A 283,892-nucleotide genomic window follows, 5' to 3' on the forward strand; every position below is an offset into this window, starting at 1 on the left:
AAAAGGGATGCCATTTGGGAATCGGGGATCCTTTCGCCGTCGATCTGCATCCAAGGATTCCTAAAATCCTCCAACAAAAATTTTGGATCGATTTTTGGCAAAAATCCTAGGGGTTTCCCTTGGAAAATTGCGAATTCGGGTTTTCCTCAGTTTTTGGCGAATATCTTGGCCATTTCGCACCGGATCGTAAAAAAGGATGCCATTTGGGAATCGGGGATCCTTTCGCCGTCGATCTGCATCCAAGGATTCCTAAAATCCTCCAAACAAAATTTTGGATCGATTTTTGGCAAAAATCCTGGGGGTTCCCCTTGGAAAAGTGCGAATTCGGGTTTTCCTCAGTTTTTGGCGAATATCTTGGCTATTTCGCACCGGATCGTAAAAAGGGATGCCATTTAGGAATCGGGGATCCTTTCGCCGTCGATCTGCATCCACGGATTCCTAAAATCCTCGAAAAGAAATTTTGGCCCGATTTTTGGCAAAAATCCTGGGGGTTCCCCTTGGAAAAGTGCGAATTCGGGTTTTCCTCAGTTTTTGGCGAATGTCTTGGCTATTTCGCACCGGATCGTAAAAAGGGATGCCATTTAGGAATCGGGGATCCTTTCGCCGTCGATCTGCATCCACGGATTCCTAAAATCCTCCAAAAAAAATTTTGGCCCGATTTTTCGCAAAAATCCTGGGGGTTGTCCTTGGAAAAGTGCGAATTCGGGTTTTCCTCAGTTTTTGGCGAATATCTTGGCTATTTCGCACCGGATCGTGAAAAGGGATGCCATTTGGGAATCGGGGATCCTTTCGCCGTCGATCTGCATCCAAGGATTCCTAAAATCCTCCAACAAAAATTTTGGATCGATTTTTGGCAAAAATCCTAGGGGTTTCCCTTGGAAAATTGCGAATTCGGGTTTTCCTCAGTTTTTGGCGAATATCTTGGCTATTTCGCACCGGATCGTAAAAAAGGATGCCATTTGGGAATCGGGGATCCTTTCGCCGTCGATCTGCATCCAAGGATTCCTAAAATCCTCCAAACAAAATTTTGGATCGATTTTTGGGACAAATTCTGGGGGTTCCCCTTGGAAAAGTGCGAATTCGGATTTTCCTCAGTTTTTGGCGAATATCTTGGCTATTTCGCACCGGATCGTAAAAAGGGATGCCATTTAGGAATCGGGGATCCTTTCGCCGTCGATCTGCATCCACGGATTCCTAAAATCCTCGAAAAGAAATTTTGGCCCGATTTTTGGCAAAAATCCTGGGGGTTCCCCTTGGAAAAGTGCGAATTCGGGTTTTCCTCAGTTTTTGGCGAATGTCTTGGCTATTTCGCACCGGATCGTGAAAAGGGATGCCATTTGGGAATCGGGGATCCTTTCGCCGTCGATCTGCATCCAAGGATTCCTAAAATCCTCCAAAAAAAATTTTGGATCGATTTTTGGCAAAAATCCTGGGGGTTCCCCTTGGAAAAGTGCGAATTCTGGTTTTCCTCAGTTTTTGGCGAATATCTTGGCTATTTCGCACCGGATCGTGAAAAGGGATGCCATTTGGGAATCGGGGATCCTTTCGCCGTCGATCTGCATCCAAGGATTCCTAAAATCCTCCAAACAAAATTTTGGATCGATTTTTGGCAAAAATCCTGGGGGTTCCCCTTGGAAAATTGCGAATTCGGGTTTTCCTCAGTTTTTGGCGAATATCTTGGCTATTTCGCACCGGATCGTAAAAAAGGATGCCATTTGGGAATCAGGGATCCTTTCGCCGTCGATCTGCATCCAAGGTTTCCAAAAATTCTCCAAACAAAATTTTGGATCGATTTTTGGCAAAAATCCTGGGGGTTCCCCTTGGAAAAGTGCGAATTCGGGTTTTCCTCAGTTTTTGGCGAATATCTTGGCTATTTCGCACCGGATCGTGAAAAGGGATGCCATTTGGGAATCGGGGATCCTTTCGCCGTCGATCTGCATCCAAGGATTCCTAAAATCCTCCAAACAAAATTTTGGATCGATTTTTGGCAAAAATCCTGGGGGTTCCCCTTGGAAAATTGCGAATTCGGGTTTTCCTCAGTTTTTGGCGAATATCTTGGCTATTTCGCACCGGATCGTAAAAAAGGATGCCATTTGGGAATCAGGGATCCTTTCGCCGTCGATCTGCATCCAAGGTTTCCAAAAATTCTCCAAACAAAATTTTGGATCGATTTTTGGCAAAAATCCTGGGGGTTCCCCTTGGAAAAGTGCGAATTCGGGTTTTCCTCAGTTTTTGGCGAATATTTTGGCCATTTCGCACCGGATCGTGAAAAGGGATGGCATTTGGGAATCGGGGATCCTTTCGCCGTCGATCTGCATCCAAGGATTCCTAAAATCCTCCAAAAAAAATTTTGGCTCTATTTTTACCAAAAATCCTGGGGGTTCCCCTTGGAAAAGTGCGAATTCGGGTTTTCCTCAGTTTTTGGCGAATATCTTGGCTATTTCGCACCGGATCGTGAAAAGGGATGGCATTTGGGAATCGGGGATCCTTTCGCCGTCGATCTGCATCCAAGGATTCCTAAAATCCTCAAAAAGAAATTTTGGCCCGATTTTTGGCAAAAATCCTGGGGGTTCCCCTTGGAAAAGTGCGAATTCGGGTTTTCCTCAGTTTTTGGCGAATATCTTGGCTATTTCGCACCGGATCGTAAAAAGGGATGCCATTTAGGAATCGGGGATCCTTTCGCCGTCGATCTGCATCCAAGGATTCCTAAAATCCTCAAAAAGAAATGTTGGCCCGGTTTTTGGCAAAAATCCTGGGGGTTCCCCTTGGAAAAGTGCGAATTCGGGTTTTCCTCAGTTTTTGGTGAATATCTTGGCTCCTTCGCACCGGATCGTAAAAGGGGATGCCATTTAGGAATCGGGGATCCTTTCGCCGTCGATCTGCATCCAAGGATTCCTAAAATCCTCCAAAAAAAATGTTGGCCCGATTTTTGGCAAAAATCCTGGGGGTTCCCCTTGGAAAAGTGCGAATTCGGGTTTTCCTCAGTTTTTGGCGAATGTCTTGGCTATTTCGCACCGGATCGTAAAAAGGGATGCCATTTAGGAATCGGGGATCCTTTCGCCGTCGATCTGCATCCAAGGATTCCTAAAATCCTCAAAAAGAAATTTTGGCCCGATTTTTGGCAAAAATCCTGGGGGTTCCCCTTGGAAAAGTGCGAATTCGGGTTTTCCTCAGTTTTTGGCGAATATCTTGGCTATTTCGCACCGGATCGTAAAAAGGGATGCCATTTAGGAATCGGGGATCCTTTCGCCGTCGATCTGCATCCAAGGATTCCTAAAATCCTTAAAAAAGAAATTTTGGCCCGATTTTTGGCAAAAATCCTGGGGGTTCCCCTTGGAAAAGTGCGAATTCGGGTTTTCCTCAGTTTTTGGCGAATATCTTGGCTATTTCGCACCGGATCGTAAAAAGGGATGCCATTTAGGAATCGGGGATCCTTTCGCCGTCGATCTGCATCCAAGGATTCCTAAAATCCTCAAAAAGAAATTTTGGCCCGATTTTTGGCAAAAATCCTGGGGGTTCCCCTTGGAAAAGTGCGAATTCGGGTTTTCCTCAGTTTTTGGCGAATATCTTGGCTATTTCGCACCGGATCGTAAAAAGGGATGCCATTTAGGAATCGGGGATCCTTTCGCCATCGATCTGCATTCAAGGATTCCTAAAATCCTCCAAAAAAAATTTTGGCCCGATTTTTGGCAAAAATCCTGGGGGTTCCCCTTGGAAAAGTGCGAATTCGGGTTTTCCTCAGTTTTTGGCGAATATCTTGGCTATTTCGCACCGGATCGTAAAAAGGGATGCCATTTAGGAATCGGGGATCCTTTCGCCGTCGATCTGCATCCAAGGATTCCTAAAATTCTCCAAAAAAAAATTTTGTCCGATTTTTGGCAAAAATCCTGGGGGTTCCCCTTGGAAAAGTGCGAATTCGGGTTTTCCTCAGTTTTTGGCGAATATCTTGGCTATCTCGCACCGGATGGTAAAAAGGGATGCCATTTGGGAATCAGGGATCCTTTCGCCGTCGATCTACATCCAAGGATTCCTAAAATCCTAAAAAAAAAAATTTTGGCTCGATTTTTGGCAAAAATCCTGGGGGTTCCTCTTGGAAAAGTGCGAATTCGGGTTTTCCTCAGTTTTTGGCGAATATCTTGGCTATCTCGCACCGGATCGTAAAAAGGGATGCCATTTAGGAATCGGGGATCCTTTCGCCGTCGATCTGCATCCAAGGATTCCTAAAATTCTCCAAAAAAAAATTTTGTCCGATTTTTGGCAAAAATCCTGGGGGTTCCCCTTGGAAAAGTGCGAATTCGGGTTTTCCTCAGTTTTTGGCGAATATCTTGGCTATCTCGCACCGGATGGTAAAAAGGGATGCCATTTGGGAATCAGGGATCCTTTCGCCGTCGATCTACATCCAAGGATTCCTAAAATCCTAAAAAAAAAAAATTTTGGCTCGATTTTTGGCAAAAATCCTGGGGGTTCCTCTTGGAAAAGTGCGAATTCGGGTTTTCCTCAGTTTTTGGCGAATATCTTGGCTATCTCGCACCGGATCGTAAAAAGGGATGCCATTTAGGAATCGGGGATCCTTTCGCCGTCGATCTGCATCCAAGGATTCCTAAAATCCTCAAAAAGAAATTTTGGCCCGATTTTTGGCAAAAATCCTGGGGGTTCCCCTTGGAAAAGTGCGAATTCGGGTTTTCCTCAGTTTTTGGCGAATATCTTGGCTATTTCGCACCGGATCGTAAAAAGGGATGCCATTTAGGAATCGGGGATCCTTTCGCCGTCGATCTGCATCCAAGGATTCCTAAAATCCACCAAAAGAAATTTTGGCCCGATTTTTCGCAAAAATCCTGGGGGTTGTCCTTGGAAAAGTGCGAATTCGGGTTTTCCTCAGTTTTTGGCGAATATCTTGGCTATTTCGCACCGGATCATGAAAAGGGATGCTATTTAGGAATCAGGGATCCTTTCGCCATCGATCTGCATCCAAAAATTCCTAAAATCCTCAAAAAGAAATTTTGGCCCGATTTTTGGCAAAAATCCTGGGGGTTCCCCTTGGAAAAGTGCGAATTCGGGGTTTCCTCAGTTTTTGACCAATATCTTGGCTATTTCGCACTGGATCGAGAAAAGGGATGCCATTCAGGAATCGGGGATCCTTTCGCCGTTGATCTGCATCCAAAAATTCCTAAAATCCTCAAAAAGAAATTTTGGCCCGATTTTTGGCAAAAATCCTGGGGGTTCCCCTTGGAAAAGTGCGAATTCGGGGTTTCCTCAGTTTTTGACCAATATCTTGGCTATTTCGCACTGGATCGAGAAAAGGGATGCCATTCAGGAATCGGGGATCCTTTCGCCGTTGATCTGCATCCAAAAATTCCTAAAATCCTCAAAAAGAAATTTTGGCCCGATTTTTGGCAAAAATCCTGGGGGTTCCCCTTGGAAAAGTGCGAATTCGGGTTTTCCTCAGTTTTTGACCAATATCTTGGCTATTTCGCACTGGATCGAGAAAAGGGATGCCATTCAGGAATCGGGGATCCTTTCGCCGTTGATCTGCATCCAAGGATTCCTAAAATTTTCCAAAAAAAATTTTGGCTCGATTTTTGGCTCAGTAATCAGGATTACTGATCGAAGGATCCTTAAAATCCCTACAAAAAAATATTGACCCAATTTTTGGCCAAAATAATGCGGTAACCCTTGGAAAAGTGTGATTTCTCACTTTTAGTCAGTTTTTGGTGAATATCTCAACCAATTCGCATTCGATTCAGAAACGGAATACCATTGGGAATTTCCAATTCAAACCCACAAAATTGTAGGGGAACCCCTTGGAAAAAATTCGAAAAATTTAAAAACGATATTCAAGCAATATTTTGAATGAGAAAAGTCGCTTTTGCGTTCGCTGATTACTAAATGGTACTTTATTTCCTGATCGGATAAAAATTGGCAGAGCTATGGCCATCGGAAGGTGCAAAAGTGAGGGACGTTTAGAAAACTATGGCCATCGAAGGAGACTTCAATATTTTGCTGGCTTATAAAGTTTCATTAAAAATCTTTCATTTTGGATAATGGGTATCATCCCATGTCCATCTTGACCAAATACATTTTAGGGATTAGCTAGATTCTTAGTCTTAATTATAATAAAATATTAAATAGAGATTGTTTAATAGAGAGTATAATACTAGTCTAAGGTATTGTCTAAATTTACGGGCGCTGGTAGTGGGGACCATCGTCTTCGTGCTCTGCGGCTGCCATCAGCTCCTTGTGATCGAATCCATCTTCGTCCTGCCGCACATTCCAGCCGAGGCACCGCCGTACGATGTAGAACAGGACAAAAAGGAGGAGGGAGACTAGGGAAGCGGTGATTGGCATCACCAGCACAAGATCCAGCTGGGGCTGCTCCAACTGGCTCGACTGCAGCAGGACAATGGGCATGGTCATGTTGAGGACACTGTTCTCCACGGCCAGGGTCAGGGCGTCGGTGGCGGATCGGCAGAGGAGCTTCGACAACAGGTAGGTGGCCAGGTAACCGGCCAAAGGAAGAGAGATGGCAGCTACTAGGACCTAAAGGAAAAAAGGAATTGTGTTATTGGAGACTTTTAATCTTTAGGGATCGGATTACTCACCTGCCAGGTAAACTCCTCGAAGACGAACCAGTTGAGACCCACAGTCAGCCCCACCAGGCACAGACTGAGCACCACGGAAAGCGGTTTGAGGAACCTAAAGATGAACCTGGTGGTCTTGGGCACACATAGCCGGAGGAGAACACCGATGGCTACACAGGCCACCAGAGCAGCTGCTCCTCCCGAAATCTGTCCAAATGGCACAGCCAGATCTTCGTCGTCGTACAGCAGCCTCCCCAGGACCATAATCCAGACTGGCAAGAAAGCCAGCGCCAGGAGACTGTTGATGGTGGTGGTGGCCACCGAAAGATTGAGGTTTCCCTTGCAGAAAACGGTGCAGACATTGGCCAACCCACCACTGGGCGCCAAGGCCGTGTAGAACAGGGCCAGCTGGAGGGGCCACTGCCCCGGCCAGAGGGCACGACCCAGGCCGAAGCCCAAGCCAGGCATTATCACGTACCGACTGACCACGCCCACCACCGGACCCACGGGGCGGCACACAATCCCCGCCAGCCGGTGGAGGTCCAGGACAGTGCCCAGGTTGAGGAACATCAGCAGGGCCAGGGCGGCCGAGACATACGTGGTCACCCTCTCGTCCACCACTCGAGACCTCAGGACGGAAATGGGCAGGTTATCCGGATAGGTTTCCGACTCAGTCCCTTCCTCAAGGGTCACCTTCAGGGAGCTGTAACCAAACCTCTGACCAGTCACTGCCACCGATCCTCGCCAGCTACCCAACTCATCGAACTGATCCTTGCCAACGGTGAGCGAGGCAGATGCCCTTGCCTCGTCCTCTGAGTAGACCAGGAATCTGTAATCCGCATCCTGATCCCTAATCTGAACATTGTATATATGCAGCTCCACTTGCAGGCTCTCCTTCTCCGAGAGTGCCAGGTGCTTCTGGCCAAAATCCACCAGCCAGTTGCCGGCCAGATCGCCGTACTCCGCCCGGATGAACGGAAGACCCGCGACCACGATCGGGAGTATCCAGTGCCATATGCTTGCCATGGTGCGTCGTTTGTCCAACTGAATGACCGAAAACACAAATGACCACCAAGGGCTGTAAACAAAAGGCCTCTTATCTGGCCAATCACCAGACATTCGGACGGAGACCGAGACGGAGACGGAGATTGCTCTTATCGGGTGAGCGATTTCAGGTGCGAAACGGGGGCAGATTGGGGATCGTAAATCACAGGAGCTGTGTAAATATTTTGTTGGAGAAACCAATAGCTAATAAAAACAAGGTCCTATAGAACTATATTTAACTATTATTAATTGAGATTCTTAAATACTTAAAAGCATTTTTGAAAAAAGAGTTTCCTAGTTTTTGAAAGTCAATATCACGGTTGTTTCTCAACCTATTTTTGAAAGGTTCTTTCCGTTCAATTCCGTTGGCATAAGGTTAAATAGCCCTAGAAGTTATTGTGAAGATGTACAGCCTGGACTAACATCATGGGGTTGTGGAAAATACTCCTATTAACCCAGGTGTAAGGGAACATCCAGATGCAGGACAGCATCGCTAGCAACCATATTTCAAGGAGGAGGATCTAAGGTGGAAGGAGACTACTGCGACAGAGGCTCCATATTATCCCAGTATCCTTCGCCATCAGGATCATCTCGGAGCAGAAATTTCGTTTAAGGTATCTATAGTATCTTATAGTATTTTATAGTTAAAGTATATTCGCCTGTCTTATTAAAAGATTTAATAAAAATTTCTTCAAAATGTCCACAACTTGGCCTTAATTTCCAACTAAGAAAAGAAAGTCGACGAGGAGTTCCTTAAAATCTACCTTGAAAAAAGTGGCCTTCTGATTTGGTGTCCATTATTTAAAGGTATAGAGTTCTTAAAGATCGTGTGCTCTATCGATTGGATAGACCAAAATAACGTCCTACACCACCTGGAGTATCCTGAGGGTGTAAAATTACAAAATTATTCATGTTTTACATACACATTTTTAATATTAATATACATTTTCTTACACAACACCTCCATATTTAGATACAGACTGGTGAACTATTTTTCGAATTACCTACTTCCAAGAGATCTCTAGGTCCCATAGATCTACAGTTGTTGAAGAAATCCATAGCTCCTGTTTTTCTTAGGGATCCTTCTTTAAAAACCAAGGACTCTACTGGGTCAGTTGTCCTCTTTCCTTACAAACTGTAAGGTTTTTATAGTGGAATCTAGTAATACAACAAGTTATATCCTAATGCTTATAACACTCTATAACATATAACACGATATATCCATTATAGTCTATAACTTCGTGATAAATATCTCAAATTTTGATACATTTTCTATCTCAAAGTGTAATTTTTTAATAAAAAATATATATATATTGCTTTATAACCAGATCTAGCAGAGATATTACTACATAATTGCAGATCTATAAATATTATACCCCAACTTCTAGTACTATCACTATACTATATAAATATTAAACCCAAATCTGACAAACTACAATTGAAAGCAGTTTTTTTTTGAAAATTTTCTAATGGTACCCCCTATTATAATGTGCCACATATTGATTGAAATTTTTAAAATTGATTGTAAAGATCTTCTGAGGCTGCTTTAAGACCCTTTAGTTAATAGCTCTTAGTTAATTACTTAATATTAACTATTAAAATTAGAAAACTCAGTTTTTTACCATAAATCAATATGATGGTTACCAATCCATACTTTAATCGACCTTTATGATCTACAGTTCCCATTATAGACCCATTAACCTCACCCACCTTCAGGCAACCCAATCTTTCGTAATCCCCTCCTGGACAACTCAAGAGCTTGCCCACTTATCCTAGTTTTTGTTTGGCTTTTTTTATAAGTTGTTTGTATTGCATTTATTGCACTCGATTTGGGTTTTTTCGATGGCTCCAATCTAAAAATGAATAGAGAGTTCCGCGGCTGATTAAGATTAAGCCCCACAATGCAATCAAAATGAGGTCAACGCCTTTTATAGCCAACTAAGGCAACAAATTGATTTACTTTCTCCAGGTTTTGTTTTTTAATCAAGGTCATTAAACAAAAGTTAGTATTTCTCTGTTTTTATTGTGATTCTTTTGTTTTTTTTAGTTGGTAAAAAAAAAACCAAGTCGTTTATGATTCAGCTTTAGACTACAGTATACATCATAGACATAATTATGTTTATTGCATTTACTTATATAATTGGCATACCACACTCCGTTGTTCATACAAATATATATATATATTGTTAATACATAATATATACCATATATGTATGCAGATAGTTTTGCAGGTGTAATTAGGTCTGCTTTGCCCAAAAAAACAATCATCGAATTGCAACTAACTAGAAAAAGGCGAAAATCAAAATTGGAACATGAAGGCGACAAAATAAATGCATGACTTCTTCTCACTGACTTGGCTTGTCCTCTTGGGGTTTTCGGTTAAAGTCGGTTAATCGCATTTTATATAATAATATTATATTTTCTCTTATTTTTCTTTTTAATATTTGTGTTTGTTATTCACTTATCCTCGGGAGGCACAACAAAAGCAGGATAACTTCAACACTCACTCTCTCTCGATCTCTTTCTAATTGGGTACTGTGCAACACTATACTTCCTTTCCTGTTCGCACACGATTTAGAATCGCAGGACTTGGCCTAGTTAATACTTAAGGTGAAAATACTCGCTTCAAATGAAAAGAAACAGTTGGCGTTTTACAAAAATATATATAGCGGGGACTTCACATACATATACACGTATATATATGTAATTATGTATATAAATTGTATATTGTGTATTTAGAACGGGAATTTAGGCTTTAATCGTAATATTAATAATCATTTAAATATATATAATAATGCAGTTGACACAATTTTAGCGCTGTTCGAGCAGCGAAAGAAACATGACATTTTTCATTACGTGGCGGGGAGGTCAGAGTTCAAAAATATCAAACCGGGAAGCGGACCAAAAAAATAAAGGACTCAGGCATACACACGAACACAATCATTCTCACACGAACAGGCACGCACAGGCACAGGCACACATACATCAAAAAAATAGTACATCACGCGAAACTGAACAATTTTCAACTTATATAAACTAGCCAAAAAAGGAATTGCTACAATTTTTCATTCTCGTCTTCAACTCATCAGCTCATCCCACCGGGTGCAGTGTCCTCGCTCTCTTCATCCCACTATCTCTGATCCATTTCTAAACACTGATCTTCTGGAGCTTTTGCAATACTTTCAGGCCCTGCTCCTGATACTCCTGCTTGGACATCCAGAAGCCGTCGCGATCTTTCGTCACCTCCGCTAGCACTGCCCCGCCAATGAAGACCATATCCTTGCGCCGCGGTGGATCCTCGATGCGTATTTTGAATTTCTACAAAAGAAAAGAAATCCATTTTCAAATACATTTTCCTCTTAAGATTATCCTAGCCCATACCGCAAGTTTTTCCGTGTCGTTTTTGAGTACTCGTTCCAGATACAGCTGCTTGATTTCTCGTTCCAGCCGACTGGGCAGACCCGGGTACATGGTGGAGCCGCCAGAGAGGACTATGTGCTTGTACAGCTCCGGCCGTATATCAATATCTGCCGCCTGGATCGTATTGAAGACCAATTCCGCAATGCCAGCACCCTCGACATTGATCAGATGCGGCTGGAAGAGGGCTTCGGGTGCCTCGAATCGCTCGCCACCGACTTTGATTACCCGACCGTCGGGCAGTGTGTAGGACTCTACCAGGACCGTCGTCTCCAGGGCTAGACGCTGTTCCATTTCGATGTCGTAGCCAATGTAGCAGAGCTTCTCCTTCATGATGCGCACAGTCTCAAAGTCAGCGGAATGATTGAAGGCATAACCACGCAGCAGAAGCAGCTATATAGTAAACCATGGATTAGGCCAGCAGTTCAAAAAAGACTATGCCAGGACGAACCTTTATCAAGTACCGGGTGATGTCGCGACCAGCTATATCCAATCTCCGCGTCAGGTGGGGCAGGGCGAACTCCTCGTAGACGGGACAGATGTGCGTTACACCGTCGCCGGAGTCCACCACCACGCCGGAGATGAGACCCTGGGCGTATAGCGTTAGCACTGCCTGGATGGCAATGTACGTGGAATCGAAACCATACTTTTCAAACATCACCTGGCGGGGAGAGCAAGTGCTTGAGTGGATATGGAATCTGGTTTTGGACAAAAACAACACTCACCTCGATCATTTTTTCGCGATTCTTCGTAGGATTCATGGGCGGCTCGGTCAGCAGGATTTTTGTGTTCGTTGGATCGATGTCCATCTTTTTGGGTCCGAACGTATAGTCCCACACGTGGCACATGTCCTCCCAGTTTCGCACCACACCGTTCTCCATCGGATAGGACACCTCCAGGAGGGATCGCAGCTGTGACGCCTCATCGCCGACCATCAGATCCTGGAAATTCGTTGGTCAGATTTTGGTAAGGGCAACGTTAGTGTCCGCTATTTGGTCGCATGGATAGTTCGGTATTGGATGGGGATTGGATTCGGGATTGGGTTGGTTGGTTCGTTCGATTCCAGGCGGGCGATTTATAATTCTTAATTTTTTTTCTTAAATTTTGGCTTAATGAGGCGTTAGTAATTATTAATTCTTATTATTTCCTTTTTTTTAGACATTCACGGGGGTGAGGCGCACACAAAAACAGTCAAAGAACATAAACAAACAAACTAAACTAGGCTAGACGATCAACAAGGCGGAAGGGAAACACTCAACAAGTGGCTAGTGGGGCTCTGGGAGAAGAAGCGTTTAGGGATGGCAATTATTCCTTGAATTTATCGATTCATAAGATATATTTCTTATTATTTCTTAAAAAAAAGTATTATTAATTAGCTAAACTAAGTGAAAATTCATTCAAAAAAAGATTTCAAGATCCTTAAACAACTAATTCTTTTAAAAACGTCTTGGGATGGCAATTATTCCTTGAATTTATCGACAATATCGTTATCGAAAGACTGTACATCACCGTACAAAACTGTAATTGAGTGCACAGAGATTCTAAAATTATATTTCTTATTATTTATTAAAAAACTAGAATTCATTAGCTAATCTAAATGAAAATCAATTAAAATAAGAGATTTCAAGATCCTCAAACACCCGATTCGCCAAAAAGCGGAAGGCGGAAGGGGAAGGGAAACACTCAACAAGTGGCTGTGGGGCTCTGGGAGAAGAAGAGATGGCAATTATTCCTTCAATTTATCGACGATATTGTTATCGAAGGACTGTAATCACTGCACGAGAATGAACATGATTGTACAGAGATTCTTAGAGTGTATTACTAACTCTACCCACATAAAATATACTGAATTAGATAAACTACGTAAAAAATGAATTTGAAGATCCTCAAACACCGCCAAAAAGCGTTTAGAGATGGCGATTCTTTCACGAATTAATCGACGACACTGTTATCGGACGTACAAGACTGAATCGGAGCTTCTGAAGAAGATAATTCTTCTTATTTCTTTAAAAGAATATAACTTTCTGGTTAAAATAGCTAAAACTGAATTTAAATCAAAGAATTCAAGATCCTCAAACACCTGTTGCTCCAAAAAGCGTCTAGGGATGGCAATTACTCCTTGAATTTATCGGTGATATTGTTATCGAAAGCCTGTGCATCTCCGTATAAGACTGAATATGATTGTCCAGAGATTCGTAGAGTATATTTCATGAAAAAAAATATAATTAATTAGATAAACTAAGTGAGTTTGAATTTAAATCAAAGAATTCAAGATCCTGAAACACCTGATTCTCCAAAGATCCTTGTTTTGCGTTGAAACACTTGGGGAGAATAAGCAGAAACACAGATCGTGCTAAATACAAAGGTTATTTAATTATAAATTGGCATGCACTCGAAAAAGCATAGTTATTAAAAAAAAAATAAACACGTAACAATAACAACAACAATAACTGAAATAAATAGCCTTAAAAATATATACACACAAAAAAAAGACAACAAAACAAAACATGAGTTAAGCTGTTAAATAACAAATAATTTTTATAAAATTTCATTTTTTTTTTTTTGTAAAAACAAAGGAATAAAGATTGAATAACAAAAATTATATATATTTTCCATTAAAAAATTGTAATTCTCGAGTATACAGCTTGGTAAGATTTTCAAAACACGCCCCAAAAGTAGGTCCGGATTCGAGAAAGATTTAATTTTTCGGATTTTGAATGGGTGATGAGTACAAATTATGTGGAGAAAGGGCAGCAAATAGTTTGGGAAAGTATTCAACAAGGCAAACAACTATTGGAAAATGTGAACAGTTAACAGTTAGGTAATTAATTAACTATAGTTTGTAAACCTAAGTGCGTAGCTTTAACAAGAATTATTCAAGAAAGTTTCAAAAAAAATGGATTTTCAAGCGTGTCTTTTTTTTCAATTTTAATATTCATGTGTAATTGTAATATAAATTTTTATTATTTAACCTTTGCCGATATTTTTGTTTTGCTTGGTGATTAATTTTTTTTCTTAGTGGTAGTTTGGATTTGGTTTTATTTTTTTTTTTTTGGTTTTTGGTTTTAAACTATAAAAACTTGACTTACATCGACATGTAAATCCTGCAAAATATTTGTTTTCGATAAAAAAATATATGTAAAAAAAGAACAGAAAAATGTATAAGAATATTGAAAAGAAGAAAGAACAGAAAGAGTCAATATTTTCAGTTTCAAGATTGGATTTTGAGGGTATTTTTGGTTTTTTTTTGGGTTCCGTTTGTTGTTGTTCTTGTCTAAATGAAAGGAAACTAATCGGTAAAGTAAACTGCTACTAAGGATCTATTGCATAGCCATAGATATAGTATGTATGTGTATAGGGCCTGGTGGTCCGGTCTTGAAAGATAATTCATCACATCCTGGCACCTTGGTAGCACCCATTAACACCGAGACCAATGCTATATTAGCCACCCATTTAGATGCAACTCAAGCAGAAGAATGCAATGTGATGGTGATGGTGATGGTAATGGTGAGTAGTGGATGGATTCCAGTGACGAAAGAATATCAAAAACAATATGAAATGATTAAGGTTGGTGATTAAGAACGAAATCATAATATTAAGTTGATATGCCACACTAACAGACAGAACAGAGCGAGTCTCTGGGTGGTGGGAGGTGGAGATTATGATATATGGTATTATGATGATCTTCTAGGCTCTAACTAGTCATGGATATTGTAAGATACATCGACAAAAAATGATAATTATGATTATATATATGGCCTGTGCCGGTGTGTATGTGTCTTTTCTGATGTTGCGTGTGTGTGTGTCTTGAAGTGTTGGTTGATTAATTCTTGGAGTGGGTGTCCCTCAATTGGTGACTACGATGGATCATACCTTCACTTCGATGTCACCGATTTTGTTCACCGCCCGGATGATCGGTCGCCCCACCATCGAGGGGAAGATGTGGGCGGGGAAATTGCTGCCGGCATATCCGCACTTGACGAACTGAAATGGTAATGGGATACAGTTTAGTTTACAGACATTGGATCTTATTACGATATTACTATAGCCTGGGAAATAAATATCGAGCAGTCGGTCTATTAGTTGTTTGTTTAAAAGTCACAAAGTATTTCCCAAAGAATGCCAGCTATCAGGTGTCTTTATTTGTTTTGAAAAATTGCACGAGTTTCTGCAGCTGAAGATCGGCACGTTTGAATAAAAACCTTAACATTTTTTGGTAAGAATTAACCTTATTTTGTTATTTTTCCATAAAAACTCGCATTTCATTGAGAAATAATAGTTTAGAATAATCAATTTTTGGTATTGCCTTGATTACTCATTAGGTATTTCAGTGACTAAGTCGGTTTATGCACTTGAAAAAATTTTAATAAAAATTTTGATAGTATTAAGTAATATAAATACAAGATCTAAGCTATTTTTTTAAATTTATTTGTTAACTAAAAATTATTTAATACTTCCTAACGTCGGGGATTCCCCTGAAATAGCATCTCTCTCCAATTAAGCTCTAGTTTCGTTTCTTTCGGTGCTCGGCCTGCTTTCTTTGGTTTATCGAACTCTTATCGAAATCGGGCCGTAATCACAATACAAATTTTTCAGCTTTGCGATAAGAAGTGGAGGTTTGGGTTGTGCCGCCGCATTTCTGCTCTTTTGGAAAGACCTTTCTGTGTGTATTGGTGGTCTCTTGCGTGTGTGTGTGTGTGCGGGTATGCGTAACTGTCGAATCGGTGAGTAATACACGATCGTTTGTAACAATGACTAAACCCCATAGCTGCCGCTTAAGAAGAAGAAGAAACCTAGCCCCCATCCACTGCAACTGCAACCAAAGTTGCCTCCTGCAGCGGCAACGTCAACGCCCGCAAGCAGTGCAAAAAAAAAAAGAAATAGAAAAAGAAAAGAAAAGAAATGGAGGGGAAAAAGCAGCTCTGCTGGAGAATGTGTGTCACGCCGAGATTGAGTGTATTTGGGGGGGCAAGGGAGGAGTTTAAGAGGTAGGGAGGGTATCTATATCTATTGTTATCTTACCCCTGTGCCGTTATCACAGACAATGACATTGCGACCCTTGCTGTCCATGTTGCAAAGGACTCGTACCGGAGGAGGAACTGGAATACGGAGCTCTGTCTTCCACGGCGGCTTCTCTGCTGCTGCTGCTCTCTGCTCTGCTGCTGCTGCTGCTGGTACTGCTACTGTGGGTGTTGGCGCGTTGTCTCCTTTTTTTTTGTGATAAGCACACACAAACAATACAAACAAAAAAAACAAGGATAAGAGAGCAACGGGCGGGATGAGCCAGTGGGCGAAGAGAGCGAAGAGAGGAAAACAAATGTTGTGTTTAGTGTTTGGCTGCCGTCACGCCAAAAACTGGAGGATTGTTGATAATATATCCAAAATATCAGTGCAACACTGTGTTTTTCGAACTCTGAAATGGTGGCAGCGCTGGCCCGGTGTTGCCACCTATCCGCGAAATTGACGAAACATTTGTTGTTCCACTACCGATTTGCCTACCGTTTTTTCACTGCTCGCCGCCCTCCTGGGGGTGATCTGATCTCGTTGGTTACTCCGTGGGAATACTAATAATTTATAATGGCCTAAATTTCGGTCGTTGGGCAACAGCAAACACTATTAATTTCGATTTTAAGCGGCGGCACAAAAACACGGCAGAGACCCACACACGCACACACACATACATACAAAACAGTAAGCGATTAGAGATGGGCCGGCTAACCCCCGGCTATCGATAGGCAGCTTATCGCAAATGCTATTCGATATAAGAGACCAACTTTAAGCCACGCTTTACCAACACTGAGCGCCAAATTTAAAAATCTGAGATAAAAACTGCAGCAGGCTTAAAGTTCGATTCGCTGAAATTAGGAATTGAAAAATAATAAACCCACTGCCATAAAATGGAAAGATTGCTGCTGATTTATTTTATTCCGTTTATATAGTATGTATATGTATGTATAATTTAATAATATAATAAACGTTACTCATTTTGTTATCTTTATAATTGCTTTAAGAGGCGAAATGTCTTATATTTGTAGGTATGTATGTACCATGCTGCCGTCTGTCGTACCATCTTTTGATTCTGCTTGTTTGTTTTTTTTTATCATAATATATATATAGATTTTTAATGTCGAATGGATCCGTAAGTTGGTATATCTCTGGTCTTGATATATTATCAAAATCTGTACTTCCCCCGTAGATTAATTTAAATATTCCTTAATTTTTGTCTAGTTAGAGAGCTTTTTTCATTTTTTTTTTATATCTTTGAGGGAACTAAGCGCGAGTTCTTCGTCTATAATACTTTCCCATATTTGTGGATGCTTCTTTGGTGTTCTCTTGACTATTGTAATATATATATATATATTCAATTCGAGACTAGGGTTCATTTTTTTAGCTTCACTCAGTACTAACTAAATATTTGCGGTTCAACAGTTTTCATTTTTTGTTTAACAATTGTTCTTTTTTTTAACGGAAACATTAAAAATTAAACACTGCTTTACCATCTCGCGTGGCATTATTAATAGTATATAGTTGTGGGGCTTGTCGATTAAAAAAAACGTCTCCATTTATGAGTTCTCTAGATGGTTTTGTCAATTAGTTAAGTAAATCGATTTCATTATCTTGTTCTAGTTTCGTATAAAAGCTAAGTTCCTTCCCAACACCTCCAGTCCTCCAGTACCACCGCCGTCTTGATTTGTTTCCTTTAGCTACAATTTTAAATAATTTTTAATGGTAGGTTGGTTGTTGGTTGTCTTTACGATACGTGCATAGGATCACTAAGAACTAATGGTTTACCAATGTCAACTCTTTTATATATAATATATATATATATAGGGGTGTGTGTGTGTGTTCAATGCAGAGTTGAAGCAAAGTACAGCATTCTCGTATAATTATAAAATATTTAAGTGTATTTCTCTTAATTTTTCTTTGATAAGTGTCCTGGTTGAAGGCATTTCTTGCAGGCATGTGTGTGAACATATATATATATATTTTGATTCGATAGTGATATTCTGGATATCTGGAGAACTCGAACTATACACCATTCAACGAAGGGCGAAGGGTAAATATTGAAAAGTTGATTGCCATCATTGAATTGATCTCTGAAATCCACAGTTCCTCGCCTTATACTTACTTAAATACATCATATTTGCTTTTCATCATAATTCTCATAAATCTCATTAGTGTTTTTAGATCGTGTTTTTTGAATGGGCAAAATATTGATTTTGTTAAATTAATTGATTCAAGTTCAATTTACACGCAGGAATATATTATAATATATGTTATTTTATGTATGTATACATGGTAGTTTATTAGGTAAATATTTGATTTGCTATTTAAATGGTAAACTCGCTCTCTGTGTGTCTCGATTTCTTTTCTTTCTTTTGTTTTTTTTTTGTTTAAAATGCATTAATTAATTAATCTTATTTGTTTTTTTTTTTTTTTGTTTTTATGGTTGTCTGTTAGCCAAGCAAATGATAAAACGCAATTATTTTCGCGCACACACAGTCATAATATGTAACATATTAATTCCAAAGATCGATTATGCAACAATTATACATATATATATATATATATTTAATAAAAAAAAAAAATAATAATAAACTCTTGTTTCAATATTTAATTCGTATAAGGAACATTTACGGACTATTGCGGCACATATTGCAAATTGTTTCAAACTTTTATATATTTTTCTTCTTTTTAGCAAGGTTACATTTCAAGGATCTCTACGGATCGTCCTTCCATTCAGTTTCGATAATTCTATATAATCATATGTATATATGTACGCTTCTCGAGGGGCGCCGCTAAAAGTGTTTTCAACAAAATTAGCTTCCTACTTCCTCCTGCTCGCCAGTATTTGGATTATTTTTTTCAAAATTATTTTTTTTTTTTTTTGGGATTTTCGGTTTTTTGTTCATTTTTTCTTCCGTTTTTTCATTATTTAGCCCACTTTTCGGTTTATACATTACATCTTAGCCTAGGTTATGGGGTTTATCTGGATTTTCTTAGTAAAGGGAATTACTTTCTTCCTCTGGAGATGGGGAGGGGGGGGGTGAGGCCGGCGCGCCAAAAAGTATGCCACACACGGCACACACATAATTCTAATATCCAATGTGCGAGCGCGCGCCTGCGTTTTTAAACAAATCTTCTCTAGTGCTTCGGGATCCGGAATCCGGGCATCCATCCATCCGGGCACTATGGAATCCGGAAGCTGGTAGCTGCGTCACCCGGACGCTGGGAGCTGGAGCAGACTTGCCTGCTGTGTTTACTTAGAAATAGAATCGGTTTAGTATTGGTTTAAGTTGTTGCTCTGCCACTTTAAGCTTAATTAAGGTTTTCTTTACCCCCCTTCCCCCCCTGGGTTGGTGTTCTTTGTGTCGCCGGCACTCCACTCCACTGCTCCTCCAGTCGACAATGAGGGGCCGATCGCACAGCTTATCCATGGCCCGCCCCATTGTTGCCGCTGGCCGACTGCTGGCTGTGGTGATCCTCGCTGGGCGTGGGCGGCTGATCCCGCCGGGGCGGCATCCGCTCGTTGACCGCGTCCAGGCCCTTGGCCTCCGCGAAGGAGGTGATCTTGTGGTTGGGCGAGAAGCCCTGCATCGCGTTCTTGAGCGACTGCTTGCCGCCGGAGAGGGCGCCCAAGGGCAGGGCGCCCGTCGGCGTCAGGCCCTTCAGCTGCAGGACCGACTCGGACTCCTCGCGGAGCACCGAGAAGACGCGCGCCATCTTGCCGATGGCCCGGATCTTGTTGCGGATGACCTCCTTGCGCAGCGCCGCCTCGTCGTCGGACAGCGGCTCCTCGCTCTCCTCGGTCATGAGCTCGTCGTCGGAGCAGATGTTCAGCACGTTGACCAGCATCTCGGTGACCTTCTCGCCGACGAACGGCAGCGACCAGGTGAACACGTCCATGAAGTTGGGCAGCCAGTAGGGGTGGGGCGAGCAGTTGAACTGCCGGATGTTCATCACGTTGTTCTCGTACTTGAGCACCGCCGCCTTGTTGTTGTACACGTCGAGATAGTTGGGCGCCGAGAAGATGGTGATCAGCGAGGGGAAGCCGGTGGTCTGGCTCTTGCGGTACATGCGGTAGCCGGCGTCCTGCGCCTCGTGCGCCCGGATGATCGACAGCAGGTTGTTGTTCTGCAGGAAGTCGCAGCAGGCGGCGTAGCTGTAGAAGTACGAGCACCCGCGCACCGAGTTGTGCGTGTAGAAGTCCGAGTTCTTCTCGTTGCCAAAGTCCTCCAGGGGATCGGACCACAGCAGGTCGCACATGGGCCCGAAGGCCGGCGGCTCCTTGAACCTGTCCAGCCGCCTGATGTCCTCCAGCTCGTGGATCTCCGGCGAGAGGCCGCCGTGCACGCAGAGGAACTGCTGGTTCATCAGCGCCGCCAGCGGCAGGCAGTCGAACGCGTCCATGCACGCGTCGTACACCCGCTCCGAGTACTTGATCTTGCACTCCTGCTTGAAGGTGAAGTACTCGGTCAGATGCCGGCACTCGTGGTTGCCGCGCAGCAGGAACAGCGTCTGCGGATAGCTGATCTTCAGCGACCACAGATACAGCACGCACTCGATGCTGAAGTATCCCCGGTCCACGTAGTCGCCGAGGAAGAGATACTTGGTGGTGGCGGGCGAGCCGCCCACCTCGAACAGCTTCATCAGGTCGTAGAATTGGCCGTGGATGTCGCCGCACACCGTCACCGGCGCCTCAATGTCGATCATGGTCTTCTCCTGGCGCAGCAGGGCCGCACCCTCCTGGATTATCTTCAGGGCGGGCGCCTCCTCGATCCTGCCCTCCAGGATGAAGTGTTGCTTGAGCAGCTCGTGGTTGGGCTTCCCGGTTCGCGAGTCAAAGACCTCGGCGAGCGTCAGCTTGTGGCTGGGCGGGAAGGGCACGGAGTCCACCACGCGCTCCTTGGTATTGACGGCCGTGTGGCCGCCGTGGGGCTTGCCCGTCGCCGTGGGACTGCTCATGTTGTTGCTGGAGTTCTGGTTTTGTGTGGTGCCATTGTTGTTGGTGTTGTTGTTGTTGGTGGTGGTGGTGGTGGAGGAGCTATTGGCCGTGGTGGCGTTGGTGTTGGCGGCAGCTGGCGTGGAGCTGTTGGCATCTGTGGCGGTGGCTTCTGTGGTCCTGGCCTGGTTGTTCGAAGACATGGCTCTGTTTTTTTTTTACGGATTTTCTGGGATAATCGGGAATCGGAATCAGACTCCCTTTCTCTCTCTCGCTCGCTCTCGCGGTCGCGCTCTCTCGCTCTCCGAGCTTCCACTAGCACACAAACACAAACACAGTGGCACAATCGCACACTTTCCTTTGGCAAAGGAAAGTTCAAATTTAAAATAAAATAATGTCTTTAATTGTTTAGTAACGATATTAACTAATATTAGTTAATATTTTCGGTTCGCTGCTGCACCTGCAGACGTCGTAATTTCTCTCCTGCGCTGCGCTTTTTTTCGCTCCTACTCAATTTCAATGGAATTTTCACTCCCTTCCATTGGCAGTTGCCATTTCAGCTGTTTTATGGCCAGATCTGGCTGTTTTCTTATTTGGCGAGAGCTTTCGCCAAAATGTTACTGTTTATCAATTTTGGCTTTAAAATCCCTTTAATTTTCGAAGATATGAAATCTGATAACACTATCTGGAAGATTTTCGAAACCTAAACCATACTATTATATGTTTTAAACTGCATTTCTCGTTCACGACAAAGCTATTTCAGCTGTTTTATTGCTGGTTCTAGCTGTTTTCCAGCTGTCGGCCCCAAAGTCCTAACGACAGGTGGCCACACTGCTCCTCCCTTCCATTGGCCCATTGACTATCGTTGTTATCGGAGTAACAGCTATCGGTCCACAGCCATGGAAACTGCAGCTTTTGGTTGGAATTTCATTTAAAATTTTAATATGTTTTAAAACTAAAATACAACGTAATCAAAATTTAAATTTTTGAAATATTTTACTAAAAATTACTTGGCACATCTATTTATTACAAAATGTCTAAATTATATATTTAATAAGATGAACTACGGTAGTTTTTTATTTATTCAACTGTTAAATTTGATAAATCTTTTAGAAAAATACAATTGGAACTTCAAACGAGTTCTTTCCAATTGGGCTTTTTAGTAGGACCGTTGCTGCGTTAGCTGATAACGGTCCGGCAAATTAAATTATAAAACAGGTGGTTCAGAAATGCAAATTTTGTATAAAAGACTTTACCCAATCCATAACCTGTTGCTGAAAAACATTCTGAACTCAAGTGGTATGCTCGACAAATGTTATTCTATTTTCAGATTGAAAAACCAAACCAGTTTGCTGATGCCTTATTTATATCCATATTATCAACCCAAATAATAATCAATAGTTAATAATATAAGTCCAGCTCCTTTCCTGGAGCGGACTGGAAGTTCGGCGATGTGGCATCCCTAATATCCGGTGGCGGCCGCCACCGTTAGATTTGAATGCTGAAATTTGAAATTCCCCGCGGGCCATGGACACTCAAACGAACTTTTAGAGGAAATAATAAATGTGCGCGCATTTTATTCTCAGGATAGGTACTTGTATATTTTTTTAATGTTTTTGTATTGTTTTTTTTTTTGGTTGTTTTTGTTTTTTGCTTGTTTTTTCATTTTTGTTAATATTAATTATGTTAATAACATTGATAATCATTTTGTTTTGTTTGGTTTACTTCTTCCATCTTAATGTTAAAACTTGTTGTTGCCTTCATCCTCATCAACGTCATCATGTCAACGTCATCTCATTCCTCCCCTTCATATTCTTCGACCTAATCATCGTCTCGATTAAAGTTGTAAATTAATTTGTTAATCCTTGGATTGCATACAGTGTTCTTTCTTTTTTTTTTTTGGTTTGTCAGTGTTGTCACAACGGCGCAATTATTATGTAATTTTTGCCAGCCAGCTGATCTTGCAATACCGTTATAAATTTTAAATATACATATGTTATATGTATGTATGTACATACATATATGTATATAATATATAATGCTTTCACTGTTAAATTTGTTTATTTATTAACTTTGGTTTGGTTTTTTTCTTTTTTCGGTTTTTGTTTAATAATAAAATTGAAAATTTTTAAGAGATTTATCTAGATGTGATGTTTTTCTTGTTTTGTTAATTGTTTTTTTTTCTTTTATGTTGCATTATTAATATTATTTTGTTTTTGTTTCGGTTTCATTCTTAGTTTTTGTTTGTTTTTTTTTAATATAAGTATATAAACTTCTTGCTTGACAAAGTTTCTCCAACTTATATTTATCATACATGTTATATATAAATAAATGTTTAAATATATATAAAATATGCATTTAAATTGATTTATCCAAAAGGTAAAGTTTTAATTCTTTTTTGGGTTTTTTCTTGTTTTGTTTTTTTTGTTGTTTTTGGTTTTTTGTTTTTCTTAGTTTTTTTTGTTTATAATATATATTAAATTGTTATTTTTCTTTTTCGTGTAAAGTTTTAAAGCATTCGAGGGCAGGAAGTAGATGTTGAAAAATACATGTATCAAAAAAATTAAGGTAACATATACATACATACATAATTACTTACATACATATGATGAAAAGGTTTTCACTTGCAATGGAGATGATTGGAAACGAAAAGCCAGAAATCTTCCCAATTTTTATCTTTTGTTTTTTATTTTCATAAATATCTATATATTTAGTTTAGTTTAAAAAAAAAATGAAAAAAAAAACAACAATTGGCTAACAAACTGACTAACTTAAGACGATTTTTTGTTAAGTATTTGATTGTACACAGTAGTTCAAAAGCTAAAACAAAGCCATATATTTTGAAATGGAAAATAATAACTCGAAAATGTTCAATGCGCTTTTCTTTTCTCGAGAATCGATTCTCGATTTCTTTGAACCTAGAGTGGAATTTGTTTATATCATATATCTAAATATATATATATATATATATGTATATAGAGTTTTTTGTTTGATATTTTCGTTAAAAGGAAATTGTTTTTCTGTAAATGGTAATTGGTAATTTCGTTTACGTTCTTCTCTGGTATTAATTTATGTCGTATTCATATAGTTAGGCAACTCTATAATCTAAAAAGTTTCAAACCGCTTGCGAGGACTGTTGGTTTATCGAAACACTGCTTTATCGACAACTGCTCCGCTCTTACGGTTTGGATCTTTTTAGATCATGGAGTATTTAATGTTGGTAGAAAATGTTTCGTTAAAAAGTGTTTGTCGCTTTCGCTTTTCCGGGTTATTAGATCATCGAAAAGACAGAGATAGACATAGACAGACAGAGAGAAAGAGAAAGAGGGGTCAAGGTCGAAGTTGAAGAGCTCAATGTTTGAATATTTTTTTTGTTTTTTTTTTGGGTTTTTGAAACAGAGCCAAGAGCAGGATAATTAGAAAAACGGATAATGTAGAGTGGAGAGGGAGAGCAATAACTATAATTTTGCTTTGCTTCTTTTTTAGTTCTTAGGCTTCGTGTATATAGTATAAAAGTATTTGTATGTTTTTTATGTATTATTCGCTTAGTCGTAATATTTTATAATTTTTTTGGTTTTTGGTTTTGCTTTATTCTTCTCATATATGTGTATATTAATTTAATTTCATTTTGGTTTTTCTTTTTATTTATTTTTATATATTTTTTTTAGAAGAGCGCGCTAATATTTTTTTTTTTTTGGTTTTTTCTTTATTGTGGGAACATTGGAGGAGAAAAGTATTTCAGTTATATGCTATATATATACTGGGCTTGCGGTAATTTGTTAAAATTTTTATTCTCATTTACTTTTAAAAATAATAGTAAGAGCTTGGTTGCTGTAATCCTTTATTGGTTGTAATTATTGTTATATATATTTGTATTATTCGTATTCTTGATTTTTTTTTTTCATTGAATCGAAATGCATAAACGTTTTTTTTGTAAATTGTTTGTATGTATGCAAGTGTCTGGGGTGTCAGTGTGTGAGTGTTTGGTGTATGAGTGTGTGTGTATGTGTGCGAAACTCTTAACTTTTAAATCGGTATATATTGTATATGTATATATATATATATATGTAAATATATATAAATGTAAATCATCTGTAACTATTAACTGCTTGATGACGTAGCTGTTCCAAAGGCAAAAAACACGCGAACTGGCCCACTGTTCCTGTTCCTACTGCTTGCTGTGTGCTAAAAAAAACTGTTATTTGCACTGCTTTGATCGCAAACTCTCCCTCTCGCTCGCACTTGTTTATGTAGGTGGTTGTGTGTGTGTGTGTTTGTGTGGCTGAGTGTATCGGTGCCTATCAACATAATTTGAAATGTTATCGATTTTTTTCTGATTGCTGTTTGTTCATTTAATTTTTTTGGTAATTTCGTCCAAGTAACTAAGCTTGCTTCTTGCTTCGTGTCCGCTCTTTTTATCTCTGTCTCTTTTTGTCTCAGCTTCGACCCTTAACTATTTCAAATATATATATATATACGTTCTCTTAGGCATATGTATGTATATTTGTTTATAAAGTACTTCAAATTGCTATAAGTTTGCATTTTGTATTACATTTCCTTTAAACTTTAAACTGGGTTTCATTCTTGTCTTCTTGTCGAATTTGAAAAGATTTCTTTTGTTTTTGTTTTTGTTTTTTTTTTTGCTGCACAATTGTGTTATCTTATTTTTTAACATAGTGTTTCTTTTTGTTTTTAATGGTTGTAAACGTTATTTGGTTGAATTTCATCATTTTTTTTGTTGTATAATTTAAACTTAATAGTTAATTCACATAGTTCGGTTTCTTTTGTTTTGTTAATGATTTTTCCCTTACATCTTATTGTAGAATATAATTATTTTTGTTTAAGAAAACTGTTGCACGCCCTGATCGCGCGCCATTATTTTTTTAGTTTGTTTAAATGGTTTCTCATTTTTGTTTTGTTTTTTTTATTAAATTCATTTAATTAAATTACTTAATGCTTATAGAAAAAAGTGTAGTAAACAATATAAATATACAATATATATGTTTATATATATATATATAGAGAGTTGTAAAAACATAAGCATAATGAAGTAGAAACAACAATTTAGTTTATAAATATATATATTCATGTATTTATATTATGTTTGTGTGTGGGTGTGTGTGTTTTGCTGATTGTGTTGGTGTGGTTGTATATAAATAGTTTACAATAAATAGAAATTATAAAAAATATAACAAGAAATATATGTATATTTAAAAAAAAAAGTGTAATAACAAAATTCCCGTTCGCAGACGATTTATTACATTTTCAGTTAGGCTTCTTCATCTTCTGTTCATTTCTTTCTTCATTCTTAATCCTTTTTGTTTTTTTTTTTTTTGTTCTAATATTTATTTATCCTTTTTCCATTTTGTTTTTCTACGTTCTCCATTATCCCCATTATCGTTATCCACTTTATAACAAGTAACTAAAATTCGATTAAGTATAAAAAGGATTCACACACGTCGACGACGCAGGCGCAAATGCCAGGAAACAGTTATATATCGGAAGGGAGGGAAGAGGAGAAAACGAAGACGCGCCATGAGATTCGATTGGTTATCGATTTCCTCTTTATCGATTAAAAACAGAGTGAGAGAGAGAGAGATAGTTGGGATATGGGGAGGAAGGTGTGGCACAACACTTGCACCTGCATCGCTGCAGCATATGCAAATATATTAATTATATATTCAGCTAATGACTACGACAAAGATGGCACGTATATAAAGACCACATACACAATCACCAGATGAGAGAGTGTGAGGCGACAATGGCGACGATAAACGATAAACGATTACCGATTTAAACGATACACGGTGGGCTCGCATCAACTTTGAGTTGATCGATCTCCTCCCGCTTGTGGTTTCTTGTTCTTGTAGTGGTGTGTGTTATGTAACTGTTTGTGTGTGTGTTAGAGGTGTGTGTGTGTGTTGGTGTGAGAGAAAGAGTCGGATAGTTAGATAGATACATAGATAGAAAGAGAGAGAGAGAGATTCAGTCGTTTCTTGTTCTTGTATTAAAATATTGTAGTAAAATATTGTTGCTGCTGTTGTTGTAGGAAGTTGTTTTGTTCTCTTCATCTATTTCGCTCTAGCTTTCTTCTTTCTTCTTATTTTTTTTATTTAGGTTTTTTTTTATTATTTTTTTAAGTTTTGTATAGAAGTCGCCGCAGACGCCACACAACGAAAGTAGTAGAGTTTTTCTTGTTTTAAGATTTAGTTTAGCTTTTTGTTTGTCATTTCGTTTGGTTTGACTTTACAGAGATGAGAGTTTTTGTTTTTGTTTCGATTCGTTTTACAATTTGTTAGCAAATAATTTAAATTACCTAATTTGCATTTGCTTTTTTTATTCTTTAGCTTTTTATTTTTTGTTTGAATTTGGAAATTGGGAACTGCCTCCCAGACTTGGCTTGCCGCCAACACTGCTTGCTGCGGCGCCCTCCGCACTGCTTACCAAAAGAAGCGCGCGCGTTCAAACATGTTTGCTAAGCTTTTACATTTGCTCTTTTGATATAACGTTGCACAAAATTTTGATATATATGTATATATATAATTCATCCAACTTTATAACTTCTCTCCGCTCTCGGGGTACTGCTTTTTATTGTTATTTTTTCATTTATTCTCATGTGTGGTGTCTCTGCTCTTTTTTTTTCTAATCCCTTCCCAGGCCCGCAGCCGGGCCGCTTCAAATATTTGTTACAAACAAATGTCCTTAAAATTTAAATTTAGTTTTAAATGATTATTTAACTCTTTGGGCCGCGGGCTACGTGCCTGTTATCCTTGCTTTCGTTTTTTAATGGAATACATCCTGTTCCTACTGACCCTCCAGAATGCATCTGAACCGATTATCGATTACCGATTACCGATTACAGAATAGCGGTGGCCAGTGGAAACAGGCTATAACCTGGATGTGTGTATGTGTGTGTGTGTGTGTGTGTGTTGCCATGTTGTGTTTAAATTTCTTCCTTTTTTGAGCCGAGCTTGAGACTGCTTCTATTTTTAAGACTGTTCTGAACTGTTTGGTGTCTCCCTCCCACCGTCGACTACTGACTGACTTAGCTGCTGCTCCTCCGATCCTCTGGATCGTCCAGATCCTCCGGCCATCCGCCTCCAATTCCAACTCCTTGCTCCGATACAAACTACTGCTCCGATTAGCCTGCAGCTGCACATCCAGCTCTGTATCCCCTCCGCGCCTGACTTAGAATTATCCATTGATTGCATTCGCATTTGCGTTGGCCGCTGCTGCTGCCGCCGCTGACAGTGACTTCTGGCCCTCCTCCGCCGGCGAGGGCGTGGCATCCCGCCGTGGTGGCATCCGCTCGTTGACCGCGTCCAGGCCCTTGGCCTCCGCGAAGGAGGTGATCTTGTGGTTGGGCGAGAAGCCCTGCATCGCGTTCTTGAGCGACTGCTTGCCGCCGGAGAGGGCGCCCAAGGGCAGGGCGCCCGTCGGCGTCAGGCCCTTCAGCTGCAGGACCGACTCGGACTCCTCGCGGAGCACCGAGAAGACGCGCGCCATCTTGCCGATGGCCCGGATCTTGTTGCGGATGACCTCCTTGCGCAGCGCCGCCTCGTCGTCGGACAGCGGCTCCTCGCTCTCCTCGGTCATGAGCTCGTCGTCGGAGCAGATGTTCAGCACGTTGACCAGCATCTCGGTGACCTTCTCGCCGACGAACGGCAGCGACCAGGTGAACACGTCCATGAAGTTGGGCAGCCAGTAGGGGTGGGGCGAGCAGTTGAACTGCCGGATGTTCATCACGTTGTTCTCGTACTTGAGCACCGCCGCCTTGTTGTTGTACACGTCGAGATAGTTGGGCGCCGAGAAGATGGTGATCAGCGAGGGGAAGCCGGTGGTCTGGCTCTTGCGGTACATGCGGTAGCCGGCGTCCTGCGCCTCGTGCGCCCGGATGATCGACAGCAGGTTGTTGTTCTGCAGGAAGTCGCAGCAGGCGGCGTAGCTGTAGAAGTACGAGCACCCGCGCACCGAGTTGTGCGTGTAGAAGTCCGAGTTCTTCTCGTTGCCAAAGTCCTCCAGGGGATCGGACCACAGCAGGTCGCACATGGGCCCGAAGGCCGGCGGCTCCTTGAACCTGTCCAGCCGCCTGATGTCCTCCAGCTCGTGGATCTCCGGCGAGAGGCCGCCGTGCACGCAGAGGAACTGCTGGTTCATCAGCGCCGCCAGCGGCAGGCAGTCGAACGCGTCCATGCACGCGTCGTACACCCGCTCCGAGTACTTGATCTTGCACTCCTGCTTGAAGGTGAAGTACTCGGTCAGGTGCCGGCACTCGTGGTTGCCGCGCAGCAGGAACAGCGTCTGCGGATAGCTGATCTTCAGCGACCACAGATACAGCACGCACTCGATGCTGAAGTATCCCCGGTCCACGTAGTCGCCGAGGAAGAGATACTTGGTGGTTGCCGGCGAGCCGCCGATCTCGAAGAGCTTCATCAGGTCGTAGAACTGGCCGTGGATGTCGCCGCACACCGTCACCGGCGCCTCAATGTCGATCATGGTCTTCTCCTGGCGCAGCAGGGTGGCGCCCTCCTGGATGATGCGCAGGGCGGCGCTCTCCTCGATCCTGCCCTCCAGGATGAAGTGCTGCTTGAGGACGTCGTGGTGCGGCTTACCGGTCCGGGCATCGAACACGTCCGCGCAGGTCAGTTTGCGGCCTGGCGGGAATGGCACACTGTCGATCACACGCTCCTTTGTCGATATTGTGCTCCGTTTGGTCGGGCTCTGTGGTCCGCTCGAGGATGTGCCCGAGCCACCGGCACCAATACCGGATGCTGTCGCTCCGCCTGATCCGGTGCCCGAGCCGGAGCCGGAACCCGAGCCCGCTGCCGCCGTCCCCGTCGTTCCGGCGGCATTCTTGTTGTCGTGTGTCGTGTTGTTGGAGTTGGCCTTTTGATTCTGCTGCTGCTGCTGCTGGACTCCGGACTGCGATTGCGACTGGGATTGGCTGGTGCTGTTGCTCTGCGCCGCCGGCGAAGACATGTTGCCCTCTGATCCTCCAACGACTCCCGCCCTCTGATCCTGATCCTCTGCTGCTATTTATCCTTCGGTTTCGAGGCAGCACCACCTTCTGCTCCAGCACCTGGAGTTCCTGCTCCTGCTACGGTCTGTTCTCTCTCCTATTTTCTTCCGGTGTGCGGTGTGTGGTGTTGTGGTGGTGGTGGTGGTGGTGGTGGTGGCCTCTGGCTGGGGTGTTCTGGTCACTTGCGGCCTGCAATGCGAAATGTGCGGCATTAGCTTTTGCATTTACATATATTCCCGTTAGCTTTGTGTTATATTAATAATAAATCAGGCACACATCACCCCCAGAAACACCCGAAAACCAAAAAAATTTTGCCCACAACCCCTGCCCCAGCCCCAGCCCCCATGTGGCCAATCCTCGGCAGCCTTCCTTTCATCGCCCAAAACGTGAATCACCGAATCGGGAATCGGACATGCGATATGCTCGGCCACAGTCATGGGCACGATTCTAGGAATCGGGAGCCCATAAAAGTGTTGATTCAGTTTTGTTTTCTTGCAAGATTTGTAAACAAATGGGGACTTGTTTACCTTTTAAATAAACTTATTTATAAATTAAGAATTAGACTAAAAAAATTAGACAAACTTTTAATAAAAATAAAGGTTTTTATCGATTTATGGATGGATTTTGGAACTTGATCTGTTTAAAGACTATCCAGTATGACTTTTGGAATAAAAAATATATTCATAAGAATATTAAATAAAATGTTAAATATTATATCTCCCTATATAATAATAATTTATATAATAATATTTAAAGACAATACAATTTATAAGAAAACTTATATTTGTTAAAAACTAAATTTATTAGCGAAGCTAAATTATCTTTAAGTATCTATAAGTTTTGAGGTATAGCCCTAATCTTGGCCTTAAAAGTAAAAGAGCGGGTCTAAGCTATAATATAAATATTTAAAATATTTTCTTAATTTATATAACTATTTAAAATATTTTCATAATAACATTAGTTAATAATATAATATTAGTTAATAACATTAAGTTAATAATATAATAAGAGACTAAGTTCTTGGGTTTTCTGTATAATTATCGTTTTTTTTTATTATAAGCTACAAAATATATCAGTATTTAATCAACTTTATAGAATAAGTTAAAAAAATACTATTGTATTAGATGCTCATGCATTAAAAATATGTAAAATTAAAAAGAGAGAAATAATAAATTAATAAAAATCAATAACTATTAAACAGGAAAATTAACTACACTTTAAAAATATTAAATAAAACAAGGTCTTAATTTATTTAAACCATTAAATCATAAACTAATCTATTTAAAATAATAATTTTTAGAAACTACCGAAAAGAAACCTATTTGCTTAACCACCATTGTATTTCATATTCACAATTAGCATATGTGTGGGGGTGTGTAGCTGTGTGTGCTTGCATGTCCGCCTGTGTGGCATTTTACAGTTAAACAATTCGCCACAATTGCAGCAGTTTATTAGCCAGAAATGAGCAGCGAAAAAAGCCATTTAAAAATACCAACTGCAGCAGTAAATCAAATGCAAAACGGCCACCGACAAATTTATTTTATTTGCCCCAACAGAGTCGTTTAATATTCGAGGCTGTCTAATAAAAAAAAACGTACTTAGTTTAACTGTTTTTAACCTTGACCTGACAGGGACTTTTCAACTTTTTCCAACTTAAAATAATTAATAAAAAATAGCTATTACTAGTCACTAAAATGTAATGAATAATTCCATCAGTTTAAAGTGGTAATCTAAAAAAAGTTACTCATAAAAAAAGTCATTATCTCATTATTAGAGGTTATTTTAATAAAGGAATTTGTACTGACTCATAGAATTAAATTTTTCTTTTTTAAATGATAACCAATTAGTATAAAAATATAATACTAATATTTAATAATAATAATACTAAATAAATACTAAATGGTGCTTCTCTGAAAGATCTCTTAGGTGATCTTAGAAAGGATACTTCTAAGAATAATTTATTGTAGGCTTGGGTTTCAATTTATTTAATAAAATATTACACAAAATTACATTACAAAAAATAAACATTTTCAAAAGATATTATCGATAAAAATCGATATATCGTTTTTAATTAATTTTGTATTATTTATTGAAAACAAAGTCTAAGGAATTTAATTTATTCTTTGTGCTAATACTTTGTAGAATGAATAACCATGTGACTTGAACACTTGGCTTTATAAAAACTACTCATTTGTCATTTTGTGACATCAATCAATTGTCAGCCATTAAATTATAATAGTGACGAACAAAATACGGTTTTAATCGATATATCAAAATATAATCATGCTTAGTTTTGAGGTAAATTTTTAAAATATTATAGAAGATATATATATATATAATATTATATATAAGATAAGCACTAACTAGACTTCAGAAAGAGCCTAGTCCTATAGAAAATATTTTTCATAACTAAACTAAACTTTTAATAATCGATAATATCGATATGTACTGTTTCCCTTATACTGTGTAAAAATCCCTTTTCAGTGATTAAAAAATATACAGACTTTGGTACTTCAATTTTTTATACCACTTAAAATTTTGTGCAGATTGTTGAAATAAATTCAATAAATTCAAAAAGATATAAATTCCAAAAAAAAAACTGATAACTAGAAATACAAAACCAGTGACGAATGATATGTAATAAATTGAAATTATTGGTTTGAAGCTATTTTAAATGTAATCTTGAATGCTACTTGACTGACTAACACCACTAAGGAAACAACAATTTATTATTTCGAATAAAATTTGTCACTTTGCGGCTTTGAAACAACAGTGACGAAAGAAATGCGCCATGAAAAGTGTCGTGTTGCAGTTAATTTGAGGTGTGATTGGCAGCGACTGGGCTGTTGAAACACACAGACACATTGCAACTATTTTGGCACCGCTTCTCCTCTTGATTAATTGCACAGTTTCGCAACTGGGGGCCGGTGGTTGGGGCTTTTCTCAACAATTCCTAGCTCTCCTAGCTGGCTGTCATTTCATTCCTTGCACAAATGCAAATATATGCGGATAAATTAGAAAAATAATCAACGCCGTCTGAATAAATATAGCGCTAACAATCACCGCAGCGTGGTTGCACAAACAGACACAATACTGACTCGCTCTGGCTGTCTGTCTGTCTGGCCGAGTGACGAACCCAACAAGAAATAAAGAACTGAACTGGATGGCATGGAATGGTGGGTGGACCGGGGTATTAGTACTGCTAACGGGGGTCTGCATGTGACGTATTGAATGACAACTGAACTGCAGCCACAAAATGGAAATAATAGGGCCGAAAGCACGTGCGTCTTGCTGCGCCGTCGAGACATCCACCCATCCACACATCCCCACCTATCAACACATCACCCATCCGCCCCGTTGTACCAACAACTTGCAGTCAGCTGCCGTCTTGCTGCGAAACGAACGTGCGATTTGTTTTTTAAATCGAATGCAAACATATTTGAATAATTTGAATAAGAGCTCAACCTGTTGGCCTGACGCATTGATTTCATTTATTATTGGATTCAATTAGCATATCATTTTTAATTCGAAATTAAATAACATTTTTGATGCGAAAGGTGGCATGTGGAGTGGAGAAGTTTCAAGAGAAAGTTGATATTTAAGTCGTTTTTGGTTTGAAACTAATAATGAAGTATTTACCTTAATAATTAAATATTTAGAAAAATCTTATACAAACAAAGTAATTTTAATTACCAAACTCACATGTTTTTGTTTTCCAAACAAAATACCTTCAGAAAAAAAAAACAAATATATTAAATGTTTACCTGAAATTTATAGCCAGCCATAATTTATGACTTAATTTTCAAATTTCAAATCATTTCAGGGCAAAAACTGAAAATGTTACAGCTTAACAGCTTACTAAAAATTATTATTAACAAAAACAGACAAACAAGTTTGTGCAAAAATGTCTAATATTTCAGCAAGCAATTCGAGTCAAAGTTGCGTTTTTATTATTATTATTTTTTTTATATATGAAGTGGATGTGTGTCTCTGGTTTCTGTTTTTTTTTTATGCAAATTCACACAGCTTTGATGTGTGTGCGTGTGTGTGTGCTGATTTTTTAATTATTAAACAAGTTTGCGAGGGGAAAACAACATTTTATCACTGCCTACACGGCTAATTTTCATGCATATATTCCATTTGTTTGCTCATTGTTGGCTTTTTATTGCTTTGCGCATATTTTTGCGTTTACACGATCGTCCCGGGACAACAAAAAAAACAACAACAGCACTAATAATAATAATAATAACAATGAGAAGAAAAAAAAAAACACACCCACAACTGCCTAAAGTATCCGACATTCCGGCCCTCTTCTCTTTTGGCTCAAAATCGGTAGAAAGATACCACTAGAGACTGTATCGAAATAAAGGTTCTCTTTTATTAATATATATGGTGGATATAGTTGACTGATCCTGATGAAAGGTCTTAGGATATACTACTGACTCTTGAAATGTTAAAAAAAATCCCGAGCCTCTTTCTTTGAAAACATAAAAGTTATAAGAGTTTAGAGAGTTGAGTTATAGGGATAGTTATAGACATGTCTTATAGCTATGGCAGCTATGATATAGCCCTGATATACCATATGACAGCCTAGTTCTTTCTAAAAAACATTTTAGAGAAAGTTTCAACCTTATATCTCCTAAAACTTGAGAGTTATCAGAACTCCATTTGCTTAGATCTATAGGATAGATTTAGAAAATATCTTTACTTTCTTCTCTTAAAAGGCCTTAGAAATATAATATGATCTAAGTAGATAGTTAGCTTAAAAGCAGATGAATATAGACTCTCCTTATATCCTCTAGTAAAATAATCTTTAGCAAATATATAATATATATAGGAACCAAGATCTAACACTACCCTCAGTAAGAGTATAGAAGAAAAAGTTGGCCGAAAATGTATTATAAAAGACGGTCGAGGAGACAGACAACAAAAACAGCACCGAGAACCGAGCACCGAAAACCGAGCACCGAGGCTAATGAAATAAAAACTTTTTGTTTACCTCTACAGAGTCTGTGCTACTTTCGGACCGATATCGGCCGGCACAGGCCCCATGCATATACATATATATATATTGTATATATCTAAATATATGTACATATATCTGAAAATCTGTGCGTGCGCTTGTATGGTAATTAAAAAGCAATTATGCAAACGATATTCTCTTTGTGAATATTTTGGCCAAGTACTGGGAACTGGGAGATGGGACCTGGGCACTGGAAACTGGGAACTGGGAAAAGGTAACGAAGTCGTCCAACAAATTGCATTCTGGCAGGGATTTATGTATTTCCTTCCATACAACGACACTCATTTTTGGTTGACACATATTTCTGGCTTTAAATACTTCACAAGCGAGTGCATTAAAATTGTTGGTTCTTCATACTTGGTATATGAGACTCAATTTACAAGAGATTTTTCACAAAAAGCTATAATAAGAGGGGAAAATTAAAAATAAATGACCAGATATACGAGTGCAATTTGGGTTGTTCTTTTCACAGCAGAAATAAGGAAGAGTTTTAATACATTTTAAATTATAGACTTGTCCAATGTAGAGACAAAAGGTTCTTGAATTTAAAATTAAATTTTATAAAATTATTGGCAGGAACGATGTTTCATTTCATATTCGTTAGGACTATCGATAGTAATATTTAAATGTATCAGTCGATAAAAAGGCCATGTTGAAAATTGAACTGCTTTGCCGACTATCCAGGTCGATAGGTTTTGATATTCCTTTTTAACTTTAATAACTTTGATAAGATTTGTTTAATTCTAAAATAAAATAACTAAGCAGATTCCTAAAATAATAAAATTATGATATGTTTAAAGATCTCCTCATTTTCAGCTTCGATAAACTCACGATTATAAAGACAAACAATGCTCAAAAAATCGATAAAATGTTTAAAAGTTCATTCAAACGAATTATTTTAAAATAAAGGAAATATCTTTAAAATTCTTTACAAATCTCTACAATTAACAAATGACCATTGTTCTTATAGAATCAAATTAGCAACTAAATTGCATCCAATATTTGAAAATCATAACGATAAATTCAATAAGCAAACACAATTTAGTTGGCAAACAAATCAATCAAGCAATCAAGAAGCCAGTGAATGAATTTTGAGCATCGGTGTCATGACAGGCCTTAATACGTTAATTAATTGCTCATAAAATGTTTCGGATTTTATTGAATTAATTCACCCTGTCAGATAAACGATAAGCAGCCCGGCACACACACCGTCCGTGCTGTGTGTCCGTGTTTTAGAGGGGCTCGTCCCCAGTGTGCAATTTATGTGGCACATCGTGTGGCATGCACACACATTACTGTGCATCGGCACATCCATCCACACCATGTGCGGGGCATGCCCCATGCATACATACATATATGCCGAGGAGCACGGCTCACATGTCGGGTAATTATATCAGCACTCGTTACTCGAATCTCCCGAGTGCAATATTGGGTTTTTGGTGCAACGCGGAGCGGAGGTGGCTGGCCGAGCCGCGAATCGGGTACCTGGGCCACCAAAATGATAATTTGATTGCGAGTTTAATATTTTAGTCAGATGATCATCATCAGGCAGCCATTAGGGACTCCCAACCTAAATTTCAGAAGGCAAAAACGTGAAAGAAAACTTTAATAAAAGTTTATCGATAAAAGCGATATATTTACGTTATAGAGCTTACTTTATAGCTTTAACTAAGAACGTAAGAATGTATGAACTGAGGTTTTATTTTTGTAAATCAAAAGTTTTAAACTTCTTCAATGCAAGTCTTTGTAAAATAGTGATTTTATCGATTTTTATCGAGAAAAAAAATCCCTATCGAAATAATCATAAAAACTATAGAAAACCTTTCTTATTAGAATATGCTAGCTTTCAAAATGATTTCTTTTTTAATTAAATAATTAGTTTCAATGCTGAAAAATTTTAAAACTTTAAAAAAATCGAAAGCACTTAATTTCATCGATAAAAATCGATAAATTAATTATAATTATTTTAAAATACGTCGAATTCAATAACTTTTTGTAGAAAATTCAAAACATCTCAATCTTTTCCAATAAACTTATCCCAAAGATTTACAAAATCGACCCTTTGACAGCTGCTTGACTTTGACTTTACAACAAAAACGAGGAAAAAGCAACAACCAGGAGCTTTAAATTAGCGCAGAGAGACAACACTCTACACTATATAGTACACACACTCAGGCCCCCACAGAAGCACACTCACATGCAATTACATAAATTAATAATTTAGGCCCGAGGCGATGAGTGGGGAGGGGAATTTTAGGAGCCATTGGGAACTGCGGTTGCGGTTCGGGGTTGGGGACGGGACTCGAAATTCTGTGGGGCTGGTGCTGCTGGTGCTAGGGGCTGGGGGCTGGGGCTGCTAATCGAGCATTTGACGCATCAAATTGAACGCAAGCATTTTAATGGATATGCATTGACAGTTGCAATAAATTTGCGCCACAGTTATTAACCTCAATTTTAATGCAAATAAAAACAGTTTGACCACGTAATGAACACACTTTAGCGTCACATGTTTTCCTTTTTGTATTTGCTTTTTTTTTGTCCACTGCCATGCTATTTATTTCAATTGCAGCTATGGCTATGGCTATGGCCACTTACACTAATGTTGACAGGCGTTTGTACCGATTATTTTATGGCCATAAATGCATTAGGCAAAATGCTGATATTCGGCAGCCTTCAGGGTTTTTATGGCTTTCATCCGAATTTTCCGGTGAATGCATACTAATGGCTGTTTAAACCCAAAGAATGTGTAATTTGTAACTTTTTTATGGAATATCTTCATTTTCCTTAAATTAATAAACAAAATTTAGTTTTTTTTTATAAATCATCCTATTGTTCTTAAAAGTTTTTTCTAATTTTGACAAAAGGAAGCTATTTTAATCGATATTTCTACGCATCTGAGTATTAATTTGTAGCCCATCACCCCAATACTATCGATAGTTATTTGGAGTTTGGTTTTAGCAAAAAAATATATAACTTTAATAATTTTTTGGTATAATTGCATTCTCTCCAAATTAAGCAATTGATTTTTTGAAAGTTTCTTCTCATTGTGACAAAAGGAAGATATCTTTATCGTTCTTCTTACGCTTATAAGTTTTAATTTTTAGCCTATCGAGTCGTTTTTCATCAAAAATACTATCGATAATTAATCAGAGTTGATTTTTAGCAAAAGAATAGTAATTTACAACAATTTTATGGAACAATTTTATATATTGTTCATGTTTTTCATTGTATATGTCATTTAATCGTTTTTTAATTATCGAATTTTTTAAATTAAGAAAACGATTTTTATCGATAATTATACGAAGTTAGTTTTAAGACTAACCATAGGCAAACTTGAACAATTAGATCTAATTAAGTGTCTTGCTTATCAAAGATTTAATAAATTTTCTTTCTTCTTATTCATTTTATATGATTTATCGAAAAAATCGATATAAATCAAATACATCTTAACAGTAAAATCTGCTACTTTAAGCTATCAGTAGCCCATAGAAACGATTATATCATCACCCTAATATTGCTCACTTGCTTCTCTAGGCGTTTTTTTCAAAAATCCTTGGCCTTGACGATTGAAAACATATAGTTTATCGATCAGAAAGGCGGTCGGCCGGCTTGTCTGCCCGTTCGGCTTGACTTGCATTAAATGCGTCTGCTCCAACCGAAACCGAATCGAAATGAACAACAGCAAGGGTACAGAAATAAAACACACAATGCCCCCAGACACTGGGCACCGGGTAAAAACAATTTGTTCGAGCCATTAACTTGGCATTTAATAGCCCACTTGGCCTCACTTATCGACGCTTTGTACAGGTGTCAGCCCTACGGAGACACAAAAATCGACCTTCTCAATTGAATTTGGATGTTCTGTACTTGGTACACTTTTTTTTTTTTAGATAATAATGTTGTTAAGGTGGTTTCAATTCGGACAGGCATTGTTGATCGGTGGTCTATATCATGCGATAAACATGTGTGCCAGGTCTGGCCAACCAAAAACCACCCACCCATCCATCCAGACCCCACTGACACATGTGTTCGCACAGATATTCGCCAATATTACCATATTTTGTGTGGATCCATAAATTCAGTGTTCTGTGGCGAGTGTTTTCGGTGTTTACCCAACAAGTACATGCATTCCTGCATCGCTTGCATTCGATTATTGTTTGTATCCAAATCCAAATCCAAATCGAAATCCAAATGAAAAAATAAAATATTCATGTGGGTGGTCAGATCCTGGCCAGAAAACCCAAAACGATGTTCCTTAAACCATAAACGATATATACACATACGATGCTAAAGGTAATTTGAGGCACCTTGAGGCAACTTGTGTTTAGAAACCAGAATATTTGTTTGAAATAAAACCTGGAATCCCAACGTAATGAGAGATGTGCAAATATTTATTGTTGAAATGCAGAAAAAAAAACCAGAAAAAAAAAAACAAATCAACCGAACCGAACCAAACAGTCGCCGTGTCCAAAAAGCAACAGCGGGGCCTTTAATTAAGGCTGGCAAAATACAGTATTTGCTTAAAACTATTTGCGAAATGTGGCAAAACTAATTAAAAAGTGTGTCGAATGCCAATGGCAAGAACAAAAGGCGAGACACCGAACCCAACTGAAACGAAACGAAACTTAAGCGAGCAAAGAGCAGCTGTTTGTTTGCCTCGGTGTTTCAGTGTTTGCTTTTCAGTGTCTGGATAAAAGGCAACAGCATTTCTTGTTTGCACATTTCAATACAATGGAGTGCCATTGAAGACGGTGACGGAGCCGGAGCCGGAGCCGGTTTCCGTTTCACAGCTAAACAGATAAGGTATAAAGGAATAAAGGCATTTCTGCAATTTGCAATTACGAAATGACTTGTTCACATCGAGGCATATGCTTTACATAGGGAAATGGCCACACTGACTAGTTTTAACCGTTATTTAAAGCCTGAAGGGAAGTTTAAAGGTAGTGAAACCTTTCTAGTAGCTGATCTAAGCAGTTAAAATGGAGAACAAACAGGTTTATACATTTTTTTAATATAAAATGCATAATTGAGTTAGAAAAGCATGCTTTTTATTTGAAAATGGGCACACTGATCACTGTTTTTCATGGCTAGGTATTTAATTGGGATAGCTTATAAAAGTTAAGGAATATTATTATTACCAGAGATAAAACGATAAAATAAAGAAGAGCCATATTTAAACAATTCTTGAAAATGAAAACTATATTTGAGCTTAAAATCGTGTTTTAGATTGAAAAAGGGGCACATTGGCACAGAACTACCGTTTCTAGATTTGTAATTAAGAGTTCAAGGCAAAGGATTGTTATATGTAACTGAGTTAGGCAGAAAAAATAAAGAATAAATACATTTATCCCGTTTTTGAATATTAAATTATATCACTGAGCATGCTTCACCATTAAAATGGACACACTGGAAACTGTTTTTCTTTGATAAATATGCAATAAAATATCTTAAAGGAAGAAAATATTAGGATAAGCAGATAAAAATGTAATAAAACCCATTTGTACAATTTAAAAAGTATTAACTTAATAATTGAGACAGAAAAGCATGCTTTTCATATGAAAATGGGCACATTGGCACACTATTACCGTTACTAAAAATTGTAAAAAACATTCTTCACATTATTATCTCGTTTCTAAACATGCAAAATTCAAAATAAAAACATTTCCAACATTCTCATTTAGAAAATGTACAAATGACTCGTAACATGAAACAAATGCTTTACATATGGAAACGGGCACACTGGCAAATGTTTACCGTTGCTACTAGAACTGTAACGGGAATGGGAACAAAAGCTAACTGGGTTATTTTAGCCCCTCAGTTGTCATCTGGCTCTGGCCATCGTCTTGGCTTACTTAGCATTTGCATAATTCCGCTTTCAGGCGCATAAAATGGCTTAGCAATTGTTCTTATTCGTTTTGTATTTTCATATGCAAACATTTACGTGTTATTCTTTGTGTATTTATGTGTATTTTTATTCTTTATATTTTTGTTGCCACTCGTATTATTCAAGCCATTGTTTGTGTGTGGCATTGTTTTCCACATCGCACATCGCACATGCCCCAGCGCGATGGAAAAAGCGTTTTTAAATGGTAAATTATTCTGCTAAACTGGCGGCTTTTGTCGCCTGTCGAGCCGCCCGCGTCAGAGCGTTAGAAGGCTAATTTAAATGACTTTCCTCCAATGCAACACTGAGCCCAAAACCTAAGAGCATAACCGCCATACGAGGAGTATAAAGTTTCACAACTTTTCTTTCGGGCTAGTATCGTTTGTGGCACGTCGACTCGAAGGTTCCAGCCTGTTGAACGAGTGCTCCACTCATACTGAGGTTATAGTTAACCTTATTGCTTTTTTTTTTTTTTTTTGTTTTTGGTTGGTGGGGTTTGGGGGGCTATGGATGGTGGGGAACTTTGCGTGTTTCGCTTTCCATTGGCTTGACTTTGTTTTTGGTTTTTGGCTTTTCTTTTTTTGGGGGGCCCCCCTAGTTGTTGTTCTTGCCAATTAATTATAATAATTAAGTTCGAAATGCGTTGCGACTAAGCAACAGTAACAGCGGCAACAACAATTATGCCATCAATGAAAGCGGCTAGAAACCAGAGTGAGATAGCATAAAGGACGACAGAGACAGAGGCATAGGCAGAGAAAGGAAAATGGCTAAAAGGCATGGAGAAAAAAATGGCGTATAGCGTATGGCGTATGGCATGGGGGACCATACTGCCATACTACCATATTCCACTATACACGCGAACGCATTTTACGACTGAAGCCAATTTGCCGGGCAATCCTTTGACGTTGCTTTATGACTGCCACAGAGCGGAGAGCTGGGAATGTTTGCACAGAAACCACACAAACTCGAACCAAAGGATAGCAGGGATATAGGGATATAGACAGTCAGATACCTGGTACTTTTTAAAAAGAGATTTTTCTTTGGTATCTTAGATCCTTGAGACTGTGATATATCTGGTACTTTTAAATATTAGACCAGAAGATGTTAGATACTGAGAGATATCTGAAATATATATTATATCTTGGTAGTATTATATCTATGGTTCTTTGATTTTTAAAAAAGGGTCTTGAAAGATCTAAAAGGTCTGTAAGATACCTGGTACTTGAGTATAATAGTGTAATATAATATAGCTTTTATAGCAAAAGAGACAACCTGATACCTGATACTTTTAAAAGTTAGATCACGAGCCTGAAGAGACTGTGCGATACCCGGTACTTATGTACGTTTTCGAACCAAAATAGACCAAGATACCCGGTACTATTAGATAGGTGATGTTTGATATAATATATCTACGAAACTGTGACCTATTTATTATAATATAGATTTTAAGCCAAAAGAGGCGTTACGATACCCGGTACATACCTTAAAGTGGAAGATTCCAAGCCAAGAGACTGTGAGATACCCGGTACATATGTAAGATATTTCAAATACTAGGTACTTAGATGTAATATATCTATGAAACTGTATAGTACCCTTCTATTATTATTATTATTATTATTTTATTATAGATTCTGAAGGAGAAGAGACTACTTATAGCACCTCCATATTATTCTAAAGATTTCAACCAATAAATACTGTAAGGTACCCGGTACTTATGTGTTATTAAATAGCTATTGAAGAGACGGAAGGAACTACAATTATAAAGACCTAAACCCAAAACGACGGTGAGATACCTGGTACTTGCCTAAAATTTCAACTGTATCTGTATCCCCTTTGTGATTTGACAAGAAAAATCAAACAAGACTTACATATATGATAGGTAACGATATATACCCCATAAAAGTCTTGTAGATGGGGAAGAAAGCCCCCTCGCATAAATATTCATGCAATTGTTTTGTCGCATAACGCGGTCGGTCGACGAGGATCATCATGTTGGATGATGATGAAGTCACGTTGTTGCCAAAAGGAAAAAATATACAAAAAATGGAGAGGAGAAAAGAGGCGAAGAGAGGAGAGGAAAAGAAACAAATAACCGAAAAACAAACATTGCGCCAGTGTCCCACATGCACTGTCACCCACAAAAGCCGCACAGCTCACAAACAGCAGGGGGGGGGGGACACAAAAAATATGTTTTTTTGAAAGACAAACGCCCAAAAAAAGAAACACACACACATACTCGGATGGGTGGGGGTGGTGGGGGGTTCTACAGAACGACAGACAGCGCGACGAGTACAATTTTTATTTTCGCATAAACAAAAAGGAGAAACGAACACGCACGGGCGTTAAAAACATATTTGTTCGAAATTTGAAGCGGAATTTTTGTTATGAACTCGCCAGTCAGCTAGCCTGCCAGCCCGTCTCTGGTCGCACGCCATTTTGGCCAATTTTTACCGTTAGGTCGCAAACAGAGTGTACAGTTACGAATGCAAACACAAACACGCATTCCTGTTTGCCACATTAGACATCAGTTAAAAGCCACGGGTGGAAAGTAAAAAGAGTTATCCTTTCCATCAAAATTATTTACCGGAAAGTATTGGTAGACAATGTGTGATGTTTGTTAGTTTTTTACTTTTCATTCAACCAGAAAGGAGGGGAGAGGTTTCTGTTTCATCCTTAAATATTTGTTAAAAGGGTTGCCAGATCTTTACATTTTCTGTGAGCCGTACATTTTACAGGAGCGTCTATAAGGTTACCCTTTTTAGATATATTTTATTAATTTTAACATATATTTTAATTTTTTTATAAATATTACTTTTTATTCATCTATAAAGGCTGGAGGTTGTAGGTTTTTCCCCTAAATAATTGTGAAACACTTAAAAGGGATGCCAGACTATTTTCTACAAGCCGTACCGTCTACAGCAGCGACCTTCAATCTAGTCTTGCTGTAAGGGTTGCCAGAGCTCTTTACTTTCTATCAGTATACACTATACACCACCCTATAGGTTAGTCTTCATCTGTATTCACTAATAGATGTCTATATATTTTAACTAGAAAGGTTAGAGGTGGCAGTTTAGAAGTTAAGACAGATTTTCCCTCAAATAATTATGAACCACTTAAAAAGGTTGCCAGGTCTATTTGCCAGGTTGTATTTGCAATCAGCCGTACATTATACAGTGCCCTTTAAGCTAGTCTTGCTCTAAGTGTGCCCAGATCTCTTCTTTTTCTACAAGCCGTGCCTTCTTCAGTAGCGCCCTTTTGTTGTCTTTCTCTACAAATTCTCATAAAAACCAATGTATTTTAAGCAATTTTCAAAATGAATAAGTCTTATTTTTCTGCAAACAAGTTGTCAACATCCAAAACAAATTGTTTCAAATTTTGTTGATCATTTTTTATAGAAATCTACTTTTCAAAGAATACCTATTTGAATTTTATTTTCTTTTCATATTTCGAGATAAGCGCACATAATTACCTCTTCATTTAGTTCTTGCATAGCAGTCTTTTGGCTAAAATTATTTTTGAAAGCAAAATTTTCACCTCCTTTAATTTATTGTTTCGAAAAGAAAAGTCCAATCAAGAATAGAAAAAGCAAGACAAGTGCCATGCTATGCCATGGCAAGGCAAGAAATAGGACCAAATCAACGCCTCGGACTTTTTAGTCTTTTGGTGTCCGTTTGAGTGACAGCTCTCGGTCTCGGACCCAGTCGAGTCGTCCCCCCATAGTGTCCATCCATCCCATCCATCTTATCCCCGCCCCCGTGCGGCTGTCTGCTCCAATAACTCAAGTACTTTTTTTTTTGTTTCTTTCACTTTGAGCGATTTTTCATCATGTTTTTTAAATCTCTCGGCGAGTGGGTTCTGTTCTATTCTATTCTGTTTGTTTGTTTGTTTGTTCAGTCGTTGCATGAAAATTGTCACCCAACACAGCGCACGGAGATTATTTTTGGCAAATTGTATTCTACTTGGCTCGGTTGCTCTGTTACTGCTCGACCTAATTTTAGTGTCTCTTTGGATCATGTCTTTTCTCTGCCGGCTTTTCTTATGCTTTTCATTCTCTGTCTCGGTTTCATTTTCCACCTCGGCAATTAGCATTAGAGTTCCACGTCGTCCACTAGCTGGGTGGGCTCATTGTGCTTTTTCTTAAATAGGCTTTAAATCCCCAAAAGCGCATTCCCCTCCATGGAAGAAAGGATTGCAGAAGCGAAAATGTTCTTGGCGAATTTGCGAAATAAGTATATTATTAATTCTGACAGAAAAGAAAATTAGAAAAGAAGGCAGGGCTCTTGGACAGTTTATACTGATTAAGAATTCTCAAACTTAAAGGTTTCTGACAGTTTTTTCTTTTCTAGAAAAGAATAATTACCATACTAGGTTCATATAGTTTCAAAATAATTCTAGAAATAAGCGATAGTTGCAATAAGATGATGAATAAGATGAAGTACTATGTACTATCGATCAGAAGACAATGGTATCGAAAGTTGATCAATTACGAAGTAGAAAATAAAGACAAGATTCTATAGCACTATCGATAAAAAGCTAACACGAGGCTGGTTTCAAAAGATGGTCCATCACTAGGCAGGAGGATAAAGACAAGATTTTATAGCACCGTCGATAAAAAGCTAACACGACGCTGGTATCGGAAGATGGTCCATCACTAGGCAGAAGAACAAAGACAAGATCTGGCCAGACCGTGCAAGCTTGGAACCCTCCTAAAGTACCAGCTATGAATAGTTTTAAGAAAACATTTTAAAAATCAAAACAACAAAAGCTATTCCTGTATAAATATCAAAAAATAACATTATCCAAGGCCTAAACCACTATAAACCTTTAATAGTTGCATAGAATCCATGAAAAACTTTCCTTTTTATATTTTCTCCTTTCTTCAATCCCCTACAGGTACAGTCTTTTTTTTTATATTAATGTAAGTATATACGTATGAAGATATAACATTTAGAAAGTTGAAAGGGGCTTAGGTCGGTGCAAACAGCTGATGTGCGTGCCGTGAGCACATTTAGGCAATCACACACAGACACAAATCTTGTAAAATGCTCGGCATAGGTGTCAACGACAGCAACAAATTACCTATAAGCTATTTAAAAGCATTAACTTTAACGAGTAACCGTAAACTGCAGCATCACGTATACGCACGCACGTAACTCTGCCTCTAACGGTGAACGGTAAACGGTAAACGAAAAGAGACAGCCAGCTTAGACAGGGAGAAGGACATGTCATTGACAAAGCCAAGGGGAGAGATGAGGCGAAAAAAAAATGCGAGAGAGAGAGCGGGAGTAAGAGAGAGTGGGCGAGAGAGTGTGGCCAAGGCAACGTCATCATCAACCGTTATCCTCTGGCATACAGTGGCGGTCATAAAAACTGCAACAGCTTAGCCGAATTTTCTTCTAGCATTTTCTTCATTTTTTCCAAGTTTTTTTTTTTTTTTGTGGCTGGTTTTTTATTTCTGGGCAGCTAAGCCAAGTTGGTGTGCAAATTTATGCAAAGCAGCTAGCCAAACAGAAACAAAGCCAGCAAACAAAACCAAAGCAACCGAAAGCAGCTTTTGTTGCTCGCTAACGGGCATTGTTTGCATGCCGAGTGCACTCACACAATCGAAAGGAGGAAGCGGTGGGCGGTGGGCGGTGGGCACTATGGAAAGGACTATGTAGCTGGGCTAAATGGGAAAAGTGGCTCCGCTACTCGATAGCCCGAAATCAAGCGGCATGACCAAAACATATAACAAAAAAAAAAAAAAAAACACATAAAAGGCAACAGAAAATAGAAAAAAAAAACTATTACAAAAAGGGAAAACAACAACACACTCCAAAGTTTCCGTCATACAGCATAAAATACTTTTGCCAACAACTTTGCCAACAAAAAAAAATAAAAAGGTTAAGTAGCACAAACGCAAAACTTATACAAAAAGCGCAAGGCACTATGCTACAAAAAAAAATATTATAGAAATAATACAAAAAAAAAAGAAAATAGAAATATAAAGTTTTAGTTATGCGGACAACAAAAGCGGATGGAGAACAAAGTGCGAAGGCCAACTCAGATGCCCTTAGCTAATACATTGAAGGATGAACTTCAAATTAAAATGCCACGCCATGTCGTTATCACTTTTAATGCAATTCTCAAACTTTTTCAAACTCATCTAGGAGAGCCACTCGCCAGTGTCCTTTGGTTTAAAACATTGCAATATGCTTTAATTAAATAAGAGCAAATAATTGAGTTTAAAAACGCATATCTGAACAATAAAGGGCCTTAAAACCATGTTAAAACTAACATTACGTATACGACATGTGGGTCACAAGAGATACGATTTTATGGTTAAAATATTGAAAAAATAAGTAAATAAAATTATAGGGGCTTTGTTTGAGAAAAAGGTTAATCAACTTTAAAGTTTTTAGGAAAAAGAATAAAACTGAAAAATTTAAAATATTAAGTATACGGTACTGTATTTAATTTAAAAACCCAAGGAACAAGCTAAATGGTATTGAATAAGTTAAAAATAGTGTTCATTTATTAAGGAAAGAACTTATTAAAAAAGTAAAAATAAAGATAGCAAGTGAAATTGTAAAAAAAAGTCAACCAAAAAAAAATATTACGTATACGACATGTTGGTCTAAAAATACAATATTTTTTGTTTAAAATATTATAAGCATAAGTAAACATAATAAGCATAGAGGTAATGATACTATTTATATACAAAAACATTAAATAATCTTTGAAAAAGCTGGTAAAAATAGCCAATAAATTAAAAAATTACAAATATCACGTATACGACATGTTGTTCAATTGAATAAAACTTTTTTTTATATAAAAACTATGAAAATGTATGAAAATAAAGGGTCCTAGTTAGATAAAACACCTTAATTAATTTTAATAAACTTTAAAAAGCTTCAAAATTTATAAAAACAATAAAAATATAAGAATATATTACGTATACGACACGGTTTCTTAAAAAATACATTTTCTTATAAAAATTTTTTTAAAAAATAAGTTAAAATCAGTTAAATTGACCAAATTGGATAAAAAAAATTAAAATAAACTTTAAAAAGCTTATAAAGAAATAAAAAAATATAAAATATTACGTATACGCCATGTAAGCTTACAAAGCAATAGTTTGGTTTCTAAAGGCTATAAAGGGTACATAGGATTAAAAGTACTCGTTTAGACCAAAGCAGTATGTATAAATTTAGTTTTATATAAATGATGGTTTGTTTAAAAGTTTAAATTAAAACTTAAGTAAATATAGTAACTAAGACTTAGTATTCTCACTTGTAATCTCTTTTGGATCAAAAATGTAATCAACTTGTATAGTTTTTCCCCATTTTCATTAAACAAATAAAGCACCCGATAATATCCCATAGTTTATAGATGGCCTATAGTCTGAGAATTGGTATTGTTTTGGCATATTATGGGTTTTTGAATTTTGGTAATGGCAAGGGTTAATATTGCTTGAGTGCATGGCATAATCTTTAGCCTGGTTTCCTTTTGTTCGAAATTCTTGAAAGTCTTGGCATTACACACATACAAAAACAAATACAAATACACAAAAAACCAAACACACACACACACACATACACTAAGAGTATGGCATACATATATTAATACACAGAACGGAATTCCCCAAGCGGTTTTTGTTGTTTCATTCATTCGCGTTGCGGTTTTTATGACCGCCAGTGTATGCGTAAAGTAACTGTAACGAAGCTCCGAACGGGAGTGTGTCAGCAGCGAGAGAGGAAGAAGATGGAGATGGGGAGAAGCAGGAGGAGGAGGTTGAAGGACGAAAGGAGAGTACAGTGGAGCAGCTGTTTAAAGTGCGAAGCTGAAAGCGAAAGGGCGAAACAAAAGCAGAGCAGAGAGAAGAACAAAAAAAAAAAAAAAACAACATACACACACCCGAATGGTGGAATGAGGAGATGAGGAGGAATATAAGAGGGAAAGAAGCAGAAGTAGAAGCAGCCAGGACGAAGCCAAGGGGGGGAGGGGGATGGAGTGGGGGGAAAAAGTCGCTTTTGAATATTTAATATTTATAACTTGAGCAACGAACCGAGAGATGATTTATATCCCCACCGGAAGCTAATCTCGAGTTGCTCTAACGGGACTCTATGCGAGAGCGAAAGAGAAAGGTGCGCCCGGAGCAAGCGAGACAAGCGAGATGGCAGCTTTTGAGGTTATGTGCGGTTTGAGGTTATGTGCGGAGCATATAACGCTAAAATGTAACACACACACCGAGCCTGTATCTCTGTACCTGTATCTAGCGCTATGCTACCTGTATTTCGTGTATGTCTCTCTGTCTGTCTGTATGTGTGTTTGTGTGTGTGTATACAGGAGTTTAAAGCATGTTGCACCAAAAATCCAAATAAGTATGCTTTATCGATTCTCCACAGAGTCGCACACACACACACACACACACATACAGAGGCAGCCTACATACAGCCAAATCCAATAAGACCAAAGAAGCGCGCGGTTCTGGTTGGGATTCAGCTTAATTTCGTTGCTGTTGCGCTGGCTTTTTTTTTTTCTTTTTTTTTTTTGTTGAAGATACAACCAAAAAGGACGAAAAGGACGAAGTAGGAGGTGGAGGAGCAAAACAGGGCAACGAGGCCAAAGATGGGGTCAGGGTGCGGGGTGGGCGACTGGTCCGCCTGGGTTTTTTGGTCCTGGGCTTGTATCCTGGCTGCTCCTTCGCTTTTCCGGCCTCCTCCTGCAAAAAGTCAACCCTGACCGCTGTTGAGGCGCATGCACGAACCGAGATACATCTACATATACACACACACACACACACACTAGCACACCAATACACCAACACACTCGTTTACAAACAGATACAGGGACACACGCAGCAGAGTCACTCAGTTAGTTCGGTCATTATGACGACAACGATGTGGAGGTGGGCGAAATAGGATGTAGGATATGGTATGGGAGGTATGGGAGGTGTGTGGGCATGTGGACTGTTTTCTCACCAGACAACTTCTGCTCCAGCTGTTCCCGCTTTTCCTGTTCGTCCTGCCACTGCCACTGTTGCTGCTGGCGCTGCCTACTCGCAGCACTGTTGCTGTTTTGTCAGCAACAGGACACGCAGCAAAAACAGAAACAACTGCCAGCACAGGCATGGCGAAATGAAAACACTGCATCGTCCTTATGAAAGGAAAACACACACACACCCACCCACCTACACCCCCACACACACACACACACACAGAAGGACATAAACAAACAAACAAATAAATACAGAAACAAAAATTCCAACTTGTTTTCCTAAAACTATGCTGCAAAAGCTAAAAATACTTGAAATGAAATATTTACAAATTTTTATACACAAGTTTCCAGGCCAGTTGCTGTACGAAAAGGATGTACAAAGCGAATGCAGCCATTTTGTGTTAGAAATATATCGATAAAGTGTCGGAAATATCGAAATAATTGTAGACATTAGGCTACATTGCTTTAAAAGTTAAAATAACAAGGAAATACTTCGAAAAAATTATTTAAAATGTCGGTGGGATAATACAATTCACACAGTAAAGTTGTTTTTAACCAAATAGAATCATTTTTCTTTAGAAATGTATCGATAATTATCGGCAAAGTCTTTTAAAAGCTGAAAAAATTAATAAAATACTTAGAAAAATGCCTTTAAATTCCTATTAAGATACTAACATTCTAATAAAAAAAAATGCGGAATGCGATTACAACCATTTTTCTTGTAAGCTATATCGATAATTTATCGAAAATATTAATATCATTGTACAAATTGTACAAATAGCGTATAAAACACTTAAAAAGATGTATTTTAAATGTTTTTGTTATGATATTTTAATAAGTAATACTTCAAAACAAAAACAACCATTTTTCATAAAAATATCAATCGATTAATTATCGCAGCTATAGACCATCGTATAAATAGGAATACAACCCTAGAAAGCCCAGTTGAGGAGTCACTAATTGTTTATATCATTATTAAGTCTAATATGGTTGATTCTTTCGGCAACTTCATTCTGTTTCAATTCATAAATTGAATTGCAATCGATTTTTATAGCAAATATCGTAAAAATCGTTTACAAAAGGCAGTTTTTTTTGTTAAGAAGCCAAATGGCTTATGTTTAAAGGGAAATCCAGCTAATATTGAAAGTCTTGAATGTTTCTAGACTATAGTTTCAATAAAAAGGTTCCACAAAAAAAACAAAATGATTTTGCTTGAAAACACTCATCAATAATTTATCGCAACTATCGGAAATCATTCTGAAATAATTAGTTAGCTTTCTTTAGAATTTATAGTTTGTAGAAAACAACAACTTTTGAAAGTCTTTAATGTTTCTAGTCTTATATTTAAAAAAAATAAATAAATTTCAAAGAAAAACAATACATTTTCTTAGCAAATATATCGATAATTTATCGCAGCTATCGAAAAAAAACCTTGAATGAGAAAGTAAGTATCAAAATAGCTTCAGTTTAAAAGAAACTAAGACTTTGAAAAGCCCTGGGAACAAAAACAATAATTGTCCATCCATAATTGAAGGGAAAGTTTCACAAATTTAGGAATACTTGTACTTGCATTAGTAAGTACTTGTAAGTATTATTTGGCTGTAAATTATTCAGGACATCAAATGCAAAAAAAGGGAAAGCTAAAAAACGAACGTGTGACTTCTTGTGGACTGGGAACTATTAGACCATAATTATTCTAATGACTATAATGATAATTACTGCATTTGAAAAGAGGCCAAGAGCCGATGGCTTTAAAGCCGGCACCCTGGAAATGGCCAAATATCTAAGCCATCTGAATGGAAAACAATTTCCCTTGATTGATATTTAATTGTCATTTTCAACGTCGATTTGCGATTTGTGGTTTCTGATTTCTAATTTCTGATTTCTGATTTATAAAACACTTAAAATAATTAATTTTCATTTCTCATTCATTACCGAGTTACCGAAGTGAAAAGTCATGTTTGTGATTTAATTGATTTTTCTTTTTTTTTTCTTTTTCTTTTCCCTTTTTTTTATTACGATTTTAATTGCTTTTCGAGTAACGGGGCCAATTCGATTGAATTTTTGTACAGTATTTTGGATTTTAATTTGGTAACTTTATCACAAGGATTGGGTCCGAAAACAAATTTCCTTTTATGTTTATTTTTGTTATCCTTTTTCTTGGGCCAGAAACGTCAACTGCAGCAGCAGCTACAGTATAAGAGGATGCAGGACACCTACCTACAGCCTATATGTACAGTGGGCCACAACCCGTGCACAATGGGGCATCAAAAATGCGATGCTGATGTCATTGAAGAGAAGCCCACCCCCCTGACACCGCCTGACAGGGCTAGGAATCAGGTGGCATACCCATATATGAGTTAATACAAATTAAACTTACACTGGGGAGAGCTTTGCGCACATTGGAAAAGCTTTTCTTCTAATGAGGAAGTGCAGGCCCGCGGCACACCGTCAAATATTTATGAAAATTTTACAGTTATTGCATGGCGGGGTGGCAGGTGGCAGGTGGGGCGAGTTCTTTCTTTCTTTCTACTTTTTATGCTAAAATCAAGGCTCAATGTTTGAAGCTTATCGCAACCACTGTGCTGGACGAGAAGGAAGAGAGAGAAAGAGAGAGAGCGAGCTAGAGAGAAGGAGAGTGGAATCAAGTGGGTGGGCGGCAGAGGGATATATACGTGTATTATGTACACTAGTGTGTGTGTGGGTGTGCTTGTGTGAGCTTAGGCTTTGGCTTTAGCTCTTGGGCGATTTGTTGCGTGCCTACGCCGCCGTCGCTGCCTCTGTCTCTGCCTCTGCCTCTGTCGACGTTGCCGTGTTGCTTTTGCGAGCTTTTTTCTCCTTTTTCCTTTTTTTTTTTCATCCTGCGCCTCCTCTGCACACACACACACACATTCAAATATACACAAATATATACAGCACTACACTAAAAGTCAATTGACCCGAAACTGCTGGGGATAACTGTATATGTAGCGGTATATGTATGCCCTGTACATACATACACTGCCCAAAAAAAAAGGGTCCAAGTCATAATAGCGAGTTTGAAACTAGGTCAGCTCCATTTTTTTGTAAATATTTATAAGGATGGACATGGAATTGGGTCAACTTTGGGTAGCATTTTATTTGGTTCTTTTTTTTTAATTTGATTTTTAGCTTAAAAATAATATTTATTTTTAATTTTTAGAAAGAATAACTTTAGTTTTAAGCAAAAAAACACAAAAATTAGAAAAGAGCCCTTACAAACCTAAAAACTATATAGAATATAATAGGAGAAATAAAAATAATAGCTTTTTCTTCGAATTATACCGATAGTTTATCGAAATAATCGCTTAAATTTATATACTGCTTTCTAAAATATACACACTGAAGAATACATTTTAGGAAATATGTATTTCTTATATTTCCAGACTTATATTTAACAAAATAATACAGCTTCGAAGAAAATACCTTTTTCTTAAAAAAAAAGATCGATAATTTATCGAAAAAATCGTTTAAATTTGAATATCGACCTTTCCATTCTAAAAACTAAGTCCACAATAATTAGAAACATGTATTTTTAATGATTTCAGACAAATATCTAAAAATATATGAGATGACAAAGCAAAGACAAGATTTTACTTTGAAGATATATCGATATTATATTGAATTAATCATATGATTTAAAATACATTCCTTTAAAATCTAAAAACTAAACACAAAAACTAAAGTTGAACAAGGGTATTTATAAAGTTTTCAGACTAATATTTAAAGAAATATGGTATAGAAAAGCAAATACAAGCTTTTTTTCTTGAAAAATATATCGATAAATTATCTAAACTCTATGAAACCATATCATAAAAATGATTTGCAAGTAAAAAGTAATGATTTAACAGTAAAAAATATAGGGAACAAGTAATATTTATTTATTTTTGAAGAAGTACTTAGTCAATTCTGATATAATCAAGATCAAATATAACGATTTTTCCTTAAAAACATATCGATAATTTATCGCAAGCATAGTAAAAATCATAAAAATAAGGATACAGCTTTAAAAACTCAATTCTTTAAAGTTATAAATATATAAAATTCAATTCTCAAAGTTAATTCAATTAATTCAATTCTTTAAAGTTAAATATATATTTAAAATCAACTACTATGGATTTTCTTTCCGTGTATTGGGCCATGTACTTGGACCAAAGCAACTGCAACCGATTTGACTTCCTAGGTTCTGAACTCACGGAAGATTTCCACCAGAATCGCTAGCTTTTTTTTCGTTTATTTATTTATTTTTTTTTTTTATTATTTTTTTCTTGTTTTTGTTTTAGTTTATTTGGGGCTGTTGTTGGCTCTGTTCTCGTGCCTATTTTTGCTTGGCTATGGGCTATAACTCAGGCGAAACTCTCAGTACTTCTAATAGTTTCTTTCTTTCAGACGGGGGCCTCTGCTTCGCTATTATTAGCGCAATTTCTGTGTACAAAAAAAAAAATGGAAATCTTTTGTGCTACGCTCTCCATGCTCTCCACTGCTGTACTTTTTTTTTTTTATTTTTCAATTTCTCTAATTTCTTATTTTTATATTTATTGTGTTTTTTTTTTATGTTTTTCCTCTGGTGTCTGACTATTTTCGTGAGTCATTTGACTCGAAAGCCTCCCACGCGGCTAATTGTTTTCAAAGTGTCTATGCAATTTGCATACCAAAAGCCTCTACATTTTCACCTGTAATTAGCACTGAATGCTGTTAACTGTTTGCGTTAACTGGCTAAATGCTAAATGGCTAAAAGTGTCACAGTGCATATTTGCATAGGTAATCGCTCAATTGACAGCCGGATAATGGATCGGTCGGTGGGGGGGTTTGGGGTCTAGTGCATTTTTAAAGCCAACACAGCCGTGGAAAAAAAACAACAACATAACCACCCACCACCCACTATCCGGCACTATCCGCTCAATTAAATTACAACACAACACTTGTTTATGCCAGCAAATTGCCAGAAACTCAAACATACCAGCACCTGTTCAATCGAAAATAAGATTATCCATCGTTCCAGACGGTATTATGAAAGGCAAACATCGTTTGGAAACTTTTAGGATCGAGACATGGGAATGGGGGACTGTTGTGAATGGTATCTACATAGATCTATCACTGGATTATGATATATGCTGGCAGAGGGGCTTGAGAATATTATTTTTAAGGTAAAAAGAAAGTAGTTTATATTATAATATCTGATATATTATAAGAAAGTTTTTAAAAGAGTTCAGATAATATTGGAGAACATTGGAAGAGCTTGGATTCTATTATTTCTGAGAAGTTTTAAGAAAAGAGAAGATTATACCGAATAACCCATTAACTGTATAAGAATCTTTATTAATGAGTGATAATATTTCATGAAAATTGCATCTGAGAGGGATATCAGACCATTATTAAGGGGTTATATACAGTTGTGATATATGAAAAAATCGATTTTTTTTTTATTGCATATTCTTTAAGTATATTCTATTGGGAATACTCTCACAAAAATTCATAACGATCGGAGCATTGGAACAGAAGCTGTAGCTATTTATAGCGCACTATCTGCATATAAAACTTGAACAAACTTGAAACTTTAAACGCGATTATCTCAGAATCTTTTTTTTGGGAAATTGCTTTTGCGGTGGACACGATTACTAAAAAACAACTAATCCGATCAACACCAAATTTTGACCACTTATTTATTATGATATTAGCTAGTCCGTGAACGAGGGATTTTCAATTTTTTTGAAAACTCCTTTTTTAAAGCACAAAAAACGAAAATCTTATACGTTGAAAAAGTACATTTTTTGTTAAAAACGTCGCCATTTTTTTTTTAATCAAAATTTTTAAAAATCCCTCGTTCATGGACTAGACAATACAATATACTAACTAAACTTTTTTGAATTTTGGATTTCGGATGAACCGTTTTCGAGAAATCATGTCCACCGCAAGACACCATCGAAAACAGATGATTCGGGAATTCGGCTATAAAATTTTTGTTATGTAATATTTTATTATGAAAAAATTTAATTAAGTACCCAGAAACATGTACTAAACAACGTGGGTAAAACATTTTTCATAAATATTTTCTATGGTGTCAAAAAAAAATCGATAAAAATCCATATTTTTGCGCGGTACAACTGTATATAACCCCTTAAGGCTACATCCACATTTATATGTAGTATATAAGCTTTTATATGGCAGCTATTGAAGGATATATCCTTTCGCGAAATAAATAAATACGTTTTTATAAATTATCATAGAACCTTTACTGATATATTGGATATTACTCTGATCTGTATGGATTATACCAGTTAGGTTTCTAGAAAAGAACAATATGTCTAGAAACTAGAAACCAGATCTAGAAACCTAGTCCTAACCAGACCTATAAATGATATATCTCTCGAATCTTCTCTTGAAAGAAATGGTCTTGAAAGAAATGGAGAGAAGAGAAGCTTTTGAAGAAACATAAAGCTAACAATTCCTATAAAAACATATATAACCCAATTTAACATTATTGTTATTACTTATAAAAGAAATAATACTAATAATACACATAGTATTATACCTAAAATGCTACCAAAATAACACAACTAATATTAATTATATTAGTATATGTATATATTAATATTAAATATATAGCCAGGTATCTGTAATCCATAGATAGATAACAGTATAAACAGTTAAAACATTCAAACAAGTCAGAAAATGAACAAAATTCCAACCAATCTAACCAAAATCTAAGATACATACCAATTAATTATTCAATTAATTTTAAATAAATTAAAAAAAAAAACTAAACTAAGAAGAAACATACCGTTAGTCGCCTGCTTTAATTAAAGTGGGTGGTGGGCCAAGAATTTTGGTTGCAGAATGGTGATTATTCAGCGATTAACCCATTGATCGGTGCAATCTGACTTTTGACCTCCCTCCCGTTGGAAGTGCACCCTCCTCCCAGGAAACCCTAAACCCGCCTATGCCACCTCCTCTATAAACTCCTCCTACATCCTCTATACATCCTCTCTATAGTCTCTGGGTTGTATTGCCTTTGGCCTTCTTTTCTCCGCGTGGGAGGCAAACAGCTTGAAAGGACCAGGAATGCAACTGAAGCGACGTAGAAGAGATGAGCCAGGGGACCTTGGGACTAAGCTCTCGAAGCGAAAACACGCGCACAGTGGAGCCTTGATGGCATATCCCTGGAGTTGAGCTCCGGAGTCGAAGGACAACAACAGATCGAAAAGGGGCTAAGGGGCCCCGAGGGGGGAATTCTTGTGTACCGAACGCCAGAGAGCCCCAGAACAAGGACAGTGGTATAAAAATATTTTATAAATGGAAGTTTTAAATGATTTTTAATTATTTTTTATTTCAAAACTTATTTTTAAATATATGTATTATAAGTTTAAATATATATTTTATTAACTAACATAAATCTTTTTAAATCTTAGTTTATTTTTTTAAATTTCAATTCCCTTAAATACTAATTATTTATATTTATTTTAATGTAAAAAAATAAATAAATAAATAAATAAACCCTCTGCCCACTCCCTTGGCTTGGGGCCCACAGTGCGACGCCAACAGCGGCAGCGACTGCGCAGCAGCAGAGCAGCGCAGCTCAAAACACACACACACAAGCACACAATCACACAGGCACAGGACGAGAAACGGAAAACGAAGCAAGAGCCGTTATGTGCTGCTACAGCATTTTCCTTTGCTTTGGGTGTCCTGTCATTCACACACACACACACACACATACAAACACAAACGCACAGAGCGAGGAGAACCGTAATTTACGTGCGGCTCTCTCTTTCTGGGAGAAAATCTCTTATTTTCCCCAAACACACACACACACACACACATACACGGACGCGAGAGTTTTCTTGTTGAATTTTACTGTTATTTTCGTTTTAGCTGCCTTTGGGAAGCTTTTAACCGTTATGATTTGTAGCACTTTTAACCGTTAATTTTTTCTCCTTGTATTGTTTGTTTTTTTTTTTTGCACACGAAAAAAAATGTATTTTTTTTTTTGCAGAAGGGGGAGGTTGGGCGAATGGAGGCTGAAATTTCATAGCCTTTCCAACAAGAAAAAAAAACACCAAAGATGACTAATAAGAGTGTGGAGAAAAAGTATGTACGGCGTATGTACACACACATGTACATATGTCTGTATGTATGTATCGAGTTATTTTACATTTTCGCGTTGCACTCGCGTTCCAAAATTCCATTATATTTTTCTTTTAATATTTTTCATAAAATTTTCAATATATACTTTTTTTTCTTAAATTCCATTTCGCCAATTAGATTATTTTATGCATTTTCTTCCATTAAAAAAAAAAACAACAAAAAAATAATATTTCACACGCATTCTTATTGGAATATGTACATACAGCTGTATGTATGCATATATCGGTATATGTACATGGGAGGGGGGTGGTGGGGTGGCCAGAGCGTGCCTGTTTCTGTGTGTGTGTGTGTGTATGTTTGAGCTTCTCTCCGCTCCACGCTCCTTCGTCTCCTTGCCTGCTCCACCAAGCCTCCCTTTTGCGTCTGTATGTGCGTGTGTGTTGCACAATTTTGTATTTTTGTAAAAAATAGCACAAAACAAAAAACAAAAAAGGCTGCAATTTACCTTTTAACTTTTTTTTTTGCACTCGCTTCGTTAATTCGCTTTTATTTTTATTCTTTTCGCTTTTTCTTTTTGAATATTTTTGCTATATTTTATTTTTTTCTATTTTTTTTTTTTTTGCAACTGCTGCAGATGATGCACGCGAAAAAATGCTTTTGGGGATCCGAGATTCCAGTTGGAATTGGGGATATTCGAGAGGCGAGATTCCGATTGGATTCAGATTATTCTGATTCGGGTTTCAGTGTTATCGCTTCGCGCCGATCGGCCAGATATCGGATATAGCATATAGCAGATACCAGACGCCAGTAAACAATCGCGCAAATCGAGAGAGAAGCAAATGCTGCTTAGCTTTTGCCTTGCTGGGGCTCTTAAATGTCCAATTAGCGCGACCACGACCCGAGACTTTGGTGGAAAAAAAATCTGTGGGACCCAGTGCCCAGTGTGGCCAGTTGCCGGATTCTAGCTGGATTTGGCAAGAAAAATGCCGAAACGCCAGCCCTGGTTTTCGCCCTAAAATAATTCGCCGCAAAAGTTATGTTATCCCTTAACCGGTTCAAAATTACCGGTTTCTATGGTTCTGATTATCAAGCTTGCTCCGAAAACCTAAATTATTTAAATGAATAAATTTATAATTATTTCATAAATTAGTTTTCTATCACAGTAGGGAATTTCTGGCAAAAGTTTAAGAAAATATATGTTTAAATGCATGATTTGCACATATTGACCGCTAAAATATCCTCCTAGAAACAGTACGCACATAAAGTTTGCCTTAATGTTAAGAAAAACCCCCAAATCTAGGGGGAAACCCCTAATATCCTTATCATTTTGATAAGAAATTGATAATTTTGATAAAACAGTTATCTGTTATCCAAGGGCGCTCTGGAAAGAGTATATCTCTCTCTCTCTCTCGCTCTCGAGCAAATACCGTGGGCCATGAAGGCAATGTGGCCAGTTTTTGGATGGTAAGGCAAATGGTTGAAATCGTAAAAAGAATAATGGCTTATTATTTAATGGCTTTAATGGCTTTATTTTTTAAGAATAACTTAATAACAAAAAATAATCTTTATCAGAATTTATTTTTTGAAAAAACATCAAGTGTTGAAAAACAAAACAGTGTTGTAAAGAGAGAGGAAACACGGTCACACTGGAGCGTTGTAACATTTTGTTGTAAACAAAAAGAGCGCGATTTTGTGCAAAAATCGTAGCCTACTACAATAAAATGCACATCAAGCAGGTCAATTGGACAACTGACAGCATCTGTCAACTGTCAAACGAGCACCGACACTCATTTCCGGCTGTCATTCCAGATTATTATACAAGGCTTCAAAAGTTACAAGGACCAGACGGTGGTGGAACCCTTCGATAAGCGTCACAACGTTGTTGTCGGACGCAATGGCTCTGGCAAGAGCAACTTCTTCTACGGTATGTACTCCCTGCCCCCCACCCATGTTAATGGTCATAATTGGATAGAGTTTCCCTCCATTTCGCTTCAGCCATTCAGTTCGTGCTGAGTGATGAGTTCACCCACCTACGCCCAGAGCAGCGCCAGTCGCTGCTCCACGAGGGCACTGGAGCCCGCGTTATCTCCGCCTATGTGGAGATCATATTCGACAACTCGGACAACCGAGTGCCAGTGAGTATATAAATCTAAATTTTAGTCAGATCTTGCCTAGAAATCGAGTCTGATCCCCTGATTCCAGATCGACAAAGAGGAGATCTTCCTGCGCCGCGTCATTGGAGCCAAAAAGGACCAGTACTTCCTCAACAAGAAAGTGGTGCCGCGTAATGAGGTGGTCAACCTGTTGGAATCGGCCGGCTTCTCCAGCTCCAATCCCTACTACATCGTCAAGCAGGGCAAGATCAACCAGATGGCCACCGCGGCGGACTCGTATCGGCTGAAGCTGCTGCGCGAGGTGGCCGGCACACGAGTGTACGACGAGCGGAAGGAGGAATCCCTCAACCTGCTGCGGGAAACGGACGGCAAGGTGGAGAAGATCGTCGAGTACCTGAAGACCATCGAGGATCGGTTGCAGACTTTGGAAGAGGAGAAGGAGGAGCTGAAGGAGTACCAGAAGTGGGACAAGACGCGGCGCACCCTCGAATACATACGCTACGAAACGGAGCTGAAGGACACCCGGAAGGCGCTCGACGAACTGCTCCTGCAGCGGAAATCTTCGTCCGACAAGAAGAAGATCTACAACATAGAGATCCAGAAGGCCCAGGAAAAGATCAAGGATGTGCAAAAGAACCTCAAGGAGGCGAAGAAGAAGGTGCAGAGCACCAAGGAGGAGCGCTCCGTGCTGATGACCGAACAGCAGCAGCTGCTGCGGGAGAAGACCAAGCTGGACCTCACGATCGTGGATCTGAACGACGAGGTGCAGGGCGACAACAAGTCCAAGGAGCGGGCCGACCAGGAGCTGAAGAACCTCAAGGTGACCATCGCGGAGAGGGAGAAGGAGCTGGACGACGTGAAGCCCAAGTACGAGGCGATGAAGCGCAAGGAGGAGGACTGCTCCCGGGAGCTGCAGCTGAAGGAGCAGAAGCGCAAGGAGCTCTACGCCAAGCAGGGGCGTGGATCGCAGTTCTCGTCCCGCGAGGACCGCGACAAGTGGATCCAGAACGAGCTAAAGTCGATCGTAAAGCAGACGCGCGACAAGATCAACCACCACGCCAAGCTGGTGGAGGACCTCAAGAAGGACGCCACCTCCGAGAAGGACCTGGGCAACAAGATCGAGGAGCACTCCTCCGAGCTGGAGCAGCTGCGCCTCCAGATCGACGAGCACAACAAGAAGTACTACGAGCTGAAGAAGACCAAGGACCACCACCAGACCATGCGCAACGAGCTGTGGCGCAAGGAGACCCAGATGACGCAGCAGCTGCAGACCCACAAGGAGGAGCTGTCGCGGGCGGACCAGGCCCTGCGCAGCATGGCCGGCAAGCCCATCCTGAACGGATGCGACTCGGTGCGCAAGGTGCTGGACAGCTTCGTGGAGCGCGGCGGGCAGTCGGCGGAGATAGCCCGCGCCTACTACGGACCCGTCATCGAGAACTTCAGCTGCGACAAGACCATCTACACGGCCGTGGAGGTGACGGCCGCCAACCGGCTGTTCCATCACATCGTCGAGTCGGAGTACGAGGGCACCCAGATCCTCAAGGAGATGAACAAGCTGAAGCTGCCCGGAGAGGTCACTTTCATGCCCCTGAACCGGCTGCAGGTGAAGATCCATGACTACCCCGACGACCCCGACTCCATACCGATGATATCCAAGCTGAAGTACGACGAGCAGCACGACAAGGCGCTGCGGTACATCTTCGGCAAGACCCTGATCTGCCGTAACCTGGAGCGCGCCACCGAGCTGGCGAAGAGCACGGGCCTGGACTGCGTCACCCTCGACGGTGACCAGGTGTCGTCGAAGGGCTCCCTCACCGGCGGCTACTTCAACACATCACGCTCCCGCCTGGAGATGCAGAAGAAGCGGACCGAGTACACCCAGCAGATAGCCGACTTCGAGAAGAAGCTGGGCAAGCTGCGCAACGAACTCAAGTCCACCGAGAACAACATCAACTCGATAGTCTCCGAGATGCAAAAGACGGAGACGAAGCAGGGCAAGTCGAAGGACGTGTTCGAGAAGGTGCAGGGCGAGATTCGGCTGATGAAGGAGGAGCTGCTGCGCATCGAGCAGTACCAGGCGCCCAAGGAGCGCTCCCTGGCCCAGTGCAAGGCCTCGCTGGAGTCGATGAACAGCACCAAGGCCAGCTTGGAGGCGGAGCTCAAGCAGGAGCTGATGTCGACGCTGTCGGTGCAGGATCAGCGCGAGATCGACCAGCTGAACGACGACATCCGGCGGCTGAACCAGGAGAACAAGGAGGCCTTCACCCAGCGCATGCAGTTCGAGGTGCGCAAAAACAAGCTGGACAACCTGCTGATCAACAATCTGTTCCGGCGACGCGACGAGCTGATCCAGGCCCTGCAGGAGATCTCTGTGGAGGATCGCAAACGCAAGCTGAACAACTGCAAGACGGAGCTGGTATCCGCCGAGAAGCGCATCAAGAAGGTCAACTCGGACCTCGAGGAGATCGAGAAGCGGGTGGGCGAGGCGACGCAGCTGCAGAAGGAGCTCCAGGCGGAGCTGGAGACGCACGTGCGCAAGGAGAAGGAGGCCGAGGAGAACATCAACAAGGACTCCAAGCAGCTCGAGAAGTGGACCACCAAGGAGAACATGCTGAACCAGAAGATAGACGAGTGCACCGAGAAGATAGCCAGTCTGGGTGCACTGCCCCAAGTGGACGCCGCCTACCAGCGCATGTCCCTCAAGAACATCTTCAAGGTGAGTCTTCCCCCACTTGGTCAGCTTAACTGATATCCTAACTTGTCCCCGTCCAATCCTCACAGGAACTGGAGAAAGCCAACCAGCATCTGAAGAAGTACAACCACGTGAACAAGAAGGCCCTGGACCAGTTCCTCAGCTTCTCCGAGCAAAAGGAGAAGCTCTACCGGCGCAAGGAGGAACTGGACATTGGCGACCAAAAGATCCACATGCTCATCCAGTCCCTCGAGATGCAGAAGGTGGAGGCCATACAGTTTACGTTCCGGCAGGTCGCCCAGAACTTTACGAAGGTCTTCAAGAAGCTGGTGCCCATGGGGGCTGGCTTCCTGATCCTTAGGACCAAGGACAACGACGGCGAGGAGATGGAGAAGGAGGTGGCCAACTCGGACGCCTTCACGGGCATCGGTATACGGGTCTCCTTCACCGGCGTCGAGGCCGAGATGCGAGAAATGAACCAACTATCCGGCGGCCAGAAGTCCCTGGTGGCCCTGGCCCTCATCTTTTCAATCCAGAAGTGTGATCCGGCTCCGTTCTATCTATTCGATGAGATCGATCAGGTGAGTAGTGCCCAGCTATGGTTGATGCTTTAATAGTAACACGTTGAATCCCCGCCAGGCGCTGGATGCCATGCACCGAAAGGCTGTGGCCGACATGATACACGAGCTGAGCGACACGGCCCAGTTTATTACCACCACCTTCCGGCCCGAGCTGCTGGAGAATGCCCACAAGTTCTATGGCGTTCGGTTCCGCAACAAGGTCAGTCACATCGACTGCGTCACTCGGGAGCAGGCCAAGGACTTTGTGGAGGACGACAACACCCACGCCTAAGAGGGATCCGTCTCTTGATGACCTATTCCTTCCCACTCTATTTCGGATCATCTTTTGTAGTGTCCAGTCCCTGAGATTTGTTTGTTTTTTTACATTCTCTCGTCACTCTTTGTTTCAACGAGGTTAATCCTCCCACTCTCGATTCATTTTTTGTAGTGTCAGTCCCCAAGATGGGTTCCACCGAGGTAATCCTCCCACTCTCGATTCATTTTTTGTAGTGTCAGTCCCCAAGATGGGTTCCATCGAGGTAATCCTCCCTTTCTTGGTTCATTTTTTGTAGTATCAGTCCCCAAGATATATACACTATTTCGATATATCTATGTATACACCATCACCATCATGTTTCTCGTGTCCCGTCAACCTCTGTTCCAACCAGGTCAACCCCTCCGCACACCCGCGGTTCTTTTTTTTTGTAGTGTCAATCCCTAAGATTCTGATTTTCTGTTTTTTTTTTAACATTCTTTCGATATATCTACTATATATACATCATGTGTCTAGTTTTAAGCCCAAAACTCGTAATCGTCCTAGCTACATTAATTTTCCTTAACCGTCGGGGGAGTCAGATAGTAACCTGCTCCGAGTCCCGACCTATAGCTAATATACAATATATTTAAAATAAAAGTGTGTACAATACAAAAATCATATCTGCTATTTTTTCATTCTATTTCTTTCGAAAGAGGTTTTTCCAATTTAAAAAAATTAATTACTTGTAGAGGATTACAAACATTTTTCAGTTTTATGGTCATTCTTAGTTGTGAAATTTTGAAAAAAGGTATTTTTGAATTTTTAAGTTTCTTTTCTTCAGTTTCTATATCTATTTTCTATATTCTATATATTATATATTTCTATATTATATATTTCATGGCCCATTTATTTTAATTGGAATTTAATTGAAAACCAATAATTTAATTTTTATTTTGAACTTTTTGAAAATATTCTTGCAATAATTGATTTGGAAAATTTTAAAAAGAGACTTCTTAAACTTTAATAAACTTAATAATCTTTATAGAACGCACATTTCCCCTTTTTTTCTTTAATCTTTAATTTTTAAAATTTTGGAGTAACTATTTTTAAATTTAAATACCTCTTTCTTTTCCTAGAATATACATTCTCCATTTTGAAAACCAACATTTTAAGTATTTTTCATAAATTTTAACTTAAATGGAAATGAAAACCATAAAGCTTCTTTCAAAACAAAATTAAATAAACATGTTTTTTAAGATTTTAAGTAAATTTAAAATACAACTGAATTTAAGCCTAAAACTTTATTCTTTTCTTAAACTTTTAAAAATATTCTGTGAAATAGATTTGAAAAACTTTAAAAAGAGAAATTTTTAAAGAGAATGGAATTTAAAAATTGCAATTGCTGTATTCCCTACACACGTTTTTAGTTTTTATGGATTAATTTTTAAGATTTTCTATAAATTAAAATTGTATTTAAAACCATGGAATTCATCATTTTCTTTTTAAACTTTTACAAAAACATTTTTAAAACATCTTTCGTTCGAAAGAGCATTTTTGAAAATTATTCAAACTTAATTTCTTTATATTTTATACACAATTATTAGGTTTATGGCAACAATTGTAAGTTTCTTTATAAATATTATATAATTAAGATACTGTAAATACCATTTGGAAGATTTGAAAATTTTCCACTCCTTTCGAAAGAGGTTTTTTTTTAAATTAAATAAACGGATTACTTTATATTTTAAACGCATTTTTAAGTTTTATTTTTCGCACAAAAATATCACTCAATTTATTACATCGCCATATATATATATATATCGCAAACATCGAATATAGTTGGCCGATCCTTATGAAAATATCATAATAAAATCAATTTATTAAAATAAAAAATCGAAAAACAGGTCCCAAGCTTCTCTCTTCAAAAATACTAAAGTGCGATCGTTCAGTTATATGGCAACTATAAGATATAGTCGGCCGATCCTTATTAAATTTGGAATGTCGTATTATTTTATTATGACCAAAAGTAGCATTCTTACAAAAACCGAGCTCTCTAACTCTAAAAACACCAAAGTTATAGAATTTCCGATCAATCTATGACAGCTATAGGATATAGTCAGTCGATCCTGGCTTTTCCCAAAGAAGGACGTGTGCAAAGTTTGAAGTCGATAGCTTTAATCCTGAGAGACTAGTTCGCGTAGAAACCGACAGACAGACGGACGGACATGGTCATATCTACTCAGGAGGTGATCCTGGTGAAGAATATATATGCTTCATAGGGTGGGAGATGTCTCCTTCACTGCGTTGAACTTTTTTGAACAAATTCTTAATACCCTCTGCAAGATAATAAAAATATAATCTACCAACAAATATCCATCCCAGTAAGCTCCGACATTTAATTCGTCCTAAAACTCACCTGTCTGGATGTGGTGTAGGGTAGAGCTCACTCTGATTTTGAAACTCGAACGAGAAAGCAAGAAAAAAAAGAGAATCGACATGGGAGCTGTTTTAGTAGAAATAATAAATGGACTTTTAAGCTCCAAAACGGATAAAATTCGACGGGCCACTGCAGCCTTGGCACGGGCCTTGGAGAATCCCGAGGCGATACTGGGCTTCTGCAACATTCTGGTCTCCTCCACCCAGACTGACATCCGGCAGTACGCTGCAGTGATCCTCAACAAGCGACTGTCGAAGCTGGGACATTGGCAGCTCCTAGGCCAGGAACTGCAAGGCCAGATCAAGCACATGATGCTCCAAGCCCTCATCGCCGAAGAGGCGAAGAAAGTGAGGAGTAGCATCGGTCAGGTAGTGGGCAGCCTGGTGCGCCACGAGGTGGATAAGACCGACTCTTGGGTGTCGGAGCTGCTGGAATTTGTTTTCAACAAGTGCGCTTCGTCGGAGTCCGTGGAGAGTGAACTGGGCTCCACCATATTCTGCACACTGGCCGACACAGCGCCGGACCAGTTCGTCCTTCAGCTTGAAAGAGTGTGCCAGCTTTTCGCCAGGGTAATGGTGGCGGCACATAGCCAGGGCCACATCGTCACCCCAACTATCAGTAACCTGGTTACCGGCATGAGCTACCTGATGCCCGTTATTGAGGGGCATCCAGAAGCGGTAAACACTGTGGCCGGGGTGATGTCGGAAATCCTTAACACCGTCCGAGCTTTCGCGTATACCAACGATGTTCAGGAGTTCATCTCGGTTTTTAGCATCCTGGAGAGCATGGCCGACCACGTGCCTCGGCTGCTGAAGGATGTTAGGCCCGTGTTGGATTGCTGCCTGGAGGTGGCCAGCAACAAGGAGTTGGAGGAGGGCATCCGCTCCGAGACCATTACCTTCGTGGCGCGCTTAGTGCTGCTTGAAGAAAAGAATGTGATCGAGCAGGGGCTGCTGGAGCCCATTCTAAAGGTTTCGTTTGAGATGATTTGCTGCTCCTCGGGCGACGACAACGAGGATTACTACACGACCGATGGTAGCAGCAGTGTGCTCTCCTCCGCTCTTCAGGCTCTGGATGTTTTGGCAGTGAACACTTCGGCAGAGGTGCTAATGCCGCCCCTCCTGCAGATCCTTGAAGAGGCCCTGGCACACCACGACCCGATTCGCCGCCGCGCTGGCTTCCTGACCTTGGCAGTCATGGCCGAGGGATGCGCCGCTACCATCGTGAAGCAGTTTCTGGAGCCGATGCTCCACACCATAAAGAGCGGGATAATCTGTCCATCGGCACTGGTGCGCAACGCGGCCTTCTTCGCTCTTGGGCAGTTCGCACAGCACCTGCAACCAGACATCTCTAGGTATGTGCCAGACATCTTCCCCACCATATTCCAACACCTCGGCCAGCTGGTCACCGAGGTTACGATGGGCCATCCCGAGTCCAAGCTCTTGGACCGAATTTTTTACGCCCTGGACACCTTCATCAAGCACCTGAAGGACGAGGTGAAGCCGCACTTGGCGCTGCTGATGGAGCGCCTCTCCGAAGCCTTGGTCGTCCAGACCGCCCCCAAGCTCTGTAACCTGGCCTTGTCCACCATAGCGTTAGTGGCTGCTGCTGCCAAGGGTGAGTTCACTCCGTATGTCCCCCGTGTGGTACCCATTATTCTGGAGCACATGCTGGCAGAGGAGGACCATCAACAGAACCGCCTGAAGGCAATGGAAATTCTGGCGATCATTGCCCGCTTCGTCGGGAAAGAGAGCTTCATGCCGCTGACCAACGACACCATGCTATTCTGCCTGTCGATTATGGAGCACAGGGCCGAGGATAGGGATATGCTCAGGCACGCGTACAACCTGATGGGAGCCATCTCCAACGTGGCCAACGAGGAAATGGGTGCTGTATTCCCCAAGATCATGAACCGCATTCTGGAATCGGTGCTCCCGAGGTCCGAGGAGGATGAAGAGATGCGGGAGAGCTCCGAACTGGACGAAGCGCAGCCGGAGGACGATGACCTCGTCGAGAAGGAGCAGGCCATTGTGGCGCTGAAGGAGTTCGCTGCCAACTCGGGAGCTGCTTTCGCTCCGTATCTTCATCCGGCGTTCGACTGCGTCCTTAAGGTAGTGGACAGCCCCTACGACTCCATTCGCAAGGCCGCGCTGGAGGCCCTGTCCCAGTTCGTGATCGCTCTGTACAAGATCGGGGATGCAGAGGGAGTTGCTCGCGCCAGCCTGGTGGTCGTACCCAAGTTGGCCCAAGTCGCTCGCGTCGACCAGGAGCAGTCGGTAATTATTGCCGCACTGGCAGCACTCGGAGAACTGTTGAAGGAAGTCAAGGGTGGCGTGGTGCCCACAATCGAGTTGCGAGGGATTATCTGCGAACTCATCAAGGACTTGATGACCATCAAGGCGGCTTGCCCAGACGGTGATGGAAATGGCGACGACGACAACGAGGAGGTGGAAGGCGGGGACGTTGTCATGGAGCATGCGGCCCAATTCCTCCCGCTCTTGGGCCTTGCCCTGGAGCCTGAGGAGTTCTCCGTCTACTTCGCACGACTCCATCTTCAGTATGTCCAGCACATCCCGAGAGATCCCATTGCCACTGACCATTGCTACATAATTTACGGCGCCTTGGCCGACTGCCTTCAGAGCCTGGGCACCTGGATCGGCCAATACTTCGACCACCTGTGCTCCGTGTTCATCCAGGGGACATCTCACCCAGACGCGCACGCCCGCAAAAAGGCATACTACGGCCTGGGCGAGCTGGTCTTGCATTCAGAGAGGAGGTCTTTCGCATCTTATCCGATCATCCTCCAATCCCTCTCGAATGCCATCGCCACGGAGAGGAACCCTTCTGCCCTGGACCACATTATAGCAGCTCTCGCCCGGCTATTGATCACCCACATGGAAGGTGTGCCTCTGGGTGAAGTCCTCCCAGCGTTCATGTCCTACCTGCCACTGCGCGAGGAGACGCGCGAGAACGTCTCGGTCCAAAAGGCGTTCCGGGTACTCTTCGCCAAGGCACGACCTGCCGTTGAGCCGTATCTGGAGCAGATGCTAGTCATCACCGTTCAAACGGTCCTCAGGAAGGAACTACCCGACTCCCAGTCTACCGAAGAGAGCGTCAACTTCATCAGGGAAATTGTACATCATTATCCTCCGTTTTTCCAAAAACTGTCTAGTTCCGAGGAGTGTGCGAATCTCATGCACTTGTTGTAACTGCAAGTTATAGAATGGAAGCTATCATCACTTTTTTTATCATCTTCGGCTTCGACTGAAGATAGGTTTCCTTTCTTCAAGATTTTTGCGTTCAAGAACCTTTCGTTTGAGAGTCTTTTCGGTTCAAGATTTTGTCAAAATTTCAAGTGCAAGTTTCAAACCAGCCAGCCTCGCATTCAGACCCTAATTTCTACTGGCAAGTATTACAAGTTCATAATCAGGATGACTGTCGAATCAACATTTTTTTTTTCAATTTCCAGATGAAGTTCAGGCCCGTCCTTGTCCTTGGACTCGTCCTGTGCGAGGGCAGCTTGTATCCAGTCAATGCGTTCTAGGACCTCTACATCCATCAGTTGAATATCGGCAGGAAACTTCTTGGTGCGCTCCAGCAAGTCGGCCACGAGGGCATCCCTCTTCTTGCGAACAGCTTCCATCTTGTCAATGCGATCTTGGACCTCCCGAGTCACCAGTTGAATGTATTGGATGTCCCCCTGACCTTCATGGTGTGCTCCTGGAATTCCGGGACGAGTTTGCGAGGTTGCATCAGGATTACCTTCGGCGACTCGTTGTTCGCCAGCTGACGAATAGTGACGAGCAGGTCCTGGGGCATCTATTGATCCATGTCTTCTTCTGCATCGAAATTATTTACTTGAGTTGGGAACACCAGAACGAAATCGAAAAGGGGAAACGTCTAACGATCCATCTTGCTTTTATTTCGAAAATTTTGTTATATATTTTTTAAATAAATTATTTCAATGGAAAATCTACAAAAAAAAGTCCCAGTTCTATATTCAATAATAGCGAAATCAGCAAACTCAGAAGCAACTTTCTCTATTCAAAACATTGCTATAATATCGATTTTAAATTTTTCGAAATTTTTCCAAGGGGTTCCCCTACAATATTGTGGGTTTTCCCAATTTCCACACTTTTGCTCCTTCCGATGGCCATAGCTCTGGTAATTTGTATCCGATCAGGAAATAAAGTACCATTTATGAATCAGCGAACCCAAGAGCGACTTTTCTCATTCAAAACATTGCTAAAATATTGATTTTAAATTTTTCGAAATTTTTCCAAGGGGTTCCCCTACAATATTGTGGGTTTTCCCAATTTCCACACTTTTGCTCCTTCCGATGGCCATAGCTCTGGTAATTTGTGTCCAATCAGGAAATAAAGTACCATTTAGTAATCAGCCAACCCAAAAGCGACTTTTCTCATTCAAAACATTGCCTAAATATCGTTTTTGATTTTTCGAAATTTTTCCAAGGGGTTCCCCTACAATATTGTGGGTTTTCCCAATTTCCACACTTTTGCTCCTTCCGATGGCCATAGCTCTGGTAATTTGTGTCCAATCAGGAAATAAAGTACCATTTAGTAATCAGCCAACCCAAAAGCGACTTTTCTCATTCAAAACATTGCCTAAATATCGTTTTTGATTTTTCGAAATTTTTCCAAGGGGTTCCCCTACAATATTGTGGGTTTCCCCAATTTCCACACTTTTGCTCCTCCGATGGCCAAATATATATTCTAGTTTCACTCCCAAAATAAAAACTAATTTTAATTGGTTTCGTTTTTTTTTAATACTAAACAGTTTAAATTTTGATACAGAGAATCCAAGCGTCACGATTTTTAAAAGGAACCCGAAAGGACCATAATTAGCTGATATAGAATGGATCTCGAAATGGGCCTAAAACTGACTGAAGCTGGCGCGAAACTAAGCTAATGAAATTAAAAGTAAACTAGGACTCGGATATAAACTACTATTTGAACTAAAACCTTGAATTAAGACTTGGAGTTGTTTTCTTCAGGAGCAAGTTCTGGTGCCTCCTTCACCTCGGCATCGTCCTTCTCCCCAACCCTGGCCAGCATCTGGGCTATGATCTCGCTAGTTGTCAGTAAGTATGACTCAAAGGGAACGACTTCAATCTTCTTATCCTCTGGATAACCGTCTTCCACCTCGGGAGCGAGAGGCTGCCCGTTGCACATATTCTCCAAGTCAGCGGCATAGCGACTGCGACATGTGATGTCCTCGTCCTCGCGGTTCGCCTCCACCTCATCGCCGATGAGGCAGTCTCTGATGGCCATCAGCCAGCGGGAACGAGTGGGTGAATAAACCATATTCGTAGGTGACGGAATGTGTATACCGATTCTGGAAGTTAAACCTTCTCCCAACATGTCTTCGTTATGGTTGCGCCGATTGCGAAGCAAAAATGAAACTGTAGCAGGAGCTGGAAGCAAAACTGAAACTAACATTGGAGCGCCACATAGAACTGCAGTTGAAGTAGAAGCCGGAGACGAGACTAGAGACACGGCCTGAGTAGGAACTGTAGCCGGAGCTGGAGACTGAGCTAAAGCCGAAGCTTCAGTCTGAACCGGTTCCGGATGCACCAATAAGCACTGTCCGGATTCCCGGGACTCTTCAATCTTCGATTGGGCTGGCACGGACTCGAGCTCCTCGAACTCTACCTGGTCGTTCCACTCTTCGGGTGAAAGGGGCACTGGTTGTTCATCATCCGGATCCTCCTCTCGCTCGGTGGCGCTCTCCATTATTGGTGGAATGATAGGGTTGCTTGTCTCTTGTGGATCCTGCTGCAGTCGGAGCATCTCACCCGAGATGTAGTCCAAGTCGTCGTAGTTGTCTTGCTCCAGGTCGACGTCACCATCCTGCTTCTCCGTTTCGGATGAGGGCAATGTGGCCCGCAAGTTGATCAGCTCCCGGGGAGCCTCCTTTGCCTTCTCCGCCCGGAGAGTCACATACTTGAAAAATGCACTGAAGCTGACATGCGAGTAGGGTGCGCGGGGCCGGGGCCGATGGTACGGGCAGTCCTCGTCGTAGAGCCACTCGCGTGGAGCATCCACCGCCAGACTAAAGTCGCGGCACATTTTCTTGAACTCGTGGTGGTCTGTGTAGATAGCGCGCAAGCCCACCACGGTGATGGCTTGGCTGATGCGTTCTTCAACCTCTAGATCGTCCTTCAAAATGGTCAAAAAATTGAGGTTGTTGGAAAGGTCGGGGAACATTAAGCCGTGCCACATCCTGCGCAGCAGTTTGTTGGGCAGACGCGTAAAGCGGATGCACTCAAACAGGCGGCTCAGCAATCCCCTTCGTTTGATGGGCCGGGCGGCCATCCAGCGGATGATGCTGTACAGAACCTCCATCTCCGTGTTGACCCCCAGATTGTCCTGCTGCAGTATTGTCACTAGATCTTCTACCGGCAGGTCCAGGTATTGGCTGTCCCCGACCATGGCCAGGAAGTGGAACCCGATCCGTTGGAGCATCAGCTGGCACTGGGGACGCAGAACCTCGTACGTCCTGGCCCGCATGTAGATATCGAATGCGATCTGTTCCCGGCACTGCGAACTGCACAGGTAGCGATTACATATGACTTCCAGTGAGCTTATGTCCAGCTGGATGGCGGTGTGCAGCAGTTCCACCAGCTTGCCGGGCTGCGAGTTTGCGTCCAGGGGCTCCTTCTGCCTCATCCAATCATAAGCGGCCCGAAAACCAACGGCGGTAAGATCTGTGCCTTCCCGGAAACGACTTACGGAACGCGGGTGACGCGCAAAGTAGCCGGAGTGTAGCTGGAGCAGTGCCGGGATGCACCAGAAGGTGGCCCTGCCGATGCAGACGCGGACAGTGGCGCCCAGGTTTCCCTCCAAGATGCGACTCCAGTCGTCGGCGGAACGGCACTCGAGGGGATGCGGCGACCGGACATTGATCCTCGAAAAGTCGCAATCGTTCCATGGCATCATATGGCTCAGGGCCATCTCTAGTTTGTGACGACGCTCCTGGCGCTCCACTTCGCTGCTGAACGTTTTGCGGTCATTCAAGGCCACCAACTCGTGCCACTTATAGTCGTACCACTGCAGTTTCCGGGCCATCACTTGCTCTAAGGATCGTTTCTCTTCTACGGATGCTGTCTGCTCTACAGATACTGTTCCCTCTACGGATACTTTCTCTACGGTGCCTTCACTTATGTCTGAATAGTCCTCTATCTATATAGTATATACTCTGTTGGTATGAATGTGGTCTGCAATATTAAGGAAAGGAAAATTGATTTATGTTAATCACGTACCAAATTTGTCCAGTTCAGGTTTTCTTTTTTAGGTTTTAGGTGTTTTTTTGGTTGAGAAGAGCCTGATACACTTGAAGAGCAATTTTTAGAAAGAATTTGGGTGCTGGTTGACGCACTAACCTGTCCGGATTTACTTTTCCAAGGCTTCGTTGTTTAAAAAAAAATGTTGGGTTTAACATATTAGCATGATTATACAAAGCAATTCCTTACAAAATAAATACCTAACAAATCTCATGCTATAACAAAAAATATTTTAAAATAACTACTAGTCTTTTTGGAAAAGTTAACCCAGAAAGTAATCTTCAAAAAGAATAAAGTTATGACCTAACTTTCAGATAAAGAATTTAAGCCTTCAGGAAAATACTATAGCTTCTTGAAAATTCTTTGTTTGTTTATGCTTAAGCCGGTAAAGAATTAAATTACAATCCAAAATATGATAAAGAACAAGTAATTTTTTTTTTTACCGAAAATAGGCGGAAAAGAATGCTTCAACTTATTACAGAAGGACTAAGAAGTACCGGGTATAGGTATATAGTGTTATATAGACAATTTTAAAACGAATTTTTATCTCACAGGTCTATCATACTACAAACAATAAGTCCTCCATCCTACATTCCTACAAGAATTTTAAAACTTAAATATATTAAATCAAGAAAGGAAAGCTAGCTTCGGGCGGAGCGGAAGTTGATATATCTTTCCAGTTAAAATCGGATATATATCGGATACAGGTGGCCTATACTTTTGAGAATCTCATAATAAAACCAATTTATTAGAATAAAATATCTAAAAAAAGAAATAATTATTATTTACGGTCCCAGAATTAAAGAAAAAGATTAAAAAAAAGATAATTAAATAAAAAGTTTAAAGAAATTTGGTCCGCCGACTCCAATGTACTAGCTACAAGTACTAGTAGGTACTAGTTAAAATTTATTATATATATTTTAATCTTGTACTTCCATTAAAATTTTCATTACAAATTTCAAATTAAAACAATTCCTTAAAGTGGAAAACAGAGAATTTTAATTTCTTCAGCTTAATATCTTATCCTACTCCTACTACAGACTAAAGCATGCTCTTCGTCACCTACGTGGACTGCCGTCCCCAGTGATAAAATAACTCAAGTCGTCATCTTTCGCAAAAACCCTTAAAAAATTTATTTAATTTTATTGACTTTTTGACTATACAAGTTCCTTGATCAACAACGTACATTTAATATAAATATTAATCGAAAACAAATCGCATTCTCACTGCAGAGTTCATCCCAAACGTCAAATCAGTTAATTATTTTATACTTAATTCGATATTTTTCAATAAAAAATGTACACCTTCATGTGCCATGTGTGTGTGTCATGCTTGCGAATAAAATTTTACAAAATATACAACGTGTTTCAGTGACGAGAACACTGCAGTAAGCTGGCGACTTGTGTGCTTAGTCTTTGGCCAGCAAGAGACCAGCCCCTGTTGCCTAGATCACCGGCAGTCCACTGACCACCGCCTCCAGTTGCTCCTGGATGGCACTCAGGGCGAAAATCGTGGTGAAGCACATGCCAATGGTGGCCACTTCCAGCTGGCTGATGTTGAAGTGCAGCGGCAGGCGCCACAAAACAAAGTGGTTTAGCAGCACGAGCAGGGCCAGACCTAGGGACCACCAGTGCTCGTCCACGACGGCAATGTGCCACAAACAATACACATTCCACATGACGCAGAGGCCCAAGTGGGCGGCATCCAGCTTGACGAAGCCGGCGCCAATGGGGCTGCCCCGGTTGCCGCCCGTCCAGAGGCTTCCGATGGCCAGGGCCAGGGTGCCGGTCCAGAGTCCAAAGGCCAGTCGATCCCAGTCGGCGCCAAAGAATTCACCGATTTTGGTAGTTGGGTTGATGACCTGAAAGCAAAGATTCCCTTGGTAGGATGTGCTAGCTCCAGGTAGTGACCATTACTCACCTGCAGTTCACCCACGATCAGGGTGACGAAGAGCACGGAGGAGTAGCGCCGCGACTTGTCACACAGAAGCCTCTGGAGCTGACCCGGATTCGGATGTGTGTGCCGGAGCAGGCAGAGCAGACTGTGGCCAAAGAATATACCAAAAGCTGCCATCGCCTGGCGGCCAGAGCTTTGCTTCAGGCCCCAGCCGGAAGTGACTGCCAGGACGAAGTGGATGAGGCAGACAGCCAGGCGGTTGCTTGGCCCGGCCGGGCTGTCAGCCTGAAAAGATCTGCCGGATACCATTGCCGGGTAAGCAGGTGGTTGCAGTTCTTAGAGGGGACTTCTGGGAAGATTAGATGCCGTAGATGATACTCCTCCGACTCCTTTGGCAGACGCTTATTTATTTGGTTGAACGAGATGTCCAAGCATCGATGGAGGCATCTGGTGAAGATCAGGAGCACCTGCTCCAGTCGGTCGTCTTAAAAGTGGATCTAATCAGTTAAGAAATAGTCGCAATACAAATTCTTCCACGCTGTTCAACACTACATTTTCGAGCTTTGCAGCACTACAGTAAGTTTAAACTTGAGCGCCAACGTAAATTTTAGATAAATACTTAAAAATAATAAAGCCTATGATATTATTTAAAATAAATAAACTATAAAGAATCATATTCTAAAATAAAATAGTTAAATTGATGCGCGCAATGAGCTCTTTCCTTGCATAATCTGGCAACACCAATACGATAGTTCTTTCGATAGCACCTGCAGTCAGCTGTTTCTTCCAACTGTTTCACTTGCACAACAATTTGCGGTGTTTTTCCGTATTTTTCATTAAAAGATTTCCCCTATTTACTGAAACAAAATGCGCCTGACCAACGTTCTGCTGAAGAAGGTGAAAAGCAAGTGAGTAGACTGTGCCGACATAGTGAAAAAATGGTTTATTTACGAGCCACTTTGCAGGCGCATAATGGTTGTGCTGGAGAGCGTGGTCAGCGGGCACCAGTACAATGCCTTCCGGGACCGTCTGGCGGACAAGTTGGAAATAATTCGCTTCGATCCTTACAGTGAGTAATGCATTTGACTGCTGTGGCCACAACCCGGCTAATTGGTGCTTCTTCTTTTCTCATTTTAGTTCAAAAGGAGAGCCTGTACCGCGAACGCAAGAAAATCCGTAGCGCCTAAAGTTAGAGAACCCCACTTGTTAGTTACCCAAATATATATTATACCCAAACTAAATCATTTATTATTTTTTTATTGAGAACAACGACTAGGTCGAGTACTAGGTTGTAGGTTTAAAAATAGTCAGATAATATCCGATAATACGACTAAAAAGTAAGTCCCTGAGACTAATAGCTTCAATCTTCTTCCTCTCTCCGATATGTACCTGACTTCCGGCCCGTTTGGTGGCGCCACCAATGCGGCGGAGTCAGCAAAGCCGCTATGGAAGGGTTTACTATGGGCTATGTGTTTACTTGAATGGCTTCTCAGTCATCAGGAGGCCGCGCTCCCACAAGTCCAAGGCCACATCAACACGGCGACTGCTGGAGGTGAGGGGCAGATCGCTGACCTTGATGTAGGCCGGATAGGTGTGGATCAGTAGCTCAACGGCACCGGCCTCGGACGGGTCGAGCTCCATAAAGTTGGCGTCGTACTTGCAGTACTCGAGGGCATTGTCCACGTAGTAGTAGAGATGGAGAGCGCCCTCCTCGGCCACCAGGCGCACAATGTTGGCGCGGAGCAGGCGGATGGAGGTCTGCTGGTTGAACTCGTAGTCGCACAGGCACTGGCCCTGGGCGTCGGTCTCGCTGCGCGACCCGAACACCGTGCGCGTACGCTCCTCCGGCAAAATGGTCGGAGGCAAGGCCTCGTGCTGGAACTTCTTGGCCAGCTGGTCCACAGCCGCGTCGATTTGCTCCTCGGTGGGTACCAGATACTTCTGGACCATCTGCTGAATGCCCTGGATGAGGGTCGAGCGTGAACGACTCTCTCCGCCGCCGTTGGCGAGTCCCAGGTTCTGCCAGGTGTGCAACGGCAGGCCGTGGCGCAGTGCTATCTTGTTCTCCACAGCGTTCTTCAGCACCATGGGCATCAGGTTCTCGAGCAGATTGGCGTAGGCCTGCTGCTGGTAGACACTCAGGGTGATGTGCAGCGAGTGCTGGTTCTGCTCGGTGATGGCCTGGTGGACGGTGCCACGTGGGAAGTAGAGCACGTCCCCAGCCTCTAGGACCTCGTCGAAGATCGGTTCGCCGAGCTCACTCTGGTTAAAGTTGCCGGAAGAGTGGCGCGCCAGGATGTCGGTGGGCTTGACCGGCATGTACAAGCGCCAGCGCTTGCGTCCCTCCACTTGGAGGACGAACGCCTCGATGTCATCGTAGTGGGGAGCGAATCCCTGGCTGTTCGGCGGAGTCAAGTAGACATTGGCCCCGACCAGGCAGTGGAAGAACTCCTGCATCGTGGCGCACACCTGGCGCAGTCCGGCCAGGTAGGTCGACGGATTCAAGATACGAATGCTGCAGCCGTCGGCGTAGAAGCCCCAAACGGCCGGCGGCATGGCCCTGCCCTCGGGATTGAGGGTCTCACGCACGCCATCCTTGTAGCTGGTCACGTCGATGTTGGTGGTGAACTCCAGGTGATGGCGGATCAGCATCTCGTCGATCATCCGAAACGAGATGAGTTCGGAGAAGTACTTGGGATTTTGGCGCTGCACCTGGCAGGCGTTCTTCTCCCAGAAGTTTGCGAAGAACTCGTCTGACTGGAGGGGATTGATGACCCACTGGAGCATGCGGCGTCCCTCCTCGATGCTGTTGACCTTATGGTAGTCTTTGGTTTTCGATGACTCATCTTTCTTCTTTGCGGCAGATGAAGTGCTGGGACCGTCGGCGTCTCCAGCGGCATCCCCGTCCCCAGCGCTGCCGGTGGACTTGGCCTTGGCTGCCTTGACGGTGCTTGACTTGGCACCGGATGAGCCCTCGGCGGCTGTGTCGCCGGCAGAGGTGCCTGGCTTCGAACTGGATTTTCCGCCAACCGGGGACTTGGATTTGCTGCGGCCACTACGAGGGACGGCGAGGCCAGCACTTGTGCCTGGCTTGTTCTTATCGTCCTCCTGGACGATGCGAGGAGGCACCACAGCTCCGGCTGCAGCCTTCGACTTGGCGGCCTGAGTTGGATTTGGGGACTTGGCGGCCGGGGTTGGATTCGGAGACTTGGCCTTGGCCGGCAAAGGGCAGGAGGCCACTGATTTGCGCTTCAGTGGGCAAGCGAGTGCTCCCGACTTGGTGGCCTCAGGTTCAGTGTGCACCAGAGCCCCGGCCATGGTGACGCGGCGCTGGATGCGCGGATTGGCCGGAGCAGGGCCGGCCTTTTCGGCCGCCGTCTTGTTCTTGATGGGCGCTACCTTGTTGTTATTGGCGTCTTGGGAGGCAGCTTTCTCGTTGGTGCGGCGCACCGGCGGAATCTCTGGAGAAGAGCTGCTGCTCATGGTGTACTCGGTCATTTCTTCGCTGTCGGACGAACAGTCGGAAGACTCTTGTTCGTCGCTGCCAGAGTCTTGAGATTCTTGGTCGTCGCTGCCAGAGTCCTGAGACTCTTGATCTTCGCTGCTGTACTCAGATGAGCTCGATTCGGATGGGCCAATGGAAGGATTGCTGGTACCCGGCATCTGGCCGCTGAGGTACTCCTTGACTTTGCGGCGTTGTTGCTGCGGCGACAAGCTTGTCTTCCTATTATCGTCGTACAGCTTGTCCAAGAAGACGTCCAGGCTCGACTTGGGGTTCTGCTTGTTACCCGCCTTACCGGCTGGCTTACCGTTAGCTTGTGGCTTGCCGTTCATCTTTTCTGCGTTCGAGTTGGCGCCAATTGGCAAATCGCGTTGGTTGCGAGACATATTCTTCCTTTTACTTTCAGTCAATTTTCATAAAACCAGTGAAATTTAGTTAACACTCGATTTCTCGAACAACATTTAACGATGAAACACTGAACATTAAAGGATGACTTGAAAATGTTTGACAGCTTCGGCACGTGCTCCTGTGCCAATGGTGCTCGAAACCTGGAATAGGGTTCCAAATTTCGTTGTTAACACTGTAAAACGACTGTAAATGTAGTGTGCTAAAGTGTGAAAATGGAGGGAATTCTACAAATTCGAACATAAAATGTGGGCACCACTGTTATACACCCATGCTGGGAGCCGGAATCTTGGTTCTGAATGTTTTAATTTAACATTAATATTTTTCTCTTTAGCTTTTATATTTATTAATAAAAACCCTCAAAATAGGAGCTCGAAACCCTATTTCACGGGGTTCCAAATTTCGTTGTTAACACTGTAAAATGACAGAAAATGTAGTGTGCTAAAGTGTGCAAATGGAGGGAATTCTACAAACTCGAACACAAAATGTGGGCACCACTGTTATACACCCATGCTGGGAGCCGGAATCTTGGTTCTGAATGTTTTAATTTAACATTAATATTTTACTTTTTAGCTTTTATATTTATTAATAAAAACCCTCAAAATAGGTGCTCGAAACCCAATTCCATGGGGTTCCAAATTTCGTTATTAACACTGAAAAATGACAGAAAATGTAGTGTGCTAAAGTGTGCAAAAGGGGGGAATTTTACAAATTCGAACACAAAGCAAGTATAACAGTGGTGCCCACACAAGTGCATTCACTGTTAGCACTGTAAAAAGAATGTAAATTCAGTGTGCTAAAGTGTCATAACGGGAGAATTCTACATATTCGGACACAAAATGTGGGCACCACTGTTATACACCCATGCTGGGAGCCGGAATCTTGGTTCTGAATGTTTTAATTTAACATTAATATTTTACTCCTTAGCTTTTATATTTATTAATAAAAACCCTCAAAATAGGTGCTCGAAACCCAATTCCATGGGGTTCCAAATTTCGTTGTTAACACTGAAAAATGACTGTAAATGTAGTGTGCTAAAGTGTGAAAATGGGGGGAATTCTACAAATTCGAACACAAAATGTGAGCACCACTGTTATACACCCATGCTGGGAGCCGGAATTTTGGTTCTAAATGTTTTAATTTAACATTAATATTTTACTCTTTACCTTTTATATTTATTAATAAATTAATTAATCAATACAGTTGTGAATTTTTACAGCATTGCAGCTCCAAAAGGACCCACTTGTCTTTTTTTCACCAGTCCGGCAACCCCTTAATGAGCGATCCACCGTCAGCTGATTAAACCGGCAACTTTTGGGAAGCTTGTGAAATCTTTGAATAATGTCCGATGCCGCTACTGATGTCACAGCCGATGCCGAAGTGGAGGAGACCCCTCCAATAGAAGCAGATCCCGTAGAAACTGACACCGCCAAACTCCTGGAGACAAGCGCCGCCCTGCAGGAGGACGATGAACTGGCCAACATCGTTACCGCCGAGGAGTACCTGATGCGCAAGGATGTGGTGCTTCTGGAGTACGAGAAGCAAATGTACCTGGACTTGGTCCTTGAGGATGGTCTGCTGGTGTGCGCCAAGTGAGCCTAAAACACAAAATCCAAAAAACAGACTCCTAAAACTTTAAAAATCATCCAAACGCAGGGGCTTGAGCTACGAACGAGTCCTGATACACATCCTTAAGTCCTTTAGTGATGCAGGCAACCTGGTTCTGGTCATAAACAGTTCCGACTGGGAGGAGCAGTACTACAAGTCCAAGCTGGACTCCAAATACGTGCACGAGGTGGCCAACACAGCCACGGAAAGGTAAGCCAGCTACCTCCCTACTTTCCATCTCTTTCTAATTCATCTCAACAAAACGTGCTAGGGAGCGGGTTTATTTGGAAGGCGGCCTCCAGTTCGTCAGCACACGGATCTTGGTGGTAGATCTGCTAAAGCAGCGCGTCCCCATCGAGCTGATCACCGGCATTATCGTCCTGCGGGCTCACACCATCATCGAGAGCTGTCAGGAGGCGTTCGCCTTGCGGCTTTACCGTCAGAAGAACAAGACTGGGTTCATCAAGGCCTTCTCCAATAGCGCCGAGGCCTTTACCATCGGCTACTCCCATGTGGAGCGCACCATGCGCAATCTGTTTGTGAAGAACTTGTTCATCTGGCCCCGATTTCATGCCTCGGTGCGCAATGCCTTGCACCCCTGGCAAGCGCAGACCATTGAGCTTCATGTGCCGCTCACCCCCAGCCAGACCTCCATACAGACCCACATCCTGGACATTATGAACTTCCTGGTGCGCGAGATCAAGCGCATTAATCGCACGGTGGACATGGAGGCGGTCACTGTCGAGAATTGTGTCACCAAGAAGTTCCACAAGATCCTGCAGGGCCAGCTGGACTGCATCTGGCATCAGCTCAACTCCCAAACGAAGCTCATTGTGGCCGATCTCAAGATTCTGCGCAGCTTGATGATGTACGTAGTGCTAGCGTTGGCTTTATTGCAGATTTAATTGAACTCTTCCTTTTGACCTTCAGTTCCACCATGTACCATGATGCTGTTAGTGCCTATGCGTTGATGAAACGATATCGCACCAAGGAGTACGCCCTGAGTAATTCCGGCTGGACTCTGTTGAATGCTGCCGAGCAGATCTTTACCATATCCAAGCAGCGAGTCTTTAATGGCCAGCAGGGTAGGTATTACAGAGTTCAAGAAAATCGTATACTACTATCCGCTCTCCTAATCGTAGAATTTGAGCCGGAACCCTGTCCCAAGTGGCAACCACTCACGGAACTGCTCACTCAGGATGTGCCGGGAGATATGCGGCGATGTCGACGCACCGAACAGCCAAAGGTGTTGATCCTCTGCCAAGATGCACGCACCTGCCACCAGCTGAAGCAATACCTCACCCAGGGCGGCTCGCGGTTCCTGCTCCAGCAGGCTCTCCAGCACGAGGTGCCTGTGGGTAAGTTGAGCGACAAGTACGCCAAGGAGAGCCAGTACAAGGCTGCCCCTAAGCCGGTCAAGAGCGAGGCACTGAAACAGGAACCAGCTAGCTCCCAGCCCCCTCCGGGCGGACCGGATGAACTGGCTCAGCTGCTGAGCGATAACGATGTGGAGGGGCAGCACTTCGAAGAGAGCTACATGCTCACTATGACACAGCCAGTGGAGCTGATGGAGTATGTGGAAGCGGCCGTGGATATCAAGCCGGACCCGAATGCCTCGTTATTCGAAAGCATACCCGAACTGGAGCAGTTGGATGTCACTGCAGCGCTGGCGGCGGTGCCGCATCAGCCCTACATCTGCCTGCAGACCTTCAAGACGGAGCGCGAGGGCTTCATGGCGCTGGAGCACATGCTGGACCAGCTGCAGCCACACTACGTGGTCATGTACCACACCAATGTGACAGCCATACGGCAGCTGGAGGTTTTCGAGGCGCGGCGTCGCTTTCCTCCCGCCGATCGCATGAAGATCTTCTTCCTCATCCATGCCAAATCCGTGGAGGAGCAGGCCTACCTCACCAGCTTGCGCAGAGAGAAGGCTGCTTTCGAGCTAATCATCGACACCAAGAGTGTAGGCATCTTTGGAGTGGGCACTTCCAAGACGAGAAATAACGTATTATCTTCCGTTTTCAGAAAATGGTGATTCCGGAGTACCAAGACGGCAAAACGGACGAGGCCTTTATTCTGTACAAGAACTACGATGACGAGCTCGTGGAGGACAACGCCCAGAGTCGCCGAGCTGGTGGCCAGGCACCGAAAACGCCCAAGGAAACGGCCAAGGTGATAGTGGACATGCGGGAGTTCCGATCGGATCTGCCGTGTCTGATCCACAAGCGCGGCTTGGAGGTCCTGCCGCTGACCATCACGATCGGGGACTACATCCTAACGCCGGACGTGTGTGTGGAGCGCAAGTCCATTTCGGATCTGATTGGCTCCCTAAACTCGGGACGACTCTACAACCAGTGCGTCCAGATGCAACGGCACTACGCCAAGCCGATTCTGCTCATTGAGTTCGACCAGAACAAGCCCTTTCACCTCCAGGGCAAGTTCATGCTGTCCCAGCAGACGACCAGCGCCAATGCCGACATTGTACAGAAGCTGCAGCTGTTGACGCTGCACTTCCCCAAGCTGCGGCTCATTTGGTCACCCAGTCCGTATGCCACCGCCCAGCTGTTCGAGGAGCTGAAGCTGGGGAAGCCCGAACCGGATCCCCAGCAGGCGGTGGCCCTGGGCAGCGACGAGCTCACGGCCGGGGAGCAACTGCACTTCAACAGCGGCATCTACGATTTTCTGCTCCGGCTGCCGGGCGTCAATACCCGGAGCATACACGGCCTGATGCGGAACGGCGGAAGTCTGCGGCAATTGCTGCTGCGCAGCCAAAAGGAGCTGGAGGACTTGCTGCAGTCGCAGGAGGGCGGCAAGCTGCTCTACGACATCCTGCACGTGGCCCATCTGCCCGAAAAGGACGAGGTGGCCGGCTCGACAGCGCTGCTGGCAGCTGGCAAGCAATTCGGCTCCGGAGCACACAATCGTTTCAGGAAGGCAGCTGCCGAGTCGCGACGAGGACGACGCTAAAGCCTGGAAAATAATTAAGATAGATAGAACTATAAGTAAGTTAAAGTTATAAATTATTTTAAATTATTCTTAGTTTTACTTTCAAGGTATTTAGACGGCCACTAAAGAGTGGTGTCCTCGTAGCCCAATGGACTTTAATTCCTGCAACTGCAGCGCTTAAAGGCCCAACCTGCTATACATGTATTTAATAATTAAATTTATCTTGCACTGTATATACGAATTTTTAATTTTTAGATTCAATATGAAGCTGAAATTCCGACACAAACACGAGAGAGGAGGAGGCCAGCCAGCCGCACGCCGGGCGGATGAAGTCCCGAGCAAACAGTCACCGCGAAATTATGGAAATTTTTTAAACGTTCCCAATTAACTCGCAAAGGGAATGAGGACACCAGGCCCAGGAATGCAGCAGAGAAGCAGATGAATGAGGATGAGGAGGATGAGCGGACCAGTCTGGACGTTGACAGTTTGGCGGGGGAGATGCTGGCACTGACCACTGGGGATGCGACAAAACTGGCTGCGACGGAGCGTTGCAGGTTGATGGCTTCATGTTGCAACTGCAACTGCAGTCATCGGGGAGGAGCGCATAAAAATCAATTTTCAATAAATTTTTAATTGCCCCCGCGTCGACTGTCTGCCCAGGCACTCCTGCCACTGGCATCCTGCCTGGCCTGCCTCTCCCTGCCGGATACTGAAGGAGCTTGGAGTCCCATTAACAGCCAGACCATGTGATACCAGTGGCTATAAACGGAATTTTTCATTCACCAACTCAACTATGAGAGTATTCTGTAAATTATACGCCAAATATTTATATTTTTTTGTGGCAGACTTTAAAAAATATATACAAGTTTATTATTTATTTAAAAACGAGTTAGAGTTTATAGAAAAAACAAACCAAAAATGTAAAACCAAGTAGTCTGTGACTATATGGATTTCCTTTGGCCTGTGTGAGTCTCTCCCAACAGAGTCATTCGATACCAGACCAGTCTAGTGTTCAGGCCAGATTCCAAATTTTCAGTTTTGCTTGAATTTTGAATATTTTCTTTTTTTTTGGATTTTAAATATTTAAAATTTTTGGTAGCATGAATCCCAACGGAGAGGAGACGGCGACCCCGACAACATCGACCGGCGGCAGTAATGTGGGGGAGGACGTCGACATTGAAGTGGTACTGGAGCTGCTCGGAGAGCTGCGACGGGGCTACATTAATCTGGAGACGTTGGTGGTCACTGAACCGGAACGTTTATTGGCACAAACTGCCCGGGAGTCTGTCGACCGGGACATTGAACGGATGTGCGAGATCCGGCTGCTGGCGGCCGCCCATCGCGCCCACATGGCAGATTTCGCCCGTCGCATCCAACGCTCCCACGTCCATGTCCAGCTCATTCATTTGATGCTGCGCCAGGCGCGCCAGCGCTTCGAGACGACAGCGATGCCTGAGATGCCAACCGCTTCCACCTCGACGCCGGATGCTGGCGGCGATGATGGTGGTGCTGCCCGTCAGATGCGCCGTCTGCAGCTATCCTATGCCCGTCTGGACCACAGTGGACGAGATCTGGACCAGCAGCACCGGGATCAGGATCGCAACTAAGCCATTTCTTTTAGCAGTAGGATATTAGGCAGCTGTGGAACCAGTGGAGAGACCAGTGGAAGTAGTGTTGTGGAGTTGGAAACGGAAGTGAGACATTTTCGTATTTTGGAAGCAACTTTGGATATCAAATTTTGGAAAAGTAGCCGTGTACTAAGCCTTCAGATAGAGCTTCAGATTCGAACATCAACGTAAATAGCTGGGGGAGGAATATATAAATTTTATTGTCAATAAATGGAATATTAATAATGATATATGAGTGCTTGTTTAAATCATTTGAAATATTCTTATAATTATTCGCGAAAGTTCAGAATAATATAAGAATTAATCTTTTAGATTTATATCCATAAGAATTCAGCTTTTTAAGGATTTATGAGGGTTACAAGGGCCTCCTTATATAGAATAGTTTTTCGTTTTTTTAGGAAAGACTAAAAGTTTTCCAAAGTATTTTAATGGCATTTAAAATACGCTTATAAAATCCGATTTTGACTATTTAAACCATGTTTTTTAGTCAAATACTTAATATTATCTTAGAAAATAGTTCAAAAATAAAACAATTAACTAGAAAAAGAGTAAAAGAGGGGCGGAAAAACGGACTAAAAAGCTTAAATAATAAATTTTAATGCTATAAAAAAATAAAAACATATAAACAATTTAGTTCTGGTCAAGCTAAAAAAAATGAAAAAAAATAAATGAAAGTTCCCAAGATTTGAATAACTTGATAAAAACCAAAAATAATAAACAAAACATTAACTAGCAGCCATATTTAATAATTCAAATTTAAACAAATGTAAAACTATGTATACATAATAAAGCTTCAAAATGTGATGGATTATTCTTTCTTGGATTATTTTTCCATAAAGTGGTCCCGTATATTTATCATCGTCGGTATAAAAATATCAGCTAGGGTGTAGATCATTTCAGCTATCATTTCAGTTAGGTCCTTCGACTCCAGGGCATACACGTTAGTCATAATCAGACTCAAGCCGATACAAAAAACTATGAAATATATGCACTATGGCAAGGCAGATAAGAATAATCAAATAAAATTCGAAGCAACCGTGAATCATGGTGGTGGACTTGTCCTTAGTTAGTTGGTCCTCCCACTTATAGATCGCAATTTTGTTAGCGTTAGATATACGTCTGTAGGGTTTATTAAAATTGCATGATTATATTATTTACTTGTAATATAAATTGTTTCTTACTTTTTGAAGAAATTTTCTAAGAAGGATTTTTGTTGTCTACGCTTTGTAGTTTAAATGTAAACTGATGAGTTATAGAAAAAGGTTGAAAGGCACATTGACAAATTCTTGACACATGAGTTTCAAAGGTAACTAGATTTGGATTTTTTTGTAATTCTTCAAGCCTTGTAATTTGTAAGAATAAGGTTTTTTACATACTCGTACATATTGTGCTCTACTGTGGCTTAATTTATAAGCGTTTTTTTATCAATTCTAAGCTTTTATAAGTCAATTAAAACCTATACATACTAATTACTTTTCCTAAATCATAATTTCAAAATTGATTAATAAAATAATAAAATAATTTGGCTTAATTCTGGGCAGTAGAATTCTACAAAGGGTTATGTTAGTTTTTTAAATCAATTACAACGTTAGTTACGTAAGTATCATTTTTAAATAAGTAACTTTTAAAAAGGCTTATAGACTTATACCAATAAACTCCAAAACTCCTCCAATTTTTAAAAAAGTTTAAACTTTAAAGGTATGGATTCTAATATTAATTATAATAAAAACTTTAAAGGTATGGATTCTTGCGCTTGGGAAAAAAAACAACCGAAGTCCCCTACTACTTCCTACGTCTTAAAAGTCTATAACTCCTTTAAAATTGTCCGATTTGGCTAAAGGTCTACACCTTAGCCATTGAAACAGTTTGGCATCAAAAAATTCCAATGAACTGGGGCTACAACGAGATTTCTTTTTCTTTTTTGATATACGCGGATTTCATACGAGTCCAATTTATGAAACCCCTTGAAAAAAATTCGAAAAATTTAAAATCGATATTTTAGCAATGTTTTGAATCGCTTTTGGATTCGCTGATTACTAAATGCTACTTTATTTCCTGATCGGACACAAATTGCCAGAGCTATGGCCATCGGAAGGAGCAAAAGTGTGGAAATTGGGAAAACCCACAATATTGTAGGGGAACCCCTTGGAAAAATTTCGAAAAATTTGAAAACCTTATTTTAGCAATGTTTTGAATGAGAAAAGTCGCTCTTGGGTTCGCTGATTACTAAATGGTACTTTATTTCCCGATCGGACACAAATTGCCAGAGCTATGGCCATTGGAAGGAGCAAAAGTGTGGAAATTGGGAAAACCCACAATATTGTAGGGGAACCCCTTGGAAAAATTTCGAAAAATTTGAAAACCTTATTTTAGCAATGTTTTGAATGAGAAAAGTCGCTCTTGGGTTCGCTGATTACTAAATGGTACTTTATTTCCTGATCGGACACAAATTGCCAGAGCTATGGCCATCGGAAGGAGCAAAAGTGTGGAAATTGGGAAAACCCACAATATTGTAGGGGAACCCCTTGGAAAAATTTCGAAAAATTTTAAAACCTTATTTTAGCAATGTTTTGAATGAGAAAAGTCGCTTTTAGGTTCGCTGATTACTAAATGGTACTTTATTTCCTGATCGGACACAAATTGCAAGAGCTATAGCCATCGGAATGAGCCAAAGTGTGGAAATTGGGAAAACCCACAATATTGTAGGGGAACCCCTTGGAAAAATTTCGAAAAATTTGAAAACCTTATTTTAGCAATGTTTTGAATGAGAAAAGTCGCTCTTGGGTTCGCTGATTACTAAATGGTACTTTATTTCCCGATCGGACACAAATTGCCAGAGCTATGGCCATCGGAAGGAGCAAGAGTGTGGAAATTGGGAAAACCCACAATATTGTAGGGGAACCCCTTGGAAAAATTTCGAAAAATTTGAAAACCTTATTTTAGCAATGTTTTGAATGAGAAAAGTCGCTTTTAGGTTCGCTGATTACTAAATGGTACTTTATTTCCTGATCGGACACAAATTGCAAGAGCTATAGCCATCGGAATGAGCAAAAGTGTGGAAATTGGGAAAACCCACACTATTGTAGGGGAACCCCTTGGAAAAATTTCGAAAAATTTGAAAACCTTATTTTAGCAATGTTTTCAATGAGAAAAGTCGCTCTTGGGTTCGCTGATTACTAAATGGTACTTTATTTCCCGATCGGACACAAATTGCCAGAGCTATGGCCATTGGAAGGAGCAAAAGTGTGGAAATTGGGAAAACCCACAATATTGTAGGGGAACCCCTTGGAAAAATTTCGAAAAATTTGAAAACCTTATTTTAGCAATGTTTTGAATGAGAAAAGTCGCTCTTGGGTTCGCTGATTACTAAATGGTACTTTATTTCCCGATCGGACACAAATTGCCAGAGCTATGGCCATCGGAAGGAGCAAGAGTGTGGAAATTGGGAAAACCCACAATATTGTAGGGGAACCCCTTGGAAAAATTTCGAAAAATTTGAAAACCCTATTTTAGCAATGTGTTGAATGAGAAAAGTCGCTCTTGGGTTCGCTGATTACTAAATGGTACTTTATTTCCTGATCGGACACAAATTGCCAGAGCTATGGCCATCGGAAGGAGCAAAAGTGTGGAAATTGGGAAAACCCACAATATTGTAGGGGAACCCCTTGGAAAAATTTCGAAAAATTGAAAAACCTTATTTTAGCAATGTTTTGAATGAGAAAAGTCGCTTTTAGGTTCGCTGATTACTAAATGGTACTTTATTTCCTGATCGGACACAAATTGCAAGAGCTATAGCCATCGGAATGAGCCAAAGTGTGGAAATTGGGAAAACCCACAATATTGTAGGGGAACCCCTTGGAAAAATTTCGAAAAATTTGAAAACCTTATTTTAGCAATGTTTTGAATGAGAAAAGTCGCTTTTAGGTTCGCTGATTACTAAATGGTACTTTATTTCCTGATCGGACACAAATTGCAAGAGCTATAGCCATCGGAATGAGCCAAAGTGTGGAAATTGGGAAAACCCACAATATTGTAGGGGAACCCCTTGGAAAAATTTCGAAAAATTTGAAAACCTTATTTTAGCAATGTTTTGAATGAGAAAAGTCGCTCTTGGGTTCGCTGATTACTAAATGGTACTTTATTTCCCGATCGGACACAAATTGCCAGAGCTATGGCCATCGGAAGGAGCAAAAGTGTGGAAATTGGGAAAACCCACAATATTGTAGGGGAACCCCTTGGAAAAATTTCGAAAAATTTGAAAACCTTATTTTAGCAATGTTTTGAATGAGAAAAGTCGCTCTTGGGTTCGCTGATTACTAAATGGTACTTTATTTCCTGATCGGACACAAATTGCCAGAGCTATGGCCATCGGAAGGAGCAAGAGTGTGGAAATTGGGAAAACTCACAATATTGTAGGGGAACCCCTTGGAAAAATTTCGAAAATTTTAAAAACCTTATTTTAGCAATGTTTTGAATGAGAAAAGTCGCTCTTGGGTTCGCTGATTACTAAATGGTACTTTATTTCCTGATCGGACACAAATTGCCAGAGCTATGGCCATCGGAAGGAGCCAAAGTGTGGAAATTGGGAAAACCCACAATATTGTAGGGGAACCCCTTGGAAAAATTTCGAAAAATTTGAAAACCTTATTTTAGCAATGTTTTGAATGAGAAAAGTCGCTCTTGGGTTCGCTGATTACTAAATGGTACTTTATTTCCTGATCGGACACAAATTGCCAGAGCTATGGCCATCGGAAGGAGCAAAAGTATGGAAATTGGGAAAACCCACAATATTGTAGGGGAACCCCTTGGAAAAATTTCGAAAAATTTGAAAACCTTATTTTAGCAATGTTTTGAATGAGAAAAGTCGCTCTTGGGTTCGCTGATTACTAAATGGTACTTTATTTCCTGATCGGACACAAATTGCCAGAGCTATGGCCATCGGAAGGAGCAAAAGTATGGAAATTGGGAAAACCCACAATATTGTAGGGGAACCCCTTGGAAAAATTTCGAAAAATTTAAAAACGATTTTTAAGGAATATTTTGAATGAGAAAAGTTGCTTTTGGGTTCGCTGAGTCTCCATTCCAAATCCTATAGCTCTATATCTTATAGTCTCTGAAATCCACGCGATCATACGGACAGACGGAGAGATGGACATGGCTATATCGACTTGGCTGAGATGAAACTTGGCTATATCGACTAGAGATGAAAAACTTGCTGAAACTTGAGGATACTTGTTTTCTCATGATATTGTTTATCATATGATCATGTCATATTATATTGTCGTATTATCATCATAATATACCATAATTTTTATCATATTTCATTAATATTTGTGTGATACATTGAATAATATTCTATCCAACATTTATTTTATATATAATATTATATATATATATATTTTAAGGGCATTGGGAATCTGTGTAGAAATTTATATTCCCTTTTCAATTCGAATGTTTGGCTGGACTCTTTGCTTTTCATTGCGGCTCATTGGGCAAAGCACGCTTTAAGCGTGTTTTTGATTGTTGGCATTATTTTGGGGTCCATTACCCCCCTTTTTAGCGACCCACTCTCTGTCCGACCACGCAGTAATCCGGGTACTTCTCTCCATTTGTGCATGTTGCATACTTTTCAGCGCAAGTGAATCTGAAACTCGCTCGTCCTGGACTCCGGGCTCTGGATTCAGGAGTATGGAGTGGGGATTCTGGATTTTGGATTCTGGATCCGCTCCGGTGTGTGTCAAAGCATATTTGCCGATTGGCTGCCCTTTGTGCTGGGCACACTCCAAATGCCAGGGGCGTTGGGTTTGTGTTTTCGAAGGGGGGTTCGGACTCTGGCTTTGTATGCCCAAAACACAAATCAGGGAGAAAACGAGTTTAGGGACGCAATTAAAACATCATTAAAGGACTTGCTGTATATGGTTGGGATTTTGATTCTATATAGAGAGTTTTTAAAAAAGGATAATTTTGAGAATATTGTTATAGGTTTCATGGGAATTTTTTTAAAAAAGCTTTTACTTAGAACGTTTTTTACTTTGATTTTAATGCATTGCTATTTTGCTTCCCCTTGACTTTATTTATTTTGTGACTTTAAAACATTCTTATTTACAAATACTCTTAACACTCCTTCTCCGGACTTGGCTCATCTCAATATATATGTATACATATCTATTTTTTCTGACCATTTTCTCTTCCAAGGGCCAGTGCCATTTTCATTTGCCATTTGGCATTTCCCTTTCGGTCTTTGGGCCATTCCGGCGTAGGCCACAACAAACGCTTCAATCAAGTGCCGGACAATGGGGAACCTGAACCGAAAAACCCGAAAACATTTGGCCCCAGTGTAATGCCTCCATTTGGCCCACACACCCACCCCTCAACCATGATGTTCCTTTTATTTTTTTCTCTTCATTTTAGCCCACAATGCCAACGTTAATTTTCACTCGCCCTGTTTTCTGACCCCAAATGGATCGTTGATTTGGCGCATTTGGTTTTGGCCAACAATTTTTTTGGGGGCTCTATTTTTTTGGCCACTATTTTATATATTTTTTGTTTAGGAATTCGAGGGAGACCGACAAAAAACTTAATTCTGTGCAGTTTCCGAGGGTTAAGTAATTTGGTTTTTTTTTCTAGAAATGATAGGATATATACATAAAAAAAGAGTACTTCCTTTCATATTGAAATGCTCAATTTACCCTTATTTTTGTCTTATAATTATTTACATATTTCTTAACCCGATTATTACCAAACTATCTTATTAACCATATCATCATTAAAGCTTTAGCAGATCCACTCAAGTTAAAAAAGAAATTTGCCGAAATTCCTCAAATTTAATTGAACAAAAGTTGCCTTGAATAATTCGATAATTGATTGGAATTAATTGCCAACTTTTTGCATACTTCATTCCGGCATTTCCCCTCCATTATCGAGAGGCAATGGCCAAAAACAAATTAAAAGCCCCAAATATCGTTAGCCGCAGGCATCATTAAATATCTGCAAAAAGTATCTGAAATTGACATTTGCCTTGTCCCGTAAGCCAAATACACAAATGAAGCCTAATCATCGTCATGTAATTTTCTTTTTATTTAAATCTTGAATCTCTTGACTTGGGCTTTTCCTAGACTTTGAAAACAAAGACCCATTCATAATATATTCAATCGAATTGAAGCAATTATTTTATTTGGCTCGGCATTTCGAATTTACAGCATTTGGCACTTGCGACTTGCTTTGCGGAATTTCATTAGTCAAAGTCAAAGCCAAAGTGTGTTTTATCGATTTTTGACTAATTTCATTAGGGCAGGCCATGGCGCTCGCCTCCCCTAAGGACCTCTGGAACCCACACGACCCTCCGGCCTGGCTACACATATTTTTGGGCAATTTGACAAATTTCGGAGCCCGCTGGCATAACTAATGGAATCCGATCTGCCATAATTTAAGAAATCTTGATAGCTAAGTGCTATACTAATAACTCTGAGCTTCTGTGTGCAGTTTACACTGAAATAAAATAATAAGTCATGGCTGTGATGCATATTTAAAGCGAATCTAAGCACAAAGCGACTCTTCTTGAGCATCAGATGAGAATAGGAAAAGATATAGACCTTGCTAGGGGGATGTAGCCAAATGACCCAGATTTATGGGAAGTAGATCCAAAGTAATTATTGGTATTCCGCTTAAAAATCTGAAGAAAATTGATATATATGTATATAAAAATATAGAAATTTCTGGGGGCATATAGGAAAATCCAGGATTTGAAAGGGGTTCTAAAATATTGCCCCACAAAAATAAAAGATTCTTTTATCTTCTATCTACCTAAAGATTAATTTAATTTTTAATTTTTATTTATGTTTATTATTAAAGTTGTATCTAATTATCTTAGCCTGGTCTTCAAGAAGTATTTTTGAATTTAAGACGAATGGAAGGAATGCATTAAATTCTCTTCAATTCCGTCCGAATGGGCGGTAAATTGGGGGCGTGGCCATGGCTGTTTTCAAGGCAAGACCCGCTTATCATAAATGACAAATCTGGAAGTGAATGCGAATGGTAAACGACGAACAACTAAAATGGGCCAAAAGGAGTCAGACACTCGACTCGGCAAGGTCCTTCCTGGCCGATTCCAATTTCGTTTCGTTTTGGCAATTCCGGGAGGAGTGGCTGGCGTCCCAATTTAGCTGCATTTTGGTGTAAATGTAAATGTAAATGTAAACGAAATAATCGCCCGGCTCCATCTTGGCATTAGATTGGGTGTATTTGAAGTGAGGGTGGTGCTTCCAAAAGGAAAACACAGGAGCTGCCAATGTAAACGGGTGGGCTTTAAGGAGAGTTGCAAACCGAACCGAACGGAAGGTTGCCTGTTTGTTTGCCTGTTTCGGGGTATTAAGGTCTCTGGTCTAATGGCTGTAATACCCTCCAGTTTCTGCTCCGATCAATGACTTGTTATTGCAACATTTGCCGGCGATTAAATACCGGCTTTTCCTCAAAACAGACCAGCATCTATTGTTGCTTGAATATTCTATAAAAATAAATAAATACTTCCTAGGGGGATTGCAACTTATGGTCTATATAGGGGTTATTTTAAAACTAGATGTCTTTTTCTTTAGTGCTTAATTTAAGAAATATTTTTGAACTCATACGATAGAGAAAGGCCATAATGCTCTTAATTCTCTTAGCTTTTATAAAATATATCTTATAGTATTTATTTTTGTAGATTTCTAGGTTGTTATGGCTTTTATATTGTTAAATAATTGAATAAAATAAAATTTTTGAAGATATTTTAAAATCGTAACTGCGTCTAACCCTTTAGGTAAAGAAAGATTTTTGAGCTTATCAGATAGAGAAAAGATTAAGGATATTAGTAACTGTAGAAAAGCAATAGTATAATACCCAATACTCTCAAGAAACATTAAACTGAATATATCATATTATCATGAATGGATCATGTATTATTATTACAATTTATTTAAAAACTAATTTAATTTCTCAAACTCAAGCCAGATGATTAGAATTCTTGCAATTTTGATAAACTGATCGTTTTTTATCGGTCGGGGATGATGGATTTTTTTTGCCGGTTCTTCCAGATATGGAGTCCTCCTCGTCCCAATACCCACAGACCAGTGTATAGTTTCTGTCCTTTTTGGTGAGGAAACCGTGCATCCAGGCAGCGGTCACTGTATTGTCCACCGCCAGACGTACCTCCTCGACGGACTTGGCCTCCATTTCGGCCACATAGGTAGCCACCTCGTCTATGGCCATCGGTCGGTGGAAGACATTGAAGGCTTCGAGGATGTGATCGGCATACAAATAGCGTGACATGCCGATGGATACGGATCTTTATCTATATCCTCTACAGAGTTACAGGTCCTAGATATAGAAAAAATGTGCCTGTTTTGAAAAGGCTTAGGTTGCACAAATTTTGATTGATTTTAGATAGTATACTGGATTTTATTTAAATGTACATATAATAATACTTAAAACTTTTTTATGAGGCTTATATCTTTAAGACCTTAATGTTTTTTTAAAGGTTTCTTAAAGTACCAAGTATATGTCGACATTCTTAACATTTAAAGAATTATACAGACTTTTTCTTTTCAATACTTTTGAATAATATATGATTTTCAACTTACTTAAAATTCTATATTTCTATATCCCTTCTTGTTGTAGCTATACATTTTTATCAAACTTAATTAGCCTGGCTTTTAAAATATACTTTTTGCATTGATATCTTGTTATTGGCAGTTGTGTAATTTCCTTTCTTTTGCCGACATGCCAGTTTTCCGCACATTTCCCAGCAGCTGGGACCCTCCTATTTGGTCGGTGTCACTTCGATGTCCTTTCCTCTGAGCGACACTTGTCCAACAAGTCCAGCAAACAAGTCCTGGCCGCTTGTTAATGTCCCGGCTCCGGGCTACTTGCCTTCTGGCTAAGTGACCGCACAGGGAACCGTTTGACGGTGACCCAGTTGGTATTGATTTCAGTCCCTAACCTTCCAGTTCCTACCTCATCCCCTCATCCTCGTCCTCGTCCTTTCGTCCTTTGAACAAAGCGCAAAACCGTTGGCTTTTATTGTTTGGTCGTCGGCCGGAGAATTCCCCAAAGTCAGGCGATGGCGACTCCGATAAGCTCGCACCTATGCAGCCCCAAATTGGGCTTCCGGCTACACTGAGAGAAATATGTATTCTACTTCAAACTAAATTTATTAAATATAATAATAATTTTTTAACAAACAAATCTATAACTAATTGTATATATTATTATTTTAGCTTAGGATAGTTCCGAATATTCCTTTCTAACCATTTCATTTACTTTTAAAACACCTTTTTTTAAATTTAAAATATTTTTAATATATTTTTTTAAATTATATATAACTATTATATATTTTTTCTTCAAGTGCAAGTGTGTTTCCGAGCGTTGCGGTTAAATAGGAACTGCGCCAACTTATAACGCAGCCAAGTTCCACTTCCGTTTTCGCTTCCGTCGCTGCCCAGTATGCTGCCCCGGCCCCTTCCCATCCAGCCCCCTATCAGGACACATATTCGCCATCCCCTGGCCGTTTCTTTTCGTCCTTTTGCGTCCTTTTCGTGTCCTGCCCTTTGGCATTCGCCGAAACTATTAAATCACATTTTACGAGCGTTAAGTGCACAATTAAAAGCATTTCGTTAATGTGGAAAATGTGGCGCTGTCTTGGCTCGGACTCGATGGCATCGCCCCCTTGGTTTTTGCCACCAAGCCGACCAACCCTCCAACCCCACGCCCTTCCAAAAGTCGACTGGCATTGTGATGTAATTAAATTTTCAGCTGCCAGGCCGCGCATTGCTTTGCGTGCACCTTGGGGCCACTTCTTCTGGATTCTGGATTTCGGATTTTCCCCCACTTATACAGGGGTGAGGGGAGACCGGGAGGATGGCCAAAGGATGCCATAGCCATTATCCTGGGTCTCCTGTGTGTCCTTGCTGCAAGAAAAACAAACTAAATCGATTATGGTTTGATGTAAATTTCCTTTTCGGGGAGCCATTAGAAAGTTGTCCTGGGGCCGAAGTCGGAGATTGGTGTTTAATCTCAGCTTTTAAGCTGGAAATCTGTTGATTGCATAAACTTTAAACTAATTTTATTTATTTGCTGTCGGCCAAGTAAGGAACAAAGTCCATAAATTAAGTTTTTTTTAAGTTTCTTGTGTAATTAAAAACTTGAGGCGCCAGATGAAGGTTCTTCGAGTTTTTATTAAAAGGTTTTTCTAATTTAAGTGTAAAATTATACTATAAATATTGGTTTATTGATTTAATTCAATTTATAACTGAAAGAAACTTTTACCTTTTGGTATTTATTTTATTTAAATATTATAACTTTATAATAACATACATAAGAGTATATCTTAAAATAGGCTTTAAGATGGTAGTTCCAAAGTCTAAATGTAAGTATTTTCTGATAGTTCGTTTTATATTAAATGTATATATGTATATACAGACCAAATTTAGTCAAGATATAGTTGAAGAATCATAAGGGTTAATTTAGGTAATAGGTAATTCTTCACTGGTAACTTACCTTATCAAGAGGTGGTTTTATTTCACACCAGATATGCAAGTATCTATGATAACTCTATGCAAGTAATATAATATTAAAATATATAATTATAAATTATGGTTTTATATTGACCCTAAAATTCGAAATTTATTTAAATATAACTCTAAAAAAGAAAAAAAATATTGCTTAATATTAATATATTTCTTTAATAAATAATAGCATCAGTTTCATAGTCTAAATAGCTTCAAAACTGTGATTCGTTAGTGATACCGACTTTGTACTTAATAAAAGAACATAATATTTTATATTAGATTTATATCTTATATAATATTTGTATTAATTTAAAAGTTTTTTAATAAATTATAAGCAAATTATAAACTTTCAACCACAATTTCGGTAAACTTTTCTCACAAATCGGAAACTTAAAGTTAACAGGATTTTCCGTTGACAGCCGAACTACTTCCTGCCTACTGCCCTTGCTCCCCCAAGCGCCACACCACCCTACCTCCGTAAAGCCCCTCTTTAGCCCCCCACTAGACCACCCACCCCCCAATCCCCGCCAGCTTCATTAAGAGTAAAACGCAAACTAAGTAAGTAATCTGAGCCTTAGTAGGCGTGTGAAGTGCACACTTGACGTAGGGGGTGGCCGGTGAGTGGTCGGGTGGTGGGTGGTGGGTAGTGGGTAGTGGGTGGGCGGAATGCATGTCACTTACACTACTTCAGCACAGGAAGCTACCACCAGCTACCCCCCACCTGCCACCCATTCCCCCTGCATCCTTCACGCATATTCGCCTAAGTGCGGAAGCATGTTCAAGTGTGTTGGAAATGGAAAGCAATGTGTTACTTTTTTTTTTCGTCCTTCCTGCATTTATATTTTGATTTTTCAGGTTTTTTTTTTCGCTTTGCTCATCACCCGCAATGACGTCACGCCCGCTTAGCCGAGGGGCGTGGCCGATGCGCGGGCGGATGACATTTGATTTGGCCAAAAGAAACGCAAAAAAAAAACAGGTGAATAGAGAGCGGAAAAGAAACACGGAGCAGCGGAACAGGTGAAAGGAAGCTCGGAAAAAGGAAAAGGACATCTCAAGATTTTGACACAGAACGAAAGTGGATTGAAAACAATGGAAGAAAATTATCGGAATCTATTAAATATCTACTAATCTATTAAATATCTATTATTAGATCCATATATCTATTCTATTAAATATTTTAAATATTTTGTAATAATAATTTGTACTAGAAATCTAAAAAATAATAATGTATTTCAGTTATAAAATGTACAAAATTACAATAATGTATTTAAAGTTATATATACATAATTATTTAAATAATAAAATAACAATTACTTTAGTTATCACTGGAATTCGTCACCTAACAGAAACAAATATATGCTATCTTAAATCTCTTTAAGCTTCTAAGCAGAATTAAAATGTAAACTAATATTGCAGATGCAAATACGATTGTATTTAAATCAATATTATAGGTAGAATTCGTCACCTTCGGTAAAAAATATATGTATTTTTTTATAATAAAAATGATTTTTAAAAAATATCCTGCAATAAATATTTGATTTATGTAATTCAAAAGTCAACCCTCGCTGCATATTTGCAATAGAGTCATCGCCTTGGGTTTCGTCCTTTTTGCCTGTTTCGCGTTTTTTCTTTTTTTTTTTTGCGAATATGGCAGCGCTTCCGGCGCTGGCCTGATGGCCCGCTGTGTCCTTTGATATTCGAGGAAAAGGACACCGGGTGCCCTGTGAGACGGGGAGGCGTGGCAAGAGCTTTAAGGCGCAACATTTAGTTTGTTGCATGTTTGGACATGTTGCTTGCTGTTCACTGTACGTGACATTTTGCGGAAATGGAGCCCAGCGAGCAAGGATATGAAAAAAGGATACGAAAAGGGACAAACAGGATCCCCAGGATGCAAGAATGGCAAGAGGATGGCGCATGCTTTGTGCCAGCGATTTCTTATAATTTGCATTGAAGTTTTGATTGCCACAAAGGGAGTATCCTAGCAGATGCACTTCATATTCCAAACGAAAACAATTTCCAAAGGAAGCACCAAGGCTATTCCTGAAACGTCACTAAAAATGCACTAAACTTTTAGCTATTCAATTTTACTTATGCGATAATCTGCCGGCACTATCCTTATATGGACCTTCCCCCGGTAAAAGTTTCGACAACTCAAATTCAAGGTCTTTTTGGCCACGCAGGACATCGCTTCCATTAACCTCTCGGCCAGGATAACAGCAGCAGCAGCGGCAGCAGCATAAAAGCAAATTAAAGTTCGCCCCTGCCGGACATCATCAAAAGGTAAGTTTATGTGCAATCACGGACTACCATAAACCTTCCAAGTAATGGAGGCCTTGGGTGCCTAAAACCCCAGATGAGTTAGAGGCCAGGGGCGGGATCAAAAGCTGGCAGGAGGGGTGCGGCAACCGTAACTGAGTGTATGATTTTAATCGAAGGGATCAGGAGGCACACGACCAGGCCAACCTGTACCGGTAAATCAGAGATGCTCACAGTACTTCGAGAAGGTTTTGAGAAGTATTTTGAGCAGAATTTCATTCCCTGTAAAATAATTTTTTTTGTAAATATTTTTTAAGAAGAAAATCTTAAAAGTTTGCTATACTTCTGCGTATTTATTTAAGATACTCTTACTTACCTCAAAAACCATTAGCATCCCAGCTAGATTGCGACTTTCCCGCATTTTCTTTTGTAAATAAGGGAATCTTAAATAAAAAGTAGAATTGTGAATATAAAAAGGAAAACTAACATTTGGAATATATTTGGTATAAAAGATGTATCCCTAACATGATTTAATATTCTCAAAAAGATAATAATCATAGCCAGAGATAGATTCCCATACTAAAAACTATACATTTTTTTTTTCAATTACCTTATTCCTTTTTTGATACATTATCGATTTTTGAGGAATCTTATCCATTTTTTTGAAGAACATTTATTACAAAATATTTCTTTAATTCTTTACTTATATAACATTTGTAGAATATAAATTATTAAATAAAAATAAAAGCTTCCAATGGCATCACTATAATTTCTATTGGGCTTCCGCCCATTATACTGTCTCCGGGTTTTGTGCTGTTGTGCCCTTTTTGCCAGTACACCGTTGTACCTGGCATTCGTGTCTGGATTGTCCGGCGCTGGCTAAGTCTTAAGACCCATAAAACCCATGTAGCATAACTAATAGGTCTTTGGCCAGAGAGTTTTGTTTATTCGTTGGCCCCTGCCATGGATTGGTTTGTTTTCGTCCTCACCCCTCGATGATATCGGAAATCCCAATCCCAGGCCCAGTCCCAGTACCCCCCAGTGGCGCCCGGTCCCTTCGATTGCAGTTCAATGCACGAGCGTTGAAATTGTTTTCATTATTTCATTTCATTTCATTTGGCCCGTGCCATGTGCACCTGTGAGTTATGGCCAAGAGCCGAAGTTGGCAATCGAGCCATGGATTAAAGCCAAGCTGCCAACGCTTCCTGGCCCACACAGGGCCAAAAGTTCAATTGTGTTACGCAAATAGCTAATGAATTTTCAATTCTTAATTATGTTTACCATTACAGAACAAAAGAACAATCATTTTCGGAACAAAAATATTTATTGGACCTTATTATTATAAAATATATAAAATCATTTATTTGAGTTTTCTAGTTTTTAATAAACAAATGTGAAACAATAGGAAATATAATGCATGCATGGTGACGAATGCACATACGAAAGAAAAAAGTATCTATGAAAATTATATATTTACTGGTGACGAAAGTAACCTTTTCATTATTTGTTATTTTGAGTAGAAGAAAGCATAAAATGTATAAGGCTACATAATTTATAAATATTAAACATATTTTTTTTTAAAACACCTTAAAAATGATTTATATTATTTTTTTTTCAGTGACGAATTTATTGGGGATTCCCCTTACCTTGACTATTTTTCCGGCTGAGGCAAAAAGTATGAGCCATTAAATAAATACCAGTACCAATCTGAAAAGTTGGGGCGACAAAGGGGCCCAGGGATAAAGAAAGTGCCTCGCAAAGAGTAAAGGAAAATTTGTGTAAAAATCATAAAAAAAAAATAGAAAAGAAAAACCGAAGGGAAAAAATGGAAAAACGTCGCCAAAGAAGTTCAAATAAAATGCATAATACAAACTTAATGCAAACGAAGTGCGTGTCATGGGTGTGTGTGATAAATAGTGATGGAATAGAAGACTATTCCTAAAAACCAAAAATTCAATTTTTATATTATTTTATATTTCAATTTATATCTTGTAGTTATTTTAGTTATTTGAATAAAAGTTATATATTTTTAAAATATCCCTGAAAAATAAGGCTTTTAGTGTCTACTCTGGAGAGTACTCTCACCTTAAATGCACAGGTGTGCCCTTACATTTATGCACTATGCCACAGAGAGTGTGTGGTGCGTGAGTGTGTGTGCTTAAATCAAATATTGGCAGGTGTACGTGCATGTAAGCCTTGAATTATGCATGTGTGCGTGTACCTGCCGAACGGCGCTGCGTTTGAGCATAAAAATATAATTGCACATGTTGTGCGACGCAATTCGCCCACACCACCCATCCCAACCCACTGGGCCGGAATTTTTACTACCCCCTCCCACTTCTTTGATTACTTCTTTATCCCCTCAGAATCAAATAAATTGACCATTAAATTAATTCGATTAAATAAAGCCATTTGTGGTCTTTAGTTATAATTTTTGTTACAATTTGGCAACTATTTCTTTGGATTATATTCAATTTTTTATTCCGTTTTCATTTATTTCTATAAAATTTGTATGATAATTTTATGAAAAACTTTTAATTTCTTAAACTACTTTTTCTTATCAAAAACATTCATTTCTATTCATTTTCATGAAATAAATAAATTGAAAAAACACGCCAAGCAATTATGTCATTAAACAATTATATTATTTACTCCTTTATTACATGTGATAATAAAACTAAAACAATCTGGATTATAAATCATTTTAAATGGTCTATTAAATTAGAACAATATTTCAAAAATTTCAGTTAAATAACCTCCGATGTTAGTTAATTCCATAAATGTGATCAATTATATGCACTCACTGACTCCATTGAAAATAATTTCCAGTCAATAAATTTTCACAATACTTAATAAACAACCAGGAAAAAAAATACTATTTAAATTCATTGTGAAAATCTGTCCATCCATCATGGAATCTCTGTATTGTCCTCGATTATTTAAATCGTTTCCTATCGAATTTCATGAGTTTTCAACTGTCCTCGCTTATATTTACATATTTTTTTTTATTGTTCGCTTTTAAGTATTTTTTGGAGAATATTTTTTTGTTAACCACTTTCATTGTTCCCGGCATCGAGGGCATAATAAATAAACATAATCGCCGCACCCCGTGAATAATGTACCTCCAATCGTATCGTATGGAATGGAATGTATCGAATACAGAACGGAATTTCGAAATGTTTATTAAACAGAGGCGGTGGATAAGCGGCTTAAATGGCTGATGGGGGTGGCGGAAGCAAACAAACGTATACTGCATCCTGGCATCCGATTTTCGGGCTATTTATAGCCGCAGGGACATCCGATTCAAGGATTCCCTTAGGTATCGGCAAAAGTTTAAGTCAATTTAAAAGGATTTAAAAAAAACGTTGAAAATATGTAGATATGTGTTTTAGCTTAAGTGCTAAATTCGGTTCAAATAGAAACAAGTAAAAACTTCATGCTCACTTTTCATTTTTTCAAATATTTCATGATTGCATATTTATGTTTATTTTAAAAATAAAACGTATTCAAATAATAGATTTTTTGTATCATATAGTATATTTTGGCATTATATTTATTTAATTTAAGTTTATTTATTTTTTTGCGACAAGAGCAGTAGCGGCAATCATATACTTAGTAAAGAAAGTATTTAAGATTTTCATTAGGCTAACTAGGCATTCTAGACAAGACATTTTTACCATTGAAATTGGTTTTTATTTAGGAGTTTTATTGAATAACATATGAAGTATAAAGTAGTATAATATTATTATACATATATACCTATGATCGGTTTCGAAAAGTATACATTAAAAGACCCAAAAAGATGTCTTAAAGAACGTGAGGCAATCTTGGCATATTATAAAGCCTTTAAAGTTGAAACACTCATGTATGGCTTACTTTTAAATTCCTAAAGATAATATATATTTTTGTAGGGTATCAAATATTCCTTGTCTTTATATTAACCCGTAGCTATCTTATTCCTTTGACCATTTGTTTGGCTCTCTGTCAGAAGGAAGCTCATTTCTCACAGTCGCTCCATGAAATTTCATTTGAAAATATGAGAAATGCATTCTCTAACTCAGCCATATATGTGTATAGGATGTGTATAGGGATGTGTGTGTAGTGGGTGGCTGGTTGGATTTTTTGGGTGGCTGACTGTGGTGGTACGATATTATTGACTTTGCCCAGAAGGTTCAGTTCTGGCATTCCGGCTGCTTTATTTATTCAAGCAATTGCCACTGTCAACACAGAGCGCACATTGATAGGCCAATGATGAGAGGGGGGCAAGGACTTTTAGGTGGTGGGGGCTTTTGGGGAGGTGGTGGTGGTATCTAGGAATACCATGGAATAGAAATCGAAAATAAATTTTCAAACGATGAGGAAAATGACTGCGATGGCAATGCGAAACGGCAATGGAAACTTCTTAGCAATTGGACAATTTTATTTTTGTTTATCTTTGTCTGTTGCTCCGAAGCTCATTTTGTTCATTTACATTTCCCATTTTCCATTTCGCCCAGTAAATGTTGTGCAAAGCAATAAAAGGGAATGTGAATGAGGAAAATAGAAAGTAGAAAGTTGTCAGGAGGCGACAGAAGACAGGAGACGACAGGCGACAACAGGAGGCGAAAGGAGGCGCTGACACTTGCCAGGGAATTGTGCTGAAATGCTCAAGTCCTGAAACCGGAATGGCTGCCCTACAATATGCTCAATGTCAATTTGAATGGGAAATGACTTGGCAATAATAAAAAAATAAAACACCAACAAAATTTGAATAACGACTCATCAATATTCCCAATGTTGTAAAAAAGTTTTCGAAATAATATAGGTACTAGGGATATACAAAATAGAACAATGTATCAGTACTAGAAGTCTTCAATTCTTTAGATAAAACTGAGAAAAAGAACTGAAAGACAGTACTCAGAATATTTTTTTTATTTATGTATATCAAATCTAGTCTAAAAGTATATAAATATTTAAATATAGCTAAACTTCCTAAAATATACTGCATCTTCATGTTTTATTATATTTATATTCCACATACATATATCTTCATCTAACAAATTTATTTAAGCTTTTCAGTTCCTAATTTCTCCAGCATACCCCATTTGTACAAAAACCAGGATGTACAACAGGGACTTTAAATAGACTTTTCCGCAACTCAAGTGGAGGGCAGAAAATTAAGGAAAATCCACTTACTCATTTCCGCAATGAAAAACGGAAATAGCTCTCAAACTGGAGGGTTTGCTCTCAAGCGTTATGCCTAGCCATATCTGGTCTATTTCGACTGAAAGTGACGTGCATAAATTAACGCTCTTTTTAAAGTCCGAGTCAGAGTTGGCGCGGCCGACTACCTAAAAGTATGCAACAAGATTTGCTGGCCTGCCATTTACGCAAATAAATGCGCCGAAAACTTTGTGAAGCCAAAGGAATAAAAGCCGAAAAAAAAATCAACAAGGAGCTCGGCCAAAAGTCCAATCCAAATCCGAATCTGGATCCGAGTCTGGATCTGAATCTGAGAGTCCAGGTCCAAGTCCAAGTTGGGCCAAAGTTGCCGTCTGAGCCAACTACTTAGCGTCACTGACAGGCGTGTTTTTTTGGAGCCCTCCCCCATTTGTTAGCCCTCCGCCTTTGACCAAAACACTGGCAGAAACTTTCAGAAAAAATTTTTGTATATAAATTGTTAATTAAAAAATTAAAAAAAAAAAAAGTTAAAAAAATACCTGTGACGAACGCACACGCTATAAAAGTTTTGGTGGAAAAGTGAAGATTTTTTAATAGTTTGTTTTGTTGCTTATTTAAAGTAAAATATTAAATAAAATGGAAAAAAGAGACGTCCTTAATAATTGCAGTTGCCACTGTTAACTCAGAGCGCCAATACTTCAAGAAGTTGAAATACTGGTGACGAAAGCACATAGAGTTTTGACAAGGCATGTAAAAAAAATTGTTAGAAAAGATATATCGCCTTTAACATTATTTTAAGATATTTTTAGAGTGGCGCATATTTTTTTTCGACACTGCAATTTTTTTCTTTCAGTGAAATCGCCTGAGGGAGTGGGTGGGCCACCGTTGATATGTAAGTGGACTTGCAATGGCGCTAAGCACTCGCTGAAATGGTGTGCGCCATTTTGTTTTAAATATACAAACCCAATAAATATAAAAGTATAAATAAAAAGCAAACAGCGGGGACAAAGCACGGCCAAATGTTTGGGCTGTAAAATTGTTTACGACCACTAAAGGGAAACCGCGGAACAGGACACCATCACACCGCAACACAAATATCCCCTCTTCCCCCTTAAGCTATGTAGTATAGTATATCCTTGTGGCAAGTCCACCATATTGCCAATGTTTATGTGGCTGCCTGACAATTTTATACTCATGTCCTGGTGCTTGGTCCTCGGTCGATGGCGATGGCCAAACGATTTCGAATCTTTTTCAATCCGCCCGTGGAAAGGCCACTTAAACCCACAACCCTCAATGTTCATGATTCAATTTTGAGCGCCCGGGGTTTTTGTGGCAAATAAAAGCTGAGGACCATCCTGTGAGCCAAACAAATTTTTAAGCTTTACAGGCTTTCAAGTTGCAGCATTAGCTGGCGCCAGAAAGTACACAAGAATTCAACTTTTACACTTTTTTTTTTAAATATGTGCGGAAATAAAATACTTCATAAAATGGTTTGAAGTTTCTTGGAGGATTTTTTAGTTAAATCTTAAAGTTGAAGAGAAAAAATACCTTCGCAACAATTTACTTTTGGAAACTATTGCTCCCCTTTGACATTTTCTGACCAAAGACATGTTCGTTTTGAGCAAATCAAAGTCTTGCAACCCAATTCACCTCTGGAAAGCCCCAAGCCCGAGGTTGGGACCCACACTCACTCGTTTGGAGGGCCAAGACAAATGGGCTTGTCAGATATGATTTTAATAACACTCCATAGCTCCTGCGGTGGCACGGTAGGACCTCGCCACTACACCTGCATATCCTGTAGCTCCTGGCCAGCTCCTAATCCGATGGAGGTCCTGCTACTGCTGATGGAGGTCCTGGAATTATGCAATGCCCAGGCTTTAAAGTAGATTACACGAAATTTGCACACGAAGGCACAAAAGCCCACGACGGGCATTAATCACGGTGCTCCTCTCCAAAATTTTCCCGCCGTTTTTCCATCGCTTTTCCTTACTCTCTCATCCCACCCACTGCCTATTATAATGTTTTTGTGTATGTGTGTATTTTTAAATAGTTGGCCAGCAGGAGCAGGAGCAGCAGGATCAGAAACAGAAACAGGAGCAACAGCAGCAGGAGCAGGAGCTGCAAATAAATTGCCAACGTGCCGGAATGCAAGGAAACCCTTTGGGTTTACGAGATTTTTCCATATTGCTTTCGAGGCACGCTCTCCTGCTGCCAAAAGGATTCGTTTCTTCTTCTATTCCTAGTTCTGCATCCCTGCGGAGAATAAAATAAACAAAAAATATATAATTCCTAAATAAAATAGATAAAACAAAACCCAGAAAATTAACATAATTTTTCAATTGTCTTTTGGGCAATCGCTTTGAGGCTTAAAGTATTAAACTAAGAGGGAATATAGCCAAAAATAATTTAAAAACTAATTGTTTAAGACTTAAGAGAGACGATGATAGTTTCGTATGAACCAAGTATCATATATTCGTATTAGTAATTATTTAACTAAGAGAGATTATAGCCAAAAATAATTAACAAAATTATTGTTTAAGACATAAGAAGAGTTTTGCCTGTACCAGGTATCATATAGTCATCAAGATGTTAATTTACCAACTAATTTTATAAGGCTCAAGTAAGATGAAGATAGTTTCGTATGAATCAGGTATCCTATAGTCTAAGACTTAGACTTTAAGACCTTGATTGAAAGAAATTTTGGTTTTTTTAACCTCAATTCTTTTATCAACATTTTATTTTTTTTACAGTACTCTTGCATTACAAGCATTTATATATATCGAAAACATTTTCCTCACACAACCCTATCAAAAGTTCACATTTGGCCGCAGGTTTTCTGGCTCCTCCTCTACTGGCCAAATATTTTTCTTGGGCTCAAAGTGCAATGGCATAAATCATGTTCAATATTATTTCGCTTTTTGCCCGTTATGATTCGTTTTTGGGTCGTTTTCGATTCGGTTGGCTGTGGCCTCCGGGTTAAATGATTTCATTTCCAGTGAGATGACAACCCTGACGGAACAAGAAGAAGAAGGCAGCCAGTGTAGGGAGTGGAGGGAGCCAGTGGGAGGACAAGAAGCTGAGAGGCTGAAGCACTTGTTGCCTGTTGATTTGATTTTATTGCCAGGACACGAGAACGTATTGAAGAGAATGGGTGGCAGTGGCAGTGGTAGGCGGTAGGCGGTAGGCGGTGGGTGGGTAGAGTTCAGGTTAAGCAAACAACCGTTCGCTGTGGACTGGTGGGCGGTGGGTGGCGTTCAGGAACTCGGCCTCCGGGCAAAGAAATTGCTTTTGCGGTGGGGTCCATCGCACAGCTTCTGTCGTAATTACCAAAATGCCGCAGGTCAACTTGGTTTCGTCCAAAGTCCTTCTCCTCCATCCTTCCGTCCCTCCTTGACTTTTTCACTTCGCTTTTTTTTTTGGCGAGAGTGGAATCCTGTTCCTGGCACTTGGCATTACCAAATTACGAGCTGGCATTTAAGCAATACAACTAATTTGTGTTAAAATTCCATTAGCTGGCAAATTATTCGCCAAAGTGATTGAATTTGTTCTGGATTAAATACCAGGGCTGCCGGGGTTGATGATGGCCGGAGTCGAAAATCAAAATCCGAAATCAATCACCGAGTGCCATCACGCACAGTGATGAATAGTCAGAAGGATAGCCCGCGGCTCTGACAGCAACTCCGCCCCAGAAGTCCTTCAAAAAGTGAAGTTCAATCTTTAAATTAAGAGTGGATGTTCATCCACGTTTTTAAACCGTTTTATATATTTTTAAACCCCTCTAAATCAGTAGTCAGTATTATAAATTCAGAAATTCAGGCCCATGAAAAACATTACCAATTTCAGTAACCCTAATTCCGTAAACAAGCCACTTTTAATAATAGCATTTATTTGTCACTGCAGTTCTTTCCCCAAAAGAGTTATTTATATAATAAGTATATTAAAAAAATAAAATACTTTATAAAATCCTAGTCGCCAATAAAAAACATTTTAGATCCTCCGTAAGCAAAAATTTTCCAATCACAGCAACCCCTTGTGCCTTCCATCAATTCGAAAGTATGTACAAATCTTACAGTTTAGTATCCTACAAACCACAACGTCGTAGACATTTCTCAGGAAAAGTCCCAGTATCTCGTTTTGTCAAATAGGAGTGGAAAGAATTTTGGCTTCTATAAAATTTTTAGGATAATTTGTGAAAAATGCAATTCAAAATTTAAGTTTCACTTTCTTGATATTGCGGGATACGTGTGATTAGGTAAGTACAGCTAAATTCTCCTTCATTACTACACAAAATTGAATTAAATTCGTTTCGCGATGCCCGGAGGCCAACGCATTTAATCCGCCGGAAATTAATTGTCGGCCTCTTCACGGATAATCGAAATTCGTTCGGTCACAGGACAAAGTATTATTGAAACAAAATTAAATTAGCCCGTGTCTATAATTTCGTTACCAAAATTCTGTTTAAAAGTAATGGGGATATTCTATGGTCTTGTCTTGAAAGCTTGTGGTTTAAGTTAGATTTTGGTAAGTTAGCTTTCCTTTCTTGTTTTAATATATTTCTACCCTTATATTTATGACTTTATCCTTTGATTATAATTTTATTCTTAGCCGGTTTTAGCATAAACAAACAAAGAATTTTCAAGAAGCTATAGTATTTTCCTGAAGGCTTAAATTCTTTATCTGAAAGTTAGGTCATAACTTTATTCTTTTTGAAGATTACTTTCTGGGTTAACTTTTCCAAAAAGACTAGTAGTTATTTTAAAATATTTTTTGTTATAGCATGAGATTCGTTAGGTATTTATTTTGTAAGGAATTGCTTTGTATAATCATGCTAATATGTTAAACCCAACATTTTTTTTTTAAACAACGAAGCCTTGGAAAAGTAAATCCGGACAGGTTAGTGCGTCAACCAGCACCCAAATTCTTTCTAAAAATTGCTCTTCAAGTGTATCAGGCTCTTCTCAACCAAAAAAACACCTAAAACCTAAAAAAGAAAACCTGAACTGGACAAATTTGGTACGTGATTAACATAAATCAATTTTCCTTTCCTTAATATTGCAGACCACATTCATACCAACAGAGTACATACTATATAGATAGAGGACTATTCAGACATAAGTGAAGGCACCGTAGAGAAAGTATCCGTAGAGGGAAAAGTATCTGTAGAGCAGACAGCATCCGTAGAAGAGAAACGATCCTTAGAGCAAGTGATGGCCCGGAATCTGCAGTGGTACGACTATAAGTGGCACGAGTTGGTGGCCTTGAATGACCGCAAGACGTTCAGCAGCGAAGTGGAGCGCCAGGAGCGTCGTCACAAACTAGAGATGGCCCTGAGCCATATGATGCCATGGAACGATTGCGACTTTTCGAGGATCAATGTCCGGTCGCCGCATCCCCTCGAGTGCCGTTCCGCCGACGACTGGAGTCGCATCTTGGAGGGAAACCTGGGCGCCACTGTCCGCGTCTGCATCGGCAGGGCCACCTTCTGGTGCATCCCGGCACTGCTCCAGCTACACTCCGGCTACTTTGCGCGTCACCCGCGTTCCGTAAGTCGTTTCCGGGAAGGCACAGATCTTACCGCCGTTGGTTTTCGGGCCGCTTATGATTGGATGAGGCAGAAGGAGCCCCTGGACGCAAACTCGCAGCCCGGCAAGCTAGTGGAACTGCTGCACACCGCCATCCAGCTGGACATAAGCTCACTGGAAGTCATATGTAATCGCTACCTGTGCAGTTCGCAGTGCCGGGAACAGATCGCATTCGATATCTACATGCGGGCCAGGACGTACGAGGTTCTGCGTCCCCAGTGCCAGCTGATGCTCCAACGGATCGGGTTCCACTTCCTGGCCATGGTCGGGGACAGCCAATACCTGGACCTGCCGGTAGAAGATCTAGTGACAATACTGCAGCAGGACAATCTGGGGGTCAACACGGAGATGGAGGTTCTGTACAGCATCATCCGCTGGATGGCCGCCCGGCCCATCGAACGAAGGGGATTGCTGAGCCGCCTGTTTGAGTGCATCCGCTTTACGCGTCTGCCCAACAAACTGCTGCGCAGGATGTGGCACGGCTTAATGTTCCCCGACCTTTCCAACAACCTCAATTTTTTGACCATTTTGAAGGACGATCTCGAGGTTGAAGAACGCATCAGCCAAGCCATCACCGTGGTGGGCTTGCGCGCTATCTACACAGACCACCACGAGTTCAAGAAAATGTGCCGCGACTTTAGTCTGGCGGTGGATGCTCCACGCGAGTGGCTCTACGACGAGGACTGCCCGTACCATCGGCCCCGGCCCCGCGCACCCTACTCGCATGTCAGCTTCAGTGCATTTTTCAAGTATGTGACTCTCCGGGCGGAGAAGGCAAAGGAGGCTCCCCGGGAGCTGATCAACTTGCGGGCCACATTGCCCTCATCCGAAACGGAGAAGCAGGATGGTGACGTCGACCTGGAGCAAGACAACTACGACGACTTGGACTACATCTCGGGTGAGATGCTCCGACTGCAGCAGGATCCACAAGAGACAAGCAACCCTATCATTCCACCAATAATGGAGAGCGCCACCGAGCGAGAGGAGGATCCGGATGATGAACAACCAGTGCCCCTTTCACCCGAAGAGTGGAACGACCAGGTAGAGTTCGAGGAGCTCGAGTCCGTGCCAGCCCAATCGAAGATTGAAGAGTCCCGGGAATCCGGACAGTGCTTATTGGTGCATCCGGAACCGGTTCAGACTGAAGCTTCGGCTTTAGCTCAGTCTCCAGCTCCGGCTACAGTTCCTACTCAGGCCGTGTCTCTAGTCTCGTCTCCGGCTTCTACTTCAACTGCAGTTCTATGTGGCGCTCCAATGTTAGTTTCAGTTTTGCTTCCAGCTCCTGCTACAGTTTCATTTTTGCTTCGCAATCGGCGCAACCATAACGAAGACATGTTGGGAGAAGGTTTAACTTCCAGAATCGGTATACACATTCCGTCACCTACGAATATGGTTTATTCACCCACTCGTTCCCGCTGGCTGATGGCCATCAGAGACTGCCTCATCGGCGATGAGGTGGAGGCGAACCGCGAGGACGAGGACATCACATGTCGCAGTCGCTATGCCGCTGACTTGGAGAATATGTGCAACGGGCAGCCTCTCGCTCCCGAGGTGGAAGACGGTTATCTAGAGGATAAGAAGAATGAAGTCGTTCCCTTTGAGTCATACTTACTGACAACTAGCGAGATCATAGCCCAGATGCTGGCCAGGATTGGGGAGAAGGACGATGCCGAGGTGAAGGAGGCACCAGAACTTGCTCCTGAAGAAAACAACTCCCAGTCTTAATTCAAGGTTTTAGTTTAAAAAGTAGTTTATATCCGAGTCCTAGTTTACTTTTAACTTCATTAGCTTAGTTTCGCGCCAGCTTCAGTCAGTTTTAGGCCCATTTCGAGATCCATTCTATATCAGCTAATTATGGTCCTTTCGGGTTCCTTTTAAAAATCATGACGCTTGGATTCTCTGTATCAAAATTTAAACTGTTTAGTATTAAAAAAAAATCGAAACCAATTAAAATGAGTTTTTTTTTTTGGAGTGAAACTAAAATATATTTTTTTAATATTCGGGGGTCGTATTATATCTTAAAATAGTTTATTAGTAGGAGTAATTAATTAATTAGTATATAATAAAGTAATTTGTAGTTTTTATCTAGGATAACAATTGTCTTTTTAAAAAATAATTTTAGGCAAAATACTTCAATGTTTTATACATATTTTTAAATACTTTTACTTAAAAAAAAGAAGTTTTGGATACTAAAAAATATTAATTGCCTTCATCTTTCGCCTTAAAATGCAATTATATCAATTGAAGGTTTATTTAAATATACATTTATTTATTTTTTATTGATTTTAAAAATTTATATTGACGCCTCTCGGTTAATAGTTTTTACATCGACGCGAACAGCTTTACGGCTTGCGCTTCGTCACCTACGTAGACTGTCATACAGAGTGATATTGAATATTTCTCAATGTTTTTGCACTATATATTCCTATCAATATTGCACATGGAAATACGTGTGCTCTTTTTTCGATTATCTTGAGTTAAAAAAAAAAAAAAATATATGCCAAATAAGTTCATATAAGGAAAATAAAATATAAGACCAATAAAATAAGAAACTAAAATAAAAACCCAAAATTGGTTTTCCCAATAAACCTAAATGTTTATGAAGAGTATAGAAGTAATCAATGTAACTATTTACTAGGAGCAGACCCACATATGCAATTACTACTAAGAATGCCCTTTTCTTGAAATTGGAAAAATGCATACCTCAGCTGTCTAAAGTTCCTTAACTACTATAAAAAGACAGATACAATGGGATGCAGTCAGTTTTGCCAAAGCCGGCTTTAAGGGTTGCGATCTCATCAAACGGATTAGCGATGAGGACATCCCTGGCATTATCCCTGCCATTGTGCATTTTTTTTGTCGCGTGCAGTGCCAGTCCCGAAGACCTGACTTTCTTTAAGAAGGGACTTCGAAGTCTCTCCCGCTCAGTCAACAACTACGAAAGCGATTTCAATAACAAGCTAAAGTTCGGTGCCCTGCAAAGCGCCATCAATGTGGTGGATGATGGTCTGATCGGATCCCGGAGTACCGCCAAGAGGGACCTAGACAATGTTCGGGACTTGACTTCGAACGCCTATCGGACGTACAGCAGGGCCAGTGGTGTGGCATTTGAGTGGTGCGTTTCGTACAACTCAACAGTGAACATTTTCTTTGAGAGCAACCATGAACCTCTACCAGAAGACGACAAGAAACACCTTTGGATAATGGTTGTGGGGACAGTGAGCCAAGGTCTGGTCAAGATCGGCGACTCCTTCAGAACACTGAAAAGCGTGAAACAGCGACTGGATGAATTACGCCAGAACTTGGAAGCCATGCAGAGGAACCTCGACGTTGAAAAGAGGACACAAACTGTCAATTCGCAAGGTCATATAGGGAATCGTCAATTGGGTGCCGAAGTTAGAAATGGTATGTTGAACAGCATAGCAATACCACTTTTGTATATTCAACATATCGAGCAGATCTATCCTCAGATACAACTAATGTTACACCAATCATCGCAAACATTGGAAGAGCCGCCGGACTGGCAACTATTCCCGAGTTTGATGTGGAAGAGGACAAGACCAACATTGATGCTCTGAAACAGCGCATGACTCAGAAAGAATCGGTAAGTTCCAGAAGCTGAGATCATACTTCGAATTATATATTATTTGCGTTTAATTTCAGAACAAAAAAGTGATCTTGGAGAACGATTGGAATTCTCAAGCCGAACTTGTCCCGATTTTGCAAGGTTTGAGCTCCGATTGCTACCGATACGAAGAGAAGAGCAGGAAAAGACGCCTATAGTCGAGGTTCTTCAATACTTGATACCCGAAATTCTTTTCATTTAACTCCCATTTAAATATAACAAAAATTTTATATATAACCCGAAATAAAGATTTAATGCTGTATCCGAATTGAAATGTATAATAACTCCTTCAAGGATGAAATAAGTTTAATTATGGTAAAAACAATCAAATTTTTAAAATTTATGCGTTCTCTTTTTGGAATCAATTGAATTTAAAAAAATTATATTGTTAGAAAATCGATAGGACTATATAACGTTACCATGAGGCTTTTTTTGAAACGAAAAAATGTTTTTTTGAAACAAAATGAAAAAATCCTCAGCATTACTCAATGATGTATACAGAAATGATGTTAAAAATTTTTAAAATGATCGATGCAGTAATTTTGAAGCTATGTGGCCACTGTCTTTGAAAAAATATGTTAAATACCCCAAAAAAAACTTATAGAAATATTAGTTGATTAAGCCATTTTAACCCAATTCACCGATTTGCTATTTGAACACACTTTTGAAATATAAGGCATTCGTTTAAAATTAAAATTATTCCTTTTTCTTGATATAAGTTCTCCATAAATAAAGGATGTAAAAATTTACAGTAATATCTGAAAAATATTATAAGCTTTTTTAATATCTATACCAGTATATTACGCAGAGGAATATCAAACAAATTTCTTTCTTTTCAAACTTTTATATTTAATTGGAAAGGAATATAAAATAATGAGAAAAAAAATTTCTTTTCGAGTCCAGAGATAAGTTAGAAGCTGATTCACAGCATTATGATTCAGAGAGAAAAGTTGTATAGTTCGAATCCCTATTAAGCGAGGTGATTTATGTAGATTCCAGGTATAATATTCCAGATGACACAGCTGGACCCACGTCAGGCCTAACAGAATGACTCTGATGACTACAGTACCGGGGTCAGTGAGGTGGAAATAGATTCAAACAACAATGAAAAACATGACTCATTACTAACACTTACTAAATTGCACCTTTTAATCAAAAATATAATAAAATAAAATATAAAAAAATAATATTTAAAACGTCGTTATTACTTAATTTCCAAGAATTGGAACACATGACTCTTAAAAAATAAAACTGAAAAAATCGAGTCAGTTTAAAGAGAATTTTTTTTTTCCAATTTACTTATCTCTGAATTTAGTCTCTGTAAAAATACAAAACTTATTAATTTTCTTTTAATTTGTTGTTGATAACAACACGGTGATTATAAAATACAGAGAAAGATTACACGTAAGTATATAAGAATATTATACATACATATTCCTTATCAAAATTTCACATTGGAATGGATCCGATTTTTTGTATTAACTTCCAAAAAAAAAATTATGAAAATAATAATTGACATTAATAAAAAATTTACAAAAACCTAAATCCTTAAAAATGTACATAATTGAAGCCAAAAAAATACAAATTTTTGGAATAACGGCTTATCAACCTCCCTGATATAAATTGAAAAAAAAAATTGATGTAATTTTTCCGAGAAATCCCATCCGACGGATTCGACCTTTTGCTGATAACTTAACAGTGGCAGAGCCCCCAGATTACTCTTTACTGATAGCTGGCATTACTCCTTCTGATTGGAAAATTCTGTGCGAATTGCATCGTTCGGGCTATAAAAGCCCGGATGCAATGCGATGCAATCAGTCATATTGCAAATAGTTCGTTGAACATATTCCAGGTTAAGATTCCCCTCAAAGTTAGCGATGAGAACATTCCTGGCATTATCCTTGCCGCTGTGCTTTTTTTTTGTCGCGGTCAGTGCCAGTCCCGAGGACCTGGCTGTCTTCAAAACGGGACTCCAAAGTCTCTCCCGCGCAGTCAACAACTACGAAAGCGATTTCAATAACAACCTTAAATTCCGTGACCTGCAAAGTGCCATCGATGTGGTGGACACACAGTTGCTTGGATTCCTGGGCACCGCCAAGAGGCACCTGGACAATGTTCGAAACTTGAATTCGAACGCCTATCTGACGTACGGTAGGGCTACCGGTGCGGCATTGGAGTGGTGCGTTTCGTACAACTCAACTGTGAATCTTTTCACCGGGAACATAAATGAACCTATTACGGATTCCGACAAGCAAATGCTGTGGAAAATGGTTTTGGCGACGGTGAGCCAAGGCCTGGTCAAGATCGGCGACTCCTTTAAAGTACTGAAAGACGTCAAACAGCGTAGGAATGAACTGCACCAGAATCTGGAAGAAATGCACAGGAGTTTCAACTTTGACCTGGGTCCACGAGGCTTCTACGAAATGAGGACTCAAGATTTAATACGAAAAGATGATACATTGAATCGTCGCTTGGTGGCGGAAATCGATATTCGGTTTAGGCAGAACGAAGTAGGACCCCATTTCGTATCGGAGACTGCAGACTGTTTGAATTCAACTTTTGATAGAGTTTCGGCGCATCGAAAGAATGAACTGTCCCAAGTTTTAGCCGGTCTTAGACCAATCGAGGGATCAATTGAAAAAGCTGCCAAACTGGCAAATATTCCAGAGTTTGACGTGGAAGAGGACAGGACCAAAATTGATGCCCTGAAAACGCGCATGTCTCAGGAAGAATTGGTAAGTGTCAGAAGCCGAGATCATAGTCCGAAAAATATAGACTGCTTGGTTTTATTTTCAGAAGCAAAAAGTGATCTTGGAAAACGATTGGGATTCTCAAGTTAAACTTGTGCCGCTTTTGCAAAGTTTGGGTGCCGATTGCAAAAAATATGAAATGAAGAAAAAAGCATAAACAAATTTATAAAATTGTGTAACAGTCTATTTCGCAGAATAATAAAATAAATTTCTGTCATTTTGAACATTTTTAATTGAATAGTCTTTTGAATTTAAGGTTTACTCGGAAAATGATTCATGAATAAAATTTAAACTTTTCAACATGCGCTCTAGGCGATAAGGTATAAAAAAAATGTAGTCTTTCTTTATATAAAAATTTGAACTATTTCTCTGAAAATTGGCTTATCGGCTTAACAAATATTTTATTGTTAAATTAAACTTTTATAGTAAATTATAGTTTTGGATTTCCAAGAAAATACGACGGGAATTCTATGATTCTCTCGACTGTATGATACCCAGTACTCGGTTTACTGCAACAGAAAATCTTACAGAAAGTATTTTTTCTGCAAGAAATTAGGTCGGACATGTATTTTCCTCTTGAATATAGAAAATCGTATGAAAAAATATATATCTTTAAACTCAATACCCTCTGTATCGAGATCTTTAGAACTTTTGAAGCACGGTTTTTGAATCACTTTATGGCACTATGGGCATCAAATTAATGTATAGGTCTGAAAATTTTTATCGGATTGAGTTTAAATTCTTAAAGAACATGCAGACATACATATATATGTAGATTAGAATAAAATAATAAATATAAATTTGGATTTTTCCAAAATTCAAATTGCAAGTGTGTACGAGCTTCTTTTTTTCTTTTTTGTGTTCCAAGATTGAGATTAAAAATCTTTCTCTTGCGAGGCGTACGTGGTGCTCGGACTGACACGAGGTTGACCTTGTCGAACCGCGGTATGTCTCAATAATCAGAGGTATTCCGAGAACGGGCAATTCCCAGACTCTGAAATGATGTTTTGGGAATACCAACAAGGGAAAAAATATGTTTGTACACTCATTGAGATGACACTTGCAGAGGGTATTATCATTTTGGTTAAAAGTATGCTATACAGTGAATACAATACAGTCTGTATTGTGGGTCAGTGGTCTGAAAACTTGAAAAAAAATTCAAAAGAATTCTCAATTGTTAATTAAAAACGCGATCATAAATAATATTTTTGATAGAAACACTGTGCGTTATCATTTCTTATTGTCAAAAAATGAGAATACAGAATTTGAGAAGCCAGCGTATATAAGATCTGTGGCCACATCCGAAATTCAGTCGCAGCTTATACCTCTCTGAAGCAAATAATAATTCACTAAACTTTTTTTTTTAAAATGAAAAGCATATTTTCGTTGGCAGTGCCTCTGGGACTCCTCTTTGTTTCCTGTTGGGCGAATCAGCAGGACTTCCATTCACTCGAGAAGGGAATCCAGAGTCTTTCGGATGGCGCCGTAGGATTCGAAAGCGAGTTCAATAATGGATTTAAACTGAAAGAACTACAAAATGCCATCAATGTAGTGGATAGAGGGCTTCTCGGATTCCCAGGCACCGCCAAGAAAAACCTGGACCGCATCCGCACCCTGACTTCAAATTCCCGTCTCGCTTACAAAGTCGCTGAAGGTTCAGTGTTCGAGTGGTGCGTTGCAGCAAAGGCGACACTAGACCTCTACATTAGACAGAGCTCGTCAAGCTTATCGGAAAAAGATAAGAATACGTTGTGGAATATGGTCCGAACCATAGTGAAGAGCGGTCTGACCAAAGTTTCGGATTCCTTCAAACAGTTGGAGTCAGTTAAGTGGCAAAGGGAAGACTTGGTTAGGAATTTGGAGGAAATGAATCGCGATTTGACCTTCGACTTGGGACCCAACGGCTATTTCGAACGAGAAAACAATCATCAGAGTGTGAATGATAAAGCTTGGTTTAATGCTCTGAGCAACGAAATCCTTGTTCAGTCTTCTCTAAGGAATCTAACACAGTTCGGCAATGAGGCTACCACTTGTTTGAGCCAAGCTTTTACCCATGTTCCAAAGGTCCGCCAAACCCAGTTGCAAGACAAGAAAGGTAGTTATTCTCTGCTCGATGGAAACATAAAAGCAGCTATCCAACTATCGGCTACTCCCGATTTCAAATTGAAAGATAATTCAATGAGTAACCTATTACAGGCCCTTGAAATTAACCCCATGGTAAGTGGAGTTATATTATTTTATATAAATTATTATAATTATTTTACTTAATTTCAGCTCTTGGAAAACGATTACGCTTCGCAAGGTCGACTTGTGCCACTTTTGCAAACTCTGTTTGAGAAGTGTGAAGCGCTCACTAAGAAGACTTTACCTCAGAACGCTTAACATTCAAAATTTCCTAATATATACGAAATGTAAAAAAGTATATAAATAAATAACTTTGTCTACGAGACAGTTCATATATAATGCAACTCGCTGAGTTTCTATATTTTAATTTTTTAAAAAAGGTATACGTTATGATAGGAAAGAAGATTCTACACAGTTTCCAGGCCACCAAGGAAGCCTACCGACCAGTGGATGTTAGTTGTGGGATGAGGTCGACCGATCCTTATGGTATAAAGTAGTCACACAATACCACGTACATTCCTATTCATAATCATCATCCAAGCCATATATTAAATAGAGGATAGATAATGTATGAAATAAAAGTACACAGCTATAAACTAGTATGGCAAACAAAATAAACTCCCAGTTATTAAGCCTCATATATGAGGCCTTTGCAGATTTACAGACTCTCAGACAAGAGCGTAGTCAGAATTTTTCACAGGGGGGGGAAAAATTCAGATTCAGTCAGAATTTTTCACAGGGCGAGCTCGAGGAGCCATGCCCTTGCCCATCTATGATCTAAAGTATATACATATATATATATAAAATGCGTTGAAGTAATTCAACCTTTCAAAAAATATTTTGATTCATTTTTATTGATTTTCATCAACTTCCTCGGCTGATCAGGGGGGGGCAAGTGCCTACGCCCTTGCTCTCAGACGAACACGGAAAAGTGACACATAGATCCACTCTCGTTGTCTTAGTTGGGAGAACTGCTAGTCTTTTCTGAAGGAAGGGAGTATCCTTTTAACTTTATCCCACTAGATCAAATACAGTCCTATTGATGCGGATTTTTCAAAAATATTTCGATAAAGTATTTCGTACAACATGACCAGAATGTTCTGTTGGACACCCCCAATGCTTGGACTTCAAGAGCCAGAAACCAGAAACCCAGTGGTTGGGTTTTTGGAGTGATCCGTTTCTCTGAGTGTAAGGCCACAGGCTAAGCGAATTTATATTGGAAGCGAGATAAGGAACATTTACGGAAAAACCACACTAATCTTACTACATATGTATGTACATACTTGTATATCAATCACAACGAATTTGATTTATTGAAACTCAACTTTGAACAAAAATTGGGGATATTTGTTACTGAAATGTAAGAACTGAATATTCGTCTACAATTTTAAAAATTAGAACTCATAACTTTAGAGGCAATGAGGCTATCTAATATCTGCAACAATTTGTTGTGAAGGATTTTTAAATGTATGTACATTCCACTTCCCCTAACTAAATAGTAAGAAAAAAACCCTGAAAAGACATCTTTTTTTTTCATCAACATATTATTATTACAAAGTGGTTTCAAACAATTTGATTGAGACTACGCAACCCGCATACGCTACCTAATTGATAATATACACGTTTAGTCGTTTCGTTAAAAAGACTTTAGTACTGCGAGTAATACTGAACATCAATATTATATTATCAAAAGTAATTTTTCTTTTCGTAGAACTCAAGCTTTAATTAAATATTAAAGCACATGACACCTACATATGTACATATGCATGTATACATCTGGAAATTCGAGGAATTCTTTATTTATAAAAGATTTATTCATCGTAAAAACCCAACGATTCTATCTCTATTCACTCTCAAATTGTGACGAAGGGTAGTCGTAAAGTTCAGGGGTATATCGAAACTAGACTCACTTCAACATTCTTTTTTAAATTTATTTGTTAATGAATATTAATATTTTTGAATGTTACGAACATTCGGAAATTTGACCTTCATATTTTATATTGGTATTAAGAACGACGAAACCATTAAGTCTTCTTGGGTATGGAAACTTCGGGACTGATAGGGAAAAAACATTTTCAGTTGATTTTTATATTTGTTTTAATAGGAATTTCAGTCGAAATATAAAAGATCAGCGTATATGGGATGAAGCTTCAGTTTGAAGCTTGATCTTGATCATCAAGGATGAACATAATTGTGATATTCGCAGTGCTTTTGGGCATTTTTGTGACAGTTTGCAGTGGAGATCAGGAACCATTGCAGATTGAAAAATCCGTTGACAGTCTTTCCAACGTCGTCAACACGTATGGAAACGATCTCAATGAAAAATTCAAGCCTGAGGAGCTTCAGAAAGCCATCAATATGGTGGACTCCTCAATGCTCGGATATGGCGGATCCGCTAAAAATTACCTTGACGATATTCGGAGACTGAATTCGAATGCCTCTTTAACGTACAAGAATTCCAGAGATTTGATTTTAGAATGCTGCACTTCTCTGAGTTCAACGTTACAATTGTTCATCCAAAATACAAAAAAACGAAATCATCAAGAAAATGAACAAAACATAATATTGAATATAACATTCGAAGCCCTGAAGACTGGTGCGAGTAAAATTAATGAATCCTTGAATCTATTGGAAAATGCTCAGTATACGAGGAGGATTTTAAAAGAGAAATTGGACACCATGGATAGTAGTTTGAAAACAGATTTAATGAATGAAATAAGCAAAGAAAAACCCGAAATCAAAGGAACCATATTCCAGATAATTTGGAATTTTTTAAAGAAATTGTGGAATAAATTATTTTATCCAAAAGTAGAAGAAGAAAAAGCAGTAGAAGATAACAAGATTAAAATTGCTAAAATTGAGGAAAATATTAAAAACGCAACCATAGTTATTGAAACTTCTTTTAATTTGGACTTTGCAGAGGATAAAACCAACATTAACGAAATGACGCGTTTTCTTTCTGTCAGTGATCCGGTAAGTTGCTTAATATTTAAAAATTCCAAAAAAAATGTAACATTTCTATATTTTTTAGAACAAACTGCTATTGGATGCTAATGCGAAATGGGAAGAAAAACTTATGCCACGAGTCGATGAGTTATTGAAAAGCTGCAATTCATTTTCAAAGTCTCAAGTTCAATTCTAAAAAGTTAAAAATGTCTTTTGAAAAGGAAGTCTTTATGCCTACAAGCCATTAAAGGCTTGTTAAACCTTTTGAATTATTTTTTAATTGAAATTTTATTATTTACATTTATTAAGCTATAGAAAATACAGTTTTAGCATACCTACAGAAATACCTATATAATATATGAGTTTTTCATCCTTTTTATATTTTTTGAAGTCAGGAGTTTTCCATTTCTTTCACACAGGCCTTACATACAAAATTTTGATCTGAAAATTGAATGTGGAACTAACAGAATAAACGGGTTAATACTCACAAATTTTATGAGTTTCATTTAGCTTCTTAAAATTTTTTTTTCATAAGCTCTCTAGGCTTTTAAAACTAGAAGAACTTTACAAGACTCATGAACCTGCAAATCAATAGGTTAAATATTGTAAAATTCTTAAGATTGGATACTTTTGAGAAACAGGTTTATGGGAATTCCTCAGGGAATTTTTGAAACTATAAAAGAGTAAAAATATATTATCCACATAAAGATAAGTACCGGGCATTATACATATTATCCAGTAAATTCAACCATAATCTTTTTTCAGAAACCATATCACAAAAATCAAGCGCTTTGTCTAGTGACCATAGACAAATAACACAATTAATCTCTTTGTTGATCATTCATTGCTCCAACAACCAAATTTTCTCATTTCCGGACTTGCATGTCTCCATGCCACAAGCTCTATTCTATTTCTCTAGTTTTTTTGAACAACAAAAAAAACAGCCGCTCTATCTGGACTTTGTTCTCCTCTCTTCCAGGTCACTCTCTGGATCGCTGTATAATCGAAACTTTCCAGATTTCCAGACTTTAGTTGTCATCTAGCATCGCTTGAAGATGGAATTTCCGCTAGTGTTCATTCTAAAAAATAATCAAGAATAAATAGTGTGAATTTTAACATTTTAAAATTAAAATATTAAATTATTTTTGAAAATTTACAGTGGTGCCTCTTCCTAAAACCTCCAGCTTTCTGAAATATATAATGATACCCTTGAACAGGGTGTTATAATTTTGTGCAAAAGTGTGCAACGCAGTGAAGGAGATATCTCCTACCCTATAAAGTATATATATTTTTGATCGACTATCAACTTGAAACTTAGCACACACGGAACGACCGGGATCGTTCGACTATATCCGATATTTGCGATATACGACCGGTTTTAACAGCAAATGTTTATCAACGTCAGTTCCGCCCAAAGTTGGCTTTTTTTTCTTTTTTTTATAATTTTTTTCTGTGGATATTTTAATTAAAATCAATTTATGCCATTGAATTGATTTCAATTATTTTCGTTGTGCTCCTGCCATGAAAGACATTCCCCCAGCACCGTTCAGTTTTCATTTTATAAATGGATTTCTTGTGTTTTGAAAGAAAAAATAATATCGAATTAGAAAAATGATGAAAGATGAAGGAGCGACCACCAGGTGTCACACAGACGTTGAACTTTGAATTAAAATAATTTATTCCTCGGAAAACGTGGCAAGAAATGTCTGAAAAATATTCATAAATTAAAGTGAAAAATCAAGAAAAATCCAGACTAGAGCTTAAAGGGTAGATAATTGTAATTAATAGTAGGGTATTCCACAAACTACATGCATGCTTTTAATTTGTCCGATTTTTGTGGGATTGTGTTTAGCTTCGTATCATTAATATTATCCCAGGGGACGAGGACGGAGATCCAAGGATCAAGTTGCTGAAAGGATATGTGCGTGCAAGAACGCACACGTTTACGGTTCGTGTGTTAACGAGTTGGAAAAATTATTATTACATTATTATTTTGTCGGCGAGTGATTCAACGGCAAATAGCACAAGGTGCAGCCACCATTCCCCCAACATATCTTTTTATTCCTTGTGTGTTTTTGTGTTCCTGTGTCCATGGGCACTGAAGCTTACAATAACAATAAATTTCAATTTTTCACACACATACTCACATGACACGTTTATATATAAGTGGGCGCTTGCATTCATGGGAATGGCCACACCCCCGTCTCCGGTTATCCTGTGCCAGGACTCATATCCTCTTTCTGGCCAGAACCAGAGGAGAACAGTAAGGGAGGAGGCAACCCTTGAGCAGCTTGTGCTCAGCAATTTATGCGCTTTACGCGCTTTTGCTAAATAAATTTATAATGCACACACACATCTGTATATAAATACAAACATGTACATACACACACACATACATGTATGAATATGGCTACAGGATTTTCAGGGATATAGGAAAACATCCACTTTTTAAAGGGTATTTCGACCACAAAGTACTTAGCATTTTACAAATTACTTATTTGGGAACGTATTTATTTTTAAAGAATTTTTAAAGTTAGATTTCTTAAAGTAACATTTTTACATGATATTTTACCTAAATAAAAAAATGCGGAAAATCAAAAAAGCTGGGGAAAATTCAGAAAAGTTCTTACATATAATAAAAATGAAAACAAAAGAATAGAAAGCTTGCTTTAGGTGGAGCCAAAGTGATATATCCTTGCAGTTAAGATTTGGATATTTATCGCGTATAGTAGGACGATCCTTATAAGATCCTGAGATCAAATATTTTTCATATTTTTTGTCCTTTTTTCTTGTCCGAAAATGGGGTTCCCTTGAAAATGGGGTTTTCGCCTATATGGCCCACAGTGATGGCTATATTTTCCCCAGTTCTTATCCGATTCTCAAGCAGAGTACCTTAAACGATTTCTAGATCGATTCTCCATCATTCTGCATCAAAATCCTGAGACAAAATATTTTTTAGATTTTTTTTCATTTTTTCCTGATGGATCCCCTGAAAATGCGGTTTTCTCCTGTAGGGCCCACTGCGATGTCTATATCTTCCCTAATTCTCATCCGATTCTCAAGCGGAGTACCTTAAACGATTTCTAGACTGATTCGCCACCATTCTGCATCAAAATCCTGAGAAAAAATATTTTTCAGAATTTTTTCCTTTTTTCTTGATGGGATCCCTTGAAAATGGAGTTTTCACCTATAAGGCCCACGGTGATGGCTATATTTTCCCCAGTTCTTATTCGATTCTCAAGCGGAGTACCTTAAACGATTTCTAGATCGATTCTCATCATTCTCCAACATTAAATTTATTTATACTTTTCTAGAGTCGGTGCATATCCATCCTCTCGGAAATTTCCAGGATATCGCAGACATTCAGGACAGACAAGTCGTGGAAGTTACACAGTTACAGTTGCATGGCCACCGAAAAAACTTTAGCGAGTTTTAGAGCGTTTTGTCTTGGTTTACGGCGATGCCGTCGTCTCTATCGTACCGTCCCGTGCCACAGTGAAGCCCCCAAACTGCCCCAATCCCTAACATGTCTGGCCGTGCAAGGGGTCAACACTGTACCTGGTTCTGTGCCACTTTAGATACATTTGTATCTGCGATAAGTTTACTGGATGCATGCGGTGCTTCGCTTTCTCGGTTTCCCTCGGTCTGTGTGCGTGAATTACGAAAATTTTCTTGCAATTAAAATTTGTTGCTTTCTGGGTATCATAATTTTATAAGTTTTTGGGGTAGAATGTGCCGGAGCTAGGAGGACCACGGACCTAGCACTAGGGATCTGAATGCCTTCGTCTCGACTGGCTGAAAATAACAAATGGCGAAAAGCATCGTGCATATGCTAAATACTTGTGGGTATGCTGAGCACATTAGGTTTTATATTTGTGACATATGGCTTTAGTTGTAAACCCAAAAGGTTTAAAAAATTACTTTAAATAATCCTTAAAGGCGGAAAATAATTTAAAAAGATTTTTTTCATTAAGCAAAAAATACAATTTATAATGCAATGGGAAAGTCTGTACAACGTCTGGTAGTCTTAACTTCTTATAACAATTTTTTTCGTAAAAATTTAAACCATAGCAGTCTATGAGATGTCAGTTATCCATACATGTCTATATGCTCACTGTAACAAGTCAGTTCATCAGATTATTTGATTCATGACGGGTGTGATCAAAAAATAATAAGTCTGCCAAATTTTTTAGTCCTCTCGGAAAATAGATCGAAAAGTAACTCATCAAAACAACCAGCACCAAAATGCCAAAAGTAAGTTTAAAGAAAGAAAATAATCTCCGTAATTCCGTAATTGTATTTTAATTTTTACTTTACAGTTTTTAGCCCAATTCTTTTTTCATGGATTTTCCCTGGTTCTCCTGAACCTCGTATTGCTACAGTCTCGTGGAATATTGTAGTACAGCTCTATCTCTTTGATAAAATAATGGATATTTTATTTTATTAAATATTACTATTCCTGTTTCTGTACCACGATTTTCAATATTCTATGTACTACGTCTACACCTTACCGACTGGCCTGGACTGGATCATAAGTTTTGGATTAGAAGTATTGATAAAAATTCTTTCATTCAAATTTCAACCATAGCAGTCTATGAGATGTCAGTTATCCATACATGTCTATATGCTCTCTGTAACCAGTCAGTTCATCAGAATATTTTATTCATGACGGGTGTGATCAAAAAAGAATAAGTCTGCCAAATTTTTCAGTCCTCTCGGAAAATAGATCGAAAAGTAACTCATCAAAACAACTAGCACCAAAATGCCAAGAGTAAGTTAAAAAGAAAATAATCACCTATTGTGCATAATTTTATTTTAATTTTTTCTTTACAGTTTTTAGCCCAATTCTTTTTTCATGGATTTTCCCTGGTTCTCCTGAACCTCGTATTGCTGCAGACTCGTGGACTGTTTTAGTACCCCTTTATCCCTTTGACAAAATTATGGATATGTTATTTTATTAAATATTACTATTCCGGTTTCTGTGCCACGATTGTCAATATTCTATATGCTGCGTCTACTCCATACCAACTGGCCTGGACTGGAACATAGAATATGGATTATAGGTTGGACCGTTTCAAAATTTTCGGCATTTTTCATTACTTGGTTAATCTATGTTTGAAAAATAAAATTTTAAGAAAAAACTATTTTGGTTTACTTCCTTTATTTTTGAAATTGTAATAAGGTCTGTTCCGGCATTAGAAATGTGCTCCGATTAGTTTCAGGTACATACGTTTGGGTTTGTATGTTCATAGAGCTCCGGTGTCCGGACAAAAGCCGGACATCATGGGTCGACTTAAGAGCTTTTACAACAGGCCACACCTGTGGCCCCTAATACGAACAAGGAATAAATACACTGAGAGAAAGGACTCTATCTGTATGATTCATTTTTAAATAAAGTCTTTCTTAATAAATAAAGTTTTAATAAATATGCCAAGAGCTGCCATTTCATGTGGGCGTTCAGCGAAAGTTGAACAACGCCAAAAGCCTAAGGATGACAACATGCCCCAAAAAAAAAGAATAAATGCAAGGACGAACAAAAGAAAGTCTGGTATACAAAAAAAATACATGTATATACATTTTAATTATTTTCATCTTAAGTATTTTTTAACCAGTTTCTTCCTTCTATATGTCTAAGTATAGAATCTAAAAACTAAAGATCTGTGGTTATATGTTTGATAAATAAATGTATTTTAAAAAAATCTAAAAAATTGTGATCCTTTACAGTTCAAAGTAAATCAATTAATTGAAACAAAATTTTGAATAATAAAAAAAGGTTAAGCCATTTTTTTTGAATATGGTTAATAGTTTTTGGCAGTGCATTTCACACACTCGCACTGATGGCCTTTTGTATGCAAATACCCCCCATGTTAATGCCACAAATGCGCCTAAAATTATGTTAAGCACTTGCCAGCTTTGCCAGCACCAGGAATTTTGCTGAAAGGATGGGGAGGCGACAACACCAGGATGGTTGCTGCTCAGCCAGGATTCTCGAAAAAGACAGGCAACGGCAACCGGCAATGGAAAGGACAAGGACTAGGGTCCTGGCATCTGGCATCCGGAAGCCGGTAGAGCGTTGATGGCTTAGGCTCATTTATAAATCGACGACAGTAAATTATAAATGGAATTACTATTGGAACTAGCAGGGACTTAAGGACTCTTACCTATGTTATCCCTATCCTATACGTATGCCTGGCTCTTTCCAACGAGCTAAAGCCGTCTCTGTTGCTACTTAAAATATTTGGAATGTGGTATGTCTGTGTGTGTTTGGGTGAATTATATCAACGCCTTTGGTGAAATTTAGCTGTCGACTGTCTTTGGCAGATGGAAACGAGACAGAAAGGGGCCTCAGGAAAGAGATGGAACGTCCACAGGCGACAGAGAGGGGAACAAACAATGACAGAGACAGAGACACAAACACATAAATGTTGCAGTATATTAAAGTTCAAAAAGGCAACGACAGTATGACTTAGAGAACGCAATTCTGTCAAAAAAGGACGTTCCTAAAATAAAGGAAAAATATCAGTAGTAATAGGGGAACGAGGCCAGGGCAATCGGACGGGGGGAGTAGGGTAAGGCACAAGGACAAGAGCTGCCATTTCATGTGGGCGTTTGGCGAAAGTTGAACAACGCCAAAAGCCTAAGGATGACAACATGCCCCCAAAAAAAAAAAGAATAAATGCAAGGACGAACCAAAGAAAGTCTGGTATACAAAAAAAATGATATCCCGAAGCCAAGAAGTAGGATCCAGGAACCAAGACATTGGCATGTTAGGCCACAGCAAAAAAAAAAACAAGTCCCTAGAAACTACCGATGACAGCGTGAGAAGATGTTTTTTTTTTTAATATCATTTTTTTTAAGTTTTCTTATTTATAAACTTATCATATATAGAATAATTATATTTAAATAATTAGTCTTTTATTTCTATATATTTTCTGAATTTAGAGAAGCCTTAAATTGTTTTCCATCGCCAACCCAAGAAGGAGATGTGGATTCCGGCGAGGATTTTCGCTTGCAAACTGGAGAAAAAGACGAAAAGCCTCGCGAGTTGCCATTTGGCGACTTCTCAGGCAGTAAGTTCTTTCTCCCACACATTCCCCACCGCTCCCTACAAACTCCTCATACGAAACGACAAGGACGAGGACGCGGACGAGCACTAGGACATGGTTGGATGGCTTAGGAAGTAATTTTAGGATTGTAAATCCTTTTGGAAAATTATAGCGACAGTCAGCTTGTAGTTAGTGGCAGCAGGCGTCGCTAAAAAGTGGGATAGCCGAAGGATATACATACATACGTATAGGTATATATTCCACCATATGTGTACCTACATATATAGAGATGGAGGGGTGGAAACGTAGACAGGACTATCATAAGATCAGGCACACACAAATTGTGTTAGCTGCTCCAAAATGCACAAAAATTGTGCAAAACACAAGCGCACACAAACAATTTTAGATAGAGATGGAAATTGCCAGATATATGATAGTCAAGGACTAAGGACTAGGGAGTCAGGGCTCAGGATTTGGGACACAGGACTCGGGCTGGGCTGGCGTCCCGGCTCAAGACTGAGGAAGCACATACGCGAAAATATTCAAATGACATTTTGTAGGAACTGAAACTGAAACTGAAACATAAGCCAAAGCCAAAGAACGTTACTTCCTCTTCCCCAAAAACGAGACAAAGCTAGAGATGAAACAAAAGGGTCGAAGGACGAAGGACTCTGCAAAATGGTGCAGCTGCAGCTGCAGCTGCAGGATGGCCGCCGGGTGAAAGTGGGCAAACCGAGCCACATAAATCTAACCAAAAGTCTAGTTCTAAGAAAAAAAATATGAAAAAAATAACAAACACATAAAAAATCAAGTAGAAACTATTTTCACACAAAAAAATCCTTGTTCCAAGTACCCTATAAATCAAGGATATGGGAAATATGTGAAATAAGTATAATTCCTTATTATTAAATTAGGAATAAACTAAATTCCAAAAATGCTTGCCTTATATTTAATTAATAAATTAGTTAAGCTGTGCTTAATAGTTATAGATACTTTGTCTCCAACATACATTATTGTTTTAAAAATAAATGCATATTATTTAATGGAAAAATATATTTAAATGTAATACTTTAATTTCCATAATTTAATTTTCACTGGAAACTACAAATATACCCCTAAAAATCGAGGGTACTATAAGATATAATGCATGAATTTCCAATTTTCAAGTGCCCTTCTTTTTCATATAAAATATGTGCGGCAATTCAACCTACATTGAGATCTTCATACATACTTACATATGGTACTTACAAATAGGTATGTATTATGTAATATATATCTGCTTTTGGGCCTCGACTTGGATTTATTTTAGCGCCGCAGCCAGACAAGTCAACCGGGTGGCAACGATTTGTGGTTTTGGCCAATTGCCGTAACATATGGGTTACAAAATTACCAATTATGCTAATGGCAGAGATGGATCCTTAAACTTATATAATAGATAAGGGTAAGAAAAAGATTATTATAAGGATAATAAATTAAGTAAATTTTGAAAATTGTACCTCTGATTTTATTACAACGTTTTTTTGAAAACAAATAGACCTTTGCAATAACAATTTTTAACTTATTTGATAATAAAATATAAAATATACTTTTAAATGATATAGATAAATTTTATTAGACTTTAATTAATATTTATAAGATATAAAAATTTATATATGTTCAATATTAAATATTTCATAAGGACTTAAAGTAAGAGTTATAGAGAAGAGAGATTTATTTTCAAGCAAAAATGGGGGAATATGTAAATAGTAGTCCTAAGGAAATCTTATACCATAAAAAAAAAAAATTAAACAAATGAAAAATATTTTATTAGTAAAAATAAAATAAATCTCGCATTTTTAATAACTATATTACTCGCAGTCAAGCTATAATTTATGCCCTAATCTTCTCTTCTTCCAATCTTGTCCCATTTTAAGTAACTTAATAATTTATAAATAAATCAGTCCAAGTTTACCAATCACTAAACCATGTAATATGGCACTTGAGCCAAGTTCTTTTTTTTTTGGCCAGAAGTTCAGTTTTGGCCGCAAAACTTGGCCAAGATAATCAGAAAAGTTTTCGTCTTCATGCGGGGACTTGTGTGTCATAACATTGCAATTGATTTCTTAGCTGTATTGGGGAAATGTAATTAGATTTGACCAGTTGCCCCAAAACATGAAAAATATATACAACAAATCTAGTCGAATAGTGAAGAACTGCTAGTTTTTTTTCTTTGGCAAAATATATATTTTTCAATCTGGATTTATTTCCATTTCTTGGTTGCAAGTTTCGTTTTTTTGGCGAAAATTGAAATTGCAAAAGTCGTGCGGCAAGAAAAAGGAAAAGCTCCAGCCTCGACTTCGGCAACTTGATATTTTATTCGAATGCAAAGGCCAAATCCCACATAATGCATCTGCAAATAGGGACAAACAAGCGGAGGACCCGCAGATCCTGATCCCAACAAACATTCCTACATGTTCGGCTGTCTGTTTTTCCGGACAAACGAGAAAAAAATCAAATAAAATAAAAGACGAGAGGAAACCCCGTTGGGTTTTGGGGTTTCTGGTTTACGGATGGGATGGTCTTGAGCGGGAGTTACTACTGATGCTGCATGCTAAAGGATTTTCTTGTCTATTTTGGCGGGATTATGGCCGCCACTCGTCCGCCATGTCCTGGATCCTGTATCCCGCAGCCTGGACTCGTGAGTCGAGCCTGTGGCAAATGGCAACATATTTTGGTCTTATGTAGGCAGTAATTGACTGCCACTGGTTTTATTTCAAGATTAAAAAAGGTTGTACCTCAAGAATCTACTAATTAGCAATATAAAGGTAAATTTATAGAACAAACTTACTGTATTTCAAGTTATATATCTTAAACCTAATTAAATAATCAGCAAAAGTAAGCCTTCTGTATTGTCATAGCCTTTCAAGTTCTTTAAAAAATTATCATTTATTATAAAAACAATTTAACATTCAAAACATAATAAATACATACATAATTTAACCTAGGACTATTGCCAATAAATGCTATAATGCTATCAATATAAGTACTCAAGTAATTAGTAAATAGTTACTCTTTTTATAATATATTTACTTATTTTTTCCCATGTTTGCTGCGAAGAGGTCGATTTTTGTTATATCCTTGTTACTTGGCCGCTGGGCTTTTTTCAGACAGCTGCCTACGCGCTCTGGAAACTTGGCTCAGTTCGGTTCAAGCCTTGTTTCAGACCAAGAACAACTTTGTAGCTGCGATGATGAGCCAGGGGGAGCTATAAAGTATTTGCCGAAAATAGCTTGGAACATTTTCATACTCTCCAGTGAAGAGGGTCCATGTGGTAGGACGTCTGTGGAAGTAAATGTGGATTATTTTGGCCAAAAAATTATATTTAAAACGTCAATCAAGCCTTATCCACTTCATACTTATTTGAAACCTGAAAATAAAGTCTAAAAATTACAAGTAAGTGTGAAAAAAGTATAGACTTGAAGACCTGATGTCTTGGCATTCATAAACTTGTGTTGCCGAAAATCTACTCCTTGGGAATGGACGGATTTTCTGGTGAAGGGACGAGGCTAAGTCTGGGCCAAAGTTGTGTTGCCATTTTCGCTGAAACTGGCGTAACTGGCGAACTGGCAAAGTCGACTCCTTTGGCATAGTTTCTGGGATGTGGCCGGGTTGGTAGTTGCACCGCAAGTATCTGTTGCAACAAAAGCCAAGACAACTATGCCCTGGTCTTTGCTCCATTCCAAGCAGCTAGCAGCCAGCATCCAGCATCCGGCAGCCAACCCATCGTATTGCCAGGTGAAACTTCTCCAGGACCTGGCTACCAAAAACTAAGCCCCAAAACGTCGCTTGACATGGCCGCAAAAATCTGTCATCTTCTCAGCCAACTTCATTGCGCCTTTTGCCGTGTTTTCGAGCCAATGCCTGCCGGTGGATACCAAATAGTTGTGTTGCCTGCTGTTGTCGGACGAATTACACAAATTGAGTGAAAGCCACAGGACACCTGAAAATTATGCAAACAAGGGAATTTTATGCTTAATTTACTTTCAAACGGAATGCCATTGGCTGTGGGATTAGAATTCTTGAAGAACTGCAATAAAGTATTGTAATTTTAGTATCATTTTAAAGCAATTACTTGTTTCTTGGAAGGCATTCATTATACGAATTTCAATATTTACAATCTTGCATCTTTAAAAGTTTATGGAATTGAAAATTTAAATCTTAAGTAGTCAAATAATTTTAGTCAAGTTTTTAACAAGTTTTTGGGTCTAATTTTTAAACTAATATTAGTGAAGTTTAAAATTTGCTCAAAAAAGGATTAGACAAAACGGCTATTTAGGATTTATGAACAAGTGAACCCATTTACTAATATTTAATAAGCTAATACGGACAAGACAAAATTCAATCTTTATCCTTTGCCAAGAAAAATAGTTCCTAATTAAAAAATTTCATACAAAACCATATACTTAATCTTAACTATTACCTTTTCCATTTGTTATTTATCTTTCTGTTTTATTGCAGTTTAAATGTGCAAGCTTCTACCAAAGCCCGTCATAATATTTATATTACAGAAATTTCCCAGCTTAATCCGCTCCATTTAATGCTTACATATAAACATATTTATGTATATGATGTACATATATGTATATATTTATGGGAGAATATTCAGAGAGAGCTTAAAAATGAAACACGGCTTATAGACGGCTTAGCACACCAGCTCGCCAAGCTCGGGTTCGGGTTCGGGTTGGAGCATTTTGTATTTGTTTTTTGGTGCTGGAGTCTCCATTAAAACGATGCCACACAAATTAGACTATAAATCGGCGCCAAAGTCCCGAAAAGCGTCGAAAATCTGGGCAAATCCTCTCAGGACCAACCTCTCCTCGGGCATCTCGGCATCCTGCCCTCCTGGCGTGCATATTGAAAGCGACAGACGTTTTAATTTAATTAAAAGCCAAAATGCCGGCCAACAATTTTGGCCAAATTCGTGGCGACCATACGGCGTAGGTACGTGTTTCATATTTCCAGCCATGAAATATGCACGTATGTACATACATACATATATGGATTTCCAAATCAGCCAGTGCCATTGCTCCGAGGTCTAAAAACGGAATAAATACATATATATATATATGTACACACATGTTAATGGACGGTACCGGAAACCGCGAAAACCACACACCGGAAAACTAAACACGGCCGGTAAGGACCGCATTTGAATGAACATGGCCAACTAACAACTAACCTGGCTTTGAAGGAGTGGCGCTGCCTCTGGATCATGGCCTAAAATACAGCTAAACTTTGGTATAATTTCAATAAAACTGAGATTGTTTGTAAATAAAGCTTATGTTTATAATGTGACCAGATTCAAAATAGCGAGAGGATCAGTGTTGTGTAACACAGATATTTCGGAAATTGGATTTTAAGGTTTTTTATAAATTTTTTAGGTAATTAAAGTCTGTTTTAGTCTGGTAATTAAAGTCTGAAATAAACGGAAATTAAAAATGTTACAGGTTTAGTTAAGAAAATTAAATTTATAGCCATAAAGAAGCCACAGTAGCAGCTCATTCCGTAGGGATTCTGCCAGGCCTTATGATAAAATTAGGTGAGTGGGATTCTGCCAACTCGTTAGCGCTTAGCCAGCCAAACCATAAGGCCAATATCAATGTTGACGTTAATTTGGGACTCATCCAGGCTTGGACAGGTTTTTCTAACGAAGTGAAAGTGCCTCTGAAAGGGACTGTTATATTTTTTGTTTAGATAATTGATATCAAGGCTTAGTTAAGTGAATTTGGGTTCATCTTTTTTCAAATCTCTTTAATACTTTTTATTTGCCAAATTGAATTAGTTTATTTTTAAGTTTTTTGTTTACTTTTAAGGTCCCACTAATACCTTAAATATTTTTCATTAAAAACGGTTATTAGTGAGGAGATGCGTGACATGCTTAGTTGAGGGTTGCCACTAAGCACGCGAATCCATTCTTCGATTTTTAGCTGAATATATACTTTGAATTATTTTTTATTAGCTAAATTAAAGCTAGACCCTTTTACTTATTTAAAATAAGACATATTTTGGTGGGAGGTTGGGTTGAGGCAAATGATTATCTTGTTAGCTGAAAAGCCGCAGCAAAACGGTGTCCGATTCAGGTTGCCAAGATTTATTTATCTATTGTGTTCTCCTTGGGGCTTATTTTTATTATTCGTTTTGTCCAGAAAGTGGAAAAGAGAATAATAAACATATATATGTATATATATAAATAATTTTTCCAGCCAAGTCATTAACGTTATCGGGCCAAAAAATAGTGAAACGAAAAAGGGAAATATTGCAGATTCCCACCAGGCCCATATTCATAATAGCCTGGTTCATTAGAGCACCCCATTTGGCTGCAAGTCGTTTGCATTTTCATAGCGGCAAGAAATATTCACATTTTCTAGCTTTATGCCAAATGGAAACTTAATGGCATTTTCAACTCTACCTCTCTCCCATCCCTACTCTTATTCCCATTTCCGCTCGTGTCATCGTAACAGTTTGCCCACCTCTAGAAGGCGAAGCTTCCTTTCCCGCGTGACTTTTGGCTGAAATAGTGTTTCTGGTGGCAACTTTTTCATCTTAAAACATCTAGTTTAGTTTATTTGAAGATCAGTGAAATAATCATAAACCTGAAAGAATATTGTTTATTCTATAAGTGCTCGCTTAAAGTTTCGGGTTGTTTTTTACTGAATTCGTGGAAACAAAGATTTTTGTTTGGCATCTGATTTTGCCGGCAAGAGGTAAGTTTCCATTATTACATTCATTTAACCAGTTTTATTTTTATTTGAGTGCTTAATCGTATTTAATTATATACGTTCTTCAATTTATTCGGTAATTAATATAAGAAACATTTGTGATGTGTGTTTTTTCCTTGTTTGTTTCAAGTGTCGCGTTGCTTCTGAGAAAATAAAAAGTTTATGAATCTTTTGCCTGCTTTCTAGAATTCATACGTTGCGTCTGCGCATTGGAGTTTTTTAGTTTTCGCACAGATTTTTTCGACTTTTAACCTTCTAAACGTGGTCAGATTGGTTCGGTTGGGAACAATAACCGCGCATGCGCGAAGTTTTCTAAGTACTTTTCTATGTACATACATATTTTTGACAACTTTAGCTAACAACTTTCTAAACGTGCCATTCCCTAACCTAAAAAATTGGTTTTTTCGCACTTCAAGAAAAAGAAAGTTAAAATTATAAATTTTGATAGCTTGTTTTCAGATCTTGTGGTTAACATAAAAGTGTCTGCGCAATAAATAATATTTAGCTTAACAGTTTTTTAGCAACACATATGTATGTATGTATATATGTTTATCATCTGCTTCGTGTTCGCGCCAATTTGACAAAAAAAAAATGCTGTGCTTGGTATTTATTATTTTGGAACATCTAATAACGCAATGCTGCGACTTGGTACATTCGATTTTTTGGGTGTACAACCTCCTCCTTTAAGTGTGCCATTTTCTAACATAAACATTGTTTGAATTATAATTTAAAATGTTTTATATTTCTTTTTCAATTTCTTTTTAGGATCATGTCGGACCGTGGTCAGAAAATGAACATTGACGACATGTCGACGGATAAGCTCAAGCCACCAGAACGACCCAAACGCATCGGCTCGGCACCGACTAACAATCCACCACGATCCGGAGCACACATGCGACGTCTATTTACTAGTCCGGAACCCGATTCCTCGGATTCTGACAATGAAAATTTGGCAGCCAACTTGGTACCCACTAGTCCGATTCCGCGGAGTGCCTGGTTGACGAATCCGCGGGTTAATAGATTCCTTTCTTATGGAAATTGTAAGTATATATATAACTTCCTTATTATAATATATTTTCCTAACACATCCAATTATCAGCATCGTTCAAACCTATAAAAGCTTCCGCCTCAGAGAAATCCTCGGCCCAGGTCCAGAAACCTGTCCCGATTCGTTCATCTAATGGCTGCAAGCCGGGTTCAGGATTCAATAACAAAAATGCTAGTTTGGACACCGAGCCATCGACTTCATCGGGACGCAGACATCCTAGCACTAGTCGCATTAATCCTCGGCGGATTGTCAACGATGCAGAAACCCAGACAGGCGATATGATGACCAACGCCGAAACACAAGTGTCACAATGCGATTTCGATGCAGGTAAGTGGTTGCCTTGTGATCTCTCCGTCTTTACCAAGATGCCCAGTTTCCTTTTGCAAAAAGTTGCCAGACTAGATAAGACTAGACGAATTTATAAACCCATTTTTCCAGCCGCATCGTCGGATGACTCTATGACGGCTTTGGACTCGATGTCTCCGAGATCTTTTTCTGGGTTCGAATTTTACCATAAATTTAATGAACTTCCTAAAGAGGAGAACGATGAAACCCCTAGACGCATGTCTGTGGATACGGCTCCAGAGCTAGCGGAAGCTCCTATTACTTTGAACGAATTTGTAGGAACTCCTGCCACTACTATTGAAGGTAATATAAAGTCGACCCATGTCATGATCTTGTAAATAAACTGGTTCTTCCTTAGGGTCAATGCCTCCCCAGCCTTCCTCAAATCTGGTCAGTAGCATCTTCGTGGAAGCCCCAGGCCCCGCCAGCATTACTGATTCTTCCTTGGGGTCAGTGATACGTGGCCCCCAGCCTTCCTCAAATCTGGTCAGTAGCATCTTCGTGGAAGCCCCAGGCCCCGCCAGCATTACTGATTCTTCCTTAGGGTCAGTGCATCGCGGCTCACAGCCTTCTTCAAATCTGGTCAGTAGCATCTTCGTGGAAGCCCCAGGCCCCGCCAGCATTACTGATTCTTCCTTGGGGTCAGTGATTCGTGGCCCCCAGCCTTCCTCAAATCTGGTCAGCAGCATCTTCGTGGAAGCCCCAGGCCCCGCCAGCATTACTGATTCTTCCTTAGGGTCAGTGCATCGCGGCTCACAGCCTTCTTCAAATCTGATCAGTAGCATCTTTGTGGAAGATGGCTCGGCCAGCATTGGGTCCAATCAGCGCAATCAGCTAGCCATTACCTATCCGGCTCCCAAGAAGCGGCGCATCGAAACGAGTGAAGCCAGTGGCAGTGGTGCTGGGGGCAGTGGGGCTGGAGGCGGAAATTCTCAAGGCGAAGGTCCTGGATGCAGTGGTGCTTTAACGTTTGGCGGCAGTAGTTCTGGAGATAATGGGGCTGCAGGTGCTGAAGTCCGTCTTACTAGAAGTTGTATTTTGATGGAATCTTATGATGGAGGTAATGGTCCTGCAGGCAGTGATGCTGGAATCAGTGGTGCTGGAGGCCGTTGTCCTAATGGCATTATTTGGAGTATTTTGGAAAAAGGTGGTGAAGGCGGAAGCTCCAAAGCCTTTACCTGTGGCGGCCGTGGTACTGGAGCCGGAGGTCCTGAAGGAGGAGATCCTGAAGGTAGTGGAGGAGGAGAGGCTGTCGTCGTAGGTACTGGAGGCGGTGGTCCCGTTCTTGGAGGCTTCAGCTTTGCAGGCATTGTTGTTGGAGGCAATGGTGCTGCAGGGAATAGGAGCATTCTTTGGATAAAAAAAGGAAATGGAGGCGAAGGTCTCGGAGGCAATGGTGCTGGAAACAGTGAAGCTGGAGGCCATGTTCCTCAAGGTGAAAATGCTGTAGGTGCTACAAACAGTGGTCCTGGTCCTGGAGGGCCTGGAGACTTAAGCTTTGGAGGAACTATTCCTGTCTGGATAAAACAAGAAACTGGAGGAGACGGTGGAGCTGGAGGTCATGTTTTTGAAGGTGACAATTCTGCAGTTCCTGATGACGGTGGTCCTGGGCCTAGAGGCTTAAGCTTTGGAGGCATTGTTACTTTAGAGATTACTGGAAACGATGGCACTGGAGGTTTGGGAGACAGTGGTACTGAGACCAGAGACTTAAGCTTCGGAGGCAGTAGTCCTCAAGACAATGGTCCTGGGCCTGAAGGATTTTATTATGAAGAGAGCAATCCTGAACGCCTTGATCCTGATGACTTTGGTGTTACCCCTGGCATTGCCCGTCCTTGTCGGAATCCGGCATGCCCCAATAGCTACGATAGCGACGAGGAGTTGAGTGTTTAATTTTGCAACCAAATATCCGTTTGCCACTTTTTTTTTCTTTAATAATTAAGCAACGCTCTCATCACATTTCAACATTAGAATTAGTATGGTTTTGGAAAGAAATCTTTCCAATTAATTCCATGTAACGCACACATTGAAGTGTTTTTTGTTTTTCTTTTTTATCAAGACATCAATATATGAACTCTTATGTTTTTTTTTTTAAATAAATACTCACATTAAACAAGGATTCTTTATAAAATACAAACTTAATTGTTTTTGGAATTAAAAGGCTTACATTTTTTCAGGAATTTCTTTTATAAAAGCAGTGGCTGCGTCTTAGAAAAACAATACTTAAATGGTAAGCTAATTATTTTTTTGAATTTGGTTTCAAAATATTAAATTTTTCCCTACCCTTCTAAAAACTTGAAAGTATCCCTGTAAAAATGTGTAGCATTTCTTCCATTTGGTGGCACAATTAAATTTTTGCAGCGCTTAGTTCGGCTTGTTGGTGTTGAGGTGTGTGGGGGTGTTGGCTGGCTGCTCTCGTGTTCATGTTGCAACAGTTTTTCCCCAAAAATTTCCCTGGTTCCCCACAATTTTCCTTTCATCAGCAGAGGCCACATGCCTTTGCTTTCTGATTTTCCCCCCAAAAGCTTCGTGTGTTGACAGAATTATTTTTCTATCCTACCTCCTGCCGGCCAGAGGTCGACTTCCATTTCCATCGATTAATTTACTAAAAATTCACGTCATTTGCATTTAGTCAATTTTTTCCTTTTTCCTCACCAACCTCCTCACTTTTAATAATTTTTTATGGCCTTTGTTTAATGCACTAAATAGATGGAATTTTTAATCTCGGCTTACAAGCTAAAATACTAAATGAACTTTGTCGTAAAAACAACACTTTTTTTGGGGGGGAAAAATAATTACACTGAATACATAATGAAAACCGAAATGTTTGTTTCGTTTGTGTTGTGTGCGAATTAAATATTATTATATTTTTTTACAACTATGTATTTTTTTTTTGTTATTTGACAATTAATTAGGCGTAATGTGGTCAACTAACTGTTGGCATTAATTAGCTTGTCAATAAAAGTGGGGAATCGGTTTTGTTTTCGGTTTCGGGTGGCAATTTATTTTATAATTATTTAAAACATTGCGTTGGATGCTAGCTTGTTGTACTTTAGAAATACTTGTGATTGGATTTGTTAAGTGTATGTATATTTTGGTAATTATTTAAGGCTTAAATGTAATCCCCGGCCAGATGACGTCGAAAATGTGCTTACTAAGCGACAGCATTAAACTCGATCCTTCACTTTCATTTGTAATCATTTTGGGTGTTAAAATTTTTGTACATCTCATCCCGTCTCTTTCTCCTTAACTATATGGCCCACTCTATCCTGTTCATTGTCCAATATTTGTTGTTGTACTTGGCCCACTGGTGACGCTGTTGTTTTTTACAACCTTCATAAATCTTAATTTTAGCGTATGCAAGGACAGGATTTAAACTGGATCACAGGGGAGCACAAGGATGGGTGACAGGATGGGTGTGGGTCGGTGTGGGTGGTTCTTGTAAAGCAGTGGGCGTCACTGGAGGGCAGGGGAGATGGTGTCAGGCTGTTGGCACATTGCTCGTTTTGAAGTTTGAAGCTGCACTTTTGACGTTACAAGCTGCCTCACAAAACAATACCAAAAAGGGGGATACACTTCGAGAAATAATATTAAGAAACAAATTATTTTGTAGTTTTTTTTTGTTATAATATGTCTTGTATTAGTATGTAGAACTTTATATTGCATAAGAATCTTACCAATATTACTACATTCTCTATTTCCTAACACTGTCCACCTTAAAGACACTTCGAAGGAGTCTGACGACATAATTATTATTTACTATTTGGTATTAAATGTTATTTAATATTAAATATGTAATATTATTTTCTAAAATTGATTACATAAATTATAATTCAACACATTTAATACCAGTTAATAAAAACTTAATGATTAAAATGTGATGACATGTCTATAGTAGGTTTCTGGAATATAATTATGTGCAGATTTTAGTTGTATAATTATTAAAATAAGTGTATTAAGTATATATTTCTGAAAATTTCTTATTAACTGGAGCTTATACATATATGTATATTATTAGGCCATATTCCGGTTAATAATTTAATATTTTTTTCAGTGCCAATGTGGCAGGACGGATGAGCTAACTGAAATTTGTCGCAGCAACTGAGGCGAAGGCATCCAGAAATGGCACAAGTTTTGGCGCGTTAAATTTAATGCCTTTGTTTTTGCCACCCCAGTGGAGCTTCCAGCCCCTCCCTCCTGGTCATCCCGCACCCTATTTGCCAGGGGGGTAGGTGGGTTGTACAAGATGTGCCAAAAATTTCGGTCATACTCAGAGCTCCACAACTCGTAAGAAATGTGCTTCGTTTTTTTATTTTTATTTATTTTGATTTTTTTTTTTTTGAGGTCCCTTGCATCATTCAACCCTCCACCGCGTATCCCTAGCCAGAAAACACCCTTGCCACGCCCCCCTTTTTTAGCCTGTGGCGTAAGCAAAACGCATTTTGAAAGCTTTTAGCTGTTAATGTGGCATAAATTTGTCTTTGTTGTTGTCTTGTCAGTATTTTTGTCATTTTGCGGGCGGAAATTGAAATAAAAAGCAAAACTTCAAGTGCCAGGGGCTGGACCCCGTCCAGTTTGCAGTTGCCAGTTGCCGGTCTCTACTTTCATAACCATATCCACAGGATAATCGCAATGCGCCCCCAATGCCCCGAATACCAATGGTCGAAGGGCCGAGGACCTCTTTTGAAAGTCTCACAGCTGGGCGGGCAATTCAAATGTTGGGTTTGTATATAAATTTATTGATTTGCATTAAAATGAGGCGGGGCGCTCGTAAAGTGTGTCATTTCTTTCAATTGGGGGAGAGTGTGTCCTCGCCAGGACATCCCCCTCGCTTTCACATGCCCCGGACAACAGGGATAATTGAGACGGATGACATGTCAATGAACTTGTAATGATGACTTGCAGGCCTCCAAACAAAAAACGAGAAAGCCTGACTAATTTTCCACCGAAACGAATTCTGATTGCTGGCTTCTATTTTGGAGACAATATTTCAAATGGGAACGTTTTAAATTTTAAAGAATGTAAGACATAAGAGGTTCAAAACTGCTTTCTTTACCATTTCTTCTGCTTGTGAGAAGTTTACTTCATAAAAAAGCTAAGTGTTTTTTTTTAAATATATAAATAAATGCTTAAAAAATGTGTCTTAAAGGATCGTGGTAGGACTCTATTTGCTGCAGAACTCAAATCTGACAAGGGATTGATTTTTAAAGACACACACTTCATTTTGAGGTCAACCGCTTCAGAAGTCACATTATCGCAAAAATTTCAACGCCAAACAGGCCATTTTCAGTTGTTGCAGTTTTCCGTTTGCCGATTTTCCCGCTTTTCCGATTTGCAGGATTTTTTCCCCACCGGTTTTGCAGTTTGGTAAGTGAACCACGATAATGTGTCATTCAATTAACACATTTGCTGTCGTTTTTAAGTGCAAGTCGATTATGCTGTCAACAATTTTGCGGTGACCAAAAAAAAGAGAAAAAAGAAACAGTCAACAGAAACAGTCCTGACAAAAAACGCCAACAATTCTTTTTAATTTTTTTTTTTTTTTGCCCTATCCAGAAATAAAACTGCCAACGACTTTTCGCTCATTAATTTTATTTTTCATCGCGTCAACAATTAACCAATCGTCGATTTTTCTCAATGGTCATCAATCAGTATTTATTCTTTTATTTTTTTTGTATTGATTTTTTTGTACTTTTTATTTTCAAGGCAAACATCTCCAATTTAAAGGACCCTTCCTGCTCGTTCTGCTGCATGGTTTTTTTTCGTTGGTATTCTGTGCACACATTTAATTATAGAATAATCTTTGATTTAATATGAAAATTGCATAAAGGTTATGAGGGGAGGTTCTGCGTTGGTTTGCTGGTCGCGTTGCAAATTAATTAATTGCCGCCATATGCTAATTAAACACTCTTTTTGTTGCCCAGCGATTTCTCTCAAACCAGACACCAAGAGTTATATATATATCTATATATTCATAATATATATTCATATAGAATGTGTTGCTCACGTGCATATGCGGTACATACATAAATGGAAAATGTATTCATGCGGCGCGGATTAAAGTAGCTACTCATTAATATGAAATTTTCCCAGTTATTATATGGCAGTGTCGGCATTTCCATATTTTCACTGACTTGCCCTAAATGCCACTGTTATCCTGGCACGTTATCCTTTTGGCCTGCCAATATAAAGCAAGTTTGTGGGATTTATGAAAATATTCTCATTAAAACTCAAATTTCAATTTTCATAAAAAACATAAAACAAAAACATAAATTTCTCAAATTTGTATATCTGCTTTAAGCTTTACAAAGTATTCATTTAAAAAAAAAATATGAATATTTAAATATTTAAAACAATGCAGCTTTTTATTTTGTTTTATATTTTACATAATCCCGTATATATATTTTTTTAATATTTAATTGCGTTGAAATTTATGCTTAAAGTAACGCCTTAATACTTAAATCGAAATTTTTCCTGAATTCCTTATTGGTATTTATTTAGCTGCTTATAAATAATATTAATAATAGCGTGATTTCAATTATAGATAATTATTTATATAATATTTATATAAGATTTATAAGGTAAGAAAGAAGGAAAAATATAAGGAGTAAATGTAAAGATCTTAAGAAATGTTAAACATTTCCTTTGACTTATATTCTATTAAAGTTTCTTCATTTTAGGTTTAATATTTAAGAGTTTCTAGTTTAAGGAAAAGAATAGGCCTGACTGGCTGGTTCGAAATTTTAGGAACAACAAAGAATAAATGACAAAGGAAAAACATTGTTGAGTGCTTTTAATATAACAAAGGATAATATATGAAGAAGTTATGTTTAAAGGGGTCGTGAGCCCTATTATTCCCTACATAATCCCTATATAATTATCACAAAAATGTCTTAAAACTTTCAAAAAAATCGAATAAAAATAACTTATTTAGAAACAAAATACTTTATGGACTTTATAATCCTTTTGAAACCACGCAAGTGCAACCGCTTCTTCGTTGGCAATAAAAACCTTCTACATCATCGAAATGTTGCCACAAAAATTTCGAACTCGGCAACAATGTTGCGCATTGGGGAATGCGCATGTCCTTGCTCTGGCATCCTGGCAACATGTTGCTTGCACGCGTCACCGCTCTCCGCCGCACGTTCGGCTTCCTTCGCTTGTTTTGATTTGTTCGGATTGTTTATGTTTTGGCTATCCTGACGTCCTGACAGGTGGTTGTCCAAAGTCACAAGTCTGCGAGTCCTGAGTCCTGGTCCTGAGACCTGACACTATGATGAGGCCTCGTGTGTGAGTGAATGCCGGGATATTTATGTACGGCAATTGCTCAATGTCGCCCATTGTCTGGCCACCCACCTCCCTTCAACCTCCAAAAAATAAAGAGAAACCCCAAGCCCACTTACAAATGAATCTAACCCTGTTCCAATGCTAGGACACAGAAAAAAATATATATTAAATTTGTTCCTTTGGTTTTTTCAAAAATATTAAGAGCCAAAAGTCATTAAAGTTATGACCGCATGTCCTTGTGGCCGCTTCTTTGTTTGTTTGTCTGCGCCGAAGGTACCTATTCTTGTAAGTATAGGGCAAACACCTTTCAATTCTAGAAATAATTAAAACAATTTATTTCAGCCAAAATAAGAGCCCTTTTTTTACTTCTTCTGACAGTGTAGATTCCATACTCCGTTGGCAGTTGTATCTGCTAGTTTAATCCCATCGCGAGTTCCTCTCACTGGCATTCATTCCCGCATTCCCGTCAAGCGTCAATTTATCATTCCTGGCTGGCATTTATGTGTTCGAGGTCCTTTGAACTCCAGGTCCTTTCAGACCTCCCCCCTTGCCAACGCTCACCTAGTCAGTGTTTTGTAATTGTTTCTCCGGGACGGGCCATATTCAATTCGGGAAAAACACTTTTTCGGATCCGGGGGGAATCCAAAAATGTTGTATCTTATACATTGTTGTTTTTGGGAAAGGATGGCTACAAAATTCTCACATTTCTCCACCTGTCGCTGTCACTTTCTAGCCTTATTTTTTTTTTTTTCAGTTGGCTTTTGGCCCCCAGCCAGTTGGCCAAGTTTGGAGGCCCAGATCGTAGCCCAGGGCTAGGTCCTGGTATCCTACAACTCTCCGGCCAATAGCCATATGGAGGATGCGGCAGTGTGTGTCGCCGTGTATCGCCGCAGGACTCGCGGCATTACTCATAAGCCGCTTAAGGATACTGGGAGTCTTCTCAGTTTTTCGCCGCCATGCGACACAGATCCTGCATAAATCACTTTTCCGTTCGCTTTTCCCAACGATTTTCCGACCGTTTTTGCATAGATGCCAAAGTACAGTCGAGTTTGCCGGAGATACGTTTTAGGTGGAGCGAAAGTGGGTAGGAAATTTTCGGAAAATTAAAAGGATTTTCATTTTTGGGTTATGATTGGATGTCCCCACATTAAAGGTTTACATTTTTGAAGTTTAAGTTTTAGGGAAAATGGGAAATATAATTCAAAAAAACATGTCTCGTAGTTCAATAATTTTAAAAATGTTTCAACTCGTTTAAAAAACTATAAAATGTTTAAACTATTTTAAACAAAGTAATTTATTCTTTAATATATAAGTTACTTAAACTAAATACTTGCGCTTTAACCTTAAAAACAAAAGTCCTGAGATTTATAAGCTAGGCAGGATAACGGGGATTATGTTTATTTTTTTGTGTGTTTGGAAGGTTCGGGTTGAACTTCCCGCTGAAGTAAAGCTTTCACTAAAATGAGACACGTTTCCATTTCCATATAAACCGCATACCCCACTCATACCATAATGCTTTATCCTAGACCTAGACCTGGGATCTGGGATCTGGGCTTTTGGGATCTCTGGCCGCGTCCAGGACTAAGGACAAAGCCAAGTCGCACACAAAGCCAATTGGCTGGCCACCTTCTCCTGGCCACCGAGCTACTGGCCAAAAAGGGAAGCAGGGAACAAAACGAAGCCACGCACTTGTAGTTACAAAGCGGATACTCATTTAAGTTGATTCACCGCACCAACAACTACACAAAGGACCTCGCCAAGCATCCAAGGATGCAAGGATGCGAGGCAGCGACGTCAGCCAATGACACTTTATGACAATTGCACTTGGCGGCTGCTACTGATGAAGAAGACTTGCACTGAAAATAAAAATTAAAGGCATACAAAATAGAAAATTATTATTTTTGGGTGTTCTAGAAATTAAATGTTAAAAGTTCAAAGATTGTAGAAAATTATACAGAAGAATTAACTTGAAATATTGCTTGAAATATTGAACAGAAGTTTCATAAAAAATACAAAAATCTATACAAATTAATGTAAAATTGTTGTCTCAGTGCTGAAAATAAAAGGAGAGTCCTCGAAACAGGGTCGGCTTTCTCTTGGGCCAGCCGAACAAAGGACAACAAGCACAAACAAGTGAAAATCATTCAGGGAAAACTGCCGTCTGCCAACTCGCATCTCGAAAGGAAATACGCGAACGCTGGGGAGCCCAGAAAACGCTTCGCTTAAAAACAAAAAAAAAAAGGGAAAAAAAGGATAACCCACACATACTATAACATATACTATATATGTGTATGTGTGTGAGGGCAAAAACAAAAAGGAATCGTAAACAAAATGCCGGAAAAGGCAAAAACATGGCGACAAAGACGATGACGACGATGATGGCGGCCAACTCCAACCACGTGCTCCTCCGCTCCATATGCTGCACATGATCCGAATCCGAATGCGAATCTAGTGCGGAATATAGGGGACTTTGGAGGGCTATACCGAGGGGTGATCCAGCTGGAAAGTTGGAGCTGGGCAGGAAGAAGGACCAGGAACAGAGTGCCAGGTTTCCCAGGTTATGAGGAAGGGGGAGTGCGGCCCGACGTCGCCGTGATAATGACTTTTTGTCTCCGTTCAAATGTCACTTGATGTTTTGCGGGGGTCCTTGGCTAGTGTTTCCACTTCCTGGCGGCACTTGTAGAAAAATTTAAGGTTTACCAAAGCTAATATTTAATAGAAAATATCAAAGATTTATTTCGTTTTTCTTTGCTTGTTTGTATTGTTATCCTTTTCCGAAAAATGACATAGTCTTTTGTAATTTCTTCGAGTGCACCCGGCTTGGTGGCTTTCCGGTTCTCCGCTATTCCGTTGCTTTGTAGACGACGTTTTCGTTTTTATGCCTCGAGGTCATTCAAGTTCAACCAGCTCCTGCTCCTGCTCCCGGTTGCAGGATCTCCTGATTAATTGGCCGTAAGGAAGAAGTGTGAGGAGTCCTGCCCCGTAGAACAGCATGCTTTTCCACATGCTGGTTTGTTTTGGAAACTGAAATGGTAGCAGGCCTGGTGGGGCACATCAGTATTTGGGGCTGAAACTGGCATTCCTTCGAGACTCACTTGCTAGTCGGACACAAAATTGTTGCCACACCCTCCATTTCTTCCCTCCGTCCAGTCCACTTTCGTCCTTTTGTTATTCCCTTTTTTTTCTCATCGAACTAAATTTTGAAGCGATAATGCCGGCCGCTTAGATACTGGACTTTGGAGAGGAATCGGGAGCAGGTTGGATCAGCAGTCGGGTATAGCTGGAAATCAGTAACCAAAAGGATATAGACAGGATGCCGGTCACCTACAAGACACGAGCCCTGCCGGCACAGCGCCGCCTAGTGCCGAACCTGCTGCGGAGCATCCTGCGCCTCCTGGAGGAAGCCCATCGACCCATGAGCGTCACCGAGGTGATCGCCGCCCTGGGTATCACCTATCGCCGCACCGATCCGGAATTCCAACGCCAGGTCAGGATTAATCTGCGGGACGGTGTGGCTTACGGCATCTTGAAACGCCAGAAGGATCATTTCTCCCTGAGGTCCCGGCGACTGGGCGAGCTGATGGCTCATCTGGATCCCTCCAACCCACACCGATAGAACTGGACTAGAGGATCAGATAAGCCCCAAAACATAAATTATTGAAATTCATACTGAATCTTATGTAAAACACATTATCTGATATAATATCCAAGAATCTTCTTATGATTCCTATTGGATTCCTAATTATAATTAAATAAAATAATAATAAAATAAATTCCTAATGAAATACATATATTGAATACTTATAAAGTCGAAACCCCTATATTTTTTTATCTCTTAAAGGTGTATTTGTTGTATCGTTCACAGTAATATCATCCATTAGTAACATTGAATGCGCATTCGTCACTGTAATTTTTGGACGTTAAATAAATTTAAAGCCAACAGCCCTCATGACTGTCTCTCCAATAGAAGTAGATTGATTTTAGCAAGCATAAAATGAATAGCCTAATTATATTTATCGGCATTTGTGGCCCATCGTGGAGGTGGCCCATCGACGACTGCCACCCACCCAGGTGCAGTAATAATTCGCTTTAACGAACCGCAGAGACTGGGATTTTGTCGCGTCGAAAGTGGCATGTGGCAGGCTGGGAATGGGGGGCGGGGGAGTGAACAAACGCGTTTTGCGGCAAATATTTGCGGTTATCTAAATGAAATGCACGTCGTTCCAAAGGCAACCACACACAGAGTGGTGTTGGGGTTACGGATGTTTTTTTCGGTATTTGCATTGCACCACCAAATATGCAATTAAATCATAAATTACGCGGTTAAAATCAAACATTATCCAGCTGATATTTTTAGTCTGGATAGTAGTCGGGCTGGTAGTCTATGGTTGTATACCAAATTTTGTTTTAATTTTTGAGGGAATCTCTGGTCATCAAAAAACAAACGCCATTATGAACTATGAATTATTTATAGGTTCTGGATGTGCTAGATGAAATCTAGATGAATGGCCACTAGATTTTCAATTGTTTGGCCATTCCAATTAAAATTCGGAACTGAACACTTGGGTAATTAAATTTTAATTGAAACATCCCACACGCTGCCAGATAAATAACAGAAGTTTTTCCAAATTAATATTTACACCAGACTGCGTTCCAAGTCAAATGTCCTGTTTACTAATTACTAATAAATTAGCTTCATATCGATTGTGAATACATATATATGTTTTAACAGAGAGCATCTGCTTAGCGGAAATCCCCTTGAATGACAATTATCGATCTAGAATTCATGAATCGAAGGGCAAATAATTGATTATGCCTTCGCCATCGCATCCTTGACGAGATGTCTAGCATGTTTTATTATTATTTTAGTCGCTTGTTTAATTGCAAACGGAAGCGGAAATACTCGACAGCTATAAATTTCTCAGATGTAACGATTTTTTTGTGAATGAACAAAAAAATGTATTAAATAAATAAAATTATAAGTAACGAGAAGCAGCTTTGATGAGAAAAGACGGACAGGCAGACAGGGGGTTGATATGCGATAGAGCTAACATCCATCTTAAAAAAATATTAAAAGTATTTTACATGTATAGCAATTTTTGAAATCTTAAAAAATAAAATAAAATCTTTAAAAAATGCAGATGGTTATGCAGACAGACTGAAAAGACTATATATTTCAGAGATAGTCCATCCTATCCCTAAAAACTAGTTTGCCGTCTTCTATAGTGTAAAAACACAAACTCAAAAACCGAAACCAAAAATCGACACCAAAAATATACAACAATAATAACCAACACAAATACAAAAAAAAAACAGAAACACCGCAGACAGAGACATCTGGGTAGAGAGGGCATCCCGCATCCTGAATCGTGAATCCTGGATCCTGGAACGGTAAATAAATTATGCATTAAAGGCCATTGCGTTGATGATTTATGCAGTGGATTCCCAGGGAACGGACCAGTCCCACTGCCAACTAGAAAAACAAAAGCCGCAGTTAATAAAGTCCTGCAACGGTGACCATGGCGTACAAAACAGGCCCTCCTTCTGCCACTTTTGCTGTGCAACTTCTGCAACTTGCTTGCCACTTGCCACTTGCCTCATTCTTCAGTGGCAAGTTCAAGAGAATAGAGTTCAACAGCTTCAGACCTGGACTTTTAAATTTCTTATGAGCTAAAAAATGTAAAAAAATAACTAGATACCCTGGAAGTCAACTTAAAATAATTAGACTACAGTGATATAATAGAATATATATTTTTATAAATATTAAATATAGATTTGTGTACTTTTAAAAAATATTAAAAATTAAAAAAGTAATAATTAAAAATTTGGTAAGGATATGTTTCTCTGAAGGATACGAGGGTATCTAGAAAAAAGCAACCACAAACTTATGAAACATATGAGCAAAGAGTTGCAACTTGTGGCAACTTGGCAAAGGGCTATTGTTTTATTATTGTTGTTCTCTTATTTGTTGTTGTTGTTGGTTTTTGCTGGTGGCAGGCACGCACAATTAAATCAAATTACCTCGAGTGCACTCGGCGCTTTTTCACAGTCTGAATCCGAGTCCTGGGAAGGAGGCTCCAAATACGCGCCGGAATCGGGCCTTGTTCCCTGGTCCCTTGGCCTGCCTGGTCCTTGGGTCCTGCAATTAAGCTTTGTGTCAAGTGTCTGGCTTTGGAGATTCTTGAATTCTTTCTCCTTTCTTTTTGTCATTCATGTGCCTCATTTAAAAGGATGCCTGTGTGTGAAGTTCTTCCGGTTGTGTGTCAATGAACTTCTCCCCTCATATTTGTTTAATTTTAATATTTATTTAACCACTAATATATAAGAAATATTTAGTTTTATTTTTGTTTATTTATGAAAACAAAAAAGTACCCCAGTATTATATACTCTTTGTTTTTTTTTCCTTCAAAACTAGTGCAGAATATATTGAAATTGCAGCGAATGAAGCGTGGAATTTAGCCACAAAAAGAGTATATTGGCTAAAAGTAATAATTGTTAGTATTTTTCCGTAGAAAGACTATAAATTCCACACATTATAGAATGGAAAAATAAAACTGGTATGTATATATGTATTTTTCGTTCAAATTAAATTTTTGCATTGAAACTATCACGAAAACAGATTGAAATTGCAGCGAATGGAGCGCACAATTCGGATGGCGTTTTTGGGTGTCTTAATTGAAATCGCAGTTCATCCGGACGGAGTATGCAGTTATGGAAAAACAGGACCTGCAAAAATACAACAACAACAACAAAAAAAGAAAAGAAAAGCGTACAAAAATTGGAAAAAAAAGAAATGCGCAAAACACAAAACTCGATTCGGAGCACACGCCAGGGAATCGAGTTGACATATTCATGTGGGGGCCACAAACCGGACAAAGGCGAACAATATGCGACGCTGATGACAGAGTGACAGGACGAAGGAAAAGAACACTAGGACCAGGACTATCAGGACAGCCAGAAGCAAGAGCTGGAGCAGGAGCTGAAGCCTGAGCAGGTCCTGGAGCTGGAGTAACGATGAAAGAAGCATTACGGCGGCTGAATATGCTTCCCGAATCCTCAGGGGATACGACACACTGCGAAAAAGAAGGCGGTGTTAAAAGGTGCAGGGGGACAGGCACAGGAACAGGAGTAGGAGTAGGAGCGGAAGCAGGAGCAGGAGCAGGACAAGACTGAGACACGGACCCTCACTTCAGGCTACAGGGGTTCAAAGGCACAGAGATAAATGCTAAAAACTGAAAGAGATTTCCTAAGACACTTTTTAATAAAATAAAATAAACAAATAAGGAGTTATTTAAAAAATAAAAAAAAATTAATTATGTAGGTATAAAAATATTTTACAAAAGCTAAAAGTATGTATGTAATTTTTTGCAGTACATAGTCCCCATTGCCGGCATGTGGCTATGAAAACCTCAAAATGTGAAAACCGAAATTAAATTTACATCAAAAAGGAGCGAAAAGGACAACGGACAGCGGACAAGGGGCCAGAGCTCAGGGGGCAGCAACCAGTGGGGGGTGTGTGTGTGTGTGTATGTTGCACAGAATCAGGATCAGGAGCAACATGTGAGGGTGGAATGCAGTCCTGGAGGGTACGTGTACCGTGGGGTGTGCCATTGTAATTTTATTAGGTGAGAAATGTGCTCCAGTGCGAGGGCGGGTGTCGAGCATTTCTGCCAGCAAATAAATAAGCCAAATATGGTGCGAGTATACTACAATATACCTCTTCCCCTCCCTTGCGTAAATGTGTGCGTTTCCGGTTCCGTTTCCGGTTCGTTCCGTTCCAATTCAGTTCGTTTCATTTTTTTTTTGCGGCCCGAACTCTTGGCTCTAGCCGAGCCTCAGGGGGGCACAGCATTAAATTAATTTTGACACGAAAATGCATTTAACAAGTTCTTTATTTATTTAATACTCTTGTAGAGAGTTTTATTATTTTTTTATAATAAAATATAAGCATGTCCACGTATCCGTTTGCCCGTTAATTTTTTTTTCTTAAATTAGTGTCTCAGTTTTATAGTACATACTCTTTTATCTAACTAGGCGGATCGGCGGACAGTATCTGTAGCAGTCATATAACTGAAAGATCAAAAAATTGCATAAGTTTTTGTTAATTAAAGGTATAAGCTTCACATCTTTACAATTATATTATAAATAATAGAAAGATGAGCTATCTATATCCTATTCCTATTCCTATTTTTATCTTATAGAGTATTTAAAGTATTGTATATTTCCTCCTTATTTTATCTTAGCTTTCCTGTAGCTTTTCTTGAATATCTTAAATTTTCAACGCCCTAATTACCAAGAACCTCCTGCCACCAAAAAAATATTCAACATTTCCTAGGCATTTCTGGTATTTTGTAGCACATAATTTCGGGCTGTCAGCTCGCGCTTCGGTGAAATATGCAAATAAATTACCCAAACACCGCACAATTTATGGGCGAGTGTGTGCAATTAACCTGAAATTAAATGATTGTCATTATTATTGCCCTTGTATTGGGCTCTATAGGGGGTGGCCTCGTTAATTCGTTAATTGGGTGGTCGAGGTGGTTCATTCCCGCAGGATATGAACTACAATACTATATGTATAATTTTTTTTGACCATTTTTTTCATGGAGTGTGAACACTTCAGCTGTTGGAATAAATTTATTTGGTTTTCAATTAAAAATTATTACTTTTTATATGATTGTATATATGTATAAAGAATATACATATGTATATATTTATTTAATTATTCAAATATTGTTTTAGTGACCTGAAAACAAACAAAAGTGATTTTTAAATTATATTCATTTCAGTTTTCACTTTTAGTGTACCTCGAATCGGGTTACAATTCCTTTCGTCGTCTAATCTCTCTCCGGCATTTGAAGGGACTCTGGCATTCCTTTGAATCGCTACAACTGAAAGGATCAAGCAGCCTGTGAACTATTAACATTTAAACTCGGATCCTGGCACACATGCCTCAGTTTGCTGCTGGAAGCTTCGAGCTCCAGTTTCTGCAATGCCATGACAAATGGCAGCCGCTTCATCCGCTGGTATTTAAACTCAACTCAGCCCGAAGTCCTGACCTTGCACTGAGAGACATTTGAAGGACATACTCAAAATAATTTAAAAAAAACCAAAAGTAAGTAAACTTATGTTGGAGGTGATTATTTCTTCTCTTGAGAATGTATTTTATTAATAAATTAAAATTTTCTTTCTGTGCATAATTGTGACAATCGAGGGCAGCTGGACAAAGGACTTTGGACAATGGACAGCCGGATTCCTGAGCCGGCGTTGAGTCGAGATATTTATGAATCACACGAGCTCAGTAAATCATCGCCCAGCTGGCCAGGATAAGTTCCTGAGCCCCAAGCCTGCCATGCTGCCATCCTGTCTATCCTGACCATCCTGCCCTGTCCTGTCCTGTCTTCATCCTTTTGTGCTCCGTGTCCTGGCCGCCAGAAGGCAACAGGTTCACCTTCACTCCATCACCATCCTCATCCTCAGCTCTATCGAGCTGAGACAACAAACTCTGGATTCTGATCTCCGCCTGACTGCTGCAACAAAATACAATTATGATGGGCTTCGAGTTGCATGCAGCATGGAAATAAGTTGATGACCATATAGACGCCAGACAAAGGACGAAGGATGAGGATGTGGATGTTGATGTGGAGGCAGTTGCAGATGGAGGAGGACTAGGAGATGACAGGAATGGGAGTGACGCCAGTCGACCCCCTTTTTGCTCCAGTTCCACTTTCATTCCGGTCGAGGCCAGCTGCGTCATCGAGTCGTTGACTCTTCTCTTTCACTTGGCTTCAAGTTTGTTAACTTGGCTCTTTTCCAGCTAAAGCTTTTGGTAGCCAGATAATCAGCCCAATTTTCAAAAGCTGACTAAAAATTGGTTAAAATGGATAGATTTATGAGCGTTTTTAATAATTGGTTTAGTATTTAGTTAATCTGTTGTTTTAGATGAAGGACTTTTAGGTTTAGAAAATAAAAATTTGGATAGTAATTTCCGAGTGAGAAGTTCAAAAATTTTTAAATAAGTTGGAATTTTCTTACTATATTTTTTGAGCTTATAGTATGTATATTCTTTCTCTTTAAGAGTTTAGCAAAATACTCTAAAACTTCTAAGATTATCTTTTAAACCTTAAAACTAAGAATTGGTTCACTATCTTCTATATTTAAGTGCACTATATTTTAAAAAATATGTTTAAACATTTATTGTACTTTTCTACAACCTAAACTCCTATTAACTCCTATAAACTACTAAGATTAAAATTTAATAAATTAAAAATACTTTTCATTATTGGCAGACAGCACTGCCGGATGATTTTTGGAGGAAGGAGCTGCAGGACTCAAAGGAGCAAATGCGTCGCCATGCTGATTACCAGGCCATCTCCCATCTCCGCGGGCACTCTGTCCACTGTTTGCCCATTTCATCAGCAAAAGGCAAAAGCAACAGCACCACCGCCAGCATCTCTCCAGCAACAGCAACAGCAACCGACCGAGCCACCCAAGCCACCCCAGGACGACCCAGAACCACCAACCTCCCACCACCGCCCGTCGCTTGGTGGCGCCACTTTGTCGCGACGCTTTTTATAATTGAAGCAAATTGTTAGTTGAGTTGGCATTCACTCCTCACTCCTCCTTGTTGCTGCTGCTGTTATTATTGTCCTTGCATTTGAAGAGATGCCTCCTTCCACCCACTCCAGCCATATCCTTTGTCGCATTCCAATTACAAAACAATCATGACGAGCTCTAGATACTCGCCTCCTTGCACACAATAGCTAGTTAACTGAGCAGATCTGAAAGAAACACTGAAATAATGACAGAATGACTAGCTGACTGACTGACTGACTGACTGACTATCCTGCTGGGATATAAATTAATATAAAAATTCATAACTACTTGCACAGGATTTAATCTAGATTCTAGAGTCTTTGAGGTTGGGCAACCCATTTGAATAGAAAAGTTTCATTGAAAAGAAAATAATTTCTACGATCTTAAACTGAAAGATTATTAAAGGAATCAGGCAGGCTCCCTCAGTTGCCAATTATGGCAACTCACTTAGCCTAGCTCCGAGAGTGGGTTAATATTAATCCCAGAATGTCCGGTCCTATTTGGCTGATCGATGTGCGGTGTGGCAGTTGCAAGCAGTTGCACTTTGAAGGGGCCGTGGCACATGCATAGGCACTGGCAGTGGCACTGGCAGTAGCAATGGTAGTGGCAATCCCATCCAATCCCCGAATCCCGAACGTCCTGTTTGTCAACTGCACTGAATCCTGGCATTTTCGCTTTGCGCCGGCAGCCAAACGAGCTAATTGAAATGCAACTCGAAGGCCCTGGCAACACCCACCATAAAACACGACCACCCATCACCCATCACCCACTAACCATCTACTCACCGCCCACAAGAACCCATCCCAGGTCAGGTGTGATGGTGGCATCTAAAAGCCTTGAGCTTGCGGTCATATCAACAAGGATACGTTGACTAAGTCGGCCTCAATCGCGTCCTTTGTGCCCGATGGTCTTCTTCATGTGGCATCAGCCCCAGGCACATCGGTCAAGTGGCCTCCCACTTGACCTCCCCCAGCTTCAGTTCCTTTGGCTCCTACAGCTCCTTCTTCTTATACTTATGAATTTCATATCGAAATCCTAAAAAGGATGTTTGAAAGTCTTTAAGAATTTTGCTTAAAAAATTAGTAACAGAACGGGTTCTTGGATATATTTCTATTTCTAGAATCTTATGTATTCCAGCAAGTAACTTCAAATTCCTTATTTTCATAGACTAATTATCCTATTTTATATTTAATGCATAAATTAATTAATTTATAAAAATTGTATGAGGAAACTAATATATTTGAACGAATATCCTTTTATCCTTGGGCATTTACTCTGTGTGTGTGGCTTTGTTTGAGTTCAGTGGCGCTTAAAGGCTCCAAAACAGGATGCGTTCACCCTGCTGGATGTTTGGTCCTGCGAAAGTCAGTGCTTTAGGGATTTAGTCACGCTCGTGTCCTTGGCCATGCGTCTGGGGATCCTCCATCGCCACCACCAGCACCACCACCAGCAACACTACCACCACCAACACCAACACCCATCGTCCATGTGCAATAATACCTGTTTGGCCTGTAGGGTCCTTGCCAGAGGGTCCTGCCAGCTGCTGCTGCTGCTTCAGGCTAAAGGACTCCGACCAGACTCTTGCTCCTGCCGGCTCCTTGCTGTTTTCACGCCCGTTGAATGCGAGGCAAGTGAGCGTGAGCTGGGCAAGGACATTAGAGTGCGGCAGGATGTGGTCACCCTCACACACCCGCCCTCGTCACCCCTCTCCGCTCCCTGCAGAGGACACTCATTTAGAGTGTGTGTGTGCCGCAGCTTAGTCCAGTCAACTGACTTTGCTCAGCTAAATGAGATTTTGCGGTGTGTAATTTGAAAATTGTGAAATTACCCAACACTGCGCGCCAGTGAGTGACATGGCACATTAGCAGGGACTCGCAGGACACTTACTCTGGAATTATCCAACCACTGCCACCCCCACTTTCCATTACCACAAGCTAGACCCCTTTTTTTTTGGGCCATAATTCAAAACCAAAATCCAATTCTTGTGATTTTTCGCACCTCATCACAAGGAAAAGTCTCTGTGCTCCGGGCTCGTTCCCCCTCTATTTGATTATGCTCCTTTTTTTGTTTTTTTTTCGGGTTTTTAGGCAAGAAGCTTAAAGACCTCTAACATCCCTTGGCAGCATATTGTTTTACATGTTGTGGGTAAACGGATTGGGCCTGGTTTTCTGTTTTTTAGCCTGCGGCTGAGTCATCTTTCTGGGTTGAAAGGGTCTGGACCCAAAATTGTTATACTCCCTAGCTGTTGATTTGGTTTTTCTATTTGGCTGCTTATTTATCTACTCAACATATTTATGCAGAATTTGCCACCCCATCTTTGCCATCATATTTATTTATTATCACTTTTTTTCGGGGAAAACCCCAAAAACTTAGGGTAAGCTTCCGGGGCTTCTTATTTTAAATGGGTTTCTTAAATATGATTATGATCTTTAATTAATATAAATTAGTTAGGAAAACGTAGAAAAAAATATTTAACATATTATTCTTTATTAAAAATAAGAGTCTCTTTTATGCTTTTTCTAGTTTAGATTAAGAAAATTATTAAAAAACGTATAATGTGTTAGGCATACAAATATTTATAACAATATGTTCCAAAAAATATATATGTTTTCTTAAATTTTAAGTCAGATTAAATGTATGTAGCTTTGAGGGATTAGATAAGATTGCGAGTTATTATAAATTTTTTAGCTAATTTTATTTAAATTCTTTTATAAGATAGATTTAAGTGCGATTTCAAATGACTTTGACTTGTTTTGAAGTAAAGCCTTTAAAACTTTGAAATTATTTTTATTTTTCAAACAATTATGATTATTTTTTTTACCATTATAAACAAGGATAGGCTAAATATTTGACATATTTAATGGCATACAAAAGTCAAATAAAAGATATGAGTGTAAAAGTGCGAAAGAATTTATTTTAGGTTGTTTTTTTTTTTACCAAAATATATGTACATATAATATCTTAAATATTTGGAACAAATTCATATTTGTGATTGATACTAAAAGTAATAAACGATTTAAAAATGCATATAAAATTAAGATTACTAAATCTGTTAACTTAAATTCAAGTACATCGCCAACACTTAAACGCAGTTGTCTTCCTACCGATAACCGATATCGATTTTCATCTGATTCGGACAAGCCATTCGGAGGCTTTCAACTTCGTTATCCTTATATCATATCAATTTTCCTTGCTCCATAATTCCTTTTTTGAAGAAGGGTAAATTTAAATTTTTTATAATAAAATATTTTTTTTTTGAGGCCCTGGAATGTGTGGAAACGTAGTTGGCGTCCGCACCAACATGCCAGTCAGTCCCAGATTTCAGATTTCACTTCACTTCACTTAGCTCTGCTATAAATATACACATATACATACACCCTTTATTCGATCGACAAAATTTCTCTTTCGGCAGCACACAAAAACTGTTGTAAATTAACGTATCTCCGTACCGTGTTCGAAACGTTGGGTTATTGGTCCTCAGTGTCTAGCCTGCCTGTTTTCCCGGTTTTCCTCCAGACCCAATTACCGTAGTCAGATAACCGCAGAAGACCCAACTGAAAAATCAACAATATTCCCGAAAAACTACAATAAACTCGCGAATCAAGTTTTGATAAAGAGGTACAAGAGTCGAAACGAAAAAATCGATACCCGATCTTTGACAGTGATAGCGATCCACGGAATCGATATCGCGTCAAAAGTCGAGTGGAACTTGAACCCCTGGCAGTTTCTTTGTACAAAACAGGAAGCGAAAAAATCAAGTCTATTACAGTACTTGAAACATTGACAGGAAAGGAGAGCTATATCTGAAAAAACTTCGTTGGTATCTGTGTATCCTGGCAGTCGGAAAATGGAAGATGTCCAAGTGAATCTGGGTGAGCCGTCGTCACACAATGCCATGGCAGCTGCCGCGGCTGCCGCTGCCGCCACCGCTACGGCACGACATGGGCACAGTATGATCCTCGGCCAGAAGCTTGGTCCACAGCCGCAAAACCACCATCCCATGGACCATATGCAGCAGCCACACCGACTCTACAACCACCACCGCCACAACGCACAAGCTTACCAGCTCCACCGCCAGCATCTGCAGCACCAACTCCACCAGCAGCAACAGCTTCACCACCACCCCCAGCTGCACCGCCAGCTGCTGCAGCAGCATCGTCACCACCCCCACCAGGTCGGCCCCCAGCTGAGCCACCTCAGTCAAATAAATCAAATCAGTCAGCTCAACCAACTCAGCCACCTGAACCAGATCAGTCAGATCAACCAGCTCAATCATATCACCCAGTTGAACCATCACCTGCAGCAGCACCAGCACCACATGAGCCAGCTGCACCATCACCAGAGTCAGCATAACCACCATCCGCTATTGCATTCCCAGTCGCTACCACTGCCATCGCCCCTGCCGCTCCGCAAGCTGACGCTTGCCTCTCCTGCCTTCAACCTGAACCTGAGCTTGGACCAAGAACTGACGGGGGACCACCAGATGGACCCCCAGACACAAAATATGCAGATGGGCCTCGGCCTGGAACTCGACCTGGACCTGGACATAAGGGAAGACAACATGAGTAGCACCCGTAGCGACAGCACCACTGGCAGCTCTGACAGCTCCCGTGGAAGCTCAAGTGGCAGTTCCAGCGGCAGCTCCTCTGGAAGCACCAGCGACCAGGGGCATGGACTCGGTACTGAGACTGGGCTCGACCAGGACACATCGCTATCGTCGACCCATTTCCCAGTCACCTATGCTCATGCCCCGTACACCGATGACCAGATCCCTGATGTGGAGATTTTCTCGGGCACGACAGCAACAACACAGCAGGTGAGTTTTTTGGGAAAACTAATCAGAATGGGAATTGACTTCCAGATCTGTCCGACATCCTATTATAATACGTTCCTCCTGTAGATTCCCATAAGTGACGGCATTGAAATAGAAAGCGCCACCGATGACGAGATGGCTGCCATGTCCATGTCTTCGGCGATTACTAAGCCACTGCCCACTCAGCCCATGACACCAAGTCCCAGTGCCAGTTTCAGTTCGTTTACACTTCCAGTGTACTCAGATTCGGAGGCCATCGCCACGGCGTCCCCTTCTTTGGATTCCGCTTCTCTGGAAGGGGATAACTCGGACGACCTGGATCCCTTGTACGATCTGAAGCCGTCCGCTTCCATTTTTATGAAGGCGGCCAATTCGAAATTAAACGCCTCCGCCGCCGCCTACAAGATGCGTGGTCTGGACTTGGGGTTCGGGACCGGAGGCGATGGCTGCGGCGGTGGCCTGCTGCCCACGCCCACCACCACCATTCAGTATAAGCCGCAGCATTTGTCCGAGTCCTTGGCAGAGTTCAGACTAAATGCTGGGGCTGCGGTCTTCAAGCCACTTCGGAGCCGTGGAGGAGGAGTAGGAGAAGGAGTACCTGCCGGCATGGGACAAGGAGAAGGAGAAGGAGTCACTGAAGGAGAAAAGAATGAAGATTATGCTATAGCAGAAGGCAGCGCTGTATTGGAAGGAGAAGCTACAACCACGGGAGGCGATGGTGGAGACAGCGCCGGCATTGAAGTTGGAGATGGAGTCGGAGGAGTTCGCGGTGGTGGCGGCCGAGTGGTGGCCGGCGTGAGGGGAGGCCGCGGATTGCTGGCATTGCCGGGTCTATTACCGGCACCGCATCCGCTGCCCCTGCAGACCCACCTCACGCACGGGCATTCACACCTCCATCCACATTTGCATGTCCATCCGCCGTATCCGCATGCCCATGCTCATGCCCACGCCCATCTCCTTCAGCGTCTGGCCGTCAAGCAGAATATCCGATACCGCAAGCAACCGCTACCGGATCTGTTCCATGCCGTCATCGCCCTGATGCGGGATCAGAGCCGTTCGGTCAGCTATCCGGAGATCATCAACGCTCTGTCGGTCCGCCTGCAGCGCCCGGAGGTGGAGCTGAAGCGCCATGTGCCACACACCCTGCACGCGGCTGTCAATAATGGTTACTTGCGCAAGGACGGCAACCGATACTCTCTGCTGACCGAGATCGAGCAGGTGGAGATCATGCGACGCAACCAGCAGACTGCCGAGCGGGCCAAGGAGCTGGAGAAGGAGCCGCTCTCCTGGCGCAAGCGCTAGTCAGAGCTACTAAGGAATCACAACCAAGAACAAGTAATGATAACAACAAGTGACACATGAAGAGACCTGAAGACATGAAGACATGAAAAGACCGAGAAACAAGAGAACCCAAGAGAAACCCAAGATCGACATCGATCGATACACCATCCGTTTAGCCATCCAAATGAAACCCTCATCCCATCATACGTGAATTACCGTTTTGGCCTACCCCATCTAACCCACCCAGTCCGGCCACATCTGCATACATATTTTTGGCATCGCATAGCTAACGTATGACGTATCGCGTATATATATCTTATATGATATATACATATCCACCCATATATTTTTTACAAAAACGAGCATGCACAGAAGTCATAGCTGTGGGACCAGCTCGTGTGCATCCTGCCGCACTGCATCCATGCACTCTACTATCAACTGCAACCGAGTCCCATCCGTAACGAGTGCCACGAGCTGCCCAAAAGCTGCGAGTCCTGTGAGTTCTTGTGCCGCCGACGAGCCCACCATATATTTGGTTTGGTATTTTGGTTTTACTGTACGTGAACTAGTCCGCGGACCGGCCATGCTCGATCCGTGACCCATCTGTCACACCACAACCCATCAACCCGTGATCAGTGATCCGTGATCTGTGATCTGTGATCCGTAATCGTGCCGCAATCAAAGGGACCGTCCTGCGCATGTTTCGTAAATAACGAGCGTTCCAATACTGCTGCCGTTCCTATTTTGCGTTTAAATCACATTCGAGTTGTCCTGGTTCCAGCGCCTTTATATTTGCAAGCTTTCGGGTATAAATAAATTGTAGTTTTTCAAATAATTTTTATGTTTTATTAATGAGTGGAGGGATGGGTATCCAAAAAGGGGGAACCTATAACTCTTGATAACTGGTAACTTTAAAAAATACGCGAATTATACAAATTCTGTTCGTGATTCTATAGCATATGAGAATATGTTAAGATGTCTGCTCAGAGAAATAAAAACAAACTTTAAACTTATTATCAAAATTAAAACTTTATTTCAAATTCTTGAAACCTCTTATCCAGCAAAACATTTTCCTTCTGAAACATGTAAAAGTTATAAATAATTGGGAAACAATAAAACTTTGCACTCTTTGCAAAAAACAAAAAAAAATGAACTGAAAATTTAAAATTGTATAAATAAATATCATACAACATATCTACATATAATTAAAAGAAATAAAGAAAACGTCAATGTAGGTTAGTTCTCGAAATGGACGGGATTCGATTTTATCTTGGCTTGCAATTACAAAAATTATAAAGTTACAGTTTTCATTCAAGTAAAATGATAAGAATAACATTCGCAAGTTCTTTATAATCTACATATGCCAATTGTGAAGTTTATAATTTATTTGTTTGCCTCGTGTGATGTAGGTGTAGTAGCCAAGCCAATCTTTTTCGTATCCTGATGTTATAAGTTGAGAACGTGTCGTTTTTCGTCGGTAACCATAATTTGTGGAGCGCCATTATTAGTCGGTCTTCATTTTGGATTCGGCTCCGTTAATATCGGCCAGCATTTTGGCGATCAAGTCATCGGTCTCCTTCACGTAGGTTGCCATTGGGACCACATCCTCTCCGGGCTCAGCCAGCTCCGTCTGAATACGGGCCAACTCCTTCTCATTCAATGGAACGGAAAAGATTCCGTGGGGAAAAGCATCGTTGATCATGCAGTTGTTACATGGAAATTCGTTGCGATTAAGGCTGCCGACTCCAATGAGAGAAAGTCCGTTATAGTCGCTGTCGCCGTCGCCGTAAATTTCCAAGTAGCCATCCCCATCCTCGTCGTCGTATTCGCGAAAGTTGAAATTTGCAGAGCGCAATGCATGTGGAGCGTCAAGGCCGTACCCCTCCACGCGCATCCAGGGGTTATAGCCCAGGGAGTTGATGAACGCCGCTGGATCCATATTGTTCTCATCGCTTATTTCTGATTCATTGTCGTCAATGTCGGCAAATGCATTGTGCCAGTGACCATCCTGCGTACCATGCATAAAATGAATCGGCACCGAGCGAGTCTCACGCAAAGCATCTTGGTTGTCGCGGTTAAGAACGGTTTCAAAGGGCTCGTCGCTGGATACCTCGGCCAACTCTTCCCAGTCATCGTCCCAATCCATGTCCATTGGATTAAATCGATTCATCTTTGCGCACAATTTTGTTGAACTTAACAAAATTTTCGACCAGCTTCCGTACGTAGCGTTGTTCTCAAGGTGCCTGATTTTTTTTCAAATTAGTGATGGGTGCCAAAAGCTAAAGAGGATTATCGTATTTAACTTTAATGCACTTCGATAAATTTTGGCTTCGATTTGAACTTTTCGCCTTGCAGGCCAAAAATGATGTTACGGATACTTACTTCTTGAAATTTCAAGTAACACCTACTGAGATTTACAATTACTATTCTTCAAAAATTATTAAATATTGTGTAGAATTTATTCTGCCATTGACATTAGTGCCATTGGCTAAAGTTTTTTTTAACACTATCTGGCAATATCTTAAACAGTAGTGTTGGTAATTGTTGACTTTTCCATTCGCAGAAGCTCTCTTGTTTGCCAGTTATTTAAAAAAATTTGTTTCATATATTTTTTTTTAAATTGTTCCACCTAAAACCATAATATAAAGGTTTTTTGTGGTTTTTCGAGTTTTAAGCTGATCAATTGATATAAATCAATTGACACAAGTCTCACCACCTGCTGCTTTAGTGTTCGATAACGATGAACATTCTGTGCACGTTATTTCATTCTGTATTTACAAAACTTTCAGTTGAAGATTTATGTATAATACGTATAAAACGCATATTTCTAACAATACCCATACCATAATTACATGAAGATCTACAAACATACACAAGGTAAATTAAATTAAAATATATATTTATATTCCTAATTGATTGTATTTTATTCGTTATAGTTTTCCATTACGCATTAGCTCCGTCAAATCATAAGAACTCGAGGGTTAATCACTTGACTGTTGAGCTTATATTAATTTTGCTCAACGAATTTCAATTTATTTGCTTCTCTGGCTCTGCCCTGGTATGGTTCTCTTGTTCGAGAACTTGCCCCTCGTTGGCATTCACGTCCTCATCGTTGATGTCGTCCTCATCTTCGTTGGCACTCGACATCCTATCCTCCGATCGGTGATGGTTCGAGATGCCGGCGGCTATTGAGGAGCTCGGTCCGTAGCCCTCGGATCTGTTTCTGAAACTTTGATGAGAGTTTGGTTCCAGACGGCTGGAGACGATGGAATAACGAAAGTTCTTCACGCGGAGATAGCCATAAATCAGGGCGTCGTGCAGGCTGACCGTTATCTGGCGCTTCAGCTCCTCGTCGCAGCGTTCCATCTTCTTGGAGACAGCCTCGGCGATCTCGTGCTCGGTCAATGGTCGCGTTGAATCGGCCACCACCTGCAGGATGATGCTAAACAGATTCGGGATGAGCTTGCGGCGTGGCGCCCGATTGTAGCTGCTGTGCAACATCCTGGATCCAGATTCCGATTGGTAAGCGGACCTAAATAGGATCAATTTTGTTCTGTCACTCCAGTCATAGCTGACTTAGTTTTGGAGGTGCCATAAATGAATGAATTTTTACGAAACTTTAAGAATCTTAGCTTAAACCATAAAAGATTATTGGAAGAATAGGGTGTCGCCAGTCGATGGCAGTATCTTTGCCAAAAACTATCCGATTTGTTCATTCCTAATCCGATGTATTAATAATCAGCATCAAAAATTGGGGCAACCCCTTGCAAACTCCAGGATTTTCTTATATGCCCCTAGCAATATCCATATCTTTGCCAATTTTTATCAGATTCTCGAGCGGAATACCTTACGGGCTTTAAGATCAAGAAAGTATTTATCTTTTGGCTCAACTTGAGAAGGTAGAATAAATTCCCTTTTAACATAAATATTCCACAAAGACAATTAAATTTATTCTATTGCCTTGTGCGTCTATCCGTTGGACTCTAAATTACTTATTTCGCTGGCGTATCCTTGAACCCCCCAATAAATTTCAACTTTTGCTTTAAGTTTCCGCTACTGTTCTTTTTTGTGGATACTTTTCAAGGCTTGTAGACTGTTTTCTAGACGGTTAGTCAGACTACTGATGATTTTATTTTGCAGACAGGGGCAGACAGAATATCGATTTGCCGTTAAAGTAGCTGCTGCTGCGGATGCGGATCCTGGTGGTGATGCTGATGCGAATGCGAATATGGATGCGGATGTGGATGTGGATGCTGTGGGTAAGTGTATGGGTAATCAAGTACAAATGCGAGGGAAACGAAACCGATGACGCCATTCTATATATCCATAGACATACGCATAAATACAAAGAAAGCCAGAAGGCGGAAGGCAGGAAAGAAAGGAAGCAGGACGAAGGACAGGCTTCACATTTGCATGGTGGAGGCGGGTGTGGAGGAAGAGGAAGGCCATCATTGTTAGTGTCATTTGTTGTTGTTGTGTCTGGCACGTGTCGCAAGGAATTTAGATAGCAGAAAATTTCATTGAACTCAATTGGGGGCGTTGGAGGTAGAGGAGTGGCAGGGTACGATACAATAACCGCAACCTGATTGAAATCACAACAACTGCAATCGCGAGGGGTGGCTAATGAGTTCTCGCCACGGCCACATCCATACATACTCGGAATTTCTTTTCCCGCAAAGCCAAGTGCGTTGCATTCTTAATTACAGCATCGAGTACAATGGGAAAAATTACAAGGCAATAAAGATATATTTTAAAAATGTTTCAAAAACAATCAGGAACTTTTCAAAGTAATTAAGACAAGAAAAAATAGATATATCCCCTTTCTTTGAAATTTCAAAGCCTATATTGCAATAGAAATTGTCCCTAAAAGATACTTAAACAATTTATTATATTAATTAATCATTGTTTATAGCTACAAAACATCAATTTAAAAACAGATTTTTTATTAGATCTGTCATTTCAAGAGTAATAACGGTCTAAAAACAATACAAAAGTTGCATTCCTGTGATTTTTATAAAAAGTTAGCAGTCTGCAAGCACATCTATTCCTTAATTAAAACGTTTAAGGTAATTAAAAGTAATTTAATTTACGCCTCAATTGGATTATTTGTACATTTTGAATTTTATATTTTAGCCGACAATATGGCAACTGATATTTTCGTATTTTTTTCTGCCTGCACTTGCAACGATACACAAGATATATATATTGTATGGCCAGCATATATGGCAACATCCATCTGGCACATCCTGTTCCATCCTTTTTTCAACTGTCAGACTTGATTAGCAACTTTGAACGGTCGGAGAGGAGCTAACTTTTGTTTCGCATCCATTTCGGTTGGATATTATTTTACGCCAACTCCGTGGCGGGATCGGAGTGTTAATTATGACTGACAGCGTTGGCAAGGACCAGGCGCATATACCCAGCAGTACCAGTATGTATGTATGTCCTCTCCAGGCACTTGGCCACCATCCAGCCTGGGCAGCAAGTTGGTCTAATCCGGCGCCAGTGATTAGGCCAGACTCCAAATGCGACTAGTAACAATTAAAGCCAGCCAGTTGCGGATCTAAACTTTTTATCCCCCTCCTTCACCCTCAAATCCCATCAAATGCACTTGGAAAACTGGCTAATCACTAGATTTTAATATTAGGGGTTAAAAAAAGTAAAGGAAAGCATTATTTTTTAAAAGTTATAGGGAGAGATAAGCCTCAAGACTGTATAATATCCAGTACTCAATTAGTTCTCCATTATAAATGATTTTCAAATATATACTTCCTCAATTCTAATTAAGAGATTTTAAAAAATATTATTGCATATTATTAAATATTTAATTATTTATTTAAAATATTTTTATCCTTGTTTTCAGTGTAATCCCCACTCATGCAATTAACTGAAACTTTCATGCCCCATTTGTGGGTGGGGAACGGAGCGGGAGTGATGCAAGAATTATGACTCGGAATCAGGCGAGGACACAGCCAGGACGCAGGCAGGACCCATATGGAAAATAATTTATTTTACGATTAACGAACAGCGATATAGCTCGCCAAACGATGCGAATAAGTGGCTGGGCGTCGTTCCCGCAACTCGTTGGCATTAATACTATAGAGCATATAGAATATATACTATCCTGTAACTGGACATTGGACCACTGGACACTGGGCACTGAAACATGGGGACAATTTCCATAGAAAAGTGGCAAAGCTGGCGTCAGCAAATCCATTCAACTCAGTCCACGGACTCCGGAAGTTTGGCCATTCAAAGCGACGGGCCATAAACCGTACAGTGAGTTATCGATGGGGGAGAAATGATATAATTTTCGTGAAACGATAACCCCAAACTTTCTATGGACGATTGAATAAAGTTTTATGTTGTCCATGTGCTTTGTTTCGTTAACAAAATACGGCAATTTATTTGCCATAAAATAGGTACGACATTTCTTTTTAAATTATATATATTATAACATTTTTTTAGACAAATAATTAAGCAATATTTAAATATATTAGTAGCTACGCTTTATCTTATTTAATACTTTTTAAAGATAATGTATCGATATAGCATTTCTTTAATCAGAACCTTGACCTCCTAAGATCTTTAGAGCTGATGAGTAAACTTTCTTATCTAATTTTTCCAATTACCCCTAAATAACACCCCTAAGTACGAAAAAAAATATAACCCAGAAAGAAAACAATTATTTTTGCACAAATCTGAAACCCAAAACATGACTCATTCTTTTTGAATTAGTCCAGAATTTGTAGGAACTAGTTAAGATAATTGGCCTCGTACGCGGTTAGGTGAAAGTAATAATGCTAGAGAAAGTGGCGGCGAAAGTGAGAGTGAAAGTGAGCCAAGGACTGACACTCAAATAATAATAATAACAATCTTGCGGGCCATTTTAATGGAAACGCTAAGCGGAAAAGTTTTTATGATTTTTATTAGTTTCGTCTCGCGAATGGCCGCATCCACATCCACATGGAATGGCCCATCTCCTATATAATATTGGCATCCAGGGGATGGGATACAGATGGAATGGAGTTTTCCCCCCCTCTTCCTCCCCAGATTTATCATCGCGATGGTGCCACACGCGATGAACAAGTTGCGTGCTGCTGGGATGCTGATGAAATATTGTACGAAATATGTTGCACATACGGAGTTTTTGGATTCCGGATGGTCAGCTGTCGATGGTTTCACCCTCGGAGGCGTTGCTAATCTAATTTGCAGTTATTGGCGGGCCAGATTAGCCAACACACCCACAAGCACGCCCAGAGTCATGGTCGGCACACACGCATGTGTGTGTAATGCGATTCGCGTGCTTAAAGATTGCCCACTTTTCAAGGCACCGAGAAATATTTCACTTTTTTTTTGGCGTTTCTCTAGGAAGTATCTTCAAGATTTTGGTGATAAATAATTCTTATAGCAAAATCTTAGTGTTTGTCATAATTTTTTGGCAACTATATAATTTATAGACTTCTGAATAAGAGAATAAATTTTATGTTTGGTGTACTTATTTTCCTATTTGATTTGTTTGTTTATATAATAAAGATTAACTTAAGGAAGTTCTAAATTGTGTTGTATTCAATAGGTACTTCTTATATCTCACTAATTAATTAAATATTTCACATATTTCGTGAAACAAAAATGTATGTAAAATTTATAATTAGCTGACGGTTACTTCGTATAAACTTAAAATCCTACTATAGATACTTTAAGATACTTAGTGGTTGCCAATAATAAACCAATAGTAGATACCTAATATTGTTATACTATTACTATACAATTTAAAACTATCTATTCCCTTACTCATGTGCTATAACTTTATTTATTTTTATTTTATTTTTTAACGATCTTTCTTAAAACTAAGCGTTTTTTTCTCTTTTCCCCAATACTCTCAAATCTTAAATAAATTGGTTTTAATATAATAACCATTTTTTGAAAGAATCCCTGAGTTTAGATGTTTACAAATAAAATTGAATATTTTATTGTATCAATATTTGCAATACATTTAGAATAGTACATATATATTTTATAGTTTATAAACCAATTTTCTTAAATGTAACTAACTCACTTTGCTTACAATTTCCTTTAGTTATTTTTCGAGTCAACCCAACTGGAAGGACACCTTAATTTTGAACAGTGCTCGAGGAACAGGCCCCTTGATAGCCCTGAGATGGAGGCTGGAGAGGTGGCAAGTTAGAATCTGAGGGCTGGAAGGACTTGGACCAGGTCCTTGGCTCGCAATTTGGCCACAGACTGGCGCACACACATTAGTCGAGGCTGTGCAAGTGCAAAACATAATGGAAATGATGTCAGTTTGATAAGATTTCGCCGCAGGATGTGCGTATCCTTGTGAGTGTGAGAGTCTACGAGTGTGTGTCTTAGTACCATACATGGTATGTATATATATATTTCTATTTTGTATATCGTATATAGAGGATATCGCATCAGAGAGTGCTCCGCATGTTGGGTTATGAGAAAAGTTTAGCCGCTTAAAGATGTTTCAATGGAAACTTTGCCACCGAAACATGCCTCCTGCCACGCCCGCAAAGTGAATGTGAATGAGAATTTTTGTTTTAAGCATTTCCGGGACTTTTTGTTTGAAATACATACATTTTTTCAACGACAAAATTGGATAATAAACCAAAATGGATGGTTAGTTTTTTGGTGAGTCATTATGGCATTTTATTATTTATCAATATTTATAAAGAGCTTCTTTAAAACCTTCAATGTATACAACGAAGAAATTTCGGTTCTTTAACACTAAAATTTAATGTTTTTATTCTTCTTAACGTCCTTAGTTGCATCGACACTTTCGATCCTTGATGTCCTCGAGCAGCAAGCACTCAGACTGTATCCAATCAACAGGACTCTGGCTCTAATGTTGCTGCTGGGACGAGGCAACATGGCATGTAGGACATGCAGGACATCGAAAGACGGGTCCTGGCTCGCACATACTGCTATATCCTGCAGAATGGCAGCTGACAACGCCTATCAAATTAAGCAAAACAAAATTGCATTAGGGCGAAAAGTTGCAAGCGCTGCACAAAGCACCACTCTAGCCCCTCCCTTTTCGCCTCCCCCTCCTCCCTCCCCGCCACCCACCTCTCATGTGAATGTAAAAGGGGGCGTGGCATGTCAGCACCACCACCGAAAATTATTCATTGCACAGTGCGGTCCAGACAATTTATGCTAATCAACATCAATCGATTTGCATGCCAAGCCCGGCCAAAGGATAAACGTTGTCCGCCGCTGTCCATTGTCTGTTGTCCGTAGTCCTGCCACGCCCTACCGCCCTTCCACCGCCCTCCCACCGCCATCGGAGGAGGCTGCTGTTTATTGGGCGGTTCTGATGGCTCTGTGGTTCAGTGGATGTGCCTCCCGGCACAGTGGCTCCTCATCCAAAGTGGACAATCACTGCATTCGCCTGATTGCATCTGGCCCATAACAATGGGCGGACTTCGCACAAAAGGGGGCGTGGTCAGGGATGAGAGGGCGGTGGCAGGACACTGTTGCTATCCACGGATATCGATGTGGTTGTAGAGTTGCCTGCGACAGCAATAATTTCATAATGTTTATAGAAAAAAAGGAAAGTGCGGTCTGTGGAGGGAAATAAACACAATCGACGGCTGGCTAGACAAAAAAGGAATGAGCCGAAGAGGTCCTGCCAGTCCTCCGGAGAAAGTTCTTGCGGGCAATAGCGATTTAGTGGTATTTAGATCTCAATTTATATAATATATATTCAGGTTTTATGGTGGAGTTATAGAGGGGAGTTTTGAGTGGAAAACTTTTTCGGAACTAAGTAAAGGTTTTTAAACATATTTTATTTATCTTTTAGTATCTGGTATGTTTAAACGAACTATAATTATAGTGTCTTCTATTTCTTATAATTTGTCTGCCATTTCAAACCATTTCGTAGTAAAAGTTAGCCATAACTAACCCTACATTGCTTAAACTCCCCATTTAAACTTGTTTTTATAGATCTCAGCTCCAAACATATGGACTTTTCATCATCAAAGTACCACAAACTGTTCATCACATCGCGCTTATCAAGCAACCGGCTCATTCCCAGACCTTTTGGCCTGCATGTTGCGACACTTAACCCCACCACCCACCATAAACCACCCGCCACCCATCGAACAGTAATCAACCCTTGCCCACCCACCAAATATCCACCCGCCGCGATGTCCGTCCGGTGGGTCTGACGCAGTTTATAGTCGCCGCTTAGGCACACATGTTGTCATCATTGCCATCGCCATGCCATCATCATCATCAGCATGTTTGGTGGTGGCTGCAGTGGATGCAGGGTCTGGGAGGGATACTGGGATAGTCCAGTGGTCATATAGTTGGGCCCCCAGTCGAGCATGCTCATGAATTTGGGCTGTATGGCAAATGAAGTCGAGAAGACCCAGCTGGAACCACCGGAAAAAAGCGAGAAAAAACCAACTGCAAATTTACTCAATTTCCCCCACAGCATGGTTGGGGAAATTTTGTAAATTTTGTTTTGTATGTGGGTGAGCGTATGTGGGCGATTTTGTAATTGCCAGACATTTGTCATAACGGCAAAAACTGGGCCAGAATCTAGGCCAACAAAAAAAGAAAGAGGAAAAAAAGCAAAAAGCCTCGCATGTTGCAAATGCGAGCAAGTCCACATTGAATAATTGTGTTAAGAATAGGTCACACTGGCAAAAAATAAGGATAGAAAGTTAAAAAATTTAAAAAACACTTGAATTAAAAATTATTATTAGTTGTCATGATAATTTTTTTTTATCAGAAAAAACATGTATTTTATCCCTTGTCTTTTGAGTCATTTGTTGATCAACTTTCTTTAAATAAGCACACTATTATTACACACAAAAATTAAATTAAATAAATTGTTCTTTAGTCAAGAAACTTTGAAAATATTAAGCATAAAATCGCAACTTAAGGGTAAGGGTATTTTCTATAAATTAACTGATAACTTAGTAACTACTGTTACTACTTTAGTTATCCTCAAAAGCGCAATGTGTTGAAAATATCAATTGGCAAAGGACACAAACTAGGCAGAGGTATAAATCCTCGGCTCCAAACCAGGAACAACATGGCCAAGGAACCCCCCATTATAAAGCAGGTGGCCAAGGTTTTTCTACTCGGTAGGTTACAATATCATTCTGCTTCGAGACTTCTAATTATACTTTACAGGATTCACACTACGATCCTATGCGGATGGACGCAGGTGCAGGGATGGTAAGGAAGGTAGCACCAGCGTGGGACACGAAATGGCCCGATGGATCTGTTGGCTGGGAAGCCATAACGATATATCCAAATCTCGAAGGCTAAAGGAACTTTATTCCTGGAAACCCCGAAAGCGCCAGGAATTCGGCGATAAGGTGCTGAAGTATCGTTCTTAGGTGGTGGTCAGCTATGAACAGTGGTAGCTTTAGAATGGTAAGTAATCCAACGGTGGCTGAAACAGGGGAAGGCCAAGAGTGGTGATCCAAGCCGGGTGGTGATCCGGGAATGAGCTAGCAATTAGGTAAATCATGAAGGGCTTTGTAATTTGCCACAGGCACAACGCACTGAGCCACTGACAGGCAAATTGCGTTCACGGACAGACGGACAAACGGACACAGGGACACTGGGACAGCGGGACTGAGGGACACCCGGACACGGAGCTTCCTGCATGGACAGAAACTTTCGGCAATGAACATCCCCGGCTCTCGGGCTTAACACATCCGGATGGGTAAAAGGGAACTCAGGTGTCACTGTGAGAAAATTGGTTAGTTTTTATTTAATCAAGACCATAAGGTGAAGTAATATGGAAGGTAGTGAAGGTTTATGTTCGAGTCCGCCCTCTAATAAGTATTGTAGGATTGAAATCCCTCATCTTATAGCCTATTGTTTTTTTTCAGTGCAACCATTGCCATAGAAGGACTGGCAGTCTGCATGCATGAGCTTCTACAAAGCCAGTGCAGCGCATTGTCCTTGCTTAATTGTCTGCAAGGACAACAGGCACTGGCTGGAGTTACAGGAGCAGGAGCAAGAACAGTATCAGGAACAGGAGCTGCAGCAGGACCTAGGCCAAGAAGGAGGAGCAGGAACCTGGAGAAGGACTAAAAGTAGGAGTTGGAGCACAAGGACTTGGACTTGGAGTTGCGGCAGCCAGGTTGACAACAAGAAGTGCCTCCTGTGTCCTGTGCGTCCTGTGTGTCCTGTGTGTGCCACCGCACAACAGTTGCATAATTCTCGCAATTGTCTTCTGGCCCCTTCGCCATATCCTGGCTGGAAGGCATTCTCCCCATATACACACCAGATACACATGTTCCCATGTCCTGGGCAACATAAACTCCCCGGCATCTCCGGCAGTTGCAACTTCATTTGTGTTCTCGGGCAACTTGGCAAAACTTTCGAGTGTAAATAATTGTCAGGCACTCGGTTCTCCGTGCTCGGTTCTCCGTGTTTTTGCAGTTTATAGAAAAGAAACTCAACCGCAAAAATTTGTCTGCAGGCCTCTCCTTGATTTCAGATCCTGCTCAGCATTTATGGTTATTTATATGCTCCAGCAAGGGGAGGCCTTCTCAGCCATTTGCAGCAGCTTCAATTAGTTGTTGTGGGAGTGTTGTCCTGCGGGAATGCATCTGGAGTCTATGTCACAATTTTCCAATCCTTTTGACTAGAAAGATATATAGATTTTCAAAAATTGCCAAGTGAATGTGGAATATGAAAATGGAAAAATAAAAAAAAGCTAAAGGGCTTTTCAAAGAATATACAAGTTTTAGTTTAACCTTTATTTTACAAAAATATTTCCAATCTTCGAAACCATCTTGAAAATCAATGAATTGGCCAAACTGGTTTGAAGTTTCCAATTTCTGGCTCATCAAGGTGGATGGGGAAAATAGTTTTAGGCCAAAGTTTTTGGCCCATCAATCATGGTGGATGTGGAAAAATAACAAAAAGCCAGAGCCGGTGGTAGAGGTAACAGACTGCCGGTGAGGTGTATTAATTGCGAATGAAATCACTTTGAACTTCATTAAAACGCAACTTAATCAAGTCAAGTTGAAGCGAACTTTGCCACCTGAGATGCCGGCCCGGCATTCTGCAATATTCTGCTGAATTGCCTAAAAATTATTAATTAGCCACCACCCAGTACCCCTTGGGTTGGGGCTTGGGGTTCGGATACCAGCTCTAAGAGCCAAAAGCTCTTAAATATTTCATATTTAATTGCGCGCGTAAGCAGCACATTTATTGCTACAACCACCCCCTCGTTTTTCTTATTTTAGCCTCCAATCCACCTTCACCTCCACCCTCCCATGGTCTTTCCAACCCCAACAATTTTCCTTTTACCTGAAAACTCAAACCTGCCACCCGTTGAAAATTGGCAACATTAATAAAATTAGACCCGTGCTGTGCGGGGGGCACTGTGCTATTTTCCATTTACCATTTCTCACTTGATTTGTGCCCCTCTGGCCTGGCACGGCCTGGGCCTCAGCCTCTGCCTCCTTTGTGTTTTCATAAATGCCCTTTAAAATCTTATTAGCCGAACACTGATCAAAGCGGCTCCACAGTCTTACCGACCTGAACAAAAAATCGGAGCAGGCCCTCGGGCGAAATCCACACCCAAAAAATTTAAACACACAAATCCAAAAATCTGAAAGCCAGGTGACGCCTTCATCGTAAATGACACTTTGATGAGGGTTTTCTTATGTTTAGCTTTCTTTTATTTTACTTTTTTTTCAAAATCAGTTTAAAATGGTAATATTTTGGCAAGACTGATGGGAAAACAATTAGTCGTTCGGGAGACATAAAGACGTTTGGCTTGACAGGGTTAACTATATCCGAAGAAGGTAATGATTGTGGGTCACAAAAAATCTCAATGCTGTGGGTAAAAATTGTTTTAAAAATTATGGGATTGAGTAATGAATGATTTTGTTTTAATATTAGTTTATAATTATTTTTTGAATAAAAGTAGACCCTAGGATTTAGATTTAAAAGGGACAAGTTGGACAATAAAATTATCAGGTATCTCATGGTTTTTACTTGCTCCTCAAAACTTTTGGAATATTTTATTAGTATTTTTAAATATTCTTTAATTTAAACGTTTTTTTTAATTAAAAGATTAATAAAACTTTAGTAATGAGTTTATTGAAAATCGAGCTTTAAAAGTACCAAGTACCGACTATCATATCGTTTTTTCTGATCTAGTAGATCTAATGCATTTTTTTGTAATAGCCACTTGACTTGAAAGTCAAAAATAAGAAAGTTCATTGAACGGTCAACTGATGACTTCATTGGGCCCTCCTTCCTGCCAGGACTAATCCAATTTTAATTGGTCACAGTGTGAAAGGCTGTATCCTTTCACGTCGCTGGACCGTTTCCCCTTGTCACAGCACGTCAATTTCAATTTGACATTTATTTTATTGTGCGTGTGGTTGGATGGTTTGGGGGCTTGGTTTGGGGTTGTTTGGGGTATATCTGGACTATATGTATAGAACGATCCAGACCGTAATAAGCCGCATTCGTTTATTTTTAAACCGCTTCAATTGTTGCACACTCGTTGCGATTGAATACCCATTCGAGTGAGTCCGTGAGCTTCGTGTGTGCGTGTGGTCAGCATTTTGATGTTGCGTATGCTGGCCGCGTACCCACCCGCCACACCGCTGCCTCCCACTGATCTATCCAGCGGACCACCACCCATCGATAGTCACCCCCCAGGCCGGTCTCCTGGCTGCAGGCAACATTTTGTGGTTTTCATTGCTGTTTTCGTTGTGGCAGAAATCCTTTTTCTCCGGCCACGGAAACGGCACATTGTCCCTGCACTTGCAAAATATTTTTATTTATTTTACATTAATATAAACTATAATATATATATTTTTTTATGTGCTTAAATATAGAGTTTTTTTTAATTTAACTCAATAGCTTATGGAATAATTTTATAAAAAAAAAAGAAAATTGGTTTTGGAAATTGTATAAAATACTCAAATTGGTAATGCTTTTTTTAAATAAATTAAAAACCAAAGTTATAAGCTACAAAATTTTATTCCTAAAAAATATTTGGTTTATAATGAAAAAACCTTTTTATGTACAAATTTACCTTTAATTTTGAACCATTAATTTTTTAACTTTAATTTAATTTTGAACTTTTTTAATATTTTTAACAAAAGCAGTTCAAAATTGTAGAAATCAATGTTAAGTAAGGAAAAAAGTACACATAAGGTATAAATGAAGTAAAAAGTTGCATTCGATATTGAAGAATATTGAAATTAAAACTGCGTTTCTTTTTTTGTAATTATGTTTAATCCACCCATAAAAATCTCACCTTTATACAAAAGAATGCACATTTTTAAGATTAATTTTAAATAGTTTTTCTAATTTTCTTAATCTTTGAATTATTTAAAACTTGTACTATTTTTAGGGTAGGATATTTTTGAAAGTGTAGTTATATAGTGGCCAGGGGGATGCACGCACGACTACATTGTCAAAGTTTTGTGTGTCATTATTGTGGCTGTTGGCGGTTGCTCCTCGCCCTTCGTCCTTCGTCCTGCGTGCCTCTTCGCACTCCCTCCCTATTTTTTGTAAGCCCTCCTGCCTCTGTTGGTCAGTTCCCTTCTGCTGTCCCTACTTGTCCTTGCCGTGTTTGTTGTTGCGGGTTATTAAAAACTTTTACCGCTCTGAGAAGACAGACCCACCAGCCAAAACCACCCAACCACCGAACCACTGAGCCACCCAACCAACCAACCACTGCAGTTGCTCGTTTTCATTTTCATTGTGAATGTTAATTACTCCAGCGTCGGTGACAACTGCCAAAGCCAGGATCTCTTTCTGGCGAGGCTCCTGTTCCAGTTCCAGAACCAGTACGGTCCTGGTCAGTTCTCGGTGCTGTCCTGTCCCTCCAATTGCATTCCAAATCCACAGAAAAATATGAAAATATAAATTATAAAAAAAGCTTAACAGGTAAAAGTTTATTAAAGTTAAGTTTATATATAAGGTTGTCAAATATCTCCCTTCCGCTTTTTTGCTCTTTATTCAATGCTTTATAAAAAGTGTTACAGTGATCCGATTTAGTTGAAATATGCGCCGTTTTGTTCGATAATCCGTTTCCATCTAGACGGCAACTTCATAATACCTCCCTCGTAGAAGCCCCCCTCCTTATTTGCGAAGAACTCGGACAGCCACTTTTCACAAGCCTCTTTTGAGTTCAACTTTACACCACCAAGGGCGTTCGTCATGGACAGGAACAGGTGGTAATCACTTGGCGCTATGTCCGGGCTATATGGTGGATGCGATAAAACCTCCCATCCGAGCTCCCGTAGCTTCTGACGAGTCATCAACGAAGTGTGTGGTCTGGCGTTGTCCTGGTGGAACACTACACCCTTCCTGTTGGCCAATTCTGGACGCTTCTGGTCGATCGCCTGCTTCAAGCGGTCCAATTGTTCGCAGTAGATGGTAGAATTAAGCGTCTGGCCATATGGGAGCAGCTCATAGTGGATGATTCCCTTCCAATCCCACCAAACACACAGCAAAACCTTCCTGGCCGTCAATCCCGGCTTGGCCACTGTTTGGGACGATTCACCGGCCTTCGACCACGACCGTTTTCGTTTGATATTGTCGTATGTGATCCATTTTTCGTCGCCAGTCACCATCCGCTTCAAGAATGGGTCGAGTTCGTTCCGTTTCCGCAGCATATCGCAGGCGTTGATTCGGTCCACAAGGTTTTTTTGCGTCAAATCATGCGGCACCCAAACATCAAGCTTTTTTTTGTATCCAGCCTTCTGCAGATGGTTTAAAATGGTTTGGTGACTAACTCCCATCTCCTGGGCGATGTCACGAGAAGCCACATGCCGGTCTAACTCGATGTATTCCATGATTTGATCGGTATTTGTCGTCACAGGTCTTCCGCCGGCTGGCTTATCCATGGTGTCGTTTTCACCGGCTCTGAATCGTCGAAACCATTCCTCCGCGGTTCGAAGTGATAGAGTACCATCCCCCAAAACCCCATTAATCTCACGGAACGTTTCTCTAGCGGATTTGCCTTTAACGAAGGAAAACTTTAAAATAGCGCGAATTTCGGCGTTAGTGAACTCCATGTTTACACGTCTATAACTGGTGAACGCAATATCCAAACTAATCATGCATAGCGTCGTTTTGTAGGTTATGTCAAGACCTTTTAAATTATGTATAGTGTTGCCAGATACGAGCTCTGTAGCGCTTTGTACATAGCCGCGAAATTCAAAAGACAAAAAGGCGGAAGGGAGATATTTGACAACCTTATATTTATTTTTATATATTCCATTTCTAGAAGTTTATTTTAAAAACTTCACTTTGTTGTTTAAGTATTTGTCTAAGAGCTTAACTGTTAATTGGATTTAGTAAAAGCCAGGTCATAATTTCTTATTCGTATTTATATTCTTCCAGTGTATTTATTTTGCTCGCAATTTTCTCCCAACACCCCTGTCTCTTTTCCATTCCCCCTTAATAATCAAACTTATTTACTTTATGTGACTTTTATGAGAATTAAGCTGCATGTGGTCGCCTTTGGTTGACGAATCCTTTGGTGGCTGTTGTTTTTCCGTTATTCCGATCATGAGGACATCAAGGAGGGAGGATTCCAAAGGATGTGCTGGAGGCCACGGGGACCTCATCATTAATTAGGTGACTCATCACATCACATCCCATCCAAAGAGACCTCTCCGGATGGAATATATATTTTTATTTAAACCTCACGCCTCAGGACCTCATCAGTAAACAAGCATCCTTTGCAATTAATTCGAAATTAGTTTGATGTTTATATTTTTAAAGAGCGTTCTTTTTACATATTTCGAACTTATCATATGCCTCTACGACAATGCCAATAAATATGTTAATTTTTCCCAGTGCTGTGCCGGCAAGCACACGTTCCTGAGCCAGCTGGGATGGCCATAATCTTTTCCAGGTTCGTGGGATCCGGGCTCCACAGCGGCGATTATTTGCCGAAGGAGGCCTGCCCCCGGGGGGTACCCAAAATTTTGATATGTTATACGAGAATGTCGCGCTGTCGAGCCATTGGGAAAATGAAAGGAGGAAAGAGCCACGTGTTGCCTGCGTTTAAGTGACTGATTACACGGAGAAAAAAATATGGAAAAATTTGGATAATATTTGTGATAGTCTTTCAAAAATAACCTTTTCAAATTTGTTTCTAATAAGTTTAATTGAAAGTTATGGTTTAAACAAATTGCATAATTGATAAAATATTAAAAAAGACAAGCTTTTGCTAAGCACTAAGAACTTTTGTAAACTTCTAATAGTTTTAAATAAAAACACTAACATTAAACCTACTTGAGTTCTTAAATTGTGCTTTACCAGACTCTTCATTTATCTATTTATTTGTATTTTCGCAGTGTAATCAAAAGCTATGTTAAAGCCAACAGGGAACAGCTTTAATGGAGCTCTCCGATATATATATGCTAACCGTTGCGGCTCCGATGTCTTCCGGCCGTAGACCCAGACGTACTTACCCCCCAGCATCCGGGACGCGTCCGGATCCGGAGACTCGCTCATTGTCTTTCGCCGGGCTCACGTGCTCACGTACGAAATAATTATAGCGCAAGTACGTGTCCCGCATATGCGAGCACATGGCACTCCGGTTCTCCAGCTCTCCGGCGCGCCGGCTCCGACTTCAGCTACACGTCTCTGGTTCCAGCTACTTCTCCGGCCAAAATGTCTCCTTCTCTGGCTACGGATTTTAGCCCAGACGGGCCATCAGTTTCTGGAAAAAAAAGAAACCCCATTTCATTGGCATATTTATTCTTTTTTTGGCCAAAAACCATTTTTAGGCATTTTCCCCTTTTTTTGTGTGTTTGATGACAAAGTTGGCCCAAAAGTTTCCAGGATTCGGGGATTCGGGGATTCGGGGATCGCTTTTCTGGCCTTCGTTAACAATTCCCCTGACATTCTACTTCTTTACTTTTTGGTTCGGTTTTTTTTTTAAAGACTCGCCCCCAAAAGTTGGCATCATGTGGCACAAACTGTAACCAGAGTTACATTCAAACTTCTTGTTAATTTATTTTTTTTAAAGTTATTTGCAAAAAACAGCTATTGTGCGTATTGGGCTTGGCAGCACAATAGGCTCCCTAGGAATCGGGTTGCCGATTGTGGAAGATGGACGGGAACTAGGAACCTTTTTTTTCTCCCTTCAAAAAAAAGGGGAAACAATTGGTTAACTTGAATAACTTTTTGTAAACTTGCACTGAGGGAAATCGAGGTACAATCAAGGTATACATATCATCGATTTCCTCATTGAAAGCATTGCCTAAATATCGATTTTTAATTTTTCGAATTTTTTCCTGGGGGTACCCCTACAAAATTGTGCGTTTTCCCAATTTTCCTACTTTTTCCCCTCCCGATGGTTATAGCTCTGCCAATTTGTATTCGATCAGGATATAAAGAACCATTTAGTAATCAGCGAACCCAGAAGCTACTTTCCTCATTCAAAACATTGCCGAAACATCGTTATTTAATTTTTCGAATTTTTCCCTAGGGGTACCCCTACAAAATTGTGCGTTTTCCCAATTTTCCTACTTTTTCCCCTCCCGATGGTTATAGCTCTGCCAATTTGTATTCGATCAGGATATAAAGTACCATTTAGTAATCAGCGAACCCAGAAGCTACTTTCCTCATTCAAAACATTGCCGAAACATCGTTTTTTAATTTTTCGAATTTTTCCCTAGGGGTACCCCTACAAAATTGTGCGTTTTCCCAATTTTCCTACTTTTTCCCCTCCCGATGGTTATAGCTCTGCCAATTTGTATTCGATCAGGATATAAAGTACCATTTAGTAATCAGCGAACCCAGATGCTACTTTCCTCATTCAAAACATTGCCGAAACATCGTTTTTTAATTTTTCGAATTTTTCCCTAGGGGTACCCCTACAAAATTGTGCGTTTTCCCAATTTGCCTACTTTTTCCCCTCCCGATGGTTTAGCTCTGCCAATTTGTATCCGATCAGGATATAAAGTACCATTTAGTAATCAGCGAACCCAGAAGCTACTTTCCTCATTCAAAACATTGCCGAAACATCGTTTTTTAATTTTTCGAATTTTTCCCTAGGGGTACCCCTACAAAATTGTGCGTTTTCCCAATTTTCCTACTTTTTCCCCTTCCGATGGCCATAGCTCTGCCAATTTGTATTCGATCGGGATACAAAATACCATTTAGTAATCAGCGAACCCAGAAGCTACTTTCCTCATTGAAAACATTGCCTAAATATCGTTTTTTTAATTTTCCGAATTTTTTCCTAGGGGTACCCCTACAAAATTGTGCGTTTTCCCAATTTTCCTACTTTTTCCCCTTCCGATGGCCATAGCTCTGCCAATTTGTATCCGATCAGGATATAAAGTACCATTTAGTAATCAGTGAACCAAGAAGCTACTTTCCTCATTCAAAACATTGCCTAAATATCGTTTTTAAATTTTTCGAATTTTTCCCTAGGGGTACCCTTACAAAATTGTGCGTTTTCCCAATTTTCCAACTTTTGCTTCTTCGGATGGCCATAGCTCTGCCAATTTGTTTCCGATCAGGATATAAAGTACCATTTAGTAATCAGCGAACCCAGAAGCTACTTTCCTCATTCAAAACATTGCCGAAACATCGTTTTTTAATTTTTCGAATTTTTTCTAGGGGTACCCCTACAAAATTGTGCGTTTTCCCAATTTTCCCACTTTTGCTTCTTCGGATGGCCATAGCGCTGCCAATTTGTATCCGATCAGGATATAAAAAACCATTTAGTAATCAGAGAACCCAGAAGCTACTTTCCTCATTCAAAACATTGCCTAAATATCGTTTTTTAATTTTTCGAAATTTTTCCTAGGGGTACCCCTAAAAAATTGTGCGTTTTCCCAATTTTCCCACTTTTGCTTCTTCGGATGGCCATAGCTCTGCCAATTTGTATTCGATCAGGATAAAGAGTACCATTTAGTAATCAGCGAACCTAGAAGCTACTTTCCTCATTGGAAACATTGCCTAAATATCGTTTTTTAATTTTTCAAATTTTTCCTAAGGGTAGCCCTACAAAATTGTGCGTTTTCCCAATATTCCTACTTTTGCCCTTTCCGATCGCCATAGCTCTGCCAATTTGTATCCGATCAGGATATAAAGTACCATTTAGTAATCAGCGAACCAAGAAGCTACTTTCCTCATTCAAAACATTGCCTAAATATCGTTTTTTAATTTTTCGAAATTTTTCCTAGGGGTACCCCTACAAAATTGTGCGTTTTCCCAATTTTCCTACTTTTTCCCCTTCCGATGGCCATAGCTCTGCCAATTTGTATTCGATCAGGATATAAAGTACCATTTAGTAATCAGCGAACCCAGAAGCTACTTTCCTCATTGAAAACATTGCCTAAATATCGTTTTTTAATTTTTCGAATTTTTTCCTAGGGGTACCCCTACAAAATTGTGCGTTTTCCCAATATTCCTACTTTTGCCCTTTCCGATCGCCATAGCTCTGCCAATTTGTATCCGATCAGGATATAAAGTACCATTTAGTAATCAGCGAACCCAGAAGCTACTTTCCTCATTGAAAACATTGCCTAAATATCGTTTTTTAATTTTTCGAAATTTTTCCTAGGGGTACCCCTACAAAATTGTGCGTTTTCCCAATTTTCCTACTTTTTCCGCTTCCGATGGCCACAGCTCTGCCAATTTGTATCCGATCAGGATATGAAGTACCATTTAGTAATCAGCGAACCCAGAAGCTACTTTCCTCATTCAAAACATTGCCGAAACATCGTTTTTTAATTTTTCGAATTTTTCCCTAGGGGTACCCCTACAAAATTGTGCGTTTTCCCAATTTTCCTACTTTTTCCCCTCCCGATGGCCATAGCTCTGCCAATTTGTATTCGATCAGGATATAAAGTACCATTTAGTAATCAGCGAACCCAGAAGCTACTTTCCTCATTCGAAACATTGCCTAAATATCGTTTTTTAAGTTTTCGAATTTTTTCCTAGGGGTACCCCTACAAAATTGTGCGTTTTCCCAATTTTCCTACTTTTTCCCCTTCCGATGGCCATACCTCTGCCAATTTGTATCCGATCAGGATATAAAGTACCATTTAGTAATCAGCGAACCAAGAAGCTACTTTCCTCATTCAAAACATTGCCTTAATATCGTTTTTAAATTTTTCGAAATTTTTCCTAGGGGTACCCCTACAAAATTGTGCGTTTTCCCAATTTTCCCACTTTTGCTTCTTCGGATGGCCATAGCTCTGCCAATTTGTATCCGATCAGGATATAAAGTACCATTTAGTAATCAGCGAACCCAGAAGCTACTTTCCTCATTCAAAACATTGCCGAAACATCGTTTTTTAATTTTTCGAATTTTTCCCTAGGGGTACCCCTACAAAATTGTGCGTTTTCCCAATTTGCCTACTTTTTCCCCTCCCGATGGCCATAGCTCTGCCAATTTGTATTCGATCAGGATATAAAGTACCATTTAGTAATCAGCGAACCCAGAAGCTACTTTCCTCATTCAAAACATTGCCTAAATATCGTTTTTTAAGTTTTCGAATTTTTTCCTAGGGGTACCCCTACAAAATTGTTCGTTTTCCCAATTTTCCTACTTTTTCCCCTCCCGATGGCCATAGCTCTGCCAATTTGTATTCGATCAGGATATAAAGTACCATTTAGTAATCAGCGAACCCAGAAGCTACTTTCCTTATTCAAAACATTGCCGAAACATCGTTTTTTAATTTTTCGAATTTTTCCCTACAAAATTGTGCGTTTTCCCAATTTTCCTACTTTTTCCCCTCCCGATGGCCATAGCTCTGCCAATTTGTATTCGATCAGGATATAAAGTACCATTTAGTAATCAGCGAACCCAGAAGCTACTTTCCTCATTCAAAACATTGCCTAAATATCGTTTTTTAATTTTTCGAATTTTTTCCTAGGGGTACCCCTACAAAATTGTGCGTTTTCCCAATTTTCCAACTGTTGCCCCTTCCGATGGCCATAGCTCTGCCAATTTGTATTCGATCAGGATATAAAGTACCATTTAGTAATCAGCGAACCCAGAAGCTACTTTCGTCATTGAAAACATTGCCTAAATATCGTTTTTTAAGTTTTCGAATTTTTCCCTAGGGGTACCCCTACAAAATGGTGCGTTTTCCCAATTTTCCTACTTTTTCCCCTCCCGATGGCCATAGCTCTGCCAATTTGTATTCGATCAGGATATAAAGTACCATTTAGTAATCAGCGAACCCAGAAGCTACTTTCCTCATTAATAACATTGCCTAAATATCGTTTTTTAAGTTTTCGAATTTTTTCCTAGGGGTACCCCTACAAAATTGTGCGTTTTCCCAATTTTCCTACTTTTGCCCCTTCCGATGGCCATAGCTCCGCCAATTTGTATTCGATCAGGATATAAAGTACCATTTAGTAATCAGCGAACCCAGAAGCTACTTTTCTCATTGAAAACATTGCCTAAATATCGTTTTTGAAGTTTTCGAATTTTTTTCTAGGGGTACCCCTACAAAATTGTTCGTTTTCCCAATTTTCCTACTTTTTCCCCTTCCGATGGCCATAGCTCTGCCAATTTGTATTCGATCAGGATATAAAGTACCATTTAGTAATCAGCGAACCCAGAAGCTACTTTCCTCATTAATAACATTGCCTAAATATCGTTTTTTAAGTTTTCGAATTTTTTGCTAGGGGAACCCCTACAAAATTGTGCGTTTTCCCAATTTTCCTACTTTTGCCCCTTCCGATGGCCATAGCTCTGCCAATTTGTATTCGATCAGGATATAAAGTACCATTTAGTAATCAGCGAACCCAGAAGCTACTTTCCTCATTCAAAACATTGCCTAAATATCGTTTTTTAATTTTTCGAATTTTTTCCTAGGGGTACCCCTACAAAATTGTTCGTTTTCCCAATTTTCCTACTTTTTCCCCTTCCGATGGCCATAGCTCTGCCAATTTGTATTCGATCAGGATATAAAGTACCATTTAGTAATCAGCGAACCCAGAAGCTACTTTCCTCATTCAAAACATTGCCTAAATATCGTTTTTTAAGTTTTCGAATTTTTCCCTAGGGGTACCCCTACAAAATTGTTCGTTTTCCCAATTTTCCTACTTTTTCCCCTTCCGATCGCCATAGCTCTGCCAATTTGTATTCGATCATTTAGTAATCAGCGAACCCAGAAGCTACTTTCGTCATTAAAAACATTGCCTAAATATCGTTTTTTTAATTTTTCGAATTTTTTCTTAGGGGTACCCCTACAAAATTGTGCGTTTTCCCAATTTTCCTACTTTTGCCCCTCCCGATGGCCATAGCTCTGCCAATTTGTATTCGATCAGGATATAAAGTACCATTTAGTAATCAGCGAACCCAGAAGCTACTTTCCTCATTCAAAACATTGCCTAAATATCGTTTTTTAATTTTTCGAATTTTTTCCGAGGGGTACCCCTACAAAATTGTTCGTTTTCCCAATTTTCCTACTTTTGCCCCTTCCGATGGCCATAGCTCTGCCAATTTGTATTCGATCAGGATATAAAGTACCATTTAGTAATCAGCGAACCCAGAAGCTACTTTCCTCATTCAAAACATTGCCTAAATATCGTTTTTTAATTTTTCGAATTTTTTCCGAGGGGTACCCCTACAAAATGGTACGTTTTCCCAATTTTCCTACTTTTTCCCCTCCCGATGGCCATAGCTCTGCCAATTTGTATTCGATCAGGATATAAAGTACCATTTAGTAATCAGCGAACCCAGAAGCTACTTTCCTCATTCAAAACATTGCTTAAATATCGTTTTTTAATTTTTCGAATTTTTTCCTAGGGGTACCCCTACAAAATTTTGCGTTTTCCCAATTTTCCCACTTTTGCTTCTTCGGATGGCCATAGCTCTGCCAATTTGTATTCGATCAGGATATAAAGTACCATTTAGTAATCAGCGAACCCAGAAGCTACTTTCCTCATTGAAAACATTGCCTAAATATCGTTTTTTAATTTTTTCAAATTTTTTCCTAGGGGTACCCCTACAAAATTGTTCGTTTTCCCAATTTTCCTACTTTTTCCCTTTCCGATGGCCGTAGCTCTGCCAATTTGTATTCGATCAGGATATAAAGTACCATTTAGTAATCAGCGAACCCAGAAGCTACTTTCCTCATTAATAACATTGCCTAAATATCGTTTTTTAAGTTTTCGAATTTTTTCCTAGGGGTACCCCTACAAAATTGTGCGTTTTCCCAATTTTCCTACTTTTGCCCCTTCCGATGGCCATAGCTCTGCCAATTTGTATTCGATCAGGATATAAAGTACCATTTAGTAATCAGCGAACCCAGAAGCTACTTTCCTCATTCAAAACATTGCCTAAATATCGTTTTTTAATTTTTCGAATTTTTTCCTAGGGGTACCCCTACAAAATTGTGCGTTTTCCCAATTTTCCTACTTTTGCCCCTTCCGATGGCCATAGCTCTGCCAATTTGTATGCGATCAGGATATAAAGTACCATTTAGTAATCAGCGAACCCAGAAGCTACTTTCCTTATTCAAAACATTGCCTAAATATCGTTTTTGAAGTTTTCGAATTTGTTCCTAGGGGTACCCCTACAAAATTGTGCGTTTTCCCAATTTTCCTACTTTTGCCCCTTCCGATAGCCATAGCTCTGCCAATTTGTATCCGATCAGGATATAAAGTACCATTTAGTAATCAGCGAACCCAGAAGCTACTTTCCTTATTCAAAACATTGCCTAAATATCGTTTTTTAATTTTTCGAATTTTTTCCTAGGGGTACCCCTACAAAATTGTGCGTTTTCCCAATTTTCCCACTTTTGCTTCTTCGGATGGCCATAGCTCTGCCAATTTGTATTCGATCAGGATATAAAGTACCATTTAGTAATCAGCGAACCCAGAAGCTGCTTTCCTCATTGAAAACATTGCCTTAATATCGTTTTTTAATTTTTCGAATTTTTTCCTAGGGGTACCCCTACAAAATTGTGCGTTTTCCCAATTTTCCTACTTTTGCCCCTTCCGATGGCCATAGCTCTGCCAATTTGTATGCGATCAGGATATAAAGTACCATTTAGTAATCAGCGAACCCAGAAGCTACTTTCCTCATTCAAAACATTGCCTAAATATCGTTTTTGAAGTTTTCGAATTTTTTCCTAGGGGTACCCCTACAAAATTGTGCGTTTTCCCAATTTTCCTACTTTTGCCCCTTCCGATAGCCATAGCTCTGCCAATTTGTATGCGATCAGGATATAAAGTACCATTTAGTAATCAGCGAACCCAGAAGCTACTTTCCTCATTCAAAACATTGCCTAAATATCGTTTTTGAAGTTTTCGAATTTTTTTCTAGGGGTACCCCTACAAAATTGTTCGTTTTCCCAATTTTCCTACTTTTTCCCCTTCCGATGGCCATAGCTCTGCCAATTTGTATTCGATCAGGATATAAAGTACCATTTAGTAATCAGCGAACCCAGAAGCTACTTTCCTCATTCAAAACATTGCCTAAAAATCGTTTTTTAATTTTTCGAATTTTTTCCTAGGGGTACCCCTACAAAATTGTGCGTTTTCCCAACTTTCCTACTTTTGCCCCTTCCGATGGCCATAGCTCTGCCAATTTGTATGCGATCAGGATATAAAGTACCATTTAGTAATCAGCGAACCCAGAAGCTACTTTCCTCATTCAAAACATTGCCTAAATATCGTTTTTGAAGTTTTCGAATTTTTTTCTAGGGGTACCCCTACAAAATTGTTCGTTTTCCCAATTTTCCTACTTTTTCCCCTTCCGATGGCCACAGCTCTGCCAATTTGTATTCGATCAGGATATAAAGTACCATTTAGTAATCAGCGAACCCAGAAGCTACTTTCCTCATTCAAAACATTGCCTAAATATCGTTTTTTAATTTTTCGAATTTTTTCCTAGGGGTACCCCTACAAAATTGTGCGTTTTCCCAACTTTCCTACTTTTGCCCCTTCCGATGGCCATAGCTCTGCCAATTTGTATCCGATCAGGATATAAAGTACCATTTAGTAATCAGCGAACCCAGAAGCTACTTTCCTCATTCAAAACATTGCCTAAATATCGTTTTTTAATTTTTCGAATTTTTTCCTAGGGGTACCCCTACAAAATTGTGCGTTTTCCCAATTTTCCCACTTTTGCTTCTTCGGATGGCCATAGCGCTGCCAATTTGTATCCGATCAGGATATGAAGTACCATTTAGTAATCAGCGAACCCAGAAGCTACTTTCCTCATTGAAAACATTGCCTAAATATCGTTTTTTAATTTTTCGAATTTTTTCCTAGGGGTACCCCTACAAAATTGTGCGTTTTCCCAATTTTCCTACTTTTGCCCCTTCCGATGGCCATAGCTCTGCCAATTTGTATTCGATCAAGATATAAAGTACCATTTAGTAAACAGCGAACCCAGAAGGTACTTTCCTCATTCAAAACATTGCCTAAATATCGTTTTTTAATTTTTCGAATTTTTTCCTAGGGGTACCCCTACAAAATTGTGCGTCTTCCCAATTTTCCTACTTTTGCCCCTTCCGATGGCCATAGCTCTGCCAATTTGTATTCGATCAAGATATAAAGTACCATTTAGTAAACAGCGAACCCAGAAGCTACTTTCCTCATTCAAAACATTGCCTAAATATCGTTTTTTAATTTTTCGAATTTTTTCTAGGGGTACCCCTACAAAATTGTGCGTTTTCCCAATTTTCCCACTTTTGCTTCTTCGGATGGCCATAGCGCTGCCAATTTGTATCCGATCAGGATATAAAAAACCATTTAGTAATCAGAGAACCCAGAAGCTACTTTCCTCATTCAAAACATTGCCTAAATATCGTTTTTTAATTTTTCGAAATTTTTCCTAGGGGTACCCCTAAAAAATTGTGCGTTTTCCCAATTTTCCCACTTTTGCTTCTTCGGATGGCCATAGCTCTGCCAATTTGTATTCGATCAGGATAAAGAGTACCATTTAGTAATCAGCGAACCTAGAAGCTACTTTCCTCATTGGAAACATTGCCTAAATATCGTTTTTTAATTTTTCAAATTTTTCCTAAGGGTAGCCCTACAAAATTGTGCGTTTTCCCAATATTCCTACTTTTGCCCTTTCCGATCGCCATAGCTCTGCCAATTTGTATCCGATCAGGATATAAAGTACCATTTAGTAATCAGCGAACCAAGAAGCTACTTTCCTCATTCAAAACATTGCCTAAATATCGTTTTTTAATTTTTCGAAATTTTTCCTAGGGGTACCCCTACAAAATTGTGCGTTTTCCCAATTTTCCTACTTTTTCCCCTTCCGATGGCCATAGCTCTGCCAATTTGTATTCGATCAGGATATAAAGTACCATTTAGTAATCAGCGAACCCAGAAGCTACTTTCCTCATTGAAAACATTGCCTAAATATCGTTTTTTAATTTTTCGAATTTTTTCCTAGGGGTACCCCTACAAAATTGTGCGTTTTCCCAATATTCCTACTTTTGCCCTTTCCGATCGCCATAGCTCTGCCAATTTGTATCCGATCAGGATATAAAGTACCATTTAGTAATCAGCGAACCCAGAAGCTACTTTCCTCATTGAAAACATTGCCTAAATATCGTTTTTTAATTTTTCGAAATTTTTCCTAGGGGTACCCCTACAAAATTGTGCGTTTTCCCAATTTTCCTACTTTTTCCGCTTCCGATGGCCACAGCTCTGCCAATTTGTATCCGATCAGGATATGAAGTACCATTTAGTAATCAGCGAACCCAGAAGCTACTTTCCTTATTGAAAACATTGCCTAAATATCGTTTTTTAATTTTTCGAAATTTTTCCTAGGGGTACCCCTACAAAATTGTGCGTTTTCCCAATTTTCCTACTTTTTCCGCTTCCGATGGCCACAGCTCTGCCAATTTGTATCCGATCAGGATATGAAGTACCATTTAGTAATCAGCGAACCCAGAAGCTACTTTCCTTATTGAAAACATTGCCTTAATATCGTTTTTTAATTTTCCGAATTTTTTCCTAGGGGTACCCCTACAAAATTGTGCGTTTTCCCAATTTTCCTACTTTTTCCGCTTCCGATTGCCACAGCTCTGCCAATTTGTATCCGATCAGGATATAAAGTACCATTTAGTAAGCAGCGAACCAAGAAGCTACTTTCCTCATTCCAAACATTGCCTTAATATCGTTTTTAAATTTTTCGAAATTTTTCCTAGGGGTACCCCTACAAAATTGTGCGTTTTCCCAATATTCCTACTTTTGCCCCTTCCGATGGCCATAGCTCTGCCATAGCTCTCTACCCGATCAGGATATAAAGTACCATTTAGTAATCAGCGAACCAAGAAGCTACTTTCCTCATTCAAAACATTGCCTAAGTATCGTTTTTTAATTTTTCGAAATTTTTCCTAGGGGTACCCCTACAAAATTGTGCGTTTTCCCAATTTTCCTACTTTTTCCGCTTCCGATGGCCACAGCTCTGCCAATTTGTATCCGATCAGGATAGAAAGTACCATTTAGTAATCAGCGAACCAAGAAGCTACTTTCCTCATTAAAAACATTGCCTTAATATTGTTTTTTAATTTTTTCGAATTTTTTCCTAGGGGTTCCCCTACAAAATGGTGCGTTTTCCCAATTTTCCTACTTTTTCCGCTTCCGATGGCCACAGCTCTGCCAATTTGTATCCGATCAGGATATGAAGTACCATTTAGTAATCAGCGAACCCAGAAGCTACTTTCCTTATTGAAAACATTGCCTTAATATCGTTTTTTAATTTTTCGAATTTTTTCCTAGGGGTACCCCTACAAAATTGTGCGTTTTCCCAATATTCCTACTTTTGCCCCTTCCGATCGCCATAGCTCTGCCAATTTGTATCCGATCAGGATATAAACTACCATTTAGTAATCAGCGAACCCAGAAGCTACTTTCCTCATTGAAAACATTGCCTTAATATCGTTTTTTAATTTTCCGAATTTTTTCCTAGGGGTACCCCTACAAAATTGTGCGTTTTCCCAATTTTCCTACTTTTTCCGCTTCCGATTGCCACAGCTCTGCCAATTTGTATCCGATCAGGATATAAAGTACCATTTAGTAATCAGCGAACCAAGAAGCTACTTTCCTCATTCAAAACATTGCCTAAATATCGTTTTTAAATTTTTCGAAATTTTTCCTAGGGGTACCCCTACAAAATTGTGCGTTTTAACAATATTCCTACTTTTGCCCCTTCCGAAGGCCATAGCTCTGCCAATTTGTATCCGATCAGGATATAAAGTACCATTTAGTAATCAGCGAACCCAGAAGCTACTTTCCTCATTCAAAACATTGCCTAAATATTGTTTTTTAATTTTTCGAATTTTTTCCTAGGGGTACCCCTACAAAATTAGAGAAAGTAGAACCAAGAATCTACTTTCCTCATTGAAAACATTGCCTAAATATCGTTTTTTTAATTTTCCGAATTTTTTCCTAGGGGTACCCCTACAAAATTGTGCGTTTTCCCAATTTTCCTACTTTTTCCGCTTCCGATTGCCACAGCTCTGCCAATTTGTATCCGATCAGGATATAAAGTACCATTTAGTAAGCAGCGAACCAAGAAGCTACTTTCCTCATTCCAAACATTGCCTTAATATCGTTTTTAAATTTTTCGAAATTTTTCCTAGGGGTACCCCTACAAAATTGTGCGTTTTCCCAATATTCCTACTTTTGCCCCTTCCGATGGCCATAGCTCTGCCATAGCTCTCTACCCGATCGGGATATAAAGTACCATTTAGTAATCAGCGAACCAAGAAGCTACTTTCCTCATTCAAAACATTGCCTAAGTATCGTTTTTTAATTTTTCGAAATTTTTCCTAGGGGTACCCCTACAAAATTGTGCGTTTTCCCAATTTTCCTACTTTTTCCGCTTCCGATGGCCACAGCTCTGCCAATTTGTATCCGATCAGGATAGAAAGTACCATTTAGTAATCAGCGAACCAAGAAGCTACTTTCCTCATTCAAAACATTGCCTTAATATTGTTTTTTAATTTTTTCGAATTTTTTCCTAGGGGTACCCCTACAAAATGGTGCGTTTTCCCAATTTTCCTACTTTTTCCGCTTCCGATGGCCACAGCTCTGCCAATTTGTATCCGATCAGGATATGAAGTACCATTTAGTAATCAGCGAACCCAGAAGCTACTTTCCTTATTGAAAACATTGCCTTAATATCGTTTTTTAATTTTTCGAATTTTTTCCTAGGGGTACCCCTACAAAATTGTGCGTTTTCCCAATATTCCTACTTTTGCCCCTTCCGATGGCCATAGCTCTGCCAATTTGTATCCGATCAGGATATAAACTACCATTTAGTAATCAGCGAACCCAGAAGCTACTTTCCTCATTGAAAACATTGCCTAAATATCGTTTTTTTAATTTTCCGAATTTTTTCCTAGGGGTACCCCTACAAAATTGTGCGTTTTCCCAATTTTCCTACTTTTTCCGCTTCCGATTGCCACAGCTCTGCCAATTTGTATCCGATCAGGATATAAACTACCATTTAGTAATCAGCGAACCCAGAAGCTACTTTCCTCATTGAAAACATTGCCTAAATATCGTTTTTTAATTTTCCGAATTTTTTCCTAGGGGTACCCCTACAAAATTGTGCGTTTTCCCAATTTTCCTACTTTTTTCGCTTCCGATTGCCACAGCTCTGCCAATTTGTATCCGATCAGGATATAAAGTACCATTTAGTAATCAGCGAACCAAGAAGCTACTTTCCTCATTCAAAACATTGCCTAAATATCGTTTTTAAATTTTTCGAAATTTTTCCTAGGGGTACCCCTACAAAATTGTGCGTTTTCCCAATATTCCTACTTTTGCCCCTTCCGAAGGCCATAGCTCTGCCAATTTGTATCCGATCAGGATATAAAGTACCATTTAGTAATCAGCGAACCCAGAAGCTACTTTCCTCATTCAAAACATTGCCTAAATATTGTTTTTTAATTTTTCGAATTTTTTCCTAGGGGTACCCCTACAAAATTGTGCGTTTTCCCAATTTTCCTACTTTTTCCGCTTCCGATGGCCACAGCTCTGCCAATTTGTATCCGATCAGGATATAAAGTACCATTTAGTAATCAGCGAACCCAGAAGCTACTTTCCTCATTGAAAACATTGCCTAAATATCGTTTTTTATTTTTTCGAATTTTTTCCTAGGGGTACCCCTACAAAATTGTTCGTTTTCCCAATTTTCCTACTTTTGCCCCTTCCGATGGCCATAGCTCTGCCAATTTGTGTCCGATCAGAATAGAAAGTACCATTTAGTAATCAGCGAACCAAGAAGCTATTTTCCTCATTCAAAACATTGCCTTAATATTGTTTTTTAATTTTTTCGAATTTTTTCCTAGGGGTACCCCTACAAAATGGTGCGTTTTCCCAATTTTCCTACTTTTTCCGCTTCCGATGGCCACAGCTCTGCCAATTTGTATCCGATCAGGATATGAAGTACCATTTAGTAATCAGCGAACCCAGAAGCTACTTTCCTTATTGAAAACATTGCCTTAATATCGTTTTTTATTTTTCGAATTTTTTCCTAGGGGTACCCCTACAAAATTATGCGTTTTCCCAATATTCCTACTTTTGCCCCTTCCGATCGCCATAGCTCTGCCAATTTGTATCCGATCAGGATATAAACTACCATTTAACAATCAGCGAACCCAGAATCTACTTTCCTCATTGAAAACATTGCCTAAATATCGTTTTTTTAATTTTCCGAATTTTTTCCTAGGGGTACCCCTACAAAATTGTGCGTTTTCCCAATTTTCCTACTTTTTCCGCTTCCGATTGCCACAGCTCTGCCAATTTGTATCCGATCAGGATATAAAGTACCATTTAGTAAGCAGCGAACCAAGAAGCTACTTTCCTCATTCCAAACATTGCCTTAATATCGTTTTTAAATTTTTCGAAATTTTTCCTAGGGGTACCCCTACAAAATTGTGCGTTTTTCCAATATTCCTACTTTTGCCCCTTCCGATGGCCATAGCTCTGCCATAGCTCTCTACCCGATCAGGATATAAAGTACCATTTAGTAATCAGCGAACCAAGAAGCTACTTTCCTCATTCAAAACATTGCCTAAGTATCGTTTTTTAATTTTTCGAAATTTTTCCTAGGGGTACCCCTACAAAATTGTGCGTTTTCCCAATTTTCCTACTTTTTCCGCTTCCGATGGCCACAGCTCTGCCAATTTGTATCCGATCAGGATAGAAAGTACCATTTAGTAATCAGCGAACCAAGAAGCTACTTTCCTCATTCAAAACATTGCCTTAATATTGTTTTTTAATTTTTTCGAATTTTTTTCTAGGGGTTAGGGGTACCCCCCTAAACAAAATGGTGCGTTTTCCCAATTTTCCTACTTTTTCCGCTTCCGATGGCCACAGCTCTGCCAATTTGTATCCGATCAGGATATGAAGTACCATTTAGTAATCAGCGAACCCAGAAGCTACTTTGCTTATTGAAAACATTGTCTTAATATCGTTTTTTAATTTTTCGAATTTTTTCCTAGTGGTACCCCTACAAAATTGTGCGTTTTCCCAATATTCCTACTTTTGCCCCTTCCGATGGCCATAGCTCTGCCAATTTGTATCCGATCAGGATATGAAGTACCATTTAGTAATCAGCGAACCCAGAAGCTACTTTCCTCATTGAAAACATTGCCTAAATATCGTTTTTTAATTTTTCGAATTTTTTCCTAGGGGTACCCCTACAAAATTGTTCGTTTTCCCAATTTTCCTACTTTTGCCCCTTCCGATGGCCATAGCTCTGCCAATTTGTATCCGATCAGGACATGAAGTACCATTTAGTAATCAGCGAACCAAGAAGCTGCTTTCCTCATTCAAAACATTGCCTTAATATTGTTTTTTAATTTTTTCGAATTTTTTCCTTGGGGTACCCCTACAAAATGGTGCGTTTTCCCAATTTTCCTACTTTTTCCGCTTCCGATGGCCACAGCTCTGCCAATTTGTATCCGATCAGGATATGAAGTACCATTTAGTAATCAGCGAACCCAGAAGCTACTTTCCTCATTGAAAACATTGCCTAAATATCGTTTTTTAATTTTTCGAAAGGGGTACCTCTAGGGGTACCCCTACAAAATTGTGCGTTTTCCCAATTTTCCTACTTTTTTCGCTTCCGATGGCCACAGCTCTGCCAATTTGTATCCGATCAGGATATGAAGTACCATTTAGTAATCAGCGAACCCAGAAGCTACTTTCCTCATTCAAAACATTGCCTAAATATCGTTTTTTAATTTTTCGAAATTTTTCCTAGGGGTACCCCTACAAAATTGTTCGTTTTCCCAATTTTCCTACTTTTGCCCCTTCCGATGGCCATAGCTCTGCCAATTTGTATCCGATCAGGATAGAAAGTACCATTTAGTAATCAGCGAACCAAAAAGCTACTTTCCTCATTCAAAACATTGCCTAAGTATCGTTTTTTAATTTTTTCGAATTTTTTCCTAGGGGTACCCCTACAAAATTGTTCGTTTTCCCAATTTTCCTACTTTTGCCCCTTCAGATGGCGATAGCTCTGCCAATTTGTATCCGATCAGGATAGAAAGTACCATTTAGTAATCAGCGAACCAAGAAGCTACTTTCCTCATTCAAAACATTGCCTAAATATCGTTTTTTAATTTTTCGAATTTTTTCCTAGGGGTACCCCTACAAAATTGTTCGTTTTCCCAATATTCCTACTTTTGCCCCTTCCGATCGCCATAGCTCTGCCAATTTGTATCCGATCAGGATATAAAGTACCATTTAGTGATCAGCGAACCAAGAAGCTACTTTCCTCATTCAAAACATTGCCTTAATATTGTTTTTTAATTTTTCGAATTTTTTCCTAGGGGTACCCCTACAAAATTGTGCGTTTTCCCAATATTCCTACTTTTGCCCCTTCCGATGGCCACAGCTCTGCCAATTTGTATCCGATCAGGATATAAAGTACCATTTAGTAATCAGCGAACCAAGAAGCTACTTTCCTCATTCAAAACATTGCCTAAATACCGTTTTTAAATTTTTCGAAATTTTTCCTAGGGGTAGGGGTACCAAAATTGTGCGTTTTCCCAATATTCCTACTTTTGCCCCTTCCGATGGCCATAGCTCTGCCAATTTGTATCCGATCAGGATATAAAGTACCATTTAGTAATCAGCGAACCCAGAAGCTACTTTCCTCATTCAAAACATTGCCTAAATATTGTTTTTTAATTTTTCGAATTTTTTCCTAGGGGTACCCCTACAAAATTGTGCGTTTTCCCAATTTTCCTACTTTTTCCGCTTCCGATGGCCACAGCTCTGCCAATTTGTATCCGATCAGGATATAAAGTACCATTTAGTAATCAGCGAACCAAGAAGCTACTTTCCTCATTTAAAACATTGCCTAAATATTGTTTTTTAATTTTTTCGAAATTTTTCCTAGGGGTACCCCTACAAAATTGTGCGTTTTCCCAATATTCCTACTTTTGCCCCTTCCGATGGCCATAGCTCTGCCAATTTGTATCCGATCAGGATATGAAGTACCATTTAGTAATCAGCGAACCCAGAAGCTACTTTCCTCATTGAAAACATTGCCTAAATATCGTTTTTTAATTTTTCGAATTTTTTCCTAGGGGTACCCCTACAAAATTGTTCGTTTTCCCAATTTTCCTACTTTTGCCCCTTCCGATGGCCATAGCTCTGCCAATTTGTATCCGATCAGGATAGAAAGTACCATTTAGTAATCAGCGAACCAAGAAGCTACTTTCCTTATTCAAAACATTGCCTTAATATTGTTTTTTAATTTTTTCGAATTTTTTCCTAGGGGTACCCCTACAAAATGGTGCGTTTTCCCAATTTTCCTACTTTTTCCGCTTCCGATGGCCACAGCTCTGCCAATTTGTATCCGATCAGGATATGAAGTACCATTTAGTAATCAGCGAACCCAGAAGCTACTTTCCTCATTGAAAACATTGCCTAAATATCGTTTTTTAATTTTTCGAAATTTTTCCTAGGGGTACCCCTACAAAATTGTGCGTTTTCCCAATATTCCTACTTTTGCCCCTTCCGATCGCCATAGCTCTGCCAATTTGTATCCGATCAGGATATAAAGTACCATTTAGTAATCAGCGAACCAAGAAGCTACTTTCCTCATTCAAAACATTGCCTAAGTATCGTTTTTTAATTTTTCGAATTTTTTCCTAGGGGTACCCCTACAAAATGGTGCGTTTTCCCAATTTTCCTACTTTTTCCGCTTCCGATGGCCACAGCTCTGCCAATTTGTATCCGATGAGGATATAAAGTACCATTTAGTAATCAGCGAACCCAGAAGCTACTTTCCTCATTGAAAACATTGCCTAAATATCGTTTTTTTAATTTTCCGAATTTTTTCCTAGGGGTACCCCTACAAAATTGTCAGAAGCTACTTTCCTCATTGAAAACATTGCCTAAATATCGTTTTTTAATTTTTCGAATTTTTTCCTAGGGGTACCCCTACAAAATGGTGCGTTTTCCCAATTTTCCTACTTTTTCCGCTTCCGATGGCCACAGCTCTGCCAATTTGTATCCGATGAGGATATAAAGTACCATTTAGTAATCAGCGAACCCAGAAGCTACTTTCCTCATTGAAAACATTGCCTAAATATTGTTTTTTAATTTTTTCGAATTTTTTCCTAGGGGTACCCCTACAAAATGGTGCGTTTTCCCAATTTTCCTACTTTTTCCTCTTCCGATGGCCACAGCTCTGCCAATTTGTATCCGATCAGGATATAAAGTACCATTTAGTAATCAGCGAACCAAGAAGCTACTTTCCTCATTCAAAACATTGCCTAAGTATCGTTTTTTAATTTTTCGAATTTTTTCCTAGGGGTACCCCTACAAAATTGTGCGTTTTCCCAATTTTCCTACTTTTTCCGCTTCCGATGGCCACAGCTCTGCCAATTTGTATCCGATCAGGATATGAAGTACCATTTAGTAATCAGCGAACCCAGAAGCTACTTTCCTCATTGAAAACATTGCCTAAATATCGTTTTTTAATTTTTCGAAATTTTTCCTAGGGGTACCCCTACAAAATTGTGCGTTTTCCCAATATTCCTACTTTTGCCCCTTCCGATCGCCATAGCTCTGCCAATTTGTATCCGATCAGGATATAAAGTACCATTTAGTAATCAGCGAACCCAGAAGCTACTTTCCTCATTCAAAACATTGCCTAAATATCGTTTTTTTTATTTTTCGAATTTTTTCCTAGGGGTACCCCTACAAAAATTGTTCTTTTTCCCAATTTTCCTACTTTTCCCCTTCCGATGGCCATAGCTCTGCCAATATGTATTAGATCAGGATATAAAGTACCATTTAGTAATCAGCGAACCCAGAAGCTACTTTCCTCATTGAAAACATTGCCTTAATATCGTTTTTTAATTTTTCGAATTTTTTCCTAGGGGTACCCCTACAAAATTGTTCGTTTTCCCAATTTTCCTACTTTTGCCCCTTCCGATGGCCATAGCTCTGCCAATTTGTATCCGATCAGGATAGAAAGTACCATTTAGTAATCAGCGAACCAAGAAGCTACTTTCCTCATTCAAAACATTGCCTAAATATCGTTTTTTAATTTTTCGAAATTTTTCCTAGGGGTACCCCTACAAAATTGTGCGTTTTCCCAATATTCCTACTTTTTCCGCTTCCGATGGCAACAGCTTTGCCAATTTGTATCCGATCAGGATATGAAGTACCATTTAGTAATCAGCGAACCCAGAAGCTACTTTCCTCATTCAAAACATTGCCTAAATATCGTTTTTAAATTTTTCGAAATTTTTCCTAGGGGTACCCCTACAAAATTGTGCGTTTTCCCAATATTCCTACTTTTGCCCCTTCCGATGGCCATAGCTCTGCCAATTTGTATCCGATCAGGATATGAAGTACCATTTAGTAATCAGTGAACCCAGAAGCTACTTTCCTCATTGAAAACATTGCCTAAATATCGTTTTTTAATTTTTCGAATTTTTTTCTAGGGGTACCCCTACAAAATTGTTCGTTTTCCCAATTTTCCTACTTTTGCCCCTTCCGATGGCCATAGCTCTGCCAATTTGAATCCGATCAGGATAGAAAGTACCATTTAGTAATCAGCGAACCAAGAAGCTACTTTCCTCATTCAAAACATTGCCTAAATATCGTTTTTTAATTTTTCGAATTTTTTCCTAGGGGTACCCCTACAAAATTGTTCGTTTTCCCAATTTTCCTACTTTTGCCCCTTCCGATAGCCATAGCTCTGCCAATTTGTATCCGATCAGGATAGAAAGTACCATTTAGTAATCAGCGAACCAAGAAGCTACTTTCCTCATTCAAAACTTTGCCTTAATATTGTTTTTTAATTTTTTCGAATTTTTTCCTAGGGGTACCCCTACAAAATGGTGCGTTTTCCCAATTTTCCTACTTTTTCCGCTTCCGATGGCCACAGCTCTGCCAATTTGTATCCGATCAGGATATGAAGTACCATTTAGTAATCAGCGAACCCAGAAGCTACTTTCCTCATTGAAAACATTGCCTAAATATCGTTTTTTAATTTTTCGAAATTTTTCCTAGGGGTACCCCTACAAAATTGTGCGTTTTCCCAATATTCCTACTTTTGCCCCTTCCGATCGCCATAGCTCTGCCAATTTGTATCCGATCAGGATATGAAGTACCATTTAGTAATCAGCGAACCAAGAAGCTACTTTCCTCATTGAAAACATTGCTTAAATATCGTTTTTTAATTTTTTCGAAATTTTTCCTAGGGGTACCCCTACAAAATTGTGCGTTTTCCCAATACTCCTACTTTTTCCGCTTCCGATGGCCACAGCTCTGCCAATTTGTATCCGATCAGGATATGAAGTACCATTTAGTAATCAGCGAACCCAGAAGCTACTTTCCTCATTCAAAACATTGCCTAAATATCGTTTTTTAATTTTTCGAAATTTTTCCTAGGGGTACCCCTACAAAATTGTGCGTTTTCCCAATACTCCTACTTTTTCCGCTTCCGATGGCCACAGCTCTGCCAATTTGTATCCGATCAGGATATGAAGTACCATTTAGTAATCAGCGAACCAAGAAGCTACTTTCCTCATTGAAAACATTGCTTAAATATCGTTTTTTAATTTTTTCGAATTTTTTCCTAGGGGTACCCCTACAAAATGGTGCGTTTTCCCAATTTTCCTACTTTTTCCGCTTCCGATGGCCACAGCTCTGCCAATTTGTATCCGATCAGGATATGAAGTACCATTTAGTAATCAGCGAACCCAGAAGCTACTTTCCTCATTGAAAACATTGCCTAAATATCGTTTTTTAATTTTTCGAAATTTTTCCTAGGGGTACCCCTACAAAATTGTGCGTTTTCCCAATATTCCTACTTTTGCCCCTTCCGATCGCCATAGCTCTGCCAATTTGTATCCGATCAGGATATGAAGTACCATTTAGTAATCAGCGAACCAAGAAGCTACTTTCCTCATTGAAAACATTGCTTAAATATCGTTTTTTAATTTTTTCGAATTTTTTCCTAGGGGTACCCCTACAAAATGGTGCGTTTTCCCAATTTTCCTACTTTTTCCGCTTCCGATGGCCACAGCTCTGCCAATTTGTATCCGATCAGGATATGAAGTACCATTTAGTAATCAGCGAACCCAGAAGCTACTTTCCTCATTCAAAACATTGCCTAAATATCGTTTTTTAATTTTTCGAAATTTTTCCTAGGGGTACCCCTACAAAATTGTGCGTTTTCCCAATACTCCTACTTTTTCCGCTTCCGATGGCCACAGCTCTGCCAATTTGTATCCGATCAGGATATGAAGTACCATTTAGTAATCAGCGAACCCAGAAGCTACTTTCCTCATTGAAAACATTGCCTAAATATCGTTTTTTAATTTTTCGAATTTTTTCCTAGGGGTACCCCTACAAAATTGTTTGTTTTCCCAATTTTCCTACTTTTGCCCCTTCCGATGGCCATAGCTCTGCCAATTTGTATCCGATCAGGATATGAAGTACCATTTAGTAATCAGCGAACCCAGAAGCTACTTTCCTCATTGAAAACATTGCCTAAATATCGTTTTTAAATTTTTCGAAATTTTTCCTAGGGGTACCCCTACAAAATTGTGCGTTTTCCCAATACTCCTACTTTTTCCGCTTCCGATGGCCACAGCTCTGCCAATTTGTATCCGATCAGGATATGAAGTACCATTTAGTAATCAGCGAACCCAGAAGCTACTTTCCTCATTGAAAACATTGCCTTAATATCGTTTTTTAATTTTTCGAATTTTTTCCTAGGGGTACCCCTACAAAATTGTTCGTTTTCCCAATTTTCCTACTTTTGCCTCTTCCGATGGCCATAGCTCTGCCAATTTGTATCCGATCAGGATAGAAAGTACCATTTAGTAATCAGCGAACCAAGAAGCTACTTTCCTCATTCAAAACATTGCCTAAATATCGTTTTTTAATTTTTCGAAATTTTTCCTAGGGGTACCCCTACAAAATTGTGCGTTTTCCCAATATTCCTACTTTTTCCGCTTCCGATGGCAACAGCTTTGCCAATTTGTATCCGATCAGGATATGAAGTACCATTTAGTAATCAGCGAACCCAGAAGCTACTTTCCTCATTCAAAACATTGCCTAAATATCGTTTTTAAATTTTTCGAAATTTTTCCTAGGGGTACCCCTACAAAATTGTGCGTTTTCCCAATATTCCTACTTTTGCCCCTTCCGATGGCCATAGCTCTGCCAATTTGTATCCGATCAGGATATGAAGTACCATTTAGTAATCAGCGAACCCAGAAGCTACTTTCCTCATTGAAAACATTGCCTAAATATCGTTTTTTAATTTTTCGAATTTTTTTCTAGGGGTACCCCTACAAAATTGTTCGTTTTCCCAATTTTCCTACTTTTGCCCCTTCCGATGGCCATAGCTCTGCCAATTTGAATCCGATCAGGATAGAAAGTACCATTTAGTAATCAGCGAACCAAGAAGCTACTTTCCTCATTCAAAACATTGCCTAAATATCGTTTTTTAATTTTTCGAATTTTTTCCTAGGGGTACCCCTACAAAATTGTTCGTTTTCCCAATTTTCCTACTTTTGCCCCTTCCGATAGCCATAGCTCTGCCAATTTGTATCCGATCAGGATAGAAAGTATCATTTAGTAATCAGCGAACCAAGAAGCTACTTTCCTCATTCAAAACTTTGCCTTAATATTGTTTTTTAATTTTTTCGAATTTTTTCCTAGGGGTACCCCTACAAAATGGTGCGTTTTCCCAATTTTCCTACTTTTTCCGCTTCCGATGGCCACAGCTCTGCCAATTTGTATCCGATCAGGATATGAAGTACCATTTAGTAATCAGCGAACCCAGAAGCTACTTTCCTCATTGAAAACATTGCCTAAATATCGTTTTTTAATTTTTCGAAATTTTTCCTAGGGGTACCCCTACAAAATTGTGCGTTTTCCCAATATTCCTACTTTTGCCCCTTCCGATCGCCATAGCTCTGCCAATTTGTATCCGATCAGGATATAAAGTACCATTTAGTAATCAGCGAACCAAGAAGCTACTTTCCTCATTCAAAACATTGCCTAAGTATCGTTTTTTAATTTTTCGAATTTTTTCCTAGGGGTACCCCTACAAAATGGTGCGTTTTCCCAATTTTCCTACTTTTTCCGCTTCCGATGGCCACAGCTCTGCCAATTTGTATCCGATCAGGATATGAAGTACCATTTAGTAATCAGCGAACCCAGAAGCTACTTTCCTCATTGAAAACATTGCCTAAATATCGTTTTTTAATTTTTCGAAATTTTTCCTAGGGGTACCCCTACAAAATTGTGCGTTTTCCCAATATTCCTACTTTTGCCCCTTCCGATCGCCATAGCTCTGCCAATTTGTATCCGATCAGGATATAAAGTACCATTTAGTAATCAGCGAACCAAGAAGCTACTTTCCTCATTCAAAACATTGCCTAAGTATCGTTTTTTAATTTTTCGAATTTTTTCCTAGGGGTACCCCTACAAAATGGTGCGTTTTCCCAATTTTCCTACTTTTTCCGCTTCCGATGGCCACAGCTCTGCCAATTTGTATCCGATCAGGATATGAAGTACCATTTAGTAATCAGCGAACCCAGAAGCTACTTTCCTCATTGAAAACATTGCCTAAATATCGTTTTTTAATTTTTCGAATTTTTTCCTAGGGGTACCCCTACAAAATTGTGCGTTTTCCCAATTTCCTACTTTTGCCCCTTCCGATGGCCATAGCTCTGCCAATTTGTATTCGATCAGGATATAAAGTACCATTTAGTAATCAGCGAACCCAGAAGCTACTTTCCTCATTCAAAACATTGCCTAAATATCGTTTTTTAATTTTTCGAAATTTTTCCTAGGGGTACCCCTACAAAATTGTGCGTTTTCCCAATATTCCTACTTTTTCCGCTTCCGATGTCCACAGCTCTGCCAATTTGTATCCGATCAGGATATGAAGTACCATTTAGTAATCAGCGAACCCAGAAGCTACTTTCCTCATTCAAAACATTGCCTAAATATCGTTTTTTAATTTTTCGAAATTTTTCCTAGGGGTACCCCTACAAAATTGTTCGTTTTCCCAATTTTCCTACTTTTGCCCCTTCCGATGGCCATAGCTCTGCCAATTTGTATCCGATCAGGATAGAAAGTACCATTTAGTAATCAGCGAACCAAGAAGCTACTTTCCTCATTCAAAACATTGCCTAAATATCGTTTTTTAATTTTTCGAAATTTTTCCTAGGGGTACCCCTACAAAATTGTGCGTTTTCCCAATATTCCTACTTTTTCCGCTTCCGATGGCAACAGCTTTGCCAATTTGTATCCGATCAGGATATGAAGTACTAAGTATTTAGTAATCAGCGAACCCAGAAGCTACTTTCCTCATTCAAAGCATTGCCTAAATATCGTTTTTTTATTTTTCGAATTTTTTCCTAGGGGTATCCCTACAAAATTCTTCTTTTTCCCAATTTTCCTACTTTTTCCGCTTCCGATGGCCATAGCTCTGCCAATATGTATTAGATCAGGATATAAAGTACCATTTAGTAATCAGCGAACCCAGAAGCTACTTTCCTCATTGAAAACATTGCCTAAATATCGTTTTTTAATTTTTCGAAATTTTTCCTAGGGGTACCCCTACAAAATTGTGCGTTTTCCCAATATTCCTACTTTTTCCGCTTCCGATGGCCACAGCTCTGCCAATTTGTATCCGATCAGGATATAAAGTACCATTTAGTAATCAGCGAACCAAGAAGCTACTTTCCTCATTGAAAACATTGCCTAAATATCGTTTTTTAATTTTTCGAATTTTTTCCTAGGGGTACCCCTACAAAATTGTGCGTTTTCCCAATTTTCCTACTTTTTCCGCTTCCGATGGCCACAGCTCTGCCAATTTGTATCCGATCAGGATATAAAGTACCATTTAGTAATCAGCGAACCAAGAAGCTACTTTCCTCATTGAAAACATTGCCTAAATATCGTTTTTTAATTTTTCGAAATTTTTCCTAGGGGTACCCCTACAAAATTGTGCATTTTCCCAATATTCCTACTTTTTCTGCTTCCGATGTCCACAGCTCTGCCAATTTGTATCCGATCAGGATATGAAGTACCATTTAGTAATCAGCGAACCCAGAAGCTACTTTCCTCATTGAAAACATTGCCTAAATATCGTTTTTTAATTTTTCGAATTTTTTCCTAGGGGTACCCCTACAAAATTGTTCGTTTTCCCAATTTTCCTACTTTTGCCCCTTCCGATGGCCATAGCTCTGCCAATTTGTATCCGATCAGGATAGAAAGTACCATTTAGTAATCAGCGAACCAAGAAGCTACTTTCCTCATTCAAAACATTGCCTAAATATCGTTTTTAAATTTTTCGAAATTTTTCCTAGGGGTACCCCTACAAAATTGTGCGTTTTCCCAATATTCCTACTGTTGCCCCTTCCGATGGCCATAGCTCTGCCAATTTGTATCCGATCAGGATATGAAGTACCATTTAGTAATCAGCGAACCCAGAAGCTACTTTCCTCATTGAAAACATTGCCTAAATATCGTTTTTTAATTTTTCGAATTTTTTTCTAGGGGTACCCCTACAAAATTTTTCGTTTTCCCAATTTTCCTACTTTTGCCCCTTCCGATGGCCATAGCTCTGCCAATTTGTATCCGATCAGGATATGAAGTACCATTTAGTAATCAGCGAACCAAGAAGCTACTTTCCTCATTCAAAACATTGCCTAAATATCGTTTTTTAATTTTTCGAAATTTTTCCTAGGGGTACCCCTACAAAATTGTGCGTTTTCCCAATATTCCTACTTTTGCCCCTTCCGATGGCCATAGCTCTGCCAATTTGTATCCGATCAGGATATGAAGTACCATTTAGTAATCAGCGAACCCAGAAGCTACTTTCCTCATTGAAAACATTGCCTAAATATCGGTTTTTTAATTTTTCGAATTTTTTCCTAGGGGTACCCCTACAAAATTGTTCGTTTTCCCAATTTTCCTACTTTTGCCCCTTCCGATGGCCATAGCTCTGCCAATTTGTATCCGATCAGGATAGAAAGTACCATTTAGCGAACCAAGAAGCTACTTTCCTCATTCAAAACATTGCCTTAATATTGTTTTTTAATTTTTTCGAATTTTTTCCTAGGGGTACCCCTACAAAATTGTGCGTTTTCCCAATTTTCCTACTTTTTCCGCTTCCGATGGCCACAGCTCTGCCAATTTGTATCCGATCGGGATATAAAGTACCATTTAGTAATCAACGAACCAAGAAGCTACTTTCCTCATTCAAAACATTGCCTAAATATCGTTTTTTAATTTTTCGAAATTTTTCCTAGGGGTACCCCTACAAAATTGTGCGTTTTCCCAATTTGCCCCTTCCGATCGCCATAGCTCTGCCAATTTGTATCCGATCAGGATATAAAGTACCATTTAGTAATCAGCGAACCAAGAAGCTACTTTCCTCATTCAAAACATTGCCTAAGTATCGTTTTTTAATTTTTCGAATTTTTTCCTAGGGGTACCCCTACAAAATTGTTCTTTTTCCCAATTTTCCTACTTTTCCCCTTCCGATGGCCATAGCTCTGCCAATATGTATCCGATCAGGATATAAAGTACCATTTAGTAATCAGCGAACCAAGAAGCTACTTTCCTCATTCAAAACATTGCCTAAATATCGTTTTTTAATTTTTCGAAATTTTTCCTAGGGGTACCCTTACAAAATTGTGCGTTTTCCCAATATTCCTACTTTTTCCGCTTCCGATGGCCACAGCTCTGCCAATTTGTATCCGATCAGGATATGAAGTACCATTTAGTAATCAGCGAACCCAGAAGCTACTTTCCTCATTGAAAACATTGCCTAAATATCGTTTTTAAATTTTTCGAAATTTTTCCTAGGGGTACCCCTACAAAATTGTGCGTTTTCCCAATTTTCCTACTTTTTCCGCTTCCGATGGCCACAGCTCTGCCAATTTGTATCCGATCAGGATATGAAGTACCATTTAGTAATCAGCGAACCCAGAAGCTACTTTCCTCATTGAAAACATTGCCTAAATATCGTTTTTTAATTTTTCGAATTTTTTCCTAGGGGTACCCCTACAAAATTGTGCGTTTTCCCAATTTCCTACTTATGCCCCTTCCGATGGCAATAGCTCTGCCAATTTGTATCCGATCAGGATATAAAGTACCATTTAGTAATCAGCGAACCAAGAAGCTACTTTCCTCATTCAAAACATTGCCTAAGTATCGTTTTTTAATTTTTCGAATTTTTTCCTAGGGGTACCCCTACAAAATTGTTCTTTTTCCCAATTTTCCTACTTTTCCCCTTCCGATGGCCATAGCTCTGCCAATATGTATCCGATCAGGATATAAAGTACCATTTAGTAATCAGCGAACCAAGAAGCTACTTTCCTCATTCAAAACATTGCCTAAATATCGTTTTTTAATTTTTCGAAATTTTTCCTAGGGGTACCCTTACAAAATTGTGCGTTTTCCCAATATTCCTACTTTTTCCGCTTCCGATGGCCACAGCTCTGCCAATTTGTATCCGATCAGGATATGAAGTACCATTTAGTAATCAGCGAACCCAGAAGCTACTTTCCTCATTGAAAACATTGCCTAAATATCGTTTTTAAATTTTTCGAAATTTTTCCTAGGGGTACCCCTACAAAATTGTGCGTTTTCCCAATTTTCCTACTTTTTCCGCTTCCGATGGCCACAGCTCTGCCAATTTGTATCCGATCAGGATATGAAGTACCATTTAGTAATCAGCGAACCCAGAAGCTACTTTCCTCATTGAAAACATTGCCTAAATATCGTTTTTTAATTTTTCGAATTTTTTCCTAGGGGTACCCCTACAAAATTGTGCGTTTTCCCAATTTCCTACTTATGCCCCTTCCGATGGCAATAGCTCTGCCAATATGTATCCGATCAGGATATAAAGTACCATTTAGTAATCAGCGAACCAAGAAGCTACTTTCCTCATTCAAAACATTGCCTAAGTATCGTTTTTTAATTTTTCGAATTTTTTCCTAGGGGTACCCCTACAAAATGGTGCGTTTTCCCAATTTTCCTACTTTTTCCGCTTCCGATGGCCACAGCTCTGCCAATTTGTATCCGATCAGGATATAAAGTACCATTTAGTAATCAGCGAACCAAGAAGCTACTTTCCTCATTCAAAACATTGCCTAAGTATCGTTTTTTAATTTTTCGAATTTTTTCCTAGGGGTACCCCTACAAAATTGTTCTTTTTCCCAATTTTCCTACTTTTCCCCTTCCGATGGCCATAGCTCTGCCAATATGTATCCGATCAGGATATAAAGTACCATTTAGTAATCAGCGAACCAAGAAGCTACTTTCCTCATTCAAAACATTGCCTAAATATCGTTTTTTAATTTTTCGAAATTTTTCCTAGGGGTACCCTTACAAAATTGTGCGTTTTCCCAATATTCCTACTTTTTCCGCTTCCGATGGCCACAGCTCTGCCAATTTGTATCCGATCAGGATATGAAGTACCATTTAGTAATCAGCGAACCCAGAAGCTACTTTCCTCATTGAAAACATTGCCTAAATATCGTTTTTAAATTTTTCGAAATTTTTCCTAGGGGTACCCCTACAAAATTGTGCGTTTTCCCAATTTTCCTACTTTTTCCGCTTCCGATGGCCACAGCTCTGCCAATTTGTATCCGATCAGGATATGAAGTACCATTTAGTAATCAGCGAACCCAGAAGCTACTTTCCTCATTGAAAACATTGCCTAAATATCGTTTTTTAATTTTTCGAATTTTTTCCTAGGGGTACCCCTACAAAATTGTGCGTTTTCCCAATTTCCTACTTATGCCCCTTCCGATGGCAATAGCTCTACAAAATTGTGCGTTTTCCCAATATTCCTACTTTTCCCCTTCCGATGGCCATAGCTCTGCCAATATGTATCCGATCAGGATATAAAGTACCATTTAGTAATCAGCGAACCAAGAAGCTACTTTCCTCATTCAAAACATTGCCTAAATATCGTTTTTTAATTTTTCGAAATTTTTCCTAGGGGTACCCCTACAAAATTGTGCGTTTTCCCAATATTCCTACTTTTTCCGCTTCCGATGGCCACAGCTCTGCCAATTTGTATCCGATCAGGATATGAAGTACCATTTAGTAATCAGCGAACCCAGAAGCTACTTTCCTCATTGAAAACATTGCCTAAATATCGTTTTTTAATTTTTCGAAATTTTTCCTAGGGGTACCCCTACAAAATTGTGCGTTTTCCCAATACTCTTTCCGCTTCCGATGGCCACAGCTCTGCCAATTTGTATCCGATCAGGATATGAAGTACCATTTAGTAATCAGCGAACCCAGAAGCTACTTTCCTCATTGAAAACATTGCCTAAATATCGTTTTTTAATTTTTCGAATTTTTTCCTAGGGGTACCCCTACAAAATTGTGCGTTTTCCCAATTTCCTACTTTTGCCCCTTCCGATGGCCATAGCTCTGCCAATTTGTATTCGATCAGGATATAAAGTACCATTTAGTAATCAGCGAACCCAGAAGCTACTTTCCTCATTGAAAACATTGCCTAAATATCGTTTTTTAATTTTTCGAAATTTTTCCTAGGGGTACCCCTACAAAATTGTGCGTTTTCCCAATATTCCTACTTTTTTCCGCTTCCGATGTCCACAGCTCTGCCAATTTGTATCCGATCAGGATATGAAGTACCATTTAGTAATCAGCGAACCCAGAAGCTACTTTCGTCATTGAAAACATTGCCTTAATATCGTTTTTTCATTTTTCAAAATTTTTCCTAGGGGTACCCCTACAAAATTGTGCGTTTTCCCAATTTTCCTACTTTTGCCCCTTCCGATGGCCATAGCTCTACAAAATTGTGCGTTTTCCCAAATTTCCTACTTTTGCCCCTTCCGATGGCCATGGCTCTGCCAATTTGTATCCGATCAAGATATAAAGTACCATTTAGTAATCAGCGAACCAAGAAGCTACTTTCCTCATTCAAAACATTGCCTAAATATCGTTTTTTAATTTTTCGAAATTTTTCCTAGGGGTACCCCTACAAAATTGTGCGTTTTCCCAATATTCCTACTTTTGCCCTTTCCGATCGCCATAGCTCTGCCAATTTGTATCCGATCAGGATATAAAGTACCATTTAGTAATCAGCGAACCAAGAAGCTACTTTCCTCATTCAAAACATTGCCTGAAAATCGTTTTTTAATTTTTCGAAACTTTTCCTAGGGGTACCCCTACAAAATTGTGTGTTTTCCCAATTTTCCTACTTTTTTCCCTTCCGATGGCCATAGCTCTACAAATTTGTATTCGATCAGAATATAAAGTACCATTTAGTAATCAGCGAACCCAGAAGCTACTTTCCTCATTGAAAACATTGCCTAAATATCGTTTTTTAATTTTTCGAAATTTTTCCCAGGGGTACCCCTACAAAATTGTGCGTTTTCCCAATATTCCTACTTTTTCCGCTTCCGATGGCCACAGCTCTGCCAATTTGTATCCGATCAGGATATGAAGTACCATTTAGTAATCAGCGAACCCAGAAGCTACTTTCCTCATTCAAAACATTGCCTAAATATCGTTTTTTAATTTTTCGAAATTTTTCCTAGGGGTACCCCTACAAAATTGTGCGTTTTCCCAATACTCCTACTTTTTCCGCTTCCGATGGCCACAGCTCTGCCAATTTGTATTTGATCAGGATATAAAGTACCATTTAGTAATCAGCGAACCCAGAAGCTACTTTCCTCATTCAAAACATTGCCTAAATATCGTTTTTTAATTTTTCGAAATTTTTCCTAGGGGTACCCCTACAAAATTGTGCGTTTTCCCAATATTCCTACTTTTTCCGCTTCCGATGGCCACAGCTCTGCCAATTTGTATCCGATCAGGATATGAAGTACCATTTAGTAATCAGCGAACCCAGAAGCTACTTTCCTCATTGAAAACATTGCCTAAATATCGTTTTTAAATTTTTCGAAATTTTTCCTAGGGGTACCCCTACAAAATTGTGCGTTTTCCCAATACTCCTACTTTTTCCGCTTCCGATGGCCACAGCTCTGCCAATTTGTATCCGATCAGGATATGAAGTACCATTTAGTAATCAGCGAACCCAGAAGCTACTTTCCTCATTGAAAACATTGCCTAAATATCGTTTTTTAATTTTTCGAATTTTTTCCTAGGGGTACCCCTACAAAATTGTGCGTTTTCCCAATTTCCTACTTTTGCCCCTTCCGATGGCCATAGCTCTGCCAATTTGTATTCGATCAGGATATGAAGTACCATTTAGTAATCAGCGAACCCAGAAGCTACTTTCCTCATTGAAAACATTGCCTAAATATCGTTTTTTAATTTTTCGAAATTTTTCCTAGGGGTACCCCTACAAAATTGTGCGTTTTCCCAATTTTCCTACTTTTGCCCCTTCCGATGGCCATAGCTCTACAAAACTGTGCGTTTTCCCAATATTCCTACTTTTTCCGCTTCCGATGGCCATAGCTCTGCCAATTTGTATTCGATCAGGATATAAAGTACCATTTAGTAATCAGCGAACCCAGAAGCTACTTTCCTCATTCAAAACATTGCCTAAATATCGTTTTTTAATTTTTCGAAATTTTTCCTAGGGGTACCCCTACAAAATTGTGCGTTTTCCCAATATTCCTACTTTTTCTGCTTCCGATGTCCACAGCTCTGCCAATTTGTATCCGATCAGGATATGAAGTACCATTTAGTAATCAGCGAACCCAGAAGCTACTTTCCTCATTGAAAACATTGCCTAAATATCGTTTTTTAATTTTTCGAAATTTTTCCTAGGGGTACCCCTACAAAATTGTGCGTTTTCCCAATATTCCTACTTTTTTCCGCTTCCGATGTCCACAGCTCTGCCAATTTGTATCCGATCAGGATATGAAGTACCATTTAGTAATCAGCGAACCCAGAAGCTACTTTCCTCATTGAAAACATTGCCTAAATATCGTTTTTTAATTTTTCGAAATTTTTCCTAGGGGTACCCCTACAAAATTGTGCGTTTTCCCAATATTCCTCCTTTTTCTGCTTCCGATGTCCACAGCTCTGCCAATTTGTATCCGATCAGGATATGAAGTACCATTTAGTAATCAGCGAACCCAGAAGCTACTTTCGTCATTGAAAACATTGCCTTAATATCGTTTTTTCATTTTTCGAAATTTTTCCTAGGGGTACCCCTACAAAATTGTGCGTTTTCCCAATATTCCTACTTTTGCCCTTTCCGATCGCCATAGCTCTGCCAATTTGTATCCGATCAGGATATAAAGTACCATTTAGTAATCAGCGAACCAAGAAGCTACTTTCCTCATTCAAAACATTGCCTGAAAATCGTTTTTTAATTTTTCGAAATTTTTCCTAGGGGTACCCCTACAAAATTGTGTGTTTTCCCAATTTTCCTACTTTTTTCCCTTCCGATGGCCATAGCTCTACAAATTTGTATTCGATCAGAATATAAAGTACCATTTAGTAATCAGCGAACCCAGAAGCTACTTTCCTCATTCAAAACATTGCCTAAATATCGTTTTTTAATTTTTCGAAATTTTTCCTAGGGGTACCCCTACAAAATTGTGCGTTTTCCCAATACTCCTACTTTTTCCGCTTCCGATGGCCACAGCTCTGCCAATTTGTATCCGATCAGGATATAAAGTACCATTTAGTAATCAGCGAACCCAGAAGCTACTTTCCTCATTCAAAACATTGCCTAAATATCGTTTTTTAATTTTTTCGAATTTTTCCTAGGGGTACCCCTACAAAATTGTGCGTTTTCCCAATTTTCCTACTTTTACCGCTTCCGATGGCCACAGCTCTGCCAATTTGTATCCGATCGGGATATGGAGTACCATTTAGTAATCAGCGAACCCAGAAGCTACTTTCCTCATTCAAAACATTGCCTAAATATTGTTTTTTAATTTTTCGAATTTTTTCCTAGGGGTACCCCTACAAAATTGTGCGTTTTCCCAATTTTCCTACTTTTTCCGCTTCCGATGGCCACAGCTCTGCCAATTTGTATCCGATCAGGATATAAAGTACCATTTAGTAATCAGCGAACCCAGAAGCTACTTTCCTCATTCAAAACATTGCCTAAATATCGTTTTTTAATTTTTTCGAATTTTTTCCTAGGGGTACCCCTACAAAATTGTGCGTTTTCCCAATTTTCCTACTTTTACCGCTTCCGATGGCCACAGCTCTGCCAATTTGTATCCGATCGGGATATGGAGTACCATTTAGTAATCAGCGAACCCAGAAGCTACTTTCCTCATTCAAAACATTGCCTAAATATTGTTTTTTAATTTTTCGAATTTTTTCCTAGGGGTACCCCTACAAAATTGTGCGTTTTCCCAATTTTCCTACTTTTTCCGCTTCCGATGGCCACAGCTCTGCCAATTTGTATCCGATCAGGATATGAAGTACCATTTAGTAATCAGCGAACCCAGAAGCTACTTTCCTCATTCAAAACATTGCCTAAATTAAAAATTAAAAAACAATATTTAGGCAATGTTTTCAATGAGGAAAGTAGCTTCTGGGTTCGCTGATTACTAAATGGTACTTCATATCCTGATCGGATACAAATTGGCAGAGCTGTGGCCATCGAAAGCGGAAAAAGTAGGAAAATTGGGAAAACGCACAATTTTGTAGGGGTACCCCTAGGAAAAAACTCGAACAATTAAAAAACAATACTTAGGCAATGTTTTGAATGAGGAAAGTAGCTTCTGGGTTCGCTGATTACTAAATGGTACTCCATATCCCGATCGGATACAAATTGGCAGAGCTGTGGCCATCGGAAGCGGAAAAAGTAGGAAAATTGGGAAAACGCACAATTTTGTAGGGGTACCCCTAGGAAAAAATTCGAAAAAATTAAAAAACGATATTTAGGCAATGTTTTGAATGAGGAAAGTAGCTTCTGGGTTCGCTGATTACTAAATGGTACTTTATATCCTGATCGGATACAAATTAGCAGAGCTATGGCCATCGGAAGGAGAAAAAGTAGGAAAATTGGGAAAACGCACAATTTTGTAGGGGTACCCCTAGGAAAAATTTCGAAAAATTAAAAAACGATATTTAGGCAATGTTTTCAATGAGGAAAGTAGCTTCTGGGTTCGCTGATTACTAAATGGTACTTCATATCCTGATCGGATACAAATTGGCAGAGCTGTGGCCATCGGAAGCGGAAAAAGTAGGAAAATTGGGAAAACGCACAATTTTGTAGGGGTACCCCTAGAAAAAAAATTCGAAAAAATTAAAAAACAATATTAAGGCAATGTTTTCAATGGGGAAAGCAGCTTCTGGGTTCGCTGATTACAAAATGGTACTCCATATCCCGATCGAATACAAATTGGCAGAGCTGTGGCCATCGGAAGCGGAAAAAGTAGGAAAATTGGGAAAACGCACAATTTTGTAGGGGTACCCCTAGGAAAAAATTCGAAAAATTAAAAAACAATATTTAGGCAATGTTTTGAATGAGGAAAGTAGCTTCTGGGTTCGCTGATTACTAAATGGTACTTCATATCCTGATCGGATACAAATTGGCAGAGCTGTGGCCATCGGAAGCGAAAAAAGTAGGAAAATTGGGAAAATGCACAATTTTGTAGGGGTACCCCTAAGAAAAATTTCGAAAAATAAAAAAACGATATTTAGGCAATGTTTTGAATAAGGAAAGTAGCTTCTTGGTTCGCTGATTACTAAATGGTACTCCATATCCCGATCGGATACAAATTGGCAGAGCTGTGGCCATCGGAAGCGGAAAAAGTAGGAAAATTGGGAAAACGCACAATTTTGTAGGGGTACCCCTAGGAAAAAATTCGAAAAATTAAAAAACAATATTTAGGCAATGTTTTCAATGAGGAAAGTAGCTTCCGATCAGGATATAAAGTACCATTTAGTAATCAGCGAACCCAGAGGCTACTTTCCTCATTCAAAACATTGCCTAAATATTGTTTTTTAATTTTTCGAATTTTTTCCTAGGGGTACCCCTACAAAATTGTGCGTTTTCCCAATTTTCCTACTTTTTCCGCTTCCGATGGCCACAGCTCTGCCAATTTGTATCCGATCAGGATATAAAGTACCATTTAGTAATCAGCGAACCCAGAAGCTACTTTCCTCATTCAAAACATTGCCTAAATATCGTTTTTTAATTTTTTCGAATTTTTTCCTAGGGGTACCCCTACAAAATTGTGCGTTTTCCCAATTTTCCTACTTTTACCGCTTCCGATGGCCACAGCTCTGCCAATTTGTATCCGATCGGGATATGGAGTACCATTTAGTAATCAGCGAACCCAGAAGCTACTTTCCTCATTCAAAACATTGCCTAAATATTGTTTTTTAATTTTTCGAATTTTTTCCTAGGGGTACCCCTACAAAATTGTGCGTTTTCCCAATTTTCCTACTTTTTCCGCTTCCGATGGCCACAGCTCTGCCAATTTGTATCCGATCAGGATATGAAGTACCATTTAGTAATCAGCGAACCCAGAAGCTACTTTCCTCATTCAAAACATTGCCTAAATTAAAAATTAAAAAACAATATTTAGGCAATGTTTTCAATGAGGAAAGTAGCTTCTGGGTTCGCTGATTACTAAATGGTACTTCATATCCTGATCGGATACAAATTGGCAGAGCTGTGGCCATCGGAAGCGGAAAAAGTAGGAAAATTGGGAAAACGCACAATTTTGTAGGGGTACCCCTAGGAAAAAACTCGAACAATTAAAAAACAATACTTAGGCAATGTTTTGAATGAGGAAAGTAGCTTCTGGGTTCGCTGATTACTAAATGGTACTTCATATCCCGATCGGATACAAATTGGCAGAGCTGTGGCCATCGGAAGCGGGAAAAGTAGGAAAATTGGGAAAACGCACAATTTTGTAGGGGTACCCCTAGGAAAAATTTCGAAAAATAAAAAAATGATATTTAGGCAATGTTTTGAATGAGAAAAGTAGCTTCTGGGTTCGCTGATTACTAAATGGTACTCCATATCCCGATCGGATACAAATTGGCAGAGCTGTGGCCATCGGAAGCGGAAAAAGTATGAAAATTGGGAAAACGCACAATTTTGTAGGGGTACCCCTAGGAAAAAATTCGAAAAAATTAAAAAACGATATTTAGGCAATGTTTTGAATGAGGAAAGTAGCTTCTGGGTTCGCTGATTACTAAATGGTACTTTATATCCTGATCGGATACAAATTGGCAGAGCTGTGGCCATCGGAAGCGGGAAAAGTAGGAAAATTGGGAAAACGCACAATTTTGTAGGGGTACCCCTAGGATAAAATTCGAAAAAATTAAAAAACGATATTTAGGCAATGTTTTCAATGAGGAAAGTAGCTTCTGGGTTCGCTGATTACTAAATGGTACTTCATATCCTGATCGGATACAAATTGGCAGAGCTGTGGCCATCGGAAGCGGAAAAAGTAGGAAAATTGGGAAAACGCACAATTTTGTAGGGGTACCCCTAGAAAAAAAATTCGAAAAAATTAAAAAACAATATTTAGGCAATGTTTTCAATGGGGAAAGTAGCTTCTGGGTTCGCTGATTACAAAATGGTACTCCATATCCCGATCGGATACAAATTGGCAGAGCTGTGGCCATCGGAAGCGGAAAAAGTAGGAAAATTGGGAAAACGCACAATTTTGTAGGGGTACCCCTAGGAAAAAATTCGAAAAATTAAAAAACAATATTTAGGCAATGTTTTGAATGAGGAAAGTAGCTTCTGGGTTCGCTGATTACTAAATGGTACTTCATATCCTGATCGGATACAAATTGGCAGAGCTGTGGCCATCGGAAGCGAAAAAAGTAGGAAAATTGGGAAAATGCACAATTTTGTAGGGGTACCCCTAAGAAAAATTTCGAAAAATAAAAAAACGATATTTAGGCAATGTTTTGAATGAGGAAAGTAGCTTCTTGGTTCGCTGATTACTAAATGGTACTCCATATCCCGATCGGATACAAATTGGCAGAGCTGTGGCCATCGGAAGCGGAAAAAGTAGGAAAATTGGGAAAACGCACAATTTTGTAGGGGTACCCCTAGGAAAAAATTCGAAAAATTAAAAAACAATATTTAGGCAATGTTTTGAATGAGGAAAGTAGCTTCTGGGTTCGCTGATTACTAAATGGTACTTTATATCCTGATCGGATACAAATTGGCAGAGCTATGGCCATCGGAAGGGGCAAAAGTAGGAATATTGGGAAAACGCACAATTTTGGTACCCCTACCCCTAGGAAAAATTTCGAAAAATTTAAAAACGGTATTTAGGCAATGTTTTCAATGAGGAAAGTAGCTTCTGGGTTCGCTGATTACTAAATGGTACTTCATATCCTGATCGGATACAAATTGGCAGAGCTGTGGCCATCGGAAGCGGAAAAAGTAGGAAAATTGGGAAAACGCACAATTTTGTAGGGGTACCCCTAGAAAAAAAATTCGAAAAAATTAAAAAACAATATTAAGGCAATGTTTTCAATGGGGAAAGCAGCTTCTGGGTTCGCTGATTACAAAATGGTACTCCATATCCCGATCGAATACAAATTGGCAGAGCTGTGGCCATCGGAAGCGGAAAAAGTAGGAAAATTGGGAAAACGCACAATTTTGTAGGGGTACCCCTAGGAAAAAATTCGAAAAATTAAAAAACAATATTTAGGCAATGTTTTGAATGAGGAAAGTAGCTTCTGGGTTCGCTGATTACTAAATGGTACTTCATATCCTGATCGGATACAAATTGGCAGAGCTGTGGCCATCGGAAGCGAAAAAAGTAGGAAAATTGGGAAAATGCACAATTTTGTAGGGGTACCCCTAAGAAAAATTTCGAAAAATAAAAAAACGATATTTAGGCAATGTTTTGAATAAGGAAAGTAGCTTCTTGGTTCGCTGATTACTAAATGGTACTCCATATCCCGATCGGATACAAATTGGCAGAGCTGTGGCCATCGGAAGCGGAAAAAGTAGGAAAATTGGGAAAACGCACAATTTTGTAGGGGTACCCCTAGGAAAAAATTCGAAAAATTAAAAAACAATATTTAGGCAATGTTTTCAATGAGGAAAGTAGCTTCCGATCAGGATATAAAGTACCATTTAGTAATCAGCGAACCCAGAGGCTACTTTCCTCATTCAAAACATTGCCTAAATATTGTTTTTTAATTCATTCAAAACATTGCCTAAATTAAAAATTAAAAAACAATATTTAGGCAATGTTTTCAATGAGGAAAGTAGCTTCTGGGTTCGCTGATTACTAAATGGTACTTCATATCCTGATCGGATACAAATTGGCAGAGCTGTGGCCATCGGAAGCGGAAAAAGTAGGAAAATTGGGAAAACGCACAATTTTGTAGGGGTACCCCTAGGAAAAAACTCGAACAATTAAAAAACGATATTTAGGCAATGTTTTGAATGAGGAAAGTAGCTTCTGGGTTCGCTGATTACTAAATGGTACTTCATATCCCGATCGGATACAAATTGGCAGAGCTGTGGCCATCGGAAGCGGGAAAAGTAGGAAAATTGGGAAAACGCACAATTTTGTAGGGGTACCCCTAGGAAAAATTTCGAAAAATAAAAAAATGATATTTAGGCAATGTTTTGAATGAGAAAAGTAGCTTCTGGGTTCGCTGATTACTAAATGGTACTCCATATCCCGATCGGATACAAATTGGCAGAGCTGTGGCCATCGGAAGCGGAAAAAGTATGAAAATTGGGAAAACGCACAATTTTGTAGGGGTACCCCTAGGAAAAAATTCGAAAAAATTAAAAAACGATATTTAGGCAATGTTTTGAATGAGGAAAGTAGCTTCTGGGTTCGCTGATTACTAAATGGTACTTTATATCCTGATCGGATACAAATTGGCAGAGCTGTGGCCATCGGAAGCGGGAAAAGTAGGAAAATTGGGAAAACGCACAATTTTGTAGGGGTACCCCTAGGATAAAATTCGAAAAAATTAAAAAACGATATTTAGGCAATGTTTTCAATGAGGAAAGTAGCTTCTGGGTTCGCTGATTACTAAATGGTACTTCATATCCTGATCGGATACAAATTGGCAGAGCTGTGGCCATCGGAAGCGGAAAAAGTAGGAAAATTGGGAAAACGCACAATTTTGTAGGGGTACCCCTAGAAAAAAAATTCGAAAAAATTAAAAAACAATATTTAGGCAATGTTTTCAATGGGGAAAGTAGCTTCTGGGTTCGCTGATTACAAAATGGTACTCCATATCCCGATCGGATACAAATTGGCAGAGCTGTGGCCATCGGAAGCGGAAAAAGTAGGAAAATTGGGAAAACGCACAATTTTGTAGGGGTACCCCTAGGAAAAAATTCGAAAAATTAAAAAACAATATTTAGGCAATGTTTTGAATGAGGAAAGTAGCTTCTGGGTTCGCTGATTACTAAATGGTACTCCATATCCCGATCGGATACAAATTGGCAGAGCTGTGGCCATCGGAAGCGGAAAAAGTAGAAAAATTGGGAAAACGCACAATTTTGTAGGGGTACCCCTAGGAAAAAATTCGAAAAAATTAAAAAACGATATTTAGGCAATGTTTTGAATGAGGAAAGTAGCTTCTTGGTTCGCTGATTACTAAATGGTACTTCATATCCTGATCGGATACAAATTGGCAGAGCTGTGGCCATCGGAAGGAGAAAAAGTAGGAAAATTGGGAAAATGCACAATTTTGTAGGGGTACCCCTAAGAAAAATTTCGAAAAATAAAAAAACGATATTTAGGCAATGTTTTGAATGAGGAAAGTAGCTTCTTGGTTCGCTGATTACTAAATGGTACTCCATATCCCGATCGGATACAAATTGGCAGAGCTGTGGCCATCGGAAGCGGAAAAAGTAGGAAAATTGGGAAAACGCACAATTTTGTAGGGGTACCCCTAGGAAAAAATTCGAAAAATTAAAAAACAATATTTAGGCAATGTTTTGAATGAGGAAAGTAGCTTCTGGGTTCGCTGATTACTAAATGGTACTCCATATCCCGATCGGATACAAATTGGCAGAGCTGTGGCCATCGGAAGCGGAAAAAGTAGAAAAATTGGGAAAACGCACAATTTTGTAGGGGTACCCCTAGGAAAAAATTCGAAAAAATTAAAAAACGATATTTAGGCAATGTTTTGAATGAGGAAAGTAGCTTCTGGGTTCGCTGATTACTAAATGGTACTTCATATCCTGATCGGATACAAATTGGCAGAGCTGTGGCCATCGGAAGGGGCAAAAGTAGGAATATTGGGAAAACGCACAATTTTGGTACCCCTACCCCTAGGAAAAATTTCGAAAAATTTAAAAACGGTATTTAGGCAATGTTTTGAATGAGGAAAGTAGCTTCTTGGTTCGCTGATTACTAAATGATACTTTATATCCTGATCGGATACAAATTGGCAGAGCTGTGGCCATCGGAAGGGGCAAAAGTAGGAATATTGGGAAAACGCACAATTTTGTAGGGGTACCCCTAGGAAAAAACTCGAACAATTAAAAAACAATACTTAGGCAATGTTTTGAATGAGGAAAGTAGCTTCTGGGTTCGCTGATTACTAAATGGTACTTCATATCCCGATCGGATACAAATTGGCAGAGCTGTGGCCATCGGAAGCGGGAAAAGTAGGAAAATTGGGAAAACGCACAATTTTGTAGGGGTACCCCTAGGAAAAAACTCGAACAATTAAAAAAAAATACTTAGGCAATGTTTTGAATGAGGAAAGTAGCTTCTGGGTTCGCTGATTACTAAATGGTACTTCATATCCCGATCGGATACAAATTGGCAGAGCTGTGGCCATCGGAAGCGGGAAAAGTAGGAAAATTGGGAAAACGCACAATTTTGTAGGGGTACCCCTAGGAAAAATTTCGAAAAATAAAAAAATGATATTTAGGCAATGTTTTGAATGAGGAAAGTAGCTTCTGGGTTCGCTGATTACTAAATGGTACTCCATATCCCGATCGGATACAAATTGGCAGAGCTGTGGCCATCGGAAGCGGAAAAAGTAGAAAAATTGGGAAAACGCACAATTTTGTAGGGGTACCCCTAGGAAAAAATTCGAAAAAATTAAAAAACGATATTTAGGCAATGTTTTGAATGAGGAAAGTAGCTTCTGGGTTCGCTGATTACTAAATGGTACTTCATATCCTGATCGGATACAAATTGGCAGAGCTGTGGCCATCGGAAGGAGAAAAAGTAGGAAAATTGGGAAAACGCACAATTTTGTAGGGGTACCCCTAGGAAAAAATTCGAAAAATTAAAAAACAATATTTAGGCAATGTTTTGAATGAGGAAAGTAGCTTCTTGGTTCGCTGATTACTAAATGGTACTTTATATCCTGATCGGATACAAATTGGCAGAGCTATGGCCATCGGAAGGGGCAAAAGTAGGAATATTGGGAAAACGCACAATTTTGGTACCCCTACCCCTAGGAAAAATTTCGAAAAATTTAAAAACGGTATTTAGGCAATGTTTTGAATGAGGAAAGTAGCTTCTTGGTTCGCTGATTACTAAATGGTACTTTATATCCTGATCGGATACAAATTGGCAGAGCTGTGGCCATCGGAAGGGGCAAAAGTAGGAATATTGGGAAAACGCACAATTTTGTAGGGCTACCCCTAGGAAAAAACTCGAACAATTAAAAAACAATACTTAGGCAATGTTTTGAATGAGGAAAGTAGCTTCTGGGTTCGCTGATTACTAAATGGTACTTCATATCCCGATCGGATACAAATTGGCAGAGCTGTGGCCATCGGAAGCGGGAAAAGTAGGAAAATTGGGAAAACGCACAATTTTGTAGGGGTACCCCTAGGAAAAAACTCGAACAATTAAAAAACAATACTTAGGCAATGTTTTGAATGAGGAAAGTAGCTTCTGGGTTCGCTGATTACTAAATGGTACTTCATATCCCGATCGGATACAAATTGGCAGAGCTGTGGCCATCGGAAGCGGGAAAAGTAGGAAAATTGGGAAAACGCACAATTTTGTAGGGGTACCCCTAGGAAAAATTTCGAAAAATAAAAAAATGATATTTAGGCAATGTTTTGAATGAGGAAAGTAGCTTCTGGGTTCGCTGATTACTAAATGGTACTCCATATCCCGATCGGATACAAATTGGCAGAGCTGTGGCCATCGGAAGCGGAAAAAGTAGGAAAATTGGGAAAACGCACCAATTTGTAGGGGTACCCCTAGGAAAAAATTCGAAAAAATTAAAAAACGATATTTAGGCAATGTTTTGAATGAGGAAAGTAGCTTCTGGGTTCGCTGATTACTAAATGGTACTTCATATCCCGATCGGATACAAATTGGCAGAGCTGTGGCCATCGGAAGCGGGAAAAGTAGGAAAATTGGGAAAACGCACAATTTTGTAGGGGTACCCCTAGGAAAAAATTCGAAAAAATTAAAAAACGATATTTAGGCAATGTTTTGAATGAGGAAAGTAGCTTCTGGGTTCGCTGATTACTAAATGGTACTCCATATCCCGATCGGATACAAATTGGCAGAGCTGTGGCCATCGGAAGCGGAAAAAGTAGGAAAATTGGGAAAACGCACCATTTTGTAGGGGTACCCCTAGGAAAAAATTCGAAAAAATTAAAAAACGATATTTAGGCAATGTTTTGAATGAGGAAAGTAGCTTCTGGGTTCGCTGATTACTAAATGGTACTTCATATCCCGATCGGATACAAATTGGCAGAGCTGTGGCCATCGGAAGCGGAAAAAGTAGGAAAATTGGGAAAACGCACAATTTTGTAGGGGTACCCCTAGGAAAAAACTCGAACAATTAAAAAACAATACTTAGGCAATGTTTTGAATGAGGAAAGTAGCTTCTGGGTTCGCTGATTACTAAATGGTACTTTATATCCTGATCGGATACAAATTGGCAGAGCTATGGCCATCGGAAGGAGAAAAAGTAGGAAAATTGGGAAAACGCACAATTTTGTAGGGGTACCTCTAGGAAAAATTTCGAAAAATTAAAAAACGATATTTAGGCAATGTTTTGAATGAGGAAAGTAGCTTCTGGGTTCGCTGATTACTAAATGGTACTCCATATCCCGATCGGATACAAATTGGCAGAGCTGTGGCCATCGGAAGCGGAAAAAGTAGGAAAATTGGGAAAACGCACAATTTTGTAGGGGAAAAAACCCCCTAGGGAAAAATTCGAAAAATTAAAAAACAATATTTAGGCAATGTTTTGAATGAGGAAAGTAGCTTCTGGGTTCGCTGATTACTAAATGGTACTCCATATCCCGATCGGATACAAATTGGCAGAGCTGTGGCCATCGGAAGCGGAAAAAGTAGGAAAATTGGGAAAACGCACAATTTTGTAGGGGAAAAAACCCCCTAGGGAAAAATTCGAAAAATTAAAAAACAATATTTAGGCAATGTTTTGAATGAGGAAAGTAGCTTCTGGGTTCGCTGATTACTAAATGGTACTTTATATCCTGATCGGATACAAATTGGCAGAGCTGTGGCCATCGGAAGCGGAAAAAGTAGGAAAATTGGGAAAACGCACAATTTTGTAGGGGTACCCCTAGGAAAAAATTCGAAAAAATTAAAAAACGATATTTAGGCAATGTTTTGAATGAGGAAAGTAGCTTCTGGGTTCGCTGATTACTAAATGGTACTCCATATCCCGATCGGATACAAATTGGCAGAGCTGTGGCCATCGGAAGCGGAAAAAGTAGGAAAATTGGGAAAACGCACCATTTTGTAGGGGTACCCCTAGGAAAAAATTCGAAAAATAAAAAAATGATATTTAGGCAATGTTTTGAATGAGGAAAGTAGCTTCTGGGTTCGCTGATTACTAAATGGTACTCCATATCCCGATCGGATACAAATTGGCAGAGCTGTGGCCATCGGAAGCGGAAAAAGTAGGAAAATTGGGAAAACGCACAATTTTGTAGGGGAAAAAACCCCCTAGGGAAAAATTCGAAAAATTAAAAAACAATATTTAGGCAATGTTTTGAATGAGGAAAGTAGCTTCTGGGTTCGCTGATTACTAAATGGTACTTTATATCCTGATCGGATACAAATTGGCAGAGCTGTGGCCATCGGAAGCGGAAAAAGTAGGAAAATTGGGAAAACGCACAATTTTGTAGGGGTACCCCTAGGAAAAAATTCGAAAAAATTAAAAAACGATATTTAGGCAATGTTTTGAATGAGGAAAGTAGCTTCTGGGTTCGCTGATTACTAAATGGTACTCCATATCCCGATCGGATACAAATTGGCAGAGCTGTGGCCATCGGAAGCGGAAAAAGTAGGAAAATTGGGAAAACGCACCATTTTGTAGGGGTACCCCTAGGAAAAAATTCGAAAAAATTAAAAAACGATATTTAGGCAATGTTTTGAATGAGGAAAGTAGCTTCTGGGTTCGCTGATTACTAAATGGTACTTTATATCCTGATCGGATACAAATTGGCAGAGCTATGGCCATCGGAAGGAGAAAAAGTAGGAAAATTGGGAAAACGCACAATTTTGTAGGGGTACCTCTAGGAAAAATTTCGAAAAATTAAAAAACGATATTTAGGCAATGTTTTCAATGAGGAAAGTAGCTTCTGGGTTCGCTGATTACTAAATGGTACTTCATATCCTGATCGGATACAAATTGGCAGAGCTGTGGCCATCGGAAGCGGAAAAAGTAGGAAAATTGGGAAAACGCACAATTTTGTAGGGGTACCCCTAGGAAAAAATTCGAAAAATTAAAAAACAATATTTAGGCAATGTTTTGAATGAGGAAAGTAGCTTCTGGGTTCGCTGATTACTAAATGGTACTCCATATCCCGATCGGATACAAATTGGCAGAGCTGTGGCCATCGGAAGCGGTAAAAGTAGGAAAATTGGGAAAACGCACAATTTTGTAGGGGTACCCCTAGGAAAAAATTCGAAAAAATTAAAAAACGATATTTAGGCAATGTTTTGAATGAGGAAAGTAGCTTCTGGGTTCGCTGATTACTAAATGGTACTTTATATCCTGATCGGATACAAATTGGCAGAGCTGTGGCCATCGGAAGCGGAAAAAGTAGGAAAATTGGGAAAACGCACAATTTTGTAGGGGTACCCCTAGGAAAAAATTCGAAAAAATTAAAAAACGATATTTAGGCAATGTTTTGAATGAGGAAAGTAGCTTCTGGGTTCGCTGATTACTAAATGGTACTCCATATCCCGATCGGATACAAATTGGCAGAGCTGTGGCCATCGGAAGCGGAAAAAGTAGGAAAATTGGGAAAACGCACCATTTTGTAGGGGTACCCCTAGGAAAAAATTCGAAAAAATTAAAAAACGATATTTAGGCAATGTTTTGAATGAGGAAAGTAGCTTCTGGGTTCGCTGATTACTAAATGGTACTCCATATCCCGATCGGATACAAATTGGCAGAGCTGTGGCCATCGGAAGCGGAAAAAGTAGGAAAATTGGGAAAACGCACAATTTTGTAGGGGAACCCCAAGGAAAAAATTCAAAAAAATTAAAAAACGATATTTAGGCAATGTTTTGAATGAGGAAAGTAGCTTCTGGGTTCGCTGATTACTAAATGGTACTCCATATCCCGATCGGATACAAATTGGCAGAGCTGTGGCCATCGGAAGCGGAAAAAGTAGGAAAATTGGGAAAACGCACAATTTTGTAGGGGTACCCCTAGGAAAAAATTCGAAAAAATTAAAAAACGATATTTAGGCAATGTTTTGAATGAGGAAAGTAGCTTCTGGGTTCGCTGATTACTAAATGGTACTTTATATCCTGATCGGATACAAATTGGCAGAGCTATGGCCATCGGAAGGAGAAAAAGTAGGAAAATTGGGAAAACGCACAATTTTGTAGGGGTACCTCTAGGAAAAATTTCGAAAAATTAAAAAACGATATTTAGGCAATGTTTTCAATGAGGAAAGTAGCTTCTGGGTTCGCTGATTACTAAATGGTACTTCATATCCTGATCGGATACAAATTGGCAGAGCTGTGGCCATCGGAAGCGGAAAAAGTAGGAAAATTGGGAAAACGCACAATTTTGTAGGGGTACCCCTAGGAAAAAATTCGAAAAATTAAAAAACAATATTTAGGCAATGTTTTGAATGAGGAAAGTAGCTTCTGGGTTCGCTGATTACTAAATGGTACTTTATATCCTGATCGGATACAAATTGGCAGAGCTGTGGCCATCGGAAGCGAAAAAAGTAGGAAAATTGGGAAAATGCACAATTTTGTAGGGGTACCCCTAGGAAAAAATTCGAAAAATTAAAAAACAATATTAAGGCAATGTTTTCAATGAGGAAAGTAGATTCTGGGTTCGCTGATTACAAAATGGTACTCCATATCCCGATCGGATACAAATTGGCAGAGCTGTGGCCATCGGAAGCGGAAAAAGTAGGAAAATTGGGAAAACGCACAATTTTGTAGGGGTACCCCTAGGAAAAAATTCGAAAAATTAAAAAACAATATTTAGGTAATGTTTTGAATGAGGAAAGTAGCTTCTGGGTTCGCTGATTACTAAATGGTACTCCATATCCCGATCGGATACAAATCGGCAGAGCTGTGGCCATCGGAAGCGGAAAAAGTAGGTAAATTGGGAAAACGCACAATTTTGTAGGGGAACCCCAAGGAAAAAATTCAAAAAAATTAAAAAACGATATTTAGGCAATGTTTTGAATGAGGAAAGTAGCTTCTGGGTTCGCTGATTACTAAATGGTACTCCATATCCCGATCGGATACAAATCGGCAGAGCTGTGGCCATCGGAAGCGGAAAAAGTAGGTAAATTGGGAAAACGCACAATTTTGTAGGGGAACCCCAAGGAAAAAATTCAAAAAAATTAAAAAACGATATTTAGGCAATGTTTTGAATGAGGAAAGTAGCTTCTGGGTTCGCTGATTACTAAATGGTACTCCATATCCCGATCGGATACAAATTGGCAGAGCTGTGGCCATCGGAAGCGGAAAAAGTAGGAAAATTGGGAAAACGCACAATTTTGTAGGGGTACCCCTAGGAAAAAATTCGAAAAAATTAAAAAACGATATTTAGGCAATGTTTTGAATGAGGAAAGTAGCTTCTGGGTTCGCTGATTACTAAATGGTACTTTATATCCTGATCGGATACAAATTGGCAGAGCTATGGCCATCGGAAGGAGAAAAAGTAGGAAAATTGGGAAAACGCACAATTTTGTAGGGGTACCTCTAGGAAAAATTTCGAAAAATTAAAAAACGATATTTAGGCAATGTTTTCAATGAGGAAAGTAGCTTCTGGGTTCGCTGATTACTAAATGGTACTTCATATCCTGATCGGATACAAATTGGCAGAGCTGTGGCCATCGGAAGCGGAAAAAGTAGGAAAATTGGGAAAACGCACAATTTTGTAGGGGTACCCCTAGGAAAAAATTCGAAAAATTAAAAAACAATATTTAGGCAATGTTTTGAATGAGGAAAGTAGCTTCTGGGTTCGCTGATTACTAAATGGTACTTTATATCCTGATCGGATACAAATTGGCAGAGCTGTGGCCATCGGAAGCGAAAAAAGTAGGAAAATTGGGAAAATGCACAATTTTGTAGGGGTACCCCTAGGAAAAAATTCGAAAAATTAAAAAACAATATTAAGGCAATCTTTTCAATGAGGAAAATAGCTTCTGGGTTCGCTGATTACTAAATGGTACTCCATATCCCGATCGGATACAAATTGGCAGAGCTGTGGCCATCGGAAGCGGAAAAAGTAGGAAAATTGGGAAAACGCACAATTTTGTAGGGGTACCCCTAGGAAAAAATTCGAAAAATTAAAAAACAATATTTAGGCAATGTTTTGAATGAGGAAAGTAGCTTCTGGGTTCGCTGATTACTAAATGGTACTCCATATCCCGATCGGATACAAATTGGCAGAGCTGTGGCCATCGGAAGCGGAAAAAGTAGAAAAATTGGGAAAACGCACAATTTTGTAGGGGTACCCCTAGGAAAAAATTCGAAAAATTAAAAAACAATATTTAGGCAATGTTTTGAATGAGGAAAGTAGCTTCTGGGTTCGCTGATTACTAAATGGTACTTTATATCCTGATCGGATACAAATTGGCAGAGCTGTGGCCATCGGAAGCGAAAAAAGTAGGAAAATTGGGAAAATGCACAATTTTGTAGGGGTACCCCTAAGAAAAATTTCGAAAAATAAAAAAACGATATTTAGGCAATGTTTTGAATGAGGAAAGTAGCTTCTTGGTTCGCTGATTACTAAATGGTACTCCATATCCCGATCGGATACAAATTGGCAGAGCTGTGGCCATCGGAAGCGGAAAAAGTAGGAAAATTGGGAAAACGCACAATTTTGTAGGGGTACCCCTAGGAAAAAATTCGAAAAATTAAAAAACAATATTTAGGCAATGTTTTCAATGAGGAAAGTAGCTTCTGGGTTCGCTGATTACTAAATGGTACTCCATATCCCGATCGGATACAAATTGGCAGAGCTGTGGCCATCGGAAGCGGAAAAAGTAGGAAAATTGGGAAAACGCACAATTTTGTAGGGGTACCCCTAGGAAAAAATTCGAAAAATTAAAAAACGATATTTAGGCAATGTTTTGAATGAGGAAAGTAGCTTCTGGGTTCGCTGATTACTAAATGGTACTTTATATCCTGATCGGATACAAATTGGCAGAGCTATGGCCATCGGAAGGAGAAAAAGTAGGAAAATTGGGAAAATTCACAATTTTGTAGGGGTACCCCTAAGAAAAATTTCGAAAAATAAAAAAACGATATTTAGGCAATGTTTTGAATGAGGAAAGTAGCTTCTTGGTTCGCTGATTACTAAATGGTACTCCATATCCCGATCGGATACAAATTGGCAGAGCTGTGGCCATCGGAAGCGGAAAAAGTAGGAAAATTGGGAAAACGCACAATTTTGTAGGGGTAACCCTAGGAAAAAACTCGAACAATTAAAAAACAATATTAAGGCAATGTTTTGAATGAGGAAAGTAGCTTCTGGGTTCGCTGATTACTAAAAGGTACTTCATATCCCGATCGGATACAAATTGGCAGAGCTGTGGCCATCGGAAGCGGGAAAAGTAGGAAAATTGGGAAAACGCACAATTTTGTAGGGGTACCCCTAGGAAAAATTTCGAAAAATAAAAAAACGATATTTCGGCAATGTTTTGAATGTGGAAAGTAGCTTCTGGGTTCGCTGATTACTAAATGGTACTTTATATCCTGATCGGATACAAATTGGCAGAGCTATGGCCATCGGAAGGAGAAAAAGTAGGAAAATTGGGAAAACGCACAATTTTGTAGGGGTACCCCTAGGAAAAAATTCGAAAAATTAAAAAACAATATTAAGGCAATGTTTTGAATGAGGAAAGTAGCTTCTGGGTTCGCTGATTACTAAATGGTACTCCATATCCCGATCGGATACAAATTGGCAGAGCTGTGGCCATCGGAAGCGGAAAAAGTAGGAAAATTGGGAAAACGCACAATTTTGTAGGGGTACCCCTAGGAAAAAATTCGAAAAATTAAAAAACAATATTTAGGCAATGTTTTGAATGAGGAAAGTAGCTTCTGGGTTCGCTGATTACTAAATGGTACTCCATATCCCGATCGGATACAAATTGGCAGAGCTGTGGCCATCGGAAGCGGAAAAAGTAGGAAAATTGGGAAAACGCACAATTTTGTAGGGGTACCCCTAGGAAAAAATTCGAAAAATTAAAAAACAATATTTAGGCAATGTTTTGAATGAGGAAAGTAGCTTCTGGGTTCGCTGATTACTAAATGGTACTTTATATCCTGATCGGATACAAATTGGCAGAGCTGTGGCCATCGGAAGCGAAAAAAGTAGGAAAATTGGGAAAATGCACAATTTTGTAGGGGTACCCCTAAGAAAAATTTCGAAAAATAAAAAAACGATATTTAGGCAATGTTTTGAATGAGGAAAGTAGCTTCTTGGTTCGCTGATTACTAAATGGTACTCCATATCCCGATCGGATACAAATTGGCAGAGCTGTGGCCATCGGAAGCGGAAAAAGTAGGAAAATTGGGAAAACGCACAATTTTGTAGGGGTACCCCTAGGAAAAAATTCGAAAAATTAAAAAACAATATTTAGGCAATGTTTTCAATGAGGAAAGTAGCTTCTGGGTTCGCTGATTACTAAATGGTACTCCATATCCCGATCGGATACAAATTGGCAGAGCTGTGGCCATCGGAAGCGGAAAAAGTAGGAAAATTGGGAAAACGCACAATTTTGTAGGGGTACCCCTAGGAAAAAATTCGAAAAAATTAAAAAACGATATTTAGGCAATGTTTTGAATGAGTAAAGTAGCTTCTGGGTTCGCTGATTACTAAATGGTACTCCATATCCCGATCGGATACAAATTGGCAGAGCTGTGGCCATCGGAAGCGGAAAAAGTAGGAAAATTGGGAAAACGCACAATTTTGTAGGGGTACCCCTAGGAAAAAATTCGAAAAATTAAAAAACGATATTTAGGCAATGTTTTGAATGAGGAAAGTAGCTTCTGGGTTCGCTGATTACTAAATGGTACTTTATATCCTGATCGGATACAAATTGGCAGAGCTATGGCCATCGGAAGGAGAAAAAGTAGGAAAATTGGGAAAACGCACAATTTTGTAGGGGTACCCCTAGGACAAAATTCGAAAAATTAAAAAACAATATTTAGGCAATGTTTTCAATGGGGAAAGTAGCTTCTTGGTTCGCTGATTACTAAATGGTACTCCATATCCCGATCGGATACAAATTGGCAGAGCTGTGGCCATCGGAAGCGGAAAAAGAAGGAAAATTGGGAAAACGCACAATTTTGTAGGGGTACCCCTAGGAAAAAATTCGAAAAATTAAAAAAACGATATTTAGGCAACGTTTTGAATGAGGAAAGTAGCTTCTGGGTTCGCTGATTACTAAATGGTACTTTATATCCTGATCGGATACAAATTGGCAGAGCTATGGCCATCGGAAGGAGAAAAAGTAGGAAAATTGGGAAAACGCACAATTTTGTAGGGGTACCCCTAGGAAAAAATTCGAAAAATTAAAAAACAATATTAAGGCAATGTTTTCAATGAGGAAAGTAGCTTCTGGGTTCGCTGATTACTAAATGGTACTCCATATCCCGATCGGATACAAATTGGCAGAGCTGTGGCCATCGGAAGCGGAAAAAGTAGGAAAATTGGGAAAACGCACAATTTTGTAGGGGTACCCCTAGGAAAAAATTCGAAAAATTAAAAAACAATATTTAGGCAATGTTTTGAATGAGGAAAGTAGCTTCTGGGTTCGCTGATTACTAAATGGTACTCCATATCCCGATCGGATACAAATTGGCAGAGCTGTGGCCATCGGAAGCGGAAAAAGTAGGAAAATTGGGAAAACGCACAATTTTGTAGGGGTACCCCTAGGAAAAAATTCGAAAAATTAAAAAACAATATTTAGGCAATGTTTTGAATGAGGAAAGTAGCTTCTGGGTTCGCTGATTACTAAATGGTACTTTATATCCTGATCGGATACAAATTGGCAGAGCTGTGGCCATCGGAAGCGAAAAAAGTAGGAAAATTGGGAAAATGCACAATTTTGTAGGGGTACCCCTAAGAAAAATTTCGAAAAATAAAAAAACGATATTTAGGCAATGTTTTGAATGAGGAAAGTAGCTTCTGGGTTCGCTGATTACTAAATGGTACTCCATATCCCGATCGGATACAAATTGGCAGAGCTGTGGCCATCGGAAGCGGAAAAAGTAGGAAAATTGGGAAAACGCACAATTTTGTAGGGGTACCCCTAGGAAAAAATTCGAAAAATTAAAAAACAATATTTAGGCAATGTTTTCAATGAGGAAAGTAGCTTCTGGGTTCGCTGATTACTAAATGGTACTCCATATCCCGATCGGATACAAATTGGCAGAGCTGTGGCCATCGGAAGCGGAAAAAGTAGGAAAATTGGGAAAACGCACAATTTTGTAGGGGTACCCCTAGGAAAAAATTCGAAAAAATTAAAAAACGATATTTAGGCAATGTTTTGAATGAGGAAAGTAGCTTCTGGGTTCGCTGATTACTAAATGGTACTCCATATCCCGATCGGATACAAATTGGCAGAGCTGTGGCCATCGGAAGCGGAAAAAGTAGGAAAATTGGGAAAACGCACAATTTTGTAGGGGTACCCCTAGGAAAAAATTCGAAAAATTAAAAAACGATATTTAGGCAATGTTTTGAATGAGGAAAGTAGCTTCTGGGTTCGCTGATTACTAAATGGTACTTTATATCCTGATCGGATACAAATTGGCAGAGCTATGGCCATCGGAAGGAGAAAAAGTAGGAAAATTGGGAAAACGCACAATTTTGTAGGGGTACCCCTAGGAAAAAATTCGAAAAATTAAAAAACAATATTTAGGCAATGTTTTCAATGGGGAAAGTAGCTTCTTGGTTCGCTGATTACTAAATGGTACTCCATATCCCGATCGGATACAAATTGGCAGAGCTGTGGCCATCGGAAGCGGAAAAAGAAGGAAAATTGGGAAAACGCACAATTTTGTAGGGGTACCCCTAGGAAAAAATTCGAAAAATTAAAAAAACGATATTTAGGCAACGTTTTGAATGAGGAAAGTAGCTTCTGGGTTCGCTGATTACTAAATGGTACTTTATATCCTGATCGGATACAAATTGGCAGAGCTATGGCCATCGGAAGGAGAAAAAGTAGGAAAATTGGGAAAACGCACAATTTTGTAGGGGTACCCCTAGGAAAAAATTCGAAAAATTAAAAAACAATATTAAGGCAATGTTTTCAATGAGGAAAGTAGCTTCTGGGTTCGCTGATTACTAAATGGTACTCCATATCCCGATCGGATACAAATTGGCAGAGCTGTGGCCATCGGAAGCGGAAAAAGTAGGAAAATTGGGAAAACGCACAATTTTGTAGGGGTACCCCTAGGAAAAAATTCGAAAAATTAAAAAACGATATTTAGGCAATGTTTTGAATGAGGAAAGTAGCTTCTGGGTTCGCTGATTACTAAATGGTACTCCATATCCCGATCGGATACAAATTGGCAGAGCTGTGGCCATCGGAAGCGGCAAAAGTAGGAAAATTGGGAAAATGCACAATTTTGTAGGGGTACCCCTAGGAAAAATTTCGAAAAATAAAAAAACGATATTTAGGCAATGTTTTGAATGAGGAAAGTAGCTTCTGGGTTCGCTGATTACTAAATGGTACTCCATATCCCGATCGGATACAAATTGGCAGAGCTGTGGCCATCGGAAGCGGGAAAAGTAGGAAAATTGGGAAAACGCACAATTTTGTAGGGGTACCCCTAGGAAAAAATTCGAAAAATTAAAAAACGATATTTAGGCAATGTTTTCAATGAGGAAAGTAGCTTCTGGGTTCGCTGATTACTAAATGGTACTCCATATCCCGATCGGATATAAATTGGCAGAGCTGTGGCCATCGGAAGCGGAAAAAGTAGGAAAATTGGGAAAACGCACAATTTTGTAGGGGTACCCCTAGGAAAAAATTCGAAAAAATTAAAAAACGATATTTAGGCAATGTTTTGAATGAGGAAAGTAGCTTCTGGGTTCGCTGATTACTAAATGGTACTCCATATCCCGATCGGATACAAATTGGCAGAGCTGTGGCCATCGGAAGCGGAAAAAGTAGGAAAATTGGGAAAACGCACAATTTTGTAGGGGTACCCCTAGGAAAAAATTCGAAAAATTAAAAAACGATATTTAGGCAATGTTTTGAATGAGGAAAGTAGCTTCTGGGTTCGCTGATTACTAAATGGTACTTTATATCCTGATCGGATACAAATTGGCAGAGCTATGGCCATCGGAAGGAGAAAAAGTAGGAAAATTGGGAAAACGCACAATTTTGTAGGGGTACCCCTAGGACAAAATTCGAAAAATTAAAAAACAATATTTAGGCAATGTTTTCAATGGGGAAAGTAGCTTCTTGGTTCGCTGATTACTAAATGGTACTCCATATCCCGATCGGATACAAATTGGCAGAGCTGTGGCCATCGGAAGCGGAAAAAGTAGGAAAATTGGGAAAACGCACAATTTTGTAGGGGTACCCCTAGGAAAAAATTCGAAAAATTAAAAAAACGATATTGAGGCAACGTTTTGAATGAGGAAAGTAGCTTCTGGGTTCGCTGATTACTAAATGGTACTTTATATCCTGATCGGATACAAATTGGCAGAGCTATGGCCATCGGAAGGAGAAAAAGTAGGAAAATTGGGAAAACGCACAATTTTGTAGGGGTACCCCTACAAAAATTAAAAAACAATATTAAGGCAATGTTTTGAATGAGGAAAGTAGCTTCTGGGTTCGCTGATTACTAAATGGTACTCCATATCCCGATCGGATACAAATTGGCAGAGCTGTGGCCATCGGAAGCGGCAAAATTAGGAAAATTGGGAAAATGCACAATTTTGTAGGGGTACCCCTAGGAAAAATTTCGAAAAATTAAAAAACAATATTTAGGCAATGTTTTGAATGAGCTGTGGCCATCGGAAGCGGGAAAAGTAGGAAAATTGGGAAAACGCACAATTTTGTAGGGGTACCCCTAGGAAAAAATTCGAAAAATTAAAAAACGATATTTAGGCAATGTTTTCAATGAGGAAAGTAGCTTCTGGGTTCGCTGATTACTAAATGGTACTCCATATCCCGATCGGATATAAATTGGCAGAGCTGTGGCCATCGGAAGCGGAAAAAGTAGGAAAATTGGGAAAACGCACAATTTTGTAGGGGTACCCCTAGGAAAAAATTCGAAAAAATTAAAAAACGATATTTAGGCAATGTTTTGAATGAGGAAAGTAGCTTCTGGGTTCGCTGATTACTAAATGGTACTCCATATCCCGATCGGATACAAATTGGCAGAGCTGTGGCCATCGGAAGCGGAAAAAGTAGGAAAATTGGGAAAACGCACAATTTTGTAGGGGTACCCCTAGGAAAAAATTCGAAAAATTAAAAAACGATATTTAGGCAATGTTTTGAATGAGGAAAGTAGCTTCTGGGTTCGCTGATTACTAAATGGTACTTTATATCCTGATCGGATACAAATTGGCAGAGCTATGGCCATCGGAAGGAGAAAAAGTAGGAAAATTGGGAAAACGCACAATTTTGTAGGGGTACCCCTAGGACAAAATTCGAAAAATTAAAAAACAATATTTAGGCAATGTTTTCAATGGGGAAAGTAGCTTCTTGGTTCGCTGATTACTAAATGGTACTCCATATCCCGATCGGATACAAATTGGCAGAGCTGTGGCCATCGGAAGCGGAAAAAGTAGGAAAATTGGGAAAACGCACAATTTTGTAGGGGTACCCCTAGGAAAAAATTCGAAAAATTAAAAAAACGATATTGAGGCAACGTTTTGAATGAGGAAAGTAGCTTCTGGGTTCGCTGATTACTAAATGGTACTTTATATCCTGATCGGATACAAATTGGCAGAGCTATGGCCATCGGAAGGAGAAAAAGTAGGAAAATTGGGAAAACGCACAATTTTGTAGGGGTACCCCTACAAAAATTAAAAAACAATATTAAGGCAATGTTTTGAATGAGGAAAGTAGCTTCTGGGTTCGCTGATTACTAAATGGTACTCCATATCCCGATCGGATACAAATTGGCAGAGCTGTGGCCATCGGAAGCGGCAAAATTAGGAAAATTGGGAAAATGCACAATTTTGTAGGGGTACCCCTAGGAAAAATTTCGAAAAATTAAAAAACAATATTTAGGCAATGTTTTGAATGAGGAAAGTAGCTTCTGGGTTCGCTGATTACTAAATGGTACTCCATATCCCGATCGGATACAAATTGGCAGAGCTGTGGCCATCGGAAGCGGCAAAATTAGGAAAATTGGGAAAATGCACAATTTTGTAGGGGTACCCCTAGGAAAAATTTCGAAAAATTAAAAAACAATATTTAGGCAATGTTTTGAATGAGCTGTGGCCATCGGAAGCGGGAAAAGTAGGAAAATTGGGAAAACGCACAATTTTGTAGGGGTACCCCTAGGAAAAAATTCGAAAAATTAAAAAACGATATTTAGGCAATGTTTTCAATGAGGAAAGTAGCTTCTGGGTTCGCTGATTACTAAATGGTACTCCATATCCCGATCGGATATAAATTGGCAGAGCTGTGGCCATCGGAAGCGGAAAAAGTAGGAAAATTGGGAAAACGCACAATTTTGTAGGGGTACCCCTAGGAAAAAATTCGAAAAAATTAAAAAACGATATTTAGGCAATGTTTTGAATGAGGAAAGTAGCTTCTGGGTTCGCTGATTACTAAATGGTACTTTATATCCTGATCGGATACAAATTGGCAGAGCTGTGGCCATCGGAAGCGGAAAAAGTAGGAAAATTGGGAAAACGCACAATTTTGTAGGGGTACCCCTAGGAAAAAACTCGAAAAATTAAAAAACGATATTTAGGCAATGTTTTGAATGAGGAAAGTAGCTTCTGGGTTCGCTGATTACTAAATGGTACTTTATATCCTGATCGGATACAAATTGGCAGAGCTATGGCCATCGGAAGGAGAAAAAGTAGGAAAATTGGGAAAATGCACAATTTTGTAGGGGTACCCCTAAGAAAAATTTCGAAAAATAAAAAAACGATATTTAGGCAATGTTTTGAATGAGGAAAGTGGCTTCTGGGTTCGCTGATTACTAAATGGTACTCCATATCCCGATCGGATACAAATTGGCAGAGCTGTGGCCATCGGAAGCGGAAAAAGTAGGAAAATTGGGAAAACGCACAATTTTGTAGGGGTACCCCTAGGAAAAATTTCGAAAAATAAAAAAACGATATTTAGGCAATGTTTTGAATGAGGAAAGTGGCTTCTGGGTTCGCTGATTACTAAATGGTACTCCATATCCCGATCGGATACAAATTGGCAGAGCTGTGGCCATCGGAAGCGGAAAAAGTAGGAAAATTGGGAAAACGCACAATTTTGTAGGGGTACCCCTAGGAAAAAATTCGAAAAATTAAAAAACAATATTTAGGCAATGTTTTGAAGGAGGAAAGTAGCTTCTGGGTTCGCTGATTACTAAATGGTACTCCATATCCCGATCGGATACAAATTGGCAGAGCTGTGGCCATCGGAAGCGGAAAAAGTAGGAAAATTGGGAAAACGCACAATTTTGTAGGGGTACCCCTAGGAAAAAATTCGAAAAATTAAAAAACAATATTTAGGCAATGTTTTCAATGAGGAAAGTAGCTTCTGGGTTCGCTGATTACTAAATGGTACTCCATATCCCGATCGGATACAAATTGGCAGAGCTGTGGCCATCGGAAGCGGAAAAAGTAGGAAAATTGGGAAAACGCACAATTTTGTAGGGGTACCCCTAGGAAAAAATTCGAAAAATTAAAAAACGATATTTAGGCAATGTTTTGAATGAGGAAAGTAGCTTCTGGGTTCGCTGATTACTAAATGGTACTTTATATCCTGATCGGATACAAATTGACAGAGCTGTGGCCATCGGAAGGAGAAAAAGTAGGAAAATTGGGAAAACGCACAATTTTGTAGGGGTACCCCTAGGAAAAAATTCGAAAAATTAAAAAAACGATATTGAGGCAACGTTTTGAATGAGGAAAGTAGCTTCTGGGTTCGCTGATTACTAAATGGTACTTTATATCCTGATCGGATACAAATTGGCAGAGCTATGGCCATCGGAAGGAGAAAAAGTAGGAAAATTGGGAAAACGCACAATTTTGTAGGGGTACCCCTAGGGAAAAATTCGAAAAATTAAAAAACAATATTAAGGCAATGTTTTCAATGAGGAAAGTAGCTTCTGGGTTCGCTGATTACTAAATGGTACTCCATATCCCGATCGGATACAAATTGGCAGAGCTGTGGCCATCGGAAGCGGAAAAAGTAGGAAAATTGGGAAAACGCACAATTTTGTAGGGGTACCCCTAGGAAAAAATTCGAAAAATTAAAAAACGATATTTAGGCAATGTTTTGAATGAGGAAAGTAGCTTCTGGGTTCGCTGATTACTAAATGGTACTCCATATCCCGATCGGATACAAATTGGCAGAGCTGTGGCCATCGGAAGCGGCAAAATTAGGAAAATTGGGAAAATGCACAATTTTGTAGGGGTACCCCTAGGAAAAATTTCGAAAAATAAAAAAACGATATTTAGGCAATGTGTTGAATGAGGAAAGTAGCTTCTGGGTTCGCTGATTACTAAATGGTACTCCATATCCCGATCGGATACAAATTGGCAGAGCTGTGGCCATCGGAAGCGGAAAAAGTAGGAAAATTGGGAAAACGCACAATTTTGTAGGGGTACCCCTAGGAAAAATTTCGAAAAATAAAAAAACGATATTTAGGCAATGTTTTGAATGAGGAAAGTGGCTTCTGGGTTCGCTGATTACTAAATGGTACTCCATATCCCGATCGGATACAAATTGGCAGAGCTGTGGCCATCGGAAGCGGAAAAAGTAGGAAAATTGGGAAAACGCACAATTTTGTAGGGGTACCCCTAGGAAAAAATTCGAAAAATTAAAAAACAATATTTAGGCAATGTTTTGAAGGAGGAAAGTAGCTTCTGGGTTCGCTGATTACTAAATGGTACTCCATATCCCGATCGGATACAAATTGGCAGAGCTGTGGCCATCGGAAGCGGAAAAAGTAGGAAAATTGGGAAAACGCACAATTTTGTAGGGGTACCCCTAGGAAAAAATTCGAAAAATTAAAAAACAATATTTAGGCAATGTTTTCAATGAGGAAAGTAGCTTCTGGGTTCGCTGATTACTAAATGGTACTCCATATCCCGATCGGATACAAATTGGCAGAGCTGTGGCCATCGGAAGCGGAAAAAGTAGGAAAATTGGGAAAACGCACAATTTTGTAGGGGTACCCCTAGGAAAAATTTCGAAAAATAAAAAAACGATATTTAGGCAATGTTTTGAATGAGGAAAGTGGCTTCTGGGTTCGCTGATTACTAAATGGTACTCCATATCCCGATCGGATACAAATTGGCAGAGCTGTGGCCATCGGAAGCGGAAAAAGTAGGAAAATTGGGAAAACGCACAATTTTGTAGGGGTACCCCTAGGAAAAAATTCGAAAAATTAAAAAACAATATTTAGGCAATGTTTTGAAGGAGGAAAGTAGCTTCTGGGTTCGCTGATTACTAAATGGTACTCCATATCCCGATCGGATACAAATTGGCAGAGCTGTGGCCATCGGAAGCGGAAAAAGTAGGAAAATTGGGAAAACGCACAATTTTGTAGGGGTACCCCTAGGAAAAAATTCGAAAAATTAAAAAACAATATTTAGGCAATGTTTTCAATGAGGAAAGTAGCTTCTGGGTTCGCTGATTACTAAATGGTACTCCATATCCCGATCGGATACAAATTGGCAGAGCTGTGGCCATCGGAAGCGGAAAAAGTAGGAAAATTGGGAAAACGCACAATTTTGTAGGGGTACCCCTAGGAAAAAATTCGAAAAATTAAAAAACGATATTTAGGCAATGTTTTGAATGAGGAAAGTAGCTTCTGGGTTCGCTGATTACTAAATGGTACTTTATATCCTGATCGGATACAAATTGACAGAGCTGTGGCCATCGGAAGGAGAAAAAGTAGGAAAATTGGGAAAACGCACAATTTTGTAGGGGTACCCCTAGGAAAAAATTCGAAAAATTAAAAAAACGATATTGAGGCAACGTTTTGAATGAGGAAAGTAGCTTCTGGGTTCGCTGATTACTAAATGGTACTTTGTATCCTGATCGGATACAAATTGGCAGAGGTATGGCCATCGGAAGGAGAAAAAGTAGGAAAATTGGGAAAACGCACAATTTTGTAGGGGTACCCCTAGGGAAAAATTCGAAAAATTAAAAAACAATATTAAGGCAATGTTTTCAATGAGGAAAGTAGCTTCTGGGTTCGCTGATTACTAAATGGTACTCCATATCCCGATCGGATACAAATTGGCAGAGCTGTGGCCATCGGAAGCGGAAAAAGTAGGAAAATTGGGAAAACGCACAATTTTGTAGGGGTACCCCTAGGAAAAAATTCGAAAAATTAAAAAACGATATTTAGGCAATGTTTTGAATGAGGAAAGTAGCTTCTGGGTTCGCTGATTACTAAATGGTACTCCATATCCCGATCGGATACAAATTGGCAGAGCTGTGGCCATCGGAAGCGGCAAAATTAGGAAAATTGGGAAAATGCACAATTTTGTAGGGGTACCCCTAGGAAAAATTTCGAAAAATAAAAAAACGATATTTAGGCAATGTGTTGAATGAGGAAAGTAGCTTCTGGGTTCGCTGATTACTAAATGGTACTCCATATCCCGATCGGATACAAATTGGCAGAGCTGTGGCCATCGGAAGCGGCAAAATTAGGAAAATTGGGAAAATGCACAATTTTGTAGGGGTACCCCTAGGAAAAAATTCGAAAAATTAAAAAACGATATTTAGGCAATGTTTTGAATGAGGAAAGTAGCTTCTGGGTTCGCTGATTACTAAATGGTACTCCATATCCCGATCGGATACAAATTGGCAGAGCTGTGGCCATCGGAAGCGGCAAAATTAGGAAAATTGGGAAAATGCACAATTTTGTAGGGGTACCCCTAGGAAAAATTTCGAAAAATAAAAAAACGATATTTAGGCAATGTGTTGAATGAGGAAAGTAGCTTCTGGGTTCGCTGATTACTAAATGGTACTCCATATCCCGATCGGATACAAATTGGCAGAGCTGTGGCCATCGGAAGCGGGAAAAGTAGGAAAATTGGGAAAACGCACAATTTTGTAGGGGTACCCCTAGGAAAAATTTCGAAAAAGTTAAAAAACGATATTTAGGCAATGTTTTTTAATGAGGAAAGTAGCTTCTGGGTTCGCTGATAACTAAATGGTACTTTATATCCTGATCGGATACAAATTGGCAGAGCTATGGCCATCGGAAGGAGAAAAAGTAGGAAAATTGGGAAAACGCACAATTTTGTAGGGGTACCCCTAGGAAAAAATTCGAAAAATTAAAAAACAATATTTAGGCAATGTTTTCAATGAGGAAAGTAGCTTCTGGGTTCGCTGATTACTAAATGGTACTCCATATCCCGATCGGATACAAATTGGCAGAGCTGTGGCCATCGGAAGCGGGAAAAGTAGGAAAATTGGGAAAACGCACAATTTTGTAGGGAAAAAATTCGAAAAATTAAAAAACAATATTTAGGCAATGTTTTCAATGAGGAAAGTAGCTTCTGGGTTCGCTGATTACTAAATGGTACTCCATATCCCGATCGGATACAAATTGGCAGAGCTGTGGCCATCGGAAGCGGAAAAAGTAGGAAAATTGGGAAAACGCACAATTTTGTAGGGGTACCCCTAGGAAAAAATTCGAAAAAATTAAAAAACGATATTTAGGCAATGTTTTGAATGAGGAAAGTAGCTTCTGGGTTCGCTGATTACTAAATGGTACTCCATATCCCGATCGGATACAAATTGGCAGAGCTGTGGCCATCGGAAGCGGAAAAAGTAGGAAAATTGGGAAAACGCACAATTTTGTAGGGGTACCCCTAGGAAAAAATTCGAAAAATTAAAAAACGATATTTAGGCAATGTTTTGAATGAGGAAAGTAGCTTCTGGGTTCGCTGATTACTAAATGGTACTATATATCCTGATCGGATACAAATTGGCAGAGCTATGGCCATCGGAAGGAGAAAAAGTAGGAAAATTGGGAAAACGCACAATTTTGTAGGGGTACCCCTAGGACAAAATTCGAAAAATTAAAAAACAATATTTAGGCAATGTTTTCAATGGGGAAAGTAGCTTCTGGGTTCGCTGATTACTAAATGGTACTCCATATCCCGATCGGATACAAATTGGCAGAGCTGTGGCCATCGGAAGCGGAAAAAGTAGGAAAATTGGGAAAACGCACAATTTTGTAGGGGTACCCCTAGGAAAAAATTCGAAAAATTAAAAAACGATATTTAGGCAATGTTTTGAATGAGGAAAGTAGCTTCTGGGTTCGCTGATTACTAAATGGTACTTTATATCCTGATCGGATACAAATTGGCAGAGCTATGGCCATCGGAAGGAGAAAAAGTAGGAAAATTGGGAAAACGCACAATTTTGTAGGGGTACCCCTAGGACAAAATTCGAAAAATTAAAAAACAATATTTAGGCAATGTTTTCAATGGGGAAAGTAGCTTCTGGGTTCGCTGATTACTAAATGGTACTCCATATCCCGATCGGATACAAATTGGCAGAGCTGTGGCCATCGGAAGCGGAAAAAGTAGGAAAATTGGGAAAACGCACAATTTTGTAGGGGTACCCCTAGGAAAAAATTCGAAAAATTAGAAAACAATATTTAGGCAATGTGCCTAATAGGCAATGTGCCTAAATATCGTATTTTAATTTTTCGATTTTTTTCCTAGGGGTACCCCTACAAAATTGTGCGTTTTCCCAATATACCTACTTTTGCCCCTCCCGATGGCCATAGCTCTGCCAATTTGTTTCCGATCAGGATATAAAGTACCATTTAGTAAACAGCGAACCCAGAAGCTACTTTCCTTATTCAAAACATTGCCTTAATATTGTTTTTTAATTTTTCGAATTTTTTCCTAGGGGTACCCCAACAAAATTGTGCATTTTCCCAATTTTCCTACTTTTTTCGCTTCCGATGGCCACAGCTCTGCCAATTTGTATCCGATCAGGATATGAAGTACCATTTAGTAATCAGCGAACCCAGAAGCTACTTTCCTCATTCAAAACATTGCCTAAATATCGTTTTTTAATTTTTCGAATTTTTTCCTAGGAGTACCCCTACAAAATTGTGCGTTTTCCCAATTTTCCTACTTTTACCCCTTCCGATGGCCATAGCTTTGCCAATTTGTATCCGATCAGGATATAAAGTACCATTTAGTAATCAGCGAACCCAGAAGCTACTTTCCTCATTCAAAACATTGCCTAAATTAAAAATTAAAAAACAATATTTAGGCAATGTTTTCAATGAGGAAAGTAGCTTCTGGGTTCGCTGATTACTAAATGGTACTTTATATCCTGATCGGATACAAATTGGCAAAGCTATGGCCATCGGAAGCGGAAAAAGTAGGAAAATTGGGAAAACGCACAATTTTGTAGGGGTACCCCTAGGAAAAAATTCGAAAAATTAAAAAACGATATTTAGTAGCTTCTGGGTTCGCTGTTTACTAAATGGTACTTTATATCCTGATCGGAAACAAATTGGCAGAGCTATGGCCATCGGGAGGGGCAAAAGTAGGAATATTGGGAAAACGCACAATTTTGTAGGGGTACCCCTAGGAAAAAAATCGAAAAATTAAAATACGATATTTAGGCACATTGCCTATTAGGCACATTGCCTAAATATTGTTTTCTAATATTTCGAATTTTTTCCTAGGGGTACCCCAACAAAATTGTGCATTTTCCCAATATTCCTACTTTTGCCCCTCCCGATGGCCATAGCTCTGCCAATTTGTTTCCGATCAGGATATAAAGTACCATTTAGTAAACAGCGAACCCAGAAGCTACAAAATTGTGCATTTTCCCAATTTTCCTACTTTTTCTCCTTCCGATGGCCACAGCTCTGCCAATTTGTATCCGATCGGGATATGAAGTACCATTTAGTAATCAGCGAACCCAGAAGCTACTTTCCTCATTCAAAACATTGCCTAAATATCGTTTTTTTATTTTTCGAAATTTTTCCTAGGGGTACCCCTACAAAATTGTGCGTTTTCCCAATTTTCCTACTTTTTCTCCTTCCGATGGCCATAGCTCTGCCAATTTGTATCCGATCAGGATATAAAGTACCATTTAGTAATCAGCGAACCCAGAAGCTACTTTCCTCATTCAAAACATTGCCTAAATATCGTTTTTTAATTTTTCGAATTTTTCCCTAGGGGTACTCCTACAAAATTGTTCGTTTTCCCAATTTTCCTACTTTTTCTCCTTCCGATGGCCATAGCTCTGCCAATTTGTATCCGATCAGGATATAAAGTACCATTTAGTAATCAGCGAACCCAGAAGCTACTTTCCTCATTCAAAACATTGCCTAAATATCTTTTTTTTTCAAGTTTTCGAATTATTGTTTGAATAGTTCGGTTTTGTTTGAATAAGTTTGTTTATATCTCGGTCATTTTCTAACCGATCGGGAAGTACCATTCCTGAATCAGGACTTTATTGTCGTTTGAACTGCATCATAGAATCTTCGTAAGATCCTGATCCACATCGTAAATGGCGATCTTGATCCTTTTCTAAAATATGATAGCTGTTCGAAATGTTGTTGTAGGTTTTCGAAAAGCTCTTGATGTAGATCGAAGGATGTTTATTTCCTGATTCCTAAATTATATTCCATTCTAAGATCGGTTTAAACCAGTAAGATCGAGATATAAGCAAACCAATATATAGAAATAAATTTCCAAAAAGCCAAATTTTATTACCATTCGATCTTAACATGGCCAATACCAGATTTAGCTCGCCAAATGGAAGGGCCGTATTTTTCTGCATTTTATGACATCCCATAATTCGGGCCTAAATTACAAATGGTTGAGTTATTCACAAAAAACAGTTAAAAAACAGTTTTCTTTACCATTTTTGAAGTTTTTAAAATTAGAAATCATAACTTTTTACCTTTCTTCCAAGCCCATTTTTAAAACTTACCGATCTAATAAAAATTCCTAAACTCTAACAAGATCTTAACTTAAAATATTAGTTTTTTAAAACAACAAATCTTAGTTTCACCAGGCTTATATAGCAGAAACTTTAGAAAACTTAAGAATTTAGACACATAAGAAATTTAACTATTTTTTAAAATAAATTTGAATTTATACAAAAAAATCTTAAGAGTTTAAAGAAAGTTTCCATGATTTTACATGGAACAGATCTATTAGCAAGCCAAGAATCATAAATAATATCATAATCTCATGAAAAAAAATATGAATCTATCAAATCTTAAGCCTAAATCTGGAATCTAAAGTATGTAACCTTTGACCCAACTAAATTTAAGAAAATGTGACAAATGAAAAAGATGAAGGAGGCGGAAGGAGGCGACACAGCTGTTGCATTTTGGGCCTAAACTGTGCGTTTACTCAACCACAAAACGCACACGTCCCATGCTGGCCAAGATGGGCCAAGAGGGCCCAGAAGGAGGGGGCCGGGTCCTGAGAGGTTGGAGCAAAATGTACGGAGAAGGGGGCCTGGGGCTGCGAAGGAATGAGTGGAAGGAGCGCCGAAAATTCGCAAAAGTTTGCGCCAAAGTCCAACATATGTTGCCTGTTCATGCATGGCCCCGCCCACTTTTTTTCCAGGACCCTACAATCCAATCCTTAAGTCAGTGAGTAAGTCATACACCGAGGAAAAGGTTGACCTAGAAACTATTATTTTTTTAGCCAAAAACAAAAATAATCATAATCAAAAATATAATAATTTTTTAAGGGAAGAGTACCAGGTATCGTATTCTATTGTTTTGATAAGTCCATTTTGTCCTCTTTTTTTTTTTAAATATAAGTCACTAGTGAATTTATTACCTTTTATTTCTAAAATATTAATTGTTAAGGCTATCTAATTAACTAATTAAATAAAAATAATAAAATGTTTATCCTCGCGTTCTAACCCAATTCATGCTCTCCATTTTTCTCTAAGTGTATAAACCTGACTTGGCCCTCACAGCGGCACACACACACATGTCCTTTCTGCACGTGTGTGCCAGTGTGTAATTATAACAACTTTTCTAGGCAATTTTTCTGTTTTCCTTCTCGTTTTTCGCCCCAAAATTTTGATATATATATATATATATATATATATATATGGCATGGTATGTATTATTTTTTGTCCTGACTGCCTCTGCGAGTAGTATCTGGAAGGAAGAAATAAGTTTTTGATAAGAAAGTTATGATGAGTTTTCTTCACTCACACAGAGACACACGGAGACACAGACACACACTAGTTGGGGAAAAGATGCGACCAGGATCGTCCTCCGTCCTCCAGAAGGAGGTGGAGCAGGAGCACATGTACACACAGCTGTTGATTTTGGCCAAATTAGTGCAAACACGTCTTGTTTTGAGTTGTGGGCCATGTGGGAACATGTGCAACTAATTTGCAGTTATCAGGACTTTTGCTCAAAGGATGCTATTGCCATTCGGACATTTCTATTAAGGCATTGATTCTCTGTTTCGGTTTCTGGTGCTGGTGCTGTTGCTGTTTCCGTTTCCGTTTCCCTTATCCCACACCACCCCACCAATACTAATTTACATTTCCGGTTGCAAGAGGAAAATGCTTGAAAAGGTGGGCCTGGACCTGATATTTTGTGGGTTGTTGATGCGCCCCCCCGCTGGCCTGTCTGCCGCCTGTCAAAAGTTTATTTATTTGACACCAAAAAACTTGACACAGACACCCTCCGGTGGGGAGGTCCATACCTCCCTTCCAGGCCCGGGGGGCGTGGCTTTTGTGCCTCGGAATCGGATTTATATGCCTGGCCAAAATTGGATTACAATTGAGTTGTAATTATGCGACAACAAAACGTTTCCTACTCCTCCATCCCGATTCTGATCCTGATTCTAGTCCTGGGCTTTTTTTGCCTTTCATCCCCGAAAATACCAGCCGACAAGCTCTGTTTTCCATGTTTCCAGTCAAGTCACTGGCAATGTCTTTTGAAAATTTCGCATTTTGCATTAATTAAAACTGATTTAATTAGAGCCTGTCGTGTTTGCTTTTAAGTGTACGTACTGCCTACAACCACTAACCATACAGCATATAGACAACCCATTTCATACAACGAAAATGGACGCAAAAATTTCTTGCGACAGGCCCCAGCAGGCCCCAGAGCGGATTTCTTACGCTCATCGTTCGTTCATCTTACGCTCATTCTCTCATTAAATTTTTTCTGTTTCTCAGTCTCTAAACGGAGCGCGATGAAGAAGGTTGGCCTGCGCTTCGGTTGATCTTTGTATGTATGCGTGTCACACATTCACATACATGGGTGTATGTGTGCGTGCGATTTCGTTTCGAAGCCAGCGCACAAAATTTTGATTTTTCTTACTTTTAAGGCTTGCTACCCTAACAAAATTCGGGTATTCGTATTTGATGAAATGACAAAAGAAATTATATTATTTTTTTTATTATTTCAGCATACGTTTTTAATTTATTTAAGAATAAGATTAAGTGTTAGTAGTAAAATGTTTTCTGTATATATATTTTTACGAATCATTAAAAATCAATATACTGAGAAAGTGTCAGAGTATATTTCGGTCGGAGTCACTTAAAGCGCCGATTGCTTTTAAGTTTTTGTTGTTCTGCAAGAGGCTTGTGCATGCCTACTCTAACGATGGAATGATTTTTAGGGGAGGGTGAAGACACGAAAACAGCTGATGGACTTGTTTACCTTTTTTGTTTACAATTTTTCAGGCACTTATTATTTTGGGTTATTGTGAGATTTAATTAAATTATTGTCGTTAATTTAATAATTTCCTTATATATTTTGGAACTTTAAAAAGTAATTTAATTCTTCACCCGTCTTCACCCTCCCTTAAAAATCATTCCATCGTTAGAGTAGGCATGCACAAGCCTCTTGCAGAACAACAAAAACTTAAAAGCAATCGGCGCTTTAAGTGACTCCGACTGAAATATACTCTGACACATTCTCAGTATATTGATTTTTAATGATTCGTAAAAATATATATGCAGAAAACATTTTACTACTAACACTTAATCTAATTCCTAAATAAATTAAAAATGTATAATAAATAATAAATGTATAATAATAATAAATTTCTTTCGTCATTTCATCAAATAACGAATACCCGAATTTTGTTAGGGTAGCAAGCCTGAAAAGTAAGAAAAATCCAAATTTTGTGCGCTGGCTTCGAAACGAAATCGTACGCACACAAACACCCGTGTATGTGAATGTGTGACACGCATACATACAAAGATCAACCGAAGCGCAGGCCAACCTTCTTCATCGCGCTCCGTTTAGAGACTGAGAAACAGAAAAAATTTAATGAGAGAATGAGCGTAAGATGAACGAACGATGAGCGTAAGAAATCCGCTCTGGGGCCTGCTGGGGCCTGTCGCAAGAAATTTTTGCGTCCATTTTCGTTGTATGAAATGGGTTGTCTATATGCTGTATGGTTAGTGCTACAACCCACTACATGCTACCTGGCTGGAGGTCCCCCGGCTGGATGTCCTGGCTGGATGGATTGGAGCCAAAAAGTGTTGTGGACCTGTCTTTCTCTCGCTTTTGCCAGCCCCGTCACAAATTCTTTGTCGTCTTTGAAGAGGTGAAAGTTTAATTAAATATGCATCGGTCGTAGCAGATAGAGGGGCGAGTCCTGTTGCCTTTGCTGAGATTAAGATAGATTCCATTCAGTCCTTCAAGCCGATGAGATCTCTCAGCTGGTGGTCTCTGAAAATGGTTAGTGGAATCTTTCTTTCAGTTTGAAATTTGCAAAAAGCATTTGTTTTTTTTAATTTTTTAGTTGGCCCATCCACTTTTTAATAAAAGGATTTTTTTTAGATATGTATGTTATTCTGAATAGAGCGATATATTTTTAAAAAATGTTTCGTTAAATGCTATAACAGAGTATTCGTTTTTTAAAAACAATAATTTCGGAAATGTTGAAAGAATGTATATCTGAATCTTGAATTTGTTAAACTTGTAGTGAATATAGTGGTTTAAAGTTTTGTGTGATTTGAAGAATCATTGACTATGGTTGATATATGGTCAATATATATAGTGTCAGTGTAATAATTGTTTATGGCTCTGTTAAAAAAACGAGGTCTTATTCGTCACTATCGTCTGGCAGCACCAAGGCCCTCCACTCCTTCAATCGATTCTTGATCGAAGAGGATGCTTCATCCTGACCAGTCTCAGCGTTGTCTCCACTGATGTGGGAATTGCCACATTCGGAGCAGATGCACTGCACTCCTACAAAGGAAACCTTTTCTTTCATCTTTTCGTCCATTTTCTGGCCGTTGTCGTTGCCTTCCTCCTTTTTTTTGTCCTTGTCATGATCGTTCTTAGAGTCCTCCAGAAAGTTATCCAGCTCGCTTGGTGTCGGGAAAGCCCATTGGTGTTTTAGCTTGCGCGGCTCTTCTTTCTCCAGTTCTCCAGTTATCTGTGGCTTATAGCGGCGCGACGGACGCCGACCCACCTTAACATGCGATACAGCGGTCTGCAGGTTTCCGCGAATACGATTCAAATGGGCGTTGAATTCACTTTCCTCGGTGCCCAGAACATTTGGGAACCCTTTCTGACCCTCGTTAGAATTTTTATTGGAGTTTTCCTTGTCCATTTTGGAGCAAAGTTTTGATGAAAATATATTATTAGCTTGGAATCCGGAAGTCGAATGAAAAAAACAGTAAGGTATTTTCCAACACTTGCCATATTTTAAAAAGCCCAAATTGGCACATGTGTGGCAAAATTAGTTTTTGGTATATTTTTGGCTTTAGGCGGGATATCCTCGTTTTTAAAGAATTTAGCTCATTACAGAGGCACGAAACGATGAATATATGAGACCTCGTTCCGATCCCGCACTATTAATTTCTTATTGGAAAGCAGTTTAAGCCATAAATGTGGTTCAAAAGTATTGGTAGAAATTTAATACTAGCACACCATTACTTTTTTAAAGTCCATACGATAGTTTCTACGATAGTTTAGGCGTTTTAGTGTTCAGCATTGCAAATTTGAAATCAAAATTTGAAAAGGGCGCTGACCACCGCTAAGAGTTTATAGTGACTGAACAAAGAACAAAGCTTCTGCTGCCCACCGCTAGCGTAATGTTTAAGTTTATATTTTTGACTCCGATCTCCGAAGAAATTCGTATTTCGGTGGAATTCGCAAAATTACGATAAGCGTTGGCGCAATTTCGAATGTAAGATGAACTTATATTTAAAATTTTTTTGAAGCTGTGTACTGGTAAATGTGTTTTTTGAGTCTTCTTTTTCTTTTCTCTATTTATATACATAAATCTTTTTATTAATTACATGTTTAAAGTTGCTGGTATTTATATTGTTTTATTGAATCGTTTTAACCTCCATTTATTGCATAAAATGTTTCATATCTTTCATTTGGAGGCATTTTTTTGAAGCGCTCATAGAATTAATAATAACATTGATTTCTACCGGATCAGGTCGCCTTTGGGTGGCCAACTGTCAATATTGAAACTGCCACACAAAAATGTACTCTCGTTGCAGTCCCTTTCGATTCGAAATTCCGGTTAGCAAAAAAAATATTTCGCTAAAAATCTTGAGCCTAAAACCTTAAAACTAAACAAAAAATATTTAAAAAAAAAACGTTAAAAAATATAAATCCGAACGGAGACAAAAAATACAAAAAGAAACGATATCTTCCAAAAAACGAGGGAAAAAATTGCAAATCAAAGTCCCGAAGAATCCCAAAAGAAGAAAAGGAATAGAAAAGGGAGTTCGCGGCAGGACGAAAATAGTTCTTGAAAATGAATCCCTTCCGGCCGAGGCAGCAGCACGAGCAGCCGCAACAACAGCATGGAGGATCGGAGCGTATGCCGGGCGATCGGGAGCCTGAGGTGGACCGCTCAGTGCACCGCCGCCTGCGGGATGCCCGGATTCCGGCGGCAGGCACAGCAACGGTAGCACCCGGAACCGGAGCCATTGGTACCGGCCCTGGACCGGAAATGCTTGCCGAAGCGGAAATCAGACCAGTAGCAACACCAGTGGCGACTATGGGAGGTGGAATAGTTCCGGTTGGAATGGGAGCCGGAACCGGAGCTGGCATTGGAGCGGCAGCAGTGCGATTACGTCACAACCACCATCATCCGCCCGATGTGGAGCGCTTCATGCTCAACCTGAGGATCCTGTTGCTCCGGCAGAGTGCCGGCTTCAATATGGGCGCTGGCGATGGCGTGTTCGTGTGGAATTGGCGGGAACCGGCCATGGCCACCGGGCAGATGGGCGAAGGCGATGGCGACGTCGAGGACGAGGACGACGACCTGGAGCTGGCGACAGTGGGAGCGGTGCTACCTCGTATTTAAAAAAAAGAAAGAAAAAGACTATAAAATTCTCGCACCAACTTCATAGACTATACTTTCGCTCCACTTTCTAGTCTATTCATGGAAAATACTTTCCCCAAAAAATGGTCTATCTCTTTTAGAACCAGACCCCCGCCAAGCTCTGTGTTCCAGTGTGTCTCGTTCTTTTTATTTCTTTACCGGTTCCCAGTAAACCGCTACCCGTTCATCCATTATCCAGAGTCGCATGCGTCCACATACATCATAGATACGTCCCCGGACCAGAAGCGTAACCGATTCACCGATGTGTCCGAATGCTCTATTTTTATCCCCGCCGGTCCTGTTTTATTCCTGGATCCTGAACTCTCCTAGCCGGGAGGCGGATGGATGGTTCAAGGGAAGAGATGCAGGAGAAGGAACGAGAGAACAAGAAGGATACCGGCACGCATATAATAATTTCCTGTTCAATGAGCAATTACCGTAATAAAGATACAACTAGGCGACTCCATTACAATGGACATGGATAGACGGATAGAATCAGAGATGGGAGAAATGGTAGAATCTGTAGAGATGGATGGGAGAGATGTATTAATGGAGAGATGCATAAATGGACATCGGGATAAATGGAAAGATAGTCTGGGGGGTGGCATTTCGACAATCAATCCCCTGATGATGGACAAAGTCTGATCCCAGTCTGCCATTTCATACGGGTGGGGGCGTGACAAAATAACGGCAACGAAACTCCGCCGTACAGTTGATTGAACTGCAATTCAGTCAATACGGCCCCCAAAAAGGCAGTCATGCAATCTCCTCATTATATCCATTATATTGGCTATCCTTTCAGGGTGTTTTTTTTTTGATGTAGTTACCAAAAGGCCTCATTATTGTTGTACGGAGCATGGATTAACCTAGAGCTCTAGATTTACTTAGTCTCTATTTTACTGATGACTTTCGTGAACTTTAGTGAAGTTAGGTTTAAAAAATGTAACTTTTGGAAATACCATTTAGGAGCAAAAAAATCAATAAAAGACCTTAATTGATATACATTAGCTATACGATCCACGGTACTTTTTATGGCAATGCAAATTTTTAAATAGAGTTACCAGAGTAATCAGAAATACTTCCAAAATCCATCCATTCTATTCCTCTTTCTGAACCAAATTGTAATATCCTCTACAAAAAACCCCCTCCATAAATCCTATTAAAAATAAAACCACGGTTTCTATTGGATTTTCTCTGCTATGTATTTCACAGGAAAGTTCAAAACAAATCACAACCACCCCAACATTTATCTTTAAAGTGTTGAAGCTTTATCCAATTTATCCAGGATCTGTACACCTTCCCTCTGTTTGTTTGGCTAATCTGAAACCGAATTTGGCCAAAAAAGATTTCCATCTTTCTCGGGAAACAGTCATTAGCATAATCAAAGCAGAAAATGAAGCGCAACCATAGGAACTAAATGGTTTCCAGTTTCATTTTTGGGATCCGTGTTCCGGGAACTTTAAGACTTTACACGGACCAGGATGCTCAACTTGCAGGTCTTCGACAATGTTTCAATCGGTCGAGTATCCCGGCAGAGTGGCATCCTAGCATCCTGGCATCCTTTTCTCTGCCATTAGCAGGCAACGTCAAGCTGTCAGACAGTCGAGGAAGCCTTTTTTTGCGTCATGGATGGGTGTGGGTGTGTAGATGGATGGGGAGGGGTATCCTTTGTTTTGAACATTTTATTGCTTTATGCGTTTAATGAAGTGTTGCCAGAGGGAGCTGGGTGGCCGGAGAGTGCCGGCACTCAACTTTCACCCGCCTCACGCCCCTGGGGAGCGGAAAACTCAGACAGACAGACAGACAGCAACCCTTCGCTTTCACTTTTCCGGCAAAGGCGGCGAATCAAATATTTCTGACAGCCCATGACTGACGCATTGACTGACGGATTGACTGACTGATTGACTGTCTGGCTAACTGACTGAATGACTGACTGTCTGACTGACTGAATGAGAAACTGACGGAGTGACTGATTGATGGACGCACACAGCTCGCATGTAATGCATAAAGAATGAAGCTTAAATAAAAGTTGGGAGATGAGAAATAGGATTAACTTGTCACACAATTGAATTTAATTTTCAGGGGGTATGGGTTACATAGAAAGCATCTGGAGAACCCGTCCAGACATGGCCTCCTCCTGCCGTCGCAGGACCTTCTGGTATTGTCCTCCGTCTCCTTTTTTTTTATGCCTGCACTTTGGGGAATAAATTCAACTCGAAAAATGCTTTTGTGGTAATCCCGTGCTGAAGCCGATTCTGGGCTTTTGTAATGAAATTACACGAGCCTCAGATTTGTCAAAGCAATCAACACAGATACATAGATACTCGGATACACAGATACTCGGATACCCAGATACAGATGTGCAACATCTGAGTGACTGTGCCCCAGAATGGTTCAGGATCTTTGATGAGCCTGGCGACTTTTTGGTCTCCAAGGGAAATTATACAAGTATATATTTTGCGATAGACAGGTTTTTGTCAAAAGAAGTTCAATTCATTTGGCGTTTACATAAAAAAAGGTTTAAGTTATGAAAGGGAAATTCAATTCGTTGATTCTATGAAGTAGCAGACAGTAAGTCTGAAAAGTTTATTTAATGATTAGCTCAAAGACCCAGGAATATTTGAAAGCTTGTTGGATATAAAAGTCTATTTTTCAAATATTCAAAAGTGGTTTAATTTACAAATTTTTTAAAATGTTTTGTAAAAGTAATAAACTTTGTTTATTTCAGTTATTTGGGACATTTTCAAACCTAAAACTTGAAAAAAATCATGGGCTGGTTTTTTAAGTTTATTGATCTGCCAACAAAAACCGATATTAGCCATGTTAAGACCATGTGAGGATGTCATTTGTCCATTGAACTAAATAAATTTTTTAATCTTGGATCTAACTTTTCTAATCTTGTAGATCGAAAGAGATTTAAGCTCTATTTCGTAAATGGTAGTTGGTTTTTAAATCGAGTAAGAAATGTATTTGCAAAATGAAAAACAAAAATACCAAAATTTGTAATTTATGTGATGGAAAAGAGTGCACAACTCCTATAATAATTGGCAGATCTTAAATGTTATAACTATCCAATCTAAGAACTTTAAGTACTCATTATTTAAAAAAAAACCTGGCAACAAAAGTGGTGACAATTTTGTGGAATTTTTGTAAGGGATAAGATCATGTTTGTCAAAAATGAGGCAAAGCAAAAGTAAACTTTAAGGTTCTAAATTTATTATTGATTTAATGATTTATTATTGGTATTTCGTCACTAATTCAGTTGCCAAATAACTGAGATATCTATAGTTTATAAAAGTGGTCTCAGGCATAAAATAAATTCCTGAGGTCTTAGTAAGATAAAAAAGTTGTTAAATATGAAGCAGCTTCAAGATTAATTAAGGTTAAAGTAAAAGATAATATCTTCTTAGTCATTAAGCTTATTTCGCTAATCAATCTAACTTTTCAAGAAAAAATAATGAAATCCTTTTATTTATCCACACCACCACCTCCACACACCACCTTTCTTCTCTTCCATGCTTTTCAAAGAAAAGTGCCTTTGACAAGTCCCCGTTCGCTTTTCATTTTACACATCATCCATCAATTAATTGATTGCACTTATTGCTTATGTATGCCGCTCACATACCGTCCGGGCTTTGGACTCCGGGCTCAGGACTCCGTACTCCGTACTTTGGATCTTTGATTAGCGACAAAAACAAAGGCGAGGCAAAAGAGTGACGGGAGTTCATTAACTGTCACACAAATGTGGCAAAGGGATGGATGCAGGTTTCCAAGGCAGGCAGAAGGCAGGGGTTGCACCGCCCATCTTCCACCTCCATATGCTGCCACTCAGCACCCACCCACTCCGCATTCCGCACTCACCACTCGATCCGCAGTGTCCAACTTAATTAAATAGCAACAGATTCGAGGGAAGCCAAGGAACCGTTGGGTGCAAAGTCCGTTCGCCTTTCGTCCTAAAAGTTGGCCAACAACCGCAGTTTGCATTGCTTATTTACAGACGGAAAAATAAATATTCTTACTTAAAGATATTAAGTAAGTAAGGGAGAAGGATTTAATGTTGTTTTTTGACTTTATAAAGTGCTGAAGGAGTCATATTCCTTTCGTATTCGTTTGTGAGACAAGTAAGTATCATATTTAGCTTATTTTTTTTCAAAATTAATTATTTTAATTTATATTATTTTTAAAATATAATTTACATTATTGGTTATTCATTATTACCAACATATATTGTAAAATAGAAAAACTTACTTAGTTATATCATTATTAGAGTTATCTATGCTTATTAAACAGTATAGGACGGTTTAATTTTTAATTTATTTCAAAAAATCGTTTCCTAATTAATCATCTTTCGGTATGACCGTTTCTTTTAAATATTTTCTTGAGAATATATTTTCTCGCAGTGCATTCGTGGTGCACATAAATGTTTCTAATCCATTTGCCCGATACTTATGCACGCCTGCACTCGAGGGATTAATAAGTGTGGCTGTTTGTTTGTTCCTCTATCCATCCATCCATCCATCCATCCATCTATCCAGCCAGCTATCCATCCATCCATCCTATAGATGGATTCTTACAGAATGGCTTGTTTCAACCACCAGGAACCACGCAGCCAAATCAATTTCAACTGTCAACTGTCAATCAGACGGCAATTCAATCACGCAACACAACGTAACACACTTCTGATATGGAGAGAAAACTTTAAGACAAAATGCAACATTTTTTTTCTGAATTATTCAAAGGCAGCGTAACAATTTCCTCCGACCATCTAAAAATATTATTAATGCTCTGTGGCCCAAAGTCACGACCAAGAGTCACAAACATTTGTTCAAGAGATTTTTATGAATTACCGTGGGGGTGGTTTCGGGTGGTACACAGATTTTTATTGGTATTATTGCCATTTACAACTCGGCACCCGTTACAGGTCGTGTTTTGGCAAAGCCCTGCATATATGCATTACTTACACTTATACTTACAATAACCCAGAAACCAGAGTCCTAGAGAATCCAGTATCCAGAGTAACCAGTAACCCGTAACCAAAAACCAGAAAGGCCAAAATCAAAAAGCCCGGAGTCCGGAACCCGGAGAACCCAAAAACCCAATCCAAAACCGAGACCAAAAGCTGCTAAATTTCGCAGTCAAGACACATGTCACGTATTTTGCTCGTAATTATGGCAAACGTGAGAAATTTCGTTAAGATTTTCTTAACACATTTTCCCCCCCAAAAGAATGAGGGCATGTGCTGTTGTTGGTGTAGTTGGTGTATTTGTGTTCTTGTGCCTTTATATGTTGCATAATTTTAGGCATTTTCACTCTTTGCCCTTTGGGTACAGTCACCGTCTGAGTAATGCGGCAAGCCACAAAAGTGCCAGCCATAAACATAATGACCCACCAGAGATTCCTATGTCATTATCCAACATTAGATGATGAGCTATTTCAAAGGTTGGAATGTCAATTTCGAACGTATTTTGGCACTTGAACGTAATTGTTTCATTAAACTAACTTGGCAGTTAAATTCAAAAATAACTCTTTTTTTTAAATTTCATATTTAATTTATTTTCTTTCACTGTCCACTTAGTTTCTTAAACTCTTTCAAGAATTCTGCAATAAGTTTCTGAACTTGTTCCACTAGTTTTCGAAAAAGTTGTTGGATTTCCGAGCTCGAGTTTTCCAAATTTAAAGGCTGAGCTGGCAGGCTCCAGGCCATGGTGAAAAACACTATATGGATATGAAATATTAAAGGCTTAATCCTTTCATAGTTAGGCCAAAATACTCACGGCCTAATAGAAGAATAAGTAATACTTGGTGGCTCGACATCTTCAAGTTGGAAACTAACTATTTCTAGGGACTAGGAAGTCTCAATAAATAGTGTTTTGGTTTTGTTATTACGTGGTTCTTGGGCTTAAATAGCTCACGAACTAAAGATTAGTTTTTTTTAAGGTGAACATTTAATAAGGTTATTGTTTTAGGGGGCATACGCGATCTTACATAACTTTTGAATTTTTAAAAGAATTTCAAATAAATTTGTAGAATCCTTCTTTGAGAACATTGGACGGATTCTTTGGAAGATAGAAGAAACCTCGCTTCGAATTTAAGTATTTCAGACTGTAAATCGCATACTCTTGGAAGCTTTGAACCTGGAAAATGCTTTAAAATAAAAATTCCTATTTAAAAATCAACTTAAATTCGAATTAAAATAAAATAGTACTATTAATTTTATGAATCTTTACTTTATTTAAACAAAAAAATATATCATTTTTAAGATTTTTAAAATACACAAATTGACAAACAGTTTAAAGTGTTGCACAAATATACTTATTTTTTTTTTTTTTGAGTTCTAAGGTTAACCTAATGCTGAAGGCAGGAGTCCGGGTGTACCGTTAATTATACCTCCTGGATTGCCGGCGGTATTCAAACCTTGTGTCAACAACGAACCAGTAGCTAAACCAGCACCAGCACCACCAAGAACAGGAGTGGCTGCCCCAAGAACACTAGTAACCGGGGGTGGAAGTTGGGCCTGGATCATGCCCAAATAACAGGCTAAATATAAAATTGGAAAATATACATAAATAAATTGAAATGATTTAAAATACAATATCTACTTACCGCACAGGATAATAGCAACGACAAACGTTTTAGCAAACATGTTGACTCGAATGGGAATAGCTGTATCAACTACTTGACTTGGCTAATATGAGTGGGGCTTATATAGTAGCACTCTGGGAGAATTTAGTGGGCCAACTGCACGTACAGCTAATACAATCACTATCTAAACCAAAAGCGTGCTCAATGGATTATCGCCGATTTTAAATCGCTGCGAAAATTCTCCAAAACATATACGTCATTTGAAAACGTTTATTTCAAACTATTTTTGCAATATCCTATACTTAGACAAAATAAAATAATAGATTAGTTTAATCAGGGGCTTAATTTTTTAAAATTCTAAGGATTTTATTTCATTTATTTCATTTTAACATATTCAAAATAGACAAACTCCAGTTAAGTGTTTCAATTTAACTTATAAAATTTCCCTAAATTCCATTTAAATATTGGCATCTACTATTTAATACTCTTTCATTATAATAATTTACATTTTTGTCTTTTTTTTATAGTTTTGTGTTAACAAATGTTTGTTTTTATAATTCCCATTGGCTGCTCGTCACGTTCACGCTAAATAATTATTATTTTCCAGCTAGCATCAGTGGCGTAATCAATGGGGGTTTTTGGGTGTCAGAAAATAATGGCAAATCACATGTAAAATCCTAATTAAATTTCCGATTTTTTTTTTCTGCTATCAACAATTGTATAAATACGAACCAGCTCAATAAATATTTATTAGAAAGATCGACTTTTTCAAGGGATTATAATGTGACCCATAGGATTAGTATCTTATTTATTATAAGATTCATATTTATTGCAAAAATAATAGTCAGATTATTATCAACAAAGTTTTAACAAGAAAAATACAGACATTTCAAACATTTTCGGTGCTATAATTAACTTAAAAATAAAAAGATTTCATTAAAGATCCATTAAAGTTATAAATGCAATTGTTATCTGGCTTTATTTCAGTCAGCAGTTGGCCAAGATTACGTGACTTTTGTGGCCAGAACCGGTGAAAAATCGAATGCAAGTGGAGTGCATCCGGTGAGCATGTCGTACACATTCAAAAGAGTTCAACAAGTGTAAGCTGCTTCCGGCATCTGAATCTGATTCAGAATTGAGAATGGGCCACAAAAAAAATAAAAAACCGACATAAGTACATTTATATAAAAAATTAAATAAAAAATAAAATGAGAGAAAGAGTAAGAGCGAGTGGCAACAGATACACGGGGAGCATTTGGCAGCGCATTGGAAAATTTTCAAGATTGGCATCGGGAAGAAGACGCGATAATTTAATCGGCAATCGCACGTACCGAGCACACGTTTCCGGACGTGCATCGATATAAAACTGGACCATCTGAGCACTCAGACAATCAGTTCAATTAGCCAAATTTATAGAGCAGTACGACACATTGCTTACCACCAGCCAAAGGCTTCAATTCAGGGCTAATTAAGGAAAACCAGAAGTGACAGAAGGCTAGCACGTCGACAATGCTGCCATCACGTAGACATTTAATTGCCCTCGTTGTGGTGACAACATTAGGTAATTAGCGTGGTGTCCACTGATTCCAGCTTAAATGCTAATTCCGCCTTCTTTTTCCCAGCCTGTCAGCTCTGTCTCACAGCGGGTCAGGCGTCTTCGTTTGCGGCCACCATATTTCAGAACAACAACCAACAACAGTCGGAAAATGGGACCCTTTCGAATGCCACCATAACAATCAGTTTCAGCGAGATAATAGCAGCAGCCGAATCGGATAACTCCAGCACAACAACCGAAGCATCAACTATAACTACAACAACTGAGTTTTCAACCACAACAACACTTTCAGATACTAGCACTACCCAGCAAACAGCCACAAGCACAGAGAGCTCAACAGCAAGCACGCAAGCTTCCACAACAACACCACAGTCCACCACAACCATTCCAATATCAACAACAGAAAGCACTACGAGCACACAATCTACACCCACAACAACAGTTTCTGCACCATCTAGCACAACACCACAGTCCACAACGACGGTCACACAGACTTCAACAACACCAACAAGTACTCAAACTTCCACCATAACATCAACAATAACACCAAGCATTCAAACCTCCACCACAACACCATTAACAACCACACAAGGTTCGACAACAACACCACAAATAAGTACAACTACACAAGCTTCCACAACAACTACACAAACTTCGACAACACCAGCACAAAGTTCACCAACACAATCTTCAACATCAACTACCCAAGCTTCAACAACAACACAAGCTTCCACAACAGCTACACAAGCTTCAACAACCACACAAGCTTCAACAACAACTCCACAAGCTTCATCAACCACACAGGCTTCCACAACAACCACACAAGCTTCAACAACAACCACTCAAGCTTCAACAACTACTACACAAACTTCAACAACAATACCTCAAACTTCAACAACAACCACACAAGCTTCCACAACAACCACACTAGCCACAACAGTTACACCAACAACCACACAAGCTACCACAACAACCACTCTAGCTTCTACAACAACACCATATCTCAGCACCACTGTACCCGCCTACACTGTCTACACAGTGGAGCCTTATCCAAATATGTATGGAAAATCCAATTCATATGGAAAGCGAAAATCGCGAAAGGGTCGCAAAGGTCGCAAGGGCCGAAGGCAGAGGCGTCGCACCACCACCACCACTTTTTCACCGCCGTCTTCGATTAGCACTAGCACCACTACTACATCAACAACCACAACCACTCCCAGGACAACACCAAATGACGATGATTTCAGCGAGGACTACGAAAACATGGTGGTTTTGAGTCCAAATGGAGTTATAGAACCGATACCAGGTACTGCTCTGGATCTTGGTAATATTGATAACTTGAGGATTCCCGAATAGAGCCAATAGTTGTTGACATAATCCCCATGGAGACTGAGATGAAGGACCTGGAGTAACCCTCTGCTTCATATCTGTTTAAGTTTAGCAAAATTATTCGAATATTAAATGTTATTATTAAAAAAATAGTGTTTTTTGGGGTTAGTTTGTGGCAGAAAAAAAGTTACTCTTTTGAGAACAATTGTTTCTTTTGAGAATAATTAGTTTCTTTATCTTTCGTTTTTTTACTTTTAAAGTAACTATCAGTCGTCAAATATTTTGTTTTTAAGTGTTGGGCCATTTCTTATCAAAAATCGTGTCAGCACCCAAGTTGTGAACAAAGAATATTAAAGATAAGTTAAGTTATGTTCAACTTATACAAAAATTATTAAGAGGTATGTCTCTTACTAAAATATATTAAGAAAATAATTAATTTTTTTTACTCTCAAACTTGTGGTAAAGTTTCAAAGCTTTAAATAGTATAGGCCTGTAATAATAGTGATATAAATATATATTCCACACTCGACTCAATTAACTCATTTATTTTCTTTTGAGGTACAAGTCTTTATTCAATACTTTGCTGAGGAATAATTATTTTTGTCAGATTGCCATCTTGTGTTTCCCTCGTTAATGTGCCAAGTTAAGTAAAGGAGGCAATGGGGTGAGCATTCTGGATTCAGCTTTTCAAAGAGTAACTCGAGAAGGGTATTTGGGTGGGAGAAGGGGGAAACTCATAAAACACAAACGGACAAACAGGCAAATAAACAGTTGGTGTGCAATTAATTTGGCAAACTGTTTGGCCAACACAAACAGGGTTTCCCCATGTGCACGAGGCGCACTAAACAAATACAATTTAACTTCCACTTTCAACACATCAGCAAAAACAAGCCAGGCAACACCCCCAAGCACGCCATCCCCCTCTAGGAGTTCCAGGCATCCACCCATTCACCCAGTCAGCCACCCACAACCCACCACCCCCAAATAATGGCCAAGTCAATTAGCAGCGCCTGGCTTCGAGACGCACAACTACGAACTAACACATTAAAATCTTGGCCAGCATTGCCAAAGTTACCAACTTGCAAAATAACTGCCCGCCTAATCACAGTGACAGCTGACCAGGCCACTACACTCAAAAAAAATGTTACGCTCAAGAAATTACAGGGAATTTTAAAAGCTTCTTATGATTATAGATAACTAATTACAACTACTTTTATGAACTCTATTTAATGGTATTAATATTATAATATTAGTTTTTAGTAATATAGACTCTTATCTCATATTTAAATAAATAATAGTAAATTAATATATGTTTTTACACCAATAAATGCTTATATAATGTACTTATATTAATTTCCTTCTTTAAACTTTCATCAAGGTTTCAATAATTATATCTTATGATCTTAAGTCTTATGATCTTAGGTTAAAATAATACATTATTCTTTTACTAAACGTGTTTAAAGTTTTTCTATTTATAAAAAATATTATTACATTTAATTTAACAAATTGTTATTTAGAAATAATATATATTTTAATAGAAGTTTAAGTTTATGTAGACAATATAAATATTATTTATATGTCGTTATGTGTATATAGGATTATTCAATAAAAGAGTAAATATTATACTATTTATCCTCCAAGTTCTTACTTTTTTAAAACGTTTTTTTTTGCAGTGTAAATAGAGCATTGAACCCTAATGCAATCGGCATCGCCGCATTCAGAAAGTCAGAAATATGCCGCGAGCTCTGGCGGACCGATTACTGGTATTTGGGCAAGTGCACGTGCTTATCGGAACACGTGCTCCGTGCCGTAGTGGCTCGGATTTCGTATTACGGATTTCGGATCGGGGGGGTTATAAGTAGCCAGGTCAGCATCTGGGACCAGACAGAGACTGCAGTAGAAACCGTCAGCCAAGATGAAATTCGGACACCGAACCCTACTGCTTCTGGCAATGGCCTGCTTCGGTAAGTAATAATCACATGAAAAAAAATTAAATTAAATAAATATGACACCGAATCGAACCCTGTCTGTGTCTTTAAAGCTCATGGATGGTTCTTGAAGCCGCTGAAGCTGGAGAAGCTCGAGAAGTTGCTGGAGGAGAAGGAGGACAAGGAGGAGGACAAGCTGGAATGGTTCGAGGGGAAGAAGCACAAGGAGCTGCTCAAGAAACTGGACTTTCTGAATTTGTTCGCCGAGAAGGAGGAGGCCAAGCTGGAGAAGAAGGAGGGAGAGTGGGAGAAGTTCAAGCAGTGGTGGGACGAGAAGAAACAAAAGGAACTGGCTTTCTTCGAGGGCAAAAAGGAGAAGGAGTTGGCCTTCTTCGAGGACAAAAAGGACAAGGAGTTGGATATACTGGACAAGAAACTGAAGAAGAAGACCAAGTCCAAGAAGAAGACTACAGTAAAGCCCTGTTATCAGACCTACGGCGAGGAAGCCACATATGAGAAGGAGGCGTCCCAGGAGGAGTCCCAAGAGGAGTCCGAGGAGCAGGAGGAGACTGCCACTGAGAAGTCGTACCAGAACAGTCGGTATCCAAAGCCCACATACTACGACCTCCGCGAGGAGGAGTCAGATGACGGAGTTCGCTACTTCACCTGAAAGCTTTAATGAACGGACTGCTGCTTATTTATTTATTACCTTTTTCTTTCTTTTTTTGTTTTTAAAAACCACCTTTACATAATTACATTTTTAATAAATATAATTAAAATTCAAATATGTTGTAGCTCTATGCCATCGGCTGCGGGTTTGGGTTTCGGTTTCGGTTTCGTCTTCGCATATCATTTGCATATAAATTGAATTTGGTTTCTTGCCTAGAATTCGTGTAGACAGCCAATATTTTATACATTTTATTTTCCCCACAAAACCCACCAAGCCCACCACCTACCCACCAGCCACAGACATATCCTTTTCCCCGTATTCTGCGTATCCTGTCGCCGACACTTCATCCAAACTGTCAGCTGTTCGGTGACATATTGCACCCATTATTTGCATAAAAGGAGGCCAAGGATACAGCCCCCCAATCGAAAAATTCCAGCTCAGATCAAATATTATTCATCTGCCATTGAAACCTGTGTTTTTTCACTAATTGCTTTCAACTACAAACGTATATATATATATATATGTATGCATTTTTTTTTTATATTTTTAAGCAACCACTTATTGGCATAATCCCCTTCCATTAGCTCCGATTCCATATGCATTACGATTTCATATCATTCGCATCGTTTTTAAAGCCATTTACGATGAACAATTAAAAATGGAAACACCTTGTAATGCAAACATTTACAAAAGTAAATATTACAGTTCGTATTCGAATATTTTCCAAAAAGGTATACTTTTATTTTATGGTTTTTAATGTTTTATACAAAAATTTGTATAGGGCTTGGCATGAAAGGATTTATTTGTAATTGATTTTTATCTCAATAAAATAAATTACCTGTGTCTTTAGAATTATCTCCTCCTAAGCTGTTAAGCTAAATTTTCACGCTCATATATATTTAACATCAAGCATTTTAAAAGTGATTTAATTGGACAGATTTAGATTAGTATTTAAAAAAAAAAAAGTGGTTATAATACCCGGTGCTTACTTTACTTTCTTAATAAAAGCCTTAGGAATTCTCCCTTTAACGTCTTAATAACATTTTAAAGATTAAAATACTTACAATTACATATAAAAAATTGAAACTTTTAAATAATAATTTATAAATCAATTTCTGTAAGAAGTAACTCATACTACTCTGCCCTAAAAATTCCTACTACCACACTTTATTTTCCAGCCACTTGCCATATGTATGAGCTTCAATATCTGTATCTGAGAGCAGGACATGGAAATGCTTTCCACAAAGTCCTGTCAATTGGGGCAGAGATGCGTTGCAACATTTTCGACGGGAAAAGGGAACAAAAAGACCACACACACCTGAAAAATTCTCTTTCTAAAAACAGAGTTTATACCGGCAGCTAATGGTAATCATGATAATAATTCGTGTTTTTGTTTGTTTTTTTTTGGGCCACTGATGCTGAAGCAGCAAACATTTTGGGCCAAAAGCATTTCATGGTTTGTAACCACTCTCTCCTCTGCAGCCGCCTCCTTTATTCAGAAGGATCTGTTTGCGTTTGCTGATTCACCTGCGAAATTTTGTGGCATGCCATAAAATGTTGATTTATCCATTGAGTCGCACAGAGTGCAATTAAATAGCCAGTGCTTACTCGGCGGCGCCACTCACTTTTACTTCGATACCCAGGCTATCGATCTATTGCATTACAATTTCATTACAAATATCGCATGAAGGGCTCTTGACTTTTGTGGTTTTTTAATATACTTCTATATTTGAAAGGGATTTAATTTATTTTTTAGACCTAATTCTTGTTGAAACTTTTACCTCTAAACTTTATTTATGACCTCCATTTGAAGTAAAGTCTTATTACTGGATGTCCTGAGAGAGTTATCCCCTGGATAGTCCCCAGGATAATCATTGATTGGAGGGCCAAACTACTATGATTATTTTCGAATTGTGATTATCGATGCCTTGCCTCCCCCAGAGACCTAAACAGGACTTTCCTAAGGAGGAGGGGTCAGTTGTCTTGTAATTGCAGTGGACAAAAACGAGAAAGAAAGTTTGTTTATCCTTTTTGGCGAAAAGTTTTCCTTTCGGTTTCGGTTTCGGTTTTTCCTTTAACTTTTCTTCTACTTTCTTCCTTTATACTTTTCTTATTTTTTTTTGATAGCCCAATTTCTTTCATTGCCCCGCCAAAGTTCCTGGTGGGGGATGGGGGGTCAATCTTGTTAATTTCAGCTCAGCGGATGAGCTCCCTCCCACCCCTTCGAAGTCAACTCCCCGTCGGTTTGGATATACAATATATATTGTATTTTCCCAACCATTTGTCTGACTGTCTGTCCTTCTTTCTTTCTCAATTTTTTTTGGGGTTATGCACGCATTGGGTGGTGTCTTTTTTGGGGTTTTCCTCTGCGGCATGGGGCATGGGGAATGGAGCATTGGAGTTGGCCTTCCCTTGCCCCCCTGTAATCGCAATTAAGATAATCAAAAAAGTTTTGACAGTGGACTGTCAGAAGGCTTCGTTTTTACTTTCCTCCCCCGAACCGCAAAACTTTTCCGTCTATCCTTCAGTCTTCAGACGGGCGAGTGTCTTGAACTTGAAACCAATAATTAATGCAACCAAAAATGAAATCTTACCAGTACCTTGAAATCTATTTTGCAGTTTGTTAAATATATTCACGAAAGTTTTCTTGGCCTTGGGTTTTGAATTTTTTATTAGAAGCTTATGATTATTTAATTTATTTTATTTCTACGCTATAATTCTAAATTTCATACTTTAAAAGTATGAAGTCCTTAAAAGTGGCCATGGATACTTGCATATACATATGTATGTAGGCTGAAATTTATGCAAGAACTGCAAGAAAAACTGCAGTAAATACTTACATATACATATGTAGGCTGAAATTAATGAAAGAACTTATTTAAACCCTTAAAGGGGGTTTTTACCTTCTAAAGTCCAAAGTATTGTATTCAAAAATACTCCCAAAATTTTAAGTCGAAATATGTTAAAGTTTTCGGCCATTGGTGGTGGCGGGTCAAGAGTGTTTTAATTTTCAAACTCGTTTTTCTCAAAACCATGTTTTTCGTTCCGGGAGGTTCCGTGATACCAGAACCGTTTAAAAATATAGAAAATTATTTATTTAGATTTTTCTACAGACTACGACTATGACTCTACGACTTTCACCATGATGACGAGTCCCCGCCGACACGCCACCATTATTGGGTAACCCAACAAGGTAGAAACCCCTCTTATGTTTTGTGACCCATTTGATATATTCATACATATGTATACGTGTATATACATATTTGATACATATATCTGATATTTCATTTTATAATTCATTTTTAGAATTAATATACAATTTAAAAAACATATTGACGAGGTAAAATAACGATGATGGACCCGCAAGCTACGCCCAAAATATCTGATGTCCACTTTTGTGACGAAAATAGCAATATTGGTATATACAACTGCACATTAAAAATTATTATTACACTATTATTTATATGTTTAGTGCAGGTGCCGAATAATAATAGTTTTTACTGTGTATTTAGTTGAATATACATACCTATCTCTGTTAGTTTTGTGTATATACTTGGGCTAAACATAGGATCTGTAAGATGTTTAAGCCTGCGCTCTTCAAAAGCACAAACAATGGAGCTTTTCCGATCTTTCAGTTATATGGTAGCTAGAGAATAAAGTCGGCAGATCCTTATAATATTGGGTATGTTATTGGGTATTTTGCCAAAACTAGAATTCACAGAATCCCAACTCTGTAGCTGCAATCAAGAAATATAATTATTTTCAGTGCAATAATTGATCAGTCTAATAATAATTTTCTTTAAACCATTATTTATTTAGGGCTTTGTAAAAAAAACTGGATCTGCATAGTTCTTCGTCCTAATTGTCTGGCACCTGAGAGGCTACCCACTGCTCCCATGTTGGTTTCCGATTCTTGGTCGAAGATGATGCTTGATCCTGGCCAGTCTCAGCGTTGTCTCCACTGATGTGGGAATTGCCACATTCGGAGCAGATGCACGCCACTCCTATAAAGCCAACCTTCTTTTGCACCTTTTCTTCCTTTTTCTTGCCGCTGCCGCTGCCGTTGTCGTTGTCTTCCTCCTTGTCCTTGGAGTCCTCCTGAAAGTTATTGGACCTCTCTCGTTGCCTGCGTCGCTCCTCTATCTCTAGTTCGGTATCATGGGGAGTATAGTTTCGCCACGGACGCCGATACACCAAAACTTCACTAGGCGATGCAGCGGTCTGCAAGTTTCCGTAAATACGATTCAAACGGGCTTCGATGTCGCTCGGATCGATGCCCACACCTTTTGGACGCCTCTGCTGACCCCTGTTGGACTTATTATAGGAGTTTCGCTTGTTCATAGTGAAGGAAAGTTATGATGAAAAAAAACTTATTAGCTTGGAATCCGGCAGGCGAATGAGAAAAATCGTAAAGTATTTTGCAACACTTGACAGAAACTTTTAACATATGTGGCAGCTTTGTTTTGGTATATTATCGGCTAAAGGGGGGTTATCGTCGTTTTTAGTGAATTTTAATTGTGACAGAGGCACGAAACGATGACTATATGAGACCTGAAAAGCAGTTTCAACCATAAGTGTGGTCCAAAGTATTGGTAGAAATTAAATACTAGCACACCATTACTTAATTAAAGATGATACGATAGTTACTATCGTATTTTATTGTTCTGTTAGGTATTTTCCAACACAAATTTTCACATACATAGGCAGCTTTGTGTTTTGTATATGTTGTTTGGTTAAAGGTGGGTTATCCTCGTTTTTAGTGAATTTAACTCATTACTGAGGCACGGCACGATGACTATATCATACCTGGTTCCGATCCCGCACTATTAATTTCTTATTGGAAAGCAGTTTACGCTATAAATGTGGTTCAAAGTATTGGTGTAAATTTAATACTTGCACACCATTACTTTTTCAAAGACGATACGATAGTTTCTACGATATTTTAGGTGTTTTAATGTTTAGAATTGCAAATTTTAAATCGAAATTTGAAAAACGCAAAAACAAATATAAAATATTTTATCTTTTTAATACTTTATATTCCAAGACCAATTGTTTATTTTAAAAGTTATCCACATTGCTTATATTTATTTCCTAGCTTGGATTATTTTTGTTTAAGCAAGCTTGTGTCCAAGTTGTGTATTTGTTTCCTCTATTCTGTGGCAAGCCGCAACGTATGGTGCAAGTTTTTGCGGCATCTTTGAGCTGTCTGATTACAAATCCAGTGCCAGATCCCACTCGCTTTTTCATCAACTTTTTTTGGCCTGGTCAAGACGGCTGACAAAGTTTTCAGGGTTGCCGGCTGTTTTCCGATGGTGGAGTCACTAGGGCTGTCAGCCTGACTTTCTGTTATTGCACACTTTGCGGCTATTATTTCAAGTCTTTTTTGATTTTTCCTTTTTTTTGTAGAGAACTGCAGTTCAAGTTGGAATGGAGGAAGCTCTGCAGTCAAAGTTATATTACTTTGGATGGCCGGAAATTGGTTTACAGCTTATGGCCATAATGACGATAAACATCATAATGATCATCTAATACAAACTACTACATTTTTGGAAACTTTTTTCAAAATTGAATGACCATCAAAACGGGAAACAAGACAGGTGAAAATTCGCCTGCCACGGAAATGCCAATTTAGTTGGCCAAACAAAGCAACATCCGACATGCGGATGTGTGCGAATGTGTGTGGATGTGTGCGGATATTTGTGCGGAAAACGGCAAACGAAATGAAAAGCCCTCGAAAATTGTGGGTCGGTTGGGCGAAAGGGAAAGTGCCAGGAAAAGTGGTGTCGACCCAACTCACAGGCAATGGAAAGAGACAGGCGCCGAGACAATCTACAGACATTCAAAAAATTACCAAAAAAAAAAAGGGGAGAGAGACGGCAGATAGCAACGAATGAGAGGGAGATAATGGGGGCTACGACACAAGTTTTTCTATGGGGATACTAGACAAAAGAAAATCTTTAAAAAAATGGAAATAAGACCAATATGAATCTGGTCGGTGCAACTTTTAGACTCTTTATTTTATTATAATAGTGTTTAATAAAAATATTCATATAATCCCAAACTAATTCCAAGTTTTGTTAATTTTATTATATTTTAGAGGACATTTAAAGTAGAGAATATTATTTTGAAAATCTCTCCCATCAACAAAAGTTATGATCTATTTATAAGCCATAAAAATTAATAGCATATTCATAACTTTCTTTAAAAAAGTTCTCTAAAAAAATTTAATTTATTTTGGCAAGACCAAATAGTTGTCTTGGCCAACCAATCTGGGCAGCCGAAGGACCCTCAAGACTCCAAGGATGCATGTCGAAGGGAACGAATTGGAAACGGAACAGCTTGGGGTCAGACTGCACGTTTGCCGCATAATTTATGCAAAACTAAAATTTCCACTTGAGCATTTCATTTCCATCTCAACAGAATCTTATCTCATTCCGCCGGCAATTAAATGGAACACAAATTTTGGAGTCTGTCCGCTTGTCCGCCTGTCTGGTGTCCGTGGCAGGAGGTCGATGTCCGTGTGTCTAGTGTCCTGAGTCGTGAGCCCTGAACAGACAGTACTTGGCATTATTTATGGCTTCCTTTTTGTGCTCTTTGTTGCCTTGTTTTCGTCTCAAGAGGAGTTTTCAAAATTGGGTTTCGGGTCGGGTTTGGGTTTGGGTTTGTGGTTTGAAAATCAGGGGGTTGGCTCAGGGGCTCAAGGATATATATAAGGATTAAGGTTATGGGTTATAAGGAGGGTTTCAGGCATGCACAATTCAAATTGCAATTAATAAGGACCCCTCTGAAAGAAATCGCTTGGGTCAACAGGATTTTCTTTTCTATTTTTGTTTCGGAGCATGATGGTTCAATTCGGTTTCCCTTTCGCTTTTCCACTTTCCCTGCTTACCCGGCTTTCATTTCCATTTTCGTTGGCAAACAAATTAAGCAAAGTTAATAACGAAATCTTGTTTTCAGCATAAACAACAAATATGCAAATGACTTTATAACATTCAACATTCAATGAGTGCACGAGACCAGAAGCATGGAAGGCATGGAAAACATGCTGATGGAGCAGACAACTTCAGTTTTTTGGGTGGCATGGGGTGGCATTGGTGACTTGGATGGCATGGACGGCATGGATGGGTTTGGGGTGGTCCTTTTCCCAATCACCCAGCAACAGGCCGACACTGGGTGGAAAATTACAAGGCGGGGGTGCATAATTATCGAAATGAGAGCGAAAGGAAGCGAAAGGACATTTGCATAGATTTGATTCAACTTCAGCTTGGGTCATCTCCAGAAATGAATCTATTTTCCATAACAAAGTCGAATAGTTAGGAAAATGAAAATCAAGCCCATTGATTTAAGGGGGGTGTCTATAAAAAATAATAATGAGATTAAAAAACACGAAACACGGAATTTACATGATTACTTGGGCATTTCAAGTAGATTATTTTGGATTTGCTTATGGTTTTAGAGGTGTACTTAATCAAGACATGTTTAATGATAAAAGGACAAAGGAAAGCTAACTTCGGGTGGATCCAAGGTTTATATACCCTTGCAGCTGAGATCGTTATGAGAATTCTACAATATTATAAAACCTATTTATTTAAATAAACAAACAACCTCTTGACGAGGTAAAATAAAGGCAGGTATAGGTATATAAAACACAATAAAAACTATTCTAACACGGCACTAGACTGCATGCACGTTCCAACTAAGAAACGTTTTTAAAGTTGCATATATACATAAGATCTGTAGGAAATTATAGCCTTCTATCTATAAAAACACGGTACTTGGGATTTTTCCGATCTTTTAGTTATATGGCTGTTATAGAATATAGTCGGAATACAAACACAGAATCCACAGAATCCCAACTCTCTCTAATCAATAAATATAATCAGTCTAATAATTATGATTTTTTTGAAATCATTATTTATTTAGGACTCTGTTAAGAAAATTAGTCTTTATAGACCTTCGTCCTTATCGTCTGGCAGCGGCAAGTCCCTCAACTCCTCCCATGTTAGTTCACGATTCTTGACCGAAGTGGATGCTTGATCCTGACCAGCCTCAGCGTTGTCTCCACTGATGTGGGAATTGCCACAATCGGAGCAGATGCACGGCACTCCTACAAAGCGAACCTTTTTCTTAATCTTTTCGGCCACTTTCTTGCTGCTGCCGCTGCCGCTGGCGTTGGCGTTGGCGTTGTCTTCCTCCTTTTTCTTCTCCTTTCCATGATCGTCCCTGGAGTCCTCCAGAGAGTTATTGGGTGCGCTTGGTTGCGGGAAACGCCATTGCTCGTTTAGCCTGCGCTGCTCTTCTATCTCCAGTTCAGTTAACGGCGGCATAAAAGGCCGCCACGGACGTCGAAGCACCCTAACTTCACTAGGCGATGCAGCGGTCTGCAAGTTTCCGTAAATACGATTCAAACGGGCGTTGATGTCCTTCGGATCGGTGCCAAAAACATTTGGACGCCCTGGCTGACCCTCGTTGGAGTTATTATTAGAGTTTTCCTTGTTCATTTTGGAGCAAATTTTTGATGAAAAAAACTTATTAGGTTGGAATCCGTCAGACGAATGAGAAAAATCTTAAAGTATTTTCCCACACTTGACATATTTTGACACCTCCAAATTGGCACATTTTGTGTCCAACTTCGTTTTTTGGTATATTTTAGGCTTAAATGGGGTTTTCCTTTTTTTTAGTGAATTTAACTCGTTACTGAGGCACGAAACGATGACTATATGATACCTGGTTCCGATCCCCCACTATTACTTTCTTATTGAAAAGCAGATTTAACCATAAATTTGGTTCAAAGTATTGGTGTTAATTTAATACTAGCACACCATGACTTTTTCAAAGACGATACGATAGTTTCTACGGTATTTTAGGTATTTTAGGTGTTTTAATGTTCAGCATTGCCAATTTGAAATCTAAATTTAAAAACGCCTGCCACCCGCCCAACCGAAAGGTCTTATGTGTTTTGTACTAATGTGTCACATAAGCTCAGCTTATGTGAGCTGAGCTAAAGTTGATGCTAATTTTAAATTTATTTAATAAACCTTACAAAATATTAAAGAAACACTTCAATAAATATGTACGAACACGAAAAATGAATGTTACAAGCCTTGGATATCATTAGAAATTAACAAACTGAAAATAGCGTTTTTAGAAGATAGCTTGTATCATATAAGACACCTTGTTTTCTTTAAAATTAAACAAACTTTTTGAATATGCTTTAAAATCACTTTTCATTTCACTTGAAAAAACTATGAAAATTCACCTGCTTTTTGATGAGTTTCTCTCACCTGTTTCGGATTGATAAACGAATTTTGATCGAAGAGGAAAACTCTTTGATTCCGCTGCCAGTAACTGCCAGAAACTGTGACCAAACAATTTTCCATTGATGGAAAACTCATTTTTCCCCCATTCCCGTTCCCTATATTTTTTTTTTTGCCGCCAACATACCTGCACAAATATGAGAGAAATATTTATATTTTGGTTTATATTTAAATGCATGTATGCGATGACCCACCGCCCCCATACTACTCCCCTTTGCATAATCTGATTTAATCCAGTGGGGAGAAGTGAGGTAAATCCTGGCTTGTACCTCCACTATAGCCCCCGGATCCATCCATTCAGTCAGTCAAGTGTAAAATTAAAAAATGTCAGCAGGAAATTCCTTTGGCGGATGCTTCAATGTTGCGCATTTCGTGTCGCATTCATACACCCCCTCTTGGTCCTTTTTGGACCCCCCCCCTTGTTACCTGCACCTCTGTGTCTCTTATTTTATTTTTTTTTTGTTGGACAAAAGTTGTGGCAATTAGCGGGCGGCTTTGGCAGTTGGCCAGGCTAACAAAAGAAAGCCCTCGAATTGTCCACTTTCAGTTTACGCATGAAGTGAGGCATTCTTTTCGACCGAAAACTCCCCAAAGGACTCACCCAAAAAAAATCTCCCCAGGATATGCCTGGATGGTCAGGTAAGACCCTAAATCTTAAAGTGAATCTCGGCTATTTGTCAGATTTCTAGGCCGGCGTGACGAAAATTGCCGGTGAAGTGCACTCGTCACGAAAATTCAATTGAAATTTGGCAACAGTTTCTGTTTGAAAAGCAAATGAAAACAAATAAAATTATGCAAATCAAATTGAAAGTAAAAGCAACCCCACATATAGTCTATATATATTATATATATATTTTTTTATATCCCTAGGGATATGGGGCTGTCTTTTTGGCCGGCATTCTTATCAAATTACGTAACAGGCCGCAGACTTTGTCTCAAATAACATCAGTCGCCATGGACGGGGGAGAGTTCCTTTCTTTTTTTGGGGGGATTCAGTGCATTCTGGGGGTGACATTTCCGGCATATGAAGGGGGATGGAAAATACACCCCCTCACACACACACTCGCTTTGTTGTCCACATACGCGACTTACAAGAGATTCCAAAAGACCGATAGCTGCGGTCGCATTTTCTCCCTTTTTTTTTTAGCATTTTTTGTCTGGCTGCTGCTTTTTAATTTCCAAAAGATTCTCAAATGCAAATCATGTCAATCGATTGGGGGACGATGGCAAATTCCTTATCCGATCTTCAATGAAAACCACTTTAAAGGCATTATGTTTTATTGGCAATTGGGCAATTTTGGAAAGCCTCAAATCTAGGCCAAAATCTATTGTGGTCTATCTTTGTCTATATTTAATAATGGTATTTGTTGTTTTTCTTTTATCAAATCTTAGATGTCAGTTGAAATTTGTTTCTATAATTTTTAGTAACTTAATTTGTTAAGTTATTGTGTTAAAGTACAATTATCTTGCCTACTTTTTGGCACTTTGGAAACAAGTCACAGAAGCGAGTTGGTAAGGAACATCATAAAAAGAGCCAGTAGTTTTCTTAAAAGAAGTAACTTAAATGGAAGTACCTAATATTCTACTTTTTTTTTAAAATAAGCCTTTTAAAAAAAAAACTTAAAAATAAACCAAATTATTATTTAGGAATTGTAAGCCCTTGTTTTATGTTTTTGTTCTACATAGTCTAGTCTCTGAGGGTGTTGTTTTGTAGACCCATGAACACATCCCCCGTATCCCCTTGCCGGGAATGATGATTTATCGGACAAACTGCCGGAAAAGGACTGGGTCCCGGACACAACATGCAACAAATCCACTCAGCACCGTCATAATTTTCAATTCCTATGCCCCCTCAGAATATTAATATCGATTGTGGCCCGCAACCAACCGACATAAACATAACGCTTAAAATGTTACAATTTTCTTCTTTTTTTTTGGTTTGTTGCAAAAATGAGAAAAAAAATGAAACACATAACAATAAAAATTTTACGCCTCCTGGGAAAGTTGGAGTGAGCATTTGTTTGGTGGCTTTTGGTGGTTCAGTGGGTGATGCTCAAGGTTTTACCCCTTTTTCTTAGGGAGAAAGTGAGGGATCCAAAAACAGAAGCTATACTACATAAATAGAAACAACCCCTTGTCATTTTAGACACAATTTAAGGAAGCGTAAAGCTGCAAATTGCTCTCGGACAGAATCCACAATCCGGAAATTCAGAAGCTTCGCAATAAATTCAACTAGCACGATTTTTTTTCCGGCTTTGAGACTCCGGTTAATGCACTTGCGGATCCGGATGCGGATGTGGGTGCGGATGTGGCAGCGAGAGGGTGGACACGCTGACGACATTGTCTCATTGTCACGCTTTGCCAGACTCTGCATAATAAGATGACAATAAAGCGAAGAGCATCCAACAAACAAGGAGATACACTACAAGAAAATTATGAAAATAATTATAATTTATAGACAAATTTAATAAGGGATAATAATAGGGAATAAGGAACTTTGAAAAATAATATAAAACAAGACCTTTTTACTCTCTTGAGATTGGGAATTTATTTCTTAATTGTATGATACCCAGTACTTATCCTTTTGGCTTAAATTTGAATTTTTAATGTTATTTTTTATCGAAAAATTTTGAAACAAAATAATATAACCGTTCCCGATTTCATATATATGATACCTGTTAGTTATTCTACCGTTTTGTGCCTACAAAATAATGTTTTCTGATCTAAGCTTCTGAAAAACAGGTTATTTTTGGGTATTAAGGTTTAAATATATAGAAATTATATGAAAGCTATATAAGGTCAGATAATATGAATATAATCACTACAAAAAACACCAATATGTTTTGTGATAAAGTATTGAAAGTATTTCTTGCAGTGCCCCCATCGAGAACCACCCTAGACATGAACTTTGAGCTGAAAGTTGCGCCAGCATTGATGTTGCCAAGTCAACTTCCTTAGCCGAAAGTCAATTTATCATAATTTAAAATATATTTGACTAAGCTTACCCGCCCGCCTTGTTCTCAGTACTCAGTTCCGTTCCATTTTTATGCAGGCTACTCCAGCCCTTGCTCCATGCCCCTGCCCCTGGCTGCCACATTAAAGCTGCAACTCACGGACACGAACTCCATGCCACATCCTCCATCCTCCGCTCCACCAGACGACGCCAGACGACGGGTAATCGTATTAGTTGCACATTTTATAGCCCTGACAGGGCGCCAGTTTCACCCATCAGGCCATCAGGCCCATCTGCCACGCCCCCTTTCGGGCCATACAACCCTACAGCCCAACAGCCCTCCAGCCCACGGGAGTTACGGATTTTGTTTGTGCTGACATGACTCGAACCCGAGCCCCAGCCCGAACCCGAACCCGAACTCGATTGAAATCCATGCTTAACATGTTGTAATTGCACTCGTCGAGTGGTCTCTCCCCTTGGACATTTCGGGATTAGTATCCTCCACGGTCCTTTTGTAATGGAACAGGTTGAGAATTATAAGCAGGTGATAATATAATAATACAACAAAATTAAGAAATACATTGTACAGGACTTTTGAAGTTGGGAGAGGTTTTTAAGGTATGAAAGAAAAATAAAAAAAAACTTAAATCATAGAAAGGATATAGAAAGGCCAAAATATTTATTTTTTAAAAAATTTTTGGAGAATCTATTTACTGATTGTGGGCCAGTTTAGAAAAGGAATGTTATTTCTGAATCAACACCTTATAATTCTTATTGTAAGCCCTAAAAATTGTAAGCCCTTTTTTTATTAAAATCGTGCGAGTGCTCCTTTTTAAAAAATACGATATGAAATTTCTTTCAATTTTTTTTGCTAGGTTTTTAATAAACATCATACTATAAATATAACTCGAAATTCTTAGATAGGGAAGGTATAACCTTTTTGAATCTGTCAAGTATAACGAAAGTTATACACATTTTTTTAACACTTAATATACAAAAATTAAACCACTTAAACGTATTTTTTTTCAGGTAATTCCATATTTTATACACTTTTTAATTTTCTATCTTAGATAACTTAGAAGATCGACTTCTAACTTCTATTCTATCTATTTGATAACGAAGAAGCATTTATGAATCAGAGTTTCAATCCGCTTTTGTCTGCATCCAAGAATGATAAACTTAAAATTGTTTTTTCGATATTAAATGTAAGGAAATCCTTTATTCTAAATTGTTAAAAAAAGCAGTATTTTTGCGTAGATTGATTTTCCAGATCATTCGTTTAAGATAAAAGGGTACTGAAGTCCTTATTCTTAAATATGTCTGTGGTAATCCGTTCTGGAACTGGTTTCAAATTGAATGAAACGATTAAATGAAAATAATAGCAAAAACTCATATTTTGGCCAACTGTCTTCTTCCCATGATCTTAACTTGGGCAATACCAATTGTTTCTAATACCTAGCTAGCCTAGTTGCTTCTTTTTGTTTCCCCAGAGCCCTCCTGGGCCTCCGTTTTACTTTCTCCCAAAAGGACTCGTCATTAATCTTCCACAGGAATGGTAAAAAAAAAGGATAAAATAGTGAAAGGAGTAAGCAAACTGAGGAAAAGATAGCAAATACAAAAAGCATCAAATAAGAACAAATAAATAAGAACAACAAGTAGGAGAAGCGCTGAAAACAGTTTCAGAAATCTGCTTCCTTTTATGTTTTTGTTTTTATTTTTATTATTTTTTTTTTGCTTGGGGGATAAAAAAGAAGCGGGCCAGAAACAGAAAACAAAACGAAATAAATTTAAATCTTCTTTACAAGCAAAATCTAATAAAAATCCATTTCATTTGATGGCAGGGGAGCAGTGGAAAGCAAAGAAAAAGCAACAGCAGCTGATGCGCCCGGAAAATGGATTACAGCAATTTGCTTTGTTGCACAAACAGCCGCCTCCATGCCACGCCCCCCCTCTACCAGCTACCGCTCCTTCATGCCACGCCCCTTTTCCCGCTGGGATAAATATAAATGCTGACACCAAAAGTCTACGCTTAGCTGCATTTTTATGCAACAATTCTGGCATTTTTTTTGCATTCTTTCTCAAGGGAAGTTTGGGTCTTTTTTCAGAAAATTTTCTACAAGTTTGAAGCATAAGTAAGATAATAGGTAAAATCTTTATAAAATAATACTTAATATTGAAGTATTTTATGGGATTATTTTGATTTTAAAAAATTCTTAATAATTTATAAATCAATTCTTTACATAAATCAAAAAGTAGTTATATTCAACGGACTTATGCGTGGAGCAAGGAGGATAACAAATAGATCTATTTATAAGCTAAAATTTTAGAATTATAAAGGCCATTATGACGAAACTTTAAAGCCAAAGTTAAAGCCTCTATAGAAGCCCTACTATAAGCCCTTTCTGATGATATCTAAACAAGTGGCAGCAACTTGTGGCAGGGATCAGTTTGCTGTTAATAGTGGCAAGTTGACAATATTGAAATCGCCAAGTGACACTTGCTGGGATGTCCTTTTGCCCCAAAAGGATAACGCTTTTGTTCGAATTCCAGCGGATAAGCAACTATCAATGGAGTCCTGAATTTACATAATCAACAAATAATTATGCCACAGATGCAGCAGCGGGCAGCACTACATTCACCCCCAAAAGTGAATCCTTGGTGGTGGCATGTCAAAAGTTGTGCTTGCCACACATGGTGATGTTGCTCCTCCTGCTGCTGCTGCTGCTGTTGCTGCCCAAGATGCTCCAAAATGCCAATGCCACCCCCTAGCAAGGACATCAACACACGCACACAGGGATACAGGGATACACTCACACTAATGGACAATTGACCCTCATCAGGAGCAGCATGCGGTTACATCCTCGGGTGTTTGGTGTTGTTATTTCTGGATACCTAGCCCACAAACGATGCCATTGTACATGACAATATGTGGCTGACCTCGTCCTCGTCCTCTGCCACGTCGGGAGCTCCCCCTCAGTCCTGGTCCCAGTCGCCGCCCTCCACCCCGCACTACCCAGTCCAGTGAAAAGGATGCCGGCTTTTAAAGTGATTGAAGGGAATGGTAAAAGTGAAAAGGCAGCCATAAACATGCAAACTCAATTAAAACGATTTCTCATTAAGGCCATTCAACGTGGCAGTCTCACTCATCGATACACTTGACCAGGCCCGGAGAACCCGTGCCCCAAACCCCCTCCCCCTCTTACATGATTCTAGTTAGCAAAGTCCTCTCCCTCCTGAAAATCCCCCCAAGGGGGTGCACCGATGTCAGATTTCATTAATTATCGTTTGTAGAAGTCACCACCGAAATGTTTGGAGTTAGGGGATACGTAAGCACATATATCCTGTGAGCCCTGACAGTCCTGCAAGTCCTAAGGCTTTCGCAATCCCCCTCCATATATGGGATCCATTAAAAGGCCCTCAGGTGAGTAGTGCCACATATCAAATAGATAATTTACCTGACACTGATTTTGTTTTTCAAAGTTTATAGGAGGGAAGTGGAATTTAAGGGAGTTAAAAAAAAAATTAAATTAATAAAATTTAAGTTAATCACTGTCTGCCGCGTGCCCGTAAAGACTATCCTTTCCTTTGGCGGGTGGCAGGCGTTTTTCAAATTTAGATTTCAAATTGGCAATGCTGAACATTAAAAAACCTAAAATACCGTAGCAACTATCGTATCGTCTTTGAAAAAGTCATGGTGTGCTATTATTAAATTAACACCAATACTTTAAACCACATTTATGGTTAAAGCTGCTTCCCAATAAGAAAGTAATAGTGCAGGATCGGAACCAGGTATCATATAGTCATCGTTTCGTGCCTCAGTAACGAGTTAAATTTACTAAAAAAGAGGATAACCCCATTTAAGCCTAAAATATACCAAAAAACCAAATTGGACACAAATGTGCCAATTTGGAGCTGTCAAAATATGTCAAGTGTGGGAAAATACTTTAAGATTTTTCTCATTCGTCTGACGGATTCCAACCTAATAAGTTTTTTTCATCAAAAATTTGCTCCAAAATGAACAAGGAAAACTCTAATAATAACTCCAACGAGGGTCAGCCAGGGCGTCCAAATGTTTTTGGCACCGATCCGAAGGACATCAACGCCCGTTTGAATCGTATTTACGGAAACTTGCAGACCGCTGCATCGCCTCGTGAAGTTAGAGTGCTTCGACGTCCGTGGCGGCCTTTTATGCCGCCGTTAACTGAACTGGAGATAGAAGAGCAGCGCAGGCTAAACGAGCAATGGCGTTTCCCGCAACCAAGCGCACCCAATAACTCTCTGGAGGACTCCAAGGACGATCATGGAAAGGAGAAGAAAAAGGAGGAAGACAACGCCAACGCCAGCGGCAGCGGCAGCAGCAAGAAAGTGGCCGAAAAGATTAAGAAAAAAGTTCGCTTTGTTGGAGTGCCGTGCATCTGCTCCGATTGTGGCAATTCCCACATCTCTGGTGACAACGCTGAGGCTGGTCAGGATCAAGCATCCACTTCGGTCAAGAATCGTGAACTAACATGGGAGGAGTTGAGGGACTTGCCGCTGCCAGACGATAAGGACGAAGGTCTATAAAGACTAATTTGCTTAACAGAGTCCTAAATAAATAATGGTTTAAAGACAATCATAATTATTAGACTGATTACATTTATTGATTAGAGAGAGTTGGGATTCTGTGGATGCTGTTTTTGGAAAAATGATACGACATACCCAATATTATAAGGATCGGCCGACTATATTCTATAACAGCCATATAACTAAAAGATCGGGAAAGATCCCAAGTTGAGTGTTTTTAAAGATTGAAGGTTTTAATTTCCTACATATCCTATGTTTAGCCAGGTATATAGGCAAAAAAGCATACATATAAGCTATATAAAACTAACATACACATTAAAAACTGTTCTTATTTAGAACGTGCAAGAAAAACTAAATACAGTCTAGTGCCGTGTTAGAATAGTTTTTATTGTTATTTAATTTTAATAATGATTGGCCAACTATATCCGATACTTGGGATTATTATCCGATCTAAGCTGCAAGGGAATAACAACTCCGGCTCCGCCAAAAGTTAGTTTTCTTTTCTTATTCTTTCCATATTTTTGTTAAAATTTTTAAAAATGGTTGGTTGGTTATGTTAGGTGCTTTGTTAGCCTAGTTGTTTATGTGGTTTGTGGCAAAAATTAATACTATTTATGCCATAGAATAAAAAATTAAAATTTCAAATTCAATTCAATCAAATGAAGTAACAAAGATAACCAAAGAAATACTAAGCAAATAAGTTAAAAATTTAATCCGAAAAACACTTTGCACTGGAACATACTGTTTTCATGAATTATTTGCAGAGAATTCCAGCAGTTTCTGGATCCATTTCAAAAGATAATCGACAACATTTTCGCGTTTCCGCCATCATTCCAGTGAGTGGTGCTGCATAGCTGGCTGGGTGGCCGGTTGGCTGGGTGGTTCCGGATGGATTTGGGCGGCGGTGTTGCTTTTTGGGTGGTTTTTCGCAAATGCTGCGATGGCCTGGGTTTTTGCAGCAAAACTTGGCAATTTTATGCTTCAATTTCCGTTTCCTGTTTGAGGGGCCAAGGAGCAATTGAGTTGCCAGCCAGCCAGCCAGACAGACAGAGAGACAAGCGGCGAAAGTGGAAGGTCCTGGTAAAGGATAGCAGCTCTAAACGGGAAGAGGGGTACTACTAACAAAGCTATATCCGCCACATAAGCTGCATGCTTGCATACTACGTATTTCTTTTATTTTTTTTACGTTTGTTTTTCTTTTATTGCCAAACTCAGGATTGGTTGGTGGGGAAAAGTACCTGTCCTTCCCCAGAAACCCCTGAACCGCACCATAAAGCACCATGGCACCCATCCCCTCCATACTGGTACGCTCCTGGAAATCCAGCAATCCGCAATGGGTTTAGTTTAGTTTTTACAACAGACATTGCCGTCGACTTTAGTGACATTTGACATTTGATATGCCTTAATCAACTATAAAAGCTTTGGGGGTGGTTTTTTGTTAGGGGGGCTCTTTTCACTTGGTGGTGGGGGCCTGTGTTGGTCTATAAAACTGATGCAACATGCAGCAACACGTGGCCATAAAACCGAAAATAAGAACGCTGTCGTAAATGATGCATTAACTATTCATGTCCTCCCCCTTATACGGATGCGATCTTTAGTCACGTAAGCTTGCGGCTCAAGTACCAGGTATTTATAATTTATGAAAATTAATTAATTGCTTGAGATTTTTTTTTCTTCGTGTTTGGAGAAGGCCATATCTTGGACAATTTTTATCCGATTCTCAAGCCAAGAACCTCAAACGATTTCTAGATTCGTTCTACGTCACTATGCGTCCAAACTTTAAAATAAAATTTTCGATCAATTTTTTTTGGAAATTTTCTTGGGGACCCCCTTCAAAAGGGACCTCCTTCAAAAGTGAGCATCGGCATGCGGGGTGAAACTTTGACCTCTTGCGAAGGCCATATCTTGGACAATTTTGACCCGATTCTCAAGCCAAGTACCTCAAACGATTTCTAGATTCATTCTCCGTCATTCTACATCCAACCCTGGAAATAAAATTTTCGACCAATTTTTCGATCAACAGCATAACCATATGTTGTATGGTTAGTGGTATCACTGAGTCCTGCAGTCTAGGTAGTTGACAAACTGCATTGCTAATTAAGGAAAGAAATACCTGAGAGTAGATTTAGAAATTTGTTGGAGAATTGAAATGGTTTTGAAATTCTCTTAAACTAGTGACGAACCCTCGGTTCGATGATGATTATAACGAACCCTCTGTATTCAAAAATATTTTATATATGTATGTATATGTATTTATTAAAGTAATTTAAAATTCCCCACCCAACTGGCTACTTGTCTTACCAATATTTTGGAGCCTTTCCGGACAGAATCCACTTCCGTTTCGTTCCCTGACGATTCCAATTAAATGGCTAAGTCACCGCTAAGCTTCAATTAGCCAGAAACCAAAAGATGACAGCCGCTAAAAATAATTTCGCTCCAAAAAGCAAACACGACCTACAAGTGCGACTCTAAGAGACACTAAGGCCAGATAGGGAGTTGAAAATTTTAATTATATTTGCAATTGCAATGCCATAAATTTCTCAGGCCAGCCGCCCCACAACCGCCCACAACCAAACACCGCAGTGAACGTGGCGACACCGAAATATGTGGCAAGTTATTTTAATGTGCCACGAAAAAGTGTCTCAAATTCTCCACAGCCATCTCTTTCTTCCCATCTATCTCTCTCTCTCTCTCTCTCCATTTGCGGGCGGGCTTTTTGAGGCTAAGGAAAACCTTAAATTAAATTGCAATTTGTGGCTTAATTTATTTTTATCGCATACACGGCACAGAAAGGCAAAACCAGTAGACTTAGAGGCTCTCCAGAAAAGGATATATATCGGTGTGGGCAGGGGCAGGGGCGGAGTGGGAGAGGGACAGCTAGGCTAAGCACCTGGGTACCGTTAGGAGCGATGCTATTATTGGAATTTTAATTTCCCCATTTTAAAGCGCGTCACCGCCTCGTAGCACCCACGCAGCCCCCAACCTGGCCTCCTTCGCCCTCCCCTCACCGGAAACCAGGTGAGCAGCCAAGCATGCCGCCCTACACAAATAAAGTGCCTAACATACACACCACTAAGCAGAAACAAACACACACAGAGTCTTACACATGTGATCTATATGTGTGGGTAACTAATACACTGCTATACATTTTAAGGACTTTCAAAGAAAGAACTAGTTTTGGACTATTATATTAACTGTTGAAGTTTACTATTAATATTTTATGCATGAAATTAAAATAATCTTAAATATTCAATTAAAATTTGTCTATGATTAATAACTGTATTTTAATGAAAAGTTGTATTAATAATAGTATGTAATTTTTACAGTTAAAATTTTATTACATAAGTTATTACATGAGTGCCTAAAGGAATAAGTAGCTCAAGCATTACCTATTGTATTTAATTAATTTTTTAACTTTTACAACAAAGTTCTAATGAGATAATTTATAGCAATAATAAAAGCATTTAAAGTAATTACTAATAATAAAATGTAGAGATTAAGAAGTAACTGTATTGGCATTATTATTTAAAGAAGTAGAAATAGACTTAGAATCTTTTATAAAAATTTAATTAAAAATGATTTATTTTAATTATTTAATTTTTATATACATTTTACAAGCAAAAATACCTAAAGGCAAATGCCGAATGTCTTTAAAAAATCACTAACATAGTCACAAAGATGAAACAAAGTTTCAGTGACAAAGAAAACTTTTATTTAATTTTTTTCGGATAAACTAGGCACTTCTTAAAACAAAAACCCATTAATTTTTCTCAGTGGATGTTGCGTGCAGTGAGCACTTCCTTCCGTTTTGTTTTTTTGTGGAACTGGTTTCCTCGTTTTCTGTTTTTTTTTTATTTTTGTTTTTGTATTTTAGCCGCCGCCACCGCTTCAGTTGCCGTTTCTGGTTTTTGGTGTTTTCGGTGTGCAATTTCACGCGAAGTTTCCAGCGCATCAATCAAAGCTGACAGCCGTCTCTCTTTCACACACCTCTCGCCCTCCCACTCCCACTCTAACTGCAGCTCAACCTGTCCACCACCCACCCCTCGAGTTGGGTTTCAAAGTCCCGAGATTGCCGGAAAAAAAAGAAAGTGCCGGAAAACCAGTTGATGCTTAGTTAAACGCCGTGAAAGGCCTTGACTTTGTATTGGATATTATTGGGAAATCAGGGCTATATCTGGTACCCAAAGCAACTCGATACATCAAGGATTGAAAAGTGTCAAAAACAATCACATTTTTTAAAGATGATTGATCTAAAATTATTGATCTAAAGGGATGGTTAGAAAGTAGATAGAAGTTTAACCAAATATTTATCAAAGAACATATGATATATGTATATCTTAGCCGAGTTTTCAATTATCAACTAATAAGTTTAAAAATTTTGATAATAATCTCTATATTTTACCTTTTTCTAATAAATTACTTACGAAGTAAAGCTAAAATTTGCTTTCTTGACTTTTGAAATATTTCCGATTCGTGGCATCTCTCCCTTTTCTCGTAATCGGTGGCTTCCGCTTACATTGTGCCACCAAAGGACATCATCCTCCCTGCCAAGTCGGATTCCACAGGGACACCCACATGGATACTGTGACACCTTTTGTAGCGTATCAAACGGAACTATGCGGAACGAACACGTGAAAATGCGTGGCACAAAGGACACAAAGGAGGAAGGTGTAAAAAACAGAGTGGGTGGTGAGTGGAAAGTAATATAAAGGTTAGAAGGCTATAAGATACCCGGTACTTTTTTTAGAAAAATTATAGCAAACTTTAGGCCTTTATTATTTATTATATTTCATTTAGTTTAGCTTATTTAAAAAAAAATATAGATTTTAAAAAGTACAGAATGTAGTATCTTGTACTTCTGAATAAAATGGTTCTGAAAAATTAACATAACATCATGGTGTTAAAAAATATCCTTTTTAAAATAAGTTAATTTTAATATTTAACTTTGTGTTTTTTTAAGTAAAGAAACCAAAACAAAAACATTATTGGTATGAGATACCCGATACTTTAAAAGGCCCTAAGATATGTGCTATTAGAAGGAATACTCTTTTGTCTAGAGTCTAGAGTTTATAAACAATACTCTTACTTATTTTTTCGTATTATCTTTTGTAGTTGAATATAGATTTAACAATTTTTAATAATATACTTATTTAAATTCAGATAATAAAGTCAACAATATTATCAACATACCCCTTATAATTTTTAAGTAATG

At 39.3% G+C, this 283,892-nt stretch overlaps 25 protein-coding genes, 5 long non-coding RNA genes and 1 other non-coding gene across 40 annotated transcripts; 18 read left to right on the plus strand and 13 right to left on the minus strand.

The window, feature by feature from the left end:
* Positions 1 to 6,119: 6,119 nt before the first annotated feature.
* On the minus strand, positions 6,120 to 7,610 carry LOC108134002 (ileal sodium/bile acid cotransporter). Its single transcript, XM_017254147.3, has 2 exons — positions 6,600 to 7,610; positions 6,120 to 6,537 (listed from the first exon to the last, which is right to left on the minus strand). Exons 1-2 carry the CDS (start codon positions 7,602 to 7,604, stop codon positions 6,178 to 6,180), a joined length of 1,365 nt encoding a protein of 454 aa, XP_017109636.2. The 5' UTR covers positions 7,605 to 7,610; the 3' UTR covers positions 6,120 to 6,177.
* Positions 7,611 to 9,625: 2,015 nt separating this feature from the next.
* Arp2 (Actin-related protein 2) lies at positions 9,626 to 16,728 on the minus strand. 2 transcript variants are annotated; one of them, XM_070282741.1, is made up of 8 exons: positions 16,539 to 16,728; positions 16,062 to 16,246; positions 14,913 to 15,023; positions 14,129 to 14,143; positions 11,765 to 11,980; positions 11,491 to 11,700; positions 11,004 to 11,432; positions 9,626 to 10,940 (listed from the first exon to the last, which is right to left on the minus strand). In XM_070282741.1, exons 2-8 carry the CDS (start codon positions 16,107 to 16,109, stop codon positions 10,770 to 10,772), a joined length of 1,200 nt encoding a protein of 399 aa, XP_070138842.1. In that variant the 5' UTR covers positions 16,110 to 16,246; positions 16,539 to 16,728; the 3' UTR covers positions 9,626 to 10,769. The 2 variants fall into 2 exon arrangements, with proteins under 2 accessions (XP_070138842.1, XP_070138844.1); XM_070282743.1 differs by lacking the exon at positions 14,129 to 14,143.
* Positions 16,729 to 18,281: 1,553 nt separating this feature from the next.
* Pp2B-14D (Protein phosphatase 2B at 14D) lies at positions 18,282 to 21,530 on the minus strand. The gene has a single exon (XM_017254148.3). The coding sequence runs from the start codon at positions 21,183 to 21,185 to the stop codon at positions 19,470 to 19,472; it is 1,716 nt and encodes a 571-aa protein (XP_017109637.2). The 5' UTR covers positions 21,186 to 21,530; the 3' UTR covers positions 18,282 to 19,469.
* Positions 21,531 to 22,556: 1,026 nt separating this feature from the next.
* LOC108134005 (serine/threonine-protein phosphatase 2B catalytic subunit 3) lies at positions 22,557 to 58,917 on the minus strand. 2 transcript variants are annotated; one of them, XM_070280746.1, is made up of 2 exons: positions 58,496 to 58,917; positions 22,557 to 30,190 (listed from the first exon to the last, which is right to left on the minus strand). In XM_070280746.1, the coding sequence occupies exon 2, from the start codon at positions 29,959 to 29,961 to the stop codon at positions 28,177 to 28,179; it is 1,785 nt and encodes a 594-aa protein (XP_070136847.1). In that variant the 5' UTR covers positions 29,962 to 30,190; positions 58,496 to 58,917; the 3' UTR covers positions 22,557 to 28,176. The 2 variants fall into 2 exon arrangements, with proteins under 2 accessions (XP_070136847.1, XP_070136852.1); XM_070280751.1 differs by lacking the exon at positions 58,496 to 58,917 and adding an exon at positions 38,547 to 38,686.
* Positions 38,812 to 48,817, plus strand: LOC138926486 (uncharacterized). The gene is made up of 2 exons (XR_011443029.1): positions 38,812 to 39,827; positions 42,537 to 48,817. It is a non-coding gene; the product is annotated as an uncharacterized lncRNA (long non-coding RNA).
* A 713-nt stretch (positions 58,918 to 59,630) lies between the features above and the next one.
* Positions 59,631 to 64,338, plus strand: SMC3 (structural maintenance of chromosomes 3). Its single transcript, XM_017253802.3, has 6 exons — positions 59,631 to 59,726; positions 59,800 to 59,914; positions 59,986 to 60,125; positions 60,193 to 62,820; positions 62,886 to 63,377; positions 63,436 to 64,338. Exons 1-6 carry the CDS (start codon positions 59,712 to 59,714, stop codon positions 63,646 to 63,648), a joined length of 3,603 nt encoding a protein of 1,200 aa, XP_017109291.1. The 5' UTR covers positions 59,631 to 59,711; the 3' UTR covers positions 63,649 to 64,338.
* Positions 64,339 to 66,078: 1,740 nt separating this feature from the next.
* LOC138926772 (importin-4-like) lies at positions 66,079 to 70,000 on the plus strand. The gene is made up of 2 exons (XM_070282049.1): positions 66,079 to 69,454; positions 69,519 to 70,000. Exon 1 carries the CDS (start codon positions 66,109 to 66,111, stop codon positions 69,256 to 69,258), a length of 3,150 nt encoding a protein of 1,049 aa, XP_070138150.1. The 5' UTR covers positions 66,079 to 66,108; the 3' UTR covers positions 69,259 to 69,454; positions 69,519 to 70,000.
* An 832-nt stretch (positions 70,001 to 70,832) lies between these two features.
* Positions 70,833 to 73,457, minus strand: LOC108133750 (uncharacterized). Its single transcript, XM_070278782.1, has 2 exons — positions 73,332 to 73,457; positions 70,833 to 73,251 (listed from the first exon to the last, which is right to left on the minus strand). Exon 2 carries the CDS (start codon positions 73,135 to 73,137, stop codon positions 71,038 to 71,040), a length of 2,100 nt encoding a protein of 699 aa, XP_070134883.1. The 5' UTR covers positions 73,138 to 73,251; positions 73,332 to 73,457; the 3' UTR covers positions 70,833 to 71,037.
* Positions 73,458 to 74,461: 1,004 nt separating this feature from the next.
* Positions 74,462 to 75,770, minus strand: LOC108133751 (uncharacterized). Its single transcript, XM_017253801.3, has 2 exons — positions 75,273 to 75,770; positions 74,462 to 75,213 (listed from the first exon to the last, which is right to left on the minus strand). Exons 1-2 carry the CDS (start codon positions 75,555 to 75,557, stop codon positions 74,797 to 74,799), a joined length of 702 nt encoding a protein of 233 aa, XP_017109290.2. The 5' UTR covers positions 75,558 to 75,770; the 3' UTR covers positions 74,462 to 74,796.
* Positions 75,771 to 75,999: 229 nt separating this feature from the next.
* On the plus strand, positions 76,000 to 76,490 carry mRpL33 (mitochondrial ribosomal protein L33). Its single transcript, XM_017253804.3, has 3 exons — positions 76,000 to 76,156; positions 76,214 to 76,317; positions 76,386 to 76,490. Exons 1-3 carry the CDS (start codon positions 76,116 to 76,118, stop codon positions 76,433 to 76,435), a joined length of 195 nt encoding a protein of 64 aa, XP_017109293.1. The 5' UTR covers positions 76,000 to 76,115; the 3' UTR covers positions 76,436 to 76,490.
* A 1-nt stretch (position 76,491) lies between these two features.
* NO66 (Bifunctional lysine-specific demethylase and histidyl-hydroxylase NO66) lies at positions 76,492 to 79,313 on the minus strand. The gene has a single exon (XM_017253803.3). It carries the CDS (start codon positions 79,134 to 79,136, stop codon positions 76,722 to 76,724), a length of 2,415 nt encoding a protein of 804 aa, XP_017109292.2. The 5' UTR covers positions 79,137 to 79,313; the 3' UTR covers positions 76,492 to 76,721.
* Positions 79,314 to 80,253: 940 nt separating this feature from the next.
* mei-9 (DNA repair endonuclease XPF mei-9) lies at positions 80,254 to 83,735 on the plus strand. The gene is made up of 7 exons (XM_017253805.3): positions 80,254 to 80,279; positions 80,359 to 80,747; positions 80,812 to 80,973; positions 81,035 to 81,631; positions 81,694 to 81,848; positions 81,906 to 82,729; positions 82,792 to 83,735. The coding sequence occupies exons 2-7, from the start codon at positions 80,497 to 80,499 to the stop codon at positions 83,731 to 83,733; spliced, it is 2,931 nt and encodes a 976-aa protein (XP_017109294.2). The 5' UTR covers positions 80,254 to 80,279; positions 80,359 to 80,496; the 3' UTR covers positions 83,734 to 83,735.
* Positions 83,736 to 86,065: 2,330 nt separating this feature from the next.
* LOC108133752 (uncharacterized) lies at positions 86,066 to 86,662 on the minus strand. The gene is made up of 2 exons (XR_001773778.3): positions 86,522 to 86,662; positions 86,066 to 86,459 (listed from the first exon to the last, which is right to left on the minus strand). It is a non-coding gene; the product is annotated as an uncharacterized lncRNA (long non-coding RNA).
* Positions 86,663 to 94,287: 7,625 nt separating this feature from the next.
* Positions 94,288 to 94,776, minus strand: LOC108134356 (uncharacterized). The gene has a single exon (XM_017254634.3). The coding sequence runs from the start codon at positions 94,641 to 94,643 to the stop codon at positions 94,317 to 94,319; it is 327 nt and encodes a 108-aa protein (XP_017110123.2). The 5' UTR covers positions 94,644 to 94,776; the 3' UTR covers positions 94,288 to 94,316.
* A 13,574-nt stretch (positions 94,777 to 108,350) lies between these two features.
* Positions 108,351 to 111,831, plus strand: LOC108134348 (uncharacterized). Of its 2 annotated transcripts, XM_017254626.3 has the most exons (3): positions 108,351 to 108,548; positions 109,166 to 109,309; positions 109,374 to 111,831. In XM_017254626.3, the coding sequence occupies exon 3, from the start codon at positions 109,504 to 109,506 to the stop codon at positions 111,601 to 111,603; it is 2,100 nt and encodes a 699-aa protein (XP_017110115.2). In that variant the 5' UTR covers positions 108,351 to 108,548; positions 109,166 to 109,309; positions 109,374 to 109,503; the 3' UTR covers positions 111,604 to 111,831. The 2 variants fall into 2 exon arrangements, with proteins under 2 accessions (XP_017110115.2, XP_017110114.2); XM_017254625.3 differs by lacking the exon at positions 109,166 to 109,309 and having other exon boundaries at positions 109,355 to 111,831.
* A 1,336-nt stretch (positions 111,832 to 113,167) lies between these two features.
* LOC138927776 (uncharacterized) lies at positions 113,168 to 113,681 on the plus strand. Of its 2 annotated transcripts, none has more exons than XM_070283094.1 (3): positions 113,168 to 113,283; positions 113,349 to 113,482; positions 113,542 to 113,681. In XM_070283094.1, the coding sequence occupies exons 1-3, from the start codon at positions 113,190 to 113,192 to the stop codon at positions 113,659 to 113,661; spliced, it is 348 nt and encodes a 115-aa protein (XP_070139195.1). In that variant the 5' UTR covers positions 113,168 to 113,189; the 3' UTR covers positions 113,662 to 113,681. The 2 variants fall into 2 exon arrangements, with proteins under 2 accessions (XP_070139195.1, XP_070139191.1); XM_070283090.1 differs by having other exon boundaries at positions 113,183 to 113,283; positions 113,337 to 113,482.
* Positions 113,682 to 115,318: 1,637 nt separating this feature from the next.
* LOC108134351 (uncharacterized) lies at positions 115,319 to 128,716 on the plus strand. Of its 2 annotated transcripts, XM_070280507.1 has the most exons (3): positions 115,319 to 116,238; positions 116,300 to 116,411; positions 128,706 to 128,716. In XM_070280507.1, exons 1-2 carry the CDS (start codon positions 115,381 to 115,383, stop codon positions 116,408 to 116,410), a joined length of 969 nt encoding a protein of 322 aa, XP_070136608.1. In that variant the 5' UTR covers positions 115,319 to 115,380; the 3' UTR covers position 116,411; positions 128,706 to 128,716. The 2 variants fall into 2 exon arrangements, with proteins under 2 accessions (XP_070136608.1, XP_017110117.2); XM_017254628.3 differs by lacking the exon at positions 128,706 to 128,716 and having other exon boundaries at positions 116,300 to 116,486.
* Positions 117,578 to 118,709, plus strand: LOC108134354 (uncharacterized). The gene is made up of 2 exons (XM_017254632.2): positions 117,578 to 118,470; positions 118,528 to 118,709. The coding sequence occupies exons 1-2, from the start codon at positions 117,622 to 117,624 to the stop codon at positions 118,633 to 118,635; spliced, it is 957 nt and encodes a 318-aa protein (XP_017110121.2). The 5' UTR covers positions 117,578 to 117,621; the 3' UTR covers positions 118,636 to 118,709.
* On the plus strand, positions 120,544 to 121,814 carry LOC108134357 (uncharacterized). The gene is made up of 2 exons (XM_070281923.1): positions 120,544 to 121,350; positions 121,409 to 121,814. Exons 1-2 carry the CDS (start codon positions 120,559 to 120,561, stop codon positions 121,517 to 121,519), a joined length of 903 nt encoding a protein of 300 aa, XP_070138024.1. The 5' UTR covers positions 120,544 to 120,558; the 3' UTR covers positions 121,520 to 121,814.
* LOC108134358 (uncharacterized) lies at positions 122,412 to 126,467 on the plus strand. 5 transcript variants are annotated; one of them, XR_001773810.3, is made up of 4 exons: positions 122,412 to 122,426; positions 125,395 to 125,577; positions 125,643 to 126,094; positions 126,157 to 126,467. It is a non-coding gene; the product is annotated as an uncharacterized lncRNA (long non-coding RNA). The 5 variants fall into 5 exon arrangements; XR_001773812.3 differs by having other exon boundaries at positions 125,398 to 125,577; XR_001773808.3 differs by lacking the exon at positions 122,412 to 122,426 and adding an exon at positions 122,588 to 122,602.
* Positions 128,717 to 135,183: 6,467 nt separating the features above from the next.
* On the plus strand, positions 135,184 to 138,582 carry LOC108134352 (uncharacterized). The gene is made up of 5 exons (XM_070278156.1): positions 135,184 to 135,203; positions 135,893 to 136,167; positions 136,227 to 136,502; positions 136,614 to 136,823; positions 136,879 to 138,582. Exons 2-5 carry the CDS (start codon positions 135,897 to 135,899, stop codon positions 138,408 to 138,410), a joined length of 2,289 nt encoding a protein of 762 aa, XP_070134257.1. The 5' UTR covers positions 135,184 to 135,203; positions 135,893 to 135,896; the 3' UTR covers positions 138,411 to 138,582.
* Positions 138,583 to 143,937: 5,355 nt separating this feature from the next.
* LOC138926762 (uncharacterized) lies at positions 143,938 to 144,979 on the minus strand. The gene is made up of 2 exons (XR_011443388.1): positions 144,171 to 144,979; positions 143,938 to 144,117 (listed from the first exon to the last, which is right to left on the minus strand). It is a non-coding gene; the product is annotated as an uncharacterized lncRNA (long non-coding RNA).
* Positions 144,980 to 146,844: 1,865 nt separating this feature from the next.
* Positions 146,845 to 147,551, plus strand: LOC108134353 (uncharacterized). The gene has a single exon (XM_017254631.3). It carries the CDS (start codon positions 147,118 to 147,120, stop codon positions 147,418 to 147,420), a length of 303 nt encoding a protein of 100 aa, XP_017110120.1. The 5' UTR covers positions 146,845 to 147,117; the 3' UTR covers positions 147,421 to 147,551.
* Positions 147,552 to 157,697: 10,146 nt separating this feature from the next.
* On the plus strand, positions 157,698 to 161,329 carry LOC108134350 (uncharacterized). The gene is made up of 2 exons (XM_017254627.3): positions 157,698 to 159,216; positions 159,301 to 161,329. Exons 1-2 carry the CDS (start codon positions 158,248 to 158,250, stop codon positions 160,513 to 160,515), a joined length of 2,184 nt encoding a protein of 727 aa, XP_017110116.2. The 5' UTR covers positions 157,698 to 158,247; the 3' UTR covers positions 160,516 to 161,329.
* Positions 161,330 to 161,724: 395 nt separating this feature from the next.
* LOC122321032 (uncharacterized) lies at positions 161,725 to 163,170 on the minus strand. Its single transcript, XM_043209997.2, has 2 exons — positions 162,877 to 163,170; positions 161,725 to 162,773 (listed from the first exon to the last, which is right to left on the minus strand). The coding sequence occupies exon 2, from the start codon at positions 162,662 to 162,664 to the stop codon at positions 161,999 to 162,001; it is 666 nt and encodes a 221-aa protein (XP_043065932.1). The 5' UTR covers positions 162,665 to 162,773; positions 162,877 to 163,170; the 3' UTR covers positions 161,725 to 161,998.
* Positions 163,171 to 163,372: 202 nt separating this feature from the next.
* Positions 163,373 to 164,083, minus strand: LOC108134355 (uncharacterized). The gene has a single exon (XM_017254633.3). It carries the CDS (start codon positions 163,993 to 163,995, stop codon positions 163,522 to 163,524), a length of 474 nt encoding a protein of 157 aa, XP_017110122.2. The 5' UTR covers positions 163,996 to 164,083; the 3' UTR covers positions 163,373 to 163,521.
* A 550-nt stretch (positions 164,084 to 164,633) lies between these two features.
* Positions 164,634 to 168,661, plus strand: LOC138926896 (uncharacterized). Its single transcript, XR_011443577.1, has 3 exons — positions 164,634 to 164,753; positions 166,358 to 166,916; positions 168,575 to 168,661. It is a non-coding gene; the product is annotated as an uncharacterized lncRNA (long non-coding RNA).
* An 80,230-nt stretch (positions 168,662 to 248,891) lies between these two features.
* LOC108134147 (uncharacterized) lies at positions 248,892 to 250,249 on the plus strand. Its single transcript, XM_017254356.3, has one exon. It carries the CDS (start codon positions 249,211 to 249,213, stop codon positions 249,763 to 249,765), a length of 555 nt encoding a protein of 184 aa, XP_017109845.2. The 5' UTR covers positions 248,892 to 249,210; the 3' UTR covers positions 249,766 to 250,249.
* A 5,743-nt stretch (positions 250,250 to 255,992) lies between these two features.
* On the minus strand, positions 255,993 to 256,519 carry LOC108134149 (uncharacterized). Its single transcript, XR_011442701.1, has 2 exons — positions 256,387 to 256,519; positions 255,993 to 256,320 (listed from the first exon to the last, which is right to left on the minus strand). It is a non-coding gene; the product is annotated as an uncharacterized protein (transcript).
* Positions 256,520 to 257,827: 1,308 nt separating this feature from the next.
* Positions 257,828 to 259,276, plus strand: Muc4B (Mucin 4B). Its single transcript, XM_017254355.3, has 2 exons — positions 257,828 to 257,926; positions 257,988 to 259,276. The coding sequence occupies exons 1-2, from the start codon at positions 257,875 to 257,877 to the stop codon at positions 259,274 to 259,276; spliced, it is 1,341 nt and encodes a 446-aa protein (XP_017109844.2). The 5' UTR covers positions 257,828 to 257,874.
* Positions 259,277 to 261,138: 1,862 nt separating this feature from the next.
* On the plus strand, positions 261,139 to 261,904 carry Femcoat (femcoat). Its single transcript, XM_017254358.3, has 2 exons — positions 261,139 to 261,213; positions 261,291 to 261,904. Exons 1-2 carry the CDS (start codon positions 261,165 to 261,167, stop codon positions 261,845 to 261,847), a joined length of 606 nt encoding a protein of 201 aa, XP_017109847.1. The 5' UTR covers positions 261,139 to 261,164; the 3' UTR covers positions 261,848 to 261,904.
* Positions 261,905 to 283,892: the final 21,988 nt, after the last annotated feature.

The sequence above is a fragment of the Drosophila bipectinata genome, chromosome XL (assembly GCF_030179905.1).
Source record: "Drosophila bipectinata strain 14024-0381.07 chromosome XL, DbipHiC1v2, whole genome shotgun sequence".
Classification (NCBI taxonomy): domain Eukaryota; kingdom Metazoa; phylum Arthropoda; class Insecta; order Diptera; family Drosophilidae; genus Drosophila; species Drosophila bipectinata.

Excerpts from the sequence above, each read along its gene's own strand:
- Muc4B (XM_017254355.3), top strand. The coding sequence starts at position 257,875 with ATGCTGCCATCACGTAGACATTTAATTGCCCTCGTTGTGGTGACAACA. Across the intron at positions 257,927-257,987 it reads CGTTGTGGTGACAACATTAG|CCTGTCAGCTCTGTCTCACA; the intron begins GTAATTAGCGTG and ends TCTTTTTCCCAG.
- LOC108134350 (XM_017254627.3), top strand. The coding sequence starts at position 158,248 with ATGGAAGATGTCCAAGTGAATCTGGGTGAGCCGTCGTCACACAATGCC. Across the intron at positions 159,217-159,300 it reads CGACAGCAACAACACAGCAG|ATTCCCATAAGTGACGGCAT; the intron begins GTGAGTTTTTTG and ends TTCCTCCTGTAG.
- LOC108134354 (XM_017254632.2), top strand. The coding sequence starts at position 117,622 with ATGAAAAGCATATTTTCGTTGGCAGTGCCTCTGGGACTCCTCTTTGTT. Across the intron at positions 118,471-118,527 it reads CCCTTGAAATTAACCCCATG|CTCTTGGAAAACGATTACGC; the intron begins GTAAGTGGAGTT and ends ACTTAATTTCAG.
- LOC122321032 (XM_043209997.2), bottom strand. The coding sequence starts at position 162,664 with ATGAATCGATTTAATCCAATGGACATGGATTGGGACGATGACTGGGAA.
- LOC108134352 (XM_070278156.1), top strand. The coding sequence starts at position 135,897 with ATGTCGGACCGTGGTCAGAAAATGAACATTGACGACATGTCGACGGAT. Across the intron at positions 136,503-136,613 it reads ACAATGCGATTTCGATGCAG|CCGCATCGTCGGATGACTCT; the intron begins GTAAGTGGTTGC and ends CCATTTTTCCAG. Across the intron at positions 136,824-136,878 it reads TCCTGCCACTACTATTGAAG|GGTCAATGCCTCCCCAGCCT; the intron begins GTAATATAAAGT and ends GTTCTTCCTTAG.
- LOC108134357 (XM_070281923.1), top strand. The coding sequence starts at position 120,559 with ATGAACATAATTGTGATATTCGCAGTGCTTTTGGGCATTTTTGTGACA. Across the intron at positions 121,351-121,408 it reads TTCTTTCTGTCAGTGATCCG|AACAAACTGCTATTGGATGC; the intron begins GTAAGTTGCTTA and ends TATATTTTTTAG.
- Femcoat (XM_017254358.3), top strand. The coding sequence starts at position 261,165 with ATGAAATTCGGACACCGAACCCTACTGCTTCTGGCAATGGCCTGCTTC. Across the intron at positions 261,214-261,290 it reads TCTGGCAATGGCCTGCTTCG|CTCATGGATGGTTCTTGAAG; the intron begins GTAAGTAATAAT and ends GTGTCTTTAAAG.
- NO66 (XM_017253803.3), bottom strand. The coding sequence starts at position 79,136 with ATGTCTCGCAACCAACGCGATTTGCCAATTGGCGCCAACTCGAACGCA.
- LOC138926772 (XM_070282049.1), top strand. The coding sequence starts at position 66,109 with ATGGGAGCTGTTTTAGTAGAAATAATAAATGGACTTTTAAGCTCCAAA.
- mRpL33 (XM_017253804.3), top strand. The coding sequence starts at position 76,116 with ATGCGCCTGACCAACGTTCTGCTGAAGAAGGTGAAAAGCAA. Across the intron at positions 76,157-76,213 it reads CTGAAGAAGGTGAAAAGCAA|GCGCATAATGGTTGTGCTGG; the intron begins GTGAGTAGACTG and ends GCCACTTTGCAG. Across the intron at positions 76,318-76,385 it reads AATTCGCTTCGATCCTTACA|TTCAAAAGGAGAGCCTGTAC; the intron begins GTGAGTAATGCA and ends TTCTCATTTTAG.
- LOC108134005 (XM_070280746.1), bottom strand. The coding sequence starts at position 29,961 with ATGTCTTCGCCGGCGGCGCAGAGCAACAGCACCAGCCAATCCCAGTCG.
- LOC108134348 (XM_017254626.3), top strand. The coding sequence starts at position 109,504 with ATGGCCCGGAATCTGCAGTGGTACGACTATAAGTGGCACGAGTTGGTG.
- mei-9 (XM_017253805.3), top strand. The coding sequence starts at position 80,497 with ATGTCCGATGCCGCTACTGATGTCACAGCCGATGCCGAAGTGGAGGAG. Across the intron at positions 81,632-81,693 it reads ATTCTGCGCAGCTTGATGAT|TTCCACCATGTACCATGATG; the intron begins GTACGTAGTGCT and ends TTTGACCTTCAG. Across the intron at positions 81,849-81,905 it reads AGTCTTTAATGGCCAGCAGG|AATTTGAGCCGGAACCCTGT; the intron begins GTAGGTATTACA and ends TCCTAATCGTAG.
- LOC108134351 (XM_070280507.1), top strand. The coding sequence starts at position 115,381 with ATGAGAACATTCCTGGCATTATCCTTGCCGCTGTGCTTTTTTTTTGTC. Across the intron at positions 116,239-116,299 it reads GCATGTCTCAGGAAGAATTG|AAGCAAAAAGTGATCTTGGA; the intron begins GTAAGTGTCAGA and ends TTTTATTTTCAG.
- LOC108134147 (XM_017254356.3), top strand. The coding sequence starts at position 249,211 with ATGAATCCCTTCCGGCCGAGGCAGCAGCACGAGCAGCCGCAACAACAG.
- LOC108134353 (XM_017254631.3), top strand. The coding sequence starts at position 147,118 with ATGCCGGTCACCTACAAGACACGAGCCCTGCCGGCACAGCGCCGCCTA.
- LOC138927776 (XM_070283090.1), top strand. The coding sequence starts at position 113,190 with ATGCAGAGGAACCTCGACGTTGAAAAGAGGACACAAACTGTCAATTCG. Across the intron at positions 113,284-113,336 it reads GGGTGCCGAAGTTAGAAATG|ATCTATCCTCAGATACAACT; the intron begins GTATGTTGAACA and ends CATATCGAGCAG. Across the intron at positions 113,483-113,541 it reads GCATGACTCAGAAAGAATCG|AACAAAAAAGTGATCTTGGA; the intron begins GTAAGTTCCAGA and ends GTTTAATTTCAG.
- LOC108134002 (XM_017254147.3), bottom strand. The coding sequence starts at position 7,604 with ATGGCAAGCATATGGCACTGGATACTCCCGATCGTGGTCGCGGGTCTT. Across the intron at positions 6,538-6,599 it reads TCGAGGAGTTTACCTGGCAG|GTCCTAGTAGCTGCCATCTC; the intron begins GTGAGTAATCCG and ends TTTTTCCTTTAG.
- Pp2B-14D (XM_017254148.3), bottom strand. The coding sequence starts at position 21,185 with ATGTCTTCGAACAACCAGGCCAGGACCACAGAAGCCACCGCCACAGAT.
- LOC108133751 (XM_017253801.3), bottom strand. The coding sequence starts at position 75,557 with ATGGTATCCGGCAGATCTTTTCAGGCTGACAGCCCGGCCGGGCCAAGC. Across the intron at positions 75,214-75,272 it reads TGATCGTGGGTGAACTGCAG|GTCATCAACCCAACTACCAA; the intron begins GTGAGTAATGGT and ends CTTTGCTTTCAG.
- SMC3 (XM_017253802.3), top strand. Across the intron at positions 60,126-60,192 it reads ACTCGGACAACCGAGTGCCA|ATCGACAAAGAGGAGATCTT; the intron begins GTGAGTATATAA and ends CCCTGATTCCAG. Across the intron at positions 62,821-62,885 it reads CCCTCAAGAACATCTTCAAG|GAACTGGAGAAAGCCAACCA; the intron begins GTGAGTCTTCCC and ends CAATCCTCACAG.
- LOC108134355 (XM_017254633.3), bottom strand. The coding sequence starts at position 163,995 with ATGTTGCACAGCAGCTACAATCGGGCGCCACGCCGCAAGCTCATCCCG.
- Arp2 (XM_070282741.1), bottom strand. The coding sequence starts at position 16,109 with ATGGACAGCAAGGGTCGCAATGTCATTGTCTGTGATAACGGCACAGGG. Across the intron at positions 15,024-16,061 it reads TCTGTGATAACGGCACAGGG|TTCGTCAAGTGCGGATATGC; the intron begins GTAAGATAACAA and ends TTACCATTTCAG. Across the intron at positions 11,433-11,490 it reads TCACCCGGTACTTGATAAAG|CTGCTTCTGCTGCGTGGTTA; the intron begins GTTCGTCCTGGC and ends TTTACTATATAG.
- LOC108133750 (XM_070278782.1), bottom strand. The coding sequence starts at position 73,137 with ATGGCCCGGAAACTGCAGTGGTACGACTATAAGTGGCACGAGTTGGTG.
- LOC108134356 (XM_017254634.3), bottom strand. The coding sequence starts at position 94,643 with ATGTCACGCTATTTGTATGCCGATCACATCCTCGAAGCCTTCAATGTC.